Below are 263048 nucleotides of genomic sequence, written 5' to 3'. Positions count from 1 at the left end.
ACCATCCAGCGTCACAGCATAGGACAATAATGAACAGTGAGGTAAAACTGGTGAATACAAAAGGTAAGTGAATTTGCCCTATATTCGAATAACAAAGGATAACAGCTGGATGTATGTCACCATTTAAATGGTTAGGATATGACCATTTTCATAGAGCTTAGATAAGGTCTATGGCTAAATAATCACCTTGGTTGCCAGCAGCATAGTGCATGATGCCAGAGAAAGAATTAGACAAATGTGCCGAATCTGTTTCATGACAGGAGTGCTTCCATACCTGTGTTCCTGAAAACAAATTCTTCTCAGTAAACCCACTTCTAAAGTGTATCTAATAACACAGACTCAAAAGCTAGGTAGGTAACCCAGAAAAATAGACTTGTGGGTGCCAAGTCATGCAAGTCATGGCACATTACTGAGTCAGCTGTGACACCAAAGAGTATAGTTATGGTAGTGAGTACATTAGCACCATCAAAAAGCAAAGTTAATATGTACCTATTTTTTCTGGTACCCAGAGTAGATCAGTTTTTTCTTGCATACTTTAATGTAGTATGGACACGGAGATATATTTTTCTATACTTCTTTTTATACTTAATGTCAGACTACAGTGCAGTAGCTAGACAGCACTGAAAATTATTACATAGTTTCAGATACAAGATATACAGCCACTCAGCCTGGAACAGGAGATTGCAGTGACCACAATATTCCAGTTTTTTCACTCTGCATCAACTACCAAACAGAATAATAACCACCACAGAACATCTATAAATCTCCTAAAAACCTAAGCCTTTGGGGTACTTTGGCAAACTTAAAAGCTACCTTTACGGTGCAATGGCATCTGCACTTGAACAGAGTCCTCTTGAAAGCAGAGAGCACAGGGGGATCCTGTCAATCTGAGTCAATCCCAGTTACTGATACAAAAATTGTAAAATCATGAAGCACTTCATTAAAGCCCTCTACTTACAAAAGACACTTGTCTCAGAGCTTTTGATTCTGTCACAGGCTCTTGGTTTGCCTTTTTCTCTCTCTTGATGGCACTGTTTTCTTGAAGAACTGTGTGTCTACTGCCTGAATGATGTCAACTGTTCTAGTACTGTGTTGATGGGATCTGTATGAAAGTAGGTAATAAAACTCGGGACAGCTTACATCAGTCACTTCTGAGCACTGTTTACAGAAGATTGCTGCTAAGACAAATCACTCCATGCCTATGGAGGGAAATAATCTTAACCCCGTATCTATTTTATTTCTACGGTGGAAGCACCAGTTTGATTAATAAAACTGAAAACAATCTGCAGTGCTAGATACTGTCATTCACATCACCCATCCTCAGAGACCCCTTCAGTGTTTCCTAGCACAAAGCCTTCCCTGGGCCAGGGCAGAAACTTTACAGAAACAAACAAACAAATTTGGATTTGTTGAAGTGGTAGACACAGGCAGGACAAAGAAAAATCCTAAGGAACAACAGGCACAGCAACAGCCAGAACAGGCCAGGGAACTTGTGATGAAATGGGTTCAGGTCCTTACTGGAGACACTAGAGTCTAGGCAGGCTGGAGAATAGTAGACATGCTACTTTACCTGAAAAATTGCAGGCTGCAGCCAGTTTTTGATGGATGGCTAGTATGGAAACGGATAGCAGAACCATAAAGCTCTCATGAGTAGTCTCTGACCTTTCCTAAACAGTAACTGCTACTGTTGAACTTTGCTGGTAGCAGTTCAAGCCAAGGTACCCAGCTATCAGCAACCTTCATCTTTCTTGTGAGTGGCAATTAAATAACCATTCTGGCACTCATTTCAAGTGAATGGTTACTGGGAGTCACCAGAATTAGGATCCATAAGGCTCAGTAATTCCCTTTTGGTATGATACTGTGGCTGTGTGTTCAGTATCTGGACGGCTTTGGTGGGTTACATTCTATCTTGAAATGAACACGGCCACTGTGACTTTTGTGTGTTATATTCAAATGCTACATACTCACTTCTGGAAAGGAGGCTACCTGTGTTTCTGCAATTTTTAATTATCATAGCTGTGTCAAACCAGTTGTAACTGCCAATGCCCATAAAACATGCATAGACAAGCTATCTATATAGGTACAGAGCACATTGTAGCTTCTCAACACTGCATGGCTTAGTACCTCATAGCTAAAAAAGCAATAACAAATTAGAACTTCAATGTGAGTATGTGCTAGCTCCAGTTATGCTGGGTCATACAAATGCCCTTCCAATCCTACAGAGCATTTGTAGAAAAATTAAGATAAAATTTATATGGAATACACTGACTCGATGAAAATTAACATTGCTAGTAAAGATCCTACTAGGAAAAACTAAAATATTTCCACTACTAACATAGAGATTTTGTGGATGCTGAGAAAAGTCCTGGCTCCAAAAACAGTTAAAACGCAAGCCAGTGGAACATGACTCTATTCACCCTATTTCAATGTCCATTCATCCTTGGTCAGAAGACCCTCAGGATTTCACAAAATGTAAATAAGAAAAGCCAAGCTACAGCAGTATACTTAAATTCACCACATATGGGCCATATCTCCATTGGAATGATTGAGTCGTCTGCAATTCCAAAAAGGGTTGTGCGTGTGCTCATAAACCCACTATACAATTGCTTTGATGCCATTTGCTGTAAGAATGTTTCTTACTCTTATATTTCATCACGCATCAGGGTTTCTCCTCTCTGTTTCCATATTTGTGTATTTGAAGTTGCAAGATTGCAGTGAACTTTAAATCCAGCCTTCTGTCTTGGTTTCAGCTGGGATAGAGTTAATTTTCTTCCTAGTAGCAGGCATAGTGCTGTGGTTTGGATTTAGGATGAGAAGAATGCTGATCACACACTGATGGTTTAGTTGTTGCTGAGTACTGCTTATGCCAGTCAAGGACTTTTCAGCTTCCCATGCTCTGCCAGGTGCACAAGAAGCTGGGAGGGGGCACAGCCAGGACAGTTGATCCAAACTGCCCCAAGGGCTATTCCATACCATATGATGTCATGCTCAGTATATAAACTGGGGGGGGGTTGGCCAGGGGGCAGCGATCGCTGCTCGGGAACTGGCTGGGTATTGGTCGGCGGGTGGTGAGCAATTGCATTGGGCATCACTTGCTTTGTATATTATTATTACTATTATCATTATTATATTGCTACTATTATTATTTTACTTTATTTTATTTCAATTATTAAACTGTTCTTATCTCACCCCAGGAGTGTTTCTCACTCTTACTCCTCCGATTCTCTCCCCCATCCCACTGAGGCAGGGGGAGTGAGCAAGCGGCTGCATGGTGCTTAGTTGCTGACTGGGGCTAAACCACAACATGGCTACAAACCTAATAACTGAATATATAATATGCTTAGGTTTCCTCAGTCCAGAAAGACCCAGAATCTCCTTGTTCAAGATTCTGGCATCAATTCGTTCCTAGTCCACAGGTATTTAACTGTCTACCAGAAAACCACTGATATCAGGTGACAGTGATCCATTATCAATCACACATAATGTTGAAGTATCCACAAAAGGTCTCATCCCTTTTGTGTTAAACATGATATACAAACATAGCATATCAACTTCATTTTAAATACAAGGCTGAGGCTCTACGTAAATCTAATCTCACTCTGTTTCCAAAGGCCTGTAAATCCTGTTGAGGTGACTTTCGGAGAAGGCCATGGAGAAAATTTAGACCCTTGCTATCCATTAACATGCACCAGAGCAGTAATGTACTTACTTGCAAGTGCCATCAGGGATCCCACTTGTCCTTGCCCACATGCTCCTGAACTTTCCTGCCATATGGGTAGATTGGATTTGTTGCTGGCCTGATCTCAAGGTGCCTTTATAGTAGATGGATGCTGGTAGCCAAGCCTGAGGCACCCTACGGAAGTAATATGTGTGTGCATGCGCGCATGTGTGTGTGCGTGTGTATAGAGCTCTGCTGGCAAAGTACCACACTCTAGCTTGCTTCCTCAAGACAATGTATAGATATAACCCGATCCAGTGAGCTTTCAGTCCAACTTTTTGATGAGAGACATCAGACAGACCATGCAGGTGGTGCTGAGATAACTTCTGGGTGTGCAAGAGGTGGCCATGTGACAATGTTTTTACTATATGGAAAACATGACAGAGGTGGATTTTAATGTCTATGGTAAACAAAACAGTGATCTCGGTTCACTTTCTTATGGCCAAAGCTATCAGTCAGAACCAGCACTTTTTGTTGTAATAACAGAAGTGAAATGGAGACCTAAAAGGAAATGACACTTTGGAGATATATTATTAGAGCTAAAAATTACTTTCATAAATAAAAAGTGAGATAGACATGCACAGTACAATGACCTGATCAAATAGCTCAAAACTTTTCAATATTTCACTTGTCCTAGCTCTGTTGTCTGCCTTTTAAGCTTTTGGTAGCCGCATTGCATTGTACAGGATGCCACATCATAGTACAATAAAAGCACCATTTATGCCAGTAAAGCTGCTGAAATTAATAACAGTAATAGCAATAACTCAAAAAAGCCATGAAATTATGTTAAAAAGTATACTTTTTTCAGCTTAAAACAAAGATTTTTGGACAACGATTTATCCAGAAAGCAGCCTACTCCTCTGCCCTTCTATACAGTCTCTTTTATGCACAGTACTTATTTCTAAATGGTTTAAAACCAAAGTAACAAGAAAAAGCCCTCAGATTCTTCCTGCAGACCCAGATGTAGAGATACAAAAATAAAATCTCACCACTGTACTAAGCACTGAGCTGGTCATAATGCCCCTCTGTTATCAAGTCAGTTATGTTCATATATCACAAAAATTTGCAAACTCAAAGTGTTTGTCAAAACAGTTTTATTGGTTACATCTGCCCATGTTGAAGAAAAAATAACATAATAACTATGAACCTCAGTAGAAAAAGGGGCCATTTCTAAAATAACATTGAGCAGAGAGTCCGATTTGTGTTTGGATGTAAATAAGTTTGATTCAGAAGCCCTTGCCTGGAAAACTGTTATTGCTGAAAGAAAGAGAATAAAAACTGGCAAGATTTGGGTGATAATTCTGGGTTTCTGTGATGCAACTGTAGAACATATTTGGAAGAGAAACAATTTAGCACTGCATGTTTTTCAGAATATGAATGGCAACAAGCTGAAAGCAGTCAAATTTTATTTTTTTCTTCCTCTGTGCTTGCTGCATGCAAAGAAGAGGAAAGGTGCTGCCACTGGTTAGAAAGGCTGTTTTGCAGAGGAATGTTTTCTGATCTGCATGCCCTAGAGAAATCCTACTTGTTAACAAAACAAACATTGCTGAAAAATAGGTAAACTTCTTTCTCTGGATTCACTGCTGTTGATTTTAGCTAGGTTGGATAAAAAAACCTGCCTTTTACTTGAGGAGGAGTTTGCCATAAATACCAGGTGGCAAGGTTCCCATGCTAAGATCATGCTTTAAAACTGAGATGTTGCTATGCAATTTTCCGTATGAAATAACATGACAACTGTGAGCCTTCACTCTGTTTTCTTTTAGTCATTAGTAGTGTTAAAGTTAGTAGTGTTAAAAATGCTGCTTTGATACTACTGCAACTCCCAGCCTTTAGCTGAGGGTTGCTTGGGGGTTAGGCTATGATTTAAAGTGTTACGCACTGTTACCACTTGAGTCAGTTTACTCCCGGCTGTTGGAGATCTGCCTCTAGGGTGCCTAGAGGTTGTGAAGTGCTAGCAGGAATCACTTGTATTCTTGCAAAGCAGCCTGCTGAAATGAGAAGCTGCGTGGCTTAAGCCTGATTCTGTCATGTTTGTTTTTTATACTTTGGTTTTGGTTCTCAGCCCTTCCATGACACAAGCAAACACAGGTATAGAGATATCCCGTTCTTTTCCAGGACATACCTAAAGCTAACTCTGTGGTTTACTATAATTTTGCCTGAGTTCGATTAGCCACAAGGAATGATAGATTAAAAATAGATATTGCCAGGAAGTAAATGCCTTTACATCTATTTGAACAGTTAGAAAAAAAAGCTCATACTTGAGACACCTGAGTCTTTGAAAATAAGGGGGTTCATAGCTGTGTTGCTTTCCCATGGGCCATGGATAGTCTAGATGGAGTGGTGACTTGGTGGTTAAAAAAAAAACAAACAAACAAGCAACAACAAGGAAATGGTCAATATATGTGGGAATTTCAGAAGATTCTTCTTATTTCTGTTTTTCTTTTCCCCGTGTACTTCCTCGTTCTGTCTCTTTTCCTTTTCTTGACTCCTGTGTTATATCTGCAGATACTTTCTTGGTACAAATGCAAAAACTGATGATTTCTAAGCATAGTGTATGAAATTTCTTATACAAATGTGTATGTGTATATAACATTTTTGACACCCATTTGGCTTCCTAGCATAGAAACAATGCAAAAATATACTCTTTTAAACATGAGTATGGCAGACATGAGAGACCCAATCTGAAACATGGTCTGGCTTCAGGCACTCTGTCTGTCTCTGCAAGTTTGTACCAAAATGGCCTGAAGAAATTTAGCTTCCATAGGTACAACATAGCACTTAACCTCCAGGTTTCTTTCCAGTCTATGAGGAGAGCCAGATCTAATCCTTAAACTTTTTTTCTAGGATATCAGAAATGACTGGTTCTCTCTCCCCCCCTGCTTTGCAACACTGAGAACTGCGCAGGACCCAGCAAGAAATAAACAAAGAAAGTTTGTAAACTTTATAAAGCTTTATGACATATATGCATACATTTATGTCTTTGTACATATTATATGCAACATATTTTTCCTAAAGAACTTAATATTGCAGAAAAGTTGAACTGTCCACTCTTTTCAGTGACCATGCCAGTGTCTCTTCTATCTGTCTAACATTTTTCATGGAAGTAGAGCCTATATCCGTGGAGATCCTTAGGTGTAATTGTGATATTAAGGCTACTGTGGGAGCTGATAGCAGTTCCTAGTTCCCAGGTCCAGGTACATGCCCTGGCTCTGTCCCAGCTGTATGTTTGGGTGAGATCACTGTGTACACCCTTGTTTCTTCACACCCCAGAAACCTGTCATGGTTTCTGCTGGAAGGAATCCTGGGCACTTGGTCCAAAAAGAAGCTGGAGTGCAGTCATCCAAATTCACAGATGGGATAATTGGAGAACTGAGACCCTGAACTTAACACTCAGCTTAGATGTAGCTATTTAGAACTGCAGAGAATAAATCCTGTTCTTCTCTGAGGCACTGGGACCTGACAACCAGCCAAAAAAAGATATGCTTGCTTATAGATAGTTGACTGCCTTCCAGTCCTCTCCTGGACTTAGGTACTTTAACCTTTCATATTTAATTTTGTTTCTTTTTTAAAAAATCCTTAGTCAACTTGGGTTCTGTGGCAGAGTAAGTCATAATTTGTTTGAGATTTGTGTTTTCAAGTTGTACTATTTATTAATGTGATATGACATTGTATACTGAAAAATCACTGGTCTAATATATACATTTTACAGTATTCAGAACTGAATGTTGTCCCAAAATATATGTTAGTATTTAAATGTACACATTCTCCATAAAACATAAAGACAGACAAACTACAAGCTTAGATCTCTTGATTATATTTATGAGTTTTAAATATCACACTGGCTAATTTACATAGCCAAAATAGTTTGGCAAATCAAAATTTATCAATTATTTCAAGTTAGGCAAATGGTAATCACATATATTTTACCCAACTACAGATCCGGATAAATACTGTGACTGTTAAAAGAACATTTGTCACCTAAAAAAATATTGTTCCACTAGAAGGAATTGTTTTGTAGATAAAAAACACTGATTACGCATTGAGAATGGGATGTGTTTGGGTTTTTTTATTTTATAGACATGCATAAGTATTTCTATGAACCTTCAGTAGTTCATGTTACTATGAACTGCAAAGTCTGTCACAGCAGGCACACCTATTTATGTATCTCACTTCCTCACACTTGCAGGGAGACATGTCACAGGGGACAGAGGTGCAGTATCGCAGCTGGCCAGCCTGGGTTCCTGCTGAAATCTTCCAACAGTGCCTCCTACACAGAGCCAGTGAAGGGCAGACACTCTCCACTGCCACTGACCCTCTGGTCCCCAATGAACTTTCTGACCTCAGTTTTCTACATGTTAGAAAAGTTAAAGGATTACTTTGTTACTTGTCTTACTTTAAATTTGCATTAATTTAATGAATTATGCTTTAGTTATACAACACTATAGGGTGTTTGCATTAACTGTGCTACATAAAATATAATGGTGGGTTAATAGTAGGATAATTTCCCTGTGGAAAATAATTATGGCTTTGACCCTCCTGGAGTCAGAATAAAATGCTGCAGGGATAAGAGAATTTATTATTGTTAATTCCCTGAATCCGACCATAACATCTGAAATATCTTATGTGCTTTGGGTAAATTTTTCATTCAACAAATTGTCATGACACAGAGTTGAGAGATATGTACATATTATCCTTTCCAAGACTTCTTTAGCTTTTATTTCATTGACAATATCTTTTTTTTTTTTTTAACTGGATCAAGCATTAAGTCGTTTGATTTGTCTGGAATCTCATTTTAGAAGTCATTACTAAATCCATCAGGACCTAGATTTAGAATGATTTAATATCCTTATAAAGTTCCCCCATATTTGCTAGCAGTTCTAATTATCACATTAAATGCACTGCAATGACAGAAAAAATGTAACACATCAAAATGATTATAAACGGTTTTGAAAACTTGAAAACATTCTTTTTGAAAGGGGAAAGTATGGCTGTTGAAAGAACCTCTTAAACTGCTATTTAAGAAGTCATTGAACCTCTTTTCGTTCAATTGTTGATTGCATTATTGGAAATAATTGCTTATTTTCATTTTAAAGGGATGACTAAGACAGATTACTCACTTTAGCATCTCATAAGCTTATTTCAGAATATATTGTGTTGTATACCTACAGCGTTAAAAAGACTTTAAAAATCACTAAATAAGGTAATGAATTTTGAATAGGTCAGAATCATGATTTCCTGGGTAATTGTACACAATCATATGCATATGATTCTCCCTTTTCAACCTCCATCTCAATGGCTTCTTGTTGAGCTAGTTTGCCCATTGTCAGGCTCCACAATACTGTCTTCGCTCACTTGAATTCATATAGTAACTAAAAGCAGTAGGGTACTGGGTGTGGGTGGTGCAGGGTTGGTAGCAGAGGGCTGCAGGGGTGGCCTTTGTGAGAGGAGACCGGGGCTGCCCTGTGCCAGACAGCCGGTTCCAGATGGCTCCACAGTGGACCTGCCACAAGACACAGCTGAGCCCATCGGCCATGCTGGTGGTGCCTCTGGGCAAAGGTGTTTAAGAAAGGGTAGAAAATGCCATACAGGCAGAGGAGGAGGGAAAATAAAGAGTGAGAAACAGCAGAGGGAATACAGAGGGCAGAGGAGGAGGAAAGGTGTTTTCCCGAAGTTTCCCCTCTCTTTTTGTTTCCCAATACCCAAATCAGTAATTAAGTATTTATATTAACTAGCAATAAATTAAGTTAAATTACCCAAAGTTGAGTCTATTTTGCCCATGACAGCAACTGGCAAGTGATCTCCCTGCCTGTATCTTGACCCACAAGCTTTCTTGCTCCTGTTCTTGCTGTTTTCTTTCCTGTCCTGCTGTGAGGGCCAGGGCCAACCCACCACAAGCATGTTACCTTCTATGTGAATGAACCACTAGCAGGGAAGAAATGCACTCCTTACACAAAGGATTCACCACAGCTGTTTGGTCTCAACCCAATTGTAAGGTTTCACACCAGTTGTTTGACAGATGTATTAACAGAGAGTGTGAGATTTTTGGATTGCCTGCAGGTGCTAGTGCAGGTTATGCCCAAGGGAGTCTCGACTCCCCTGTCCCTGTCTCCTATGGCCTGTAGCATTTTTGGCCCGTACTTCTCTTTCTTCTTCCCTGAGATCCTGTTCTTCCTTCTTTCCAACAGTTTTTGCACATATTCATTGCACTTGCCACACTTCCTTCCATGTTCTTGCTCTGACCCACTTTCTACTCTTCTCCTTCTTGTCTCTGGTGTCTGATCTCCATTCTTCCTGTGCTCTTGCTCCTTTCACTTCCCTCCAGTTTGGATCTTCATGCCCTTTGCTATGTGGATTCAGTAGCAAAGGCAACGAAAGCACAGGAATGACAACCCACAACAGTTTTCAGCATTTTAAAAAGCAGTGTCAGTAAAAGCCTCTCTCAGGCTTTGTGACTCTCTCTTATACATGGGTGAATAGCAGGCTGATTTCAGACAAACTCTGGATGATTCATCTGTCGTACACAAAGATGTTTCTGCTGGTCCTGTATGAACTAAGATAGGTCTGTCATCAAATTTGGCTAGATTCTCATAGGGATGGTAAAATCACATCCCTGACAGCAAGGTGATCCTCCCAACAAATTTTGGTTCTGGTTCTAAAGCATAAAAGCACAGGAGCTTTGTATTGAATGGCTGTGAGAATTTTATAGTGATTAAACAGTGTATTTCCTCTGATGTTATTCTTGGAAAAGGCTGAATTGTTTTGGTTGAAAATTCCACAAATAAAAAAAAAAAAGACAAAATAAAATAGCCCCAACAATAACAATGGAAAAAACATGTGGATGATCACAACCTCAGCTAAATTCTCGTCATAGAAAACTTCAGCTTGAATGGGTGAAATTGTGCATAATTATAAGCAGCCCAAGACAGATTCTTATTATACTGAAAGTGTCCACTACCACATTTCAATCTGATATGAAGAATGGATCATTCTTTCAATACATGTCCTTAATTTTGATATACTTCTTAAATTGTTTGTGTTGGCAAAGCTTAGGCTGAGACACTGATTGATACAGGCATCTTTTCTATTAATGTGTATGACTATATTTTTCAGTCTGAATATTTTTACCATATCTCTGTGTCGTGGTTTAGCCCCAGCCAGCAACTAAGCACCACGCAGCCGCTCGCTCACTACCCCTACCCCGATGGGATGGGGGAGAGAATCGGAGGAGTAAGAGTGAGAAACACTCCTGGGTTGAGATAAGAACAGTTTAATAATTGAAATAAAGTAAAATAGTAATGCTAATAGTAACAGTATAATAATGATAATAATAATAATGATACACGAAGCAAGTGATGCACAATGCAATTGCTCACCACCCACCGACCGATACCCAGACAGTTCCCGAGCAGCGATCGCTGCTCCCCGGCCAACCCCCCCCAGTTTATATACTGAGCATGACATCATATGGTATGGAATAGCCCTTTGGTCAGTTTGGATCAACTGTCCTGGCTGTGCTCCCTCCCAGTTTCTTGTGCGCCTGGCAGAGCATGGGAAGCTGAAAAAGTCCTTGACTAGCATAAGCAGTACTCAGCAACAACTAAAAACATCAGCATGTTATCAACATTCTTCTCCTACTAAATCCAAAACACAGCACTATGCCTGCTGCTAGGAAGAAAATTAACTCTATCCCAGCCGAAACCAGGACACTCTGAGATCTGGGAATCAGATCATACTCATTAGTTACAACAGAGAAAAGCTATCATTGGAGAAGCATAATCTCTCTACACTTAATAAGTGATGACAAGTTTGCTTAAGCACTTCAACTTTATTACATTGTTGCCATAAACAGGCTAGAAGGATGAAATGTCACATATGCAAAGATAATTTGGAGCACAAAAACCAATATTTAGAGTTGCTTAGAAAAGAAAAGAGAGAATAAGACATTGAGAAGGTGCAAATTTGCTGTGCTGAATTATGAAATTAACTATAGAAAATTGCATTTATACATAAAAATCTTGTATTACTTCAGAATACTTTAAAAATTATTATCATTTATCTCATTTTGAAGCTCTCATTCATTTTTGCCTGGGAGAGAAACTTGTTTCCAGAATCTAGAATGATCTCCTTGGCTAGGAAGCCATCTGGCACTTGCCCTTAATCTTTTCCACAATTCATATTGGCCAAATGAACAACAATGTCTAATAATTTCACAGCTAGCTGCCTCAGATTAGCTCCCTACATAAAATTAACCTGGTTTCAGATTTGGAAGTGGCCTTTAAGGATCCTTTGTGGGTGTTTAGGAATCTGGCTTTAAGCATTTAGTTTTTAAAGTGTTGATCGCTACTTCCAATCTGAAACATAAAAATGAAATGTTTGAATTTTAAACATGCAATATTTGGATAAGTTGAGAGTTTCCTACATCCCTGTTAAATGGAGTTTTTCTTTTAAACTGGCAGTTATTGGTATAAATAGTACTGAAATTTTGTCAGTAAGTGAATCTAAGAATATGGATTTGTCAACTTCAGCTCCCAAAACACTACTTTAAAATACTTATTTTTAGACCTAACTGTCCTAGTATGAAACTGCCAAGCAGGCAAACAGAACATAGAATAAAAGTTGAAAAATGTATGCTTTAGGTAATATTTTCAGCAAAGTATACCAATGGTCACAGAATAGTACTATTGATGTAATAAGTCTATCAAGCCACAGATCAAATAAAGACCAAATTTTGATCTAGAATCCACTGAGTTAGTACTTACCCTTATCTCATGCCATGCATAAAGCCTGGGAAAAGATACACAAGATCTGGAGACCGAGCATCCCTCTTGACAGGAACAATCTTCCAGTGGAGATAAGGTAAATGGAGAATTCAGTCATCTTTAGAAAACCTTCCTCTCACAGAAATGTTTATATCATAGTGAGAATGATGGTTACAACAAGGAATTTCCTCCCTGCTCATATAAATCAGTTTTGATATATGGTAGGACACAAATATAGTCAACCAAAAATAAGAATAATAAAGAAAACTAAATCCCTATGTCATATGGTTTTACTTTGAAATGGGAAGTAGGCCACAAAGGATGTCATTTTTGTTATTAAGATCTTATGCAAAAAAAAAGTAAAGCAATACTTTGAAAAAAAACCCCAAAAATCCCACCAGTTTTCTAATTTTGATAGACAGAGCAAGTAAAAATAAGCTTTTAAATATTTTACTTTACACATAAGATATATACACTAAAAATTGAATGTATCTTCTTAAGCATGTAATGTCTTCCTAGCTTGGGAGTCATGACATTTTGAGTTTGGGAGATTACCCTAGTTATTAATGGGAGAGAGAGCAGAACAGACTGAAACTCAGAATATTCATCCTATTTACATGTACAGTGGGGACTTAGCTTTTACTATTTCTGTGAGCAAGAATGTCTGAACAAACAAAACCATAGCATGTACATACTGTGGCACCATTTTTAGGGCTCCCACACAATAGTTGACTTCTCAGAAAAAATCATAGCTTTTCCCCAAATACTGTGCCTGCTCTATTTAGGAATTGTGAGGCCTGGGATGAGGGCAGGCAGAGCTTACAGAAACCTCGTGGGCTGACTCAAACCTGTTTCTGCATCAGTTGTTGCCACAGAGCTTTGGAGAGTCTGACAGTTCAGGGCAATCACTGGATGTCATATTTGTTCCCCGTTTTCGTGTTGTTTTTCAAAGAGGCTCTGGCTAATGTTTACTGAGGAGGATTTCTCTCCACAAACTTTGCAGCCCATACTGTCAACTAGGGCCTTGACATTTAAGGAAGGGATGCTGTGTAGCCAACTGAGGACATCTCAACCTGCCCAGGGAAGTCCACCACCCCCTGGAGCCTGGAAAATCCAGCATTTCTCAGGTTACAGGTGTAAATATGGTTTACTTTATCAAGCTAAAGGTTAAAACATGGTTTGGGAACGCTAAAAATAGTAACCAGAATACACCACAGGATGCAGCCATGCAGGTCTAGATTATATTTAGCAGTCCATAGCTGACTATACCTCTCAGCTAGACCATGAGGCTGGCTACATAACCACAGCGCAGGAAGAGTCTCAAGAGCTCCTCTCTTCTCCCCGCTCTATCTGCAGCTGGAGCTTTGGTTATCTCTAATTTCCATCCTGAGTCTGGACCATCTCTTCCTGTCTATCTGTTCTTTGTAAGAGCTCATGACTGGGCACTAGGATACTGCACTGTAAAATGAGAAATTATCATCTCCTTCCTACTTCCCCAGATACAGCATTGTGAAGGAACAGTGATAACCTTTGTTAAAATGTGTTGTGACAAGCAACAGTTTTTCAATAATTTTATGAGAGTCATAACACTGACTTTGATTTTTTTATAAAAAACAGACCTAATAAAGCAGAATGTGAATTTGAGAACAGGGCGCTCGGACTGAGTAACCTTCTCTTTGTATGCCAGTTGGTAACAGGCCTGTGCCAAGCTCATACTGCTCTCCCCTGCTGCCAGCACGTCGCTATATGCCCCTGCTACACAGATGCTGTGAAGGTGAGGGAGAATTTGTGGAAGGATCCTTGCTCGAGGGTTATCCATCAATAAACCTAGCACCTCTGTCAGCAGGCCTTGTGCAAAAACTGCACAATGTGCTGGCAGTACATTTCTGTGGCTGAAGTCAAACTAAAATGGTATCACTTTTACTGGTCCCTGCTTGCGCACAGCCCAACAGCCTCCCTGAATCTGCCTGAAACTGAGAGCAGAGGTTTCTGATGTTTAGTCACAGTGGTATAACCCCATGGCAATGCCTTGAGAGAGACCTGAAAAGGGGATCAATGGGGTATGCTTCCCTCTCTTCCCATAAAACCTCCTGATGCTCAATGATACATAAAGGCCTGAAGAGTGTTGGGCGGAATTCTTGGTTTTTACCCTGAAGGTATCAGAAATGTAAATGTCAGAGTGTAAACATTTGCTAGAGGTTTCCTCTAAGCGTGACTTTCTGCAGATCTTCTGACAGTGATTCATGCAGTGCTCATGCAGCTCCTCATTCAATTAATATATGATATATTTTTCTCAGGTTTATTACATATTCCACTGACTTGAATGGGATATTTCTGTTCATGCATATACCTAAGGATTTACAATGTAACATGACCAGCCTGTTAATGCCTTTTGAGATGATCTGAAGCTAATCAATGTGTTCAAATGTCCTTGCTTCATGCTCTGAAAGTGCTATGGAAAGTGTGGTGGGCTGACCCTGGCTGGATGCCAAGTGCCCACCAAAGCCGCTCTATCACTCCCCTTCTCAACTGGACAGGGGAGAGAAAATATAAGAAAAAGCTCGTGGGTTGAGATAAGGACAGGGAGATCACTCAGTGTCCTGGTTTTGGCTGGGATAGAGTTAATTTTCTTCCTAGTTGCTGGCACAGTGCTGTGGTTTGGATTTAGTAGGAGAAGAATGCTGATAACACACTGATGGTTTAGTTGTTGCTCAGTACTGCTTATGCTAGTCAAGGACTTTTCAGCTTCCCATGCTCTGCCAGGGGCACAAGAAACTGGGAGGGGGCACAGCCAGAATAGTTGATCCAAACTGGCCAAAGGGCTATTCCATACCATATGACGTCATGCTCAGTATATAAACTGGGGGGGGTTGGCCAGGGAGCAGTGATCGCTGCTCGGGAACTGGCTGGTTATCGGTCGGTGGGTGGTGAGCAATTGCATTGTGCATCGCTTGCTTTGTATACTATTATTACTATTATTATTATCTTGTTATTATTACTATTTTACTTTATTATATTTCAATTATTAAACTGTTCTTATCTCAACCCAGGAGTGTTTCTCACTCTTACTCCTCCGATTCTCTCCCCCACCCCACCGGGGTAGGGGGAGTGAGCGAGCGGCTGCGTGGTGCTTAGTTGCTGGCTGGGGCTAAACTACGACTACTTTTTGGCGCCCAGTGTGGGGCTCGAAGGGTTTGAGATAATAACAGATTAACCAGAGTGTGTTAAGGAATCTGTTAACAGTTGCCGGTCATGATATTAGTTCATCTGATCTGCACCATGATCCTGTTTTTGCTGTGTTGCGTCAAGAGAGGCTTTGGAAGGTACCCAATTTATCGCTATAAGTCCGGTCGCGTTCAGTGCACTGAACTATCACGATTACGGATTCACAAATAACATAGGCACCTTTCATCTAGTCGTGCTGCATGAACTACCACGGCCACACTTAAAGTGTCTGGTCGCGTTCAATGACCACTATCACGCTAGACCAATGAATCAAAGCAATTTATTAAAGCAACAGACACACAGGTTCTTTGGATTACCAGTGATAAATTCACTGACTGCAAGGCACATGCAAACACCAAAGCTTTGGATAATACAGATGCATCAAAAGACATAAAAGCGACTCTATAGAGGTTTCTAAGTTTCCCGGGGAGGCACTTGGTATAACCAAGTGTTAGATTCTTACCCAAAGGCATCCTGATGGGGGGGAAGAGAGGCTCAGCCCGTCGACTGATCCCAGAGGTCAGAGTGGTACACGGTGGTATCTTCCCCCCTAACATCCCCTCTCTCTTTAGGTTAATTTATACTATTTTTTTACCTTTCAGGTGGAGCTTGAGGGACTCTACTCATACATACTTTGTTACAATTGATGTAAAATTTTCTCGCTTCGTATAGGCTCAGAAAAACTCAGAGCGCAGGCTCAGTGAGGAGTGGTCTCACCTTGGAGGCGGGTAGGTTTTGGGATGGAGGTGTGTTTTGGTATTATAATGACATTATAATGAGTAAAGGTTACTAAAGGACAGCATTTTGCCAACATCATGATGGTTTGTTGCCTCCGGGTATCACTTATGCAGCTTATCAGTGCCATGGTGCCCCTCCGAGTTCCCTTATCACAGGGCTTGGCCGTGATGTCTCCACACCACTCCACCCCCTGGGCAGTTCCTCTTAGAATCAGCACACCAGGCTCCCCTGGGTTACGACATTCAAGATTACAGGCTTGGGGAACTTCCTGTGGAATCAATTCCAGCTGCATACCACCCGGATTGCTTCTTCAATGCTGTGTTTTTTCTTGAAATCGTAAATCAAAGTCTATTGTCCAAGTCACCTCCAGCAATTACTCCACATGCTGTACATGTTAAAGATCGGTGTTGGTTTTTGCAGTTTGCTGTGCTCTGCAGTGATTAGTGATGTTTTGCCTGGGAGATTTGTTATTAAAACACTGACCTTGAGCATTGCTTGGTATTTGGGGTTTGAAATGAAGCCATTACTGTACTTCGGGTATCACCTCATGGAGACAATTAGCAATTATACCTCTTCCTCTGAGAGGCTTGTTGTGGAGGAAATACAGAATGGCACCTTTGCTACCTTCTTCTATGATGTTTCCTCCTCGATTACAATAACTTTTCAGTATCTTGAACATCCCTGGGCAGTTAAGATACTTGTATTTATACTTCTTGGGAATAGTGTTTCGGTTTTGACAAAGGTCAGTAAGCAATTTAAGAATATCATCCAGAGATCTGCCCCAAGGCTGGAGAGTTATGAGTGGCAGGGTGTGTGGGACCGTATGGGCAAGTACCTAGGGCAGTGGGGACCTCCAGTGTTTTGGAACTTCACCCCTGAACAAGTGCAGAATCCTGAAGAATTAGTAAAGTATTTGGAAAAAGTATGTTGTCACCCTGGTAACTCCAAAGAGACACAACTCATTGCAACATGCTGGGGACTGGCCCATGCCTATCGAGCCCTGTTCAACACTATTCAGTACCCTGAAAAGAACGAGAAGGTCTCTGGATCGGATGACAACAGGCACTGTGGCTACTCCAACTACAGCCACAGGCACTGCGGCCACTCCAACCCCCATGACAGGCACCGTGGCTAAACCAGAGAACCAACCTGTGTCGGTATCAGTTGCCCCTATACAGAAGAAAAAATACACAAGAAAATCAGCTCGTTTAGTAAGGGATGAAGATGAACCAGGGCCATCATGAGAACCAGAGGAGGAAGAACCCATAAATGAGATGGTAACCACCCGATCCCTATCCCTGAATGAGCTGCGAGATATGCGAAAAGATTTCAGTCGTCATCCAGGCGAGCACATCATCGCCTGGCTGCTCCGATGCTGGGATAACGGGACCAGTAGCCTGGATTTAGAGGGTAGGGAAGCCAAGCAGCTGGGATCCCTTTCTAGGGAAGGGGGCATTGACAAAGCAATTGCAAAAGGGGCACAAACCCTCAGCCTCTGGAGGCGACTTCTGTCAAGCGTGAAGGAAAGGTATCCCTTCAAGGAGGATGTTATATGTCACCCAGGCAAGTGGACCACTGCAGAGAGAGGTATCCAGTACGTGAGGGAATTAGGCGTGCTGGAGGTGATTTATAGTGACCTGAATGATGAGCAGTTACCCAAAGATCCAGATGAAGTCAGCTGCACACAACCCATGTGGCGGAAGGTGGTACAGAGTGCACCAGCATCGTATGCCAACTCGTTGGCAATACTGACCTGGAAAGACGGAGAGGAACCAGAGGTGGATGAATTGTCTGGCCGACTCTGGGAATACGAAGAAAGTCTCTCTTCCTCCCTATGGGCCTGTGTCTCGGCTGTGGAAAAACTGTCCGAAAAACTGTCCCGAGAGTTCCAGCAACTCAAACAGGATATGTCCTACTCCCCAACTGTACGGACCGGTATCTGAGCCATTAAGAGTAAGGGTCCCTCTACTCAAGAGAGAGGATATAGTGGATATACACCATGGGCCCCGCTGTGGTTTTACCTGCGTGACCATGGAGAGGACATGAGGAAGTGGGATGGAAAATCTACTTTGACCCTAGAGGCACGGGTACGTGAGTTGCAAGGAAAAAGTATTAGAAAAGGCGGTTCTCCCAGGGAAACTGATGGTCCAGTTTCCAGGGGGTAGTTCCCCAGAAAGAGTAAAAGGGCTGATCTTACTCCTGATCTTAATAAAGAGACTTCTGATTCGTATTTGCAAGAAGTGAGTAACAAATACTATGACCTGCATCCAGCCAGGTGGAGGAAAGGGACAACCGGGTTTACTGGACTGTGTGGATTCGATGGCCTGGAACGTCAGACCCACAGGAGTAGAAGGCTCTAGTGGACACCGGTGCACAGTGTACCCTAATGCCATCAAGCTATAGAGGGGCAGAACTCATCTGTATTTCTGGAGTGACAGGGGGATCCCAACAGCTCACTGTACTGGAGGCCGAAGTGAGCCTAACTGGGAATGAGTGGCAGAAGCAGCCCATTGTGACTGGCCCAGACGCTCCGTGCATCCTTGGCATAGACTGCCTCAGGAGAGGGTATTTCAAGGACCCAAAAGGGTACCGGTGGGCTTTTGGTATAGCTGCTTTGGAGACGGAGGAAATTAAACAGCTGTCCACCTTGCCTGGTCTCTCATAGGACCCTTCTGTTGTGGGGTTGCTGAGGGTCGAAGAACAACAGGGGCCAATCGCTACCACAGTGGTGCACAGGCGGCAATATCGCACCAACCGAGACTCCCTGATTCCCATCCATAACCTGAATCGTCGACTGGAGAGCCAGGGAGTGATCAGCAAGACTCGCTCACCCTTTAACAGTCCCATATGGCCAGTGTGGAAGTCCAATGGAGAATGGAGACTCTCATGGTCTATAGTAGACTATCGCGGGCTGAATGAAGTTACACCGCCGCTGAGTGCTGCCATGCCAGACATGCTAGAATTTCAATACGAACTGGAGTCAAAGGCAGCCAAGTGGGATGCCACAATTGACATTGCTAATGCATTTTTCTCCATCCCTTTGGCAGCAGAGTGCAGGCCCCAGTTTGCTTTTACCTGGAGGGGTGTTCAGTACACCTGGAACCGACTGCCCCAGGGGTGGAAGCACAGCCCCACCATTTGCCATGGACTGATCCAGACGGCACTGGAACAGGGTGAAGCTCCAGAACATATGCAGTACATTGATGACATCACTGTGTGGGGCAATACAGCAGAAGAAGTTTTTGAGAAGGGAAAGAAAATAGTCCAAATCCTTCTGAAGGCCGCTTTTGCCATAAAACAGAGTAAGGTCAAGGGACCTGCACAGGAGATCCAGATTTTAGGAATAAAATGGCAAGATGGACGTTGTCAGATCCCAATGGATGTGATCAACAAAATAACAGCCATGTCCCCACCAACTAGCAAAAAGGAAACACAAGCCTTCCTGGGCGTTGTGGGTTTTTGGAGAATGCATATTCCAAATTACATCCAGATCGTAAGCCCTCTCTATCAAGTGACCCGGAAGAAGAACGATTTCAAATGGGGCCCTGAGCAACAACAAGCCTTTGAACAAATTAAACGGGAGATAGTTCATGCAGTAGCCCTTGGGCCAGTCCGGGCAGGGCAGGATGTTAAAAATGTGCTCTACACCGCAGCCGGGGAGAATGGCCCTACCTGGAGCCTCTGGCAGAGAGCACCAGGGGAGACTCGAGGTCGACTCCTAGGGTTTTGGAGTCGGGGATACAGAGGATCCGAAGCCCGCTCTACTCCAACTGAGAAAGAGATACTGGCAGCATATGAAGGGGTTCGAGCTGCTTCAGAAGTGGTTGGTACTGAAGCACAGCTCCTGCTGGCACCCCGACTGCCGGTGCTGGATGTTCAAAGGGAGGGTCCCCTCTACACATCATGCAACTGATGCTATGTGGAGTAAGTGGGTGTCCTGGTTTCGGCTGGGATAGAGTTAATTTTCTTCCTAGCAGCAGGCATAGTGCTGTGTTTTGGATTTAGTAGGAGAAGAATGTTGATAACATGCTGATGTTTTTAGTTGTTGCTGAGTACTGCTTATGCTAGTCAAGGACTTTTTCAGCTTCCCATGCTCTGCCAGGCGCACAAGAAACTGGGAGGGAGCACAGCCAGGACAGTTGATCCAAACTGACCAAAGGGCTATTCCATATCATATGACGTCATGCTCAGTATATAAACTGGGGGGGGTTGGCCGGGGAGCAGCGACCGCTGCTCGGGAACTGTCTGGGTATCGGTCGTCAGGTGGTGAGCAATTGCATTGTGCATCACTTGCTTTGAATATTATTATTACTATTATTATTATTATATTGTTATTATTATTATTTTACTTTATTTTATTTCAATTATTAAACTGTTCTTATCTCACCCCAGGAGTGTTTCTCACTCTTACTCCTCCGATTCTCTCCCCCATCCCATCAGGGTAGGGGGAGTGAGCGAGCGGCTGCGTGGTACTGAGTTGCTGGCTGGGAATAAACCACGACAGTCTTTTTTGGCGCCCAACGTGGGGCTCGAAGGGTTTGAGATAAGAACAGATTAACTAGAGTGTATTAAGGAATCTGTTAACAGTTGCCGGTCATGATATTAGTTCATCTGATCTGTACCATGTTCTTTTCTTGGCTGTGCATGTTAAAGCTTGGTGTTGGTCTCTGCATTGCGCTATGCTCTGTAGTGATTAAGGATGTTTTGATTGGGAGGTTCCTTATCAAAATCCTGACCTTGAGCATGGTTTTGTATCTGGGTTTTATACACAAGTCATTACTGTACTTCGGGTACCACCTCATGGAGAGAGTTAGCAATTATACCTTTCCCTCGGAGACGTTTGTTGTGGAGGAACTACAGAATGGCACCTTCATTACCTTATTCTATAATGCTTCCTCCCTCATTACAGAAAGTTTTCAGTATTTTGAACATCCCTGGGCAGTTAAGATACTTCTATTGATACTTCTTGGGAATACTGTTTTGGTTTTGACAAAGGTTAGTAAGCAATTTAAGAATATCATCCAGAGATCTGCCCCAAGGCTGGAGAGTTATGAGTGGCAGGGTGTGTGGGATCGTATGCGCAAGTACCTAGGGCAGTGGGGACCTCCAGTGTTTTGGAACTTCACCCCTGAACAAGTGCAGAATCCTGAAGAATTAGTAAAGTATTTGGAAGAAGTATGTTCTCACCCTGGCAACTCCAAAGAGACACAACTCATTGCAACATGCTGGGGACTGGCCCATGCTTATACAGCCCTGTTCAACACTATTCAGTACCCTCAAAAAAAAGAGAAGGTCTCTGGATCTGATGACAAAACAACAAGCACTGTGGCTACTCCAACCACAGCCATGAGCACTGTGGCTACTCCAACCACAGCCACAAGCACTGCAGCTACTCCAACACCCACCACAGGCACTGCGGCTACTCCAACACCCACCATAGGTACTGCAGCCACTCCAACCCCAGTGGCAGGCACTGTGGCTAAACCAGAGAACCAACCTGCACCGGTATCAGTTGCCCCTATACAGAAGAAGAAATACACGAGGAAATCAGTTCGTTTAGTAAGGGATGAAGATGAACCAGGGCCATCATGAGAACCAGAGGAGGAAGAACCCATAAATGAGATGGTGACCACCCAATCCCTATCCCTGAGTGAGCTGCGAGATATGCGAAAAGATTTTGGTCGTCATCCAGGCGAGCACATCATCACCTGGCTGCTCCGATGCTGGGATAACGGGGCCAGTAGCCTGGATTTAGAGGGTAGGGAAGCCAAGCAGCTGGGATCCCTTTCCAGGGAAGGGGGCATTGACAAAGTAATTGGAAAAGGGGCAAAACCGCTCAGCCTCTGGAGGCGACTTCTGTCAAGCGTGAAGGAAAGGTATCCCTTCAAGGAGGATGTTTTATACCGCCCAAGCAAATGGACCACCGTAGAGAAGGGTATCCAGTACCTGAGGGAATTAGGCGTGCTGGAGGTGATTTACAGTGACCTGAATGATGAACAGTTAACCAAAGACCCAGATGAAGTCAGGTGCACACAATCCATGTGGCGGAAGGTGGTACGGAGCGCACCAGCATCGTATTCCAACTCGTTGGCAATACTAGCCTGGAAAGACGACGAGGCACCAATGGTGGATGAAGTGGCTAGACAACTCCGGGACTACGAAGAAAAGCTCTCTTCCTCCCTACGGGCCTGTGTCTCGGCTGTGGAAAAACTGTCTGAAAAAATATGCCAAGAGTTCCAACAACTCAGAGACGATCTGTCCTACTCCCCACCTGCACGGACCAGTGTCTCAGCCATTAGGAGTCAACGTCCCTATGCTCAAGAGAGAGGATATAGAGGATACACACCAGGGGGCACCCTGTGGTTTTACCTGCGTGATTATGGAGAGGACATGAGAAAGTGGGATGGAAAACCCACCTCAACCTTAGAGGCACGGGTGCGTGAGTTGCAAGGAAAAACTATTAGAAAAGGTGGTTCTCCCAGGAAAATTGCAGCTCCAGTTTCCAGTGAGCAGTTCCCCAGACAGAGTAAGAGGGCTAATTTTACTTCCGACCTTGATCAGGGGACTTTTGATTCACATTTACAGGAAGTGAACAACGAATACTGTGACCAGTGTTAGAGGGGCCCTGCCTCCAGCCAGGTGGAGGAAAGGGACAACTGGGTTTACTGGACTGTGTGGATTCGATGGCCTGGAACGTCAGACCCACAGGAGTATAAGGCTCTAGTGGACACTGGTGCACAGTGCACGCTAATGCCATCAAACTATAGAGGGGCAGAACCCATCTGTATTTCTGGAGTGACAGGGGGATCCCAACAGCTCACTGTACTAGAAGCTGAAGTGAGCCTAACTGGGAATGAGTGGCAAAAGCACCCCATTGTGACTGGCCCAGATGCTCCGTGCATCCTTGGCATAGACTACCTCAGTAGAGGGTATTTCAAGGACCCAAAAGGGTACCGGTGGGCTTTTGGTATAGCTGCTTTGGAGACAGAGGAAATTAAACAGTTGTCCACCTTGCCCGGTCTCTCAGAGGACCCTTCGATTGTAGGGTTGCTGAAGGTTGAGGAACAACAGGTGCCGATTGCTACCACAACTGTGCACAGGCGGCAATATCGCACCAACCGAGACTCCCTGATTCCCATCCATAACCTGATTCGTCGACTGGAGAGCCAGGGAGTGATCAGCAAGACTCACTCACCCTTTAACAGTCCCATATGGCCAGTGCGAAAGTCTAATGGGGAGTGGAGACTAACAGTGGACTATCGTGGCCTGAACGAAGTTACACCGCCGCTGAGTGCTGCCGTGCCAGACATGCTAGAACTTCAATATGAACTGGAGTCAAAGGCAGCTAAGTGGTATGCCACAATTGATATTGCTAATGCATTTTTCTCCATCCTTTTGGCAGCAGAGTGCAGGCCCCAGTTTGCTTTTACCTGGAGGGGTGTTCAGTACACCTGGAACCGACTGCCCCAGGGGTGGAAGCACAGTCCCACCATTTGCCATGGACTGATCCAGACAGCACTGGAACAGGGTGAAGCTCCAGAACATCTGCAGTACATTGATGACATCATTGTGTGGGGCAACACAGCAGAAGAAGTTTTTGAGAAGGGAAAGAAAATAGTCCAAATCCTTCTGAAGGCTGGTTTTGCCATAAAACAGAGTAAGGTCAAGGGGCCTGCACAGGAGATCCAGATTTTAGGAATAAAATGGCAAGATGGACATCGTCAGATCCCAATGGATGTGATCAACAAAATAACAGCCATGTCCCCACCAACTAGCAAAAAGGAAACACAAGCTTTCTTAGGCGTTGTGGGTTTTTGGAGAATGCATATTCCAAATTACAGCCAGATGGTAAGCCCCCTCTATCAAGTGACCCGGAAGAAGAACGAATTCAAATGGGGCCCTGAGCAACAACAAGCCTTTGAACAAATTAAACGGGAGATAGTTCATGCAGTAGCCCTTGGGCCAGTCCGGGCAGGGCAGGATATTAAAAATGTGCTCTACACTGCAGCCGGGGAGAATGGCCCTACCTGGAGCCTCTGGCAGAAAGCACCAGGGGAGACTCGAGGTCGACCCCTAGGGTTTTGGAGTTGGGGATACAGAGGATCCGAAGCCCGCTCTACTCCAACTGAGAAAGAGATACTGGCAGCATATGAAGGGGTTCGAGCTGCTTCAGAAGTGGTTGGTACTGAAGCACAGCTCCTGCTGGCACCCCGACTGCCGGTGTTGGGCTGGATGTTCAAAGGGAGGGTCCCCTCTACACATCATGCAACTGATGCTACGTGGAGTAAGTGGGTTGCGCTGATCACACAACGGGCTCGAATAGGAAACCCCAGTCGCCCAGGAATCTTGGAAGTGATCATGGACTGGCCAGAAGGAAAAAACCTTAGAATATCACCAGAGGAGGAGGTGACACGTGCTGAAGAGGCCCCACTGTATAATAAATTGCCAGAAAATGAAAAGCAATATGCCCTGTTCACTGATGGGTCCTGTCGTCTTGTGGGAAAGCATCGGAGGTGGAAAGCTGCTGTATGGAGTCCTATACGACAAGTCGCAGAAACTGCTGAAGGAGAAGGGGAGTCGAGTCAGTTTGCAGAGGTGAAAGCCATCCAGCTGGCTTTAGATATTGCTGAACGAGAAAAGTGGCCAGTCCTTTATCTCTATACTGACTCATGGATGGTGGCAAATGCCCTGTGGGGGTGGCTGCAGCAATGGAAGCAGAGCAACTGGCAGCGCAGAGGCAAACCAATCTGGGCTGCCGCATTGTGGCAAGATATTGCTGCCCGGGTAGAGAACCTGGTTGTAAAAGTTCGTCATGTAGATGCTCATGTACCTAAGAGTCGGGCCACTGAAGAACATCAAAACAACCAGCAGGTGGATCAGGCTGCTAAGATTGAAGTGGCTCAGGTGGATTTGGACTGGCAATATAAGGGAGAATTATTTATAGCTCGGTGGGCCCATGACGCCTCAGGCCATCAAGGAAGGGATGCAACGTATAAATGGGCTCGTGATCGAGGGGTGGACTTAACTATGGAAAGTATTGCACAGGTTATTCATGAGTGTGAAACATGCGCTGCAATCAAGCAAGCCAAGCAGTTCAAGCCCCTTGGGTATAGTGAACGATGGCTGAAATATAAATATGGGGAGGCCTGGCAGATTGATTACATCACGCTCCCACAGACCCGCCAAGGCAAGCGCCATGTGCTCACCATGGTGGAAGCAACCACTGGATGGTTGGAAACATATCCCGTGCCCCATGCCACCGCCCGGAACACCATCCTGGGCCTTGAAAAGCAAGTGCTGTGGCAACATGGCACCCCAGAAAGAATTGAGTCAGACAACGGGACTCATTTCCGAAACAACCTCATAGACACCTGGGCCCAAGAGCATGGCATTGAGTGGGTGTATCACATCCCTTACCATGCACCAGCCTCCGGGAAAATTGAGCGATACAATGGACTGTTAAAGACTACCCTGAGAGCAATGGGTGGTGGGACGTTTAAACATTGGGATACGCATTTAGCAAAAGCCACCTGGTTAGTCAACACCAGGGGATTTGCCAATCGAGCTGGCCCTGCCCAATCAAAACTTTTACGTACTGTAGAAGGAGATAAAGTTCCTGTAGTGCACATGAAAAATATGCTGGGGAAGACAGTGTGGGTTACTTCCCCCTCTGGCAAAGGCAAACCCATTCGTGGGATTGCTTTTGCTCAAGGACCTGGGTGCACTTGGTGGGTGATGCGAAAGGATGGGGAAGCCCAATGTGTACCTCAAGGGAATTTGATTTTGGGTGAAAATAGCCAATGAACTGAATTGTATAATATTAATTGCTTTATAATACTGTATGTTATCTCTTAACTGTATGTTATCTCTTAACTGCATGTTAATATAATAATATAGTAGGTTAATATTAAGTATATAATATTGTATATCATGAGTGCTATATGCCACATCAATGGTATTGCAGTAAGAATTGCCCAGCTTAATGAAAATGAACTTTGATGAAACCATGTTGGAATGAGAACTGACTTCAGCATGCAACAGTCCAACACTGCACACCACCTCTCCTGCTCTGAAAGACTGTGATGACAGATGGAACCCAAAGTCATGGGCTAAATGAACTCAATGGACATTTTAGAGGGATGGGCCATAGACGAAGGGAATGATATCTGTGTGTATATCAAGATAGGGAAAGCGGTGGTGATTAATTGGAACACATTGGAAAGGGGAGGGCCTGTGCATGACGTAGATGGTATAGAATAAGGGGTGGATACTGTCCTGGTTTCGGCTGGGATAGAGTTAATTTTCTTCCTAGCAGCAGGCATAGTGCTGTGTTTTGGATTTAGTAGGAGAAGAATGTTGATAACATGCTGATGTTTTTAGTTGTTGCTGAGTACTGCTTATTCGAGTCAGGGACTTTTTCAGCTTCCCATGCTCTGCCAGGCACACAAGAAACTGGGAGGGGGCACAGCCAGAATAGTTGATCCAAACTGACCAAAGGTCTATTCCATACCATATGACGTCATGCTCAGTATATAAACTGGGGGGGGTTGGCCAGGGAGCAGCGACCGCTGCTCGGGAACTGTCTGGGTATCGGTCGTCGGGTGGTGAGCAATTGCATTGTGCATCACTTGCTTTGTATATTATTATTACTATTATTATTATTATATTGTTATTATTATTATTTTACTTTATTTTATTTCAATTATTAAACTGTTCTTATCTCAACCCAGGAGTGTTTCTCACTCTTACTCCTCCGATTCTCTCCCCCATCCCATCAGGGTAGGGGGAGTGAGCGAGCGGCTGCGTGGTACTGAGTTGCTGGCTGGGACTAAACCACGACAGTGGGTCGCACTAATCACACAACGGGCTCGAATAGGAAACCCCAGTCGCCCAGGAATCTTGGAAGTGATCATGGACTGGCCAGAAGGAAAAAACCTTAGAATATCACCAGAGGAGGAGGTGACACGTGCTGAAGAGGCCCCACTGTATAATAAATTGCCAGAAAATGAGAAGCAATATGCCCTGTTCACTGATGGGTCCTGTCGTCTTGTGGGAAAGCATCGGAGGTGGAAAGCTGCTGTATGGAGTCCTATACGACAAGTCGCAGAAACTGCTGAAGGAGAAGGGGAGTCGAGTCAGTTTGCAGAGGTGAAAGCCATCCAGCTGGCTTTAGATATTGCTGAACGAGAAAAGTGGCCAGTCCTTTATCTCTGTACTGACTCATGGATGGTGGCAAATGCCCTGTGGGGGTGGCTGCAGCAATGGAAGCAGAGCAACTGGCAGCGCAGAGGCAAACCCATCTGGGCTGCCGCATTGTGGCAAGATATTGCTGCCTGGGTAGAGAACCTGGTTGTAAAAGTTCGTCACGTAGATGCTCATGTACCTAAGAGTCGGGCCACTGAAGAACATCCAAACAACCAGCAGGTGGATCAGGCTGCTAAGATTGAAGTGGCTCAGGTGGATCTGGACTGGCAACATAAGGGTGAATTATTTATAGCTTGGTGGGCCCATGACGCCTCAGGCCATCAAGGAAGGGATGCAACGTATAAATGGGCTCGTGATCGAGGGGTGGACTTAACTATGGACAGTATTGCACAGGTTATTCATGAATGTGAAACATGCGCTGCAATCAAGCAAGCCAAGCGGTTCAAGCCCCTCGGGTATAGTGAAGGATGGCTGAAATATAAATATGGGGAGGCCTGGCAGATTGATTACATCACACTCCCACAGACCCGCCAAGGCAAGCGCCATGTGCTTGCAGTGGTGGAAGCAACCACCGGATGCCTGGAAACATATCCCGTGCCCCATGCCACCACCTGGAAAACTGTCCTAGGCCCTGAAAAGCAAATCCTGTGGTGACATGGCACCCCAGAAAGAATCGAGTCAGAGAATGGGACTCATTTCCGAAACAACCTCATAGACACCTGGGCCAAAGAGCACGGCATTGAGTGCATGTATCACATCCCTTACCATGCACCAGCCTCCGGGAAAATCGAGCGATACAATGGACTGTTAAAGACTACCCTGAGAGCAATGGGTGCTGGGACAGTCAAACATTGGGATACGCATTTAGCAAAAGCCACCTGGTTAGTCAACACCAGGGGATTTGCCAATCGAGCTGGCCCTGCCCAATTAAAATTTTACGTAGTGTAGAAGGGGATAAAGTCCGTGTAGTGCACATAAAAACTATGCTGGGGAAGGCAGTCTGGGTGACTTCCCCCTCTGGCAAAGGCAAACCCATTCGTGGGATTGCTTTTGCTCAAGGACCTGGGTGCACTTGGTGGGTAATGCAGACGGATGGGCAAGTCCGATGTGTACCTCAAGGGAATTTGATTTTGAGTGAAATGAACTGAATTGTATGATGTTAATTGCTATATAATACTGTATGTCATCTCTTTTATGGTTGCTATATGCCACATCAATGGTATTACAGTAAGAATCACCCAGATGATTAATGAAGTATGAACTTTGATGAAACCGAGCAAAGTGCAGCAGTGATTGAACCGTAAGTGGCTTCAACATGCGACAATCCAATATCACACACCATCTCTCCTGCTCTGAAAGACTGTGATGACAGATGGAACCCAAAGTCATGGACTAAATCAACTCAATGGACATTTTAGAGGGATGGCTCATAGATGAAGGGAATGATATCGTTGTGTATATATTAAAAGACAGGGAAAGTGGTGGTGATTAGTTAAGATGCATTGGAAGGGTAGGACCTGTGCATGACGTAGATGGTATAGAATAAGGGGTGGATACTGTCCTGGTTTCAGCTGGGATAGAGTTAATTTTCTTCCGAGTAGCAGGCATAGTGCTGTGTTTTGGATTTAGGATGAGAAGAATGCTGATAACACCCTGATGTTTTAGTTGTTGCTAAGTACTGCTTATGCTAGTCAAGGACTTTTCAGCTTCCCATGCTCTGCCAGGTGCACAAGAAACTGGGAGGGGGCACATCCAGGATAGTTGATCCAAAGTGACCAAAGGGCTATTCCATATCCTATGACGTCATGCTCAGTATATAAACTGGGGGAAAAACTGACCAGGGATCCACGTCTCTGGAAGAGTCTGGGTATCAGTTGGCGGGTGGTGAGCAATTGCATTGTGCATCACTTAGTTTTTGTGACATTATTATTTTTTTCCCTTCCTTTTCTGTCTTATTAAATTGTCTTTATCTCAACCCACGAATTTTACTTTTTTTTCCCCGATTCTCTGCCCCATTCCACTAGGGAGGTGGAGAGTGAGCGAGTGGCTTTGTGGTGTTTAGCTGCCTGCTGGGTTAAACCACAACAGCACAGCAGAGGAATAGTCTCACAGCTATATGCACCCTGGTGATCTACAAGCAGGTAGAGACAGGCTTTATAGCTGTGGGAGCTAAAACACTTTCATTCCAGGTCTTCTTTCCCAATGTGACTCTCATAAAAGTGTTATTTTGGCATGGTAATTAAATTAAGAAAAAAGTAAATTGCGTAAACTGCAGATGACAAAGTACATATAGCCAAGTCATAGATCTGTCCCTGGAAAGCAAAGCCAGAATTGGAATTAGCAAACTAAACATCTCTGAGGACCTGGACTCTAATCCAGGACAAGTTGGGAACATTTTTCAAAGTATGTATGTGCTAGTGTCTTGCCTGTAGCTAGTTGCAGTTACTGAAATCTTGCATGCTTTTTGAATTTCTTTAAAACAAGCAAACAAAAAACCCTGCTCTTGTTATAAATGTATTATTTTAATGCTAGTGATCTCCCCCTAACTACATTAATGCCTCTTCTTTAATTTTTTCTGTATGGGAGCTTTAATAGATTGTATTGCAGAGAAGTTATTTTGACACTAAAACTTCTTGTGTGCAGCTTCTGTAAAAGGCTCCTACAGTTATCTAATGATAAGCCTTATATGCAGAAAGACTTTTCATAGAAATCCTGTTCCTACAAAACTAATGAGGCAGTAGAAAGAGCCTTGCCTAGTAGTAGCACAATGCAAGGGGAATGGATCTGCGGGTGAAATGGCTGGTGTTGAGGACACTGTTCACACTGTTTGTGTTTTGGGGGAACTGACTTCAGACCAGCTCTAGTCTGATCCCATGGGCCGATGCCCTGATACACTGCCAGTTGTACAGGAGTTCAGTATGCTTCAGGGCTTGTCAGAAGGGCAGTGGGAGCCTCACTGGCTTGAGCACTGATGGTTTTGCACCTGGATCAGCCCAGTTTAGCCACCTAAAGTTTTTGGTTGGGGCCTGGACAGATTTTTCTAGTATGTGTTGAGCTTCTTGCAGCTGTTGATTCATGAACTGTTTTTTCTGGATAAGCTTAAGTTGAGTGTGTCTGCAAGAGCTGCAGTTGCAGCTTTGGTTATACTGTAAACATAAAATCATTTCAGTTGAAATTTCTGGTTGGGTGTGGTGTTTTTCATTAGTCATTAATCCCTCTGTCCTCATTGATTATTGTTGAGGTAATGTGCTTTCATGAGAGAATGAACAGGTGGTTGGTGTGTTAATCCTTTCTGTCTAGATTTGAGTTTGGTAATCCACCTCCTAGATGTCTTGCCTGTCAAAGGCTGTCATTTCAGTATGCCTTGATTATTTTTCAAATAGGAACTTTCTTCCTACACACAGGTACTCCTTGGCAGCTTCTTCCCTATGTTTAGGTATAGTTGCTTCTAAACAGATTTGTCTGTCTCCTAGGAGACAAAGCAATACCATTGTGCATGATATTAATCCTTAAAGATGTTATACATACATAAATAAACATGGAAAAATTACATAGTCTTCCCTATACTCTAAGGGGTGTGGACAAGTAGAATGGCTTGTCCTGTTTTCATCTCTGATGGTACTGCTAACAGATGCCTACTGCAGCTTGGTGTTGATAACTATGCAGTGTCTGTACTTGTTCAGACAGCATCCAAATAAAGCCAGTTAAGCTGCTTAAATAAACCTGTGGGCAAAAGACATTCCCATAACAATAGATACTTGTTTACTGTAAATATAAAGCTAGGTTCCAGGGTTTTAGGACTTCACTGAGCCCACTGCAGTTTTGGTGCATGTATGTAGGAGATATTTGGTCTTTCGTAGGTTAATGATACTTATGTACCAGAAACCTTCAGAAGAAGCTTCTTGAATTTGTTTCTGATATTATGGAGAGCATATTGATGGAAGTTGTACGTAGAAATGTATAGCTGTATTCATTTCCTTTAGGACAGTTAAGACTCTTCTCTTCCTGTAAGATTTTTATAAGCATAAACACACACATTTTTTAAAAGATCCAAATAATGTAAGTAAAATGGAAGGAAGTTAACTTTGAAGATTTTTTCCTGCAGACATAGAACTTAAAATAATTTTGTTGACTGTGCATTCACAGGTGATGTGGTAAAGGCCTCCAAGAGGTGCCCTATATGTTGACTATCACTTCAGCGCGGTGCCTGGGTGTTTGGAGTTGTAGCATGGCACTACACAACTAACCACTAAAGCACTTAGAGAGCCTTTATAATCAGACTTTATCAAAACTATCATTCTCAGTTTTACTATATTGTACTCATCATGCATTGCTCGAGTGCTCTTACACATTGGTGATTATCCTTTAAGTGCTTTTATGTGGATGTGCAGAGATGAAGTGTAAGCCCATGTAAAATGTCATGAGGCAAAACCAGTGTTGGATTTAGATAACACAGCTGAGTCAAACCTTCATTACTTGGCTCTTGGTTACACACAGCTGTAATGCTGGTGTTTTTGAGGCTCTATTGAATCTGGCTGAAGTTGTCCAAAGAAATCAAGCTCTGTTTTTCCTCTCTGCTTCCTTGGCCTGTGCTGTTAGTGACTGAAGGGTAGCTTTGCAGAGTCCAGTGTTGATGGCTCCAGGCCCAGTTTGCTGAGAGCATCTATAAACAAAAATAAAAATCTGCCTCACCTTGCAAAATCGTGAGCTGTCTTTCTTCCTCAGCTCTCTAAAGCTGGAAGCCATGTTTGGTGCTCATGAACACCTCTGTAAATCCATTGTATTTGGTGCAGTTCAGTAAGTGCGTCTTTTCTCAGTGAAGTTCTTTTCAGATGTTCTTATTACCCTTCAGTAAGTACACTTGTACTGGGTGCAGGTAGCCAGGCACTGGCAGCAGGGAGCTGCAGGGGCGGCCTCTGTGAGGAGAGGCCAGGGCTGCCCGATGATAGACACAACCAGCTCCAGGAGACCCACTACACCACAGGGCATAGCTGAGCCCCTCAGCCAAGATGGTGGCACCTTGGGGAAAGCATATTTAAGAAAGGGCAAAACACTGGACGGCAGTGAGGAGTGAGGGGGTGAAAAAAAGTATGAGAAACAGCCTTGTGAACAGCAAGGTGGAAGAAGGAGGAGGGGGAAGAGGTACTCCAGGTGCCAGAGCAGAGATTCCCCTGGAAGAGACTGTGGCAAAGCAGGCATTTTCCTGCAGCCCGTGGAGACCACACTGGAGCTGATATCCACCCTGCAGCCCATGGAGGACCCTGTGCCAGAGCGGGTGGATATTTCCTGAAGGACTGCAGCCTGTAGAAGAGGACCCATGCTGGAGCAGTTTGTGAAGGACTGCGGCCTGTGGGAAGGACCCATGCTGGAGCAGGGGAAAAGTGTAAGGAGGAAGGAGCGGCAAAGGGGAGCTGTTATGGATGACCCCAACCCCCATTCCCCATTCCCCTGCACCACTCAGGGGTAGGGGAGAGGTAGAGGAGTTGGGACCGAAGGAGTAAAGTTGAGCTTGGGAAGGGGTGATTTTAATTAGTCTTTGTTTCTCACTAACCAACTCAATTTTAATTGGCAATACATAAAATTAATTTTCCCCAAGTCGAGCCTGTTTTGCCTGTGATGGTAATTGGTAAGTGATCTCCTTGTGTTTATCTCGACCCACGAGCTTTTCCATCTTATTTTTTCCCCGGTCCTGTTGAGGAGGGGGAGTGAGAGAGCAGCTGGGTGGGCAGCTGGCCAAGGCCACCCCAATCCTTAATTTTTATATATAATACATTTTAAAAACTTTCTAAAAGGAAATTGTTGGGAAAAAAAGTAGTTATATGCATTTAGGTAGATGTAGCTCCATGCACTATTAGATGACTCAGGTTGGCAGCTGGAATGCTGCTCAGCTTGCAAGTGATTTTTTTTTTTTTCTTTCCCAAACGCAGCCCTATAAGCTCATGCTGGGTTTACAGTTAAGTGGATTTAACACCTTACACATCACCTCTGGTAACTGAGGCTGGGCTCTTGGCTTTGCATGTTCTCAGCTATAACCTTACTTTTTCTCTAAATGTGCCTGGTGGTTTTGCCACGTAACAATGCCTGGAAATCAATTTAAACTTTTTGCAATATCTGCATATCTTATGAACAGTAAGGTGAAATGGGGCATTGTCTTGTCTGCAGAGTTGTTGGAAGTGACAGTCGATGTTGGTTTTCAAATGAACCCAGCTCTTCCATCAAAATCTGGAGTGGATTTATAAATGTTTGGTTATTTGCAGTAGGTATGCAATCATGTCACTGCTTATTTGGGGAAGAGCTATGCATGATTTCTTTATGCAACGGTATTTTTAGGTCACTTAAGTGATGCATAAAATGTTTTTCTAGCTTTTTTTCTCCTGAAGTCCCTGAATGTATATAGGGAAGTGGGGGGTGCTGCTGCTGAGGTCTGTAGAACTGAACATAAGTGGGTTCAGGTATGGAGCTTTAACAGCTATCCCTGTAGAGCTACAGTGTGTGTATATCTGTCAATTGTCATCTCATAAGAAGAAAAATCTGTCATTTGAAAACTGGTAAGTGTAAACAGTAACATTGATACTTGTCGCGGATATGATTTTTTTTACATGGCTTTAGTTTAGCAGCAATTTAAGATTTATTAATATTTTTGAGATAAAATTAGGTTGTATAATTCTTAACAGCACTTAAGCATCAGCCAATTTAACAGAGCAATTCAATGGAATTTGTTACAATCAAAGTAGCGACTTAGTTAAAGATTCGAGAATGGCAAGGGTCACCTGAAACTTACAGCAGGGTTGCACACACAGGTGGGGTTTAAATCAAATCACACACAGACAGACCAAGACCAAACAGCTCTAAATCAAATCACGCACACACACAGACAGACAAACAGTTCTGAGTCAAATTGCACACACACCCCCCGAGGTTAACATGTGATTAAAATTTCCCTTTTCATGAATTACTCACTTTTATGTGCCAGCATTCAGTTGGTGAACCTCACGAAATCAGGCCTTTGAGTCCTCACAAAATCATCGATGGACGATCCTTCAATCCTCACAAAAATCTACCCTGAGAGGCGTCCCAGCTCAGGGGGAGATACTGGGTCACACAGCCCACTGTGGTCCCAGAGAGCTCAAAAGGTCTCCCTTTTGGATTGCTATCTATAGGATCTCGAGATGATTGGCTTTGGTCAGTATTTTACATTCTGGCCACAATTTGTGCTGAGTCACCAGGGCAGGGGGAGGGTGAGCGAGCAGCTGTGTGGTGCTTAGTTGCTGACTGGGGTTAAACCACGACAGGCTCTATCAGATATGAGGGAAGCCTCTAGCATCTTCTCACAGAATCCACTCCTGTAGCCCCCCCGCTACCAAAACCTTGCCACACAAAACCCAATACAGAGTCTTAATATGCTGAAGAAGCAGATTCCAAACCCACTGTGTTTCTTAATGCTTTAGAAGTATATATCTGCAAACACTTCCAATAAGCTGCAGATTTGATTTAAAAAAAACCCAAAACCACAAACGACTAAATAACATGAAATATTAAATACAAAAGAAACTCTGAACATATGGAATTTGAAATGTTTTGTAAGGCATACAGTACTTTGCTGTCGAATTAACTGTAAGTAGAAATGGGCTTCACTGTGCATCTTCATCGGTGACTATGGTGACCTTGACTCCTTCCTTTCAGTGGACAGAGAGGATGAAGCAGTCAGGTGTATAAGGGATATGTAGATTATCTGGCTGATAAGTCTCAGTATATGAACTGTCAAAATCTTAAAGACTTCGTTGTGCTTGGCTTTGAAAAATATTGTGGCCCTTTTTTGTCTGCTTTGTATTAGGATCTGAATGTCCTTGTTTTCTCCTAAAGCATCCTAGCAGAGTCGTGGGATGTGTTTTGACAAATGCAAAAGCCAATAGTCATTGAGCCCCCGATAATCTCCTCTGCTCTGCAGAAGCATGCTTTCACTCATCTGCTTCTCCATGAGGTAAGAAATGAAGCTATTACTTTCTAGGCATAAATTAGCATTTGTAACAAAGCACTACAAAAGATGTAATGTAAGTGGCACTGATTATAATGTTGACAGGGCACCCAAGAACCCCCAAACCATCACTGATCAGGTAACGATCTGGACAAACCATTTATTTTAGCGGTTCAGGCACCTCTTCCATCTTTGGTCACAGGTTTCCAAATGTACCCGGTGACTGTTTGTTAATTATGCACTTCTCACTTGCTAATTGTCCCATTTGACTACCCATCACCAGCTTGCATGTAAGGGCAAATCAGACAGTGCATTTTTTTTTTTTTGAAAAAAGGAGGCAGCCAGGGTAGGTAGCTTATGCCTGTGAAGCGCCATTTCATGCACTTGCACACATTGTATTGCTAGAGCCGGGCTGCAGTGTTTTACTGGGGCTCCCCTGCCCTGCCCAGGGCCCCATTTCAGCCCGGGCTGGGGCTGGGGCTGGAGCCGGAGTGCGGGCCCCTCGCCAAGGGCGGCTTCCGGCCTGCCTGCTGCCGGCCGGTGTCTGGTGCGCAGGAGAAGGTTGAGAAAAGTTAGGCTTTTCCTCTGAGAAGATGGGGTCTGGGGGCAGGGGCCTTGTGGCAGGGCCGGCGGAGCGGCCTGGCCTGGCCTGGCCTTCCTCCTCTGGCAGCAGGCAGAGGGATGCCTCTTTTTGACAAAGAAAATGCAAGGCTGGGGTGCACCGAGGATGTTTCCAGGTGCTTTTCTGTTGAAATGAATTTCAGACAATAAGCTAGCACTGAAATATTCCTAGCCGCAGCCATTCTTGAGCAGGCGAGGCCATGGTGGGAGCTGGGGCGTTTGCCTGGTGGAAGGCAGCAGGGCTCGGCTCGGCATTGCAGGCAGATATGCTCACACTTGGCTTGTCTCGGAAACGGGGAAGGAAAGGCCACGTCTCCATAAAAGACTAAGTACGACTGACTTATAAACATCCAAATACTAGACCCGAGCAGCACGAGTTGCCCCCTGAATTTCAAATGCCAGATTAGCTGTTCATTTGACCATGTTTAACTGAAAAACATCCTGCAAGTTATTAATGTTGAATAACATGAAGCTCTTCATACTGATTTTTTTTAATGAGTCCCTCGTATCACATGGGGTGTGTGCCTCGGTTTCCCACCGGTTTCAAAGGCTGTGCTTGTCTCTGCAGATTTTCTTGGAGGTCCTTTCCAACCTTGGTGATTCCTGGTTTTACTTTCATTAAAAAATAAGCCAGCCACCAAGCCAGGAAACATGAAAATAATTCTGACTCTACCCTTGATTGGTTTAGTGGTGGACTTGGTAGTGTTGGGTTGATGGTTGGATTGGATGATCTTGAAGGTCTTTTCCAACCTAAATTATTCTATGATTCTATGAGGATCAGGGTTTAAATGTTACAGAAAAACATTTGAGTGGATTGCAAAATAGTGATGCCATGCAACTGTCCCAGTTTAAGAAGGATGCTTGTAAAACTCTTTCTACTTTGCTTACTTCCATCCCTGCTCTTTCTCCCTTTGCCTGTATCTGCTCACTTGTTTTTCATTTTGCTTTTGTGATTTTAATCAAATATTGAGAAATTAAATGTATTATCTAAACCAGAGAGCTGAAATGTTGTGTAGGAATGATGAGAGGAACAGAATTTGAAGAATGAGGATCTGTATTTACACTCATTTCAAAGTCAGTGCAAACGAATGCCAGTTTTATAAACAGGATAATTTAAAAATAGATTTTTTTTTTTTATGGCATTGATAAATCTGTTTTTCAGTGTTTCTCTAGACCGGGTAGTAGTTGCATTTGTTGATAGTACAGTGCCATCTAGTGACTTCTCACATAAAGCTGGGGAGAAATTGCCCAGGAAAAATGTTGTCAAGAGCAGATGGCATAGGTTGCAAGGTCAGGTGGTTCACAGCTGCAAAAAGGCTGCTTTATGGAAGGTCGGGTAAGCTGCAGTCTGATCCCTTGTACCTTGAGGCGGGACCACTGGAGAAAAATGCTCCTCGTGTGAGAGTGTGGTTGGAGGTGATGTGAGCTGTATGAGAGAGGGATGGCTTTGTCACACAGCCAGCCACAAATCTGGCACTTGCAAAATGTTTTTTAGTTTGCAATTTAATTACCTTAAGATCTTTGTAAATGCTTTTTTCTTTTTTTTTTTTTTCCCAAATGCTGTGATAATCTTTAGGCAAAGGTAACTTAGACTTTTTTTTTTTTTTCCTGTGAAGGTAAGCATTTAAACATTGTTGGGGGGGGGGTTGGAGGGTTTTTTGGGTTTTTTTCTTTTTCTTCCTCCTCTGTTTCTTTGCAGCTTGATCACATATTGTCCCCCCACCTATTCCTTTTGAAATCCAGCAGTCCTGAGGTCTCTTCTGGCCCTGGAAAGTCTTTTAAATTTAAGAGGCAGCTAAGTGAAGATGCGAGACAGTTCAGAAGAGGAAGCCTTGGAGGAGCTATGACTGGTGAGTTTGGAGTGTGTGTAATGTCACCTGAAGGTTTAGCAGCTGTGGAACTGATGGCACCTTGACCTCTGGGGTTTGCCTTGTGGCTGAACACTTTGGGGGAGGTGTGAGCTCCACCTGGAGTTTCCATAAAGTCTCTTCCATGTGGGTTCCCTAGTAGTCAGTGGGGTGAGCTCATACTTGAGACTCCCCCTCCATAGGGTGCTGATAGGTGCCAAGCACAGCCTGAAAATGACCTATTTCTTGAAATTTTCAGGAATATGGTATTTATCTGGCTGACTTAGTTTGGTGGCTTAAGGGTTATTTGAGATGTGCTTGCATGCATTCATCCATGGGATCACATACATCTTGTTTCCTCAAGAGCTGAAGTGCACAGATGGTCCCTTTAGACTTGATTTCATTAAAGAAAAAGGAATTTGCCCTCATTTACCTGGTGAAGTCTGCCCAGGGGAGGAGGGGCATTACTAGCTAGTCACTGGCTGTGGACTGCAACTTCTCCTCTGTGGGGCTGTGCTGATGTAGCAGGACTGTTGAGGGCTCAGGCCCTCCCTGCCCTGATAGCTTCTTTGAAAGATGCCAGATGCTGAAATCGTGATTGTCCTGGGAACTGTATGGCTGCAGTGGTCACTGAAGAGTGCTTGTTTTTGAGTGTGTGAGCGAAATGAATGTGAAAACATTGGGACAAGTTAACTGGCACTTGCTTTGTGTATTTCAAGAAAAAGAATTTTTAAATTTACTAGAATTTGGCAGTTAAATATATTCCTGGAGTGCACAATTTCTACAAGTTTGAACAATTTGTTGTGAAGAACAGGATATTAAGTACTTGGTGGTGGACTTGGTAATGGTTGGACTGGATGATCTTAAAGGTCTTTTCCAACCTAAATGATTCTATGGTGAGGGGGACGATAGATTTCAGTGAATTTACTGGAAGCAATAAATTTGGGACTCAGCATCTTGTTTTTTCTGTTCAAGTGATGTTGATTGATATCAAAATCAGACAGGTGAAATTCAGGTTAGAGAAAGTTGAAATGGTGTTTACTTGAGATGTGACTGTCTTCTGTCTCTAAATTCTGTACATTGTTCACAGGGGGTTTTTCTCAGGGATGAAAAATGGTGTCACAGTAGATAGAGTTGACTCTTTCTCCATGAGCATCTGAGAAGTGTTTTTGAAGTATTTGCTTTTCTCGCTTCCTTCCCACCCCTCTCCCTGTCCTTACACTGGAAGAAGCTTCAAGAAGCTATTGCAATACTTTTCTTTGTAATCAGTAGCTTAGAATCACCTACAACGCCTCTAATGAGTGACAAATAATATCTTGGGGTTTTTTTACCTAAATAACTTAAAAAATTAAGTTGTCTCATATTTTATGTGAAGGAAAGACAAATACTACTACAGGAACTTCTTGTGTTACATGAGAACATAATAATTGTTGTGATTTTTAGTGTTGCCAGAGTAAGATTTGCTGTTTCCCTTGCAACTTCATTTTTATCAAGAGTTGTAGCATGAAGGTTTCAGAAACAATATAACAGTATTTGATCTGTGTGGGCTTTTGTGAAAGATAAGCGACTTAGAGCAGTCTGAAGTGCAATTTTGCTAACCGTATCAGTGAATTCTCTGGCTTCTCTGTTACTACTATAAAAACTTGATGTGTAGACCAAACTAGTGTTTTACTGAAACTAAAAATTGCCAGCACACTATTTATTATTTCAGCAGGAGTTGGTGTGGGTTTTTCATTTTGTTTTCATTTAAAGTAGGGTGGTGGTATTTAAAAATTGAACTTTTCCCCACATAAGCCCTCCAGATAAATAGGGAGAAGGCAGCCTAATCAAAAACAAATGAAGCAAATGTGCTCTGCTGCTGTAGTCTCTGGTCTTTATGCTTGAATTATTCTTGAGGCCTTTACAAAGGGAAATGGATATGCTTTTTGTCTGCTTGAAATATGCTGTGCAGGGTTTCATGTCAGGATTGGGGAATATAGTGTGCAATGATGTTAAACTGCTTTATTACTAATGCACTTTAGATGAACCTGAATATCCTAAGGCTTTAGTATCCTAAAATAGTTTAAATATCTTTACAGCTTTCATGATACTGATTAAATTAATCAAAGTCATTCTGATGACAGAAGGTTCCTAATACTCTTTCAGGATTTTTAAAAAAACTGATTTTAAAGAAACAGCTGCAGATAAAGAGAACTATTTCCTAGAATTGTTTCAAATGCTCAATAAGCTGGAGGTAATAATTTCTGTGTTACCTTGGACTTGTATTTACCCACCTTTTCTGACATACTTAAGTTTTTGGGGTATTCTTAGTTTCCTGAATGCTTAAGAGTGGCTCACTGTTCTGGTTCGAAACCACGAGAATCACAGCATCATTTTTTAAAAGAAAAAAAAAAAATGGGGGGGGGGGGGGGCAGGAAGGAGGGGGAGAAGTCCTTCCATTAAAGTGAGTGAACTGACATGTCCTTGGTTTGGGTTTACTTCTGTGCTCACACATCCCTCCCTAATTTCTGTTTGGGACTTAGTGTTTCTGAAAAGATACTAATGGTGCATAAGGAAAAAAGTTTATTTGGAGACCTGTTGTTTAGAAAAGTACTTGATCTTCAATATCACTTTACGCTGATAAGTGTCTTGCTTTTATTCTTACTTTTGTTTAGTTGCTTTTGATACGCTTTAAATAATAGCATAACAATGAATAACAGTCTATTGGAAAATAGTTCAGAATGGCATTTCTCAAATTGTCTAAGGTGTCATGGTTTAGCCCCTGTCGACAACCAAACACGACACAGCCACTCGCTCACCCTCCACCTGCCCCGGTGGAATGGGGGAGAGAATCGGAACGGCAAAAATAGGAAAACGTGTAGGTTGAGATAAAAACAGTTTAATAATTAAAATACTATGAATAAGAGTAATAAAAATTGTAATGAAACGGAGAAGAACGAGAGAGAGAAACAAAATTTGGGAAAGAAAAAAAACCCATGCGATGCAACCACTCCCCACCGGCTGACTGATACCCAGCCAGTTCCCAAGCAGCGATCGCTGCCCCCTGGCCAAGCCCCCCCAGTTTATATACTGAGCATGATGTCATATGGTATGGAATAGCCCTTTGGGCAGTTTGGATCAACTGTCCTGGCTGTGCCCCCTCCCAGCTTCTTGTGCACCTGGCAGAGCATGGGAAGCTGAAAAGTCCTTGACTAGCATAAGCAGTACTTAGCAACAACTAAACCATCAGTGTGTTATCAACATTCTTCTCAAACTAAATCCAAAACACAGCACTATGCCTGCTGCTAGGAAGAAAATTAACTCTATCCCAGCCGAAACCAGGACAGTATCCACCCCTTATGCTATACCATCTACGTCAGGCACAGGCCCTCCCCTTTCCAATGTGTTCCAATTAATCACCACCGGTTTCCCTATTTTGTCTTGATATATACACACAGATATCATTCCCTTCGTCTATGGGCCGTCCCTCTAAAATGTCCATTGAGTTCGTTTAGCCCATGACTTTGGTTTTCATCTGTCTTTCAGAGCAGGAGAGGCGGTGTGCAGTGTTGGATTGTTGCATGCTGAAGTCAGTTCTCATTCCAACATGGTTTCATCAAAGTTCATATTCATTAAGCTGGGCGATTCTCACTGTAATACCATCGATGTGGCATATAGCAATTAACATCATACAATTCAGTTCATTGACTATTTTGACCCAAAATCAAATTCCTTTGAGGTACACATTGGACTTCCCCATCCTTTCGCATCACCCACCAAGTGCACCCAGGTCCTTGAGCAAAAGCAATCCCACGAATGGGTTTGCCTTTGCCAGAGGGGGAAGTCACCCAGACTGTCTTCCCCAGCATATTTTTCATGTGCACTACAGGAACTTTATCTCCTTCTACAGTACGTAAAAGTTTTGATTGGGCAGGGCCAGCTCGATTGGCAGATCCCCTGGTGTTGACTAACCAGGTGGCTTTCGCTAAACGTGTAACCCAATGTTTGACTGTCCCAGCACCCATTGCTCTCAGGGTAGTCTTTAACAGTCCATTGTATCGCTCGATTTTCCCCGAGGCTGGTGCATGATAGGGGATGTGATATACCCACTCAATGCCGTGCTCTTTGGCCCAGGTGTCTATGAGGTTGTTTCGGAAATGAGTCCCGTTGTCTGACTCCATTCTTTCTGGGGTGCCATGTCACCACAGCACTTGCTTTTCAAGGCCCAGGACGGTGTTCCGGGCGGTGGCATGGGGCATGGGATATGTTTCCAGCCATCCGGTGGTTGCTTCCACCATGGTGATCACATAGCGCTTGCCTTGGTGGATTTGTGGGAGTGTGATATAATCAATCTGCCAGGCCTCCCCATATTTATATTTCAGCCATTGCCCTCCATACCAGAGAGGCTTGAACTGCTTGGCTTGCTTGATTGCAGCTCATATTTCCCATTCATGGATAACCTGTGCAATACTGTCCATGGTTAAGTCCACCCCTCGATCACGAGCCCATCCATACGTCGTGTAGGACTACATACAGCAGCCTGCAACCTCCGATGCTTTCCCACAAGACGACAGGACCCATCAGTGAACAGGGCATATTGCTTCTCATTTTCTGGCAATTTATTATACAATGGGGCCTCCTCAGCACGTGTCACCTCCTCCTCTGGTGATATTCCAAAACTTTTGCCTTCTGGCCAGTCCATGATCACTTCCAAGATTCCTGGGCAACTGGGGTTTCCTATTCGAGCCCATTGTGTGATTAGTGCAACCCACTTACTCCACGTAGCATCAGTTGCATGATGATCCAGCCAGCAAGCCAGGAGGCGTGGGGTTGCTACTCTACCCTTAACTGGTTTAGTGGTGGACTTGGTAGTGTTAGGTTAATGGTTCGACTGGATGATCTTAAAGGTCTTTTCCAACCTAAACGATTCTATGATTCTATGTGTAAAGGGGACCCTCCCTTTGAACATCCAGCACCGGCAGTCGGGGTGCCAGCAGGAGCTGTGCTTCAGTACCAACCACTTCTGAAGCAGCTCGAACCCCTTCATATGCTGCCAGTATCTCTTTCTCAGTTGGAGTAGAGCGGGCTTCGGATCCTCTGTATCCCCGACTCCAAAACCCTAGGGGTCGACCTCGAGTCTCCCCTGGTGCTTTCTGCCAGAGGCTCCAGGTAGGGCCATTCTCCCCAGCTGCAGTGTCGAGCACATTTTTAATATCCTGCCCTGCCCGGACTGGCCCAAGGGCTACTGCATGAACTATCTCCCGTTTAATTTGTTCAAAGGCTTGTTGTTGCTCAGTGCCCCATTTGAAATCTTTCTTCTTCCGGGTCACTTGATAGAGAGGGCTTACGATCTGGCTGTAATTTGGAATATGCATTCTCCAAAACCCCACAACGCCTAAGAAAGCCTGTGTTTCCTTTTTGCTAGTTGGTGGGGACATGGCTGTTATTTTGTTGATCACATCCATTGGGATCTGACGATGTCCATCTTGCCATTTTATTCCTAAAATCTGGATCTCCTGTGCAGGTCCCTTGACCTTACTTTGTTTTATGGCAAAAGTGGCCTTCAGAAGGATTTGGACTATTTTCTTTCCCTTCTCAAAAACTTCTTCTGCTGTATTGCCCCACACAGTGATGGCATCAATGTACTGCAGATGTTCTGGAGCTTCACCCTGTTCCAGTGCTGTCTGGATCAGTCCATGGCAAATGGTGGGGCTGGGCTTCCACCCCTGGGGCAAATGCAAAACGAGGATAGTCTCTGCCTTTGTTATTAATAAATTTTACCTTTGCTAAACTCCTAGAAATACATTAAATGGGAGTAAGTAAAGCAAGAGAGAGGATTCCTAGCTTACAAATTCGCAGAATATTCCTATGCTGATGCCTGTTGCAGTCTTCAAATGTTAGTGTCCTGATTTTGGATGGGATAGAGTTAATTTTCTTCCTAGTAGCAGGCATAGTGCTGTGTTTTGGATTTAGGATGAGAAGAATGCTGATAACACCCTGATGTTTTAGTTGTTGCTAAGTACTGCTTATGCCAGTCAAGGACTTTTCAGCTTCCCATGCTCTGCCAGGTGCACAAGAAACTGGGAGGGGGCACAGCCAGGACAGCTGATCCAAACTGCCCAAAGGGCTATGCCATACCATATGATGTCATGCTCAGTATATAAACTGGGGGGGGGGATGGCCAGGGAGCAGCGATCGCTGCTCGGGAACTGTCTGAGTATTGGTCGGCGGGTGGTGAGCAATTGCATTGTGCATCACTTGCTTCGTATATCATTATTGTTATCATCATTATTATCTTGTTATTATTATCATTATTATTTTACTTTATTTCAATTATTAAACTGTTCTTATCTCAACCCAGGAGTGTTTCTCACTCTTACTCCTCCGATTCTCTCCCCCATCCCATCGGGGTAGGGGGAGTGAGCGAGCGGCTGCGTGGTGCTTAGTTGCTGGCTGGGGCTAAACCACGACAGTTAGAAAACAAGTGAATTGTGCTTTGTGTGTTACTTTGACTTTCCCTTCTCTGTTAAAAACACCGAATTTTTGAGCCATAGAGCATAAGTAGTATTAAAAATAAAAACAAAAATAAACATTCAATTTATTTATATAAAACAGATAGTTCAAATCCTGTAGGGCTGAATACTAATAGAGGTAAATAGATAGGCTTTTTGTCTCTGGGAATAGATCACAAATAAATGTGTTTATTGGGCTTTACAAGAGGGAATAATGTTATGCATGACGTATGAGAAGAATTAAAATCTATATTGTTGCAATATGTTGAATGAGACTTACAAAACCTGAAGGATTACAGTTACTGAGAACCTATTGCTCTGAATTGGCTAAAGTAAATTACAAAACTTTTTATATAGGACTACGATAAAAATTGAGAGATGTACAGGGTCTTTCCAATGGGAAATCAATACAAGGGAGAGGAGATTTGGAAACTTGGAGGAGAGGCGGGATAGAAACTGAACTTATATTCTAGACAGCTTCAGGGAAACTGGAATCCAGATTTTTTCCTTGAATTGCCCAGTTTTAAGCAATCTAGCAACCACACATTTTCAGTGACAAGCAAAGAATGCTCTTCAGAGTTGAAGAAAATTAAATCAATGTTTTTGAGAATAAATCTACTGTTGCTTCCTGTTGAAAATCACTAGGGAAACACTGATATTAAATAGTTTGGCCAATAAAAGAAATGAATACTGCTTCATGGAGACACCAGACTATTATATTTTGGAAAAGTCACTTCAGTCTAATTTTTGTGATGGTATTGTTTTCCTTAATCTTCATCCCCAGGGAAGGGGAAGAGGAAGATTTTTAGAGAGAGACTGAATTTGGAATGAAAAGACTTTATTGGATGTGCCCTGCTATTAGTCTAGCAAATCTACTTTAATAGTTCTTGTTGTGAAGTGCTAGCAGTACTGCTTAATAGAAAGAAAGGATGAAAAATAATATTTCATAATGGGGGTTGCTAAACAGAAGCATTTATGAGATAAAACAACTTTGGGGTTAAAGTATTTGGAAGTAATTTATGACCAGTTCCACTTTTAATTTAAAAGGCTGTATTTCCAAAGGGTTATAAAGTTTTGGGCAGCAAAACCACTTATACTATAATCAGTGTTTGCCTTTCTCCTTTGCTGCTGCTTCTGCATCCCAACTCCTGTGCTGTTACAGCTTCCCCCTTCCCTGCGTGCACGTGTTCCCATAACGGTGCTTGCAACATCCTTTACCTGGGAAGTAAATTGGAGCTTTAAAAGTTCTGCTTGTGCCACAGATGATATAAAACACAATCCTTATGCAGTTTGTTCAACTGCAGAATAAGTCCTATTGCAAAGCTGAGCTGTAGCTACTCATTTAATAGCCCTAGATCAAATACAGAGGGAGAAGATCATTGCTTCAAAAGGGACGCTGGTACCCTCTGGGTGCAGGAGTTGTGAGGAGTGCTGGACAGCCAGACTGAGAGCAAAGCATGGTCAGGTGAGGTCAGCTCTGTTCTTCTCGGGACAACAGACTTATGTGCGTGCACATGTGTATAAATGCCTCTCCCCCTAGCCTCAGATTGCCTTTTTAAGGATTCCTAACAGTGCACAGACTGGGGCTTTAAAACTTGTTTCTGATCAGGAGAAAGGATGTTTAATTAAAAAGCTGCTTTTCTGTGGTGGCTGGTTTTCTTGATCTCCACAAACTTCAAAGGGCTGCCTACAGTCAGAGGGGTTTTGGCTTAAATTGTCTACAGATTTTAGTTTGCTGTGTTCAGAGATGCTTAAATAGAATTCATGGCAGAAAGTAATGTGAAAGGTTGAGAAATTAAATGAGTTTTTACTGCGGAGGGTGTTAACCTGGCAAATCACTCAGACAAATCAAATTGACCTTGCTTTCACGTCCTATTGCTGCTCCTCAGTTTGCACCATGGTGTGCAGCGCAGCTCTGTTTAGTCTACTCAGTGGCTCTGGTGCAGCATTTGGACACCGCTATCTGCCTTTCTACTTCTGAATGGTATGACTGCATATTGCTGGGAAGAGTTTGTATCTTGCAGAGGGCTGCAGCTAGCTCCATTGTCTCTGCACTGCACTGATAAACTCCACAGTCAGATATAAAGAGGAAAAAAAAATACACTTTGTTACCTATAGCTTGAATTTCTTATCTTGCTTCCTGTTATCTCATCAGTAACTGCCTGGAAACAGACTTCCTGCTGGGCTAATTGTGGTAGGGTTGTTACCTTGCTAACCTTAAATTGATCTTATACAAATACTGGTGACATAACACATACAGATTTCATTTTATAGCATCTTTAATCCAAGGATCCTAAAGCACTTCACATTAATGAAGTTACTTCATTATCTAGTGAAAATCTTGAGATGTATATATTTTTTTTCTTCTTTAACATTCCTGCTTTGATCAGCTTTCCACCTCATCAGCCATCTAAATATGCTTAGAAATGATTGCTATTCCCATATAACTAATCCATGGTTGATTTTAAATGAATTTGGGTTTTGCATCAGATATTCATCGCTCTGCTAATACTAATTAGCAGAAAGATCAACAGCTTTATGGACCATGAAGAACAAGCTATTCTCTTCTTGGGTTGGCATGTACTGGCAGGGCTTGGAGGGGAGGTTTTCCCCCTTCATACAGGGGAGCAGTTAGCAGAGGTAGAAATCCATAGTTTTCACTAATGTTATACTGTATAAATTTTTTTCATTAATATTGCTGATAACACAGATTAGCTCATTAAACCTTACAATGTCAAATATTTGTTACAACTTGGTGGCTGGGGAAAGCTGGGCATAAAAATCACAACTTGTACTTTGAAACTTCTTTGGAAATGGTACCTTCCCACTCTGTACAACTGCTTATCATAACTATGATGTGATTACTTTAGTGACAACATTTTTAAAAGGGTGTTTTTATTAATGATGGCCAATTGGTGTAGATAAGAGGAAGCATTTCCTCTATACGATATCAAATTTCTTTACTGACTTCCAGTTATGGGACTAATTAATTATACATGTGCCACTCCATAAAAAGCCCTGTGATTTCATAGCTGTCTCTGGGGATACAGCTTGATGGGCTCCATTGGCCTGTCTCTGGCTCCAGAACCTGAGGTGCTGTGGGATGCAGGGGAAGGGTGGCTGCCAGCACCAAAGCTCTATCAGACGTTCCTTTTTGTAGGAAATTTTACTTCCTGCATTTTCTTCCTTCACATATCAGAGCAGAAGTATGTTTCAAAATTACTTTCATCTTTGCAATGCATGACAGGACTGGACATACTCAGTTTAGAAAGTCTTTACAGCTGCAGCTGCCCAAGGGCTCTCCCTGACAGCAGCTGAGGGAGGGTAGCAGCCCAGCACCAGTGCTAACAACACTTGGTTACTGGGTACAAAAGGAGGGAAGGTTCAACAGCCAGGTGTGCATGGGGATGGGCACAACATGCTTCGTTCAGTAGCACTGCCTACCCAGAGCACATCTTGGAGTATTTTCACTGCCTTCCTCAAAGGCTTCCTTAAAGCATCATGCCACATGTTAAACTTCTTCCAGGATTAGAAAGAGATAGAAGCAAGCTATTCAGTAATTACACACCTGAGAAAATGTTGGGGTTTTTTAAGCATGCAGTATAAAACTTTCTTCTATAGATGAAGTAAATATATTCTGCTATGAAATATGCATTTTTAAATGGTTCTCAGTGCACTGGTGGTTGAGATGACATTAGGTTATATTTGTCATTGTCAGTTACCTTTGTCATTTAAGGCTTCAATCCACCTGCATAATTGAGTTCGAATAGAATAGTTGGAAGGGACCAACAACAATCATCTAGTCCAACTGCCTGACCAATTCAGGGCTGACCAAAAGTTAAAGCCTATCATTAAGGGCATTGTCCAAATGCCTCTTCAACACTGACAGGCTTGGGGCATCGAACACCTCTCTAGGAAGCCTGTTCCAGTGTTTGACCACCCTCTCGGTAAAGAAATGCTTCCTAATGTCCAGTCTAAACATCCCCTGGTGCAACTTTGAACCATTCCCATGTGTCCTGTCACTGGATACCAGGGAGAAGAGATCAGCACCTCCCTCTCCACTTCCCCTCCTCAGGAAGCTGTAGAGGACAGCAATGAGGTCGCCCCTCAGCCTCCTTTCCTCCAAACTAGATAACCCCAGAGTCCTTAGCCACTCCTTCTCATAGGACATTCCTTCCAGCCCTTTCCCCAGCTTTGTTGCCCTCCTCTGGACACATTCAAGGACCTTCACATCCTTCTTAAATTGTGGGGCCCAGAACTGCACACAGTACTCAAGGTGAGGCCACACCAACGCTGACTACAGCGGGATAGTCACCTCTCTTGACCGGCTGGTTATACTGTGTTGGATGCACCCCAGGATGCGGTTTGCCCTCTTGGCTGCCAGGGCACTCTGCACACTCATATTGAGCCTGCTGTCAACCAGCACCCCCAGATCCCTTTCTGCAGGGCTGCTCTCCAGCCACTCCTCTCCCAATTTATACTTGTGTCCAGCAAGTTGATTTTTACTTCCCTGTGCACGTAGCAAGATAATTTCCATATTCTTTGACATGTCTGGAGTCTGCATAATGTAATAGTCTGAGATGAGAACAGAAGATATTGTATTCCTGTCTCATTATTTTGCCTTTAACTCCTTGATTGCTGCTTAATCGTGCTTGTGTTATCAGATGTTGTGGTTTAACCCCAGTCGGCAACTAAGCACCACACAGCCGCTCACTCACCCTCCCCCTGCCAGTGAGATGGGGGAGAGAATCAAAAAAAAAGTAAAACCTGTGGGTTGAGATAAAGGCAGTTTAATAGGACAGCAGAGGAAGAGAAAATAATAATAATAACAACAATGATAAAGACATATACAAAACAAGTGATGCACAGTGCAATTGCTCACCACCCACCGACCGATACCCAGCCAGTCCCCGAGCAGCGATCACTGCTCCCCGGCCAGCCCCCCCCAGTTTATATACTGAGCATGACGTCATATGGTATGGAATAGCCCTTTGGGCAGTTTGGATCAACTATTCAATAACAATACTGACTCAGATAGTTTTAGTTATTTGCTGAAGCAGAGTAGATAAATAGGACAGATATTTCAAAGAATGTGACTCCTTGTCTGGCACAATTAAAACAGATCTTAAGCTGGTTAGGCTTACTAAAGCACTGATAACATGGACTCAGGACACCTCTCCCAAGATGAGCACTCAAGGAACTGGTTTTGTAACATTCCAAGGCCGAAGGACTGATGAGCTAATTCAATGACCATATATGGACAAAGGAGGCCCAAAGTTCAACTAGTGGACAAGTGAGGAGGACTATCAGAGACCACCGGAGGACCCCTGAAGACCACCAAAGAGGACGACTATGCCTGCGGCTTGGACATTTGCATATGTTAATGAGTTCCAGGAAATCTCATGTTTATGTAGATGAATTCTCGGAAATCCTGTGAATATGTACGACTTTATAGTAGATAATCTTTGGAAGTTTGCCAAATCATGGGAGCACTCATGGTGGAACGATCCCCAGCGCTGCCCGGCGCTGTAATAAAGGATGCCTGCTTAAAAGTAACTTTGTTGCTATTGAGTTTTATTTCGGGAACTTTCTGGATACTCCATTTCCTCCTACAGAGAGGTTCCGTCTTTGAAGAATAGTATCTGCGAATTTTTGTATCAGTAGGGATTGTATAGAAAGTAGTGAGGTACCTGTCACAGAGGTACATGAAGACTAATCCAAATGAAGGACAAACTCAAACGACTTTATTCCACAAAACAGCAAAAACCACACAACAGAAACCAATGAGAAACAGGGGTAAACCAAAAATCAATCAACACTCCAATAACATTTAACACTAACAGGTTCAAGGTGTCAGTTGGGATATTGTTACTATACATCAACACACACAAGAATGATGATTCAAAGTGCATGCACACACTCAGAAGGGGAAACTCACTCTCTCGTGGGTACCCAGAAGATGTAATCGCTCACCCAGAGGGAAGGGGCAAGGGCTCACTCAAGGATATATACAGAAGGAAATCACTCACCAAAAGGAGGTGAGGGTACTCAATTCCAGGAAGTTTCTTCAGGTGGCATCCCAACCCAAGGGAAGAGGCTTCAAACACAGACCCACTACTCTGAGATGACCATTGAAAGAGGGTCTCTGGCGCCGCCCCATTTATACCCTGGGTCAGATCTGAGCTGTGGTCATAATCCAAAAGCTCCTCTGAGCCAAGGCGCCTCATTGACTGTGGGCCCTGTCTGTTGACCTAGGGGCCCCACCTCTCCTGCTGCTCCCACCGAGGGGTGTATGTGACTGAGGGCACGGTGGAGCACAAAAGGCGCGAAAGGCGGTGATTGCAGATGGAGGCCCCACAAGGAGCAAAGGATCCCCTACCCTCTTGCCAGCAAGCAGAAGGAGGGGACCTAAGAGAAGGGGGGGGGAATGGAAACAGGTCCCTGCCCGGGGAGGCAGGCGAATCCCCTCCTGGCCACAGATATGGGGCTCTGGAAGTTGAGGGCCAGGCAAGTGGGGAGGTAGGTGAAGGTGAAGGTCCAGCCAGGGGGTTGCCAAGGGCCAGTGAGTCAGCCCCATGGATTACAACTGCCCCTGTTAAGAAAAAAAGGAGGGTAATTGTCGTAGGCGATTCCCTCCTGCGGGGAACTGAGGGCCCAATCTGCCATCCAGACCCATCCCACAGGGAAGTCTGCTGCCTCCCTGGGGCCCAGGTTAGGGACATTACGAGGAAACTCCCCGATCTGGTATGGCCCTCCGATTATTACCTGTTGCTGATTGTACAGGTTGGCAGTGATGAGGTTGCAGAGAGAAGTCCAAAAGAGATCAAAAGGGACTTCAGAGCACTGGGGCGATTGGTTGCAGGATCGGGAGCACAGGTAGTGTTTTCCTCAATCCCATCAGTGGCTAGGAAGAATGCTGAAAGCAACGGGAAAACTCACCTGATTAACAGGTGGCTCAGAGGCTGGTGCCGCCAGTGGAATTTTGGTTTTTTTGATCATGGGGAGGTTCACACAGCACCGGGCCTGCTGGCAGCAGATGGAGATCAGCTGTCTCCAAAGGGGAAAAGGATTCTCACTCACGAGTTGGCGGGACTCATTGAGAGGGCTTTAAACTAGGTTTGAAGGCGGAAGGGGATAAAACCAGGCTCGCTAGAGAGGAGCCCAGGGGCGGCATGGCAACATTGGGGGCGAAATCGATAGCCCATCTCAAGTGCATCTACACCAATGCACGTAGCATGGGCAACAAACAGCAGGAGCTGGAAGCCCTTGTGCAGCAGGATGGCTGTGACATAGTCACCATCACAGAAACGTGGTGGGACGACTCTCATGACTGGAGTGCTGCACTGGAGGGCTATCAGCTCTTCAGAAGGGATAGGCAGGGAAGGAGAGGCGGTGGGGTGGCTCTGTATGTTAGGGAGTGTTTTGACTGTATAGAGCTCGACAGTGGTGATGATAAGGTCGAGTGTTTATGGGTAAGGATGAGGGGGAAGGCCAACAAGGCGGATGTCCTGTTGGGAGTCTGCTATAGACCACCCAACCAGGATGTAGAGGTAGATGAGGCATTCTATAAACGGCTGGCAGAAGTCCCACAATCGCTAGCCCTTGTTCTTGTGGGGGACTTGAACTTGCCGGACATCTGCTGGAAATACAACACAGCAGAGAGGCAGCAGTCTCGGAGGTTCCTGTAGCGTGTGGGGAATAACTTTCTGACGCAGCTGGTAAGCGAGCCTACCAGGGGAGGTGCCTCGCTTGACTTGCTGTTTACAAACAGAGAAGGACTGGTGGGAGATGTCATGGTCGGAGGCCGTCTTGGGCTTAGCGACCATGATATGATAGAGTTTATGATTCTTGGCGACGTAAGGAGGAGGGCCAGCAAAACTGTTACTATGGACTTCCAGAGGGCAGACTTTGGCCTGTTCAGGACGCTGATTGGGAAAGTCCCTTGGGAGGCAGTCCTGAAGGGCAAAGGGGTCCAGGAAGTCTGGGCCTTCTTCAAGAAGGAAGTCTTAAGGGCGCAGGAGCGGGCTGTCCCAATGTGCCGCAAGACCAACCGGCAGGGAAGACGAATGGCCTGGCTGAACAGGGAGCTTTTGCTGGGACTCAGGGAAAAAAGGAGAGTCTACCACCTTTGGAAGAAGGGGCAGGCAACTCAGGAACAGTACAGGGATCTGGTTAGGTCATGCAGGGAGGAAATTAGGAAGGCAAAAGCCCAGCTAGAACTCAATCTGGCCACTGTTGTAAGAGATAATAAAAAATGTTTTTACAAGTATATCAATAACAAAAGGAGAGCCAAGAGGAATCTCCATCCTTTGCTGGATGTGGGGGGGAACATTGTCACTGAGGACAAGGAAAAGGCTGAGGTACTTAATGCCTTCTTTGCCTCTGTCTTTAACAGCCAGACCGGTCATCCCCAGGGTACTCAGCCCCCTGAGCTGCAAGACAGGGATGGGGAGCAGAATGGAGCCCCCATAATCCAGGAGGAAGCAGTTAATGACCTGCTATGCCACCTGGACACTCACAAGTCTATGGGGCCAGATGGGATCCACCCGAGAGTACTGAGGGAGCTGGCAGAGGAGCTCACCAAGCCACTTTCCATCATCTGTCAGCAGTCCTGGTTAACAGGGGAGGTCCCTGATGACTGGAGGCTTGCCAATGTGACACCCATCTACAAGAAGGGCCAGAAGGAGGACCCGGGGAACTACAGGCCTGTCAGCCTGACCTCGGTGCCGGGAAAGATTATGGAGAGGTTCATCTTGAGTGAACTCAACAGGCAAGTACAGGTCAACCAGGGGATCAGGCCCAGCCAGCATGGGTTCATGAAAGGCAGGTCCTGCTTGACCAACCTGATCTCCTTCTATGAGAAGGTGACCTGCCTGGTGGATGAAGGGAAGGCTGTGGATGTCATTTACCTGGACTTTAGCAAAGCCTTTGACACCGTCTCCCATAATATTCTCCTTGGGAAGCTGGCAGCTCAGGGCTTGGACGGGCGTACACTTCACTGAATAAAAAACTGGTTGGGTGGCCGAGCCCAGAGAGCAGTGGTGAATGGAGTTAAGTCCAGTTGGCGGCCGGTCACGAGCGGTGTTCCCCAGGGCTCTGTTTTGGGGCCAGTCTTGTTTAATATCTTTATCAACGATCTGGATGAGGGGATTGAGTGCACCCTCAGTAAGTTTGCAGATGTGTCCTGGTTTCGGCTGGGATAGAGTTAATTTTCTTCCTAGCAGCAGGCATAGTGCTGTGTTTTGGATTTAGTAGGAGAAGAATGCTGATAACACACTGATGATTTAGTTGTTGCTAAGTACTGCTTATGCTAGTCAAGGACTTTTCAGCTTCCCATGCTCTGCCAGGTGCACAAGAAACTGGGAGGGGGCACAGCCAGGATAGCTGATCCAAACTGCCCAAAGGGCTATGCCATACCATATGATGTCACGCTCAGTATAGAAACTGGGGGGGGTTGGCTGAGGAGGAGCGATTGCTGCTCGGGAAACTGTCTGGGTATCGGTTGGCAGGTGGTGAGCAATTGCATTGTGCATCAATTTCATTCTCTGTTTCCAGGCTTGTCCAAGTTCTTAGACTGTTCTTATCTCAACCCAGGAGTGTTTCTCACTCTTACTCCTCTGATTCTCTCCCCCATCCCATCGGGGTAGGGGGAGTGAGCGAGCGGCTGCGTGGTGCTTAGTTGCTGGCTGGGGCTAAACCACGACAGTCCTTTTTGGCGCCCAACGTGGGGCACGAAGGGTTTGAGATAAGAACAGATTAATCAGAGTGTATTAAGGAGTCTGTTAACAGTTGCCGGTCATGATATTAGTTCATCTGGTCTGTACCATGTTCTTTTCTTGGCTGTGCATGTTAAAGATTGGTGTTGGTCTCTGCATTGCGCTATGCTCTGCAGTGATTAAGGATGTTTTGCTTGGGAGGTTCCTTATCAAAATCCTGACCTTGAGCATGGTTTTATACCTGGGTTTCATACACAATTTATTACTGTACTTCGGGTACCACCTCATGGAGAGAGTTAGCAATTATACCTCTTCCTCGGAGAGGTTTGTTGTGGAGGAAATACAGAATGGCACCTTCACTACCTTCTTCTATAATGCTTCCTCCCTCATTACAGAAAGTTTTCAGTATTTTGAACATCCCTGGGCAGTGAAGATACTTCTATTGATACTTCTTGGGAATATTGTTTCGGTTTTGACAAAGGTTAGTAAGCAATTTAAGAATATCATCCAGAGATCTGCCCCAAGGCTGGAGAGTTAGGAGTGGCAGGGTGTGTGGGATAGTATGGGCAAGTACCTAGGGCAGTGGGGACCTCCAGTGTTTTGGAACTTCACGCCTGAACATGTGCAGAATCCTGAAGAACTAGTAAAGTATTTGGAAAAAGTATGTTGTCACCCTGGCAACTCCAAAGAGACACAACTCATTGCAACATGCTGGGGACTGGCCCATGCCTATCGAGCCGTGCTCAACACTATTCAGTACCCTCAAGGGAAAGAGAGGGTCTCTGGATCTGATGACAAGACAACAGGCACTGCGGCTACTCCAACCACAGCCACGAGCACTGTGGCTACTCCAACCACAGCTACAGGCACTGCGGCTACACCAACCACAGCCACAGGTACTGCAGCCACTCCAACCCCAGTGACAGGCACCGTGGCTAAACCAGAGAACCAACCTGCACCGGTATCAGTTGCCCCTATACAGAAGAAAAAATACACAAGAAAATCAGCTCGTTTAGTAAGGGATGAAGATGAACCAGGGCCATCACGAGAACCAGAGGAGGAAGAACCCATAAATGCGATGGTAACCACCCGTTCCCTATCCCTGAGTGAGCTGCGAGATATGTGAAAAGATTTCGGTTGTCTTCCAGGCGAGCACATCATCACCTGGCTGCTCCGATGCTGGGATAACGGGGCCAGTAGCCTGGATTTAGAGGGTAAGGAAGCCAAGCAGCTGGGATCCCTTTCCAGGGAAGGGGGCATTGACAAAGCAATTGGAAAAGGGGCAAAAACCGCTCAGCCTCTGGAGGCGACTTCTGTCAAGCGTGAAGGAAAGGTATCCCTTCATGGAGGATGCTATGTACCGCCCAAGCAAATGGACCACCGTAGAGAAGGGTATCCAGTACCTGAGGGAATTAGGCGTGCTGGAGGTGATTTATAGTGACCTGAATGATGAGCAGTTACCCAAAGATCCAGATGAAGTCAGGTGCACACAATCCATGTGGCGGAAGGTGGTACGGAGCGCACCAGCATTGTATTCCAACTCGTTGGCAATAATGGCCTGAAAAGATGACGAGGCACCAACGGTGGATGAAGTGGCTAGACGACTCCGGGAATACGAAGAAAGCATCTCTTCCTCCCTACGGGCCTGTGTCTCGGCTGTAGAAAAACTGTCCCGAGATTTCCATCAACTCAGAGAGGATCTGTCCTACTCCCCACCTGTACGGACCAGTGTCTCAGCCATTAGGAGTCAACGTCCTTATGTTCAAGAGAGAGGATATAGAGGATACACACCACGGGGCACCCTGTGGTTTTACCTGCGTGATCACGGAGAGGACATGAGGAAGTGGGATGGAAAACCCACCTCGACCCTAGAGGCACGGGTGCATGAGTTGCAAGGAAAAACTATTAAAAAAGGCGGTTCTCCCAGGAAAATTGCAGCTCCATTTTCCAGTGAGCAGTTCCCCAGGCAGAGAAGGAGGGCTAATTTTACTTCCGACCTTGATCAGGGGACTTTTGATTCACATTTACAGGAAGTGAACAGCGAATACTGTGACCAGTGTTAGAGGGGCCCTGCCTCCAGCCACGTGGAGGAAAGGGACAACCGGGTTTACTGGACTGTGTGGATTCGATGGCCTGGAACGTCAGACCCACAGGAGTAGAAGGCTCTAGTGGACACCGGTGCACAGTGTACCCTAATGCCATCAAGCTATACAGGGGCAGAACCCATTTGTATTTCTGGAGTGACAGGGGGATCCCAACAGCTCACTGTACTGGAGGCTGAAGTGAGCCTAACTGGGAATGAGTGGCAGAAGCACCCCATTGTGACTGGCCCAGATGCTCCGTGCATCCTTGGCATAGGCTACCTCAGGAGAGGGTATTTCAAGGACCCAAAAGGGTACCGGTGGGCTTTTGGTATAGCTGCTTTGGAGACAGAGGAAATTAAACAGCTGTCCACCTTGCCCGGTCTCTCAGAGGACCCTTCTGTTGTGGGGTTGCTGAGGGTGGAAGAACAACAGGTGCCCATCGCTACCACAACAGTGCACAGGCGGCAATATCGCACCAACCGAGACTCCCTGATTCCCATCCATAACCTGATTCGTCGATTGGAGAGCCAGGGAGCGATCAGCAAGACTCGCTCACCCTTTAACAGTCCCATATGGCCAGTGCGAAAGTCTAATGGGGAGTGGAGACTAACAGTGGACTATCGTGGCCTGAACGAAGTTACACTGCCACTGAGTGCTGCCGTGCCAGACATGCTAGAACTTCAATATGAACTGGAGTCAAAGGCAGCTAAGTGGTATGCCACAATTGATATTGCTAATGCATTTTTCTCCATCCTTTTGGCAGCAGAGTGCAGGCCCCAGTTTGCTTTTACCTGGAGGGGTGTTCAGTACACCTGGAACCGACTGCCCCAGGGGTGGAAGCACAGTCCCACCATTTGCCATGGACTGATCCAGACAGCACTGGAACAGGGTGAAGCTCCAGAACATCTGCAGTACATTGATGACATCATTGTGTGGGGCAACACAGCAGAAGAAGTTTTTGAGAAGGGAAAGAAAATAGTCCAAATCCTTCTGAAGGCTGGTTTTGCCATAAAACAGAGTAAGGTCAAGGAGATCCAGATTTTAGGAATAAAATGGCAAGATGGACATCGTCAGATCCCAATGGATGTGATCAACAAAATAACAGCCATGTCCCCACCAACTAGCAAAAAGGAAACACAAGCCTTCCTAGGCGTTGTGGGTTTTTGGAGAATGCATATTCCAAATTACAGCCAGATGGTAAGCCCCCTCTATCAAGTGACCCGGAAGAAGAATGATTTCAAATGGGGCCCTGAGCAACAACAAGCCTTTGAACAAATTAAACGGGAGATAGTTCATGCAGTAACCCTTGGGCCAGTCCGGGCAGGGCAGGATATTAAAAATGTGCTCTACACCGCAGCTGGGGAGAATGGCCCTACCTGGAGCCTCTGGCAGAAAGCACCAGGGGAGACTCGAGGTCGACCCCTAGGGTTTTGGAGTCGGGGATACAGAGGATCCGAAGCCCGCTCTACTCCAACTGAGAAAGAGCTATTGGCAGCATATGAAGGGGTTCGAGCTGCTTCAGAAGTGGTTGGTACTGAAGCACAGCTCCTGCTGGCACCCCAACTGCCGGTGTTGGGCTGGATGTTCAAAAGGAGGGTCCCCTCTACACATCATGCAACTGATGCTACATGGAGTAAGTGGGTTGCACTGATCACACAGCGGGCTCGAATAGGAAACCCCAGTCGCCCAGGAATCTTGGAAGTGATCATGGACTGGCCAGAAGGAAAAAAATTAGAATATCACCAGAGGAGGAGGTGACACGTGCCAACGAGGCCCCAGTGTGTAATAAATTGCCAGAAAATGAGAAGCAGTATGCCCTGTTCACTGATGGGTCCTGTCGTCTTGTGGGAAAGCATCGGAGGTGGAAAGCTGCTGTATGGAGTCCTATACGACAAGTCGCAGAAACTGCTGAAGGAGAAGGGGAGTCGAGTCAGTTTGCAGAGGTGAAAGCCATCCAGCTGGCTTTAGATATTGCTGAAAGAGAAAAGTGGCCAGTTCTTTATCTCTGTACTGACTCATGGATGGTGGCAAATGCCCTGTGGGGGTGGCTGCAGCAATGGAAGCAGAGCAACTGGCAGCGCAGAGGCAAACCCATCTGGGCTGCGACATTGTGGCAAGATATTGCTGCCCGGGTAGAGAACCTGGTTGTAAAAGTTCGTCACGTAGATGCTCACGTACCCAAGACTTGGGCCACTGAAGAACATCAAAACAACCAGCAGGTGGATCAGGCTGCTAAGATTGAAGTGGCTCAGGTGGATCTGGACTGGCAACATAAGGGAGAATTATTTATAGCTTGGTGGGCCCATGACGCCTCAGGCCATCAAGGACGTGATGCAATATATGGATGGGCTCGTGATCGAGGGGTGGACTTAACTATGGACAGTATTGCACAGGTTATTCATGAATGTGAAACATGCGCTGCAATCAAGCAAGCCAAGTGGTTCAAGCCCCTCGGGTATAGTGAAGGATGGCTGAAATATAAATATGGGGAGGCCTGGCAGATTGATTACATCACACTCCCACAAACCCGCCAAGGCAAGCGCTATGTGCTCACCAAGGTGGAAGCAACCACCGGATGGCTGGAAACATATCCCGTGCCCCATGCCACCGCCCGGAACACCATCCTGGGCCTTGAAAAGCAAGTCCTGTGGCAACATGGCACCCCAGAAAGAATGGAGTCAGACAACGGGACTCATTTCCGAAACAACCTCATAGACACCTGGGCCAAAGAGCACGGCATTGAGTGGGTATATCATATCCCCTATCATGCACCAGCCTCGGGGAAAATCGAGCGATACAATGGACTGTTAAAGACTACCCTGAGAGCAATGGGTGCTGGGACAGTCAAACATTGGGTTACACATTTAGCGAAAGCCACCTGGTTAGTCAACACCAGGGGATCTGCCAATCGAGCTGGCCCTGCCCAATCAAAACTTCTACGTACTGTAGAAGGAGATAAAGTTCTTGTAGTGCACATGAAAAATATGCTGGGGAAGACAGTCTGGGTGACTTCCCCCTCTGGCAAAGGCAAACCCATTCGTGGGATTGCTTTTGCTCAAGGACCTGGGTGCACTTGGTGGGTGATGCGAAAGGATGGGGAAGTCCAATGTGTACCTCAAAGGAATTTGATTTTGGGTCAAAATAGTCAATGAACTGAATTGTATGATGTTAATTGCTATATGCCACATCGATGGTATTACAGTGAGAATCGCCCAGCTTAATGAATATGAACTTTGATGAAACCATGTTGGAATGAGAACTGACTTCAGCATGCAACAATCCAACACTGCACACCGCCTCTCCTGCTCTGAAAGACAGATGAAAACCAAAGTCATGGGCTAAACGAACTCAATGGACATTTTAGAGGGACGGCCCATAGACGAAGGGAATGATATCTGTGTGTATATATCAAGACAAAATAGGGAAACCGGTGGTGATTAATTGGAACACATTGGAAAGGGGAGGGCCTGTGCCTGACGTAGATGGTATAGAATAAGGTGTGGATACTGTCCTGGTTTTGGCTGGGATAGAGTTAATTTTCTTCCTAGCAGCAGGCATAGTGCTGTGGTTTGGATTTAGTAGGAGAAGAATGTTGATAACACACTGATGGTTTAGTTGTTGCTAAGTACTGCTTATGCCAGTCAAGGACTTTTCAGCTTCCCATGCTCTGCCAGGCACGCAAGAAACTGGGAGGGGGCACAGCCAAGACAGTTGATCCAAACTGCCCAAAGGGCTATTCCATACCATATGACGTCATGCTCAGTATATAAACTGGGGGGGGGGTGGCCAGGGAGCAGCGATCACTGCTCGGGAGCTGTCTGGGTATCGGTCGGCGGGTGGTGAGCAATTGCATTGTGCATCACTTGCTTCGTATATCATTATTATTATTATCATTATTATACTGTTACTATTATCATTACTATTTTACTTTATTTCAATTCTTAAACTGTTCTTATCTCAACCCAGGAGTGTTTCTCACTCTTACTCCTCTGATTCTCTCCCCCATCCCATCGGGGTAGGGGCAGTGAGCGAGCGGCTGCGTGGTGCTTAGTTGCTGGCTGGGGCTAAACCACGACACTGTTTAATTCTCTGTTTCTGCTTGCACAACTATGAGGTGTCATGCTACTAGAAATGTTGTGCTTTTGTTGTGGTGTAATGCTTAAACTATAGGAAGAGCAAGGTTCAGCAGCATTTTTGACAAAAAGTATTTTAAATGTTCATAAAACAACAGACTAATGAAAAATTCAGTGAGCCATACTTCCTTAAGGGCCTTTCACTCACCACCTATTGAGTTTTATGGCATATTTGTCTGCCACAGATGACTGACTTCCTGTTTCTCCACATCTTTTATCTGGGCCAGACTGCAGATTCTTTCATGCTGGTGCAAAAGCGGATGAGAGCCTTCTATGTGCATATCCGAGCAGATTGTGCATAGGGTAGAGATGCAAGTTCCTTGGAAGTATTTATTTCTTATCTGGAACTGCAGATCAGACTTACCTTCTAAGGAGGTTAATGTTACATTGTCACGTTGGCAGAGCTCTTCTCAAGCCTCCTTTGACAAATACTTTGCTGTCAGACTTCTAAGAGACTCTGGTCTTTGCTTAGAAGGGGCCATAAGTTAGGGGTCACTCCCCTACCCCTTTTTATTGTCTTGGTTCTGTGCTTTGACTGAGTTGAGTTTGAGAGGCCTATTGTTACATTCTAGTGATGGAAGCTTTTAATTATATTTAGGAAAGAGTTTGACCTTATGTAGAAGAGATTTGTATGAAGAATTTTCATGTAGCTGTTCATAGTCTGAGTTGAAATGATTTCAAATGTAACATCTCGCTCATCTGAAAAATTATTAGCCCATTACTTTGTTCTACTAGGAGTGATCATTCTCACTGAGGTTGATACCCAGCTGATGTGGACCTGACTGAGCAGTGATTATGTGTCAGTATAGACAAGAATGACATCCGAGCAGCTCAAAGATACATACTAGCACTTATTGGAACTGCAAACAGGCTACAAAAGACTTTTCCCTTTTTCTGTCAATAACTTGTAAAAACTTGCCACTTACTGTGTCACAGATGTAAATCCTTTCTGTGAGAAATTATAGATTTTTTTTTCAGTTGATTTTTTTTTTGTTATGTAATATTAATTAAAAATGAGCTGCAGGTGTTGCTTTGAGTTCACTCCTGCAAGTGAACTTCACTTTGACTACAAATTGAAAATACAGTTTCCATATAGAACCATATAAGTGGGCTAAAAGTGTGTATGGGGAAGGCTGATTTTCAGATGAAGGGGCAGTGTATTGGATTTGCTGAGGGTTCTTAATTCAGAGGTAGTTAAGTAATAGTCTTGTTACTCTTCCTCTGCTGGCAGGAGCATGTTGTGCTGTCTGTGACAGATTCTGCGGTGGTCAAGCAGACCACAGGAGTCTGCACAGAGTATTAACGTGGACTTAAACATTAAGAAAATGATACAGAATGTCTTCAACACTAAATAGAAAGGTGAAGCTGAGGTGTGGAGAAGTTCTGCTTTAGGATGTTCTCACAGGCCAACTATTGGTCTGGTCGGTCTCTTCCCCTCCATAGTCAGTGGAAAAGAATATATGCTCCTGGAAGGAGTGTGTGTCTCAGTGCTGAGTTTTGTGGGAGCGCAGGGAAACTGGTAGAGTTAGCTCACCTGACTCTACTTGCCCTATAGGCTGACAGTCATCTTGCCTGATTTCAGGAATCTGTTTCAGGGTAGGATGAATCAGCCCCTGAAAGTGCTTCTTTTCTACTGAAATGGCTTGGGAGTTAACTTAAAGTTGCCGCCTCATTCGGTGTCCAAAGTTTGGGAGTAATTCTCCTGTCCTCTCCCAGCCCCCTTGCCACTCCACAAATACCATTACTGCTTACTGTTTTGACTTGTCCATTTTTATTATTGCTAGCAGAATTTTGGGAAAATAATTCAAAATAAACTGAAATAAACCCGTTTTTGTTAATATTTCATCATTTTAAGCTGATGTGCTTAAAAATTATGATAATGAGTCCGAAATTGTCTAAGCAATTTCTTACCGTTTTATAGACAGAAAGATATTTTGTCTGAGTGGCATGGATTGAATGAAGTTCCTGATTTTAACTTTTTCTAGATAGCTGTATACATAAAAACAGTAGAAGCCTGAACATAAGGTGCCTCTGATACATGATGATAAATGTGTAGATGAAAGGAAAATAATTTGGCCAAATTAATTGGCTAAAACATCTGTAGATTTGCTTTGTCTCCACTATGGAGACAAAACTCCTGGTTTGTTTTTGGGGGGGGAGGTGGGTTGTTTTTGGGGGTTTGTTTTGGTTTTGTTGATTTTTTTTTTTAATAAAAAAGTAACCTACTTTGAGGAGCATGAAGCCTTTCACTTTATCTGTTTTTTATATATATATAAAAAAACCCCAAACAACAAAGATTTCTCGCAGTCCAGAGAGCTTTTTAAGACAGCATATTTCATGACTACTGAATGGTAACTTGCTCTTTGAAACATCCACACAATAAAAATCCACTATAAACAAGAACCTCAAATGAAACATGTACATTGTAATACATTTGGCTTTTAAATTCAATCAAGACTGGTTGTGTAACTTCAGCTTTATAGCAAGTACTGAGCATAGGCTGGCTGTTCCTTCTGTTGTGGAAGATGAATATTCATGGTATGAAGTAAAGCAAACTCTGAAGGGTGTGTTGTTTCTTCTTGGAAACTTGAAAGATGTCAGTGAAATGACTGAACTTTTACTTGGTTTAATAATGGAACATCTTTGACTACTTGTAAATAGTATCTAATAACTTATCAAAACTGGAAGAAGGGTAAAACTGGCTTTTACGAATGGCTTATGCTCTTTCCTAGTAAGCAGTGAAAGGATGTTTTGTCTAGGCATGACTAGAAGTATTTGCTACTTTTTAGCACGCTATTTACCTCTTTAGTTTTTTCAAGATTTACCTCTTGATTTTTTTTTTTCAACCCCCCCCCCAAAAACCCAAACCAAACCCCCAAAATATTGTTGACTTCCCTAAAACTATATAAGACTGAATTTGCAAGCATCTCTACTTTGGTATACTTGCTTTTTATTGCCACTTTATCAGTGTTAATTTGCAAGAATGGTCTTATGTAAGCTGGAGGGTGGTAATTATATAAAGTGCTGTTTTATAAGATGTATTGCTGAAAAGAAACAAAGAAATGTTTGGTGTCCATGAAAAGGGGTTTTACTTTGTCAGAAAGGGCCTTGCCTCCTCCTTTCTTTTAATACTGAAAATGAGTGTCTGTTAAATATGCTGTTAACTTCAGCTAAATTGACATAATGTTGACAGTTATGAGAACTGTTTCAAAACTAATTATGCTAATTAGAATGCAACTACCAGTAATTGCATGTATTCAAGCAACACACCAACACCCTTTTGTGTGTTTTATTCCCCAGATGCAAGACAGCCATTTGTTGCCTGAGAAGCTGTGAAATTATAGCTTAGATAATAAATGATTGCAAACAAATAAAATACATTCTTTAGAAACACTAATTGGTTAGATAAGTGAATGACTATCAATTGTGCTTGGGAAAACCACATAATTAAAACAAAAAGTCCTTTATCGTTTCATTTTAGAATTGTAGGGAATTCTTCAAATCATTAATTGTCTGTGTATTTAGTTTTATCTAATGAATATCAGGAGGAGCTGAATTTATTTTTAAATAAACTTCTTAGAGAGCAAGAGGAGCCTGCATGTGAAACTTGGGTTGCTTTAAATTTTAGCTCTTTCTGTCCAGGAATTCAGGTTGTCAATGCCTAAAGATTCTTGGTTGTGTCTGTGGGCAAATATTTAATATTCTGCAAGTTAATGAGCATGTACAAGGATGGCACTTGTAAGAAACACAATGAAGATATAATGCCAATCACTTAAGTAGCTAATCTTGGGTCTGTCTCTTATTTAAAATCTCCCCAAAATAGTTAGCTAGATTTCAGAAATACTGAGTCTGAACTGAGGAAGTCATTTGAATGCTAAGCCATTGTATAGGTTTGAATACTGTATTCTTGTTTGACTTAAAACCAGCTCAACACCTGAGACTAATCACTGAGAATCTTTTTAAAAAGGAAAGTATTTATTTCTATGAAAGGCTAAAATTGCCAAGTAATGGTAGCAGGTTTTTCTTCTGCTTCGATTGCTTCTAGCTTTTAAGACTAGAGTTGTTCTCCCTTGTGTATTTTGTTTCAGTAACTCCTTACCCATATTTGCATTCATATTTCTTTGTATTTGTCTTCTAACAAATTTTTTAATTGCAGTTCTAATTCAGTAGTTAGTTCAAATTTAGTAGTAGAGAGAGGAAAATGAACATCCATCTTCATAAGCACTCCTTTATACTCAATATTTGTACACAGTGAAAGGCTGGAGTAGACCTGGTCCAGAGCCATGAAACTGTAATATTTTCTGACAAACTGATGCAAGAAGTTGATGACTGGGTGCTCTGTTTCACAAATATAGATATATCTCTATTTGCCTATATGATTATTTTTAAAACATTCACTGCACATTTGGGTTTAAAACACATTTATAGATTCAATGGCTTGACAGAGTTGTAGATGTTTGACTCCTTTCCTAAATTGTCTGATTAAAAATACTGGCTTTATTTATTCTGATGCTTTTCTTGCTCATTCTTGGTGGATGAAACACAAAAGTGGTGATGGCCAGGGTTAACTCTCCTCCCATAGAGAGCTTTTGATTTCTCAGAATTGAGAATGCCTCTCATGCTGCATAATATCATTAGTTAAAGAATAATATGAAAAGTAAGTAAAATAATAATCTCTCATAGAAGATTGACCTAGGTTAAAAAGTCTTGCAAGCATATCCAGCATATCTTCCAAACATACCCACTTTGTGTTGAAGTGGGTCTCTTCCCGTCAGCCTCAGTTAGCTTCCAGCTGACAGGATGTATTTGAGTATTTGAGCATATTCTAGAACTGAAAGGAGACGTTACTCTAAGTAGTTTGCACAGTTTATTAGAGCTGAGTGTAGGTATAATCTTCTTCTGTATCCTATTAGAAAGGTATAAAACCAGTAGAGATAAAATGTGTATAGGAGCTAGCAATACATCCCTATTTTTCACATGAACACCGTGCTTCTATTTTCCAGGCATCCCATATAATAATCTTCCTCACTCATGGGAGACTTTCCCCAAATGGTGAAAAGGCTCATCAGGACTAGTTTCTACTTCTAGATAATGAAGAAGCTAGAGATGTTAAAATTGTCGTCTTTAGCCTACGTTGTCAGCTGAGCATGCCTTATTCTTTTAGATTTTCATTTGGTCTGCGGGACCTGCACAGTCAAGATCAGTAATCTAAGTTAAATGTAGTGCTTCACCCCTAGAAATGAAGCTTCTGACTGTATCTTAGTGACTCCGAATAAGGGCTTATTCTGCTTGTCTGTTGTGATATTTGAGTTCTTTGTGTGTAGTGTCGGTGATGGTTATTTTAAAATATCATCTAGAATTTTGTTGCCAGTATCTCTTAAAAAGGAAAAAATGGAAAAAGTAGAAAGCATTGCAAAAGTGAAGTCATGAACTTTCATGCTCATAAAATTAGCCATGTGAGAAACAAGGGAGTAATGGTTGTTTGCCAATGAACTATACAACCAGAAGAAATTGACGTGTAATAAATTTATAGTGTTTGAAGTTTAGATGCCTTTCTGGGAATACAAGCTTTCTCAGCTTGTTGTTGGACTCTGCTTAGAGGATAACTGGATAAAATGTTATAATCTGTGATTAACAAGGAATAAGACTCAGGAGTGTAGTGATGTCTCTTTCTGGCCTTAGATCAAAAACTTCTGTAAGCCCTTAAAGGATTTATAAGGGTGGAAACGGGAGTGGGATAAAAAGGGTAAAAAGGACGTGGGGAGCAAGAAGAGAACAGAGACTGGAAAAATGATTCGCACAGGAATGGATTTTGGAAAATTTAGATATAATGCTGTCTCCTGGTCCCCATCACAAAAAGTAGAAGAAAACTGACTACTGTGATTTCATTGTCTAGCCAGTTAAGGTGATAATTCAAACATTGATTCATCTACAGGTTTCAACATTTAATGAGAAAATAGTTAATAGCAAGTTGCAAGGAGGTTCTGCTTTGCTTGAGGAGTGTGTGCTGATTTACAAATCTGCTGTTGATGGTCTGATTTCCACTGTCGGAAGTACATGATAAAATTTTAAACTAATATCACTCACAGCTCTGACTTTAAAATAAATGAGATAAAGTAGGCATGGGGGAATACCATTCTAAGTGTAGGAAAATCGTTGTATACAGTTATTCTGTCAGCATTCAGGATCTGAAGGCATAGTGAAAGGTGTTGATAACCTCAGTGTGAGTGCTCCCTATGTTGCCTAGGTGGGTTAGGGCATTATTTGTTCTTAGCAGTCTCTCTGACTGTTCTTAGCAGTCTTAGAAATTTGGTACTTATGCATAATTAGGATGAGATGATTAATTAAAAAAATTGCTGTAGAAGATAAGATACTGCTCCACTGATATGAATTTTAATAGCAAAGCTATATATTGTCAAGAAACTTAATCTTGAGCATTGTAGAACTTTCTTCTTGATGCTGCTTGACAGTAATTAACACTGTATAAAACTTGATTTCTGGTGTGGCAGTTTCAGTTAGCAGAAAAATGCAAACACTGAAACTCTTTGAACTTCCTAGTGAAGTTTGACCTAAAATGGTGGACTTTGCTTGGAAGCTGATGAGGTATATTCCTTTCTGCTGAAGTTTTTGCTGTGGGGCAATCTCCTCAGATTGAAGGATAACTAGATATGGCATGTTTTTAAATTGATGAACTAACATTTTTGTTTTCCTCTCACTCTCTATTGTCCACAAGTCTTCATGCCTATGGTACTTGCAAAGTGATTGTAATGTAGCAGAGGATGGAAGCAGACAGTGTGGGAAAAATAACACTCTTCCTTCAAGCTGAAGTACTCCCATGGTTCTCACAGCTATAACTCTCAAAACAAAGAGACTCAGGGTTGAATGACACAGCTGACTTAGAGGCACTGGAGTGAGGAGGGGAAATGTATTATCTAGATCTCTCTGGTGGAAATGGAAGTTCCTCCTCTTTGAATTTTTTTTCTTCGTTCCTGTCCTGGTTTCGGCTGGAATAGAGTTAATTTTCTTCCTAGTAGCTGGCATAGTGCTGTGTTTTGGATTTAGGATGAGAAGAATGCTGATAACACCCTGATGTTTTAGTTGTTGCTAAGTACTGCTTATGCCAGTCAAGGACTTTTCAGCTTCCCATGCTCTGCCAGATGCACAAGAAACTGGGAGGGGGCACATCCAGAATAGTTGATCCAAACTGACCAAAGGGCTATGCCATACCATATGATGTCATGCTCAGTATATAAACTGGGGGGGGTTGGCTGGGGAGCAGTGATCGCTGCTTGGGAACTGTCTGGGTATTGGTTGGCAGGTGGTGAGCAATTGTATTGTGCATCACTTGCTTTGTATATTATTATTATTATATTGTTGTTGTTGTTGTTGTTATTGTTATTATTATCATTACTATTTTACTTTATTTCAATTATTAAACTGTTCTTATCTCAACCCAGGAGTGTTTCTCACTCTTACTCCTCCGATTCTCTCCCCCATCCCATCGGGGCAGGGGGAGTGAGTGAGCGGCTGCGTGGTGCTGAGTTGCTGGCTGGGGTTAAACCACGACACTTGGCTAGCATGATCAGCTGCAGTGTCCATGCATTCTTTGTGATGGCCAACAACTCTCTGAAATGATAGAATGACAGTTACCCTCTGGTTAATGTAACTGAAGAAGCCCTTGGGAGATGTATCCTGTCTTTCATTCCTCAGTACCCTCTGCAGCTGGGGAAACCTTGTGCAAGTATCCTGACAACAACACTGGCAATGTTACAGATGGGGATCATGCGCATATGTGACCTCCATTGTTCTTCCTTGAAGGGATACCTGTCCTTCACACTTGAGAGGAGTCGCCGCCAAAGACTGAGGACTCCCGTCTTTTTTCCAATCCATTTTTCAATGGCCTTGTCCTTAGCAAGGGATCCCAGCTGCCAGGCTTCCTTACCCTCTAATTCCTGACCATTGGCCCCAATATCCCAGCATCGGAGTAACCAGCTGAGAATTTGCTCTCCTGGTTGACAGCTGAAATCTTTTCGCATATCTCGCAATTTACTTAGGGATAGGGATCAGGTGGTTTCTGTCTCATTTATGGTTTGAGTCCCTTCCTCCTCTTGTTCTTGTGACTGCAGAACAGGCTGCCTCTTCTGATTCTCTCTCCTGCTCCCTTTTAGGAGAAGCTTCTTCATCCCTTACTGAATGAGTTGACTTCTGCTTCCATTGTTTCTTTTTAATTATAGGGGTGACTGATATAGTGTCTGGTTTAGCCATAGTGTCTGTTGGTATTTTTCCAGATCCAGAGATCCTCTCTTCTCCTTGAGGGTGCTGAGTAGTATTGAGCAGTGTTTGGTAGGTGCTGGCCAGGGCCCAGCATAGTGTGATAAGATGTGCCTCTTTGGAATAGCCAGAGCATCTTTTTTTCAAACATTCTATCACTTCATCAGGATCCTGCACTTGTTTTGGAGTGAAGTTCCAGAGCATTAGAGGCAAGAAGCTTTCTAGATACCTGCCCATATTCTCCCACATGCCTAGCCACCCATGACCACACTGCCACAGGGCCTGGGTCATATTCCTAAATAGCTTGTTAACCTTAGAAAAAGCCAAAACAATATTCCTAAGAATTACCAATACAAGTATTTTAACTGCCCAGGGATGTTCAAGATACTGAAAAGTTATTGTAATGAAGGAGGAAACATCATAGAAGAAGGTGCCATTCTGTATTTCCTCCACAAAAAACCTCTCAGAGGAAGAAGTATAATTGTTAATTGTCTCCATGAGGTGGTACCCAAAGTACAGTAATGGCTTCAGTACAAACCCCAAATACCAGTTTAAGCTCAAGGCCAGTGTGCTTATAATAAATCTCCCAGGCAAAACATCACTAATCACTACAGAGCACAGCAAACTGCAAAAGCCAAAACGAGTCTTTAAGATGTACAGCAAAAAAAAAAGCATGGCACAGATCAGATAAACTAATATCAAGAACAGATGAATCAATATTGTGACCTGCAACTGTTAACAGATATAAATCCCTTCTAATACATTCTGGTCAAATCTGTTATTATCTCAAACCCTTCGTGCCCCATGTTGGGTGCCAAAAAGGACTGTCGTGGTTTAACCCCAGCCAGCAACTAAGCACCACGCAGCCGCTCGCTCACTCCCCCTGCCCCGGTGGGATGGGGGCAGAATTGGAAGGGTAAAAGTGTGAAAATTCGTGGGTTGAGATAAAAACAGTTTAATAATTGAAATAAAATAATAATAAATAATAATAATAATAATGTAATTTGTAAGGAAAAGAGGAAAAAATAACAAAGGGAGAGAAAAATACAACCCAAGAAAGACAAGTGATGCAAATGAAAACAATTGCTCACCACCAACCGACCGATGCCCAGCCAGTCCCTGAGCAGCACCCCCCCTGCCAACCTCCCCCCCAGCTTTATATGCTGAGCATGACATCATATGGTGTGGAATATCCCTTTGGTCAGTTGGGGTCAGCTGTCCCAGCTGTGTCCCCTCCCAACTCCTTGTGCACCCCCAGCCCATTCGCTGGTGGGGCAGTGTGAGAGGCAGAAAAGGCCTTGATTCTGTGTAAGCACTGCTCAGCAGTAACTAAAACATCCCTGTGTTATCAACACTGTTTCCAGCACAAATCCAAAACATATCCCCATAATAGCTACTATGAAGAAAATTAACTATATCCCAGCCAAACCAGCACAATGCCCATCCCCCTCTTCTAGAGGAGCTATTGTGAGAGATTTCTAAATTGACAAAAAGTTCTTATGTTGAAGCTTTTATTTTTTATTGAAGATTTCTATTGTTAAAAATCAAGGAAGAAATTTGGTTTCTTCGTGAATGATATAAATGAAACTCAACAAGTAAGTAAAACTGTTTCCTCATGAAATTCTGTGATCAGAACTGTGGATGAAAAGCTAGGAACAAAGAATAGATGAGTTTTATTAAATGTATGGGGTTGTTAAGCTACTATTTTGATTAGTGGAAGTAAAGATTGTATATTCTTGTATGAATTGTTACTGAATTAGAGTAATATGAACTTGGATAGTGTGGTTTAGTTGTGCTTTGCATGGATTTCTGTACCTTGGCTTTGTTTCCTCTAGTGTTTTTGAGCTGTTTGATTTTAATGCTTGTGTATTTATTTGTCTCTGTTTTATTTCTTGTTCTGTGTTAGTAACTTATTGAGAAGGTATTGGGATAAGGACGTAGCAAAATGTCTTCAGAAACAAGCTCTGTTGGCTTACTACTTTCTTTCCAAAAATACTTTTGACTAATAATATCACTGTACTTGAATAAGTTTGTGTTAATGTGACAACATGTTGTGAATAAAAGCCTAAGCCCTTGTACAAAAGGCCAGTTATTTGGTTTTATTTTTATATGCTTGTTTTCAACTTGATAGTGCTGTGTAGTTTTTGGTGATAGTAAGGTTAGGTATGTGAATAACTGAAACCGTAATTGCTGGGAAGGTGCAGGTAAGTGCTCTGTTGTTCTGACTTAAATGACATACCATAAGTCTGTACTTCGTAGGACATCTGCTGACTTGGAAAAGACTTTCTTGTTTTAGGTTCTGACACATGAAAAGTCTTCTACTAAATAGTAAGCAAAAGCATTATTTAAAAAAAGTCAAGAAAATATAAAAGTTATTCCACATCAAGTATTTGATATTGCAGTGATACAGAGAAAAATAGTTAAGGAAAATGATTTTTTGGTGCCTTCTGGAAGCTTTATATTAACCTGAAACTGTTGTGTGGGCAAAAGACTGCCTCTGTTGAAGTTGATGGCTACATTCCTGTTGACTTCTGCCAGAACAGAAAGTGACTCGAGGCCTTTTTTTTTATCTGTAGCCATGACCTTGCTTACTCTTGCTATGATGTCTGACAGTGAATGTTATTAGATATTTTTCTCCAAGTTTGAAAAACAGCTGCAAAGTAATCACCTCAATTGCATTTGTATACATATATTTATAGCTGATCATTGAGATGTAAGTGCGCATTCTGTAATGTTTCTGAAACTTTAATAAAACGTAGTAAAGTAATAGCCATTTGTCAGCATAATCATATCTAGCTATTAAAGTTGTTAGGATTCTGCAGATGGTATTTTAAAATATCTTTAATTCCGCTGTCTTAACAGGGCTCACAGTGCTGAGGTTAGCAAGGGCTGTAGCATCAGGGGTTGTGTGTGTGGGCCATGTTGGCTGCTCTATTTGTGTGTTATATGCATGTTGCTGTGAAGGCTGAATTTCAAAATGAGACGTCCTATGTTTTTATTGCCATAAACATCTAGAGGTCCTGAATGGCTCCAGGTAGACATAGCACTTTGTCTTCTAGAGCTTCAGAGCCAATGGCATGCCAAAGATGCAGCTTTAAGCAGGACAGGGAGAGCTGGTACAGGAGCGATCAAGTAGAGAAGCTTGGAAAACGAACTTTGGGTTGATGAATGACTCTGTTACTGATTTTATTTTTGTCTTCCGCTTCTCTGAAATGATCTCTTATTCTCTTATATGATACAATCAGAGGAGGAAAGGAAAGAGGTGTGCATGGGGAAGGGGGTCTTGCTTAAGGTTCACTATGTATGTTTCAAAGAGCTAGTGTGCAAAATATTTAATCTTTCTTTTATATCTGTTGTATTATTTTTATACCTATTTTAGACTGGCTACCAGCTGGACAATACAGAGTTGTTTTCCAGATGTATGCAGATAATTTTAAAATGCATTTTCGATGACAAATATAAAGGGGGCTGCTGATTGCAAGTCTAGATGGGGGGGGGTATGGTATAACATGGTAATATGGAAAGGTAGGTATTTGGGAGGAAGCATAGTGAGTAAAAAGTTGAAAAGAAGTAGTATTTGACTAACACAGAGCACTAACCTTTCCCTACCTATTCTGCTGAACCAACCAGAGCTCTTTGACTTCTTTAGCTATGTGCTCAGCTTGATGCCAGAAGTTGTACTTGGATTTCCTTTATTAAGTTGATCAGATATGCAGTGAAAGAGGGGGATGCTGATGCCAGCAAAACCATAAGCAGAGGAGTTTATCTGTGCATTCCATTTTAACACATTGTGTTACCTGCTGCCAGCACTTGTTTACTTGTTTACATTCATCTGCCAGGGTACCCTGATTGTGCCATTGGGCACATAAGTTCTTGCCATGTGTGGAGCTATTCCACCTTGTAGCTGACATTTTGATCTAGCTCCGTGGCTGTCAATCTAGGAGCCCAACTGGCTTCAGTTAAAAAACATGCCCTCTGTTTTCACTGAGCTATTTATTTTACCATTGCTCAGCCTAAATATAGAGGCTTCTGGTAAACCAACAGGTGCAGGATTTCCACTTGCTGTGTATGTGTCAGCCACTAGAGGGAGGAGGTGATGTGCTTTGCCACTGGATGTCACAAGGATTTGTTCACAGCAAAGTGATTTAGGAATCTCATTCTGGGGTCTGAAGTTAATATATTCTTCTCATTCAGTACCAGCCTTGCTTTTTTCCCCTCCTTTTGACTACTCTGGTTTTGGTAGGTTCCTTGTTTCCAGTCTTTACTCCACAGCGGTCCCCATGCTCCCTTCCTGTGCGTTTTGGCCAGCTGGTACCAGTTCTCCTTCTCCTTCCACCTGGATTCTCTTTTGATCAAGAGTCTGCTCCCCTTCCTGCTTCTGATCCTGCTGGAGGTTGGTTGCTGTCTGCATTACCTTCCTTCATCTTTTCCCTTGCTGTGCGCCCCCAGGAACAGCAGTATGAGCACTGACAACACAGCACAGGAGAGTTTCCCAGCCCATAGTCAGCGAGGGCAACATGGACAGACAAACAAAAGGGGACACATGAGCAAACAAACAGGGATGAACTGCCTGCTCTGCTGCAGCAGACCTGCAGTGGAGAATAAGAGCACAGTGCAGTAAGAGCTTAGAAGTACAAAAAAACTTTTTAGAAGCCTGTACTGATCATATACAAACAAAGATCTTTCCAGTGCATATTGCAGCAGGTCAGTACAGTGCAACAGAGAGCACCAGTGAAACAGCAGAAATCTGAGTTGGTTAATCCACACCTTTCTCTGCAGGCCTGCACAGGCTGACTGATATGAGCCTGGGTTCAATTTAGCCATTTTCAGAGTGACATATTGAGCCATTGGCTCTTAATGGAGCTTATTAGCCCAGACACACTGTTGTGCTAGCACAGCTAGTTTGCAACTGAAATCAAGCTACCTCATATCAAGCCTTTGACACCGTCTCCCATAGCATTCTCCTTAGGAAGCTGGCGGCTCATGGCTTGGACAGACGTACTCTTCGCTGGGTAAAAAACTGGTTGGGTGGCTGAGCCCAGAGAGTTGTGGTGAATGGAGTTAAATCCAGTTGCTGGCCGGTCACGAGCGGTGTTCCCCAGGGCTCTGTTTTGGGGCCAGCCTTCTTTAATATCTTTATCAACAATCTGGATGAGGGGATTGAGTGCGCCCTCAGTAAGTTTGCAGACGACACCAAACTGGGTGGGAGTGTCGATCTGCTCGAGGGTAGGATGGCGCTGCAGAGGGATCTAGACAGGCCAGACGGATGGGCCGAGGCCAACTGTATGAGGTTTAACAAGGCCAAGTACCGGGCCCTGCACTTGGGTCACAACAACCCCATGCAATGCTACAGGCTTGGGGAAGAGTGGCTGGAAAGCTGCCTGGCTGAAAAGGACCTGGGGGTGTCGTCTGACAGCCAGCTGAACATGAGCCAGCAGTGTGCCCAGGTGGCCAAGAAGGCCAACAGCATCCTGGCTTGTATCAGGAATAGTGTGGCCAGCAGGAGCAGGGAGGTGATTGTCCCCCTGTACTCGGCACTGGTGAGGCCACACCTGGAATACTGTGTCCAGTTTTGGGTCCCTCAATACAAGAAAGACATTGAGGTGCTGGAGCATGTCCAGAGAAGGGCAACGAAGCTGGTGAAGGGTCGAGAGAACAAGTCTTATGAGGATTGGCTGACGGAACTGGGGCTGTTTAGCCTGGAGAAGAGGAGGCTGAGGGGAGACCTTATTGCTCTCTACAACTCCCTGAAAGGAGGTTGTAGTGAGGTGGGTGTTGGTCTCTTCTCCCAAGTAACTAGCGATAGGACGAGAGGAAATGGGCTCAAGCTGCGCCAGGGGAGGTTTAGATTGGATATTAGGAAAAACTTCTTCACGGAAAGGGTGGTCAAGCATTGGAACAGGCTGCCCAGAGAGGTGGTGGAGTCACCATCCCTGGAAGTGTTCAAAAAAACAGGTAGACGTGGCACTTTGGGACATGGTTTAGTGGGCATGGTGGTGTTGGGTTGACGGTTGGTCTGATGATCTTAGAGATCCTTTCCAATCTTGAAATTATTACTCTACTGTTAATTGGTTTAGTGATGGACTTTGTAATGTTAGGTTAATGGTTGGACTGGATGATCCTAAAGGTCTTTTCCAACCTAAACGATTCTATGATTCTATGATTCTATATCCAGCTGCTGGGCTGTGTTGGCAGCATGCTCTTTTGTGCACCTAGTTCAGGGATTAGCACAGGCACAGCCAGCAGCCAGAGGAACTTGCCTGAACAGAGTAGCCTTTTCAGAAATTATCAGAAGGCCCTCCCTTGACTCAGTGTGCATCTCCCAGCCAAACTTTGTGTCCTCTCCCAAGCATGCAAATGCAAGAACTTCTTGAGAAGGAAAGGTTGCAAGAATGTACAATGTCAAAAAAAGTCTTTTCCCTAATCTGTATACTGAAGCATAGAATCATAGAATATCTTGAGTTGGAAGGGACTCATAAGGATCATCAAGTCGAACTCCCTGCTCCTGTCAGGACTACCTAACACTAAACCATATGGCTAAGAGCATCATCCAGATGCTCCTTGAACTTTGACAGGCTTGGTGCTGTGACCACTTCCCTGGGGAGCCTGTTCCAGTGACTGATCACCCCCTCATAGAATCATAGAATCATAGAATCATAGAATGCTTTGGGTTGGAAGGGACCTTTAGAGGTCATCTAGCCCAACCCCCCTGCAGTGAGCAGGGACAGCTTTAACCAGAGCAGGGTGCTCAGAGCCCCGTCCAACCTGACCTTGAATGTTGCCAGGAATGGGGCCTCTACCACCTCTCTGGGCAACCTGCTCCAGTGCTTCACCACCCTCATTGTAAAAAACTTCTTTCTAATGTCTAGTCTAAATCTATTCTTCTTTAGTTTAAATCCGTTATTCCTTGTCCTGTCACAACAGGCCTTGTTAAAAAGATTCTCCCCATCTTTCCTGTAGGCCCCCTTTAAGTATTGAAAGGATGCAATAAGGTCTCCCCGGACCCTTCTCTTCTCCAGGCTGAACAACCCCAACTCTCTCAGCCTAGCCTCATAGGAGAGCTGTTCCAGCCCTCGGATCATTTTGGTGGCCTCCTCCAGACCCGCTCCAACAGGTCCATGTCCTTCTTGTGCTGAGGGCCCCAGAGCTGGACGCAGTACTGCAGGTGAGGTCTCACCAGAGCAGAGTAGAGGGGCAGAATCACCTCCCTCGACCTGCTGGCGATGCGTCTTTTGATGCAGCCCAGGATAGGGTTGGCTTTCTGGGCTACAAGCGCACATTGCCGGCTCATGTCCAGCTTTTCATCCACCAGTACCCCCAAGTCCTTCTCCGCAGGGCTGCTCTCAATCCCTTCATCCCCCAGCATGTATTGATATCGGGGGTTGCCCCGTCCCAGGTACAGGACCTTGCACTTGGCCTTGTTGAACCTCATGAGGTTCACACAGGCCCACCTCTCCAGCTTGTCCAGGTCATCTCGTCCTCCTGGTGTGTCAACCTCACCACTCAGCTTGGTGTCGTCTGCAGCTTGCTGAGGGTGCACTCAATCCCACTGTCTATGTCATTGATGAAGACGTTAAATAGCACCAGTCCCAGTACGGACCCCTGAGGGACCCCACTTGTCACTGGTCTCCATGTGGACATCAAGCCATTGACCACCACCCTCTGGATGCGACCATCCAGCCAATTCCTTATCCACCGAACAGTCCACCCATCAAACCCATATCTCCCCAATTTAGAGAGAAGGATGTTGTGGGGGACTGTGTCGAAGGCTTTACAGAAATCCAAGTAGATGACATCCGTAGCTCTTCCCTTGTCCACTGATGCAGTCACTCCTTCATAGAAAGCCACTAGGTTGGTCAGGCAGGACTTGCCCTTGCTGAAGCCGTGCTGGCTGTCTTGAATCACCCCTCTGTCTTCCACGTGCTTGAGCATAGCTTCTAGGAGGATCTGCTCCATGATCTTCCCAGGCACAGAGGTGAGGCTGACAGGTCGGTAGTTCCCAGGGTCCTCCTTTCTTCCCTTTTTAAAAATGGGCACAACATTCCCCTTCTTCCAGTCAGCAGGGACTTCACCTGCCTGCCATGCCTTTTCAAATATCATGGAGGGTGGCTTGGCAACTACATCAGCCAATTCCCTCAGGACTCTGGGGTGCATCTCATCAGGTCCCATAGACTTGTGTACATTGAGGTTCTTCAGGTGGTCTCAAACCTGATTTTACCTTATAGTGGGAGGGGCTCTACCCCCCTGCTCCCCATCTTTGGTCCATCGACTCGGGAGGGGTGAGGAGAGAGGTTGCCAGTAAAGACTGAGGCAAAGAAGTTGTTGAGTACCTCAGCCTTCTCCTCATCTGTTGATACAAGGTCTCCATTCTTGTTCATCGGTGGGGGTACGCTTTCTTTAACCTTCCTTTTCTGGTTGACATACCTGTAGAAGCCCTTCTTGTTATTCTTTACATCCCTTGCCAAATTCAGCTCCATCCTCGCCTTGGCCTTCCTGACCTCCTCCCTACACAACCTGGCCGTTTCCCTGTACTCTTCCCAGGACACCTGTCCCTGCTTCCACTGCCTGTGCAGTTCCCTCTTACTCTTTAGTTTGACCAGCAGGTCTCGACTCAGCCATGCTGGTCTCTTCCCTTCCCTGCCTGATTTTTTACACTTGCAGACTGATAGCTCTTGTGCTCTATGGAAGGTGGCCTTAAAGATCTGCCAGCTCTGTTCCGTTCCCCTGTCCCTGAGGACCGTCTCCCAGGGGGTCCTTCTGACTAACTCCTTGAAGAGCTGGAAGTTTGCTTTTCTAAAATTTAGGGTCCTGACTGTACTCCTCGCTTTCCCCATGTCCCTCAGGAGCGTGAACTCCACCAACGCGTGATCTCTGCAGCCCAAGCTGCCTCCAGTCTTGACGTCACCAATGAGCTCACTTGCATTGGTGACCATCAGGTCCAGTATCGCGTCCCCTCGGGTAGGGGTGTCTATTACCTGGCTTAGGAAGTTGTCGTCTATGCATTCCAGGAATCTCCTGGATTGCCTACAGCTCGCCATGTTGCTTTTCCAGCAAATGTCGGGGTGGTTGAAGTCCCCCAGCAGGACAAGAGTCTGCAAGCGCGAAGCCTCCCGGAGCTGGAGGAAGAAGGCTTCGTCAGCAGGCTCCCCTTGATCAGGCGGCCTGTAGTAGACACCAGCCACAAGGTTCCCTTTGTTGCCTCTGTCTCTGACTCTTACCCATAAGCTTTCGACCTGCTCGTGGCTATTCTTCAGGGACAGCTCTTCACACTGTATTGATTTCTTTATGTAGAGGGCAACGCCTCTGCCCCTCCTTCCTCCCCCGTCCCTTCCGAACAGCCTGTAGCCATCGATAGCCACATTCCAGTCGTGGGATTCGTCCCACCAGGTTTCGGTTATGGCAATCAGGTCGTAGCTTTCTAGTAGCACAGCAGCTTCCAACTCCTCCCATTTGTTCCCCATGCTGTGTGCGTTCGTGTAGAGGCATTTCATCTGGGCTGTTGGCCGTGTCACCTTCTTAGTGGAACATCCCTTATTTCCCTTGGGGTGTTTCACGAAGGTTTCCTTGTGAGCTCTAACTATCTCAGTAGCCCCCAGCTCATCTCCGCAAGACTTCGACCATGCTGCAATGTCCCCATCATGCCTGTGTGCAACAGGTTGAGGGCTCACAGTAGCACCCCGTCCCTCTAACCATTGCGTACCATCCCACAGCTTGTCACAGGCAAGCCTGGTATGTTCCCCCTCCCCCTTCACATCTAGTTTAAAGCCCTGTGAATGAGCCCCGCAAGCTCCTGTGCAAAGACCCTCTTTCCCCTTTAAGAAAGGTGGCTCCCATTTGTCGCCAGCAAGCCTGGTGCCATGTAGGCCGTCCCATTGTCGAAGAACCCAAAGTTGTGACGGTGGCACCAGCCATGGAGCCATTTGTTAAGAGATTGGATCCGCCTGTTCCTACCAATGTCACCTCCCACAACTGGAAGGAGGGAGGAAAAGATAACCTGTGCCCCCGATTCCCTCACTAAGCGTCCCAAGGCCCTGAAGTCTCTTTTAATCACCCTTGGGCTGTGCACTGCAACTTCATCACCACCCACGTGGAAGAGCAGTAAGGGGTAGTAGTCCGAGGGCCGTACCAGGCTGGGAAGTCTCCTGGTGATATCTCTGACCCGGGCTCCTGGCAGGGAGCAGACTTCCCTATGAGGAGGGACCACCCGGCATATTGGACCCTCTGTTCCCCTCAGGAGGGAGTCTCCTATGACTATGACCCGTCTTTTCTTCCTTGTGGAGGTGGTAGTAATATGGGGGGTAGGTCTTTGTGGTCTTGGCGACTCCTCTGGTGTGGATGGATCGACACCCACATCGTCCACTGACTGGTCCTCCACCTCTAGAGCCTCATACCTATTGTGCAGAGGCACCTGGGGGGTCATGGTGGGCAAGGAAAGGGTTTGCTTGCCGCCCCAATTGTGGACTTGTTTCCACTCGCCGCTTCCCTCTAAGACCCTGCCTACATCTTGGTGGGGGGAGGATACTGGCTCCCTTTGGTCACAGGCTTTCTCTGGAGGCTGTCCCTGGTCAGGTTTCCGGGAGCTCAGAGCGAGATTCCACCAGTCTATCTCTTGCTCAGACTCCCTGATGCTCCGTAGCTTGTCTACTTCCTCTCTTAGCTCTGCCACCAAGCCGAGTAGATAGTCCACTTGGTCACAGCGCACACAGCTGTTTGCTCCACTGCCATCTGTTCCCAGAGCAAGCTGGTGGCACTCCCTGCAGCCGGAGACCTGGATGGCTGTGTGTTTCCCTGGGAGCTCAGTCTGGGTGGATACAGCCTTTCTGGGTAGTGTAGAGGATACAGCCTTCCGCCGGGTGGACACCATGGCCATGCCAAGGCTCCCTCTCACCAGCTGAACTTACTGAACCTACCTCTTGAGCTAGGAGGGGGACTTGGCCTTCCCCGCATGCCTTGCCCGTATGAACTGCCATGCAAACTGATGCGCCACGCCCTGTTTACCCGTCCTGCTCGCGCTCCCTGGGGGCTGCTTTTATAGGTGAGGGGGTTTGGCCGCCGTCACTCTTGGCTCTGCCCACGCTGCGTCAGAGCTGCCGCACGTCACCAGCTCGCCCTTTCCCGCTCTTTCCCGCTCTAGGCGGGGGGCTGTGCTGCCCGCTCTCGCCCTGCACTTTTTGCCGCCTTAGCAAGAGTGCCCCGGCGTGAGCGTCCACTCCGGAGTCCTTCGCCTCGGTGACCTCAGTGAAGAACCTTTTCCTAATGTCCAATCTGAACTTCCCATGACACAGCTTCATTCCATTTCCAATTTTTATTGATTTGTTTGTTTTCACCAAAACCAAGTGACGTCAGCTGCCCCTCATAAGTCTTGCCCTCCAGACCTTTCACCCTCTTGGTCGCCCTCCTCTGGACACACCCTAATAGTTTGATGTCCTTCTTATATTGAGGTGCCCAAAACTGCACACACTACTCGAGGTGGGGCCACACCAGTGCAGTGTAGAGGGGGACAATCACCTCCCTCGACCGGCTAGCTATGCTGTGCTTGATGCGCCCCAGGACACAGTTGGCCCTTTTGGCTGCCAGGGCACACTGTTGACTCGTATTCAACTTGCCATCAACCCAACCCCCAGATCTCTTTCCGCGGGGCTGCTCTCCAGCCTCTCATACCTCAATTTGTATGTATAGTCAGGATTACCCTGTCCCAGGTGCAGAATCCGTCACTCATTAAATTTCATATGGTTGGTGATTGCCCAGCTCTCTAGTCTATCCAGATCTCTTTGTAAGGCCTCTCTACCCTCGAGGGAGTCCAAAGCTCCTCCTAGTTTAGTATCATCGGCAAACAATGTACATTCGACTCCTGCGTCCAGATCATTTATAAAAACATAAAAAGAGAACTGGCCCTAAAATTGAGCCCTGTGGAACTGCACTGGTGACTGGCCACCAGCCTGATGTAACCCCATTTACTATAACCCTTTGAGCCCAACCCGTCAGCCAATTGTTCATTGTCGTGGTTTAGCCCCAGCCAGCAACTAAGCACCACGCAGCCGCTCGCTCATTCCCCCTATCCCGATGGGATGGGGGAGAGAATCGGAGGAGTAAGAGTGAGAAACACTCCTGGGTTGAGATAAGAACAGTTTAATAATTGAAATAAAGTAAAATAGTAATGCTAATAGTAACAGTATAATAATGATAATAATAATAATGATGATACACGAAGCAAGTGATGCACAATGCAGTTGCTCACCACCCGCCGACTGATACCCAGACACTTCCCGAGCAGCGATCGCTGCTCCCTGGCCACCCCCCCCCAGTTTCTATACTGAGCATGACGTCATATGGTATGGAATAGCCCTTTGGTCAGTTTGGATCAACTATTCTGGCTGTGCCCCCTCCCAGTTTCTTGTGCGCCTGGCAGAGCATGGGAAGCTGAAAAGTCCTTGATTAGCATAAGCAGTACTCAGCAACAACTAAAAACATCAGCATGTTATCAACATTCTTCTCCTACTAAATCCAAAACACAGCACTATGCCTGCTGCTAGGAAGAAAATTAACTCTATCCCAGCTGAAACCAGGACATTCATGCATCGTGTTATGGACTTGTCTAGCTGTATGCTGGACATTTTTTCCAGAAGGATACTGTGAGAGACAGCATCAAAAGCTTTGCTAAAATCTAAAAACCCCCACATCTACTGGCTTCCCTTGGTCAACTAGATGGGTGACCTTGTCATAAAAGGAAATTAAGTTAGTTAAACGGGACTTTCCCCTTGTGAACCTGTGCTGGCTATGACCAATGACTGCGTTCTCTCTCAAGTGTTTTTTGATAACTCCCAGAATAACCTTCTCCATAATTTTACCACGCACTGAAGCTAGACTGACAGGCCTGTAATTACCAGGGTCTTCCTTCTTACCCTTCTTGAAAATTGGGACAACATTTGCCAGCTTCCAGTTGACTGGGACCTCTCCAGACTCCCAAGACTAAAAATAATGGATAGAGGTCCTGCGATAACATGGGCCAGCTCTTTCGGTACCTTGGGATGAATCCCATCAGGCCCCATAGACTTATGTGCATCCAGCTGGAACAGCAAGTCTCGAACAAGTTCAGGGTCGGCTGGGAGTTTATCATCCCCTCAGTCACAGTCTTCCAACACAGGGCTCTGGGGGTCCCAGGGCCCATCATCGGTGTTGAAGACGGAGGCAAAGGCGGCATTAAACGTCTCTGCTTTGTCTATGTCCCTAATTGTGAGGTGACTGACCTCATCAAGTAATGGGCCAATGTTATCTCTGATCCTTCTTTTGCTGTTAACATATTTAAAAAATCCCTTTTTGTTGTCCTTCACAGTGCTGGCCAGCTTGAACTCTAATCGAGCTTTGGCCGTACAAATTATCTCCCTACAGTGGCAAACAGCATCCCTGTAGTCCTTCCATGTCGCCTGTCCTTGCTTCTAATGTCTGTACACTTTCCTTTTCTGCCTAAGTTCTAGAAAGAGATCCCTACTCAGCCAAGCCAGCCTTCTGCCCTGCTTGCTTGACTTCTGACACTTTGGAATTGCCTGCTCCTGTGCTCTTAAGAGATGGCTCTTAAAAAGGGACCACCAGTAGCACTACTGCTGGTGAAATATTCATGCAGAAAAAAATTAATTCAGGTATCCCCCTCAAAAGGTTTTGATGGGAATGTTTTAAAATGTGGCTAAGTGTCATGCAATTGAAAACACTGGTTTAGGGTTGGAGCTAGCTGTGCTTAGCATATTGGCCATCTGCAGCTCCACTGGGGACAGGATAGGAGTGCTAGTGATGGCTGGCTGCAAGGGTTTGGTACATAGCAGAACAAGTCTTTCTGAAGTTGTTCAGGAAAAAGTTCCCCATAAGCTTCTGCCTTTGCTCAGTCTGCACAGAAGTCAGAGTTACGTGTAGTTTTGGACAGATAACTTCAGCTAATTGCAACAAGAGGCATGCTATTAAACATTGGTTTTTTTAAAAAAAAGTTTTCTTGCAAGTGTTATGGGGACAAGTGCATGTGACTGCATGAGTATATTTTAAAAGAATATCTGTGAAATCTGCCAGTGGCCTACTGTTTTATTGAGAGACCTTTTGAATGGAGCTGCTCTTCAGGCAATTTCTTGAAGGCACTCATTTCCGAAACAACCTCATAGACACCTGGGCCAAAGAGCACAGCATTGAGTGCATGTATCACATCCCCTATCATGCACCAGCCTCCAGGAAAATCGAACGATACAACGGACTGTTAAAGACTACCCTGAGACCAATGGGTGCTGGGACATTCAAACATTGGGGTACGCATTTAGCTAAAGCCACCTGGTTAGTCAACACCAGGGGATCTGCCAATCGAGCTGGCCCTGCCCAATCAAAGCTTTTACGTACTGTAGAAGGAGATAAAATCCCTGTAGTGCACATAAAAAATATGCTGGGGAAGACAGTCTGGGTTACTTCCCCCTCTGGCAAAGGCAGACCCATTCATGGGATTGCTTTTGCTCAAGGACCTGGGTGCATTTGGTGGGTGATGCAAAAGGATGGGGAAGTCCAATGTGTACCTCAAGGGGATTTAATTTTGGGTGAAAATAGCCAATGAACTGAATTGTATGATCTTAATTGCTCTATAATACTGTATGTCATCTCTTTTATGGTTGCTATATGCCACATCAACGGTATTACAGTAAGAATCGCCCAGCTTAATGAAGAATGACCTTTGATGAAACTGAGCAAAGTGCAGCAGTGTTGGAACCAGAACTGCCTTCAGCATGCAACAATCCAACACTGCACACCATCTTTCCTGCCCTGAAAGACTGTGATGACAGATGGGTCCCAAAGTCATGGACTAAATGAACTCCATGGACATTTTAGAGGGATGGGCCATAGATAAAGGGAATGATATCTGTGTGTATATATTAAAAGACAGGGAAAGTGGTGGTGATTAATTGGAATGTATTGGAAAGGGGTAGGACCTGTGCATGACGTAGATGGTATAGAATAAGGGGTGGATACTGTCCTGGTTTTGGCTGGGATAGAGTTAATTTTCTTCCTAGTAGCAGGCATAGTGCTGTGTTTTGGATTTAGGATGAGAAGAATGCTGATAACACCCTGATGTTTTAGTTGTTGCTGAGTACTGCTTATGCTAATCAAGGACTTTTCAGCTTCCCATGCTCTGCCAGGTGCACAAGAAACTGGGAGGGGGCACATCCAGGATAGTTGACCCAAACTGACCAAAGGGCTATTCCATACCATATGATGTCATGCTCAGTATATAAACTGCAGGGGGTTGGCCGGGGGGCAGCGATCGCTGCTCAGGGACTGGCTGGGCGCTGGTCAGCGGGTGGTGAGCGGTTGCATCACTTGTTTTTTTCCCTGGGTTTTGTTTCTCTCTCTCTCGTTGTTCTCCTTTTCATTACAAATTTTTTAAATTATTATTGTTGTTGTTGTTGTTATTTTTGTTATTTTGTTTCAATTATTAAAGTGTCCTTATCTCAGCCCATGAGCTTTCTTAGTTTTGTTTTTCCGATTCTCTCCCCCATCCCACTGGGCGGGAGGGTGAGCGAGCGGCTATGTGGTGCTTGGTTGCTGATAGGGGCTAAACCACAACAATCTAGTCTCCAGAGCAAATGTTTCTCGTCTTCATCATGTTGCTAGTAGAACTATCCTTCTGGTGTAACAAAACTGCTTTTTAACAGGAGAAAGTAGAATTTGTTTCTAGCAGCCATAATACGGTAGAGCCCTGAGGTGTACACCCAAGCATTTTAGCTTGTGGGTGCTGCAGATTTCAACTTAAAATATCATAAGTGATAAATAAAACTTTTTACTTACCACAGATATTGCAGTATTTGTGGTAATTTTATATTTTATATTAATAATGCTCTGTTAAACTAATGGAATTGGTTTTATCAGTAAATTAGCATTCGTGACATCTATTTCAGGGATGATGCCAAGGATGAAGAAAACATTTAAATGGCTACCTTTGAGACAGTGACCTTACTGTAGCCTTTGCAAGTATAATGAATGTTATTTATCCTACGAATAATCTACAGTTACTTTAAGTAAATGAATGTGATTTATCTTTTGTGGTATAATGAGCCTCCTTTTTAACTTCCACTTGCTTCCTCAACTATATGTTGGTGGGATGACTTAGATATAAGTGGTCTGAAACAAAGGGCAAACAATTGTTTTGATCAAATTGAAGTTATCTTTCACTTGCTAGGCTTCATCTAATTAAATTGCTGCTATATTTTTTCCCCCAGATATGTGAAGCAGTTCCCATTTACTCCTGCAAAAGCTGTAAGACTGTAACCATGGGCAGAATTGGATCTCCTGCTATGTATTCATCACTCCTTTTTCAGTAAATCATAATTTTCCGAACTTCTGTCTGGATCAGGCAAAATGCATAGAAGAAGAATTTTGAAAGTCAACATATAGCTCAATCTCAACAGAATAATTTACCATTAATGTGATGTGAAGTGCCTGCATGAATTAGCTCAGGAAAGAGGTTGATTTATCATGGTCTCAAAACAGCTCTTTTATGCAGTTGCTTATTTTTAAGCTGCTGTGCTCAATTGTCAGTTCAACTTGTTCTCCTATAGACAAGACAAGCTGGCAGTCTTGTCTTCCTGCAGGTAAAATGCACCTACTGCCTAATTGCAATGTTTCACACTAAAGCAGTGTTTAGTGACTTACTATTCTTTTGCATGTTTTTCCTCATTGTACCACTTCAAGAACAGTGTGAAAAAAACCCCACCTTGACTGTGGACTTGTCTCCTCTGTTCACCCCAGTATTAAAATTGGCCTTATGGGACTAATGTGTAAAATTGGTATTGTGCTTTCAAAGGAAGCACACCTCCTTCTGAGCTAGTCCTTTTGCTGGTTTGTGTATGGAAATAATTGTGATACTGTCCTGATTCAGCAGAGCTGGCTGTCCTCCTAGGGGTTTTATGCTGTCTCCTACTCTTTGTTTTCAGTGAAAATTTAACAACAAAAATTAAGTACTTTGATGTTACATGTGTGTGCATATACATACACAGATACGGGCTGAAGTACCTAACTAAAGGGTAGTATGCACAAAGTTAAGCCCTTTGAACATTATATAAAGCTTATATAAATGTGTATGTGTGTGGTGTGTGCACAGTCACAGTTTACCTGTAGAAATTTTCTATCCTTGCTGAGTACTCCATCAGAAACAGGACTTTTTGGCGACTGAAGAAGTCTTATGTACAAAAGAAATTTTATTGGAGGAATTTTAAGGGAACAGAGCTTGGTTTGAGAGGCACTGAGCGATGGGGATAGGGAGCTGCCCATTCATGGCAGCTATGGGAGAGCCAGGAACCTGTGACTGTAGTCATACCTCACACTCTGTTTCTCTCTCGTTAAATTTCTGTTCTTAAGAGGTTGTCTTCAAACTTAGTCATGAAAAAAAGCTGTAGGCACGGACAGCTTCACCTGATAGCTTCAGTGCCAGAGCTGTTTAGACAGCTGATTCTTGTATTATTTTTTTCAAGTTTGAGAATATCTTTAAAAATGGACATTTTTCTGTGTTCTGAATAAAATTTGAAGAACATGTTTTGAAAGTCCCAGAGTTGGGCACCTAACTGATCTGTGTGCCCTTGCAAATCTGTGAATTCATCCATCGTGGTTTGTGATCTTGAATTTAACCCCTTAGATCAGTCCTTTTCTCTTTCAGGAAGTAGGAGAATTTAGAAATTCCTTAGAAAGATTACTTACAGGATGCTTGGTTTAGTAATGCTTGCTGGGGCCTCAGCTTGGTAATCAGAATCCAGGTATCTGTTATTTTTTTAGAAATTCAAATGCATAGTTCTGTGTATCCTTCAGTTTTGTTTTCAATATCCTGTAAATGAAGGCTCCAGGTAATACATTACTTACATTTAAAATACTTTCCAATACAAATATGTAAGAGAAAAGAAAGAATTTAATGATTGTTTTCTACTGTATGCTCAAAAGAGCAGTCCACTTAACCAGTTTCCACAACCAGGAGATTTTGCTGTCTCTGAAACCCATGGCTCTATACCTGTGAACTCACTAATTTCTTCCAAAAATGAGCAAGGGATCCAAAAAGCAGCAGCTTCATTTGGTCCTGCATTTTGAGTAGGCTGTAGAATTTGTCCGTGCCCAGAGCCGGGCCAGAACTCTCAAAGGGTGAAAAATATAATCATGTGGTTGACATTATCATAATGTGCAAGAGGTACAAATTAAGAGTTGCATAGGAAAACTATGTGGGTGAGATAAAATATTCTGGTTCTTAAATTACTAAAAATAAGTACTTGCACAGTGCCTTTGCTTTTCATGGTGTTTTATAGAGCTTTAAAAAAAATGCTAGTCCTCATAGAACAATTCACAATATTTATTTATTAAAAGGATAACCACAGACTAAGAGATTAAATTTAAAAAAAAGAGAAATATAATTAAATTAAAATCAGCAGCCTACACGGCAGCACTGATCTAAAACTGTCTTTATAAACTGTTGTATATGGCTTTACTTTTAAGTGAGGTTACCTTTAAACAAATGGACCTGAAATTGATGCAATTTTCTGCAATTTCTAGGTCTGGCTCTCACTCAGAACGGAATGTTAACTTTTACTTTTGTATTAACTTCAGTGTTGCAAGAATATATTTGCTCTTGCAAATTAATTGCCTTGGCAATTAATTCTCCCTGTTAAAGGAGAAGAGCCTATTTTTCATTCAGCAATTTGCTGTTCTATTACTGCAGAGACTGCCTCTCTATTTACCAAGGAAAGGGATAATGTAACTTGAACAAGATGGCTAAATCCTATCGGGGGGGGGGGGGGGGGGGGGGGGAGGGAGAGAGAGAGAGGGAGAGGGAGAGAGAGAGAGAGTGTCAGTGCTGCAGCTGCTGCTGCAGAATACCAGGAATAAATTACTTGACGTGCAGAACTGAAGGCGCCGTTTGCTTCACAAAATCAGCACAGCATGCACTGCCACTAACCTTAGAGAGGCAGCCAACAGCTTTTCGTGACAGCTAGAGGAGGAAGGACCCAAACTTGTGATCCTCCCCCCGCCCCCAAGAGATCATTAGTCCATTCCTTTATAGTGGTTCATTTTGGCTCTGCCATCACCATAATGCTGCTGGTGAATGTATGTCATGGTTACAATAGAGTGTGGTAACACGTAACAGCAATGAAAGCCCAGCGGGAAAGGCTACAAATTCCAGGACTGACCTTGGAGTAAGTATTGTCTGTCTCTAATATTTTAATGGCTTCTGCACAATACTGGCTTTCATGCAACCGAGAGCTTTTTAACATGTATTTGTGCTGACAGTCTGGGAGCACTGCAGCTCCAGGTTGAAGGAATATGTTTTAAATTCACTGCAGGTGGTTTCAGCAAATGTGTGAGCCTAGAGCCGGGATATTGCAGTACACTTGGAAAGAAAGCATTTCTGCATATTTAAACTTACTGAATTTCAGTGCATGGAGCATCCTGTCAGCTTGTAGAGGAAGAATCTGTCAGTAGGCCATGGTGTCTGTCTTTCTCTCCAGCTCTTTGTTACTGTTTGTTTATCCCAGTGCTGCCTTTTAGAAATGCCCCTATCTCTGCTGAATAATAGAGAGCACTGCACAGCACAGAAATGCTGTTCGAGAAAATTCATCAAGAACAAGCCATGTTTTACATACGTAACTACACTAATGAACTGTATTGACATTCTGGAGGATTCCTGATAGTCTCTGCAGTAAGTATGTTTATCTAATTTAGCAGTATGTTTACTTGGTACTTGCTTAAAGCCGATTAACTCATTTGCGTGCTTTCAGCTATTTAGAGAAGTAACCACATGAAAATATGTAATTTTAATATATAGTGATAGTAAGTATAGTCTTTTATTCATAAATTCCAGCATATGTTTACCCAAGATTTGTTAGTCAGAGCCAAATATTTATTTCTATACATACATACCCACAGTCTACGTTGACATGTCAGGCATGTATATATGCATGTTGCAGACACCATGAGAATTTGCTGACTTTATCTAGGTGAATAGATATGGTTATTTCAGATCCTTTAGTATTCCCTGGGACTTCCCCATTCTTGCTGGAGCAAAAAACCTGAATGCTGCAGATGCCTGTGGTAAAGTTATTTAGCTATGAAAGGTATTCTCTCTGACATCTGCCATGTTTTAAAGAGGGCTATAGGTAAATGTGCAGTGTAGAAAATTTATTCTAATAGTCATATGAAGGTGACAGAGCACTTTATTCCAAAGAACAAGTGTAGATGTTATAGTGGGTTCCCCAGAACTATGCTTGTGAAATGTCAGAGAGAAATTCTGCATTTCAATCTGGCATCTTTTGCTGAGAGCAGTGTCCGTTAGCTGTGAGCAGACTAAGCTCTAGATATTAAAAAATAAATCAAATATGAAAATATCAAATATCGAAAAGAAAATCAAATATGTCTGTGCAATCCGAAAAATGTTTTACTTAACCAGCTGTTGGTCTTAAATATTTTATGGAAAAAAAATATAGGGTAATCCATATTTTGAGACCTAGTATGGAGATTCAAGATATTAATGCATAACTCTGCATTGCTCTGACTTTTTTTTGATCAGGAATGTATCTGCTATTGAAATTTTATAGTTTGTTTCCTGTGATCATACCTCAAATGGTGTTCTGTCATGTCCAAAGTTTAAGGTGAGTTTAGAAGTGAGGGTGATTCATGAAACCCATTGTTATTTTTTGCTTACCTGAGAGGCAGTATTATGCTCAGTGATGTCAGATGCCAGAAGAGTTGAGTGTCCAAGATGAACATCCATTTAGAAGAACATAAAGTCATGTATAGTAGTAGGTCAGTAGCGTTGTTTCTTCTTGGGGACTAGGAGGATTTTAAGCCTTATTTCTAATACGGTAATGTTTTAGATGAGCCCTAAGCAGCCACATACAACATCCTTCTCATTCTCTTTTTTCTCCTACTACTACCCAGTTCATACAAAAGAATATTTTTTTTCTGTACTTGTCAGAAAGGTGGTAGTTCTTATGAGATCAGAAAATCATTAATTGATCCAAAAAATACTACGTAACACTTGCTATTATGGTAAAATTATCATTAAAATAATTGAAGGATGTTTCTGATACAGAAAAAAATGTTTTGTCTTCTTTATTATTACTGCAGAAAATTAAATTGCAAGCCAGGCCTCTCACAGGTGTGAGTTACTGAGATTCTGCTACTTAGGGAAAGTAGTTTTTAGAATGAGTTACTAATCAGTTATCGATGCCTCATGTATTAAAAAAAATAATTTTAGTTTTGATCAAAGGTTTCACTTGATACTGTGAGGATGAAGGAAACGTAGAGAACTATCACCTTGTTAAATTACATAATAAGGTGCATTTGTGCCTATTTGGTACCGCCTCTTGAACGTAGCATGGCAGAAGTTGCTTGGATGTGTTATTCTGCTTCAGCATACTTTAAAGTTAAAAACAAACTGATACTTAAAAGTCTTTATCAATGACAAATATGGATTATCAGTTAACCTCAGGGAAAAAGTGGGAATGAGAAATTAAGTGGAATGGAATTATGAAGTCATGCCAACCATACTTTAAAAAAAAAAAATAAAGCTCTGAGGCCAGTGTCATGTAGGTGACATAGAAGTCAGCGAGTAAGTAGCGGACGTTCCTCCTTTCTTTAGAGCTTCAGTTGTTAAAACATCTGCCGTAGAAGTAAAATACCTTTTTCCAGACTAAACCAGTTCTTTTTACTTTTTCTTTTGTCTAATCTGTCAGAGATATTTCAGTTTAATTCAGAGCTAGATAACTTTTACGTATTTATTTTTGCTGCATCTGTCCTTCTATTGAAATTTCTGAAACCAATTTCAGTAATTATAAAATGTGGACTCTTGTTCAGTTCCAGCAATTATATAATCTACTTGCACCTGTGGAAATGTCAAACTTGGTCACAGAATTTTCATAAAACTCACTTATGCATTACAGTGAAGCAGCTGATTTCCTTGGATAACAGCAAAATAAGAGTGTGACCAGCCAAGAATTTAAGAGAAACACTAGTTAAAACTACTGATGCTTAGGGGCTTAATCAAACAGATTTCAAGAAAGTTAATAACTGTTTTGTAAGAAAGTTTTTATGAATGACAAATACGGGTTATCAGCTAACCTCAGGGAAAAAGTGGGAAAGAGAAATTAAGTGGAATGGAGTTATGAAATTATGCCAACCATACTTTTAAAAAAAAATAAAAGCTCTGAGGCCAGTGTCATGTAGGTGGACAAAACTGGAATTTGATTGACAGTTTCTGTGTGCACGTATATATGTATGCTTACATACAGATAGATAGATATATTGATTAAAAAAAATTGTCTATGTAATATGTGACCTGTGATAAGGAAAAGCACCCAAAGGAAAGTGAAATACATTGACTGTACAATCCTAACTGTCTCCCAACAGCTGCCTCTGAGTTTTATCTCCCTAATTGCATAAGCTTCCTTGTGGCTTGAAAGACACAACTATCAAAGACAGTCAAGGAAATTAATTTTGAGTGACTGTGAGGAACTGAAAAATAACAACACAAAAGCCCCCAAGCACCCCAAAACATGTAAGAAAGATTGCTGCTTACTTTGTGGTATGTATGTATATATATCTTAGGACCTGTGTGTATGTTTATGCATGCAGCTTTGCCACTCTTTTCATAGAATCATAGAATGGTTTGGGTTGGAAGGGACCTTTAAAGGTCATCTAGTCCACCCCTCTGCAATGAGCAGGAACATCTTCAACTAGATCAGGGTGCTCAGAGCCCCATCCAACCTGACCTTGAACGTTTCCAGGGATGGGACATCTACAACCTCTCTGGGCAACCTGTTCCAGTGCTTCACCACCCTCATCATAAAAAATTTTCTTCCTTGTATCTAGTCCGAATCTACCCTCTTTTAGTTTAAAACCATTACCCCTTGTCCTATCGCAACAGGATCTACTAAAAAGTCTGTCCCCATCTTTCTTATAAGCCCCCTTTAAGTACTGAAAGGCTGCAATAAAGTCTCCCCAGAGCCTTCTCTTCTCCAGGCTGAACAACCCCCAACTCTCTCAGCCTTTCCTCATAGGAGAGGTGCTCCATCCCTCTGATCATTTTTGTGGCCCTCCTCTGGACCCACTCCAACAGGTCCATGTCTTTCTTGTACTGAGGACTCCAGAGCTGGACACAGTACTCCAGGTGGGGTGTCACCAGAGCAGAGTAGAGGGGCAGAATCCCCTCCCTCGACCTGCTGGCCACGCTTCTTTTGATGCAACCCAGGATACTGTTGGCTTTCTGGGCTGCAAGCGCACATTGACAGCTCATGTCCAGTGAGCTTGTGAGCAAAGACCCTCTTCCCCCTTTGAGAAAGGTGAATCCCATCCAATACCAGCAGGCCTGGTGCAGTGTAGACCATCCTGTTATCGAAAACCCAAACATTCTGGCAGTGACTCCAGCCACAGAGCCATGTATCAATAGACTGGGTCCGTCTGTTTCTTGCAGTGTCACTGCCTGCAACTGGAAGGAGAGTGAAAAAAAAAACCTGTGCCCTGGATCCCCTTACCAACCATCCCAAGGCCCTGAAGTCTCTTTTGATTGCCATTGGACTACGTGTTGCGGCTTCATCACCACCCACATGGAAGAGCAGTAATGGGTAATAGTCCAAGGGCCGTACCAGGCTAGAAAGTTTCCTAGTGATGTCCTTAACCCGGGCCCCAGGGAGGCAGCAGACTTCCCTATGAGGAGGATCTGTCCAGCATATTGGACCCTCTGTTCCCCTCAGAAGGGAGTTGCACACAACTATAACCTGTCTTTTTTTCCTTGTGGAGGTGGTCATGATACGGGGGGTAGGCCTTTCTGACCTTGGCAACACGTCTGGTGTAGATGGACCATCATCCACATCATCAGTTGACTGACCTTCCACATCCAGAGCCTCATACCTGTTGTAGAGAGGCACCGGGGAAGGCAAGGTAGGCAGGGAGGAGGTTCGCCTGCCACCCCGAGCGTAGACTTGCCTCAATTCACTGCTTTCCTTTAAGTTACTGCCTTCTGCCTGGCAGGGGGAGGATACAGGATCCCCTTGATCTTGTGTTTTTTCTGGTTGATGTTCCTGTTTCTGTCTCAGGGAGGGAATTTCATCGAATGTATTTTTGCAGAAGGGCACTATTGTGCTTGAAAGTGCTCATGTCAAGGTACATCATTTTCAAAGTGCAGAGATTCAAACTCTGCAGTCTGGTGTTTATCAGGAGAAATTATAAGTGCCTTAAGTTACAATAATGTGCAATATTCCATTAAAATTATTACAGGAGAAAACCTGATACCTTTAGAGAACTTTCTGCAGAGCATGTATCAACAGTTACACCTAAATGTGAGCAATGAGTTCTTCATTGGGCAAACCAGTGTTGAGCTGGAAATTTGTATTGCTGTAGCTCTCTTCTGTAGATACTTTGCTGCTGCTGTTTATATTTGTGTAGAGATGATGAAAACAAGTTAACCTCAGATGAGTGTTTTGCTAAGTACCATTGTTACATTGAAAATATAGAGATTTAGATCAGTTTGTTCTTTAGAGTGTCTGCTTCTATAGCCGTTGCTCACATATCTTCTGTTAGCAGGAATTTCTACTGCAAATTAGTGTGCGCTGATAGAAGACTCCATCTGATGGCCGCTTAAGGAATTCATTGTGCCTGGACAAAGGGATGTGGGGCAAAGTTGCCCCCAGGGAAGTCCTTGTTGCTTGTCTTTGTGGTGTGTTGACCTTTGGCAGGAAGTGGAGGGGGCAAAGTGGATAAGCAAGAAGGCTTGTGAGGCAGGACTGGCAGGAGCTAGCCCTTTTTGTCTCCAGACCTGGATAGCTTGGGTGGTGCAGTCTGTACTGTGGATATGGCTTATGCTTAGCTATGAATCCACCTGTTACCTATAATTTAAAATAACTCCCGAAACACATGAAGTATGTTTAGAGAGGAGACATTGTTTTATTCTGCGCAGGGTGCAAGGTGGAATGTTTCCACAAATCAAGCACACCTACTGAAGTTCAATTTGACATTTATACATGACAGTTAACACACCACGCCTATCTAATACATAATCATTGAACTGACTGAGCATCCTCTTCTTCCATTGGTCTGTATCTTTTCCGCTTAATTTTAAAGCTAGAGTGTGATTTTAATTCACTGTGCATGCTCAAAAGGGGTGGGGGGGTAGTCCTTTTGTCCCTCAGTTGAGTCGGTGGTTGTGATCTCCCCCTGCCGGAATTACCTTTCCCCCAGTTACCATGCTTCAGCAATTGTCCCAGATTTTCAGTGCCTTCTGGGGCAAGATGTTGCCTTTTATCACTGCTGACCTCACATTTGTGGCCTTCCCTTATCTTTACAGCCTTCTTTGTAGCAGGATGTTCCCATTGTCAGTCCTTGAAGTTCTACAGATTTGTATTCTTTTGAGGAGGTACTCGTTAGTGAGGCATGCATTGCTAATACCCTCTTATCTGGCCTACGCATTATTTACTACCTTGAATATTCTAAAATTCTCCTGTGTTAGTTTCCACTCCTAACTGTGATCCTTTCTTAACTACTAATAACTCCTGCACTATTTCCATTTAATCCAAAAAATATATATACGTTTGAGGTAACACACCTATTCATAAAGTTCCACTTCCATTACATATGCATCAGATGCTTTTATTACTCTTTGCCTGTATGTTAGAGCCATAGAGTTATTTTGCTGATCTAAATTATATCTTAAAAAAAAAAAAGTAACTTTCTTCTGTTGGCTTAGTTGCATCCTTGTTTAGAGTTTTTCAGGCATAGGAGCAAAAAAATTTGGTATTGAAAGGGCTAAACCTCTGACAAGGCTGTGGATGTCATCTACCTGGACTTTAGCAAAGCCTTTGACACCGTCTCCCACAATATTCTCCTTGGGAAGCTGGCAGCCCATGGCTTGGACGGGCGTACTCTTCGCTGGGTAAAAAACTGGTTGGGTGGCCGAGCCCAGAGAGTAGTGGTAAATGGAGTTAAGTCCAGGTGGCAGCTGGTCACGAGCGGTGTTCCCCAGGGCTCTGTTTTGGGGCCAGCCTTCTTTAATATTTTTATCGATGATCTGGATGAGGGGATTGAGTGCACCCTCAGTAAGTTTGCAGATGAGGCCAGACTGGGTGGGAGTGTCTGTCTGCTGGAGGGTAGGATGGCCCTGCAGAGGGACCTGGACAGGCTGGATCGATGGGCCGAGGCCAGCTGTATGAGGTTTAACAAGGCCAAGTGCCAGGCCCTGCACTTGGGTCGCAACAACCCCATGCAACACTACAGGCTTGGGGAAGAGTGGCTGGAAAGCTGACTGGCCAAAAAGGACCTGGGGGTGTTGGTGGACAGCTGGCTGAACATGAGCCAGCAGTGTGCCCAGGTGGCCAAGAAGGCCAACAGCATCCTGGCTTGTATCAGGAATAGTGTGGCCAGCAGGAGCAGGGAGGTGATTGTCCCCCTGTACTCGGCACTGGTGAGGCCGCACCTGGAATACTGTGTCCAGTTTTGGGCCCCTCACTGCAAGAAAGACATTGAGGTGCTGGAGCATGTCCAGAGAAGGGCAACGAAGCTGGTGAAGGGTCTGGAGCACAGGCCTTATGAGGAGCGGCTGAGGGAACTGGGGTTGTTTAGCCTGGAGAAGAGGAGGCTGAGGGGAGACCTTATTGCTCTCTACAACTCCCTGAAAGGAGGTTGTAGTGAGGTGGGTGTTGGTCTCTTCTCCCATGTAGTTAGCGATAGGACGAGAGGAAATGGGCTCAAGCTGCGCCAGGGGAGGTTTAGATTGGATATTAGGAAAAAATTCTTCACGAAAGGGTAGTCAAGCATTGGAACAGGCTGCCCAGAGAGGGTATGGAGTCACCATCCCTGGAAGTGTTCAAAAAACGGGTAGATGTGGCACTTGGGGACATGGTTTAGTCTAGTCTACCCTTGATTGGCTTAGAGTAGACTTGGTAGTGTAGGTTAATGGTTGGACTGGATGATCTTAAAGGTCTTTTCCAACCTAAACGATTCTATGATTCTATGACAATACCTGATTCAGATAGTTTTAGTTATCTGCTGAGAGAGATATTTCGAAGTATGTGACTCCTTGCCCGGCATGATTAAAAACAGACCTTGAGCAAGCTCGTTAGGCTTCCTGTGTAAAACACTGATAACATAGACTCAGGACCCCCGTGCTGAGATAAGCACTCAAGGAACTGGTTTTGTAACATTCCAAGGCCAAAGGACTGGTGAGCTAATTCAATGACCATATATGGACAAAGGAGGCCCAAAGTTCAACTAGTGGACAAGTGAAGAAGACTATCGGAGACCACCAGAGGACCCCCCAAGACCACCGAAGAGGACGACTATGCATGCAGATTTTACATTTGCATATGTTAATGAGTCTCATGTTTATGTAGATGAATTATCAGAAATCCTATATAATCTTTAGAAGTTTGCCAAATCGTGGGAGCACTCGTGGTGGAACGATCCCCAGTGCTGCCCAGCGCTGCAATAAAGGATGCCTGCTTAATAGTAACTTTGTTGCTATTGAGTTTTATTTCGGGAACTTTCTGAATACTCTGTTTCCTCCTATGGAGAGGTTCGGACTTTGAAGAATAGTATCCGCGAATTTTTGTATCAGTATCACAGTCAAGAATAACTGTTTTGATATCAGCAAACACCACAGTACAGTTAAACCATGTCAAATGCAGAGGGCTTTTCTGGAAGGAGTGGAAGCTGTGGGTAGAGTTGAGAAGAGGGTCTTACACTTTAGAGCCCTGAAATTGGAACCAGCTAGGTTTTTTTCTTCCATTTAATTTTCATTTCCATTTTATCCACTCATTTTCTTCAGCTTCATCTGAGTTTGAACTGAGCTGAAACTCTGCTTTGGACTTTCAAATGATTGTATCCTATACATTCATCTTGTACCTCTGTAATAAATGACAAAGCATTAATCATGAAAAGAAAACTAGTCACTTCTCCCTCTTAAATTATTTGGGAGATTACCACTATCTTAAATTTGGAAAACAGAGTAGATTAATTATTGTTGCCAGGTAATGAATCTCTCAATTCTAATATGGATGTCTTGTGCGCAAACGGATACTCTCCATAGCCCACGTTGGAGTCTTAAGATGTGTATGCATTAGCGTTAAGTGTTACTAGCACTCTTTCTGTATGCATTTCTGTGTTAAACTAGAACATGCTCAGTTAACTGTTTTTGTCCCTGGTGGCAGTATACTGTAGTCAGTATACTGCATGGTGCTCAGTAACCACATTTCTATCTTTCTGACAAACTAAGTAGATTCAAGTCCTTAACTTTCAGGGTTTTTCTACTGCTGTCATTGAGGGGATTTCTTTTCCTGCAAGTCTTATTTTTTTGATGTTTTGCTCATGCTATGGGTAGAAGTAAAAATCCTATCCCTGTCTCTTATAGCTCTGTGTTACTGTTTCTATTAGTGCCTTTTGTCACAGCAACACACTGGCAGAAGATTGTCTATTAAGCACCCCTAAGTTATTTTTCTTAACCGTGGCTTCCTAAGTGCAATGGCTGCTCTTAAGTTTCTAGATGAATGTTTAATGTTTAGTTAATGATTAATGACATTGCATTTGTCATTAAAATGCATTTTTGTTTAAAGGAGCAGAGATTACCAAGAGATCCAGGTTGCTTTGTATGCATCAAACTTCTTGTCCTCAATATTTATCGTTTCTTCAATGTTTCACCTTTGAACTTTCAGCAGTGACTTTAAATATAATTTCCTTATCACTGATGAAAATGCTGAATAACATCAAGCCAGGCGATAAAATTTTATGAACTCATAAAAGAATCTCCTTTGTACAAAGGAGATTCCTCCATTGACAAATTTTTTTGAGATCTGTTAATGAACTCTAAATCCACTTAATGTATGCTTTATTACTAGCTTATTGAGATTTTGATGAAAATTCTGAACAATGAATTCAAATACTTCACAAAGTCTGTGTGTCTGGCCAGGTCACTTGTGTATGACATGGGGGACAAGAGCCACCAGCTGTTGAATCCTCATCACATCTCTTGGGTTCCTTGTGATTGACGATGAAAAGCACATTTTTTGACACATTTTTTTGTATGCTTTAGGAGCTAACAGTTTTTGTAGCACGATCCTTTTCCTTCACAATCTTGCTTATTTCAGCCTCCACAAATTTTATGCAAGTCTGCTGCCCATTGTCTGTGCTTCCTTGTTTTAAAGTTGTGTTGGGCTAATATGAGGAGTAATGGCACGTGCAATGTGCTGTAGCCTTGTTGTCATCTTCCTGTTTCAGCACAGGGTCTTCTGCAGATGAGTCCTTTGTGCTGTGGAAAGCACAGGGCTGGTTTTGATGCAAACAACACATTCCTTGGCATTTTATTGCTGTTAGTTGTGTCCTTGGCTATCAGTATAGGCCATTCTGTTTGATCTTATTCAGTTGTTTCTTTTGGTGCTTTTACACACACATTTGCATCCCTACTTCATTTGTATTAATATTGTGCATGTCATCTCTTGACTCATGTTTTACTACTATATATGTCGGTTTTACACAGTGATGTCCTCTCTTTATTGTTTCTCACATCATGTACTAGAGAAGGGAACGATCTGTTTTAATATAATACATCATGTCCCTTTCCATTGAAAGATGTATATACTGCTTGAGGATATTTTGAAGTTTTGTGAAACCTTGTTACTGGTAAATGCATGCTCATCTCTGTGTGTGCATGCACACAATCTTTATGTATACATACAAAAAAGTCAGTCACTGATGACTTTTGTGTACTTTAAAACTATTATTTGTGTATTAATAGGACATATATTCATACAGCATTATCCCTTATATGTCGTGGTTTAGCCCCAGCCAGCAACTAAGCACCACGCAGCTGCTCGCTCACTCCCCCTGCCCCGATGGGATGGGGGAGAGAATCGGAGGAGTAAGAGTGAGAAACACTCCTGGGTTGAGATAAGAACAGTTTAATAATTGAAATAAAATAAAGTAAAATAATAATAATAACAATATAATAATAATAGTAATAATAATATACAAAGCAAGTGATGCACAATGCAATTGCTCACCACCCGCCGACCGATACCCAGACAGTTCCCGAGCAGCGGTCGCTGCTCCCCGGCCAACCCCCCCCAGTTTCTATACTGAGCATGACATCATGTGGTATGGAATAGCCCTTGGGGCAGTTTGGATCAACTATTCTAGCTGTGCCCCCTCCCAGTTTCTTGTGTACCTGGCAGAGCATGGGAAGCTGAAAAGTCCTTGATTAGCATAAGCAGTACTCAGCAACAACTAAAACATCAGTGTGTTATCAACATTCTTCTCCTATTAAATCCAAAACACAGCACTATGCCAGCTACTAGGAAGAAAATTAACTCTATCCCAGCCGAAACCAGGACACAGCTATACCAAAACCCCACCGGTACCCTTTTGGGTCCTTGAAATACCCTCTCCTGAGGTAGTCTATGCCAAGGATGCACGGAGCATCTGGGCCAGTCACAATGGGGTGCTTCTGCCACTCATTCCCAGTTAGGCTCACTTCAGCCTCCAGTACAGTGAGCTGTTGGGATCCCCCTGTCGCTCCAGAAATACAGATGGGTTCTGCCCCTCTATAGTTTGATGGCATTAGCGTGCACTGTGCACCAGTGTCCACTAGAGCCTTCTACTCCTGTGGGTCTGACGTTCCAGGCCATCGAATCCACACAGTCCAGTAAACCCGGTTGTCCCTTTCCTCCACCTGGCTGGAGGCAGGGCCCCTCTAACACTGGTCACAGTATTCGCTGTTCACTTCCTGTAAATGTGAATCAAAAGTCCCCTGATCAAGGTCGGAAGTAAAATTAGCCCTCTTACTCTGTCTCGGGAACTGCTCACTGGAAACCGGAGCTGCAATTTTCCTGGGAGAACCGCCTTTTGTAACAGTTTTTCCTTGCAACTCATGCACCCGTGCCTCTAAGGCTGAGGTGGGTTTTCCATCCCACTTCCTCATGTCCTCTCCATGATCACGCAGGTAAAACCACAGGGTGCCCCGTGGTGTGTATCCTCTATATCCTCTCTCTTGAACATAAGGACGTTGACTCCTAATGGCTGAGACACTGGTCCGTGCAGGTGGGGAGTAGGACAGATCTTCTCTGAGTTGATGGAAATCTCGGGACAGTTTTTCCACAGCCGAGACACAGGCCCGTAGGGAGGAAGAGATGCTTTCTTCGTATTCCCGGAGTCATCTAGCCACTTCATCCACCGTTGGTGCCTCGTCATCTTTCCAGGCCAGTATTGCCTGGGAGTTGGAATACGATGCTGGTGCGCTCCGTACCACCTTCCGCCACATGGATTGTGTGCACCTGACTTCATCTGGATCTTTGGGTAACTGCTCATCATTCAGGTCACTATAAATCACCTCCAGCACGCCTAATTCCCTCAGGTACTGGATACCCTTCTCTACGGTGGTCCATTTGCTTGGGCGGTATAAAACATCCTCCTTGAAGGGATACCTTTCCTTCACGCTTGACAGAAGTCGCCTCCAGAGGCTGAGCGGTTTTGCCCCTTTTCCAATTGCTTTGTCAATGCCCCCTTCCCTAGAAAGGGATCCCAGCTGCTTGGATTCCTTACCTTCTAAATCCAGGCTACTGGCCCCGTTATCCCAGCATCGGAGCAGCCAGGTGATTATGTGCTCGCCTGGATAACGACCGAAATCTTTTCACATATCTGGCAGCTCACTTAGGGATAGGGATCCGGTGGTCACCATCTCATTTATGGGTTCTTCCTCCTCTGGTTCTCGTGATGGCCCTGGTTCATCTTCATCCCTTACTAAACGAACTGATTTCCTCGTGTATTTTTTCTTCTGTATAGGGGCAACTGATACTGGCGCAGGTTGGTTCTCTGGTTTAGCCGCAGTGTCTGTCACTGGGGTTTGAGTAGCCGCAGTGCCCATGGCTGTGGTTTGAGTAGCCGCAGTGCTCGTGCCTGTGGCTGGAGTATCCGCAGTGCCTGGGGCAGGGGTTTGAGTAGCTGCAAGGCCTGTAGTGGGGGTTGGAGTAGCCGCAGGGCCTGTAGTGGGGGTTTGAGTAGCCACAGTGCTTGTTGTTTTGTCATCAGATCCAGAGACCTTCTGTTTCTTTTGAGGGTACTGATTAGTGTTGACCACGGCTCGATAGGCATGGGCCAGTCCCCAGCATGTTGCAATGATTTGTGTCTCTCTGGAGCTGCCAGGGTGACAACATACTTTTTCCAAATACTTTACTAATTCTTCAGGATTCTGCACTTGTTCAGGGGTGAAGTTCCAAAACACTGGAGGTGCCCACTGCCCTAGGTACTTGCCCATACTATCCCACACACCCTGCCACTCATTACTCTCCAGCCTTGGGGTAGATCTCTGGATGATATTCTTAAACTGCTTACTGACCTTTATCAAAACGGAAACAACATTCCCAAGAAGTATCAATAGAAGTATCTTAACTGCCCAGGGGTGTTCAAGATACAGGAAAGTTGTTGTAATGAAGGAGGAAACATCATACAAGAAAGCAGCAAAGGTGCCATTCTGTATTTCCTCCACAACAAGCCTCTCAGAGTAAGAAGTATAATTGCTAACTCTCTCCATGAGGTAGTACCCGCAGTACAGTAGTGACTTCTGTATGAAACCCAAATACCAAAGAATGCTCAAGGTCAGGGTTTTGATAAGGAGCCTCCCAAGCAAAAGATCATGAATCACTGCAGAGCATAGCACACTACACAAACTGACAACAAGCTTTAACGCGTGCTGCAAAAAAAAGAACATGGCGCAGATCAGATGAACTAATATCGTGACCGGCAACTGTTAACAGACTCCTTAATACACTCTGGTTAATCTGTTGTTATCTTAAACCCTTCGAGGCCCACGTTGGGCGCCAAAAAGGACTGTCGTGGTTTAGCCCCAGCCAGCAACTAAGCACCACGCAGCCGCTCACTCACTCCCCCTATCCCGATGGGATGGGGGAGAGAATCGGAGGAGTAAGAGTGAGAAACACTCCTGGGTTGAGATAAGAACAGTTTAATAATTGAAATAAAGTAAAATAGTAATGCTAATAGTAACAGTATAATAATGATAATAATAATAACAATATACAAAGCAAGTGATGCCCAATGCAATTGCTCACCACCCGCCGACCGATACTGGCCAACCCCCCCCAGTTTCTATACTGAGCATGACGTCACATGGTATGGAATAGCCCTTCGGTCAGTCTGGATCCACCACTCTGGCTGTGCCCCCTCCCAGCCTCCCGTGCCCCCGGCAGAGCATGGGAAGCTGAAAAGTCCCCGACCAGCACAAGCAGCACTCAGCAACAACCAAAAACACCAGCGTGTTATCAACATTCCTCTCCCACTAAATCCAAAACACAGCACCATGCCCACCACTAGGAAGAAAAGCAACTCTATCCCAGCCGAAACCAGGACAGTTACACAGGAGTAAACATCAATTAAAAGTTAAAAAAGGACTGCTTTTTACTATATTTGTGGTTTTTTTTTTTTTAATGTATGTTTTGGAGTGTGGTGATTAAAGAGCTTTACCTCTTCCTTTCTTTCAGCCCTCTGCATTCAGACCTTAATTCCTACATGCAAGAGAGAGGTAGATACAAATAGTTATTATCCCAATAGATGTTGAATATGTATAGAGAGAAGATAGTTATCCTAAAATTGGAGGGAATAAGAAATACACTTGTGCAGGATATCTTGTGCTTTCAAAACACATTGTCATTGAATATGTTTTGTTAAAAGTTAATCTGTTGGACTAAAGATCCCACTGCTTTCTGTGCTAGACAGTGAAGTGTTAATGTATCTTGGTAACTGTATTTCCTTTCATTCACAGTAAGGGTTGTGTGTTAAGGGGGATAGTCTTACAGTCTTACTGTCAAAGTGAATGCTTTGTTGGTTTTATTCTGGTTGGTTTACTGGGCCAATCTTTTTGTTTAAGCAGTTAATATATTTCAAGTTCTGCTCTACAATCTGAATGTTGGCAATGTTCAGTTTTCTCCAACAAGCCTTCATTTGTTTCTTAGTTTCAGCCAGACTAGTGAGGATTCATCTGGTCATATTCCTGTTTTTTGCTTAGTCTTTACCCTGAAAAATTTCAATTTTCTTAGAATTAAGTCAAGATCTTTATAATTTGACCAAAGGATCTTATTGTAGAAAACTTGGGGAAAACAAAATTGAGCGCGAGATAAAAAAGAAGCTTGGAAAAGTGCTGGAACATGCTGAAAGAAACTGTAATGTCTTTGCCATTGTGGTTAGTGTCTGCTGTTACAGAGTAGGAGACAGTCTTTGCCCTTCTTACCCAGAGAATCAAAAGGACAGTAGTCCAGACATGCCTTCATTAGCTGTGGTTGTTGGGACACATCACATGATGTGGGCACATTACACAGAGATTCAGTCTTCCCACTCCATTTGAATTTGGCTTACATCTGCTATTGATGTCTTACAGAGCCATTAAAGTTCTTGCTGTATTAGAAGTTGACTGATCCTTCTTAAATGTAAATTTTTAAGCACACAGGAGCTCACTCATGCAGTTGGTTAACAGTTGCCTCTTCTGCTGCACCTTTTGTTAGAGAGCTTCAAACTTCTGGTAGCAGTAAGCTACATACCTCCTTGTGTGGCTGCACATACTGATTGATGGGCTTGCTTCTGGCAGTTCTTTGTCAAAGCTGGAAAATGGTGGTCAGATAAGTGGATTCTAGGGTAGGTTCTCTGTGAATTTGTTACACACGTCAGTGTGCATGACTTGCAAAGTAGGAAACCTGAGTGGTAATGATTTAGTTATTAGACATGAAACTATTCAATATTTTGAGCCGCTGTGTTCAGAATATGAAGATACTGCTAACTGATTTATGTTGAACATTTTTAATGAAGCTTGTTAAATGTGTCGTACTAATTTAATGATGGTGTAAAACTGTTTAACGTTGCATGCAGTTCCTTTGTGTATATTGCCACATCTGTAGGCTGTAGAGGTGGATCAGGATGTCACAACATTTACATGTCCTTAAAAAAAGTAGTAGGAGGTAGATACATTGGAAGGAACACTGTGTTGGCATCAGGATAGATGTATACATGCCTTATTGTATTTCCCAAACTGAGAAAAACGATAAGTTCTGTTACCGTTGATTCAGCCTTATTCAACACATGTATCACATTCGGTGACAGCTTGTGGATCTTCTCTTGGTAACCTTTCAGAGGATTTTACCTCTGAACCTTCACAAATTCACTAACTGCAATAACTGTGAAATTTTAAAGCCCCCCCGAATATACAGAATTACTACATAAAATTTTGTCTAGGTATATGTCCTGGTTTCGGCTGGGATAGAGTTAATTTTCTTCCTAGTAGCAGGCATAGTGCTGTGTTTTGGATTTAGTAGGAGAAGAATGCTGATAACACACTGATGTTTTTAGTTGTTGCTAAGTACTGCTTATGCTAGTCAAGGACTTTTCAGCTTCCCATGCTCTGCCAGGTGCACAAGAAACTGGGAGGGGGCCCAGCCAGGATAGTTGACCCAAACTGACCAAAGGGCTATTCCATACCATATGACGTCATGCTCAGTATATAAACTGGGGGGGGTTGGCCAGGGAGCAGCGATCGCTGCTCGGGAACTGTCTGGGTATCGGTCGGCGGGTGGTGAGCAATTGCATTGGGCATCACTTGCTTTGTATATCATTATTATTATTATCATTATTATACTGTTACTATTATCATTACTATTTTACTTTATTTCAATTCTTAAACTGTTCTTATCTCAACCCAGGAGTGTTTCTCACTCTTACTCCTCCGATTCTCTCCCCCATCCCATCGGGGCAGGGGGAGTGAGTGAGCAGCTGCGTGGTGCTTAGTTGCTGGCTAGGGCTAAACCACGACAGCTATATATTGTTAAATTAAATGACACATATCTGTTACAAATAATTCTGCAGTGAGCAGGAACAGCTTTAACTAGATCAGGTTGCTCAGAGCCCCATCCAACCTGACCTTGAATGTTGCCAGGGATGGGGCATCTACCACCACTCTGGGCAACCTGTTCCAGTGTTTCACCACCCTCATCGGAAAAAAATTTCTTCCTTGTATCTAGTCCGAATCTACCCTCTTTTAGTTTAAAACCGTTACCCCTTGTGCTATCACAACAGGCCCTTCTTTCTTATAAGCCTATAAGCCTCTTTCTTAAGTATTGAAAAGCTGCAATAAGGTCTCCCCGGAGCCTTCTCTTCTCCAGGCTGAACAACCCCAACTCTCTCAGCCTGGCCTCATAGGAGAGGTGCTCCAGCCCTCGGATCATTTTGGTGGCCCTCTTCTGGACCCATTCCAACAGGTCCATGTCCTTCTTGTGCTGAGGGCCCCAGAGCTGGACGCAGTACTGCAGGTGAGGTCTCACCAGAGCAGAGTAGAGGGGCAGAATCACTTCCCTCGACCTGCTGGCGATGCGTCTTTTGATGCAGCCCAGGATAGGGTTGGCTTTCTGGGCTGCAAGCGCACATTGCCGGCTCATGTCCAGCTTTTCATCCACCAGTACCCCCAAGTCCTTCTCCGCAGGGCTGCTCTCAATCCCTTCATCCCCCAGCATGTATTTATATCGGGGGTTGCCCCATCCCAGGTGCAGGACCTTGCACTTGGCCTTGTTGAACCTCATGAGGTTCACAGAGGCCCACCTCTCCAGCTTGTCCAGGTCCCTCTGGATGACATCTCGTCCTTCTGGCATGTCAACCTCACCACTCAGCTTGGTGTCGTCTGCAAACTTGCTGAGGGTGCACTCGATCCCACTGTCTGTGTCATTGATGAAGATATTAAACGGTACTGGTCCCAATACGGACCCCTAAATAAGAATTTTTGGCTTATAAATATATATTTACAGATTTAATGTAGTTCAAACATAAGCATAATAATCTAGTCCTTGATGAAATGGAAGTTAGATACTGATGTTAGGAATAAAACAGACTTTTATGTTTCTACCAACAGATGCCTTGGTGTTTACCAGAATTGTTGTCAGAACAGTTTTCATAATGTAAATCAACACATGGCTTTTTTAATTCCCTTTTATAGAAACTGGTATGAGGATGCGTGAACGTTAACTCATTCATCTGACAGTGTTGTTCAGTGAGAAGTCATAATTAATGTCCTTTGTGATAATACTGTTAACCCTCTTGGAGTTAAATAATAAAAAGTATGTTGTGTACATTTGTTTTACAGATTTGTTTTTGCAGTGAGTCTAGGCCTGTCTAGCTTTTTCTTATGCCGTGGGTATGTTAAGGGAATTTCCATAAGTGCTGTAATAGTAGAAGTAAAGGCAGTCAGACAAATCCTATATGCTCTATTCACTGTCTATGAACACCCTACACAAAAGGATGATTATGTCACTTCACTGTACCATCAAGTCTTATCAGAACATCTTCATTTTGCTTCCCCCACGTAAAGGATAAAGAAAATATGTAACACATTTTGTAAGTAAGCCTGTATTTTTTTTCCTTACCTGAGGCTTGCTGATTGGGCTTCTTTCTTGGCCCTTCTGCCATGTTTTGATGATTGAACTGTTCTGTTTGGAGGCATCTGCTCTCATCTGTGACCTATGACTAATGAGAGAACATGAGTTCTGTTGGGAAATACACTTCTATCTGTTTTTTTTTCCTTCATGCTTGATTGTGTCTCACATGTGCTGTTCTGTCTTGCCAAATGTCAAAATATTATCATCTTTTGCAAGACTTTGATTTCTGTTGGCGGAATAAAATTTCAAAACCAAAAATGATGCTTCTTCCTATTTTTTCCAAGTTTGAAAATGAAGTTTCTTCACTTTTTTTCTTACATGTCTTCCTCAATCCTTAGAACAACAAACTGCTTCTTTTTCCTTTTCTGTAAAGGAAATATTTCAAAGGAAATACAAAACATACTAGAGTATTTGAATATGCTAGATTATTTTATTAAATATGCAAATTGTTTGTGTAGGTCAGACCTAAGCATTCAGCATTATCTATAAATTAATGCCTTTTAACCATCATGTGTTTCCTTTTTCTGATTCACAAATTATAAGCCAAGAAGAAACCAGTAGGATCACTTACTCTGACAGTCTACAGGAAGCAAGACAGAGTAATAGTGTTAGAGATTTAGTAATTTGGCTCTCCCAGTCAAGGTAATGTGAAAGATTGGCCAGCTTTCTTTTGATTCTTGTTCCTTAAGTTAGCTGTGTTTTACCAATACTAATTTATTGCTTATGCTATTGTCTCTCCCACTATCCTTAGTAATGGCCTCAGAGACATTGGGCCAGTCTTTTTATAAACATAAAAAATGTTCTGTATGTTCTTTGGGACTGTGACTGCCTAAATATCGTCCAAGGGTCAAAGATGGATATTAATAGAAGGAAACAATAATCTGAAGAGAAGGTCATCTATCCAAAGGACTGTCTGTGTTTTCTGCCTCAGTAGGTATGGAAAAATTGAAGGGACAATTAAGTCATACAGAGGGAGCAATAAAGTTGTGTTTTCTGAAAGGCACCTGCCTCGGGAAGCTGGCCTACAGGCCAACAGCACAGTGTGGCTTCTGTCTGCGCTGGGAGTGTTTGGCCCAGGTCTCTGTGGGAGTGTTGGGTGTGTGTTAGAGCATGGGTGGGGAGAGTCATGTTCTTATTTTCTATCTTGGGTGGGCCAGACGGTCTGAAAAGATGAAGTCTGTGGGAGTTGTATGAAGGAACCAGTCATGCTGAGGTGCTGTTGGAAGACTGTAGTGCAATAGGAGGGAGAATCATAGAATCATTTAGGTTGGAAAAGACCTTTAAGATCATCCAGTCCAACCATTAACCTAACACTATCCAGTCCACCACTAAAGCAATTAACAGTAGAGTAGCAATTTCATGTTTCCTTGCTTGGTGGCTGGATTATTTATAATGAAAGTAAAAACTAGGAATCATTAAGATTGGAAAGGACCTCTAAGATCATCAGTCCAATCATCAACCCAACACCACCATGCCCACTAAACCATGTCCCAAAGTGCCACATCTACCCGGTTTTTGAACACTTCCAGGGATGGTGACTCCACTACCTCTCTGGGCAGCCTGTTCCAATGCTTGACTACCCTTTCCATGAAGAAATTTTTCCTAATATCCAATCTAAACCTCCCCTGGCACAGCTTGAGCCCATTTCCTCTCGTCCTATCGCTACCTACTTGGGAGAAGAGACCAACACCCACCTCACTACAACCTCCTTTCAGGGAGTTGTAGAGAGCAATAAGGTCTCCCCTCAGCCTCCTCTTCTCCAGGCTAAACAACCCCAGTTCCCTCAGCCGCTCCTCATAAGGCCTGTGCTCCAGACCCTTCACCAGCTTCGTTGCCCTTCTCTGGACATGCTCCAGCACCTCAATGTCTTTCTTGCAGTGAGGGGCCCAAAACTGGACACAGTATTCCAGGTGCGGCCTCACCAGTGCCGAGTACAGGGGGACAATCACCTCCCTGCTCCTGCTGGCCACACTATTCCTGATACAAGCCAGGATGCTGTTGGCCTCCTTGGCCACCTGGGCACACTGCTGGCTCATGTTCAGCCAGCTGTCAACCAACACCCCCAGGTCCTTTTTGGCCAGTCAGCTTTCCAGCCACTCTTCCCCAAGCCTGCAGCGTTGCATGGGGTTGTTGTGACCCAAGTGCAGGACCTGTCACTTGGCGTTTTTGAACCTCATACAGTTGGCCTCGGCCCATCAATCCAGCCTGTCCAGGTCCCTCTGCAGGGCCATCCTACCCTCGAGCAGATCGACACTCCCACCCAGTCTGGCCTCATCTGCAAACTTACTGAGGGTGCACTTAATCCCCTCATCCAGATTGTTGATAAAGATGTTAAACAAGACTGGCCCCAAAACAGAAGTGTCCCATTGGTCTTGTTCATGTAGACTTTAAGAAATGATCCCTAGAGCTGCTCTCAGGTTTCATCTTATAGGTGAGTAGTTCAAGTAATGTGCATGCAGTATGGACAATCAGAAGACCAGGTTCGAGGAGAGCTAGAATATTAGATGTGGCAGGCACGCCCAATGCATGCTAGAAATCTAGCACCCTAATGAAATGAGACGTTGTTGAACACAGTTTTAGTACAGGGGTAATGTGTTTACATATATTATAACATCTGCCAGGTTTAAGATGATTTGGAGTCACATTTTAAGCATTATTCTTTTTTACATTGAGGTGTTTCTATTCTAATAAAAATATGCAGATTAAACATGCAGGTAATGATATAAAGTTATGACAGCTAGTATAAGTACCTTGTTTTATGGAAAAGCTCATATGAAAAACATTTTTTTTACTTATGGACATCGCTAGTGTCAGAGGAGGGATTAGAGTTTGAGAACTTCTGGCTTAGTGTTCTGTGTTATGCAGTGGCCTCTTTGGAGGCATAGTCACGTTGCACATAGTGCCACACAACCAAAAGTAAGGATGGAGGCACATTTTTCATTCTAGTTTTCATACACATTTACAAATATTTCACCTGAACAGTTTGTGCCATCAAAAATAATTTTTCTTATCTGCAAACTTTGTATTTTTACAAAACCGCTTTTCTGATAGATACCAAGATTATGTAAAAATAAATCTCAAACCATGAGTGGATGACTCCACTTATCACTAGACGATAGTCATCCTGAGGGCAAAGGCAGCAAATGCTATCAACACAACTATTCAAGATAAGTGAAGGCAAATATAGGACTTCCACTTCAAATACAGTAGAAATCCAAGTAGTTTAAAATATAATTCTTTATATTATGGTTTGGAACGAATGTGGTGCTTTATGTTCATATGGTAAGAAGTGTACAGTATCAGTTTTTTTTGTTTTCAAGTAATTTGTTTTTTAATTCTCATTATTTTATGAGAACAATTCCCATTAATCTACTGAATTCTTTATTTATTAATCAATGGATTCTTACAAGTCCTATGTCAAAAGTGAGGGCTACCGTTCCCTTGTAAAAATCTTACAGAACAAGGGAAACTGATGTGGAAGGTAGATTTGCTCCTGGCTTTATGACTAGGCTATGACTATGAGGGAACTGAAGTAGATTTTGGACCAGTTCCACTTTTTTTTCTTTTTCTTGAATCCTCTGATGGTGGTGTTCTCAAGGCATAAAACGTTTTCCAAACAAAAGCAAAGACTGCAGAAATGGTGGTTTTATCCTTTCTGTACATCACTTCTTCAGGCATACTTCTGCTGTGATGCAAATAGAAACCTTAAATTAGATAATGGGCTAATGGGCCAGATGAGTAGTGAGTTGATTACTCTTCCTGATGGCCAAGAATTGTAGCACATGCTTTTTCTGTCACCTTACCTCATCCACATCCTATTTTAACCTGTTGGAGATGTTTGTCTCGTCCATGTGTTATGCCTGGGTTTTTAGACTGTGTAAGAGCTTTCCAGCAGAAGATGTCATTTGTTGTGTTTGTATGATGTCTAGAACAATGAGGGCTCGTCATACTATTACATATATAAGGAGTAATAATGCTTCTCACCATTGGGCTCTTCTGCACATTGGACCAAGTGGTTTTGTTCTTGAGAGTAGAAAGTAGGGGTGGTTCTCATTTATGAACAGATCTTCTTTAGAAGTCTTGGAACAAAATTGACTCACTCCAGTTTTGCATAGTTTTTGCAAATTGACTCCATTGCAGCCTAAAGAAGGAAGGCTACAGTCTGAAATCATTGTACAGTTTTGAACAACAAAAAAATCCAGTCATTACTTAGTTTTAGATAAAATCTAGAGTAAGAACGTTTAAAATAAATATAAAATAAATTTATCATTTATTCCAAAGACTTTTTCAACCAAAAAGCACCATTGTATCTACCTATAGTGTCATAGTTGGGTTGGTTTTTTGTTGTTGGGAGGAATATGTTGCGTCAAGAGGGCTTTGGAAGGTACCCAATTTATCGTTATAAGTCCGGTCGCATTCAGTACACTGAACTATCACGATTACAGATGCACAAATAACATAGGCACCTTTCATCTAGTCGTGCTGCATGAACTACCACGGCCACACTTAAAGCATCTGGTCACGTTCAATGACCACTATCACGCTAGACCAATAAATCAAAGCAATTTATTAAAGCAACAGACACACAGGTTCTTTGGATTACCGGCGATAAATTCACTGACTGCAAGGCACATGCAAATACCAAAGCTTTGGACAATACAGATGCATCAAAAGACATAAAAGCAACTCTATAGAGGTTTCTAAGTTTCCCGGGGAGGCACTTGGTATAACCAAGTGTTAGATTCTTACCCAAAGGCGTCCTGATGGGGGGGAAGAGAGGCTCAGCCCATCGACTGATCCCAGAGGTCAGAGTAGTACACGATGGTATCTTCCCTAACATCCCCTCTCTCTTAGGCCAATTTATAGTATTTTTACCTTTCAGGTGGAGCTTGAGGGACTCTAGTCATACATACTTTTGTTACGATTGGTGTAAAACTTTCTTGCTTCATTTTAAAGGTATAGGCTCAGAAAAATTCAGAGCGCAGGCTCAGTGAGGAGTGGTCTCACCTTGGAGGTGGGTAGGTTTTGGGATGGAGGTGTGTTTTGGTATTATAATGATATTATAATGAGCAAAGTTTACCAAAAGGACAGCATTTTGTCAAAATCATGGCAGTTTGTCGGCTCAGGGTATCAATTATGCAGCTTATCGGTGCCGTGGTGCCCCTCCGAGTTCCCTTATCACAGAGCTTGGCCGTGGTGTCTCCACACCACTCCTCCCTCTGGGCAACTCCCCTTAGAGCCAGCGCACCAGGCTCCCCTGATGTTGCCGACATCCAAGGTTGCAGGCTTAGGGAACTCCTTGTGGGATAGATTCCTTGCATCCAGCTGCATTCCACCCGGAAAGCTTCTTCAATGCTGTGCCTTTCTTGAAATCGTAAATCTAAGTCTAATGTCTAAGTCACCTCCAGCAATCACTCCACATAATCCACCCCGTGACTATAGTCGCTCAAGCTTAACGATATTTGGAATGTATTGGGTGCATCACATATGTTTTTGTAGTGAGGATCGTCGAGTATATACACATCTGGTGGGGATACTAGATGAGACAAATGTTTCATCATAATCCAAAGCTTAAAATATAAAGCAATGGTTAAAATAAGACACGATACAGCAAGTATTAGTAAAACAACTACAGGGTGGAGCATCCTATTTAGAACTCCTGTTGCGTTTGGTGACCATCCAAATAGAGTGTCCCACCAGTGGTGTTCTCCGTCTTTCTTCACTCTTTCCAAGACATGGTATATCTCCTCAGCATCATGATGAACAGTGATGAGAGTTCTGTGTCCATTTTTCCAGATGTGTTTTAGCAGTTGGTCCAGGTCATTCTGTTGCAACAGTTTCCTCACCAATGTGAGATTCATTCCAATAGGAGTAGGTAGTAAATGTTGATACAATGTATAGTTAGATCGTAGCAGTTCATAAGATGTAACAGGAGCTGAATAATTGAAGTCACATCCTACAATTTTAGTAAAGTTACAAACACAAATATTTGAGTAATTGCTTATATCTACAGTAATGTCATCTACTAATAAAAAATCACAAAGGGTTCTCATACAAACACATCCTTTCCCAATATATACTAGTACAGTTTCAGGGGCTTCGTTGGGTTGTATTTCAAAATGACAAACATTTCGTTCAGTGTCAAGACAAATGTCTTGAGCTTTGATGGTATTATTACTCTCAGAAATGAATCCTTGCTGTTCACGTACAATGCATGCATTGACATGAACAGTTTGCCATTTGTTTCCATTTCGTTGGGCCCACACTTTATGCTCTAAAGGATAGAATATGGTACCATTGTGATTCAACCCTAACGTGATGATTGGGTATATGGTGTATACCGAAGCATCGTGTATTGTTAAAACAAAAGCGGTGACTTGCCATCAGTAGGGTTATAAGTGAAATTAACTGGATACCACCAGGACTGGAATTTTCTCTCAAATTCAGCTGCATTATCCCAAATGACTTTTCGGATTTCAGTGGGCAAGGTGCCTTCCTCACCTTCCCGTATGTCCTGGTTTCAGCTGGGATAGAGTTAATTTCCTTCCTAGTAGCAGGCACAGTGCTGTGGTTTGGATTTAGGATGAGAAGAATGCTGATCACACACTGATGTTTTAGTTGTTGCTAAGTACTGCTTATGCTAGTCAAGGACTTTTCAGCTTCCCATGCTCTGCCAGGTGCACAAGACACTGGGAGGGGGCACAGCCAGAATAGTTGATCCAAACTGCCCCAAGGGCTATTCCATAACATATGATGTCATGCTCAGTACAGAAACTGGGGGGGGTTGGCTGGGGGACAGCAATCGCTGCTCGGGAGCTGTCTGGGTATTGGTCGGCGGGTGGTGAGCAATTGCATTGTGCATCACTTGCTTTGTATATTATTATTATTATTATCATTATTATATTGTTACTATTATCATTACTATTTTACTTTATTTCAATTATTAAACTGTTCTTATCTCAACCCAGGAGTGTTTCTCACTCTTACTCCTCCGATTCTCTCCCCCATCCCATCGGGGTAGGGGGAGTGAGCGAGTGGCTGCGTGGTGCTTAGTTGCTGGCTGGGGCTAAACCACGACAGTCCTTTTTGGCGCCCAATGTGGGGCACGAAGGGTTTGAGATAATAACAGATTGACCAGAGTGTATTAAGGAGTCTGTTAACAGTTGCCGGTCACAATATTAGTTCATCTGATTTGCACCATGCTCCTTTTGTTGCTGTACATGTTAAAGATCGGTGTTGTTTTTTGCAGTTTGCTGTGCTCTGCAGTGATTAGTGATGTTTTGCCTGGGAGATTTGTTATTAAAACACTGACCTTGAGCAATATTTGGTATCTTGGGTTTGTACTGAAGCCATTACTGTACTTCGGGTATCACATTGTGGAGAGGATTAGCAATTATACCTCTTCCTCTGAGAGGTTTTTTGTGGAGGAAATACAGAATGGCACCTTCGCTACCTCCTTCTATGATGTTTCCTCCTTCATTACAATAAATTTTCAGTATCTTGAACATCCTTGGGTAGTTAAGATACATCTATTGCTATTTCTTGGGAATACTGTTTCAGTTTTGACAAAGGTTAGTAAGCAATTTAAGAATATCATACAGAGATCTGCCCCAAGGCTGGAGAGTTATGAGTGGCAGGGTGTGTGGGATAGTATGGGCAAGTACCTAGGGCAGTGGGCACCTCCAGTGTTTTGGAACTTCACCCCTGAACAAGTGCAGAATCCTGAAGAACTAGTAAAGTATTTGGAGAAAGTATGCTGTCACCCTGGCAGCTCCAGAGAGACACAAATCATTGCAACATGCTGGGGACTGGCCCATGCCTATCGAGCCATGGTCGACACTATTCAGTACCCTCAAAAGAAAGAGAAGGTCTCTGGATCTGATGACAAGATGACAGGCACTGTGGTCACTCCAACCACAGCCACAGGCACTGAAGCTACTCCAACCCCAGTGACAGGCACCGTGGCTAAACCAGAGAACCAACCTGTGTCGGTATCAGTTGCCCCTATACAGAAGAAAAAATACACAAGAAAATCAGCTCGTTTAGTAAGGGATGAAGATGAACCAGGGCCATCACGAGAACCAGAGGAGGAAGAACCCATAAATGAGATGGTGACCACCCACAGGAGTAGAAGGCTCTAGTGGACACCGGTGCACAGTGTACCCTAATGCCATCAAGCTATAGAGGGGCAGAACCCATCTGTATTTCTGGAGTGACAGGGGGATCCCAACAGCTCACTGTACTGGAGGCTGAAGTGAGCCTAACTGGGAATGAGTGGCAGAAGCACCCCATTGTGACTGGCCCAGACGCTCCGTGCATCCTTGGCATAGACTACCTCAGGAGAGGGTATTTCAAGGACCCAAAAGGGTACCGGTGGGCTTTTGGTATAGCTGCCTTGGAGACAGAGGAAATTAAACAGTTGTCCACCTTGCCCGGTCTCTCAGAGGACCCTTCGATTGTGGGGTTGCTGAGGGTCGAAGAACAACAGGTGCCAATCGCTACCACAACAGTGCACCGGCGGCAATATTGCACCAGCCGAGACTCCCTGATTCCCATCCATAACCTGATTCGTCGCCTGGAGAGCCAGGGAGTGATTAGGAAGACTCGCTCACCCTTTAACAGTCCCATATGGCCAGTGCGAAAGTCTAATGGGGAGTGGAGACTAACAGTGGACTATCGTGGCCTGAACGAAGTTACACCACCACTGAGTGCTGCCGTGCCAGACATGCTAGAACTTCAATACGAACCGGAGTCAAAGGCAGCCAAGTGGTGTGCCACAATTGACATTGCTAATGCATTTTTCTCCATCCCTTTGGCAGCAGAGTGCAGGCCCCAGTTTGCTTTTACCTGGAGGGGTGTTCAGTACACCTGGAACCGACTGCCCCAGGGGTGGAAGCACAGCCCCACCATTTGCCATGGACTGATCCAGACGGCACTGGAACAGGGTGAAGCTCCAGAACATCTGCAGTACATTGATGCCATCACTGTGTGGGGCAATACAGCAGAAGAAGTTTTTGAGAAGGGAAAGAAGATAGTCCAAATCCTTCTGAAGGCTGCTTTTGCCATAAAACAAAGTAAGGTCAAGGGACCTGCACAGGAGATCCAATTTTTAGGAATAAAATGGCAAGATGGACATCGTCAGATCCCAATGGATGTGATCAACAAAATAACAGCTATGTCCCCACCAACTAGCAAAAAGGAAACACAAGCTTTCTTAGGCGTTGTGGGGTTTTGGAGAATGCATATTCCAAATTACAGTCAGATCGTAAGCCCCCTCTATCAAGTGCCATCCTACCCTCCAGCAGATCGACACTCCCACCCAGTTTGGTGTCGTCTGCAAACTTACTGAGGGTGCACTCAATTCCCTCATCCAGATCATCGATAAAGGTATTAAACAAGGCTGGCCCCAAAACAGAGCCCTGGGGAACATCACTCGTGACCGGCCGACAACTGGACTTAACTCCATTTACCACTAGTCTCTGGGCTCGGCCACCCAACCAGTTTTTTACCCAGCGAAGACTACGCCCATCCAAGCCATGAGCTGCCAGCTTCCCAAGGAGAATATTATGGGAGACGGTGTCAAAAGCTTTGCTAACGTCCAGGGAAATGACATCCACAGCCTTTCCATCATCTGCCAGGCGGGTCACCAGGTCATAGAAGGAGATCAGGTTGGTCAAGCAAGACCTGCCTTTCATGAACCCATGCTGGCTGGGCCTGATCCCCTGGTTGACCTGTACTTGCCTGTTGAGTTCACTCAAGATGAACCTCTCCATAATCTTTCCTGGCACCGAGGTCAGGCTGACAGGCCTGTAGTTCCCCAGGTCCTCCTTCCGGCCCTTCGTGTAGATGGGCGTCACATTGGCAATCCTCCAGTCATCAGGGACCTCCCCTGTTAACCAGGACTGCTGATAGATGATGGAAAGTGGCTTGGTGAGCTCCTCCGCCAGCTCCCTCAATACTCTCGGGTGGATCCCATCTGGCCCCATAGACTTGTGAGCATCCAGGTGGCATAGCAGGTCATTAACTGCTTCCTCCTGGATTATGGGGGCTCCATTCTGCTCCCCGTCCCTATCTTCTAGCTCAGGGGGCTGAGTACCCTGGGGATGACCGGTCTGGCTGTTAAACACAGAGGCAAAGAAGGCATTAAGTACCTCAGCCTTTTCCTCATCCTCGGTGACAATGTTCCCCCCCACATCCAGCAAAGGATGGAGATCCTCCTTGGCTCTCCTTTTATTGCTGATGTACTTGTAAAAGCATTTTTTATTGTCTTTTACAGCACTGGCCAGATTGAGTTCTAGCTGGGCTTTTGCCTTTCTAATTTCCTCCCTGCATGACCTCACAAGATCCCTGTACTCCTCCTGAGTTGCCCGCCCCTTCTTCCAAAGGTGGTAGACTCTCCTTTTTTCCCTGAGTCCCCGCAAAAGCTCCCTAGTCAGCCAGGCTGGTCATTTTCCCCGCCGGTTGGTCTTACGGCACACGGGGACAGCCCGCTCCTGTGCCCTTAAGACTTCCTTCTTGAAGAAGGCCAAGCCTTCCCGGACCCCTTTCCCTTTCAGGACTGCCTCCCAAGGGACTTTCCCAACCAGGGTCCTGAACAGGCCAATGTCTGCCCTCCGGAAGTCCATCGTAACAGTTTTGCTGCCCCTCTGCTTGGCATCACTCAGAATCAAGAACTTTATCATATCGTGGTCGCTAAGCCCGAGACGGCCTCCGACCTCGACATTTCCCAGAAGCCCTTCTCTATTAGTAAACAGCAGGTCAAGCGAGGCACCTCCCCTGGTAGGCTCGCTTACCAGCTGCGTCAGAAAGTTATCTCCCACATGCTCTAGGAACTTTTGAGACTGTTGCCTCTCTGCTGTGTTGTATTTCCAGCAGATGTCCGGCAAGTTCAAGTCCCCCACGAGAACAAGGGCTAGCGAATGCAAGACTTCTGCCAGCTGCTTATAGAACGCTTCATCTACCTCTACATCCTGGTTGGGTGGTCTATAGCAGACTCCCAACAGGACATCCGCCTTGTTGGCCTTCCCCCTCATCCTTACCCATAAACACTCGACCTTATCATCACCACTGTCGAGCTCTATACAATCGAAACACTCCCTAACATACAGAGCCACCCCACCGCCTCTCCTTCCCTGCCTATCCCTTCTGAAGAGCTTATAGCCATCCAGTGCAGCACTCCAGTCATGAGAGTCGTCCCACCACGTTTCTGTGATGGCGACTATGTCATAGCTATCCTGCTGCACAAGGGCTTCCAGCTCCTCCTGTTTGTTGCCCATGCTACGTGCATTGGTGTACATGCACTTGAGCCGGGCTATCGATTTCACCCCCAATGTTGCCATGCCGCCCCTGGGCTCCTCACTAGTGGGCCCGTTTATATCCCCTTCCCCTTCCCCCTTCAAACCTAGTTTAAAGCCCTCTCAATGAGTCCCGTCAACTCATGAGTGAGAATCCTTTTCCCCTTTGGAGACAGCCGATCTCCATCTGCCGCCAGCACGCCCGGTGCTGTGTAAACCTCCCCATGATCGAAAAACCCAAAGTTCCACCGACGGCACCAGCCTCTGAGCCACCTGTTAATCAGGTGAGTTTTCCCGTTCCTTTCAGCACTCCTAGCTGCCACTGACGGGATTGAGGAAAACACTACCTGCGCTCCCAATCCTGCGACCAATCGCCCCAGTGCCCTGAAGTCCTTCTTCATTGCCTTAGGACTTCTATGTGTAATCTCATCACTGCCCACCTGTACAACCAGCAGTGGATAATAATCGGAGGGCCTCACGAGGTCAGGCAGTTTCCTAGTAACGTCCCTAACCCGGGCCCCAGGGAGGCAGCAGACTTCCCTGTGGAATGGGTCCGGGTGGCAGATCGGGCCCTCAGTTCCCCGCAGGAGGGAATCACCCACCAATCTGCCAGGCCATTGAATCCACACAGTCCAGTACACCCGGTTGTCCCTTTCCTCCACCTGGCTCAAGGCAGGGCCCCTCTAGTCCTGGTTGTAGTATTCGTTGTTCACTTCTTGTACATATGCGTCAGGAGTTCCTTCGTTAAAATCTGGAGTAAGATCTATCCTTCTACTTTTTCTGGGGAACTGCCCATTGGGAACTGGAACAGCAATTTTCCTGGATGAACCTCCTTGTGTGATTCTTTTTCCTTGTGTCGTGGTTTAGCCCCAGCCAGCAACTAAGCACCACGCAGCCGCTCGCTCACTCCCCCTACCCCGATGGGATGGGGGAGAGAATCAGAGGAGTAAGAGTGAGAAACACTCCTGGGTTGAGATAAGAACAGTTTAATAATAGGAAGAAAGTAAAATAGTAATGATAATAGTAACAATAAAATAATAATAATAATAATATACAAAGCAAGTGATGCACAATGCAATTGCTCACCACCCGCCGACTGATACCCAGACAGTTCCCGAGCAGCGATCGCTGCTCCCCGGCCAACCCCCCCCCCAGTTTATATACTGAGCATGATGTCATATGGTATGGAATAGCCCTTTGGGTAGTTTGGATCAACTATTCTGGCTGTGCCCCCTCCCAGTTTCTTGTGTACCTGGCAGAGCATGGGAAGCTGAAAAGTCCTTGACTAGCATAAGCAGTACTTAGCAACAAGCAAAACATCAGTGTGTTATCAGCATTCTTCTCATCCTAAATCCAAAAGACAGCACTGTGCCTGCTATTAGGAAGAAAATTAACTCTATCCCAGCTGAAACCAGGACACCTTGCAACTCACTCACCCATGCCTCTAGGTTTGAGGTATATGTCTATCCCACTTCCTCATGTCCTCTCCGTGGTGACGCAGGTAAAACCAGAGGGTGCCCCATGGTGTGTATCCTCTATATCCTTGAGCAGAGGGACGCTTACTCCTAATGGCTGAGATACTGGTCTGTACAGATGGAGAGTAGGAACTATTCTCTTTGAGTTGCTGGACCTCCTGGGACAGTCTTTCCGCAGCTGAGATGCAGGCCTGTAGAGAGGAAGAGATACTTTCTTTGTATTGCCAGAGTTGGCCAGCCACTTCATCCACCATTGGTTCCTCTTCATCTTTCCAGGTCATTACTTCCAATCAGTTGGCATACAACGCTGGTGTGCTCTGTACCACCTTCCGCCACATGGGTTGTGTGCACCTGACTTCATCTGGATCTTTGGGTAACTGCTCATCGTTCAGGTCACTATAAACCACCTCCAGCACACCTAATTCCCTCAGGTACCGGATACCTCTCTCCATGGTGGTCCACTTGCCTGGTGACATGTAACATCCTCCTTGAAGGGATACCTTTCTTTCACACTTGACAGAAGTCACCTCCAGAGGCTGAGCGTTTTTACCCCTTTTCCAATTGCTTTGTCAATGCCCTCTATTCAGGTGAAATATTTGTAAATGTGTATGAAAACTAGAATGAAAAATGTGCCTCCATCCTTACTTTTGGTTGTGTGGCACTATGTGCAACGTGACTATGCCTCCAAAGAGGCCACTGCATAACACAGAACACTAAGCCAGAAGTTCTCAAACTCTAATCCCTCCTCTGACACTAGCGATGTCCATAAGTAAAAAAAATGTTTTTCATATGAGCTTTTCCATAAAACAAGGTACTTATACTAGCTGTCATAACTTTATATCATTACCTGCATGTTTAATCTGCATATTTTTATTAGAATAGAAACACCTCAATGTAAAAAAGAATAATGCTTAAAATGTGACTCCAAATCATCTTAAACCTGGCAGATGTTATAATATATGTAAACACATTACCCCTGTACTAAAACTGTGTTCAACAACGTCTCATTTCATTAGGGTGCTAGATTTCTAGCATGCATTGGGCGTGCCTGCCACATCTAATATTCTAGCTCTCCTCGAACCTGGTCTTCTGATTGTCCATACTGCATGCACATTACTTGAACTACTCACCTATAAGATGAAACCTGAGAGCAGCTCTAGGGATCATTTCTTAAAGTCTACATGAACAAGACCAATGGGACACTTCTGTTTTGGGGCCAGTCTTGTTTAACATCTTTATCAACAATCTGGATGAGGGGATTAAGTGCACCCTCAGTAAGTTTGCAGATGAGGCCAGACTGGGTGGGAGTGTCGATCTGCTCGAGGGTAGGATGGCCCTGCAGAGGGACCTGGACAGGCTGGATTGATGGGCCGAGGCCAGCTGTATGAGGTTCAAAAACGCCAAGTGACAGGTCCTGCACTTGGGTCACAACAACCCCATGCAACGCTGCAGGCTTGGGGAAGAGTGGCTGGAAAGCTGACTGGCCAAAAAGGACCTGGGGGTGTTGGTTGACAGCTGGCTGAACATGAGCCAGCAGTGTGCCCAGGCGGCCAAGAAGGCCAACAGCATCCTGGCTTGTATCAGGAATAGTGTGGCCAGCAGGAGCAGGGAGGTGATTGTCCCCCTGTACTCGGCACTGGTGAGGCCGCACCTGGAATACTGTGTCCAGTTTTGGGCCCCTCACTGCAAGAAAGACATTGAGGTGCTGGAGCGTGTCCAGAGAAGGGCAACGAAGCTGGTGAAGGGTCTGGAGCACAGGCCTTATGAGGAGCGGCTGAGGGAACTGGGGCTGTTTAGTCTGGAGAAGAGGAGGCTGAGGGGAGACCTTATTGCTCTCTACAACTCCCTGAAAGGAGGTTGTAGTGAGGTGGGTGTTGGTCTCTTCTCCCAAGTAGTTAGCGATAGGATGAGAGGAAATGGGCTCAAGCTGTGCCAGGGGAGGTTTAGATTGGATATTAGGAAAAATTTCTTTACGGAAAGGGTGGTCAAGCATTGGAACAGGCTGCCCAGAGAGGTGGTGGAGTCACCATCCCTGGAAGAGTTCGAAAAACGGGCGGACGTGGCACTTTGGGACATGGTTTAGTGGGCATGGTGGTGTTGGGTTGATGATTGGACTGATGATCTTAGAGGTCCTTTCCAATCTTAATGATTCCTAGTTTTTACTTTCATTATAAATAATCCAGCCACCAAGCCAGGAAACATGAAATTATTACTCTACCCTTAATTGGTTTAGTGGTGGACTTGGTAATTTTAGGTTAATGGTTGGACTGGATGATCTTAAAGGTCTTTTCCAACCTAAACGATTCTATGATTCTATCATTCTATATGGTATGGAGTACCCCTTTGGCCAGTTTGGGTCAACTATCCTGTCTGTGTCTCCTCCCAGCTTCTTGCTGGCATGGCATGAGAAGCTGAAAAGTCCTTGACTAGTGTAAGCACTACTAAAGCATCAGTGTGTTATCACAGTATTCTCATCCTAATTCCAAAACACAGCACTATGTCAACTACTAGGAAGAAAATTATCTTTATCACAGCTGAAACCAGAACAGCTTGTATATTTTTATACACTATAAAAAGTGTATGGCAGAGAAACAAGCTGCAGACAGGGAAGACCTTTTTGTAAATGACTCTACAGTGTAATGCTGGTCTTAGCACAGAACGGCAAACGTGCAAGCCTGAAAAGTATCTATGGTGCATTTTCTTTGTAAACTACTGCCTTTTCCATTGTCCAGAGTGATCATAGACTTCCTGGACATGAACGAATCCTACAAAACCAACACTAGCTCTGATTTTTAATAGGAGACTGGGAAGTGAACGAACAAAGTAGCAAAATTTCAGAATGTCCATATGTGGTACCTGCTGTATTTCTGATGCTAATGTTTTCTTTCCTCTCCTTTTGCCACAGTTGTAGAACAAGCAACAGGAAGAGTTTTATGGGCAATGGCCAGTCTCCAGCTCTGCCTTGGCCTCATTCACCTCTCTCAGCTCACACAGGTGATTTTATATCTATGCTACTACTGCTATCATTAAATTGTTAAAATCTCAATATGAGGAAAAGAAAACAGACAGATTTTCTATCCTACTCTTCTTTCCATTGTTTGTAATAGCAAAAAGCTGCTTATCATTCCATCCAAATTTCTGTTACATTTAGATCCATAAATGCTATGCTATGGTGAGAAGCAGTCCAGAAATACCTAACGTAGTTTCCCCCCCACACACCTTGCATTCTGAGAGATTCTGATGCATTTTCTCCCCCCTCCTTCCCTCTCTGGGCCTAGTTCAGTGTGAAAAGGATATAAAATAGCTTGTAACACATGGTAAAGCTAGTGGAGTCAGTGAGTAGGGTATTACATTCTATTCCTAGTGCTTTTGCTCCCTAGGATTTGTGACATTAAGCATGTTGCTGGAAATTTCTGTGCTTCAGTTTTCACAAACAAATTTGTTTCACTTCTAAAGCACCTGAAGCACTTAAAGACTGAATGAAAGTCTGTAAATAAGAGACTTTATTGATATGATTGTCTTTATTTTGAAAAGGGACATTTTTAGCATATCAAAACACATTTCCTCAAACATTTATTGTCTCATGTTTTTTGGGCATTGGCTGTAACTACACACCAAAATTAAAGCCCCACACCAATCCTTTTATAGGCATATACTTTGTAGAAATGCTCTCAGATGGTTGCTAAAAGAGAAGGTGCAGAGTTTCAGCTGCATTTTTTCAAGAGGATGTTGAGTTTAGTAACGTATCTCCAGTTTTCTTATGGTAGCAATATTATTAGAGAAAATATGGTGGCGGTTCTCACTCTGAGCAGCAGGCTATCACAGTCAGGAATCCAGACAAGAACATGAAGATTTGTAAAGAGTTCAGGGCAGCATAGCATTTAAAACAAAGAAACAAAGAAAATTATGGTGCAGACTATTTTAAAACTCAAGAATGAAATGTTGGAATGTTTGGGATCCCTCTCTGGGCCCCCCAAATGCAAAAGTCACCCCTTTGAACAGGTTATCTATAGTCACCATAGAAAGAGGCTTTAGTTGTGCTGTGCTGATATGATGAAAGCAATAGCAGTGCTTGCTGTTTGAATTAGCATGTTTACTGCTACGAGTGACTATATCACCAGTTTGGAAACTGATGGCTTAGACCAGCGATCCCCAGCAGGCTTCAGAAGTACTGAGTGAGCAGCACGTGTGACCTGGGACCTGAATATAAATAGGATATTTGATAAATGCCAAAGAGTACCTGTCTGGCAGTGGACTCGTGCCTTCAGCACATTGTTTCATCTTTTTAAGTAGGTTTCTCAAACCATAAAAGGGGAATAATAGTGTTGATGTCAAAGCTGTTGACAAGCAGCTTTGAAGGTAGAAAACTGATAGTATAAGGATTAAGACAGGTTAAGTGTAAGCTGCGCCTTTTCCTTAAACTCAGCAGTATGCATTGTGTATTCAAAACCTATTGTGACAACTCCTCCAGTTACCCAGGATACAGTAGATTCTCTTATGCTGATACATTCTCCCAAGGTATGCATGCCGAACACTTCAGCAGCACTAGGAAATCTCATCCATGCTGAAAATTTGCATGTGTATGGCTGGCTCTGTTATTAGTTTGCCTCTATGTATAGTTAATTATGGTAAATATTTGCACAGCTATTGGCTCCTAGCTCAGCTGGCTAGTGTGCCTAGACTAGTCCCCTGAAGGGGCAAGTTGAAATTAGAGCATGCTCAGAGTCACCCTTGACAAGTTTTCTGCTTTCTCTAGTGATCAATTAGATATTCCCTAGAGTTGACTTGGTAGGAAAGATTTCTTTTTAATATGGGCACTGTGAATGTGATCCTGATTTACACAAATAAAAAAAGATACAAATGTTGTGGTTAAAAGCACAGCAAAGCCACATAAGGTATGAATTTTTGTCTACATGTACAGTAGAAGTTCAGTTTGTCAAGCATTTAATGTACATAAATCTTTGGTAACCTAGGTCTTAAGAGAGATTATGGATTTTTAGCAATGCTGCATTCTTGGGTTGTCAGAGCCATGAGGTCTTACCTGCACTGGCATCTGCACACTCAACTCACCTTCCTGCTTTCTGTGGCAGCCTATAGTGGAGGCCTGTTTTTTCTGCTAAGTGCAGCAGAGTGATGTGACAAGGGACAGTGTGTGCTGTATTGCCTGCTGGCTTTATTCCTCTTGACAGTCCTTGGCTGGGAGGGATTACTCCAAGTCAGAGAGGCCTCCGTGACTCCAAGAAAGAACCTGGTATATCTGCTGTCCAGCTGGATGATTTTAAGGTCTTTTTTGACTGCATCTTCAAAGTAGCTGGGAATGGTGAGATTCTACCAGAAAAGTTCCTTAAATCAGAAATATTTATTTTGCAGCCTGCACCAGACCTTCTGCCAGGAGCATGGACTACAAGCTCCAAGTCTCAGAGGGACTAGAGATTACCCTCTTGGGACCTGTTTTAATATGCTTAGACATAGCGATGTATACTTCTACAGCATTCTAGGCCAGAAATTATGATATTCAATTATTTCTGTTCATATGCTGCAAGATTACATTTTACTGTCTTTTCATGTCTTGGAAAGTTAATTGATCTTGGACTTCATATGTCAGGTAAGCATTAGATTGCCCTGCCACAGCCTATCTCCTGACATAGTTTTAAGAATGATCACATTTGCTTCAAAGTGAGAGATTTCAAAGGGAGATCTCTGAGGCCACTTTCAAGGTCTGGACATAGTCTGAAGTCACTTTGCTTTGGTTTTGGAAAGGAAGTGCCCAGAAGTTCCTTCTTGGGCACCTTCCTGATTCCATGAAGCAGGAAAATTAAGTACATAACCTGCTGTGGTTTGAGTAATTCAAATGGAAAGACGGGTAGATTATGCATGACCATGATTGCTCATGCCTTTTAAAAAACATTTTGGCTTCTGGTTTCATACTATCAAAGCTTCGTTGCCAGATCTGTTTCTCTTAGGGTACTGTATCCCACTACTGTATTCCCTGCTGTCAGGGTACTCCAGCCATCTCTGGGGAGAGCCTGCTGTTGCCCTTACTGAAAACAGTTCTGTTACATGCTCTTATGTATGTGAAGGGTCTAGAGCACAAGTCTTATGAGGAGCGGCTGAGGGAACTGGGGTTGTTTAGTTTGGAGAAAAGGAGGCTGAAGGGAGACCTTATTGCTCACTACAACCTGAAAGGAGGTTGTAGTGAGGTGGGTGTTGGTCTCTTTTCCCAAGTACCAAGTGATAGGAGGAGAGGAAACGGCCTCAAGTTGGCCAGGGGAGGTTTAGATTGGATATTAGGAAAAAATTTCTTCATGGAAAGGGTTATCAAGCATTAGAACAGGCTGCCCAGGGAAGTGGTTGAGTCACCATCCCTGGAGGTATTTAAAATATGTGTAGATGTGGCACTTAGGGATATGGTTTAGTGGTGGACTTGGCAGTGTTAGGTTTACAGTAGGACTTTATGATCTTAAAGGCCTTTTCCAATCTAAACAATTCTATGATTCTGTGATTCTATTTAAGTGGATATCCTGGTTTCGGCTGGAATAGAGTTAATTTTCTTCCTAGTAGCTGGCATAGTGCTGTGTTTTGGATTTAGTAGGAGAAGAATGCTGATAACACACTGATGTTTTAGTTGTTGCTAAGTACTGCTTATGCTAGTCAAGGACTTTTCAGCTTCCCATGCTCTGCCAGGTACACAAGAAACTGGGAGGGGGCACAGCCAGGACAGCTGATCCAAACTGACCAAAGGGCTATTCCATACCATGTGACGTCATGCTCAGTATATAAACTGGGGGGGGTTGGCCGGGGAGCAGCGATCGCTGCTCGGGAACTGTCTGGGTATCGGTCGGCGGGTGGTGAGCAATTGCATTGTGCATCACTTGCTTCGTGTATCATTGTTATTATTATCGTTATTATACTGTTACTATTAGCATTACTATTTTACTTTATTTCAATTATTACACTGTTCTTATCTCAACCCAGGAGTGTTTCTCACTCTGACTCCTCTGATTCTCTCCCCCATCCCATCAGGGCAGGGGGAGTGAGCAAGCGGCTGCGTGGTGCTTGGTTGCTGGCTGGGGCTAAACCACGACAGTCGACTAGGTTATTGACTTCATGTTTGTCCTATCTTGGTTGCTATTGCAGGTCCTTATCCCTTTATTATAGACTATTCAAATTGAAGGGAATCAAGATTGTCTGTCAAACTCTTCAAAATCCACCCAGGGCCAGTTTTATTAATTATCATCTTGATAATCTTCATTGTTATCCTGGGCCCTTCTTGTATAGTCCTAATAAGGTTGTTTGCATTGATTGGGAATTCGGTGCCTCGGAGGTATCTGAAGGCAGCATTTTCATCCCTTGTGAGGACACCCTTGCATCCACAAACATCCTGTTCCCTTTTACATTAATTCATTGCTTGTTGGGAGAACAGGCAAAATACATACTTAGTTACCTTTAGTTGCATTCCATACCTGAGATGAGTTTTATTTGGACCATTAGTTTAAGCTACCTGTGGTGTTGTTTTTCCTCCCCAAGACCTCACGTCTCCAAGAGCAAAAGAAGTGCTATGCATTCTCTGTGTCAATTGAAGCAAGGTGTGTGAAGGCATGTTATGAATCTCAGGGTGGAGCTCTCTTAGTGTGCACTGCATTAGTGCTGTATTGGGTTTGCGTGTCAAAGTTTTGGTAGCAGGGGTGGCTTCTGTGAGAAGATGCCAGAAGCTTCCCCCATGTCCAGTAGAGCCAGTGCCAGCCAGCTCCAAGACGGACCCACCACTGGCCAAGGCAGAGCGAATCAGTGACGGTAGTAGGGCCTCTGTGATAACATATTTAAGAAGGGGGGAAAGAACTGCTGCACAACAGCAGCTGGAAGAGAGAGGAGTGAGAATATGTGAGAGGAACAACCCTGCAGACACCAAGGTCAGTGAAGAAGGAGGGGGAGGAGGTGCTCCAGGTGCCAGAGCAGAGATTCCCCTGCAGTCCCTGATAAAGACCATGGTGAGGCAGGCTATCCCCCTGCAGCCCATGGAGGTTAATGATGGAGCAAATATCCACCTGCAGCCCGTGGAGGACCCCATGCCAGAGCAGGTGGATGTGCCCGAAGGAGGATGTGACCCTGTGGAGAGCCTGTGCTGGAGCAGGCTCCTGGCAGCACCTGCGACCCTGTGGAAAGAGGAGCCCATGCTGGAGCAGGTTTTCTGGCAGGACTTGTGACCCTGTGGGGGATCCGTGCTGGAGCAGTCTGCTCCTGAAGGACTGCACACCGTGGAAAGGACCCATGCTGGAGCGGTTTGTGAAGAACTGCAACCCATGGGAAGAACCATGTTGGAGAAGTTCGTGGAGGATTGTCTCCTGTGGGAGGCACCCCACGCTGGAGCAGGGGAAGAGTGTGAGGAGGAAGGAGTGGCAGAGACGACATGTGCCGCTTGGGGCAGGAGGAGGTAGAGAAAATCGAGAGTAAAGTTGAGCATGGGAAGAAGGGAGGGGTGGGGGGAAGGTGTTTTAAGATTCGTTTTTATTTCTCATTACCCTACACATGTTCTTACTCCTCTCTCCTACTCAGTTTTGAGTGGTAATAAATTAAACTGATTTTCCCCAAGTTGAGTCTGTTTTGCCCGTGACGGTAATTGATGAGTGATCTCCCTGTCCTTATCTCGACCCACGAGCCTTTTCATTGTATTTTCTCTCCCCTGTCCAGTTGAGGAGGGGAGTGATAGAGCAGCTTGGTGGGCACCTGGCGTCCAGCCAAGGTCAACCCACCACAAGCGCTCATTCCAATATCTGTGGCTTTGCTCGAGAATGTTTTCATCTTCAGTATCCGCAGAGCAATCATTTAGAGGTCTGGGTGCACCTTCAGAAACAATGTGCCATTACTTCAGGCCTCCTTGAAGAGCTCAGGTTGCTACTAGGTAATCATAACAATCTGGATTGGAGTTATCCAAAGTGGAGATTGGATGTGAGCAGTATTGCTCTATTTCAGAAGAAAAACATCTTGTACATAATTGTAAGTATTCGAGGTGTATTTTATACCCACGCTCTTTCTTGTAGTCCTGCTTTTCTCACAAGTTCGGACTGAATTGAAGACACAGTCTGTTCTCTAGTTCAAAGAGACATTCTTTGAGGAAGACCAGTGGCCGAAGTTTAGGAGGATGATGATTGCCTCATATGAGCAAGTCATATGTAGATCTCAGTGAACTTTATCCTCTTCCCCTCCCATTTTCATTGTTTGCTCTGGAAATAATGGAGGATTTTTCCTACACAGGAGTCTGTTATTAATCTTTACAAATGCAAGCTGAATTGGACAAACACTGAGTACTTACATAGAGTTTTTTAATTGTTAGCCTTACCATCTCAGTCATTCTCAGATTCATGTGGTAGGACAGGAGGGAGAGAGGAAGTGAGATAGCACCACGCTGATGAAGTAAATACATTGTGCAGGGCGCAAATAGTGCACGAGTAGCACCCATCAACGAAGGGACAGGTTCATTTGTAAGCAACAGGAACAGTGAAGGCTGGTGGGCTATAGTAAATAGTTATCAGAGCAGTAAGGAGTCCAAGGCTTGATAGTGCACAAAGAGCTATAAGGTCTGAGGCAGATGGTTAAAAAGGGGATAGGAAAAAGATGATGTATACAACAGATATATAATATCTTTATTATATACATTAATTACTAATAAAATACATTTGATGCCCTTTTCCTTTGTGCAGGACCTTGTCCTGGTTTCAGCTGGGATAGAGTTAATTTTCTTCCTAGCAGCAGGCATAGTGCTGTGTTTTGGATTTGGTAGGAGAAGAATGTTGATAACAGGCTGATGTTTTTAGTTGTTGCTGAGTACTGCTTATGCTAGTCAAGGACTTTTCAGCTTCCCATGCTCTGCCAGGTACACAAGAAACTGGGAGGGGGCACAGCCAGGATAGTTGATCCAAACTGCCCAAAGGGCTATTCCATACCATATGACGTCATGCTCAGTATATAAACTGGGGGGGGTTGGCCGGGGAGCAGCGATCGCTGCTCGGGAACTGTCTGGGTATCGGTTGGCAGGTGGTGAGCAATTGCATTGTGCATCACTTGCTTCGTGTATCATTATTATTATTATCATTATTATACTGTTACTATTAGCATTACTATTTTACTTTATTTCAATTATTAAACTGTTCTTATCTCAACCCAGGAGTGTTTCTCACTCTTACTCCTCTGATTCTCTCCCCCATCCCATCGGGGTAGGGGGAGTGAGCGAGCGGCTGCGTGGTGCTTAGTTGCTGGCTGGGGCTAAACCACGACAACCTGAAGCTAGCTGCAGAGATAATTTGTGTTGGTGGAAAGTCAGATTTTAGTTTGCTGCTGAAGTGTCCCACTATGCCTTAAGCATACCTGTAAAGATCATAAAAGATTTCAAGAATAATTTCAGCTTTCACTATGTAAAGTCTTTCTCTTTCTTATGAAAACAAATCTATACCAGTGTAATTTCTTTGGGTTTAAACCTTCATCATTATTAGTAACTGTCTTAGGTTAGTAGTTTGGACATCCTTTGCCTTTAGTATCTGGGCTGGAAGCTGTTAAACCTGATGAAAGATCCTTTTAGTTTTTGCATGAACTGTGGATACTTTCAGAGTTTTGGGACGTGAAGGGTTGCAGCATCAGCTTGGACAGCATCTGGTGCCCTGGTCACTAATGGGCTTTTCCAGCTGACTGCCTGCTGATGTGTAGGCAGGTCATCAGCACCACCCAGCCTGCGAAGTGAATAATTATAATCTCAGCAAGTCAGGGCATTCGGGTATCCCCACCTCAGCAGTCACAGGAATTTGTTTACAGCAATGCTGTAAATCTTACTTGTCTGTATTTTAGTAAAATGTTTCCTGTGGTGCCACTAAGATGACAGGTACTAGGACAAGAATTGCAAGATAAGTAGGAAATTGTTTAAAGGGGAGAGGACGGGGGTTGTGCTAAAATGAGAAATATTATAAAGTGGGAGCAGAGGTTATCAGTAGAGTCCTCAGGTTTTGGTTTTGTGGTCAAACCTTTTTAATCTTTTCATAAGTGACATTGGCATAAAATTACTGTAGCTGATGTAAAGTATAAAGATATCCAGTATGGATCAGCATTGGGAAACTGTGTTGAGGTGACTGAATGATCTTGAAGACTGGAATAAAAAAGTACAAAATTACATAGCAACATGCAGCATTTTGTGCTGGAGGACCAGTAACAGAAATGTCTACTGTAAGTTCTGGACTCATCTATTATAAGGAATTTAGGGAAGGACCTGACTGCATTTTCTGAATCAGATGGTGTTTGCAAGGACCAGTCTAGTGTAGCTTTGAAAATCAAGTCTCCAAAAATGTATAAATGAAGTCATTTTCAGTTGAATCTGGGAAGATTTCATGCCACTGTACAATGTCCTGGTTAGATTTCATCTGGAATACTGCGTGCTTTTGTGGCCATATGTGTTCAGATGGGATCACGTGGGGAAAGGCTAGTAAGATAGAATGTGAGAGCTTTTTGTGTAAGAATAAAAGACTTTACTTGCTTGGCTTAGCAAAAAGGAAGACTGAAAAGCCTGTTTGTCATCTAAATCAGTCAGAGGTGTTTTCTTCATGGAATGGGAAGAGAAATACATGCTGGCCATGTATACCACACCATGAAGGTTCCTGAAGAATCATCCACTAAGTGTGGCAGTGACAAACACGACCTTTCCTGTTGGATTCAATAAATTTATGAATGGGATTACATGATGAAATTGCCTAAAACAAAATTTAAGGCCAAAGAGGTCTTACCTCCACTTGTAATCCTTTTTTCCTAGGATTTTCTAGCTCTGCCTAGACCTTTCTAGGCAGACACTGTTAGAGTGCTGACTGCTAATATTCTGCTCTCACTACATTAGTACTTGTTACTTGCATCTGATAATTTCATTTGATAGATATACTTTAGCTAGCTACATTGAAGTATAGTAACGAACAAAGCTGTTTGCACCATATATTTTAGTGGTGTTAAGCTTTGAATGACACTGGAGTCATTTGTGTGCGTGCATCAACTTTAGAGTTAGTTTCCCTGGATTTTTAACTTTAATCCTGTGGTTTTTGTCTGAGGTAGGTGATAATGAGTACTGGCTTACTACAGTCTATTTGAAGCAAAGAAGAATCTCTCATATGCAGCTTCTCTGCTATTCTGCTTTAGCTACAGTCTGTATTGACTGGATTTTGGGGAAAGGAGGACTAGGTTTGTAAATGAATGAAGCCTTAGTGTGTTTTCATGGTGAAATATGAGAATGCTGAAAGCTAAAGATAAGCAGGGTTTTGAATCTTTTTTTTTTTTTTAAGAAAACTGATATTTACAGAAAGGAAAATAATACAGTATTTCAATTATTCTGATTGTTGTCACATGTAGAAAAATAGAATCTTTTTTGCTAAAATCAAACTTTTTATTTAGTCTTGCTTTTGGGTAAAGTGAAACTGTTGCAGCGATTTCAGAGCACCTTCTACTAGTTTAGGGACTGGAGAGGAAAGAGTAAGTGGTAAGTTACATGCAGATACAAGTGACTTTTAAGTCCTATTAAAACAGCACTGCCAGTATTTTAAGTAAGTAGCGGTCAGAACATGTGAAGATCCCACTGTTCTTGTGCTCACTCTAAGTGTAGTTCATCTGTTTTTCTCTTGTTGCTACTGTCTCCTAGTGCATTGGGCTGTGGGAATTGTGCTATGTCTCATCAGTATAAAGTTCACATTTCTTCTGGACCTAGGTTTCAATGTTAATTCCAGTTTGGAGAAATTAAAAAAATATAGATCTGGCTCTCCTACTCCTTCATGTCTGTCTAATGCTAGTATCTCCTGGAAGCAAGTGAGTGCTAGTGAGCAAGCCAGGAGATTTCAGTGACATCCAGGGTGAGAGTAAGGGATCTCCTTGAAACAAGCCAGCTGCTAACCATAACAAAGCTATTTAGCAAAAAGTCTAGGTAGAGAAGGCCTCCCCTGGCAAACAGATTTAAAGAGCTTACAAACCTTCCTTGCTGTTACTGGGGAAAGTAATTTGCTGGCGTGAAGCATAATTAATCCAGCTTTTGAAATAGCTTGAGCTCCTCACCTCTGAGAAGATCTCAGTGGAAAGCACCTGCAGAAGTATTTGAAGTGATTCTGCTGCCCAACTGTGTATTCTGCTGACTGGCACAGTTTTTTATGGTATGAAAGTCAGACCTGTAACTGTTGATGGTTTCTTGTGTATTGTTCACTTCACAGCATGGGTTCACCACCAAGCAAACTGACACAGAAGAACATATGTTCTATGGTATTGCTATTGTTATATTGTATTGCTGTGGTGCTGATGTACTGTGATTCATTTAAAAAGACCATCAAATAATGACACCAAGACTTCAAACTGGAGCTGTCTTTTGATCCATCAGGAATTTGGGATAACAATTATCATTAACTGTTATTCCCTCAGTACTAACTGTGTGCATCAGAAACTATTTTATAAGTAGACAGCTATTAAAATACATTAATAATATACAGTGACTGTAACATATGCCTCTTTAAAAAAATTAAAACATCTTCCCTCTGTGGCGAAGACACAGGACTTCTTGAAGCTACTTACAAAACAATCACAATTACTCTGCATATAGTTTTCTTAACAATAGCTGCTTGCAAAATGAGCCACCCTGTGTATTGTCATCAGGTAGAGTATTGTTTTGGTATGTTGATTTCCTATTCATTGTGTTACTTCCCCCAGAGGATGCTGGAGTTAATTACTTACCTAATGCCTGACTACCAGTCAGGTTTACTTTACTGTGTCAGAAACATCAACAGTAATCTCAGCAGCACAGAGATACCCTAGGACTAAAACACTCAACAGCCAGCAGATCACAAAGAACAGCAGGATTTGACTAATAAGCAAGCATTGCACATATGGACAGAGAATTAACTGGCACTGTTTTTTATTTGAAAGTCTCCCAGGTATTGACTTGCAGATGGGTGGATGAATGCCGTGATGGATGAAGGTCACATACAGGACTCTGCTTCTAACCTATCTTGCTTTTCTGGAAAACCATACCTTAAACCCTTAATAGCACTAGCTATTTCTCCAGTCATTTGGGGTTTGGAATTTCATTCTCTGTTTCCAGGCTTGTCCAAGTTCTTAGACTGTTCTTATCTCAACCCAGGAGCGTTTCTCACTCTTACTCCTCCGATTCTCTCCCCCATCCCATTGGGGTAGGGGGAGTGAGCGAGCGGCTGCGTGGTGCCTAGTTGCTGGCTGGGGCTAAACCACGACATCCAGTTAGCTGTTAAATTAAATGAACTATTGCTCTCAGTAATTTGGTGTTTGCAGTTCATGCAGGACAAGAATAAATTGTGTTGGCCGTCAAATAAAGATTGAAATCTGTGTCACGTGTGGTTTCAGATTCCTTCCGCTCCCACCCCCCCAATCCCTTCAGGGAATGAAAATCCTTGCCACCTTGAAATTATCTAGGCCCTCAGAAGTGTCGGAAGAGTAATGATGTATTGGGTTTGCGTGGCAAGGTTTTGGTAGCGGGGGGGCTATAGTGGTGGCTTCTGTGAGAAGGTGCTAGAAGCTTCCCCTATGTCTGATAGAGCCAATGCCAGCCGCCTCCAAGACGGACCCACCGCTGGCCAAGGCCGAGCCCATCAGTGACAGTGGTAGCGCCTCTGGGATAACATATTTAAGAAGGGAAAAAAACCCCAAAGGAACACAAAAAACCCTGCAGCTGGAGTGAGGAGTGAGAATATGTGAGAGGAACGACTATGCAGACACCAAGGTCAGTGAAGAAGGAGGGGGAGGAGGTGCTCCAGGCGCCAGAGCAGAGATTCCCCTGCAGCCCCTGGTGAAGACCATGGTGAGGCAGGCTGTCCCCCTGCACCCATGGAGGTCCACGGTGGAGCAGATATCCACCTGCAGCCCACGGAGGACCCCATGGTGGAGCAGGTGGGTGTGCCTGAAGGAGGCTGTGACCCCGTGGAGAGCCCACGCTGGAGCAGGCTCCTGGCAGGACCTGTGGCCCCATGGAGAGAGAGGAGCCCACGCTGGAGCAGGTTTTCTGGCAGGACTTGTGACCCCGTGGGGGACACATGCTGGAGCAGTCTGCTCCTGAAGGACTGCACCCTGTGGAAGGGACCCATGCTGGAGCAGTTCGTGAAGGACTGTAGCCCGTGGGAAGGACCCATGTTGGAGAAGTTCATGGAGGACTGTCTCCTGTGGGAGGGACCCCACACTGGAGCAGGGGAAGAGTGTGAGGAGTCCTCCCCTGAGGAGGAAGGAGTGGCAGAGACGACGAGTGATGAAGTGACCACAACGTCCATTCCCTGTCCCTCTGCGCCGCTCGGGGGGAGGAGGCAGAGAAAATCGGGAGTGAAGTTGAGCCCGCGAAGAAGGGAGGGGTGGAGGGAAGGTGTTTTAAGATGTGGTTTTATTTCTCATTATCCTGCTCTGATTTGACTGGTAATAAACTAATTTTCCCCAAGTCGAGTCTGTTTTGCCCGTGATGGTAATTGCTGAGTGATCTCCCTGTCCTTATCTCGACTCACGAGCCTTTTCGTTCTATTTTCTCTCCCCTGTCCAGTTGAGGAGGGGAGCGATAGAGCGGCTTTGGTGGGCACTTGGCATCCAGCCAGGCACAACCTACCACAAATGAAGAAGCTGGAGTTTTGAGGGGGAGGAGGGAATGTTGGTGAGACATAATTCAGCCGTGATAGTTAAACGGACAAAAAAAGAGTTGGGGTATTAGCCAGCAAGAGTGGAATCCCTGTCTCTCGGGGCCATGGGAAGAGCAGCTGCAAAGACGTGATTTAAGCACAGCTCAAAAACTATCTTGCTCTCTGCTTCTGGCCAAAAAAAGGCAGGGAGGGGGGTTCTTTGTCTTTGCTGCCTAATGGCTCCATGATTATGCTTTCTGTTATAAAATTAATGGGATCTGTTAAGGACATTGCTATGAAAAATGCAATGTTAGTTCAAAACTTTAGTAGAAATCAAGGCCGCTTGAAGTCTATTAAAGACTCACTCTGTCGTACTAGCTTTTTCACACGTAGGTAACAATTTTCTCCTCAGAAATTAAATGTTGATTCTAACTAAATACATAGAAGCTTTTTTTTATCTGTTGCTTAATGTTGCAGTCTCATTTATGTAAAAAAATAAAATACTACAACAAATACATTACTGTACATTAAAGTAATTTACATTAATGTAATGTACATGAAAAGTAATTTACATTAATGTTTCCTTATTACTTTAATGTTCCTTATTTAAGGAAAGATTGATTTTTAGATGAATGATGGTGCTACTTTAAATCAAATCTTTTTAGCTTTTGTGGTGTTTTTTTTTCTTTTTTCCAGGGGTCATCTTTGTTTCTTCTTTAGATACTGTGTCTCCTCTAGTTATAGGTGCTGAGGGACTCAAATTTAATTCTCAAATTAAAGGGTTAAATAGAGGGTTTTCTATGAGTTATAAAAATCAAATAACTAAAAATCAAATATAAATGAAATGTGACTTGAAATAACATTCTATTTCAGATTTTGTTTTCACAGAGACCGTGAAAGAAGAAATTCTGAAATTAGTTTCTAACCTGCCTGGAAATGCTAGGATTAGTATGTCTGAATGGTTTGGGGTTTTTTTTTTTTGGTGGGTTGTTTTTTGTTTTCCCCCTAATAATTATTTATTTGTGTATTCCCCCCCCCCAGGAAACAGTCCTCAAGATAGCCCTAGGAATTTCTCTCCCAGTGCCTCAGCCCACTTTTCTTTTGCACGAAGGTAAGAGGTTGTTTGTAGTACGCAGCATGCATTTTGTGTAGAGGAAATGTTGTTGGACCCAGATATTAAAAGATGATTGCAAATACATAGCTATATCTGTCAAGTCTATCACTTAGAGCGACAAGTGTTATCTCTCTTACATAAACTCTCTAAAACCTCAATTGCAACAAAATTGTACTGGATGAATAATGCAATGCAATCATACCTTTTTAAGTTAAAAAAAAATTGTTAATAACTTAAATGTAATGGATCCAATTCAGACATTGTCCTCTCATCCACTGAAATGTGGGAATTTTTAAGCTACATCTAGTTTTTTCTTTTTTTTTTTTTCTCTATTAACCATGTAAAAGAAGTGCATAGCTTATAAGAGCCCTATCATAGAGGTCCTGAGTTCAGGGCTTGATTTTACTGGCAGCAGCAATACAGTCAGCATACTTTCAATACCTGGCCTTGACCTGTTTCACTATCTGTACCACTGAGACAATCAGCTTTGTCATAGGAGTGTTGTGAGTATTAATTAATGCTAGTAGAATTTTTTAAGACTTACCTAAAGTAAATTTGAAGTAAATTATTAAATGAACCATAATTGAAGTTGATCACGTCATGGGAGACTGCCTATTTGTGCCAGTGTGGTTCCATGTCACTTAACACCTTGTCAGCCTACCTCAAATAATATGTTCATTAACTCTAAGCCTGGGAGGGTAGGCAGAGTTTATATGTTGACCCAAGTGTATATACACAAAAAATGAAATTGGAATGCTGTGGCTTTCTTTGTCATTAAACAGTGCAAGGCATGTAACTTGCATTTGCAGTGTGACAGCACTTGCTGCTATAGCTTTACTTCCTTTATTTTGGGGAGTTCATTAAAGTTGCACATGCGAGCTCTCAAAATGCAAGGAAAATGGTTTAACTCTTTCTAAAAGTTGCAAAGGGGAGAAAACTTTACTTGTGTATTCCTTTTATTCTTATCTGAATCAAATTCATCTGCAATAATAGATCTTGTCAATCTTTCTAATAGCATATGATGTAACTTTTTTAATCAACACCTTAAAGTTGAGTATTTCTTTTGAATCTACTTCCTCTTGATAATATCTTTAAAAAAATGAAAGATATCTCTCCGTAGATTACATTTGTTTGTGAACATATTTTTAGAAAGATTCATTAAATCCTGAAATAGCTTATAATTGAAAAAGCAGATGTGAAAGATCGAGCATTATTTAGAAATATAGCGGGCAAGAAGTAGTTTTCCTTTTCCACCAGTAATCAACAGAAAGTTGAAATCATTATGTTTTTGCAAACCTTAAAATTCAGGAGGAAAAAATGAATTTGTCTATCAGTGATTCATTTAGATTTTGACCATTTTTAGAACCCTGTAATGATGTTAATTTCAAAATGAAAAGTTTTAAATAAAAACTTTCTTTTAAAGGAGTGCTAACACAAGAAGTTTCTGTCATTTCAAAATATTTCACCACTTCACTGGGATTCAAGAAACTTCTTCAGAGCAGTTTTCTATGGAAACTGATTTTGTTCTATGTTTATAGCAAAAAAGTTTGATAAAAAAGTTTAAAACTGTTAATGTAAAATTTTCTTATCAATTTGTATGTGTGTTATGGTTGTCTTCATATAACCTATGATAGGATGCATTTTGGTAGTAAAATGGCCTGTGTGTTAATGACAGCAGTTTTCAGACTTCTGACTTTATGCCTTTTCTGTTATGTTTTGTAAACTTAATGAAGGTACAAAGGAAGGGAAGGACAGTGTGTGTGTGTGTGATGCAACAGGTTGAAGGAGCAGAGGTGAGGCGTTATAGGTGTATGGATAGTCCTTTTCCATCCACTCCCCCTCAGTCAGTGGGGATACCAAAAAACTGGGGAAGTGTAAGGGAGGGAAAAGCAAAGGAAGAAGGAAGTTTTTTGGAGGCCTCCTGTGGGAAAGGAGGGCTTCCTGGGATAGCAGTTTCTCATCAGCTGCAGGCCACGCCACACAACTGCGGTAGGAAGGGGAGCTGCAGCAGGAAGGCAGCCCTCCGCTGCGCTGCCAGCCAGTGCGCTGGAGGCAGCCTTCCCAAAGGCCCCTCAGCAACGAGCAGGAGTATCACCTTCCTCTGCCCATATCTGGAGGGGCGATTGATGCTGGGGAATAGCCTGCACTTCTGGTAGTGGCTGCTTAGGCATCTTCTGCTGGTACGTACAAGTCCAGCGTCTACGAGCCCATGGGTAGGAAACAGATCCTGCTTTCCAGAGCTGCTGGGAAGTGGGTAGGACTGCACTGTAGTGCAGGGACAAGTGGTGTATGAGAGTCCAGGGAAAAATGCTGTAGGGGCTTGCTACCCTTTTTCCCTTTCTTCCCTTATGGATGCCTCCTATTCTCCCACCTTTGCTTCCCAGATACTTTCCGTGATATCCCATCCCTGTCTTCAATGGCCCTTCTGTGTGAGAATTGCTATGTGATGCAGGAACCCTGTTCAATATAAGTTATTCAGTAAGGAAGAATTTTCTCACAGCTGCAGAATATATGGGTCTTACCCATGTTTAAATACCTTCCAAGTTCTTGTTCTTTCAACTGTGAACATATTTAGCTTGTGCAGCTGAGCCGAAATGAAGAGAAAACTCTTTTTGTAATCGTTCATTCATCTGGAGGTAGCTCATGCATACCTAGGGGAAGGGGAGGAGAATTAATGAATTAAAATCAAAATTATGGCGGAGGAAGAAGTTTTTTCCAGAGTGCAGTCTTTGATACAGTCAGCAGTCCCTCTACCACATGTTCTCTTTATATTTTAACACTACTTATGTACTGTAGTTTGCAATTGGCAACATTTCAGGTATGGTTCTTGACCTCTTTTCTCATACTCTATATATTCAAAGTCCCAGAGACTTGTGGATGGATAAATGGCAGTAGGAAATAAGGCATTAGAATGGAGAGAAGCCAAGGGGTTTTTTTGACAGTTAGACTGAAGAGTAGGGAAGTTGCATCAAGAGGTTTAAGGTTCCTGATTTGGCATGACCTTAGTTCTCCTTTATGGAATTATATTTTTTGTGCGGATCAAACTTGAGAGATGATCTTTGCACTGGCTGTAAAACACAGCTTCAATTCTCCTATCTCCTCTCTCCCACTATCATAATGTGTGTTAATAAAAACTAGTCCTGTTTTGTTATTTGTTTATGTATTATTTTGCCTTTTTTTTAACATATTTGATACAACTGTACTCCAGTCATGGGCACTGAAATGACAGGTAAATGTTACCTTCTCAAAAATACAAACACTGCTCCCATAGTTGTTTTTTGGTTTGTCACTTTGAATGTTCAAGTTCCATGTTGTCTGTGTGTAGCTCACCTGAAGCAGTGAAGAACAGAAATTGGTTTGGGTTACAATTTATTTTATTTTGTTTTATTTTATTTTATTAAATTCTGAGTGAGCATGATTTTTGCTGAAAAATTGTTTTTCCTGATCTACATATCTAACACTTAGCAAGTTTAAGGTTTTACCTAATCATTCTTTCCAGTTATTTGACTTTAGCCTGCTAGTTTGCTGGTATCCTGTACTGATGTCACTTATGAAAGCATTACCCTTGTATTTGAAGCAGACTGTGGTGGTTATTCCATGGTTCAGAGCATCGTGGTTTGCATTTGTTCACAAATTTTTAATTTGCTTCTCATTAATTTTCATCTGATGGACCTGAGAGTTGTGAAGACTCCCTGTGTTCCATTTCTATGCATATTAGAGAGAGACCAGTTCTGTGGAGCTGTTTGTTCACTTTCTGGTTGTTTCATCTCATAGATTTTAACTAGAAAAACACTAAAAAAATCTGTAAGCCTAAGTCATCCTTGCTGAATGCTTGTTTATTGTAGTCCCCTGTGAAAGTTTACTCTGTTAAAAACCCTGTTTGTATCATGCTTTTGGAATCCAGTTTTACACAATAATACTTTAACAGATGTTTCTGTGTTAGGGTACTGCAGTGTTCATTTGACTAACCTCAGTTTCACAACAGGACTGATGGTCGCCACTGGTCTTTGGCTTCTCTCCCTTCTTCTGGCTATGGTACAAATACACCCAGCTCAACTGTTTCTGTAAGTATCCACTTTGCTATACTGATAGATTTCTATTACATGCCGTATCTTCTCAAATTTAGCTTACTTCTCTTAGGAGAAAGCAATGTAGGTTTTATTACTGTTGATAGACTTTGAATTAATATGGGATATAAAACTGCTTTGCTTCACTGAAATAGAAGAAAACTTTAGGCAATGTGTGCTTTGCTTAGAGATATTTTCTGGCAGGGAAGTAGCGTTTAACTGCCCGCCTTTGATCTGTAAGGAGGGGAGACATACTGCCTTATTTTAACCATATGGTAGTTAGGTATCAAGTCTTAAGTGAGGCTGCCTTGATAACGAAAAGAAAGAGAAACCACTCTGACACGTTTCATCCATCCTAGGCTAGACTGCTATCTTAAGATGGGATGAATCACGCATTTGCCTGTCTTTTTCTTTGGCAATAGTGAGATGTTAGTGCAATAGTGAGATAATAGGTGAGTTATTTAGCATTTTAGATGGTTATAATTAGAATAGAAGAGTCCCTTGGGATACATAATAGGATAAATATAAATATATAAATATTAAACATTGTTAATTTTTGCCTGTTAGAGCAATCCTTTTGGTGTGATCTCATATCAGCCCCCCCTGCCATGCCACGCACCATCTGACTTATGATGTGCACCATGGCAGTGCATGAGATCGTGCTTCAATAATTAGGAGCTAGGCAGCGAGACAAGTATGAATCTGTACTTTTGCACATCACACACACCTCTGTACTGGAGAGGAAGTACTGGGTTGTGTTACAACCTGGAACTAAGCTGTCTGTTGTGATAATCACACCTGAGAGACTGGGGAGATAGATCTATGGAGGAAGCCTGTTTCAGAAATAGCAAGTAGTTGGCATTTTGACAGTTACATTACATCTTCTGCAATAAAGGGCTTGGTCCAACTATGACTCTTCAAAAATTGTTTTGTATCTTTAACCTTGTTTTGTACATTTAGGGTTGCTTCATTAATGAAAGTACTGTTTTATGAATGATATGTATTATTGGACACCTGGTATCTGATTTTTTTAAAATGTTTCTTTTACAATTTAAGTAAGCTTTCTCTTTCACTGGGTGTGTTCTGTTTCTCTTGTGAAGTAGTTGAGTTCCACATCCTGTACACTGATAAAACTTGACCATATTATGTTATGATCATCTCTGTTTTATTTTTGTCCACAAAGGCTTCTGGAAAGTCAAGTCAATTCTTTTTCTTGCTGACTTCAAACCAGGTTGGGGGATTTCATGTATCTTAAGAACTGTTCTTCATTAGCACTGATTTTTGACCTCTGCTTTCCTTCCCATGTAGATCTTGCTTTTGTCAAGCAAATTGCTTGGTTTCACATTAATTCCCTAACCACTTTCCATAGTGCATGTCTGTACACCTCTTGTTGGAACTAGATCAAATGTGCTGTGCTCTTCACTTAAAATATATTGACGTAAAGGAGGCTATGTCAGATAATAAGTAATTGCCATAGGAACCCCATCATTATTACAAGAAACAGGCTTATGCTAGAAAGGAAATTAAAAGCTGTGTCAGAAACATATCAAAACACAGTTTTAATTTTCAATCCATAGTCATATGCTTTTTCTTTGACATCTGCAACTTTAAAATGGTAACTCTAGTTCATTTACTTCTTTCCAACTTAAGTTTACTAACTACTGTATACATGCTGGAATGTGGAACAGCTTTACATCATTTTTGCATTTCTTATTAAAAAATAGAGCACTGTCATTTATGGACAAGGATATCTTAACTTCTTTAATAGATTGTTGTTGAGTTCTCCCTTGATATTTCCTGAATAGACCACATCTTATAAATATTAAAATAGATGTCATCACTAGCATTGAACAACCAGTTTCTGACTTGTGGAAAGAAACCTGGTTTTCCAATAAATAAGTTTGAATTTTGTTGAAGAAACCAGCAGTAGAGAATTCATGCCATATATTTATTATCTTTTTTTTTTCTTTTTTTTCTTCAAGAATCCTCTACTGCTGATGATCCCTGCAAAAGCACTGGGACAACCTCTGAATTTTAAATCTAGTCACTATTTTGTTGCTTCTTAGTAGAGATGCTTTTCATTTTCTTTTTTTACCCACTGGATGATATACGTGAATCAGAAAATGAAAACTGGAAGTGTGCCCATCTAATTGGTTTCATGTACTTTTTCAGAATCTGAAACAGCTAGTATTGTGCAACCTCCTCCTCCATATTTTTACAAATTCTAAGAGGCAATGAGAGACCCCTTCACACACAATAGCCTAAGTATACATACAGAATGCTCCCTTTTTAGTGCCAGATAAAGAAGATTCACATTAAATCAGAGATGTATCAACTGGAGACCAGAAACAGTTTCTACACATCACAACAGAGCACAACTTTAATCTTTATAAGCAACTGAAAGCAGGGACAGAAGGGTCTGTAGTAATCATGGTTATGCTCAGGTGAGTGCAGCGCACCATTTCCTGTTAGCCTGTTTTTTCTTAACTTTTTTTTATATTGGAAGTGAAGAGACTGATGGAATTATCAATTTAATGGAAGTTCATGGGTTTAGAAGTGGAGCAAGTACCACATATACCAGTTGCCGTGGTTTAGCCCCAGCCAGCAACTAAGCACCACACAGCCGCTCACTCACTCCCCCTACACCGATGGGATGGGGTAGAGAATCGGAGGAGTAAGAGTGAGAAACAGTCCTGGGTTGAGATAAGAACAGTTTAATAATTGGAAGAAAGTAAAATAGTAATGTTAATAGTAACAGTATAATAATGATAATAATAACAATGATATACAAAGCAAGTGATGCCCAATGCAATTGCTCACCACCCGCCGACCAATACCCAGACAGTTCCCGAGCAGCGATTGCTGTCCCCTGGCCAACCCCCCCCAGTTTCTATACTGAGCATGATGCCATATGGTATGGAATAGCCCTTTGGGTAGTTTGGATCAACTATTCTGGCTGTGCCCCCTCCCAGTTTCTTGTGCACCTGGCAGAGCATGGGAAGCTGAAAAAGTCCTTGACTAGCATAAGCAGTACTCAGCAACAACTAAAACATCAGCTTGTTATCAACATTCTTCTACTAAATCCAAAACACAGCACTATGCCTACTACTAGGAAGAAAATTAACTCTATCCCAGCCAAAACCAGGACACTCACTTGGAATGATATAGCAAAGCTGCTCTTATTGTGCTGGCCTCCAATAAAAGAGCAGCCAGGCAGGGGCCTTGGAGTCCTATATGAGAAGACAGATAAGAATAAGAAGTTGCACATGAAGACTGGCTTATTGAAGAATCTCATTTTGTTGAAAAAGTCAGCTGGAGACTGAAGAGCTCCAGAAAAAAGTACAAGTTTTTGAACTTCTTCCCCTCCACAGGTTAAATAAAGGGAATGTCTGCATAGTACCAAGCAGCTTCGTGCAGTCATACAAGGATATCTGTGAACAAGCTGTCTTGGAAGCTAGTTTTGGTACCAGAAACAGTAGAACATTTCTCTGTCTACACTCCTCAGTTCAGATTAGCAAGGTTGGCTGTTAATGCATTGAACTATATACCCGTTCTTTACAAGGACATCAAATCCAGGCTTAGGGAAGTAGTTTCAAAGTTCTACCTCCAAACATTTAGTGTGGCTCAGGTAGCTAGCCACACTTCATAAAAGACAGTAAAATATGATAGTATGATCATCTGCACTGCTTTATGTAATATGGTTTTACATGCAATTTTGCAAGGCTAGTTATTTTCTGGTAGCACTTCCAATTTCATAACTGTCTGTATCTTCCATTTTGTGAATGGTTTCAGTGTAATCCCTTTCATTTTTGTCGGCCATAGAACTTATCTTGATAAATGTATGAAGTTTTTTCACTTCATTTTAAATGTACAGATTTTCATAAGAAAACAGTGTATGATTTATTTCAGCAAGAATTTAGATTATATTTATTTTTTTTTAAAGCATTGATAATGTCTTAAATATTGATAATGAAATACCTTCAGTATGTAGAATTGCAATTTGTGTTGTGGCAATAAGTTCTACTCTAAATTTATACTTACCCTGTCCTACTCAAATAAGTAATTTTCAGCAGATCCTTTTTTAACTATACCTTAAGTATTGGTCTTTATAACTGTCATTAGATGTTATCTTTACCATGGAGGAAATTTGAACTTTTGAAATGCAATGTCTCTTTCTTCTGGGACTGAAGTAGTTTTTATGCTTACTCTATATTTAGCTCATTAAGTTGAGACTAATTTTTTATTTTCTTCTTTAAATTGATAGTCAAAGCGTGGGAAACTGTAACTATAATTTGTAAATTAAATGGCTTTATTCATGAGCACTGAATATGGTCTTGAAAATGCTTTTTCATTCTGATAAAAGCTTGTGTTCTGCTCTGCTCTTGTAGTCATCCTGCTCATCCCAAGAGAAGCTACACCAGTTACCATACCAGCCAACACCTGATGAACTACATTTTTTATCTAAACATTTCTGTACTACTGAGAGCACTGCCAGTGATAACAGATGCAGGACCACTGCAATGCGCCCTCGGTCCCGAAGTCTCAGGTGAGTTTGTCTGTCTGGAAATAGGGGTTGAATCTAAATTTATACACTCTGGAGCATCATAGTTTTGTACGTTGGGAACATTCTCTATTTTCAAAATTGCTGAAGTATAATAAAAGAAGTAAGAATCTGAGGATGAATTATTAATAGTCCTTTTAAATTCTTACTCCTGGTTTTGATCATAGCTTACTTCAGTGGTTAACACTATAAGATAGGGCTTAATGGAGGCAACTAACCCACGTGAACTGTCTTGATGAGCTAGTCATTATTGATCTGACACTAGCTCTGGTTCTCTTCCAGAGTTCAAACTGTTCACAGAATATAGTCTTTATTTGCAAAACTAATTTGAAATGTATTTATATTCTAGGAGTATCTGGAAAGAAATGTGATGATGAACAAATGGGGGGGGGGGTAAGCATTCATTTATTTTCTTTAACCAAGATGAACTTCAGTTTCTTGTTTCCTAAAGACTAGGCCTCTGCAGTTCCATTGCAGTGGCCATTTGTGCAAGATGTGTTTTATCCAAGATCAGTTCTAAACTGTCAGAATAGGTTAGGTTTGGAAAATGCAGATTAATATTTATGGATAAGTTTTCAAGAAATGGAAGGGGAAAAAAATAAGGAAGTATTATATTTCTAGTCATTATATTGATCCTTTCAAAACTTTAAAAATAGTTTCACAGGTATACAAATTTTAAGGATTTAGTTTTTAAGTGCAATCTATTTTAACTCTGCTTTTTGATTATTTTATTTAAAATCTGTGTAGACTGTTATGATAAATGTAGTTGCTACCTACATGAAACTGCACAATAATTGCTAAATAATGAATAATTACTGCACTATAATTACACTGGAACACACTGGAAGTCTTATGGAGATAAGCCTGTATTAAACACTGACCACAAGGTTCCCTTTGTTGGCTTGGTCTCTAATTCTTACCCATAAGCTTTCAACCTGCTCGTGGCTATTCTTCAGAGACAGTTCTTCACAATCTATCCATTTCTTGATGTAGAGGGCAATCCCTCCACCCCTCCTTCCTCGCCTGTCCCTTCTGAACAGCCTGTAGCCATCGTCACACTCCAGTCACGGGATTTGTCCAACCAAGTTTCAGTAATGGCAACTTGGTCGTAGCTTTCTAGCAGCACGGTGGCTTCCAGCTCCTCCTCTTTGTTGCCCATGCTGCATGCACTGGTGTTAGAGGCACTTCAGCTGGGCTGTTGGCCATATCACCTTTTTAGAGGAACACACCTTAATTCCTTTGAGATATTTCACCGGTGTTCCCCTGTTGGATTCTATTACCTCAGGAGCCCCTGGCTCATTTTTAAAAAGGGTAGAAAGGAGGACCCTGGGAACTACCGACCTGTCAGCCTCACCTCTGTGCCTGGGAAGATCATGGAGCAGATCCTCCTAGAAGCTATGCTCAAGCACATGGAGGACAGGGAGGTGATTCGAGACAGCCAGCACGGCTTCACCAAGGGCAAGTCTTGCCTGGCCAACCTAGTGGCCTTCTATGATGGAGTGACTGCATCAGTGGACAAGGGAAAAGCAATGGATGTCATCTACTTGGACTTCTGTAAAGCCTTCGACACAGTCCCCCACAACATCCTTCTCTCTAAATTGGGGAGATATGGGTTTGATGGGTGGACTGTTCGATGGATGAGGAATTGGTTGGATGGTCATATCCAGAGGGTACTGGTCAACGGCTCAATGTCCAGATGGAGACCAGTGACAAGTGGCGTCCCTCAGGTGTCCGTATTGGGACCAGTGCTATTTAATATCTTCATCAATGACATAGCAGGATTGAGTGCACCCTCAGCAAGTTTGCAGATGACACCAAGCTGAGTGGTGCAGTTGACACGCCTGAGGGACAGGATGCCATCCAGAGGGACCTGGGCAAGCTCAAGAAGTGGGCCCATGTGAACCTCATGAACTTCAACAAGGCCAAGTGCAAGGTCCTGTACCTGGGACGGGGCAACCCCCAGTATCAATACAGGCTGGGGGATGAAGGGATTGAGAGCAGCCCTGCGGAGAAGGACTTGGGGGTGCTGGGGGATGAAAAGCTGGACATGAGCTGGCAATGTGCGCTTGCAGCCCAGAAAGCCAACTGTATCCTGGGCTGCATGAAAAGAAGCGTGGCCAGCAGGTCGAGGGAGGTGATTCTGCCTCTCTGCTCCACTCTTGTGAGACCCCACCTGGAGTACTGCGTCCAGCTCTGGAGCCCTCAGCACAAGAAGGACATGGACCTGTTGGAATGGGTCCATAAGAGGGCCACCAAAATGATCCGAGGGCTGGAGCACCTCTCCTACGAGGAGAGGTTGAGAGAGTTGGGGTTGTTCAGCCTGGAGAAGAGAAGGGTCCGGGGAGACCTTATTGCAGCCTTTCAATACTTAAAGGGGGCTTATAAGAAAGAGGGGGACAAACATTTTAGTAGGGCCTGTAGTGATAGGACAAGGGGTAATGGTTTTAAACTAAAAGAGGGTAGATTCAGACTAGATACAAGGAAGAAATTTTTTACAATGAGGGTGGTGAAGCACTGGAACAGGTTGCCCAGAGAGGTTGTAGATGCCCCATTCCTGGAAACATTCAAGGTCAGGTTGGACGGGGCTCTGAGCAACCTGATCTAGTGAAAGCTGTCCCTGCTCATTGCAGGGGGGGTGGACTAGATGACCTCTAAAGGTCCCTTCCAACCCAAAGCATTCTATGATTCTAAGAAAAAAAATCCTGTTTCTTCATTAGAAGATTACAGATTGAAACTGTATTGTATTTATTGCTACATCTTTCATTTTTTTCAATTTCTGTTATGCTTTTAACACTTAAAAAAAGTTAAAATCTTCTATTTGATCTCACAGAATGTATACAGATGCTCCAGGGGAAAAAAAACCAAGATCCAAGTATTTTCAGAGAGGGGGTTATGCTACAGAAGTGTTGTGATGAAATTATGGTACCTACCCTGTTCTCAGTGGATTTTCTTCTCGATGTCCATAACAGATTTTACATATCAGTTAAAGGACCCACCATTGTGATATATTGGGACAGATTTTATTGTTCATTTTTGCCTATTTAGAAATCCAAAAGCCAGTTCCTTTGTTCATGTGAGAAACTCCTATGTTGATGGATGGCATTCCCTTTGTGGGATCTTTTTCCTACTCCATATCATTTAGACCAGACTAGATGGGCTGTTGTCACCAACCCAGGAATATCAGGTGGAGATTTTTAAAGGAAGTGATAACTGACAATGAGGCTCAGTATAGCAAAAAGCAGTTTCATAGGTTAGCTAAGGCCATGGGTACCTTTTATGGATTATTTTCTTGCAAGTCTCATGCTTTTTTTACAAGCTGTCCTTGTTTTGGCTGGAATAGAGTTAATTTTTTTTTCTTCTAGTAGCAGGCATAGTGCTGTGTCTTGGATCTAGTATGAGAAGAATGTTGATAACACACTGATGTTTTAGTTGTTGCTGAGTACTGCTTATGCTAGTCAAGGACTTTTCAGCTTCTCATGCCCTGCCAGCGAGAAACTGGGAGGGGGCACAGCCAGGACAGCTTACCCCAACTGGCCAAAGGGCTATTCCATACCATATGACATCATGCTCAGTATAGAAACTGGGGGGGGGGGTTGGCCAGGGGCTACCGCTGCTCGGGGACTGACTGGGCATTGGTCAGCAGGTGGTGAGCAATTGCATTGTGCATCAATTGTTTTGCATATTCTTTTATCATTACTATTATTATTGTTGTTGTTATTGATATTATTGTTATTTTCCCTTCCTTTTCTGTCCTATTAAACTGTCTTTATCTCAACCCATGAATTTTACCTTTTTTTTTTTCTTTCCCGGATTCTCTCCCACATCCCACTGGGAGGGTGGGGGGGAGTGAGCAAACGGCTGTGTGGTGTTTAGCTGCCTGCCAGGTTAAACCACAACACAGGCACAGTGCCTCAGCATTGATAGAACCCATGCATATGTATGGCATTATTTGTAGGAAGTTGTTGCTTTTATCTGCCAGTCAGACTGGAAATAGAGTTTTTGATTTTTCTTTTATGATCTTTTTAAAAAAATATATTAAAAAATAGACTCATTTTGCTCAACATTTTCACTTGCACCTAACAGAGTTCTTGGTCAGGTCTTGCTATTTTGATTGTATATAACCTTCAAAGGGGCAGGTATAGTCATAATTAACAGTTAAATATATCTGTGTTGCCGTATTGAGAAAAAGCTGATATTCACAAGTGTTACAAAACTGCCTGTACCCTGAAGTGTAGCTATAAACTAAAAAAATAACATAGTTGGCAGTTAGATGTCAAGCACATGCAATAATCTTTAAGGCCTGGTCAGAAATAGCAGAAAGTAACCAAGTATACCACTGATGAGAGAATATACCTTAACAGTGAAGCCTATGCTGACTTTGTGGTGCAAATAAACTGTACAAAAATATAATAACTAATTTTAGTTCATGCTGAGACAAGTTTAAAGGGATAATTTGCTTTGCTTGCAGCCCTGGACGTTCTCCTGCCTGCTGTGACAATGAAATAATTATGATGAACCATGTCTACAAAGAAAGGTTTCCAAAGGTAATGAATTATATTTAAGATACCCAGTGTTAAATTGATAGGCAACATAGGTTTTAAGTATGTGGTGTTTTTGTTATGGGAACTAATGATCCAAGCCTGTAATGGCTTTCATAAAGCATCATCAAGCTCTTTTTAGAAAGATAAAATCACAATAAAGGAAATCCCTGCTGAGAACTGGACATTCATTCAGCAAAGCTGCTGAACTGGTTTTGAAATGAATCATGCTGGTAATATATTCTGCTGATTGGAAAGCGATGGTATGTTCAATTTCAATAGGTGATGTGTACTTGGGGTAAGTGTATACTGAATTAGTAAAACAAAAATAGTTGTGCAGCATCTGCTGATATACCAGCAAATTTCTTTCTTTAGTGGCATTTCTTCCTTTTCCCAAACACTCATTATATACTTACTTGAATTGTGAAGATCAGTACACAGTTGTGGGGGTTCGTCTATGAGATACCAAATGAGGACATGTTGCTGTTGTGTCCAGAGATCTGAGACACAAATGAGTTCCTAGGTGCAAGCACATTACTAGGAGCACTGCACTCTCGGTTGCTTCTAGGATTTTGGTGATCCCTGGAAAATAAAATAAGGTAAAGCTGATACTGTTCCAAAAAGTACCTAAAAACCAGAAGAAATTTCTTCATATTTCTTCATAGAAATATGAAAAGAGATTTGTCAGGATTTGCAGAGCGATCGAGCAACAATTAGAAGTGTGAAATGACTCAGTTCATATCTCAAACAGTGAAATAAGAGGTGTGGGATTACTTTTTAATAAGAAAAATATCTTTAGGTTTTTTTAAGCATCTGTAATTCTGTGAGAAACAGTTGGTTCTGTAAAACAGACACATCTAGCAACCTGCAGACACATCTGACACCTTGTGGTGCTTTTAATCAGTCAGTGTTCTTTCAGACTCTGCCCAGTGAAATATTTTCGTGGTATAACCTATATGAAAGGAAGGAAGATATTCTGGTCTGTAGTATCTGCAGTTTTAGCAAAACAAAGTAGACCTCCATGAGTTCTCTTTTTTTTTTATTATTTTGACTTGGACTTAAAGTTTTACAGTCATGACTCTTAGTTCTGTTTAGTGATCAACACAAGATTAGCGCACAGTTAATCACCAGTGGCAGACAAAAGGGAGGATCTGCTTAATAGAACAGTAAGGCTATTGCTTTTCTGGACTGGTAATGTGGGGAAATGTCATCTGTCACTTTGCCTTTCTGTTTGCTTGCATTTTTGCTTCAGTCATTTCATGTATTCCACCTAGGTAACTTCTTAAGTGGTACAGAAATGTTGCAGAATCAGAAGTAAGCTTTGAGGCTGTTAGTTACATGTAAAGCTGTATCATGTATCTATTTGTCTATAGGCCACATCTCAAATGGAAGAGAGGCTTCGGGACATTATAACAAATCATTCTCCAGATAACATCCTTCCCCTGGCAGATGGAGTGCTCAGTTTTACCCACCATCAGATCACAGAACTGGCTCGAGATTGTTTGGATAAATCCCACCAGGGCCTCATCACATCACGATACTTCCTTGAATTACAGCATAAATTAGACAAATTGCTACAGGAGGTATGAGCCATGAGACTACTGTTATGTTTGCTTGAAAAATTGTTTAAATCTGTTTGCCTAATAGTTGTTGCCTTGAAATAATCATGACTGTTTCACAAATAATTGTCAAAGTGATATTCGTAGCAGTTTTAGTATACATCATGACTGCTACAAAGACTATAAGGCATCCTAGTGTACTAGCCTGGAATAAATGGGTTGTAAAGATTTCAGAAACAACAGCATTTTGTCATGCAGTGCAAGTTATAAATTGCTTACAGAAGTGTGAGCATAAGCCCTAAGTGAGGAGGCTTGCTATTCCATTTACTGTGGATAAATGAGGAAACATACACTTTCTACTTTATCCACCCTACTAATTGCCTGCTGTGTTGAGAAAGCAGACAGCAACCCTTAGCTTTCCATTAGTTGGAGGTTATTTAATTATTTATAATATTCCGTTCATAATTAAACCGTTTATTAACAGAAATAATGTCATTTCTAAAAGTGTTGAAACTTCCATAGAATAGTCAGCTAAATGAATTAAGAAAAACTTGGAACTTGACTAAATAAAAGCACTATGATATAAGTCACTGCACTTTATGAATATATCATTTTTAAAACAATGAGTAAAGCATGTATGTGGTGGGTTGACCTTGGCTGGACGCCAGATGCCCACCAAAGCTGCTCTATCACTCCCCAATCCTCAACTGGACAGAGGGAGAAAAATACAATGAAAGGCTCATGGGTCGAGATAAGGAAAGGGAGAGGTCACTCACCAATTACCATCATGGGCAAAACAGACTCAAGGAAATTAATTTAATTTATTGCCAATCAAATCAGAGTAGGGTAATGAGAAATAAAACCAAATCTAAATCCAGCTTCCCCCCACCCTTCCCTTCTTCCCAGGCTCAACTTCACTCCCGATTTCTCTACCTCCTCCTACCCCCAAGCGGTGCAGGCGGATGGGGAATGGGGGTTGGGGTCAGTTCATCACATATTCTGTCTGCCGCTCATTCCTCCTCACACTCTTCCCCTGTGTCGTGGTTTAGCCCCAGCCAGCAACTAAGCACCACGCAGCCGCTCGCTCCCTCCCCCTGCCCCGATGGGATGGGGGAGAGAATTGGAGGAGTAAGAGTGAGAAACACTCCTGGGTTGAGATAAGAACAGTTTAAGAATTGAAATAAAGTAAAATAGTAATGATAACAATATAATAACGATAATAATAATAATAATATACAAAGCAAGTGATGCACAATGCAATTGCTCACCACCCGCCGACCGATACCCAGACAGTTCCCGAGCAGCGATCGCTGCTCCCCGGCCAACCCCCCCCAGTTTATATACTGAGCATGACATCATATGGTATGGAATAGCCCTTTGGGCAGTTTGGATCAACTATCCTGGCTGTGCCCCCTCCCAGTGTCTTGTGCACCTGGCAGAGCATGGGAAGCTGAAAAGTCCTTGACTAGCATAAGCAGTACTTAGCAACAACTAAAAACATCAGTGTGTTATCAACATTCTTCTCATCCTAAATCCAAAACACAGCACTGTGCCTGCTACTAGGAAGAAAATTAACTCTATCCCAGCTGAAACCAGGACACCCTGGTCCAGCATGGGGTCCCTCCCACAGTAGACAGTCCTCTACGCACTTTGCCAACGTGTCTCCCTGCCACGGGCTGCAGCTTTTCATGAACTGTGTGGGTCCTTTCCACGTGTCCTTTCCACGTTGTGCAGTCCTTCAGGAACAGACTGCTCCAGCATGGATCCCCCACAGGGTCACTAGTCCTGCCAGAAAACCTTCTGTAGCATGGGCTCCTCTCTCCACAGGGTCACAGGTCCTGCCAGGAGCCTGCTCCAGCATGGGCTTCCCTCGAGGTCACAGCCTCCTTTGGGTGCATCCACCTGCTCCAGCATGGGGCCTTCCATGGGCTGCAGGGGGACAGCCTGCCTCACCATGGTCTTCACCAGGGACTGCAGGGGAATCTCTGCTCCAGCACCTGGAGCACCTCCTCTCCCTCTTTCTTTAGTGACCTTGGTGTCTGCAGAGTTGTTTCTCTCATATATTCTCACCCGGCTGCAGTTAGTTGCGCAGCATTTTTTCCCCTGCTTAAATATGTTATCACAGAAGCGCTACCACTGTCACTGATTGGCTCGGCCTTGGCCAGCAGCAGGTCTGTCTTGGAGCCGGCTGGCATTGGCTCTGTTGGACATAGGGGAAGCTTCTGGCATCTTCTCACAGAAGCCAGCCCTGTAGTCCCCCCGCTACCAAAACCTTGCCATGCAAACCCAATACAATGTAACATACTCAGTTTTTTGTGGGGGATTTGATAGCATATTATGAGCCAACATTAATGTGATAGACCAGCAGATTTGATAGTGTCTTGAAATTTTCCAACTGAGATGTTATGATACCATGCCTTTCTTAATTTATATCTTCTACTTTCTTTTAAATGCACGAGCGGTTGCTAAAGGTTTTGGTTGAGATTTTTTTTTTCTCTGTGCTGCTTTTTTGTTAATATCTGTACAGTAAATAGGTTTTCTGCAACTGCTGTATTTTGAACTTTTTCTTTTTCTCTTCATAAAGCAATGCAAAAATTAAGACATCAGTGAATTACTTCTGGATTATTGAAACCCTATTTTTTCAAACAGAGAAAATACATAGAGCTTGCTTACTAGTCAAAAGGAAGTTTGAACTAGTGACCTTCTTGTGTAATACTCACATTTTTATGATGCCAAAGTGCAGGCATAGTTGGCCAGTTGGCTGATGATATCTGACTGAATTATATTATGCTAGTGGTAATGTCAAAATACAAGGAAACATGTCTAAGCTAAGATTCACTGAACTGTGTTAACAATATATCCCTTAAAATGGCTACATAGTAAGTAGAGTTTAGAGTACATGTTGGCTTATTCACTTAAAGAAAAAAAAAACCCAAACAACCCCCAACCTCCTGCAAAACTGTAAAAACCCCACTCTAGTGAGTTATTCTCCAATCTGCAAATAAAGCAGTGCATTATTAAAAAAAACCACCAAAACATTCATTTTGTCATGTTCTGTGATGCAAATTCTTTATTATGTAAAAATTTCCTGTTTAGCAAACACATGATTCCTTAAAATATTCAGACTTAACTTTTGAGTCAACTGCATTGTAACTGTCAATATAGTAATAATACAGTAAGAAAACTTGCTCTTTGCACAACCCGTTTCTTTGCACAACTCAGTTACAGGCACTCAGTTGTGCTTTGTATTGATGTGAATCATTTGTTATCAATTCCCAGCTGTGACGTTCAGTAGCAAGCTGCATCTCCTACTGCTCCTTGGTATGTTGCGATTACTTTGCATAACCAGGGAAAGACTCCCTAGAGGTTTGAGCAGTTTGATTCAAACAACATTGTTATAATTCTAAGGTCAAGGTCAAGTGGACCTGAATGCTTTCCTGCTTCATCCTACTTAAACGTAACATGTATTGAGTCTTGTTCACATACTCATCTGAGTGTTCACAAAGGTGCTTTAAATTTTGCTGGTGATTAAAATAGGCAGGTGTTTCATTTACCAAAGAGTTTTCTTTGGACTTGGTTGATAGTGTGCAGAACACAAATGCTTGTGTTCAGTTAAGGTTCTTCCAAGACCTATTGCAGAGTGCTGGGTGGTATTTGTGCCTTTTTCTTTTTTCCTTCTTTAAACTTCACAGATTAATTCTTTTCAAATATTTTTTGTGTTTCTGTTTTTAAATTATAGTGTTTATATTGAGAGTGATATGTAGCTTCATGTTTTCATAGGTTTTTAAAACTAAAAAAATATGAGACAGATATTGTCGTGGTTTAACCCCAGCTGGCAACTAAAGCACCACCCAGCCGCTTGCTCACTCCCCCCTGGTGGGATGGGGGGAGTGAATGGGAAGAGTAAAAGTGAGAAAACTCGTGGGTTGAGATAAAGACAGTTTAATAGGTAAGGCAAAAGCCGCGTGCGCAAGCAAAGCAAAACAAGGAATTCATTCACTGCTTCCCATCGGCAGGCAGAGGTGTTCAGCCATCTCCAGGAAAGCAGGGCTCCATCACGCTTAACGGTTACTTGGGAAGAAAAATGCCATCACTCTGAACATCCCCTGCTTCCTTCTTCTTCCCCCAGCTTTTATTGCTGAGCATGACTTCATATGGTATGGAATATCCCTTTGGTCAGTTGGGGTCAGCTGTCCCAGCTGTGTCCCCTCCCAACTCCTTGTGCACCCCCAGCCTACTCGCTGGTGGGGCAGTGTGAGAAGCAGAAAAGGCCTTGACTGTGTGTAAGCACTGCTCAGCAGTAACTAAAACATCCCTGTATTATCAACATTGTTTCCAGCAGAAATCCAAAACATAGCCCCATACTAGCTACTATGAAGAAAATTAACTCTATCCCAGCCAAAGCCAGCGTAGATATATATTATATGAAAAGTACTTATTTGTCCATATTAATCACTTTTAAAATGTCAGTTTCTTAGTTTTCTTTCAGTTATCTTTGTGGTTTTGAATAATCAAGAGATGAGGAAAAATTTAAGTCTACTATTCAGAACAAAGAAATGCTTTGATACTTGAGTGAAGGGCAATTGGTATATAATAATCAGGAGAATGATATGGTGTCTTTGCATTCATTATCACCCTTACATTATACCATTTGTTCTTAGAGGAGAAAGTTTGAAAGAAATTTGAAATGCAGCTCAGACCACTGTGCAAATCTTCAAACCTTCCAGAAGTATTTTTTCTGTATGTATTCTTTTATAGCATTTTCCCCCCTTTGTTGTCATTTTTGTAGAACTCAGTTTTTCATTGTCTTCCTTTGTACATGTACCTGTATATGGCCTCTCTCTGCAAGTATGGTCTCCGATATATATAGGTAATTGTCACTTTAGTATGACATGTGGCCATAGGAAATCAGTATCAATTTGGCATGGATGTTGCTTACGTTTATTAATATTACTTAGATCAGTTTTCATTTCATCCTAAAATTATTAACAAATTGAGAGACAACTGTACATGTAGACAGATGTACGTTGTATTGAAATGTAGTCCCTTTTGCAAAACTGATGGTAATAATACTATGTAAGTTAAAAAAAAAAAGTAGGTATTATGTCTATTGTAGGCACTTTTACTTTGTTTTTACAGTGTTAGAATTGTACAAATGGGATTACTTCAATTTAAAATTATAATGTTGCTCAAATCCTTGTTATTTCTGCTGGCATCTTGAAAATGACATGCTGTTTGTCTCAAGTACATGCCTCAAAACCTGCAAAAGTGTCCTAGATGTCATATATACTTTCCTGAGTTGTGCATCGAATGCGGTTTGTTTTATTATCCTTTTATTTTTATCTTTTAGGCTCAAGAGCGATCAGAGAGTGGAGAACTGGCATTTATTAAGCAACTAGTCCGAAAAATCCTAATAGTTATTGCTCGTCCTGCTCGCTTACTGGAATGCCTGGTAAGGTCATGCTTACCTTAAATAGGTTTTTCACTTGTTAGTGTAGGAAAAATTCTGGGTTAGCATTCAAAGCCCTTTACAATTGTTTTTTGAAACATGTCAAACAACTGGGCAGGGCTTCATTGTTGTTGGGATCATTTTTGCTTTTATTTTAGGAACATGGGACTGGCAGGGAAACTCCTGCAGTTGTGTTTGTATCCCTGCTGTTGCAAATACTATGTTATAGGATCCCTTTCATCAATTGAGGAAGCTCCAGTTTGAAACCAGTTGGGTTTTTCTGTTGTTTTGTTAGACTTTGCTATTCTCTTGGGAAGACTGTTCCAGAATCGTAATTGCTTGGTGGTTTTCCTGTTGTTGTTGTTCTTCTTCTTCTTACAAGTTTCATAATTTTGTTTCACTCAACAGCTGCCAGGGCTATAAGCAGCTTACAGTCATCTCTGTGGTACCTGATCTGGGGGGAACAGCAGCAGGGGGGTTAGGGTATCTGGATATATAGATAGTCTGAGTTATACTGGGGAACAGAAGAAACAGAAGAGTTAACTTATTTATGCACGAGCATAGCACTGATGTTGCCAGACTGGGCTGGCTTGTGGGAGGCCACGTGGGCATGTTTCTGCTTTGCCTGTCCATGCTGTGGGAGCTGGGGTGGCTCAGGTACAGGAAGTCACTCCTATGCACAGAGCCAATATGCTTCAGTTGTTCAGTGGAACTAATAAACCCTCGCAGAACACAGTGTACTCAGGAGGATGGTGTAGGCACCCAAATACCATGTAAGAGCTAGCCTGAGTCCAACAGGCCTGGCAGGCAGCCCGAGCTGACTTTGTTGAGCCACTGTGCTTGCCGATACCAGGATCACAGTGTTGACATTGCACATAGCTATTTGAGGCTGGCAAGGCTTATGTGGGAGCTGCTAACCTGCTGCTAGACTCAAGTTATGCCTGAAAGTGTCATAACTGCATTTGCATGGCACTGAATCTGAGCTAATAAGTCTTTCCAACCTGATTTTGGCTCTGTGCTGTGTCTCTTCATCTGTGGCACAGTTAATCCACAACCTGGACTGTTCAGCCATGGGCTGTTTTGTTTTGGAAACACCATGTCTCAGTGTTCCCAGTTGCAATTTGTTCATGACTTGCAGTTCAGAAGGAATTTAAAATAAGGTATGTGCTCTGGATCAGCATGAAATAGATGTTTTTTTAAAAAAAAAAAAGTCAGGCTTTAGAGAAGAGGACGCCTTAGCATGTCATTGAATCCAAACTTGCATTACTCCTTCACCCGTCCCCTGAGCCCTGAAATGCTCATTCCATATCTAGAGTGATCTTTCTTGCACCATTCGTAGGGTTCACATAATCTTTCTCCAGCTCTTTGCCCAATTTCTCATATCATGTCTTGTCTTCCCTCTGGTCTGTGTCTTTATCATTGCACATCCAAAAAAGTCTTTAAACACATCCTGTGGGCTGACAGACTGAGGCTTCCTTGTGATGCTTTGTCCTTCCCTCCCATGCTTGCTAGCTCTCTTCCCACCTACCCCTTCCCCCAGCCTCATCATTGTCTTTTAGCCTCTTAATTCAGGTTCTCTCCTGGTGACCTATTTGCCCATTAGTTCATTCTCCCTAAATACTAAATTTTATAGCTAGCTAGTCCAAATCTTCATTCACTTAGTTCCCAGTTTCTGCCCCTGGGGTTTTATCCTAGGCTACTTCCTCTGCCTTATCATGCTTCAAGTAGAGCTGCTGTGCGTCCTGTATCCCTCCTTTTGCTGGGCTTGCTGATGTGAGTCAAAGGACAGTATTGCGAGGCCAGGAGATGAGCTCTGTCTCTTAGTGTTCTGGTGCTTAGTTGCTTCCAGCTGTTAAGCTTTTCAGAGCAGCAATTGCAGAGAAAGCCAGCGCAGCTGCCTTGGAGTGTTCTTACTTCAGATGGGATCTTTAAGAGATTTAAGCTGGAATATAACAACTCTGCACAGTATGTTTCTTCAGAGGCAGGTAACTTGAACAAATTTAGGCAGACTGTCACAAAAGAACACATTTCTCATGCAGAAGGTGTTAAGCCTGTTCCATAAAGGTCACTGGAATAATATAATCTTACAGAAACAATATTGTTGTTGTTTTTCCATAGCTTCCCTCTGGAAACTTTTCAATAATATTGGCTGATATTTTAGAATGTCTGTCTGAAACAGATACTAGGTATGGAAAACTTCAGCCTCTCTAATAAACTTTGTAGCATTATAGGAAATAAATCCAGCACTTGTGTCATGAGAAGTTTCAGATACCATACAGTAATGCTGTCAGTTTTCTGACAGTGATCTTAGCTCAGGTGTTCATGGTATGTGAATTCCTATTTGTATTCACTTGCTAATCATATGAATAAAGCTTTTGCAGTTTCATATGTTCCAAGAACTACTGCCAAATATTGAAAGATTTTCTCCATTTGCACATGGAAAATGAAACACAAAGTTGGAAAATAAATTCCTTGCTTCTAATTATTTGCATGTGTGTGCGTATATGCATATGTGTACATATATATACACACACATTCATATGATTAAAAGTATCTGTTTTGAAATTACCTTGACTTTACTAGCAATTGGAGGAGAAGCTGTATATCTGCCACTGCTGCATGTAAGATGATGACGTTTTCAAGATGAAGGCAGATAGGAAGTCTTGGCACACATCATCATGTTGTTGTGTTCTTCAGTGCCAAGGAGTAACATATAAGAGGTACAGCTAGGAACAGCATGTCAGATGAGGAGAGTAAGGCTAAAACAGCATGTAATGCTTAGTTACTCAATTCAGACTTTTAGGCAGTTTAGCAGCATCCTGAGACTTTGAGCTAAATAAGAGAGTTTGGGCAGTTCATGGGTTTGTGGTAAATCCACTGGAGTAGGCTGGAGATAATGAAAATTGTTTCATGACGTTGAGTTCCCAAGTCCTGGGTAGCCTGAGGAGCTAGGACAGGCACCTTGTGACACAGCAGGCAGACTAAAGCCCCGGGGAATTACGGCAGGCCAAGAAATGACCTGTGGGGAAGCTAACCAGCTCAGTAGCCTACCTGGCTTCTGCGGAAATTTTTGACAGAGCTGACTTGCTCCAGCAAAAAGTTTGTTTTGTTGCATCAATGTTTCATGACTCTGACTGGCTCTCCCTCTAATAAGCATTGCACCTGTTGTGATCTATGGTCAGCAAGAACATCTTGAAGAATGTAATGGCTATGTGAGAGATGTTTTTGTATGAATTCATACCAGAAGATAGAGAAAGTCTTTTTAAAAAAAAAAACCAAACCACAAACAACAAACCTTTTAATCTTTCTTGTTCCTTTCAATGCTTTCCTATTTTTATCATCTTTTAAGGTAGTAAAATAAACTTATTTCCAAGGGGCTTAGAAGATAGGCAGGGTTTTGAGGTGTGGGGTTTTTTTGTTTTATTTTGTTTGGTTTTTTTTACCTCTTTGAGGCTTACCTTTTAGGCATGGTATAAATGATAGTAGTAATATAGTTGGTTCCTAAAGGAGGATGTTTTATTTCTAGATTTGGAACAACAGGATTAATGAAGTTCAAATGTTGTTTTCAGCAACTTAGGATTTTGGCTTTATTCTACAGTTAGTGATTTATTTAATTTTATTTTCCATAAAACATAAGGCATATACATTGATTAAAAATACTTCAAAATTTCATTTAGAAGCAAAAGCAGAGAGCAATATATTTACATAGCTTCTTTATTTCAGTAGTGGATTTTTATATGCGAGCAGCTGCAGGGAGATGAAGACTTCTGTATGGTTATAGGTCATTTCACTCCGAATATTATGGGAAGTTTTGAGCGCAAAGAACTTACTATTGCTTACAGCATGTTACATTATATAGTAATCATAATAAAATAATAGGCTACTAGTAATAGAATAACAAGGTATCATTTTTAATAAGGGAAATGTCAAATATTTGCAACAGAAGAAACAAAGGAAGCTTTTATGTTAAGTTTTAAGACTTCAGTTTCTGCAGGGAGAATGATGGTGATTATTTTTCTTCTAGGAATTTGATCCCGAAGAGTTTTACTGTCTTTTGGAAGCAGCTGAAGGCCATGCTAAAGAGGGGCAAGGCATTAAAACAGACATCCCTCGATATATTATTAGCCAGCTGGGCTTAAATAAAGATCCTCTGGAAGGTAAATATATCTCCTGGTCAAGCTATAGACTCCCATTTGCTTCCTTCTCAATGTATTTAGTCATTGTGATAATCTATGTGTACCTCAAAAGAGTCAAAGTAAAGATGGTAGCAGAACAAGCATTCACTAACCCTCATGGTTCTCTCACAAGCTCAAAGGCATTAAAGAGGCTATCTGAGATTTTCCATTGTGAATATCACTTACAAATACACTGTGTCAATGATACTCATCATCATCTTCCAGCCTGGCAATGTAACTTTCTTAGTTCAGCTCTAGCTTGAAATTTACTGGTATAATTTGATGGCAACTGTTATCCAACCATAGGTATAAATGAAACTGGGCTGAGCTGTTATTTGCCTTTCAGTGCCCCCAGGCTCCTACATCTTAGAATCCCTGAGAAGAATGTCTCCCATTCCTATTAAAACTGCAAAGATTTATTTTCCTGGGTAATTTATATGTCCATGTTGAGGACTTCTGTAGGGGGAACTTGGGTTCCCATGGAGGTCTTGTCATTGCACAATTTTTGGTTGCCTGATTCTTGTTTTAAGGACAGTGTTGGGAAAACGAAAATTACTTCTGTTTCCGAACCAGACCATCTTCTCTTCCATCCTGAGACCAGGTTCTATCACTGGTGACATATGGAAATTGATTCATTGTGTTCAGTGTTAGTCCTGCAATTTGGAAGTCCAGCAGAAATGTCATCATGAAAAATGGGTCTAGCTAGTGCCATTTAGCTTGTCTTCTGTGTTTTGACCCAGGACAAGAGGGATCTCTAGGAGAGGACTTGATAACACAAAATAATAGCAAAAACCTATGATAAGCTTTTTTTTTAACCAGTTCTCATGATGCAAGATCACATTTCCTTAAATCAAAGGAGGAACATACTGTAAGTGTATTAAAAGAAAATGCTTTTTTGTTCAACTTAAGCAGCTTGTGTTCAGCACTGCCAGATGTCACGAATTTGGTTAGATCTAATTCATTTAGATTGGATATTGTTATAGATGATATTCATGTTATGTTAACAGATTTAAAGGAAGTCAAGCCTATTATTAGTCCTCTTCTTATCTTCACAGAAGAACTTCCTCATCCAAATCTAGTATTATTTTTATCTGAGATATAGATTAAAGCAGCCTCGGCACTTTTTGCTTGGATTTGGAGTGCAGCAAGGATGCAGGGCAAATTGGGAAAACACACATAAATATTGTTTTCCATGTGGTACTGGGAAAGATCAAGAAGTAGCTTAAAATTCTCTGCAAGACAGAGGTGTCTGCTGGATTTGGAGAGCTGTTGGTCTGGCCTAGACTGACAATTCATAAATTCTTCACTGATCAAGTATGCAATATTTAATTTGGAGTGTGGGTTGAGGTTGTAGCATTATTGACCCTGGTTCTGCCACTTGAACCTTATCTTACTGATTGACTCTTTCTGGCCACTTGGATAAGTGTTCTTCAGCATGAGTCAAAAAACCTAAGTTTAGTAATGTCTTTGAATGTTTTTAAACAGTTCATTGTGAGAGAGGTCTAGAGACAAATGCTCCATACAAATAAGGGATACTATTTTCTCAGACTGAATATTTATTTTATGTGAGTGTACTTCATCTAGAACACATCTTATAATTGCATTTCATAAATTAAATATTGATGAATATAACTGTCCTGCTTTCGGCTGGGATAGAGTTAATTTTCTTCCTAGTAGCAGGCATAGTGCTGTGTTTTGGATTTAGTAGGAGAATAATGCTGATAACACGCTGATGTTTTAGTTGTTCCTAAGTACTGCTTATGCTAGTCAAGGACTTTTCAGCTTCCCATGCTCTGCCAGGCGCACAAGAAACTGGGAGGGGGCACAGCCAGGATAGTTGATCCAAACTGCCCAAAAGGCTATTCCATACCATGTGATGTCATGCTCAGTATAGAAACTGGGGGGGGTTGGCCAGGGAGCAGCGATCGCTGCTCGGGAACTGGCTGGGTATTGGTTGGCGGGTGGTGAGCAATTGCATTGTGCATCACTTGCTTTGTATATTATTATTAGTATTATTATTATATTGTTACTATTATCATTATTGTTTTACTTTATTTCAATTATTAAACTGTTCTTATCTCAACCCAGGAGTGTTTCTCACTCTTACTCCTCCGATTCTCTCCCCCATCCCATTGGGGTAGGGGAAGTGAGTGAGCGGCTGCGTGGTGCTGAGTTGCTGGCTGGGGCTAAACCACGACAGTCCTTTTTGGTGCCCAATGTGGGGCTCGAAGGGTTTGAGATAACAACAGATTGACCAGAGTGTATTAAGGAGTCTGTTAACAGTTGCCGGTAATGATATTAGTTCATCTGATCTGCACCATGCTCCTTTTGTTGCTGTACATGTTAAAGATCGGTGTTGTTTTTTGCAGTTTGCTGTGCTCTGCAGTGATTAGTGATGTTTTGCCTGGGAGATTTGTTATTAAAACACTCACCTTGAGCACTATTTGGTATCTTGGGTTTGTACTGAAGCCATTACTGTACTTCAGGTATCACCTTATGGAGAGAGTTAGCAATTATACCTCTTCCTCTGAGAGGTTCGCTGTGCAGGAAATACAGAATGGCACCTTTGCTACCTTCTTCTATGATGTTTCCTCCTTCATTACAATAAATTTTCAGTATCTTGAACACCCCTGGGCAGTTAAGATACATCTATTGCTATTTCTTGGGAATACTGTTTCGGTTTTGACGAAGGTTAGTAAGCAATTTAAGAATATCATCCAGAGATCTGCCCCAAGGCTGGATAGTTATGAGTGGCAGGGTGTGTGGGACCGTATGGGCAAGTACCTAGGGCAGTGGGCACCTCCAGTGTTTTGGAACTTCACCCCTGAACAAGTGCAGAATCCTGAAGAACTAGTAAAGTATTTGGAAAAAGTATGTTGTCACCCTGGCAGCTCCAGAGAGACACAAATCATGGCAACATGCTGGGGACTGGCCCATGCCTATCGAGCCATGGTCAACACTATTCAGAACCCTCAAGGGAAAGAGAAGGTCTCTGGATCTGATGACAAAACAACAAGCACTGCGGCTACTCCAACCACAGCCACAGGCACTGTGGCCACTGCAACCCCGGTGACAGACACTGCGGCTAAACCAGAGAACCAACCCACACCGGTATCAGTTGCCCCTATACAGAGAAAAAAAATACATGAGAAAATCAGCTCGTTTAGTAAGGGATGAAGATGAACCAGGGCCATCACGAGAACCAGAGGAGGAAGAACCCATATATAAGATGGTAACCACTCGATCCCTATCCCTGAGTGAGATGCAAGATATGCGAAAAGATTTCAGTCGTCATCCAGGCGAGCACATCATCGCCTGGCTGCTCCAATGCTGGGATAACGGGGCCAGTAGCCTGGATTTAGAGGGTAAGGAAGCCAAGCAGCTGGGATCCCTTTCTACGGAAGGTGGCATTGACAAAGCAATTGGAAAAGGGGCAAAACCGCTCAGCCTCTGGAGGCGACTTCTGTCAAGTGTGAAGGAAAGGTATCCCTTCAAGGAGGATGCTATGTACCGCCCAGGCAAATGGACCACCGTAGAGAAGGGTGTCCAGTACCTGAGGGAATTAGGCGTGCTGGAGGTGATTTATAGTGACCTGAACGATGAGCAGTTACCCAAAGATCCAGATGAAGTCAGGTGCACATGACCCATGTGGCGGAAGCTGGTACGGAGTGCACCAGCATCGTATTCCAACTCGTTGGCAATACTGGCCTGGAAAGATGACGAGGCACCAACGGTGGATGAAGTGGCTGGCCGACTCCGGGAATACGAAGAAAGTCTCTCTTCCTCCCTACGGGCCTGTTTCTCGGCTGTGGAAAAACTGTCCCGAGAGTTCCAACAACTCAGAGAGGATCTGTCCTACTCCCCACCTGCACGGACCAGTATTTCAGCCATTAGGAGTCAACGTCCTTATGCTCAAGAGAGAGGATATAGAGGATACACACCACAGGGCACCCTTTGGTTTTACCTGCGTGATCATGGAGAGGACATGAGGAAGTGGGATGGAAAACCCACCTCGACCCTAGAGGCACGGGTGCATGAGTTGCAAGGAAGAAGTATTACAAAAGGCGGTTCTCCCAGGAAAATTGCAGCTCCAGTTTCCAGTGAGCAGTTCCCGAGACAGAGTAAGAGGGCTAATTTTACTTCCGACCTTGATCAGGGGACTTTTGATTCACATTTACAGGAAGTGAACAGCGAATACTGTGACCAGTGTTAGAGGGGCCCTGCCTCCAGCCAGGTGGAGGAAAGGGACAACCGGGTTTACTGGACTGTGTGGATTCGATGGCCTGGAACGTCAGACCCACAGGAGTAGAAGGCTCTAGTGGACACCGGTGAACAGTGTACCCTAATGCCATCAAGCTATAGAGGGGCAGAACCCATCTGTATTTCTGGAGTGACAGGGGGATCCCAACAGCTCACTGTACTGGAGGCTGAAGTGAGCCTAACTGGGAATGAGTGGCAGAAGCAGCCCATTGTGACTGGCCCAGACGCTCCGTGCATCCTTGGCATAGATTACATTAGGAGAGGGTATTTCAAGGACCCAAAAGGGTACCGGTGGGCTTTTGGGATAGCTGCCTTGGAGACAGAGGAAATTAAACAGTTGTCCACCTTGCCCGGTGTCGTGGTTTAGCCCCAGCCAGCAACTCAGTACCACGCAGCCGCTCGCTCACTCCCCCTACCCCGATGGGATGGGGGAGAGAATCGGAGGAGTAAGAGTGAGAAACACTCCTGGGTTGAGATAAGAACAGTTTAATAATTGAAATAAAGTAAAATAGTAATGATAATAGTAACAGTATAATAATGATAATAATAATAATGATACACGAAGCAAGTGATGCACAATGCAATTGCTCACCACCCACCGACCGATACCCAGACAGTTCCCGAGCAGCGATCGCTGCTCCCCGGCCAACCCCCCCCCAGTTTATATACTGAGCATGACGTCATATGGTATGGAATAGCCCTTTGGTCAGTTTGGATCAACTATTCTGGCTGTGCCCCCTCCCAGTTTCTTGTGCGCCTGGCAGAGCATGGGAAGCTGAAAAAAGTCCTTGACTGGCATAAGCAGTACTCAGCAACAACTAAAAACATCAGCATGTTATCAACATTCTTCTCCTACTAAATCCAAAACACAGCACTATGCCTGCTGCTAGGAAGAAAATTAACTCTATCCCAGCCGAAACCAGGACAGTATCCACCCCTTATTCTATACCATCTACGTCATGCACAGGCCCTCCCCTTTCCAATGTGTTCCAATTAATCACCACCGCTTTCCCTATCTTGATATACACACAGATATCATTCCCTTCGTCTATGGCCCATCCCTCTAAAATGTCCATTGAGTTCATTTAGCCCATGACTTTGGGTTCCATCTGTTATCACAGTCTTTCAGAGCAGGAGAGGTGGTGTGCAGTGTTGGACTGTTGCATGCTGAAGTCAGTTCTCATTCCAACATGGTTTCATCAAAGTTCATTTTCATTAAGCTGGGCAATTCTTACTGCAATACCATTGATGCGGCATATAGCAATCATAATATATAGTATTATATACTTAATATTAACCTACTATATTATTATATTAACATGCAGTTAAGAGATAACATATAGTTAAGAGATAACATACAGTATTATAAAGCAATTAATATTATACAATTCAGTTCATTGGCTTTTCACCCAAAATCAAATTCCCTTGAGGTACACATTGGGCTTCCCCATCCTTTCGCATCACCCACCAAGTGCACCCAGGTCCTTGAGCAAAAGCAATCCCACGAATGGGTTTGCCTTTGCCACAGGGGGAAGTAACCCAGACTGTCTTCCCCAGCATATTTTTCATGTGCACTACAGGAACTTTATCTCCTTCTACAGTATGTAAAAGTTTTGATTGGGCAGGGCCAGCTCCATTGGCAGATCCCCTGGTGTTGACTAACCAGGTGGCTTTTGCTAAATGCGTATCCCAATGTTTAAACGTCCCAGCACCCATTGCTCTCAGGGTAGTCTTTAACAATCCATTGTATCGCTCAATTTTCCCGGAGGCTGGTGCATGGTAAGGGATGTGATACACCCACTCAATGCCGTGCTCTTTGGCCCAGGTGTCTATGAGGTTGTTTCGGAAATGAGTCCCGTTGTCTGACTCAATTCTTTCTGGGGTGCCATGTCGCCACAGGACTTGCTTTTCAAGGCCCAGGATGGTGTTCCGGGCGGTGGCATGGGGCACGGGATATGTTTCCAACCACCCAGTGGTTGCTTCCACCATGGTGAGCACATAGCGCTTGCCTTGGCGGGTCTGTGGGAGCGTGATGTAATCAATCTGCCAGGCCTCCCCATATTTATATTTCAGCCATCGTTCACTATACCCGAGGGGCTTGAACTGCTTGGCTTGCTTGATTGCAGCGCATGTTTCACACTCATGAATAACCTGTGCAATACTGTCCATAGTTAAGTCCACCCCTCGATCACGAGCCCATTTATACGTTGCATCCCTTCCTTGATGGCCTGAGGCGTCATGGGCCCACCGAGCTATAAATAATTCACCCTTATGTTGCCAGTCCAAATCCACCTGAGCCACTTCAATCTTAGCAGCCTGATCTACTTGCTGGTTGTTTTGATGTTCTTCAGTGGCCCGACTCTTAGGTACATGAGCATCTACATGACGAACTTTTACAACCAGGTTCTCTACCCGGGCAGCAATATCTTGCCACAATGCGGCAGCCCAGATTGGTTTGCCTCTGCGCTGCCAGTTGCTCTGCTTCCATTGCTGCAGCCACCCCCACAGGGCATTTGCCACCATCCATGAGTCAGTATAGAGATAAAGGATTGGCCACTTTTCTCTTTCAGCAATATCTAAAGCCAGCTGGATGGCTTTCACCTCTGCAAACTGACTCGACTCCCCTTCTCCTTCAGCAGTTTCTGCGACTTGTCGTATAGGACTCCATACAGCAGCTTTCCACCTCCGATGCTTTCCCACGAGACGACAGGACCCATCAGTGAACAGGGCATATTGCTTTTCATTTTCTGGCAATTTATTATACAGTGGGGCCTCTTCAGCACGTGTCACCTCCTCCTCTGGTGATATTCTAAGGTTTTTTCCTTCTGGCCAGTCCATGATCACTTCCAAGATTCCTGGGCGACTGGGGTTTCCTATTCGAGCCCGTTGTGTGATCAATGCAACCCACTTACTCCATGTAGCATCAGTTGCATGATGTGTAGAGGGGACCCTCCCTTTGAACATCCAGCCCAACACCGGCAGTCGGGGTGCCAGCAGGAGCTGTGCTTCAGTACCAACCACTTCTGAAGCAGCTCGAACCCCTTCATATGCTGCCAGTATCTCCTTCTCAGTTGGAGTATAGCGGGCTTCGGATCCTCTGTATCCCCGACTCCAAAACCCTAGGGGTCGACCTCGAGTCTCCCCTGGTGCTTTCTGCCAGAGGCTCCAGGTAGGGCCATTCTCCCCGGCTGCAGTGTAGAGCACATTTTTAATATCCTGCCCTGCCCGGACTGGCCCAAGGGCTACTGCATGAACTATCTCACGTTTAATTTGTTCAAAGGCTTGTTGTTGCTCAGGGCCCCATTTGAATTCATTCTTCTTCCGGGTCACTTGATAGAGAGGGCTTACGATCTGGCTGTAATTTGGAATATGCATTCTCCAAAAACCCACAACGCCTAAGAAAGCTTGTGTTTCCTTTTTGCTAGTTGGTGTGGACATAGCTGTTATTTTGTTGATCACATCCATTGGGATCTGACGACATCCATCTTGCCATTTTATTCCTAAAAACTGGATCTCTTGTGCAGGTCCCTTGACCTTACTCTGTTTTATGGCAAAACCAGCCTTCAGAAGGATTTGGACTATTTTCTTTCCCTTCTCAAAAACGTCTTCTGCTGTGTTGCCCCACACAATGATGTCATCAATGTACTGCAGATGTTCTGGAGCTTCACCCTGTTCCAGTGCTGTCTGGATCAGTCCATGGCAAATGGTGGGGCTGTGCTTCCACCCCTGGGGCAGTCGGTTCCAGGTGTACTGAACACCCCTCCAGGTAAAAGCAAACTGGGGCCTGCACTCTGCTGCCAAAGGGATGGAGAAAAATGCATTAGCAATATCAATTGTGGCATCCCACTTGGCTGCCTTTGACTCCAGTTCATATTGAAGTTCTAGCATGTCTGGCATGGCAGCACTCAGTGGTGGTGTAACTTCGTTCAGGCCACGATAGTCCACTGTTAGTCTCCACTCCCCATTAGACTTTCGCACTGGCCATATGGGACTGTTAAAGGGTGAGCGAGTCTTGCTGATCACTCCCTGGCTCTCCAGTCGACGAATCAGGTTATGGATGGGAATCAGGGAGTCTCGGTTGGTGCGATATTGCCGCCTGTGCACAGTTGTGGTAGCGATCGGCACCTGTTGTTCCTCAACCTTCAGCAACCCTACAATCGAAGGGTCCTCTGAGAGACCGGGCAAAGTGGACAACTGTTTAATTTCCTCTGTCTCCAAAGCAGCTATACCAAAAGCCCACCGGTACCCTTTTGGGTCCTTGAAATACCCTCTCCTGAGGTAGTCTATGCCAAGGATGCACGGAGCGTCTGGGCCAGTCACAATGGGGTGCTTTTGCCACTCATTCCCAGTTAGGCTCACTTCAGCTTCCAGTACAGTTAGCTGTTGGGATCCCCCTGTCACTCCAGAAATACAAATGGGTTCTGCCCCTCTATAGTTTGATGGCATTAGCGTGCACTGTGCACCAGTGTCCACTAGAGCCTTATACTCCTGTGGGTCTGACGTTCCAGGCCATCGAATCCACACAGTCCAGTAAACCCGGTTGTCCCTTTCCTCCACCTGGCTGGAGGCAGGGCCCCTCTAACACTGGTCACAGTATTCGCTGTTCACTTCCTGTAAATGTGAATCAAAAGTCCCCTGATCAAGGTCGGAAGTAAAATTAGCCCTCTTACTCTGTCTGGGGAACTGCTCACTGGAAACTGGAGCTGCAATTTTCCTGGGAGAACCGCCTTTTCTAATAGTTTTTCCTTGCAACTCACGCACCCGTGCCTCTAAGGTTGAGGTGGGTTTTCCATCCCACTTTCTCATGTCCTCTCCATAATCACGCAGGCAAAACCACAGGGTGCCCCGTGGTGTGTATCCTCTATATCCTCTCTCTTGAGCATAGGGACGTTGACTCCTAATGGCTGAGACACTGGTCCGTGCAGGTGGGGAGTAGGACAGATCTTCTCTGAGTTGTTGGAACTCTTGGCACAGTTTTTCCACAGCTTAGACACAGGCCTGTAGGGAGGAAGAGAGCTTTTCTTCGTAGTCCCGGAGTTGTCTAGCCACTTCATCCACCGTTGGTGCCTCGTCGTCTTTCCAGGCTAGTATTGCCAACGAGTTGGAATACGATGCTGGTGCGCTCCGTACCACCTTCCGCCACATGGATTGTGTGCACCTGACTTCATCTGGGTCTTTGGTTAACCGCTCATCATTCAGGTCACTGTAAATCACCTCCAGCACGCCTAATTCCCTCAGGTACTGGATACCTTTCTCTACGGTGGTCCATTTGCTTGGGCGGTATAAAACATCCTCCTTGAAGGGATACCTTTCCTTCACGCTTGACAGGAGTCGCCTCCAGAGGCTGAGTGGTTTTGCCCCTTTTCCAATTGCTTTGTCAATGCCCCCTTCCCTGGAAAGGGATCCCAGCTGCTTGGCTTCCCTACCCTCTAAATCCAGGCTACTGGCCCCGTTATCCCAGCATCGGAGCAGCCAGGTGATGATGTGCTCGCCTGGATGACGACCGAAATCTTTTCGCATATCTCGCAGCTCACTCAGGGATAGGGATCGGGTGGTCACCATCTCATTTATGGGTTCTTCCTCCTCTGGTTCTCGTGATGGCCCTGGTTCATCTTCATCCCTTACTAAACGAACTGATTTCCTCGTGTATTTTTTCTTCTGTATAGGGGCAACTGATACCGGCGCAGGTTGGTTCTCTGGTTTAGCCGCAGTGTCTGTCACTGGGGTTTGAGTAGCCGCAGTGCTCATGGCTGTGGCTGGAGTAGCCGCAGTGCTCATGGCTGTGTCTGGAGTAGCCACAGTGCCTGGGGCAGGGGTTTGAGTAGCTGCAAGGCCTGTAGTGGGGGTTTGAGTAGCCACAGTGCTTGTTGTTTTGTCATCAGATCCAGAGACCTTCTCTTTCTTTTGAGGGTACTGATTAGCGTTGACCACGGCTCGATAGGCATGGGCCAGTCCCCAGCATGTTGCAATGATTTGTGTCTCTCTGGAGCTACCAGGGTGACAACATACTTCTTCCAAATACTTTACTAATTCTTCAGGATTCTGCACTTGTTCAGGGGTGAAGTTCCAAAACACTGGAGGTCCCCACTGCCCCAGGTACTTGCGCATACGTTCCCACACACCCTGCCACTCATAACTATCCAGCCTTGGGGTAGATCTCTGGATGGTATTTTTAAACTGCTTACTGACCTTTATCAAAACGGAAACAACATTCCCAAGAAGTATCAATAGAAGTATCTTAACTGCCCAGGGGTGTTCAAGATACAGGAAAGTTGTTGTAATGAAGGAGGAAACATCATAGAAGAAAGCAGCAAAGGTGCCATTCTGTATTTCCTCCACAACAAGCCTCTCAGAGTAAGAAGTATAATTGCTAACTCTCTCTATGAGGTAGTACCCGCAGTACAGTAGTGACTTCTGTATGAAACCCAAATACCAAAGAATGCTCAAGGTCAGGGTTTTGATAAGGAGCCTCCCAAGCAAAAGATCATGAATCACTGCAGAGCATAGCATGCTACACAAACTGACAGCAAGCTTTAACGCGTGCTGCAAAAAAAAGAACATGGTGCAGATCAGAAGAACTAATATCGTGACCGGCAACTGTTAACAGACTCCTTAATACACTCTGGTTAATCTGTTGTTATCTCAAACCCTTCGTGCCCCACGTTGGGCGCCAAAAAGGACTGTCGTGGTTTAGCCCCAGCCAGCAACTCAGTACCACGCAGCCGCTCGCTCACTCCCCCTACCCCGATGGGATGGGGGAGAGAATCGGAGGAGTAAGAGTGAGAAACACTCCTGGGTTGAGATAAGAACAGTTTAATAATTGAAATAAAGTAAAATAGTAATGATAATAGTAACAGTATAATAATGATAATAATAATAATGATACACGAAGCAAGTGATGCACAATGCAATTGCTCACCACCCACCGACCGATACCCAGACAGTTCCCGAGCAGCGATCGCTGCTCCCCGGCCAACCCCCCCCCAGTTTATATACTGAGCATGACGTCATATGGTATGGAATAGCCCTTTGGTCAGTTTGGATCAACTATTCTGGCTGTGCCCCCTCCCAGTTTCTTGTGCGCCTGGCAGAGCATGGGAAGCTGAAAAAAGTCCTTGACTGGCATAAGCAGTACTCAGCAACAACTAAAAACATCAGCATGTTATCAACATTCTTCTCCTACTAAATCCAAAACACAGCACTATGCCTGCTGCTAGGAAGAAAATTAACTCTATCCCAGCCGAAACCAGGACACCCGGTCTCTCAGAGGACCCTTCGATTCTAGGGTTGCTGAGGGTCGAAGAACAACTGGTGCCGATCGCTACCACAACTGTGCACAGGCGGCAATATCGCACCAGCCGAGACTCCCTGGTTCCCATCCATAACCTGATTCGTTGACTGGAGAGCCAGGGAGTGATTAGGAAGACTCGCTCACCCTTTAACAGTCCCATATGGCCAGTGCGAAAGTCTAATGGGGAGTGGAGACTAACAGTGGACTATCGTGGCCTGAACGAAGTTACACCACCACTGAGTGCTGCCGTGCCAGACATGCTAGAACTTCAATACGAACCGGAGTCAAAGGCAGCCAAGTGGTGTGCCACAATTGACATTGCTAATGCATTTTTCTCCATCCCTTTGGCAGCAGAGTGCAGGCCCCAGTTTGCTTTTACCTGGAGGGGTGTTCAGTACACCTGGAACCGACTGCCCCAGGGGTGGAAGCACAGCCCCACCATTTGCCATGGACTGATCCAGACGGCACTGGAACAGGGTGAAGCTCCAGAACATATGCAGTACATTGATGACATCACTGTGTGGGGCAACACAGCAGAAGAAGTTTTTGAGAAGGGAAAGAAAATAGTCCAAATCCTTCTGAAGGCTGGTTTTGCCATAAAACAAAGTAAGGTCAAGGGACCTGCACAGGAGATCCAGATTTTAGGAATAAAATGGCAAGATGGATGTTGTCAGATCCCAATGGATGTGATCAACAAAATAACAGCCATGTCCCCACCACCTAGCAAAAAGGAAACACAAGCTTTCTTAGGTGTTGTGGGTTTTTGGAGAATGCATATTCCAAATTACAGCCAGATCGTAAGCCCCCTCTATCAAGTGACCCGGAAGAAGAATGATTTCAAATGGGGCCCTGAGCAACAACAAGCCTTTGAAAAAATTAAACGTGAGATAGTTCATGCAGTAGCCCTTGGGCCAGTCCGGGCAGGGCAGGATGTAAAAAATGTGCTCTACACCGCAGCCGGGGAGAATGGCCCTACCTGGAGCCTCTGGCAGAGAGCACCAGGGGAGACTCGAGGTCGACTCCTAGGGTTTTGGAGTTGGGGATACAGAGGATCCGAATCCCACTATACTCCAACTGAGAAGGAGATACTGGCAGCATATGAAGGGGTTCGAGCTGCTTCAGAAGTGGTTGGTACTGAAGCCCAGCTCCTGCTGGCACCCCGACTGCCGGTGTTGGGCTGGATGTTCAAAGGGAGGGTGCCCTCTACACATCATGCAACTGATGCTACATGGAGTAAGTGGGTTGCGCTGATCACACAAGGGGCTCGAATAGGAAACCCCAGTCGCCCAGGAATCTTGGAAGTGATCATGGACTGGCCAGAAGGCAAAAACATCAGAATATCGCCAGAGGAGGAGGTGACACATGCTGAAGAGGCCCCACTGTATAATAAATTGCCAGAAAATGAAAAGCAATATGCCCTGTTCACTGATGGGTCCTGTCGTCTTGTGGGAAAGCATCGGAGGTGGAAAGCTGCTGTATGGAGTCCTATACGACAAGTCGCAGAAACTGCTGAAGGAGAAGGGGAGTCGAGTCAGTTTGCAGAGGTGAAAGCCATCCAGCTGGCTTTAGATATTGCTGAACGAGAAAAGTGGCCAGTCCTTTATCTCTATACTGACTCATGGATGGTGGCAAATGCCCTGTGGGGGTGGCTGCAGCAATGGAAGCAGAGCAACTGGCAGCGCAGAGGCAAACCCATCTGGGCTGCCGCATTGTGGCAAGATATTGCTGCGCAGGTAGAGAACCTGGTTGTAAAGGTACATCACGTAGATGCTCACGTACCCAAGAGTCAGGCCACTGAAGAACATCCAAACAACCAGCAGGTGGATCAGGCTGCTAAGATTGAAGTGGCTCAGGTGGATCTGGACTGGCAACATAAGGGTGAATTATTTATAGCCTGGTGGGCCCATGATGCCTCAGGCCATCAAGGAAGAGATGCAACATATAGATGGGCTTGTGACCGAGGGTTGGACTTATCTATGGACAGTATTGCACAGGTTATTCATGAGTGTGAAACATGCGCTGCAATCAAGCAAGCCAAGCGGTTCAAGCCCCTCAGGTATAGTGAACGATGGCTGAAGTATAAATATGGGGAGGCCTGGCAGGTTGATTATATCACACTCCCACAGACCCGCCAAGGCAAGCGCTATGTGCTCACCATGGTGGAAGCAACCACCGGATGGCTGGAAACATATCCCGTGCCCCATGCTACCGCCCGGAACACTGTCCTGGGCCTTGAAAAGCAAGTCCTGTGGCAACATGGCACCCCAGAAAGAATGGAGTCAGACAACGGGACTCATTTCCGAAACAACCTCATAGACACCTGGGCCAAAGAGCACAGCATTGAGTGGGTATATCACATCCCTTATCATGCACCAGCCTCCGGGAAAATCGAGCGATACAATGGATTGTTAAAGACTACCCTGAGAGCAATGGGTGCTGGGACATTCAAACATTGGGATACACATTTGGCAAAAGCCACCTGGTTAGTCAACACCAGGGGATCTGCCAATCGAGCTGGCCCTGCCCAATCAAAACTTTTACGTACTGTATAAGGGGATAAAGTCCCTGTAGTGCACATAAAAAATATGCTGGGGAAGACAGTCTGGGTGACCTCCCCCTCTGGCAAAGGCAGACCCATTCGTGGGATTGCTTTTGTTGAAGGACCTGGGTGCACTTGGTGGGTGATGCGAAAGGATGGGGAAGTCCAATGTGTACCTCAAGGGAATCTGATTTTGGGTGAAAATAGTCAATGAACTGAATTGTATGATGTTAATTGCTTTATAATACTGTATGTTATCTCTTAACTGTATGTTAATATAGTAATATAGTATAATGTTAATATAATAATATAGTATGTTAATGTTAAGTATATAGTACTGTATGTTATGGTTGCTATATGCAACTTTGGAACATTCCAGGATAATTGAAATGTTTGTTTTGTGAGGGGGAAATGGGGCTATGTGGTTTGTCAGGAAATAATGAGGGGTGTATGATGTGTGGATTAATGACCTTTGTTTCAATTGGAGATTTGGGTGATTAAATTGAGTATCATTTTAAGGGTTAATGTGTATTTAGATTTGTGATCAAATAATTCAGGCCATCAGATTCATATTAATGCTTTCCTGCCTCTTCACAAAAAGTGATATTTATAAGCAGTATAAATCACTGTGCAATGACTTCTTAAATTATCTGGGTTTGGTTTTAAATTGATGCCTCTATATAAAAGTACATTTCCTAAGCAAAAATAAAAGAATGTCACTATGGGTTTATGCTCTTGAATTAATCATTTATGAAGGGAATTATTTGGAAACACTGTATTCACTCATATAAAAAAATATTGCATGAAGATCATCCTCCTGAGAGAGCTTTTAAATTCCTAATATGCAAAATATTTAAATAGCAGAAGAATCAAATCTTTCAAAACAAACAAAACCCACCTCAGTAACTCCACTTATTATGAAACATGGAATTGTATTTCCAAATAAGCTCTTAATTTCTGTCTGCAATGTCCATAAATGTTCATGCAAGGGATTTGACTTCCTCCGCAGAGAAAAGCAACCTACTTCTTTAGACCCTTCTCTACTTACCTCCTTTGTTTGCTGCCATAGCTGTAGTATCCTTTCTTTGAGTGAAATGATGCATGCACTACTTGGAGATAATACCAGATAAATTTATACTGTACTGAAAGCAATACCACAACAGATTCATCACTTATCAGAGACTGGTGGCTGCATTTCTAAAGAGTTCCCCAGGGAGAAATTTTTCCCCATGGATTTTAAATTACCATCTTTACCTTTTTGAATCATGAGTCTTCAGGAATGGTTTAAATCAATGAAAGAAAAAGGTAAGATGTTTAATGGTATTTAGATGAGTTTTAAAAATCTCTTCAGACATTGCAAAATGGTTCCATAGCTCCGTGTTTTGAAAGTTGACTCTTGGTTTCATTCCATTACTGCCTACTGTTTGCAAATATTATGTATTTCTCAGATAATGGTTATTTTGCAAAAGTTCTGTTTAAAAATGGCTCATTTTAATTTGCTATTTATGAAAATAATTTCAGTTGAGAAGGCTGTCAAAGTATATTATTCTAGCTTGCTTGGTTCTCACCCATACAATAAAGGTTTCATCAACACTTCTATTATGAAAACCCCATGTTCACAAAACTGTGACTTTTGCCAGGGAAATCCACTCCAGTTTGGAATTGGGCCTGTATTGCTTTAGCTTAGGCTCTCTTTTTTTTAGATTTGTTTATTCTTATTGGAGACTTTTTTCACTGTTTATTGACTTCACATTCAGAATTTTTTGAATGTTTTTAGCTTCTGTAATGCTTTAAAGATATTTTTTGTTTTTTGAAGTGATGTTTTCATTACTTCTGATTCTTACACTTTACAAAAGTTGTGTTTTGTATAGTGATTACATATGAGAGTTACTCTTTAAATCTTTAGCTGTTCCAACAGAAAATTATCTGTGTGATTAATTTGCTCTTAATGATTACAGTGTTGTACAGAATTTCACTTGTAATAGTTACTTATTACTATATAGAAAAATCTAGTTTAGATATTCTATGTGAATATTCAATTATTTTTCATATTCATAAATTCAGTTAACAGTACTGACGATAAAAATGCACCTTGCAAATTTCAGGTGGTCTTATCTCTGATCCCCAGCACATAATTATGATAAAATGTGCATCTTTGGCTATGCAGAGTATATAATTAACTATATATATGATTAAAGTAACACTAAACTTCACAGAGTCTTTTAGCTACCAGCTGTCCCATTTAGCTTTTATTACCCAGAGGAATTCTTAGTTACTGGGCCCCTGGAGAACAGGATAGGCTTAGGAACTCTGCAGCATAGGTTGACCCTGGCAGGGGCAATCAGGTCAAGTTGTAGACCCCCAAAATCTTAGCGATTCCTAGAGAAGTTATCTGTATTAGTGACCCCATAAATTATAAGCTTCTAGGAAGGAAATGGCTTTTAGCTGATTCTGTTAGGCATATCAGCATTTCTGTGTATAAGATAAAAACAATTTGGCATCCATATCTGTCTAAACTAGAAGCTTTTTGCTCTAACTGTGAAGGAGCCCAACAAGGATGGGGCCTACTATTAACCCCTCAGTGCCTAAGATCTTCAGGAGTCTTGGCAAATTAGTGCTGCCTTTCCCTTAATGCTCAGATCACACACGGATCTCAGAATTCCCATGTCACCTCTCAGGTATTCTGTACTTCATTTAGTTTTGTACTTACCATAGTTTAAAATGAAATTTCTAATCTTTGTTTCTAGAAATAGCTCAGCTAGCTAAATGTGACAATGGGACAGCAGGAACTCTGGAAATGGATGAATCAATAAGTGTAAGTTTTCCTGTTATGTTGCTGCTTTTGCTGAATCTGAGCAAGGAAAAATAAATGTGTTGGGTGTTCCCTGTCCATCATCGTCCATCCATCCCTCCCCTCCGCCTTGTATTTTCTCCTGATGTATGTAAACAGATTGAGTAGAACAGTGGTTAATCCTCAGACTAATGCCATGGTGCTCAGCAGACAGAAGGCTTGTGTCCTGGTTTCAGCTGGGATAGAGTTAATTTTCTTCTTAGTAGCTGGCATAGTGCTGTGGTTTGGATTTAGTAGGAGAATAATGCTGATAACACACTGATGTTTTAGTTGTTGCTGAGTACTGCTTATGCTAATCAAGGACTTTTCAGCTTCCCATGCTCTGCCAGGTGCACAAGAAACTGGGAGGGGGCACAGCCAGGCCATCTGATCCAAACTGACCAAAGGGCTATTCCATACCATGTGACATCATGGGCAGTATAGAAACTGGGGGGGTTGGCCGGGGAGCAGCGATTGCTGCCCGGGAACTGTCTGGGTATCGGTCAGCGGGTGAAATTTTGAAATTTTGAGATTTTGAAAAACGTACTGTATTAATTTGTTCTTTCTCCTCTTTTACTTTGAAGAGCTCCAATACCTCAATGAAGCTGCAGAGGAAACCTCGGGAAAGTGATTTTGAAACAATTAAACTGATTAGTAATGGAGCTTATGGGTGAGTAATCCATGAGTGCACCAGCTCTTCTGCATTTTATTTTTGCGTAACTTCCCAGTATTTTTTTTTATTGCAGGGATGTTTATGTGAGGGACCTTGTTTGCACTGCTGCTTTTTTAATTCTGCTTTCCTGTTTTGTTGCTAATAATTAAAGTTCACAAGAAAAACTTTTTGGAAAGCCTGCTAGCCAAGAATGAATTACTGTGTACTGCATTAAATTAAAATACTAAATTAAAATACTAAATATTACCTTACTAAAGGCCTTTTCTGCTTCTCACCCCACCCCACCAGCGAGTAGGCTGGGGGTGCACAAGAAGCTGGGAGGGGACACAGCTGGGACAGCTGACCCCAACTGACCAAAGGGATATTCCATACCATATGAAGTCATGCTCAGCAATAAAAGCTGGGGGAAGAAGAAGGAAGCAGGGGATGTTCAGAGTGATGGCATTTTTCTTCCCAAGTAACCGTTAAGCGTGATGGAGCCCTGCTTTCCTGGAGATGGCTGAACACCTGCCTGCCAATGGGAAGCAGTGAATGAATTCCTTGTTTTGCTTTGCTTGCACACACGGCTTTTGCCTTACCTATTAAACTGTCTTTATCTCAACCCACGAGTTTTCTCACTTTTACTCTTCCCATTCACTCCCCCCATCCCACCAGGGGGGAGTGAGCAAGCGGCTGGGTGGTGCTTTAGTTGCCAGCTGGGGTTAAACCACAACACCCACCTTTATAATACTGGAAGCAGCCTATGTTTATGGAAATGTGAAACGGAATAAAACTGCATCTGTAGGGAGACAGACTGTTTAAAATGAGTGCTTACTTGACCTAAAAATATTGGTGAAGTGGAGACAAATTTCCTTAAGTAGGGCTGCATTGTTTTGTTTCTTCTCCGTGGACACTCTTCTATCCTCAAATTTTATCCAGTTATCTTTTAAGGAGTTGCTGTTACTTGGCTAGTTCCGAGTACTTGGAAAGCATACAACTTACTGCCCAGTGGTATGTGAGTCATCTGGAGATATCCTGGAAGACAAAGAGAAAATTATATTAGTCCAGGCTTTAAGTGAACACTAAATGTTTTCTGGAAGTACTGAGCAGGGATTGTGTCTACCAGCAGACAGAAGTCTGTCTTCAGTCTCCTTTTCTGATCATATACTATCTATTAAACCCTTGATTGGCTCCTTATCTGCACTGAAATGTATCAAGACAGGAACTGTTGATCTAACCTGCAGGACCAGGAGAGATGTATTGGTTCAAAAAAGAGGGGTTTCCATCTTGAGGTGAGGGGCCCATCATCAAATGTGGCTGTGTCACAGCACAGCAGTGAAGGAGAGGGCTGTGCTGCTCTCCAGCACAGACCCCATTAGACTGACTCAACTCTGCGCTACCTGTGCTTGAGGTAGGAAGCAGCAGCAACCTGATAGGACTGATCACTCTTTGAAGAGAACCTGGACATGGAAGAGAAAGCACCTGCAATCTACCCACTGGAGTTTTGCATGCCATTTTAATGGCCTGAGGATGATGGGGACAGTAATGGCTCGCTCTGATCAGATTTAGTGAAAGGTAACCTGGACCGCTTGATGGAACAAGAGGCATTTAGTACTGCCTAGTATTGTTGGTCATGATAGCTCATGTAGAGGCTATTACTCGTTTCCAGACCTGCTTACATAGCTCAGCAAAAAGCCTGAAGGAAATAGCATAATTTGCATTAAAGTTATGTAAATATCCAAATACAACTTCTCACAATTCAACCTCTCCACAATTCATTTTCTCAGAATTTCTCTCTAGGCAAACTCATTACTTACTGTATGCCAGTTTCTCCCAATTACCCCAGGACTTGAAAAGCTTTTCTTCCAGAAGTTAGCAGTAGCTGCTGCTCCGCTCCCTGGCTGCATCCCTTTCTTCTTCCCTTGGCAGATGCTTAGTCCCCTCCCTTCCCCCTTTCATCTCCTACCTAGTTTCCTCTGTCTTACTGAAGGAGGATAAGAACTGTGTGGGGTGGGTCCCTGTCAGAGAAAAGGGTGTATGAGTCACTGGACTTGACCAGCTTTCCAGCAGTTTTAGGATGCTGGGGGATGGGGAAAGGAGGGAGCCGCTGCAGAAGGGCATGCTGCAACTAGCAGCATGAGGCCAGACACCAGAAGTCAGAGGTTCGGTAGGCCTGTGGCTCTTGCTACATAGGTGTTAGTCAGAAGGAGCCTTGATGAGCCATTAAGAAATATAGACTGCAGACAACTATCCATTTGAAACAAGAGACAAGTGGTGCCAGTGGTGAGCAATTGCATTGTGCATCACTTGCTATTATTATTATTTTTTTATTATTATTATTTTCTCTTCCTCTGCTGTCCTATTAAACTGTCTTTATCTCAACCCACGAATTTTACTTTTTTTTTTTTTTTTTTTCCCCTATTCTCTCCCACATCCCACTGGGGAGTTGGGGGAGCGAGCAAACGGCTGTGTGTTGTTTAGCTGCCTGCCGGGTTAAACCACAACGCTGTTCCATCTGTGAATAAAAAGCAGTAAAGTGCCCCATAGGCATTTATTGCAGTTTATTACAAGTATAAGCAGCCGAAATAAAAGTTGTTATGCTACAAAGATTTTTTTTCCTCTTCCATGTTTTTCTAGGCCATTAATTTTTTGAAATAACCTACACATGTGAATTGTGCCTGTGCTTCATTGATTTTATTCTAAAAAATACATCAGTGGGTATATTTTGTGCTCTGACTTATTAAAGATTTAGTATGCTATTGTAATATCTTCTTTATTTTGAGGATATAATGGAGTGTTTCATTCTGAACCAATTTAAAAAAACCCATACATTCTGATGTCTGATTTTTCTGTGGTGTTTTTGCCTTCATTAGTGAAATGGAAAGCTTTGCTTGACAGGGTAATTGCTGGTCTTGGTGTGCTGTAGCAGAGAGTTGTCAGATGCATTAAACTTGATGAGTTTAAATATAAAGTATTGGTTTTGTGAAGGTTTGAGTAAATATCTTAGCAGTTCTCTGCTTTTAATTGGTTGAGTAAACTCATTTGTAGTGCAATTAAATGACTATATAGTAGATGAGGCATATCACGCTTTTGGGAACAGCTAGGAATATACAATAAGTTAAACAAGCTCTGAACCAGTAAACATGTAGGATGCTGGCCAAGTCATTAAGGGTTTCACAAGCTGTCTATCTGTCTTCTTTTAGCCAGCCAAAACTTTTCATACTTCCCAGATGTTAAACTTTTACTGGAATCACAGCAACATTTTTTCCATATTCCAGCTTCCAAGATGTAGCAGGTGGTAGTAGTCCATCTCTTCAAGTTGGCATCAGCCTGCTTTCCTGAACCAGCCCAACAAAATAAAGATTACATTTGATTTCAGGGAAGCAAGTGATGATAGTTCAATTGCTCTTCACTAATGTATAACTGTATCTGCTTAAAGCAAATACATAATACCACTTTTGTGTCTGCCTGGAATGCTTTTGCTTCTACAAAGACAGTAATGTCAATGTGTACATGACATACTGGCTAATGGTGTCATTTGATATATTTAATAACTCTCTGAGGCAGCATTGGCTTGAGCACATGCTGTCCCTAACCTGTAAGTACTCATTCCTGTCTCTTCTCCACCTGGTTGACAGTACTTGCTCATGTGTAGTTGCATTGGGAATGAGACTAAAAAAGTTACCTAGCTGCAGAATAACACCCCGCCAATCAGGTTAATTCTTCATCAGCCTGGAAACCACCAGTTCAGAAGTGGAAGGGGATGGGGGAGTGCAGCTTTGTAGGTTTACTTAAGTAGCACCACCTCTGGTCAAATAAACTGCATTCCTTCTTTTCTGTTTACCCCTGTGGGGCACTGGTCTATACAGAGTAAGAGGCTTTGATTCCTAGAAGCCTGTCGTGGTTTAGCCCCAGCCAGCAACTCAGCACCACGCAGCCGCTCGCTCACTCCCCCTACCCCGATGGGATGGGGGAGAGAATCGGAGGAGTAAGAGTCAGAAACACTCCTGGGGTGAGATAAGAACAGTTTAATAATTGAAATAAAATAAAGTAAAATAATAATAACAGCAATATAATAATAATAGTAATAATAATATCCAAACAAGTGATACACAATGCAATTGCTCACCACCCGCCGACCGATACCCAGACAGTTCCCGAGCAGCGATCTCTGCTCCCTGGCCAACCCCCCCCAGTTTCTATACTGAGCATGATGTCACATGGTATGGAATAGCCCTTTGGGCAGTTTGGATCAACTATTCTGGCTGTGCCCCCTCCCAGTTTCTTGTGTACCTGGCAGAGCATGGGAAGCTGAAAAGTCCTTGACTAGCATAAGCAGTACTTAGCAACAACTAAAACATCAGTGTGTTATCAACATTCTTCTCATACTAAATCCAAACCACAGCACTGTGCCTGCTACTAGGAAGAAAATTAACTCTATCCCAGCCGAAACCAGGACAAAGCCCATGGCTTTAAAGAGCAGCTTAAAAAGTAGAGTCTGGCAATTTCTGTGGTAGGGATCATATATTCATCATCCATTGTGGACTTACTCAAAATGGTGAACTTTGAATTTATGGACTTTATTGCCCTTGAGTGAGCATCCCTTTCCAGTACAGCGCAGGCCAAGTGCCTTATCTTTATTCTGTAGCTAATATATGTGTGAGGATCTAATATTTGCAGCTAATGCAATCCTGTCAGTGGTAGAGAAAGGTTGTTACCGTGTTGAAGGCCTCAAATTCTGTCCTTCCTGAATGTACAGCATGCTACAAACTGGTGAGGAACACAATTTCTCAAATGTTTCTTTTGCAAATACAGAACAGTTCTTACTGAGTTTCCCATAGGAAATCTGGACAGAGGTTTCATCATTTTGCACCTGTGTTTACTAGCCTCCGTAAAGATAGAAGTTGCTACTGTTAGATATGGAGAGGTGGTTTTATTCACCAAAATCTATGTGACGTATTGAAACAACTAGGACTAGTACCAGTTGTGAGAGAAGAATAAGGGCCATCGTGTTTTCTTCAGATGGCCAGCATCTCATTTGCTCCTAGGCAGACTAGGATAAATCTGAAATGTTGCTGAGAGGAGGCTGTGCGCGTTGTCCCGGGGCACAGAAGACCCACACTGCACTGGATGCTCATGTTAGGAGTGCTGCAGTGCTTTAGGCAGCATTTCCCCTTGCCAGCAAATAAATCTAGTCACGGGCATTGTCTAGCTAGGAGATGGTGCAGTGTTGCTTGTAAATTCTGATCTTAAATAACTATCTGTAAACTTTACCATATTGCCATAACATGAATTGCAGCCTTGCAAATGGCTCCCCTACACTGGAGACAACATGAGACATAATTCCAGGGCAGTACATAATTTAGCAGTCTCTTCTCAGGAAATTGCTTGGGAAAATGAAGCATTGTTCCTGGTTAACAGCTGTAACTTCTAAACAGCAAGTACAGTACTTGTGTTTCATGAGGAGTTCAAAGTCCTTTGACAAATTAGAGAATTGGGTCAAAACAAGCAAGACAGATAGATTAGCCTGAACATAGACTAAATTGTAAAATGGCTCTAAAGGTTGAAGTTACCAAAGAGCTGTAAACTAGGCCTGAAGTCTGTAAGTATTTTAGAGTAAAAACAGGAGTTTTGGTTGTAAGATTTGAGGGACAGATTGCATAACAGTTAAGTTAGAGCAATTCAGGAACCCAGTTAAATGTTTTATATTTTTTTTTTTCTTTTGGTCATCTTAACACATGTGCACAGTGTTTTATATTTGTGCCTAGCTAAAGGTATTTTAGAGATACTTTTTCAAGTTGAGATTTATGTTGGAAGTGGAAGAAGGTGATGTTTGGACAATGCCATAGTTTATGAATTTTTTTATTTCTCTTGAAAAGTAAACTCTGCTTGCTTTGTTGAAATACAGCATCAATAAAATACAGAGCACTTGTGCACCTGTTGATATCCATACAGGGAAATCAGAGGATGTTTTGGAAATCTCTTGTTGCCATGTTATGAAAACAGAAAGGGGGAGGTAGGAAAGCAAATTCTTCATTTGAAAGCATAAGAGGTTGCAACAATGCTGCTCTGATTGTGGCTTTGCAGGCAGAGAGGGCATACCACTGTCATTGAATGGATCGACAGGGCAATCGGATGTTCTGGATGTTCTTAATACATTGCTTTTGTGTTAAATGAATCTTCAAATTTACAATTGTCTTTATAATATACTGAAAAACATGAGCTGCATTTAATGATCAAGACCAAGAAACTGGGAGTGAGGTACTGTGCTCTCTCTTAAAAGCATGTATAAAACAAACATAAACTTCCACCTAATGCTCTAGCTATAACATTCTGTAAAATAAAGAATAGAGAGAGATGTGGGAAAGTGCGCCTGTGGGGGAAAAAGAAAAGGTGCGAGTTCAATGCCAGGATTAGGAGAATGTAGCAAGATGACAGCTTCGAGGAGAGTGAATGGAAACTGGAAGGCCATCACAATCTCCATGATAACTTATTATACAATAACAGAAGCATGCTTCAAAGGTGGCAAATCAGGGTTCAAAATTACCCAAGACAAAGTTATTATGTGCCAGAACTCACTGTGGTTGTTCCCGTCATTTTACTTCAAAGTTCAGCATCTTCAGTGTCTCACCAGATGTGTGCTTTACTCCAGGCTTTCCATTTAGATTAAGTCGAAGCCCCACTTCTATGCAGAAACATGGAAGATTTTCTGTTTCTCTCTTCTTTTTTTTTTTTAAACTGTACAGGCAATTTATATATCTTTATTTAACTGTTTCTCTTTCGGAAGACTTAATTTTCTATGTAACATTTTAGTGACATTTCAGCAAATTCTAATAAGATCTTTCAAACTGTGGGAGCTGAGAACACTGGTGTCACAGGCAGTCCCGGGCACAGTTGTTGCAGTGTGCTTAGTTTAGTGTACTGGTAGGCTGGGGAAATGGCATCACTGCTGCGAACTGGGAGCATCCTGGAGGAAGAAAAGAGGTCTTCTGCAGGAATAACATGCTGCTGTCTAGGGCATAGTTTTCTTTGTAAAGCATAAATGCTGTTTGCTCAGGTTACTGTGATATACAGCTGAGGATGTGAATATGTGCTGGGGGACTTCAACCACCCCAACATTTGCTGGAAAAGCAACACAGCGAGCTGTAGGCAATCCAGGAGATTCCTGGAATGCATTGAGGATAACTTCCTGAGCCAGGTAATAGACACCCCTACCCGAGGGGACGCGATACTGGACCTGATGGTCACCAATGCAAGTGAGCTCATCGGTGATGTCAAGACTGGAGGCAGCCTGGGCTGCAGTGATCACGCATTGGTGGAGTTCACGCTCCTGAGGGACATGGGAAAAGCGAGGAGTGCAGTCAGGACCCTAAATTTTAGGAAAGCAAACTTCCAGCTCTTCAAGGAGTTAGTCAGAAGGACCCCCTGGGAGATGGTCCTCAGGGACAGGGGAACCGAACAGAGCTGGCAGATCTTGAAGGACACCTTCCATAGAGCACAAGAGCTATCAGTCCCCAAGTGTAAGAAATCAGGCAAGGATGGGAAGAGACCAGCATGGCTGAGTCGAGACCTGCTGGTCAAACTAAAGAGTAAGAGGGAACTGCACAGGCAGTGGAAGCAGGGACAGGTGTCCTGGGGGGAATACAGGGAAGCTGCCCGGTTGTGTAGGGAGGAGGTCAGGAAGGCCAAGGCGAGGATGGAGCTGAATCTGGCAAGGGACATAAAGAATAACAAGAAGGGCTTCTACAGGTATGTCAACCAGAAAAGGAAGGTTAAAGAAAGCGTACCCCCACCGATGAACAAGAATGGAGACCTTGTATCAACAGATGAGGAGAAGGCTGAGGTACTCAACAACTTCTTTGCCTCAGTCTTCACCGGCAACCTCTCTCCTCACCCCTCCCGAGTCGATGGACCAAAAGATGGGGACCAGGGGGGTAAAGCCCCTCCCACTGTAAGGGAAGATCAGGTTGGAGACCACCTGAGGAACCTCAATGTACACAAGTCTATGGGACCTGATGAGATGCACCCCAGAGTCCTGAGGGAATTGGCTGATGTAGTTGCCAAGCCACCCTCCATGATATTTGAAAAGTCATGGCAGGCAGGTGAAGTCCCTGCTGACTGGAAGAAGGGGAATGTTGTGCCCATTTTTAAAAAGGGAAGAAAGGAGGACCCTGGGAACTACCGACCTGTCAGCCTCACCTCTGTGCCTGGGAAGATCATGGAGCAGATCCTCCTAGAAGCTATGCTCAAGCACATGGAGGACAGGGAGGTGATTCGAGACAGCCAGCACGGCTTCAGCAAGGGCAAGTCCTGCCTGACCAACCTAGTGGCTTTCTATGAAGGAGTGACTGCATCAGTGGACAAGGGAAAAGCAATGGATGTCATCTACTTGGATTTCTGTAAAGCCTTCGACACAGTCCCCCACAACATCCTTCTCCCTAAATTGGGGAGATATGGGTTTGATGGGTGGACTGTTCGGTGGATAAGGAATTGGCTGGATGGTCATATCCAGAGGGTCGTGGTCAATGGCTCGATGTCCACATGGAGACCGGTGACAAGTGGGGTCCCTCAGGGGTCCGTACTGGGACCGGTGCTATTTAACATCTTCATCAATGACACAAACAGTGGGATCAAGTGCACCCTCAGCAAGTTTGCAGACGACACCAAGCTGAGTGGTGCGGTTGACACACCAGGAGGACGAGATGTCATCCAGAGAGACCTGGACAAGCTCGAGAAGTGGGCCTGTGTGCACCTCATGAGGTTCAACAAGGCCAAGTGCAAGGTCCTGTACCTGGGACGGGGCAACCCCCCATATCAATACATGCTGGGGGATGAAGGGATTGAGAGCAGCCCTGCAGAGAAGGACTTGGGGGTGCTGGGGGATGAAAAGCTGGACATGAGCCGGCAATGTGCACTTGCAGCCCAGAAAGCCAACCGAATCCTGGGCTGCATCAAAAGGAGTGTGGCCAGCAGGTCGAGGGAGGGGATTCTGCCCCTCTACTCTGCTCTGGTGAGACCTCACCTGGAGCACTACATCCATCTCTGGAGTCCTCAGCACAAGAAGGACATGGACCTGTTGGAGTGGGTCCAGAGGAGGGCCACCAAAATGATCCGAGGGCTGGAGCACCTCTCCTATGAGGCCAGGCTGAGACAGTTGGGATTGTTCAGCCTGGAGAAGAGAAGGCTGCGAGGAGACCTTATTGCGGCCTTCCAGTACTTAAAGGGGGCCTACAGGAAAGATGGGGGCAAGCTTTTTAGCAAGGCCTGTTGTGACAGGACAAGGAATAATGGATTTAAACTAAAGAAGAATAGATTTAGACTAGACATAAGGAAGAAATTTTTTACAGTGAGGGTAGTGAAGCACTGGCACAGGTTGCCCAGAGAGGCAGTGGAGGCCCCATCCCTGGCAACATTCAAGGTCAGGTTGGATGGGGCTCTGAGCAACCTGATCTAGTTAAAGCTGTCCCTGCTCACTGCAGGGGGGTTGGGCTAGATGACCTCTAAAGGTCCCTTCCAACCCAAAGCATTCTATGATTCTATGATTCTATGATTCTATGAATAAGTAATGATAGACATTTTTATACATTGAAGATCATTTAAAATCTCTTTACATAGTACAAACAGTGTATGCTTCTATAAATGTGAGAGAGACAATTGTATTGCAGTTGTCTCATGAGTCTGGTACACTTGAACTAAAACTTTTTTTTCTGAGGAATTGTTTATAACTGAATCCTAGTGGAAACTTATACAATTACCTGCCTGTGACTATAAGACTGGAGAATACAACTTAAAGAGCTGGGGAAACATAACCAGCATGTCCCACATATTTACTGGATTGGATAGTTCTTAGAACTTCCTACTTCTTCATCTTTAAATAAGGTAGTAATGACCTTACAGATCCACATTATCTGCAAAGGGGATTTATTAAGATGCTATAATAATATGCTCTTGTTAATATCTGCCTTTCAAGAGTTCATCTTGACATGCTCTCCAAATTAAAGCTCTGAGAAAGATCCACATACTGAGTCCTCAGCCAGTCCTCAGTTCATTCGTATAATTTTTTTTTTTTTTTTTTTTTTTAAGGATTGAAGCTTCAGGCACCTGAAGGACTCACTTTTGTACATGCCAGGAGTGTACAAGGGGACTGAAATAGGGAAAAGAAAATATGAGATTAAGAAGCTAAGACTGACTGACAGGAGATAGCAACAAAAGAGAGGGGAAAACCAGAATGTAAAGGAAAGAAAAGCAAAGGAAAAGAGTTGTAAGGAAGGGATGGAGAGAGAAGTGAGTATGAGGGGAGCGGAAGGAAGAGGTGCAGGACAAAAGGCGTGAAACCAGCAGGGAGGAGTAATGGAGCTGAATAACTCGGTCTTTATTCCAGCTTGGGAGGGGCAAGAGGGAATGAGACTTAGTAGGAGGCACTAAGGTCTTGGGTTTTGCCTAAAGTGGTTTTCCCCTACTTTCATAATGGTGTAATGTCTCTTACCTGCCCTATGCTCAGACAAGAGCAAAGGATTAATGAAAGCTTTTGGAATCAGTAAGAGAAACTTTCTTGTCTAGGAAAAGTTTTCCTCCACAAAGGAAAGCAGAAACAGTGTTGATGTTTTTCAGTGTCTGTAACTTTGGTAGCTGTGTGAAGATCTTCATAAAAATAGTAAGGCAAGAATTGCTTTTTTTGTTTAAATAATTGTATGCTGATAATAGGACCTCATGGGGGCAACAAGTTGAATTTAAAAACTATCTAATTGAGTCCCATTTTTTTTTTCCCCCTCTAGTTTCTCCTTTTTGTCCTTTCTTTCCATAAACATTCACTACTGTGGTAATTATATACTGGAGATGCTATAAGCATTAAATGCTACAAAGTAGATTTCAAGCAAGGCAAACGTTTTCAGGATTTGCCACAAGGGATTTTGAGAAATGCAGCAGTAATGTCCCATGTCAGTGTTTCATGGCAGAGCGATTCCTTCTCCTGAGCCTTGAATGTAAGAAAGCTTGTCCACATTAGGTTTTCTTTCACTTTGCTTCCCCCACTGCCTTGCCCTTATCTAACCAAGCTTATAGGAAACCTTGTACCCAGTACACCAGTGGAAATTCTGCATGTCAAGATACATCTCTAATCCCACATTACCATGCAGTGATCTTTGTTGTGGATTACCTACTGGTGACCTATCCCTGATATGGATCAGTGCTGATGCCAGGGACTGCACAAGTACAGAAGATTTTGTACCTGGCAATGAGTGAGCCACCCAATTGAGCAACTTCTGGACAAACTACGTGAGAAACCTGTGACATGTTTTAAAATCCCCTGGACCAGAGTCTGAGTCATAATTATCTGACAGCACACTTACAGAATAAGCATTTGTCAGAATGATTTATAACACTGTGCCATAGCTGGGGTTTGTATATAATCCTATGCTGATGGAAACGCCCAAAATCTGTCTGAGCTGAGAGAGTTTTCTATGTCTGTTGGAGGGGGTGTTTGCTATATCTGTTGTTTGTTTTGGTTTTTGGAGGGAGGGGGGATTGTTTTTTTTTCTAATTTGTGTACTAATTTGTGTTGACTGAGACTCATCCTGGTTATGAAACAAAATGAGGTCTGTAGCCATTCTCTAATGTGAAAGGCTGGTCAACTACATTAAATTAAAACCAAGTCTTTTATATAATAATTATACAGTGTTTATATCTATATATTTATTTTTTTAAAAAAGTATTTTAAAATACATTTTTAATACAGTTATTCAGTCCTTTTTCTTTTTTTCTCCCATTTGAACTTCTTCAGTGTGGTTTATTTTGTGAGACATAAAGAAACCAGACAAAGATTTGCCATGAAGAAAATTAATAAGCAGAATCTCATCCTCCGAAACCAGATTCAACAGGCCTTTGTCGAGCGCGATATCCTGACGTTTGCAGAAAATCCATTTGTTGTCAGCATGTATTGCTCCTTTGAAACAAGACGTCATTTATGCATGGTCATGGAATATGTAGAAGGTAAAGTGTTTGTTCTGTTTTACAGAGGAAAAAAAGGATTTTCTTTCACTAATAAAGAAAAATAAGCTGTATGGTACTTGCATTAGAAAGGCCCTCCTGGGAATACAGGAATTACTCTGGCAATACAGATTTAGGATCTAAATCCAACAACGTGGCTTTTTTCCCAGTCATCATCTACTGGTGAGAGCTTGTAAAACACTTGTGCTCCAGCTATAATGGGAAATAACTGCTCTTTGAATAAGTTCCTCATAGACTGTAATTGTAAGTGTCCTAGCATTTGAAGTTCATGTAGAAATGCTGTTTGCTTTTCTGGAGTTCAAATTTTCATTAGCATGTGTTGGGGTATTTGTAATAGTTATTTTTACAAAGAAAGAGGGAAGAGGAAGCAATTTGAAAAGGTGCTGAAGGAAGACAGTGGACAGAGACAGTGCAAGATGAGATACCCAGGCTATGGTTGTGTATGTGTGGGGGTTTGGGGTTTTTTTTATTTTTTTAAAGTAGCAGCACAGGCTTTATTGGTTTCCAGCTGAACCCTTGTACTGCTCGCTCCCAGCTTCACACTGTTTTTCCAGTACAGTAGTTGATGTGATTACATGTTCAATTGGATCATCTGACTGGAAAATAAACATTTATGACTACAATTTGTGTCTACTTCTGCGACTTGTATGGATTATACTGATACACCTCAGAATTTATAGCATCATCTGGAACATTTGTCCTGTTTTCACAGGTGGAGACTGTGCTACTTTGATGAAGAATATGGGTCCCTTACCTGTAGACATGGCAAGGATGTACTTTGCAGAAACTGTTCTGGCCTTGGAATACCTTCATAATTATGGAATTGTACACAGGGATTTGAAGCCAGACAAGTATGTATATAGAATATAACCAAAAGAGGACTTTGAAATTGTTAGATAAAATATGAAAGGTGTAAATTTGCTATGCATGAAATGTTTTTGTTATTGTGAACGTTATGTAGATTCACAATTTCTGCACAATATGTGAATTTTCATTACCCGCAGTTACAGAGAATGTGTTTTTTCCAAAAGTGCTCTTTAAAATCCTTTAAGATGGGAGAGGCTATCAAAATAGCTAAAGAAAAATGTACTTACTTTTCTGGCTGAAATGGAGGGAAATGCATTTTGGTCATTAAGGAAAAGATCTTTCAAAATATGATTAAAACGCTGTTTAATGCAAAGTATCATCAACTTGCAGATATTTTCATATACAAAGATAAGATTGACCAGATGGGAAATCTTTCCTGTTTCATTTTTTTGCAATATTTAGAAATACAATATATCTCCTATACATGTAAATAACATTACAGTAAGTAGCTGTAGTGAAAAGTATGACTGTTGTATCTCCATTAATCTTTTTCCTGTTTCATATTTAAAAAAAAAAAAAAGAATTGGAGTCACATCTGTTGAGTGACAATACCTTCATAGGATGATAACCTCAGGTCAGTGTAGTATTAGTTACCAGCTAACTTAATACCTGAGGTTTTTTTCAAATGAATGACCCAGCTTGTTACAGACAGAAAATGCCCACCTCACTTCAAAAGCTAAATTTATTCTATTCTAGATCTTTCAGAATGATGAGTCTTTCTTTTTGTTTGTAGCATCTAACATTCAACTCTCAACACTTGTATGGTTCTATAAGATGATGTGCAATTGCATATAAAAAGTTTGTTTACATCTGGTAATAATAACAAATGTAAGACTGTCAGAGTTTTAACCTATTTATTTTGTACCTGGTTAAATTACTTTTTAAGCTGTCTTTATATTTTTGCCATCCTGAGGAAACATTTTCCTCCAAGAATAATAATAATAATAAGCACATAATGTTATAATGTTGAATTATATCACAGTAACTTCAGATCATTCTAATTTTCAGTTTATTGGTAACATCCATGGGCCATATAAAGCTTACAGACTTTGGCCTGTCAAAGGTGGGGCTAATGAGTTTGACTACCAATCTGTATGAGGGTCACATTGAGAAGGATGCCAGAGAATTCCTTGACAAACAAGTAAGGCACAGCTTTTTTCATTTTTACATCGAGTGTTCAAAGGAAGTGATGTTTTGCCAGCAGAATGTACTGTAATACTGTATAAACTGTTGTTATTTCTGCATTGGTGTTCCAATCATGTATGTCAGTTACTTTTACTGATGCCCTGCAGATTATTCTAGGCTTTTTTCTTTCTATATTAGGATCTCTTAGTAAGATGAACAACCTAATTGTGTGCAAGTGGATCTGTGAGAGACACAAATGTAAAACTTTTTATAAGGAATTCAGAAGTCTCAGCAGAGTACTTGTGGAGCTCATGATGCATTGTACAACCAAGGGTGCTAAAATCCTTGCTATGGCCTATTTCCCTTTAAGCATGCCTCATTACCATTGCTCACAATCTGTTCACTGTAAAAGTTACTTAAAATAAAACCATCACAGCTTTCATGTAAAGATAATGATATGTTTAAGTTAAATAAAATATCTGCTGTGATGGACTCCCATGTATGAAAAGCAAACTGTCCTTTGCATGACAGACATGCAAATGTGATTATGATGCCCGTAAATGTTAGATAGGTTGTTCTAAAAACATTAGATGTTATGCAAACTCAGCAGGCTAAAACCTACAGGATTCCATTTTTCCATGTTTTTTACATTACATGTAACATTACATGTTATTTTACATTTCAAGAACTATAAATTATGTGATATAGGTAGTACCACTAGACTTATTTTACCATCATGCTTATTTTCTTTCTTTTAGGTCTGTGGTACACCTGAATACATAGCTCCTGAAGTGATACTGAGACAGGGTTATGGAAAACCAGTGGACTGGTGGGCTATGGGAATTATACTTTATGAATTTCTTGTTGGGTGTGTGCCATTCTTTGGAGATACACCAGAAGAGCTGTTTGGACAAGTAATCAGTGGTGAGGATCATCACAAAAAAACAGATTTCTTAGCTTGCTGTGAAACATTTCAATTTATCTTAATAGTAAAGATATTTACAACTTTAATGATACACTAGGTTTTCAAGCTAGTTTTGCTCAAAAACAAAAAGATGCCATTATTGTAATATTGTAATATACAATTTGCTGTCGAAGCAATAAGAATAAATTTGGATTAAAAGCTGAATTTACCGTATATTGTTGCTGAGTACAGAAATGCAGTGAAGTACAATGGTTAAGCTACACTGTTTGAAAAAGAAAAGCAGTATTAGTAGAAAAGTCATGCCACTATGGCACAGTATTTTCAGTCTTTAGTAGAGAAATTACACCAGAGAAGAAACAGTTAACATGAATTTGCATAAATGTGCCTCATGGCACAATGAAGAAATTAACAAAGATGTAATAAAACCCTAAAACAAATGACTCCCAAATAATAAATAATGAGAAAGAGAAGGAAACAAATTCAATTTGCATATTGTTAATGATTTCATTGATGACTTGTAGTGTAATGTTATTCCTGTAACAGCTATTCTTCTTTCATTTAAAATTCAATAACCTTTCAGATCTTAACCTGCAAGCTGACCCTAAGTATTGTTATGTGGCTTGTGGCAAAACTGAATGATAATTAAACAGAATCGTTTACTATCCTACCTGCTGTTTCCATAAATTTCCCAGATGCATAGATGTAGAAAGCCTCTATTTATGCCAAAAGTTTAACAGAATGGCACCTCTGTTACTGAATATTTCCCAGTCTGTTTTATGGTCTGCTTAAAAGGTCCATTAGCTAAGACCAAAAAAACCCAACCAACCAAAAAACCCAATAGAAACAAAGCTAACTGCACTTCCAGTTCCTTGTTCTCTGAGAACGCAAAAAGTCCCCTTTTGTACACAGGGAGACACTCTGTCATCATCTCGCTTTCCTCCATCTCTGAAGTTGAAAGCCAGGCATGTTTGTAAACATAATGAAATAAATTTGTGAGTTGCCTCTAGTATATGACCTCTTTATACAACATCCTAGCTGTTTATGGATTTATAATGATGCTGTTTTCTGATGTGATACACCAAGGCCTGAGTGGCAAGGAGAATCAACTGTTTAATTAACACAAGCAGCAAATGCTGGCTGTGTTCTGGATGCCTCACGGCTGTGATGCATATTCGTGCTTTATTTTCCAAATCAGGTTTAAACTGCAGTGGAAGCTGTAGGCAGGCAAACATGGAAATAACTCATGTTTTTATTGCATTTCCAGATACATGCAGATGTGTTTTTATCTTTATGCTCTCTGACTGGGAGGAGGGGAGGGAATAGTCTAAAATTAATGACAAAATTTGCACTTTAGACTTTATTTCACACGTTGCATTAATTTTACATTTTATAAACCAAGTTGTCATGTGTTACAATCTAGCTGATACTTATGTAAATAACTTTATCTGTTTGAATGTGTCCATTTATCTTCCAGAAATTATCTGTAGAAGCGTATGTTTGTAAACTGATCCATTCCCACTCACTCTCTAAGACTGTTGGTCATCTTAGTTTCTTGTTTTGATATTGACTTGTCAGGCTTTTTTCTTTTTTTTTTTTTAATACCCTTACTTACTGAAATCAATCTTACTGTCAATATCTGCAGGAGAACTTTTGTTGGATAAGATTCCTGTGCTAACATAGATAGTCTCCTTGTATTCAACTGTAAAAGCCATGTTACAGAATCCAAACTATATAGCGTGCATAGACTTTTATTCCAGTTTCTATGGAATCTACATTCTACTTGAAATTCTACTTTAAAATCTTGCCCCCTCATTTTAGTTCCTTTCTTCTTCGTTGTAGGTTGTCTTTCCTTCCCAACAACCATGGGAGGCTTCAGTGTAACTTAGATGCCCAAAATGATTTTGCGCGTCAGTTCGCGCGGTCAGGACGCGCGGGGAAGGCCGAGTGTCCCCCCCTCCAAGTTCCAAAGGGGAACCCAGGCAGTGGTCATCGCCCTCCCAGGAGAACACCTGGCAGCCATGGTCACCACCCGCCCGAAAGCCGCCGCCAAGAGGAATGCGGCGACCCAGACGGAGCTCCCGCACAGACACGCGGCCGTCCAGGTCACTGGCTGCAGGGAGTGCCTGGGCCTGTCGCTTGTGCCAGACGGCAGCGGGGACGGCAAATGTCTTCGGTGCGAGCAGGTGGATGATCTGCTCAGCCTGGTGGCAGAGCTGAAGGAGGAGGTGGAAAGGCTGAGGAGCATCAGGGAGTGCGAGCAGGAGATAGACTGGTGGAGCCGCACCCTGCCCTCCCTGGGGCCAGGGCAGCAGGCGGAGGCCCCACAAGGAGCGGAGGATCCCCTGCCCTCTTGCCAGCAAGCAGAAGGAGGGGATCCAGGAGACGGGGGGGAATGGAAACAGGTCCCTGCCCGGGGAGGCAGGCGAATCCCCTCCCGGCCTCCCTCACCTTCCCAGCTGCCCCTACACAACAGATACGGGGCTCTGGAGGTTGAGGGCCAGGCAAGCGGGGAGGGAGGTGAAGGGGAAGGTCCAGCCAGGGGGTTGCCGAGGGTCAGTCAGTCACCCCCACGGATTACGACTGCCCCTGTTAAGAAAAAAAGGAGGGTGATTGTGGTGGGGGATTCCCTCCTGCGGGGAACTGAGGGCCCGATCTGCCGCCCGGACCCATCCCACAGGGAAGTCTGCTGCCTCCCTGGGGCCCGGGTTAGGGACATTACGAGGAAACTGCCTGACCTCGTGAGGCCCTCCGATTATTACCCACTGCTGGTTATACAGGTGGGCAGTGACGAGATTGCAGAGAGAAGTCCTAGGCCAATGAAGAGGGACTTCAGGGCACTGGGGCGATTGCTCGCAGGATCGGGAGCACAGGTTGTGTTTTCCTCTATCCCGTCAGTGGCAGCAAGGAACACTGAAAGGAATGGGAAAACTCACCTGATTAACAGGTGGCTCAGAGGCTGGTGCCATCGCTGGAATTTTGGGTTCTTCGATCACAGGGAGGTCTACACGGCACCGGGCCTGCTGGCGGCTGATGGAGATCGGCTGTCTCCAAGGGGGAAAAGGATTCTCGCCCAAGAGTTGGCGGGACTCATTGAGAGGGCTTTAAACTAGGTTTGAAGGGGGAAGGGGATATAAACAGGCCCGCTAGTAAGGAGCCCAGGGGCGGCATGGCAACATTGGGGGCAAAATCGACAGCCCAGCTTAAGTGCATGTACAGCAATGCACGTAGCATGGGCAACAAACAGGAGGAGCTGGAGGCCCTTGTGCAGCAGGATGGCTATGACATAGTCGCCATCACGGAAACGTGGTGGGACGACTCTCATGACTGGAGTGCTGCACTGGAGGGCTATAAGCTCTTCAGAAGGGATAGGCAGGGTAGGAAAGGCGGTGGGGTGGCTCTGTATGTTAGGGAGTGTTTCGACTGCATAGAGCTTGACAGTGGTGATGACAAGGTGGAATGCTTATGGGTAAGGATGAGGGGGAAGGCTGGAAAGGCTGATGTCCTGTTGGGAGTCTGCTATAGACCACCCAACCAGGATGTAGAGGTAGATGAGGCATTCTATAAGCGGCTGGCAGAAGTGTCGCAATCGCTAGCCCTTGTTCTCGTGGGGGACTTCAACTTGCCAGACATCTGCTGGAAATACCACACAGCAGAGAGGCAGCAGTCTTGGAAGTTCCTAGAGCATGTGGGGGATAACTTTCTAATGCAGCTGGTAAGCGAGCCTACCAGGGGAGGTGCCCCGCTTGACCTGCTGTTTACCAACAGAGAAGGGCTTGTGGGAAATGTCGAGGTCGGAGGCCGTCTCGGGCTTAGCGACCACGACATGATAAAGTTCTCAATTTTGGGTGATGCTAAGCGGAGGGGCACCAAAACTATTACCATGGACTTCCGGAGGGCAGACTTTGCCCTCTTCAGGACCCTGGTTGGGAAAGTCCCTTGGGAGGCGGTCCTGAAGGGCAAAGGGGTCCAGGAAGGCTGGGCCCTCTTCAAGAAGGAAGTCTTAAGGGCGCAGGAGCGGGCTGTCCCCGTGTGTCGTAAGACCAACCGGAGGGGAAATCGACCGGCCTGGCTGAATAGGGAGCTTTTGCGGGGACTCAGGGAAAAAAGGAGAGTCTACCGCCTTTGGCAGAAGGGGCGGGCAGCTCAGGAGGAGTACAGGGATCTTGTTAGGTCCTGCAGGGAGGAAATTAGAAAGGCAAAAGCCCAGCTAGAACTCAATCTGGCCAGTGCTGTAAAAGACAATAAAAAATGCTTTTATAAGTACATCAGCAATAAAAGGAGAGCCAAGGAGGATCTCCATTCTTTGCTGGATGTGGGGGGGAACATTGTCACCGAGGACAAGGAAAAGGCTGAAGTACTTAACGCCTTCTTTGCCTCTGTGTTCAACAGCCAGACCGGTCATCCCCAGGGTACTCAGGCCCTTGAGCAAGAGGATAGGGATAGGGACCAGAATGGAGCCCTCATAGTCCAGGAGGAAGCAGTTAATGACCTGCTATGCCACCTGGACGCTCACAAGTCTATGGGGCCGGATGGGATCCACCCGAGAGTACTGAGGGAGCTGGCAGAGGAGCTTGCCAAGCCACTTTCCATCATCTATCAACAGTCCTGGTTAACAGGGGAGGTCCCTGATGACTGGAGGCTTGCCAATGTGACGCCCATCTACAAGAAGGGCCGGAAGGAGGACCCGGGGAACTACAGGCCTGTCAGCCTGACCTCGGTGCCGGGGAAGATTATGGAGAGGTTCATCTTGAGCGAACTCCACAGGCAAGTACAGGTCAACCAGGGGATCAAGCCCAGCCAGCATGGGTTCACAAAAGGCAGGTCCTGCTTGACCAACCTGATCTCCTTCTATGACCTGGTGACCCGCCTGGTAGATGATGGAAAGGCTGTGGATGTCATCTACCTCGACTTTAGCAAAGCTTTTGACACCGTCTCGCATAATATCCTCCTCGGGAAGCTGGCAGCTCACGGCTTAGACAGGCATACTCTTCGCTGGGTAAAGAACTGGTTGGGTGGCCGAGCCCACAGAGTAGTGATAAATGGTGTTAAGTCCAGTTGGCAGCCGGTCACGAGCGGTGTTCCCCAGGGCTCTGTTTTAGGGCCAGTCTTGTTCAATATCTTTATCAATGATCTGGATGAGGGGATCGAGTGCACCCTCAGTAAGTTTGCAGACGACACCAAATTGGGTGGGAGTGTCGATCTGCTGGAGGGTAGGATGGCCCTGCAGAGGGACCTGGACAGACTGGATCGATGGGCCGTGGCCAACTGTATGAGGTTCAACAAGGCCAAGTGCCTTGTTTGTCGTGGTTTAGTCCCAGCCAGCAACTCAGTACCACGCAGCCGCTCGCTCACTCCCCCTACCCCGATGGGATGGGGGAGAGAATCGGAGGAGTAAGAGTGAGAAACACTCCTGGGTTGAGATAAGAATAGTTTAATAATTAAAATAAAATAAAGTAAAATAATAATAACAACAATATAATAATAATAACAGTAATAATAATATACAAAGCAAGTGATGCACAATGCAATTGCTCACCACCCGACAACCGATACCCAGACAGTTCCCGAGCAGCGGTCGCTGCTCCCCGGCTAACCCCCCCCAGTTTATATACTGAGCATGACGTCATATGGTATGGAATAGCCCTTTGGTCAGTTTGGATCAACTATTCTGGCTGTGCCCCCTCCCAGTTTCTTGTGCGCCTGGCAGAGCATGGGAAGCTGAAAAAGTCCTTGACTAGCATAAGCAGTACTCAGCAACAACTAAAAACATCAGCATGTTATCAACATTCTTCTCCTACTAAATCCAAAACACAGCACTATGCCTGCTGCTAGGAAGAAAATTAACTCTATCCCAGCCGAAACCAGGACAGTATCCACCCCTTATTCTATACCATCTAAGTCATGCACAGGCCCTCCCCTTTCCAATGTGTTCCAATTAATCACCACCACTTTCCCTATCTTGATATACACACAGATATCATTCCCTTCGTCTATGGCCCATCCCTCTAAAATGTCCATTGAGTTCATTTAGTCCATGACTTTGGGTTCCATCTGTCATCACAGTCTTTCAGAGCAGGAGAGGTGGTGTGCAGTGTTGGACTGTTGCATGCTGAAGTCAGTTCTCATTCCAAAATGGTTTCATCAAAGTTCATTTTCATTAAGCTGGGCAATTCTTACTGCAATACCATTGATGTGGCATATAGCAATCATAATATACAGTATTATATACTTAATATTAACCTACTATATTATTATATTAACATGCAGTTAAGAGATAACATATAGTTAAGAGATAACATACAGTATTATAAAGCAATTAATATTATACAATTCAGTTCATTAGCTATTTTCACCCAAAATTAAATTCCCTTGAGGTACACATTGGGCTTCCCCATCCTTTCGCATCACCCACCAAGTGCACCCAGGTCCTTGAGCAAAAGCAATCCCACGAATGGGTTTGCCTTTGCCACAGGGGGAAGTAACCCAGACTGTCTTCCCCAGCATATTTTTCATGTGCACTACAGGAACTTTATCTCCTTCTACAGTACGTAAAAGTTTTGATTGGGCAGGGCCAGCTCGATTGGCAGATCCCCTGGTGTTGACTAACCAGGTGGCTTTCGCTAAATGCGTATCCCAATGTTTAAACGTCCCACCACCCATTGCTCTCAGGGTAGTCTTTAACAATCCATTGTATCGCTCAATCTTCCCGGAGGCTGGTGCATGGTAAGGGATGTGATACACCCACTCAATGCCGTGCTCTTTGGCCCAGGTGTCTATGAGGTTGTTTCGGAAATGAGTCCCGTTGTCTGACTCAATTCTTTCTGGGGTGCCATGTCGCCACAGGACTTGCTTTTCAAGGCCCAGGATGGTGTTCCGGGCGGTGGCATGGGGCACGGGATATGTTTCCAGCCATCCAGTGGTTGCTTCCACCATGGTGAGCACATAGCGCTTGCCTTGGCGGGTCTGTGGGAGCGTGATGTAATCAATCTGCCAGGCCTCCCCATATTTATATTTCAGCCATCGTTCACTATACCCAAGGGGCTTGAACTGCTTGGCTTGCTTGATTGCAGCGCATGTTTCACACTCATGAATAACCTGTGCAATACTGTCCATAGTTAAGTCCACCCCTCGATCACGAGCCCATTTATACGTTGCATCCCTTCCTTGATGGCCTGAGGCGTCATGGGCCCACCGAGCTATAAATAATTCACCCTTATGTTGCCAGTCCAAATCCACCTGAGCCACTTCAATCTTAGCAGCCTGATCTACTTGCTGGTTGTTTTGATGTTCTTCAGTGGCCCGACTCTTAGGTACATGAGCATCTACATGACGAACTTTTACAACCAGGTTCTCTACCCGGGCAGCAATATCTTGCCACAATGCGGCAGCCCAGATTGGTTTGCCTCTGCGCTGCCAGTTGCTCTGCTTCCATTGCTGCAGCCACCCCCACAGGGCATTTGCCACCATCCATGAGTCAGTATAGAGATAAAGGACTGGCCACTTTTCTCTTTCAGCAATATCTAAAGCCAGCTGAATGGCTTTCACCTCTGCAAACTGACTCGACTCCCCTTCTCCTTCAGCAGTTTCTGCCACTTGTCGTATAGGACTCCATACAGCAGCTTTCCACCTCCGATGCTTTCCCACAAGACGACAGGACCCATCAGTGAACAGGGCATATTGCTTTTCATTTTCTGGCAATTTATTATACAGTGGGGCCTCTTCAGCACGTGTCACCTCCTCCTCTGGTGATATTCTAAGGTTTTTTCCTTCTGGCCAGTCCATGATCACTTCCAAGATTCCTGGGCGACTGGGGTTTCCTATTCGAGCCCGTTGTGTGATCAATGCAACCCACTTACTCCATGTAGCATCAGTTGCATGATGTGTAGAGGGGACCCTCCCTTTGAACATCCAGCCCAACACCGGCAGTCGGGGTGCCAGCAGGAGCTGTGCTTCAGTACCAACCACTTCTGAAGCAGCTCGAACCCCTTCATATGCTGCCAGTATCTCTTTCTCAGTTGGAGTATAGCGGGCTTCGGATCCTCTGTATCCCCGACTCCAAAACCCTAGGGGTCGACCTCGAGTCTCCCCTGGTGCTTTCTGCCAGAGGCTCCAGGTAGGGCCATTCTCCCCGGCTGCAGTGTAGAGCACATTTTTAATATCCTGCCCTGCCCGGACTGGCCCAAGGGCTACTGCATGAACTATCTCACGTTTAATTTGTTCAAAGGCTTGTTGTTGCTCAGGGCCCCATTTGAATTCGTTCTTCTTCCGGGTCACTTGATAGAGAGGGCTTACAATCTGGCTGTAATTTGGAATATGCATTCTCCAAAACCCCACAACGCCTAAGAAAGCTTGTGTTTCCTTTTTGCTAGTTGGTGGGGACATAGCTGTTATTTTGTTGATCACATCCATTGGGATCTGACGACGTCCATCTTGCCATTTTATTCCTAAAAACTGGATCTCCTGTGCAGGCCCCTTGACCTTACTCTGTTTTATGGCAAAACCAGCCTTCAGAAGGATTTGGACTATTTTCTTTCCCTTCTCAAAAACGTCTTCTGCTGTGTTGCCCCACACAATGATGTCATCAATGTACTGCAGATGTTCTGGAGCTTCACCCTGTTCCAGTGCTGTCTGGATCAGTCCATGGCAAATGGTGGGGCTGTGCTTCCACCCCTGGGGCAGTCGGTTCCAGGTGTACTGAACACCCCTCCAGGTAAAAGCAAACTGGGGTCTGCACTCTGCTGCCAAAGGGATGGAGAAAAATGCATTAGCAATATCAATTGTGGCATACCACTTAGCTGCCTTTGACTCCAGTTCATATTGAAGTTCTAGCATGTCTGGCACGGCAGCACTCAGCGGCGGTGTAACTTCGTTCAGGCCACGATAGTCCACAGTTAGTCTCCACTCCCCATTAGACTTTCGCACTGGCCATATGGGACTGTTAAAGGGTGAGCGAGTCTTGCTGATCACTCCCTGGCTCTCCAGTCGACGAATCAGGTTATGGATGGGAATCAGGGAGTCTCGGTTGGTGCGATATTGCCGCCTGTGCACAGTTGTGGTAGCAATTGGCACCTGTTGTTCCTCAACCTTCAGCAACCCTACAATCGAAGGGTCCTCTGAGAGACCGGGCAAGGTGGACAACTGCTTAATTTCCTCTGTCTCCAAAGCAGCTATACCAAAAGCCCACCGGTACCCTTTTGGGTCCTTGAAATACCCTCTCCTGAGGTAGTCTATGCCAAGGATGCACGGAGCATCTGGGCCAGTCACAATGGGGTGCTTTTGCCACTCATTCCCAGTTAGGCTCACTTCAGCTTCCAGTACAGTTAGCTGTTGGGATCCCCCTGTCACTCCAGAAATACAAATGGGTTCTGCCCCTCTATAGTTTGATGGCATTAGCGTGCACTGTGCACCAGTGTCCACTAGAGCCTTCTACTCCTGTGGGTCTGACGTTCCAGGCCATCGAATCCACACAGTCCAGTAAACCCGGTTGTCCCTTTCCTCCACGTGGCTGGAGGCAGGGCCCCTCTAACACTGGTCACAGTATTCGCTGTTCACTTCCTGTAAATGTGAATCAAAAGTCCCCTGATCAAGGTCGGAAGTAAAATTAGCCCTCTTACTCTGTCTTGGGAACTGCTCACTGGAAACTGGAGCTGCAATCTTCCTGGGAGAACCGCCTTTCCTAATAGTTTTTCCTTGCAACTCACGCACCCGTGCCTCTAAGGTTGAGGTGGGTTTTCCATCCCACTTTCTCATGTCCTCTCCATAATCACGCAGGTAAAACCACAGGGTGCCCCGTGGTGTGTATCCTCTATATCCTCTCTCTTGAGCATAGGGACGTTGACTCCTAATGGCTGAGACACTGGTCCGTGCAGGTGGGGAGTAGGACAGATCCTCTCTGAGTTGTTGGAACTCTTGGCATATTTTTTCAGACAGTTTTTCCACAGCCGAGACACAGGCCCGTAGGGAGGAAGAGAGCTTTTCTTCGTAGTCCCGGAGTTGTCTAGCCACTTCATCCACCGTTGGTGCCTCGTCGTCTTTCCAGGCTAGTATTGCCAACGAGTTGGAATACGATGCTGGTGCGCTCCGTACCACCTTCCGCCACATGGATTGTGTGCACCTGACTTCATCTGGGTCTTTGGTTAACTGTTCATCATTCAGGTCACTGTAAATCACCTCCAGCACGCCTAATTCCCTCAGGTACTGGATACCCTTCTCTACGGTGGTCCATTTGCTTGGGCGGTATAAAACATCCTCCTTGAAGGGATACCTTTCCTTCACGCTTGACAGAAGTCGCCTCCAGAGGCTGAGCGGTTTTGCCCCTTTTCCAATTGCTTTGTCAATGCCCCCTTCCCTGGAAAGGGATCCCAGCTGCTTGGCTTCCCTACCCTCTAAATCCAGGCTACTGGCCCCGTTATCCCAGCATCGGAGCAGCCAGGTGATGATGTGCTCGCCTGGATGACGACCGAAATCTTTTCGCATATCTCGCAGCTCACTCAGGGATAGGGATCGGGTGGTCACCATCTCATTTATGGGTTCTTCCTCCTCTGGTTCTCGTGATGGCCCTGGTTCATCTTCATCCCTTACTAAACGAACTGATTTCCTTGTGTATTTTTTCTTCTGTATAGGGGCAACTGATACCGGCGCAGGTTGGTTCTCTGGTTTAGCCGCAGTGCCTGCCACTGGGGTTGGAGTGGCTGCAGTACCTGTGGTGGGTGTTGGAGTAGCCGCAGTGCCTGTGGTGGGTGTTGGAGTAGCTGCAGTGCTTGTGGCTGTGGTTGGAGTAGCCACAGTGCTCATGGCTGTGGTTGGAGTAGCCACAGTGCCTGTTGTTTTGTCATCAGATCCAGAGACCCTCTCTTTCCCTTGAGGGTACTGAATAGTGTTGAACAGGGCTCGATAGGCATGGGCCAGTCCCCAGCATGTTGCAATGAGTTGTGTCTCTTTGGAGTTGCCAGGGTGAGAACATACTTCTTCCAAATACTTTACTAGTTCTTCAGGATTCTGCACTTGTTCAGGGGTGAAGTTCCAAAACACTGGAGGTCCCCACTGCCCTAGGTACTTGCGCATACGATCCCACACACCCTGCCACTCATAACTCTCCAGCCTTGGGGCAGATCTCTGGATGATATTCTTAAATTGCTTACTAACCTTTGTCAAAACCAAAACAATATTCCCAAGAAGTATCAATAGAAGTATCTTAACTGCCCAGGGATGTTCAAAATACTGAAAACTTTCTGTAATGAGGGAGGAAGCATTATAGAATAAGGTAATGAAGGTGCCATTCTGTAGTTCCTCCACAACAGACGTCTCCGAGGGAAAGGTATAATTGCTAACTCTCTCCATGAGGTGGTACCCGAAGTACAGTAATGACTTGTGTATAAAACCCAGATACAAAACCATGCTCAAGGTCAGGATTTTGATAAGGAACCTCCCAATCAAAACATCCTTAATCACTACAGAGCATAGCGCAATGCACAGACCAACACCAAGCTTTAACATGCACAGCCAAGAAAAGAACATGGTACAGATCAGATGAACTAATATCATGACCGGCAACTGTTAACAGACTCCTTAATACACTCTAGTTAATCTGTTCTTATCTCAAACCCTTCGTGCCCCACGTTGGGCGCCAAAAAGGACTGTCGTGGTTTAGTCCCAGCCAGCAACTCAGTACCACGCAGCCGCTCGCTCACTCCCCCTACCCCGATGGGATGGGGGAGAGAATCGGAGGAGTAAGAGTGAGAAACACTCCTGGGTTGAGATAAGAATAGTTTAATAATTAAAATAAAATAAAGTAAAATAATAATAACAACAATATAATAATAATAACAGTAATAATAATATACAAAGCAAGTGATGCACAATGCAATTGCTCACCACCCGACAACCGATACCCAGACAGTTCCCGAGCAGCGGTCGCTGCTCCCCGGCTAACCCCCCCCAGTTTATATACTGAGCATGACGTCATATGGTATGGAATAGCCCTTTGGTCAGTTTGGATCAACTATTCTGGCTGTGCCCCCTCCCAGTTTCTTGTGCGCCTGGCAGAGCATGGGAAGCTGAAAAAGTCCTTGACTAGCATAAGCAGTACTCAGCAACAACTAAAAACATCAGCATGTTATCAACATTCTTCTCCTACTAAATCCAAAACACAGCACTATGCCTGCTGCTAGGAAGAAAATTAACTCTATCCCAGCCGAAACCAGGACAGTGGCCGAGCCCAGAGAGTAGTGATAAATGGTGTTAAGTCCAGTTGGCAGCCGGTCACGAGCGGTGTTCCCCAGGGCTCTGTTTTAGGGCCAGTCTTGTTCAATATCTTTATCAATGATCTGGATGAGGGGATCGAGTGCACCCTCAGTAAGTTTGCAGACGACACCAAACTGGGTGGGAGTGTCGATCTGCTGGAGGGTAGGATGGCCCTGCAGAGGGACCTGGACAGACTGGATCGATGGGCCGTGGCCAACTGTATGAGGTTCAACAAGGCCAAGTGCCGGGTCCTGCACTTCGGTCACAACAACCCCATGCAACGCTACAGGCTTGGGGAGGAGTGGCTGGAATGCTGCCTGGCCGAAAAGGACCTGGGGGTGTTAGTAGATAGCCGGCTGAACATGAGCCAGCAGTGTGCCCAGGTGGCCAAGAAGGCCAACAGCATCCTGGCTTGTATCAAGAATGCTGTGGCCAGCAGGAGCAGGGAGGTGATTGTCCCCCTGTACTCGGCGCTGGTGAGGCCGCACCTGGAATACTGTGTTCAGTTTTGGGCCCCTCACTACAAGAAAGACATTGAGGTGCTGGAGCGTGTTCAGAGGCGGGCAACGAAGCTGGTGAAGGGTCTGGAGAACAAGTCTTATGAGGAGCGGCTGAGGGAACTGGGGTTGTTCAGCCTGGAGAAGAGGAGGCTGAGGGGAGACCTTATCGCTCTCTACAACTACCTGAAAGGAGGTTGTAGTGAGGTGGGTGTTGGTCTCTTCTCCCAAGTAGCTAGCGATAGGACAAGAGGAAATGGGCTTAAGCTGCGCCAGGGGAGGTTTAGACTGGAAATTAGGAAAAATTTCTTTACGGAAAGGGTGGTCAGGCATTGGAACAGGCTGCCCAGAGGGGTGGTGGAGTCACCATCCCTGGAGGCGTTTAAAAAACGGGTAGATGTGGCACTTCGGGATATGGTTTAGTCTGGTCTACCCTTGATTAGTCTAGAGTGGGCTTGGTAGTGTAGGTTAATGGTTGGACTGGATGATCTTTAAGGTCTTTTCCAACCTAGATGATTCTATGATTCTATGATTCTATGATTCTATGATCATGGTTAAAAATAACCCTCCAGAAACAGGTTACATTTCATGCCTGTTTATTTCAGTACCTTTCTTTAAACTCTGAAATGCAAAGATTAATCTCATGTGTAGCTTCTGATCATTATTACTCCAATGATGATCATTTTGAAGGAAAAATCTAGATCATATATTTACAACAAAATCCTTAACAGTCTTCTGTATTTCCTGAGCTTCTAGCATTCTGTTTCTCCGATGCCAAAATCCTTGGACCTCCCAAGAAACTTCTGCAGAGTTTTGTCTAAACCTGCAATATATTACATTTGTAGAGCCAGCTTCTGCTAAAAATCAGACAAAACTTGCCGTGTAAGCTTTTATAAAGTTCATGTTCATATTGAAACTGGCACAATTTTCCATTGTTTACTTTAAATGAAAGTTTGGCAGAATTTTTATTCAGCCTTACCTGGATGCTGCAGGGCTTAATATCTTGTCTGCAAGATTTAGGTGCAACTTGCTATGAAGTGCAAAAGCCTTAGTAGTATAAGAGTCAGTAGAGTGAGGTTTTTTTCCTTTGAAGTATGAGAGACTTGGAAAAAAGCTATATTGGCATGTATCTCTCCAGAGCAGAGTCCAGTACTTCAGCCCGTAGTCATGGGAGTAATGACTTCAATGAATCTACTAGCATTAGAGAAGGATTACAGATGTGAGCAGTGACTACTTGGTCAGTCAGGTCAGCTATGTCCATCTTATCAGCAGTTTCTGTGGAACAGAACTAAAATTTAAACCATGATGATTGGGGGGGGGGGGGAACACAGCATACGAGTATGCTAGTGTTTTGCAATAGTTTTCCATGAGCCAAGCATTCTTGTATTCTGTTGTTAAACACTGTTTTGGGTTAAAGGATACTTCCGAGAAAAATGGGACCATAAAAATATGTTTATGGAGTCTGTACAGAGAGTATTAAAATTAGAAGTAATTGGTATGCAACAGAGAGCAACTTGAAAAAGTTGCCTTAACTCTGACTTTATTGCTAGCTCACTATGAGAGCTTTCACAGTTTCTGCTGAATGTTAGGATCAGACTTAAATAATAACAAACAACTTTCTGTTTTGCTAGATGAAATCAACTGGCCTGAAAAGGATGAAGCACCACCTCCAGATGCCCAGGATCTGATTACCCTGCTGCTCAGGCAGAATCCTTTGGAAAGACTGGGAACAGGTTAGGAGGCACTATTTTAAATTGTTAGTGTGCTAGAAATAGCTTCTATATTCGTCACTGTGAGCTTTTGTTCACCTATTTGTTTTGCCCAGGAAACATCTGTCAGGGCAAGTAGCATGACAACATGTCATTATAGCAGAGGGTATTTTATAGATTCAAACCAGTAATATGAGCTTAACAAGATGATGACTGTCCTTTTGTGGAGCCTACATGTGGTTGTTTGCATTTATTCTTCTCTTACTTTGACAAGTAAAACAGAAACCTCTCAAAGATCCAGTTAGCCATTGGATGGGGTTCCTTCATGATGTCCCAGTTTTGGCTAGGATAGAGTTAATTTTCTTCCTAGTAGCAGGCACAGTGCTGTGTTTTGGATTTAGTAGGAGAATAATGCTGGTAACACACTGATGTTTTAGTTGTTGCTAAGTACTGCTTATGCTAGTCAAGGACTTTTCAGCTTCCCATGCTCTGCCAGGTACACAAGAAACTGGGAGGGGGCACAGCCAGAAGAGTTGATCCAAACTGACCAAAGGGCTATTCCATACCATATGATGTCATGCTCAGTATAGAAACTGGGGGGGTTGGCCGGGGAGCAGCGATCGCTGCTCGGGAACTGGCTGGGTATTGGTCAGCGGGTGGTGAGCAATTGCATCTTGCATCACTTGCTTTGTATATTCTTTTATTGTTGTTATTATTATTATTATTTTCTCTTCCTCTGCTGTCCTATTAAACTGCCTTAATCTCAACCCACGGGTTTTACTTTTTTTTCCCAATTCTCTCCCCCATCCCACCCATGAGTGAGCGGTTGTGTGGTGTTTAGTTGCCAACTGGGGTTAAACCATGACAATGAATACAGTATTAAATAACTAAACACAGAAATAGAGAAGGGGAAACAATACACAACTGATGCTTCTTTTTCCAGAAGTTTCTTAACCTGGCAAATTAGTTCCTCCAGGCTTTAGGGTGGTTGATGAGTACTCGAACTAATTATTCAGAAATTACTGTCTGAGGTTGATTTGTGAAAGGTCTTGTCATTCTCATTCAGCACTACTGCCTTGCATGAAAAAGAATAAAACCAAAAGTATGAACGTTAAGGAAGTAAATGGATATTGGTGAGAATGCAAGCTGCCAGCTTATTCATTCAGTGCTTTGCTCGTTCCATTTCAAGTGAAGAACCTGGCATGTGGTATTAGGAGCAGTGAGTCTGCATAGGCTAATGAAAGCACTGTGCATTTATGTAATAGAGTTTATTTGTTAGTTGATGGAGCAGGATTTATTTGGGAATTTGGGTGAGAGGCAGTAATGAAGAATATTACACATGGTTTGTAAAGTGTTAATGTATGGGAGCCCTAGTCACTGACTACCATCCCACTGGGCAAAGCACTGTGTAAACACAGCAAAAAAGGCCTCCTACGTAAAAGAGCCTGTATATAAAGCCATATTTTTATTTATAGTGAATACTGTATGCCATGAATATAAATATATTGGGGACGCTAATTAAACCAAGTAGCAGGTTGAGTCAGCATGACAGTATTTGGAAAATTGCTGGCAAAACTGAGTCCAGCAGTTAGATTGTGATGCATATTTTTAGAGCTAATATAAAAAGGAGCTTTAGGAATCAGTTCATAACTGGCTTTACCACAGTCACTCAGGGTGAATGTGAGTATAACCCAGACCCCAAGTATTATTGACGCGGTCCCAAATGACAGGTCTTCCTTTGGGACATGGTGACATGACAGATGAGTGAACTGCATGTCCCTTGCTCCCTGAGCATCTAGGATCTCTGTAGACTTAGACTTCACTGTAGCTGATGGTCTGGAGTAAGTGGCATCCAGCAAAGTTTGTTATTCTCTCTTGCCCCATGTTGAACAAGATAAGAGTGAGGGAGGTATCATGCCCCAGTCAGTTTCTCCACTTGCCGCCTGCTTCATCTGCTGCAAAGGGCACTACTGCCAATGGCAAAATGAAGAGCCACAGCTAGGTCCACTCCCTTGTTTTAAATATACTCCTTTCAGGCATTGTCGTTTCATTGCCAGGATGCTTTTTCCTGGTAAACGTAGCGTTAATGCAAGACTGTCATCCTGTGAGAGGCTGGATCACAAGTGGATTGCAAATTCTGCCTCTGTTTTGCTACAGCTGGTTGAGAAAGTGAATTGGCTAGAATGAGGCGGGCTTAAGTCCTGTAATGGTCAGTGCTGCCACATGGAGCATCTGTGCAGTTTGTTTACAGGCTGATTTCTTTCAACTGTTCGTGGTTTCTCAAGAGCAGGCAGTCTGAAGAACGCAATCAGGCAGCTATTTCTTTAAAGCACAGAGGGGTGTTTAGAAACCACAACAAAGTTTTTTAAGTGTCAGAAGCAACTCACAGAAACAGAGGCTGCAACATGACAAGTCCCATAGGGGCACTGGAAAACAGCATGATTTACCCCAGGCTCCACCATGCATTTGAAATGACAGTCCTATCTAATACATATTAGCTAGCTGCATAACACTCCATGAAAACTGTAATTGTGTATTTGGTCAGGAGACCTGAGTGGCATAATCAAGTTGAAAGAAGAGAGAGAGATAGATACTACACTTTTCTTAAAGAAAGAAAATGACAGAAAAAAGACCTCTTTGGGTTTTTGAAGTGTCTGATACCTAGTCAAGAATTATACAATTCTGCCATAATATTCCATTACTGTGTTCAGAGAAATGTTCGCTCCTTGGCTAGTGACTTGCAATTAGATGTGATTTTGGTTTCCTTTGGGAAGATTAGGCTTGCCACTGTGAAGCCCATCTACAACAAGGGCCGGAAGGAAGACCCGGGGAACTACAGGCTGTCCTGGTTTCGGCTGGGATAGAGTTAATTTTCTTCCTAGCAGCAGGCATAGTGCTGTGTTTTGGATTTAGCAGGAGAAGAATGTTGATAACAGGCTGATGTTTTTAGTTGTTGCTGGGTACTGCTTATGCTAGTCAAGGACTTTTTCAGCTTCCCATGCTCTGCCAGGCGCACAAGAGGCTGGGAGGGGGCACAGCCAGAATAGTTGATCCAAACTGACCAAAGGGCTATTCCATACCATATGACGTCATGCTCAGTATATAAACTGGGGGGGGTGGCCGGGGGGGGGGGGGATCGCTGCTCGGGAACTCTCTGAGTATTGGTCGGCGGGTGGTGAGCAATTGCATTGTGCATCACTTGCTTCGTATATCATTATTATTATTATCATTATTATACTGTTACTATTAGCATTACTATTTTACTTTATTTCAATTATTAAACTGTTCTTATCTCAACCCAGGAGTGTTTCTCACTCTTACTCCTCCAATTTTCACCCCCATCCCATCGGGGCAGGGGGAGTGAGCGAGCGGCTGCGTGGTGCTTAGTTGCTGGCTGGGGCTAAACCACGACACAGGCCTGTCAGCCTGACCTCGGTGCCGGGAAAGATTATGGAGCAGTTCATATTGAGTACGCTCAACAGGCATGTGCAGGTCAACCGGGGGATCGGGCCCAGCCAGCATGGGTTCATGGAAGGCAGGTCCTGCTTGACCAACCTGATCTCCTTCTATGACCTGGTGACCTGGATGGTGGATGAGGGAAAGGCTGTGGATGTCATCTACCTGGACTTCAGCAAAGCCTTTGACACCATCTCCCACAGCATTCTCCTCCTCGGGAAGCTGGCAGCTCATGGCGTGGACAGACATACTCTTCGCTGGATAAAAAACTGGCTGGGTGGCTGAGCCCAGAGAGTAGTGGTGAATGGAGTTAAGTCCAGTTGGCAGCCGGTCACGAGCGGTGTTCCCCAGGGCTCTGTTTTGGGGCCAGCCTTGTTCAATATCTTTATCAATGATCTGGATGAGGGGATTGAGCGTGCTCTCAGTAAGTTTGCAGATGACACCAAGTTGGGTGGGAGTGTTGATCTGCTGGAGGGTAGGATGGCCCTGCAGAGGGACCTGGACAGGCTGGATTGATGGGCCAAGACCAACTCAATGAGGTTCAACAAGGCCAAGTGCCGGGCCCTGCACTTGGGTCACAACAACCCCATACAACGCTACAGGCTTGGGGAAGAGTGGCTGGGAAGCTGCCTGGCCGAAAAGGACCTGGGGGTGTCGTCTGACAGCCGGCTGAACATGAGCCAGCAGTGTGCCCAGGCGGCCAAGAAGGCCAACAGCATCCTGGCTTGTATCAGGAATAGTGTGGCCAGCAGGACTAGGGAAGTGATCGTCCCCCTGTACTCGGCACTGGTCAGGCCACACCTGGAATACTGTGTCCAGTTTTGGGCCCCTCACTACAAGAAAGACATTGAGGTGCTGGAGCGTGTCCAGAGAAGGGCAACAAGGCTGGTGAAGGGTCTGGAGCACAGGCCTTCTGAGGAGCGGCTGAGGGAACTGGGGTTGTTTAGCCTGGAGAAGAGGAGGCTGAGGGGAGACCTTATCGCTCTCTACAACTACCTGAAAGGAGGTTGTAGTGAGGTGGGTGTTGGTCTCTTCTCCCATGTAGTTAGCGATAGGACGAGAGGAAATGGGCTCAAGCTGTGCCAGGGGAGGTTTAGGTTGGATATTAGGAAAAATTTCTTCACGGAAAGGGTAGTCAAGCATTGGAACAGGCTGCCCAGAGAGGTGGTGGAGTCACCATCCCTGGAAGTGTTCAAAAAACAGGTAGACATGGCACTTTGGGACATGGTTTAGTAGGCACAGTGGTGTTGGGTTGATGGTTGAACTGATGATCTTAGAGGTCCTTTCCAACCTTAATGATTCCTAGTTTTTACTTTCATTAAAAAATAATCCAGCTACCAAGCCAGGAAACATGAAATTATTACTCTACCCTTAATTGGTTTAGTGGTGGACTTGGTAATATTAGGGTAATGGTTGGACTGGACGATCTTAAAGGCCTTTTCCAACCTAAATGATTCTATGATTCTATGATTTGGCTTTTATGAATTTTTCCCTGGTAAAGTCAGAAAAGCAAAGAACCAAACCTAGAAATCTTGACGCTGAGTTAGAGACCAATCCTGGAGACGTCACGCTTTTTCTCTGGCTCTCTCCTGACTTAGCCTTGTGTCGTGGTTTAGCCCCAGCCAGTAACTAAGCACCACGCAGCCGCTCGCTCACTCCCCCTACCCCGATGGGATGGGGGAGAGAATCGGAGGAGTAAGAGTGAGAAACACTCCTGGGTTGAGATAAGAACAGTTTAATAATTGAAATAAAGTAAAATAGTAATGCTAATAGTAACAGTATAATAATGATAATAATAATAATGATACACGAAGCAAGTGATGCCCAATGCAATTGCTCACCACCTGCCGACCGATACCCAGACAGCTCCCGAGCAGCGATCGCTGCTCCCCGGCCACCCCCCCCCCAGTTTATATACTGAGCATGACGTCATATGGTATGGAATAGCCCTTTGGGCAGTTTGGGTCAACTATCCTGGCTGTGCCCCCTCCCATTTTCTTGTGCACCTGGCAGAGCATGGGAAGCTGAAAAGTCCTTGACTGGCATAAGCAGTACTCAGCAACAACTAAAAACATCAGTGTGTTATCAACATTCTTCTGCTGACGTGCGGCAGCTCTGACGCGGCGTGGGCGGGGCCAGGAGTGACGGCGGCAGTTTAAAACCCGGTGTAACTGCCACTTGGGTGCAGTCACCGAGGCGAAGTGCTCCGGAGCGGACGCTCATGCCGGGGCACCCTTGCTGAGGCGGCAAAAAACAGCGCGAAGGGCGGGAGCGGGCAGCCCAGCCCCCCTCCCAGAGCGGGAAAGGGCGAGCTGCTGACGTGCGGCAGCTCTGATGCGGCGTGGGCGGGGCCAGGAGTGACGGTGGCCAAACCCCCAGACCTATAAAAGCAGCCCCCAGGGAGCGCGCGCGACCAGGAGCGCGAGCGACCAGGACGGGCAAACAGGGCGTGGCGCGTCAGGAGGGCGTGGCGCGTCAGGAGGGCGTGTCGCGTCAGTTCACGCAGGGAAGGCCGAGTGTCCCCCCCTCCAAGTTCCAAAGGGGAACCCAGGCAGTGGTCACCGTCCTCCCAGAAGAACACCTGGCAGCGATGGTCACCACCCGCCCGAAAGCCGCTGCCAAAAGGAATGTGGCGACCCAGAGGGAGCTCCCGCACAAACACGCGGCCGTCCAGGTCGCCGGCTGCAGGGAGTGCCTGAGCCTGTCGCTTGTGCCAGACGGCAGCGGGGACGGCAAATGTCTTCGGTGTGAGCAGGTGGATGATCTGCTCAGCCTGGTGGCAGAGATGAAGGAGGAGGTGGAAAGGCTGAGGAGTATCAGGGAGTGCGAGAGGGAGATAGACTGGTGGAGCCGCACCCGACCGTCCCTGGGGCCAGGGCAGCAGGCGGAGGCCCCACAAGGAGCAGAGGATCCCCTGCCCTCTTGCCGGCAAGCAGAAGGAGGGGATCCAAGAGACGGGGGGGAATGGAAACAGGTCCCTGCCCGGGGAGGCAGGCGAATCCCCTCCCAGCCTCCCTCACCTTCCCAGCTACCCCTACACAACAGATATGGGGCTCTGGAAGTTGAGGGCCAGGCAAGTGGGGAGGGAGGTGCAGGCGAAGGTCGAGCCAGGGGGTTGCCGAGGGCCAGTCAGTCAACCCCACGGATTACGACTGCCCCTGTTAAGAAAAAAAGGAGGGTAATTGTGGTAGGTGATTCCCTCCTGCGGGGAACTGAGGGCCCAATCTGCCGCCCGGACCCATCCCACAGGGAAGTCTGCTGCCTCCCTGGGGCCCGGGTTAGGGACATTACGAGGAAACTCCCCGACCTTGTGAGGCCCTCCGATTATTACCCGTTGCTGGTTATACACGTGGGTAGTGATGAGATTACAGAGAGAAGTCCTAAGGCAATGAAGAGGGACTTCAGGGCACTGGGGCGATTGGTCGCAGGATCGGGAGCGCAGGTAGTGTTTTCCTCAATCCGGTCACTGACAGCAAGGAATGCTGAAAGGAATGGGAAAACTCACCTGATTAACAGGTGGCTCAGAGGCTGGTGCCATCGCTGGAATTTTGGGTTTTTTGATCATGGGGAGGTCTACACGGCACCGGGCCTGCTGGCGGCTGATGGAGATCGGCTGTCTCCAAGGGGGAAAAGGATTCTCGCCCATAAGTTGGCAGGACTCATTGAGAAGGCTTTAAACTAGGTTTGAAGGGGGAAGGGGATATACACGGGCCCGCTAATGAGGAGGCCAGGGGCAGCACAACAACGTTGGGGGCGAAATCGATAGCCCAGCTTAAGTGCATCTACACCAATGCATGTAGCATGGGCAACAAACAGGAGGAGCTGGAAGCCCTTGTGCAGCTGGATGGCTATGACATAGTCGCCATCACGGAAACATGGTGGGATGACTCTCATGACTGGAGTGCTGCACTGGAGGGCTATCAGCTCTTCAGAAGGGATAGGCAGGGAAGGAAAGGCGGTGGGGTGGCTCTGTATGTTAGGGAGTGTTTCGACTGCATAGAGCTTGACAGTGGTGATGACAAGGTGGAATGCTTATGGGTAAGGATGAGGGGGAAGGCTGGAAAGGCGGATGTCCTGTTGGGAGTCTGCTATAGACCACCCAACCAGGATGTAGAGGTAGATGAGGCATTCTATAAACGGCTGGCAGAAGTCCCACAATCGCTAGCCCTTGTTCTCGTGGGGGACTTCAACTTGCCGGACATCTGCTGGAAATACCACACAGCAGAGAGGCAGCAGTCTTGGAAGTTCCTAGAGTATGTGGGGGATAACTTTCTGATGCAGCTGGTAAGCGAGCCTACCAGGGGAGGTGCCTCGCTTGACCTGCTCTTTACCAACAGAGAAGGGCTTGTGGGAAATGTCGAGGTCGGAGGCCGTCTCAGGCTTAGCGACCACGACATGATAAAGTTCTCAGTTTTGGGTGATGCTAAGCGGAGGGGCAGCAAAACTATTACCATGGACTTCCGGAGGGCAGACTTTGGCCTCTTCAGGACCCTGGTTGGGAAAGTCCCTTGGGAGGCGGTCCTGAAAGGGAAAGGGGTCCGGGAAGGCTGGGCCCTCTTCAAGAAGGAAGTCTTAAGGGCGCAGGAGCGGGCTGTCCCCATGTGTCGTAAGACCAACCGGCGGGGAAATCGACCAGCCTGGCTGAATAGGGAGCTTTTGCGGGGACTCAGGGAAAAAAGGAGAGTCTACCACCTTTGGAAGAAGGGGCAGGCAACTCAGGAGGAGTACAGGGATCTTGTTAGGTCATGCAGGGAGGAAATTAGAAAGGCAAAAGCCCAGCTAGAACTCAATCTGGCCAGTGCTGTAAAAGACAATAAAAAATGCTTTTACAAGTACATCAGCAATAAAAGGAGAGCCAAGGAGGATCTCCATCCTTTGCTGGATGTGGGGGGGAACATTGTCACCGAGGACAAGGAAAAGGCTGAGGTACTTAACGCCTTCTTTGCCTCTGTGTTTAACAGCCAGACCGGTCATCCCCAGGGTACTCAGGCCCCTGAGCTAGAGGATAGGGATGGGGAGCAGAATGGAGCCCTCATAGTCCAGGAGGAAGCAGTTAATGACCTGCTACGCCACCTGGATGCTCACAAGTCTATGGGGCCGGATGGGATCCACCCGAGAGTACTGAGGGAGCTGGCGGAGGAGCTCGCCAAGCCACTCTCCATCATCTATCAGCAGTCCTGGTTAACAGGGGAGGTCCCTGATGACTGGAGGCTTGCCAATGTGACGCCCATCTACAAGAAGGGCCGGAAGGAGGACCCGGGGAACTACAGGCCTGTCAGCCTGACCTCGGTGCCGGGGAAGATTATGGAGAGGTTCATCTTGAGCGAACTCCACAGGCAAGTACAGGTCAAGCAGGGGATCAGACCCAGCCAGCATGGGTTCACGAAAGGCAGGTCCTGCTTGACCAACCTGATCTCCTTCTATGACCTGGTGACCGGCCTGGTAGATGATGGTAAGGCTGTGGATGTCATCTACCTGGACTTTATCAAAGCTTTTGACACCGTCTCGCATAATATCCTCCTTGGGAAGCTGGCAGCTCACAGCTTGGACAGGCATACTCTTCGCTGGATAAAAAACTGGCTGGGTGGCCGAGCCCAGAGAGTTGTGGTAAATGGTGTTAAGTCCAGTTGGCAGCCGGTCACGAGCGGTGTTCCCCAGGGCTCTGTTTTAGGGCCAGCCTTGTTCAATATCTTTATCAATGATCTGGATGAGGGGATCGAGTGTGCCCTCAGTAAGTTTGCAGACGACACCAAATTGGGTGGGAGTGTCGATCGGCTCAAGGGTAGGATGGCCCTGCAGAGGGACCTGGACAGGCTGGATCGATGGGCCATGGCCAACTCTATGAGGTTCAACAAGGCCAAGTGCCGGGTCCTGCACTTCGGTCACAACAACCCCATGCAACGCTACAGGCTTGGGGAGGAGTGGCTGGGAAGCTGCCTGGCCGAAAAGGACCTGGGGGTGTTGGTAGATAGCCGGCTGAACATGAGCCAGCAGTGTGCCCAGGTGGCCAAGAAGGCCAACAGCATCCTGGCTTGTATCAGGAATGCTGTGGCCAGCAGGAGCAGGGAGGTGATTGTCCCCCTGTACTCGGCACTGGTGAGGCCGCACCTGGAATACTGTGTCCAGTTTTGGGCCCCTCAATACAAGAAGGACATTGAGGTGCTGGAGCGTGTTCAGAGACGGGCAACAAGGCTGGTGAAGGGTCTGGAGCACAGGCCTTCTGAGGAGCGGCTGAGGGAACTGGGGTTGTTTAGCCTGGAGAAGAGGAGGCTGAGGGGAGACCTTATCGCTCTCTACAACTACCTGAAAGGAGGTTGTAGTGAGGTGGGTGTTGGTCTCTTCTCCCAAGTAGCTAGCGATAGGACGAGAGGAAATGGGCTCCAGCTGCGCCAGGGGAGGTTTAGACTGGAAATTAGGAAAAATTTCTTTACGGAAAGGGTGGTCAAGCATTGGAACAGGCTGCCCAGAGAGGTGGTGGAGTCACCATCCCTGGAGGTGTTCAAAAAACGGGTAGATGTGGCACTTCGGGATATGGTTTAGTCTAGTCTACCCTTGATTGGTTTAGGTGGGCTTGGTAGTGTAGGTTAATGGTTGGACTGGATGATCTAAAAGGTCTTTTCCAACCTAGACGATTCTATGATTCTATGATTCTATGATTCTATGATTCTATGATTCTATGATTCTCCTATTAAATCCAAAACACAGCACTGTGCCTGCTACTAGGAAGAAAATTAACTCTATCCCAGCTGAAACCAGGACACCTTGACATAGGGAATTTGATGTGCAGTATCATGTTGGCAGTAACTCTCGCCACTGTAGGTTATCTGTTCAGTTTTTAGAATTACATTTATGCTTATTAATAACACCCCCTCCCACCTCCCCAGGACAATAATTCCAGTACTTCATTGTGGTCTTATAGTTGTTTCTTAACTTGAAACTAGTGTAGTTGTTTAACATGCATTATGACAAGGAGTAATCCAAGGCACTAATCCATAAGAAGCTAAATGATAAGGTATTTCCTATAGAATTGTGTATTATTGCCGTAAAACATCAAAAGGAGCTCCTGATCAGTAATGGTATTTACATTGATCAACTATTAAGAATCATTCTTCATTACTTTCTAATTTGTACTTACTCATGTAATGTACATATTTTCATTTTGACGACGACGACTACTACTACATCTGATGCTTCTGACTAATGCGTAGCTGATAGATAATAATTAGCCTAGCCAGAAAAATAGAAATATTAAAAGTGGGAAGAAGATAAAGCAACGTCACCACTGTTAAAGAAATGGCAGCAACAAAACAGGGATAGGGGGGTGCTCTGACAGGTTTAGGCAAGATTCTACTGGGAATGAGTAGTATATGTTCCTGCCTGCAATGATGACTATGCCTTTCCATGCTAATTTGCATTTTTTGACCAGGGATTTAGTTGAATCAATGTCAGAGGTTTTGGTATCATTTGCTCAGTGTTTTTCTCTGTCTCCCCCAGGTGGTGCATATGAAGTAAAGCAGCATCAGTTCTTCAGCAGCCTCGACTGGAATAGTCTGCTGAGGCAGAAAGCAGAATTTATTCCACAATTGGAGTCTGAAGATGACACGAGTTATTTTGACAGTAGGTATTAGGTGGTATTAAAAAAGTGATGAACATCTTGTTTAAATAATCACTGTCTTTGACTTTTGTATTTGCTTACTGCTTTGAAAATCTCCTTTATCAGAACCACTGACAGCTGTGCAATTTCACTGGTGGTTTGACGTTTCAGGAGAAATAATCTTAAGAATAAAATTATGCTTTTAGTTAATATTAAAGCTTGGTACCCATTCTTCCTGATAAATTCAAATACTTTATTTCCCTTGTCTGTAGCTCGTTCTGAGAAATACCACCATATGGAAACTGAGGAAGAAGATGATACAAATTATGAAGATTTTAATTTGGAGATAAGACAGTTTTCCTCATGTTCACACAGATTTTCAAAAGTAAGTAAAAATTGCTATAATGTTAATATGTATTGTGTACATAAACATTTTGCTACTTTTGTAGTTTGGAAATGTTACATATGGAAGAGGTGTTTATGGCATTGTTTCTTCAAGAAATGTTAAATGAAATTGAGCAAGAATTAAATGAATAGCATTAAATCAAAACATGGGAAGATTCTGTAGGAAAGTTATTTCTTGAATCCTTAAGAAGGTAATAGAAAATTATGTAAATAGTTTGATATTTTCTGTAGAAAATTCATGAGAGCATAAGAGAAATTTTAGGGAAACTGTTCTGTTAAATGCTAATGCATGTTCCTTTTGTTGGTCTTCTTTGTACATAGTTTGTGTGTTGCTCCAGTTATATCCTGGGTATCTTGCAGGCAATGGCATAACAAAGATTACAGTACTAGCCTATAGTAGAGATGAATTAAATGACATTAGACTGTAAGGAAAAAGCAAAGTAGTGGTTAGCATGTGATTTGGTCAAGGAGAAATGTGGATTTGAGGGAGTGATTTGAATGCTGTGAATTGAAGGTAAAGCTGACTGTCCAAAGGGTACTATAGTAGTTGAGATGAGAGCTAATTATTGCTGGACAAGGGACACCAGTAGGAGCAGAGTGGACATGCTCAGGAAATACTACGGAGGAAAAACTGGCAGGAAATAATAGATTAAGAAATGGAATGCCTAATGAGTGTGCATAGTCTTACATAGTAGGCAGCAGTGATTTTTCAAAACCTTTCTATTAAAAAAGTTTCTTTAACCTGCTTTAGGAACTGTTTAAAGGTATTTTGAAAGTCTGTGTTTATATCTTGTTTGTCCTGGCTTAACTGGTGGATTTTATACTGGCTCTGCAGTACCACATATGTATTGTATCTGTGATAGCATGGAGGAGCAGAGACAGGAATTGTGGATGTAGTTATCCTCATTCTGTGTAAACTCCTTATTTTGATTTGGTGGCATGTTTCAAATTCAGATACTGGTAAATGACGCAGTCTCTTTGGAGATAACTTGGACGAGAGGCAATGGGCACAAACTGAAACGCAGGAAGTTCTGTCTGAAGATAATAGAATAGAATAGTTCAGTTGGAAGGGACCAACAACGATCATCTACTCCAACTGCCTGACCAATTCAGGGATGACCAAAAGTTAAAGCCTATCATTAAGGGCATTGTCCAAATGCCTCTTAAACACTGACAGGTTTGGGGCATCGAACACCTCTCTAGGAAGCCTGTTCCAGTGTTTGACCACCCTCTCGGTAAAGAAATGTTTCCTAATGTCCAGTCTAAACCTCCCCTGACGCAGCTTTGAACCGTTCCCATGTGTCCTGTCACTGGATACCAGGGAGAAGAGATCAGCACCTCCCTCTCCACTTCCCCTCCTCAGGAAGCTGTAGAGGACAGCAATGAGGTCACCCCTCAGCCTCCTTTTCTCCAAACTAGACAAGCCCAAAGTCCTTATTCACTCCTCATAGGACATTCCTTCCAGCCCTTTCCCCAGCTTTGTTGCCCTCCTCTGGACACATTCAAGGACCTTCACATCCTTCTTAAATTGTGGGGCCCAGAACTGCACACAGTACTCAAGGTGAGGCCACACCAACGCTGACTACAGCGGGATAGTCACCTCTCTTGACCGGCTGGTTATACTGTGTTGGATGCACCCCAGGATGCGGTTTGCCCTCTTGGCTGCCAGGGCACTCTGCACACTCGTATTGAGCCTGCTGTCAACCAGCACCCCCGGATCCCTTTCTGCAGGGCTGCTCTCCAGCCACTCCTCTCCCAATTTATACTTGTGCTTAGCGTTACTCCATCCCAGGTGCAGGATCTGGCTCTTGGACTTGTTAAATTTCATGCCACTGATGATTGCCCAATGCTCCAATCTACCTAGATCCCTCTGCAAGGCCTCTTGTCCCTCAAGAGAGTCAACAGCACCTCCCAGTTTGGTATCTTCAGCAAACTTGCTAATGGTGCATTCAACTCCTGCATCCAGATCGTTGATAAATATATTGAACAGAACTGGCCCTAGAATTGAACCCTGAGGAACACTGCTGGTAACTGGTCACCAGCCAGATGCAGCCCCATTCACTACAACCCTTTGAGCCCTGCCCTTCAGCTAATTCTTCACCCAGCACACCATGAACCTGCTCATCCCACAGTTGGACAACTTGTCCAGAAGGATGCTGTGAGGGACAGAGTCAAAAACCTTTACTAAAATCCAGAAAAACTACATCCACTGCCTTCCCTTCATTCACTAGGTGGGTGACCTTATCACAGAAGGATATCAAATTAGTTAAACAGGACTTTCCCTTTGTGAACTCATGTTGACTGTGCCTGATGATTGCATTATTCTTTAAATGTCTTTCAGTAGTACCCAGTATGATCTCCATCATTTTTCCAGGAACTGAGGTTAGACTAACAGGTCTGTAGTTCCTTGGGTCTTGCCTCTCACCCTTTTTGTAAATTGGAATAACATTGACTGGCTTCCAGTCAGCAGGGACCTGGAAAGGAAGGAAACATTTTTTTTACTGTGAAGGTTATCGAGCACTAGCACAGGTTGTCCAGAGAGGTTGTGGAGTCTCCATCCTTGGAGATCTTCAAAAGCCATCTGGACATGGTCCTGGGCAACCAGCTCTAGGTGATCCTGCTTGAGCAGGGGGGTTGGACTAGATGACCTGCAGAAGCGCCTTTCGACCTCATTCTGTGATTCTGTGAACTTCTGTCCTTTTGAAAGCTCTGTACCACAGTAATAGTTTGGTTTGTTAATGTCATTATGTCACTGCATCTCTAGCTGTGCCTCTCACGCTGTAGAATATACAGCTGACAGTTTCTGTATGCGATTTGTCAGCTAAGCAAACAACAGACTTCCAAAGATCAGAGTTTATTTTTTTCTAAATCCTTTAGCCAAGTAATTTATTCTTAACTTCAAAGTCAATTCAGATTCATTTTTCTGCTTTCCACACCTGACTGGTAGATATTAAGTCAGCACCTTAGGGTTAAGGTTGGTTGTTTTTTTTTTTTTTTTTTTCTCTTGATTGACTTCATGGTTGTGAATTAATCAAAGATGTGCATTGATCCTGTGACCTAGAGCCCCCAAGGCTATGGATTTTTTTTGTAGTCTCGTGGTTCACACAGTGAAATGGGGAGAAAGCTGATTAATTCATAATGAGAAGAGATGTTATTCGTGACCCTTTATGTGAGGAGCCAAGAAAGAAAAATAGGAAAGCATTTTAAGAACACAAACTCCTAGAAATTTAAAAAGGCTCAAGAAGTTTGAAGTATACACTCTGAAACACTGTATAAGCATTTAGAACATGCAGAGTACCACCTGAAATGTACTTTCCTGCATATCTTTTTATATCAAATGTCTGTGATGAGTTGGGTTTTTTGTTATTTTTTGTATCTGTAATAGGTTTTTAGTAGCATAGATCGAGTCACTCAAACGCAAGGTGAAGAAAAGGAAGATGCAGGAGACAAACCAAAAAGTGTAACATTGCCTTCTGTGGAATCTTTAAGCTGGAGTTCAGAATATTCTGAAACGTAAGTAGAATGAGGTGCTGGAAGTGGTCCACATCCTGCTTGTCAGGTAGCAGGCCCCCTCATCTCAATAACTGCATGAGAGTTTGCTTATTTTTAATGCAGACAACAACTATCTACATCCATCTCCTCTGACACTGAGAGTAGTAGGCAGCGACACAGTTCTGGTTTGCTTCCAAAGTTGGCCATATCAGCTAAAGGAGAACAGGACTATTCCACCTGCTTAGTGGGACCTTGGGAGGAACAGGAAAAGCCTGCGTTTGTGAGTGAGGAAATAGTGCAAGATGAACCTGAAGTAACCACTCCAGCGAGTATGATCAGCAGCTCCACATTATCAGGTAATTCACAGTGGGTCTCTTGAACGATGACATTAGAAACACTTGTGGATCTTCTTTGTTTAGCAGTAGCATTCATGGATTTAGAAGTACTGCATTTCAGAACTGCTTTAAAACAGAAAACATCCCCAAAGGCGGTCTGGTTTGGGCTCAGGCTCAAACTAATAAAATCTCATAAAAATATGTATGGTAAAGTGTCAACATTTTTGGGAATGCCAACATTTGATGTTACTTCACTGACTCTGGAGGGCAGCTAGGCAAGTGAATAAAATTATGACCTTGGCCATACAGCCGCTGCAGGATCCTTCTGTGGATACCTTGAGCACATAAAGCACTTTTTTTATACCTTCCCTTGACAAAGTTGGTGATTTTTTTTTTTTCTTTTTTGATCGATCATCCTGGAGTCATTCCAACTGATCTGTATTGCTGTTTTCTAACACTGTGGTGTACCACTGTCTGTTTTTAATTAAGTGTTGTGGTTTAACCACAGCCAGCAACTAAGCACCACGCAGCCGCTCGCTCACTCCTCCTACCCCGATGGGATGGGGGAGAGAATCAGAAGAGTAAGAGTGAGAGACACTCCTGGGCTGAGATAAGAACAGTCTAATAATTGAAATAAAGTAAAATAGTAAAGATGATAATAACAATATAATAATGATAATAATAGTAATAATAATATCCAAAGCAAGTGATGCACAATGCAATTGCTCACCACCCGCCAACCGATACCCAGACAGTTCCCGAGCAGCGATCACTGCTCCCCGGCCAACCCCCCCCAGTTTATATACTGAGCATGATGTCATATGGTATGGAATAGCCCTTTGGGCAGTTTGGATCAACTATTCTGGCTGTGCCCCCTCCCAGTTTCTTGTGCCCCCGGCAGAGCATGGGAAGCTGAAAAGTCCTTGACTAGCATGAGCAGTACTTAGCAACAACTAAAACATCAGCGTGTTATCAATATTATTCTCCTACTAAATCCCAAACACAGCACTGTGCCTGCTACTAGGAAGAAAATTAACTCTATCCCAGCCAAAACCAGGACGTTAATTCATCTCAATGATGTATGCCTTTCAGAATTGGCAGGGTTGTCTTTGACTTGTGGAAGTCACTTGTCTCATTAGGAATCTAGGAGGGAGTATTGTAAACAATTCCCTACTTGAATAATTTATTTCCTTTATGCATCTGTCTCCCAGCGCAAGTATTTGCATGCATTTCAGTAGGATCCAGGGCCCTAGTATATTGCTTGTTTTGTAGTTTCAGAGGAGAGTTTTGTATAACTGTGGGAAGACCTGATATTTAACACAGGTCTAGGCCTATATCAGTCTCACATTTGTCCGTATATAGCTTCCAGTTACCTCCTCTCCACATATACCTGTCTTCAGCTTATTTCTCTTTTGTACCTCACTGAGTTGTCTCAAGATACCCCTTATATTATATCTCCTTTCTATCCCCATACCCCTAATTGCCCTTGTGGTCTGCATTTTCCTCAAGCCCATACAGCTGTACAACCATTTCCATCTCCTTTCCTTGTCAAAAACCTTGACTGTGTTTTATCCTGAGTCCTGCTCACTCCCCCCAGCCCCATGTTGTGGTTTTGGCATTAGCGCAGCAGTCACAGTGATAACTCAAAGCATCTGTTCCTCTCTTGTTACTTATCAATTACACTTAAGAATAATTTTATTTTTTACTGTTGGTGCTTGTTTCATAAGGTCATAAAACTTTCCTGTGACATCTTTGAATCTTTGAAGAAATCATTTGCAGTTTGTTCACATGACACAAGGCCTTTATTTTTTTTTCCATTGTTTGAAACGCTGTTGTCCTTCCTTCCATTCAGTATTGTGGAAGTTCATTACCTATGACAGACTAATACCAATGTGGTTGTAATATTGAGTTTTGTGGTACCAGGTTTCTTTTTCCTCACAGGTGTTATAGAAAACCACCCAAAAAATAAAAGCACAAGATAATAATTAAAAATAAAATTGTACTTAGTGTTTTAATGAATTTGGAAAAGTTGTTAAACTGATAGCAAATTATGTAGGATTGGAGCCTCTTATTTACTTTAGGAGGAGTTCACATGAAAAATAAATGTATGATTAAGTTCTCTAAGGCGAGTGCTGCATATTGAGATACCAAACTTGCTTTAGCTTTTGTCTACATTTTACTTTAGTCAGTGACTACATAAACTGTTGCTTCAATTCATTCTATTAACCTTAATGCATTCTGTAAGTCTGTAAGAATTACTCAGATTTCTATAATGTTGTTTGATGAACTTGTGGACAGAAATAAAAGTTCCTATCTCACAATTGTACCGTTTCCCCTCCCTGACCCACAGTTTTCCCTCAATGTGTTTATCCCTTCTTCTTTGTTACAGTTGGCAGTTTTTCAGAGCACTTAGATCAGATAAATGGAAGAAGTGAGAGTGTGGACAGCACAGATAACTCCTCAGAGCCACCCACTGAAGTTACATCTCACATGGCTCATCAGCAATTAGAAAGCACAGAGATAAAGATCATCTCTGGAAAAGTCACAAAGTCCCTTTCTGCGAGTGCTTTGTCCCTCATGATCCCAGGAGGTAGAGATAAATCTTTTTGTTTGAAATGTTATGATTTGTGCATACTTGATGGTTTATGACGTAAATGCAAGATTTTGGAGAGTCTGGAATGGATTCTGTGTTACAGGGTTTTTTTGTTTCTCTTGTTGTTCATGTGTGTTACTAGATGGTCCCATCTTGTCAGCCAGTTACAGTGGTCACATCACAGCTGAGGGACCTTCTCTGACAGGCAAAACTGTAGCTTAGTGGTAACTACTTTGTGTTTGACCATGTGCATGCACAGCAGGATGCAGGCTTCAGTCCTGGTCCATCCTACAGTAGGGTTGTAGCTTAAGTTCTAAGTATCTCACAAGGTACATCTCCACAAATAGCTGTTTATTACAGCAGCACACTGTAATAGCACTAGCCTGACTAGTTCTCTCCCATCTCCCGTAAGGAAAGGTGATAAACCAGAGAGAAGTGTCACAAAGTGGAAATAGCCTGTAGGCTCCAGTTTGTACTATATTGGCTTACATGGAGTACTCAAAATGTGAAGCCAGAAATATTGCTATAAATAAGTGGAAGTATAATAGTAGTATTGAGTGTTTCCAGACGAAGCATTGGTGCCTCGCTTTGTAATGATTCAGAATCAAAGTCCAAATTTCCCAAATGTAGAGGGATTTTCTCAAAAAGTGAGATTACATCTCAACTTTGCACACTGGCCATATGTTGCTTTTAGACCTTAGGTGTAACATTTAAGTATCTGCAGGTCTGACAACATAACCCTGCACTTGTTTCATATGTTCAAAGGTGGCTTTGACAGTAAATTCAGCAGGTTGCTTTGAGTCCTCAGGCTAGTGAGGCCAAGGTCGTGCACCTGGGACGGGGCAACCCCCGATATCAGTACAGGTTGGGGGATGAAGGGATTGAGAGCAGCCCTGCGGAGAAGGACTTGGGGGTACTGGTGGATGAAAAGCTGGACATGAGCCGGCAATGTGCACTTGCAGCCCAGAAAGCCAACCCTATCCTGGGCTGCATCACAAGAAGCATGGCCAGCAGGTCGAGGGAGGTGATTCTGCCCCTCTGCTCTGCTCTGGTGAGACCTCACCTGGAGTACTGCATCCAGCTATGGCTCCCTCAGCACAAGAAGCACATGGACCTGCTGGAGCGGGTCCAGAGGAGGGCCACCAAAATGATCCGAGGGCTGGAGCACCTCTCCTACGAGGCCAGGCTGAGAGAGTTGGGGTTGTTCAGCCTGGAGAAGAGAAGGCTGCAAGGAGACCTTCTTGCAACCTTCCAGTACTTAAAGGGGGCCTATAGGAAGGATGGGAACAATCTTTTTAGCAAGGCCTGTTGTGACAGGACAAGGAATAATGGATTTAAACTAAAGAAGAATAGATTTAGACTGGATATAAGGAAGAGATTTTTTACAATGAGGGTGGTGAGGCACTGGCACAGGTTGCCCAGAGAGGTAGTGGAGGCCCCATCCCTGGAAACATTCAAGGTCAGGTTGGACGGGGCTCTGAGCAACCTGATCTGGTTAAAGCTGTCCCTGCTCACTGCAGGGGGGTTGGGCTGGATGACCTCTAAAGGTCCCTTCCAACCCAAAGCATTCTATGATTCTATGATTCTATGATTCTAGTGGAGAATTGTACGTAGTGTTGAAGAGTTGGTTCTGGCTCTCTGATGTGGAGAGAGCTGACATCTTAGACTTTACCTGTCTCTGGGTTGTAAAGCACTTGTGCCCTATGCTCTCCATAATACCTTGGTGAGCAAACACAGTGCTGTTGTGCATGTGTTTTGGAGACCTTGGAGAGGTGAAAGGCCCATCTGATTCACCTCATGTTTTCTACCCTTCTTCACCATAAGGTTTAAAGAACAGCATAGGCTTCCTATATAATACCTGTAAACCTACCAGCTAACCATGAGTATTTTTTTAATGAGAAAAGTCAAGAGGAAAATGTTGAGTTTCAATTAAAGAGGAATATTTTGCCCTTGCTTGAATGAGTACAGCCAGGTGGCAGTGAAAAGAATACTTAGCATTTCTGTGATGCTGTCCGAATGTGAATGATCATTCTCACAAAATGTATGTGAGAGATGAAGATGGCTTTATTTTTACAATGAGAAAGGTAGTGACCATGTGCTCAGCCTGTTCAGGGTATTGTCGACACTGTAAACTGCAAGTGGCTTGCAAACACTCTGAGCTTGTTCCTTGTATAGACTCTTTCTTCCAAATAATATTTCTCTTCCAAATAATATTTCTCTCCCAAATGTCATAAGTGGGTTTTTTTGGTATACCCCTGTAACAGTTAGTACCATGGTTATTTTTTCTGCTTGTAGAGGGCCTGCAGTGCATGCTAATTACTGAGATTAGATATCACAGGAGCATTATATACACACAGATAATTACACAGCCAAGTAATAGATACTCAGAGTTATTCATCAGTTTATATTCTAGTAGTTCTTTCACAGCTGTTGGGTAAGAATCACTAAGTTCAGAGATGGTATAGACTCAGTTACTGTGCTTATTAAACTACGGTTTTCTTTCAGTTTAATCTCAGCATTGTTCTATAAAATCCAAACATAGCTTTGCCTACACCAAAAAATGTTGTCTTTATATCTATATCAACCAAAATCTTATATGTTAGCTGTACCTAATACTGTCCCAAAACCTACCTTATTCATGTTTATCAGTAAAATAAACTACAGCAATAGATGGCCAGTGTTCCTGACCTGAGTCACGTGGCTGAGAGTCACAGGACAGGTACCACATGTATCAGACAGCAAAAGTGGAGGGATCTGGGCATGTTTTAGAGCCAGAGGGTGACAGTGACAGCCCCTCTGGGCTTGGCTGTTCTGTGGGATTTCAGCATTAACCCAGTGTTACCGATCTCTAGGAGCCTCTGGTGACTCACATTTAGGGAGTAGCGCCTGTGCTGACAAAGCATATCTGCCCTCACATGACATCACTTGGCACAGAAACCAAACCTGGAATGTTTCTGGGCTGCATTCCTTTTGAGAGCTGTCACCCTGTTACAGTAACTAAAGTGTTTTCTGCTGCTGCAATTGTATTTACATTTGCACAAACACGAGCACAGAGTGCTTTCAAAAAAATGAAATAAAACGAAGCCATAATTGCTATTATTGTTGCAAGAAATTCTTGTGGTCTTACAGGAAGTAGCAGAATGTAGAAAAATGGAGGCTTGGTACAAGCATTGTGAGTTACTGTGTCATGGTTTAGCCCCAGCCAGCAACTAAGCACCACGCAGCCGCGTGCTCACTCCCCCTACCCCGATGGGATGGGGGAGAGAATCGGAGGAGTAAGAGTGAGAAACACTCCTGGGTTGAGATAAGAGCAGTTTAATAGTTGAAATAAAGTAAAATAGTAATGATAATAGTAACAATATAATAATGATAATAATAATAATAATAATAATATACAAAGCAAGTGATGCACAATGCAATTGCTCACCACCCGCCGACCGATACCCAGACAGCTCCCGAGCAGCGATCGCTGCTCCCCGGCCACCCCCCCAGATTATATACTGAGCATGACGTCATATGGTATGGAATAGCCCTTTGGGCAGTTTGCATCAACTATCCTGGCTGTGCCCCCTCCCAGTTTCTTGTGCCCCTGGCAGAGCATGGGAAGCTGAAAAGTCCTTGACTAGCATAAGCAGTACTTAGCAACAACTAAAACATCAGGGTGTTATCAACATTCTTCTCATATTAAATCCAAAACACAGCACTATGCCTGCTACTAGGAAGAAAATTAACTCTATCCCAGCCGAGACCAGGACACTGTCCTCTGTACCAACTAGATATTGTGGTTCAAGTACAGTAGTCTTTATCTATATATAACTGAATCCAAAAGACGAACTAACGCTTTCTTTAGCACTGCTGGATGATTTGGAGGATAGTTTTGGGTGTACTCACAATGACATCTGCTACCAAACTGATTTTCTTTTCATGAGTATTTGTTAGGAAGAGGACTGAGTATTGTTCTTTCAATGTTAGCAATGAGTGTGTTTCCTGTCTAAAAGGAAAAGGCAGCCTACATCTAACAAGTTAATCCTTGCATTAAGAAAATAGGGGTTAAGCTATGGGGAAAGAAATTTAGTTCTAAGATCTGGTTGTTGGTCAAACTTCTCATTCACTAAGATTCACACCAAGTGAGGAGGAGAGAGTGTTTATGCAAACACAATGATATATTTTGTCACAAAGGTGTCATAAAACTTTAGGCAGATTCCCTGTTCTGTGTCTGTGTGTGTGTGCGCTCAGAATGTACTCTAATAGGCAGATTTTTTTTTTTCCAGATGTGTTTGGTTTCTCTCCTTTGGGAAGTCCTATGTCTCCTCATTCCATATCATCTGATCCTTCATCCTCACAAGATTCATCCCCCAGCCATGATTCTTCAATTGCTGCTGCAGGTCTTCATCAGCCAACAGTAATTCACAGTTCAGGAAAAAAGTATGGCTTCACCATCCAAGCAATCAAGGTTTACATGGGTGACAGCGATATCTATACTGTGCACCATATTGTTTGGGTAAGATAATTTTTTTTTTTTGCTTATATACAGTCACAGAAAACTGTAATGATGTATTTGCTTTTGATCTTTTGTACCCATGGTATCTGTTTCTTGACAGTTACTGTGTAAATTGTGATGTTGTGCGAAACTGCTCAGCAGTAACTAAAATATCCCTGTATTATCAACACTGTTTTCAGCACAAATCCAAAACATAGCCTTATACTAGCTTCTATAAAGAAAATTAACCCTATCTCAGCCAAAACCAGCACAGAATGAAATTTGTGCCTGTGCACAAGGCCAATGTTGGCTGTAGGGCCGCCCCAAGCCATATAATGCACACCTTTGGCAGAAGTGGTACCTACGTATAATGTTGACCCTCTGCATGGGTCACTTCCTCTTTTAGCAAGTTTGGCAATTGTGAACAGCCATGTCTAAGTTCAGAGTGCTGTGGCTTAGAAAACCAAAGGCTTGGTGCAGCCCCTCTTTGATTTGGGGCAGGGTCTGCAAAATTAAGAGATTGTAAACAGAAATTATTGAAATATACATGGAGTTTAATAAACTGCTTCAACTAAAGGATTCATGAAAGTGTATATATGTGTATGTATATATATAAAGTAAAATACTTCAACTACCTTAAAATAATTTTGAAAAATTAATTACAAATATATCAAAAGCTTTGAAATTTTGTACAATGTTTTGTTGTAAATGTCCATGGTGGGTTTTGAAATAGCAGTGCTACTAATGGGGTAGTGTATCATTCATTTTTTGTTCATGTTGTTTACCTCTCAGACCTATTAATTCATCAAGAACATTGAATCTGAAGATTGGGGTACATGTGACTGATAATGGAACAAATAAAAAATATTGGACTTTTTGCCACTGGTGTAGCATCACATCAGTGAAAGGAAGAAAAATAATGGTACATTGCGGTAAAAGTGAAACCTTGGCTTTTTTCAAAATACTATAGGTATTCATTTTTTTAGCTCTGTAAGCACTGTAGGCTTCAGTAGTGACTGCATGAGTTAAAATTCTTCAAAAGCTCATTTTTAGATATAATAAATTATTTTATCATTTGCAATTCAGTTTGTTTTGGTACTGCATCACCTTTGTTCCCTCTAATGGGCAGTCTGGTGAATTCAAACCAAATACAAACAGTCCTTAACTATTATGGTGGAGTTAAAATTTCGTATCATGATTAGGGTACTGCATGTGACCACTGCCTTAATCACGCAAGCATTTCTAAGTGTCAGATTTTAAAAATCTTCATTCAAATCTGAAATTTTGCAATGGGGAGTGAATCATCCCTTCTTTATCATGCATGAAAACTGCCCTGCTATACAGAGCTTACTTAATACTAGTGGCAACAAGCAGTGTTTCAGTGAGCTTTGAAACCATTCCAGGCCCTATGTAAGTATAAAGTTCAAGTAAGTTAAGTAAGTGGTGAAATGGCTGGTCTGATTTTCTTTTTCTCTTCCTTCACAGAACTTAATATCTGTAAGGTTTCTTTGTTGCCAACTGGCTTTCTATAAAGAGAGTTCTTTAAACAAAGCCTACTCTTGAAAGTATGAGGTTTAGTTAACACAAGTCCAGTTTGTATATATTCTCTTCATCTATGATTTCCAGAATGTGGAAGAAGGAGGTGCAGCATACCAGGCGGGTTTAAAAGCTGGAGACCTGATTACTCATATCAACGGAGAGCCAGTGCATGGTCTTGTTCATACAGAAGTCATTGAGTTGTTGTTAAAGGTAACTCTTGGACAACTGGGATACAAAAGCACTTCCTGTTTTCACTAAGGATTTGAGGAATTATGTTTGTTTCCTTCAGAGATTAGTTATCAGGTTTTTTGGTTGTCCAAGTACAAACTCTAAGCTACTATTGCACAGATCTGGAGAAAGGTGTTGTGGTTTAACCCCAGCCAGCAACTAAGCACCACACAGCCACTCGCTCACTCCCCTACCCTGGTGGGATGGGGGAGAGAATTGGAAGAGTAAGAGCGAGAAAACTTGTGGGTTGAGACAAAGACAATTTAAAAATTAAAAAAAAAGCCCCAAACCAAAAAACTCCCAACATTGTAAGGAAAAGGGAAAAAACTAACAAAAAGAGAGAGAAAAATAAAACCCAGGAAAGACAAGTGATGCAAATGAAAACAATTGCTCATGTTGCGTCAAGGGGGGTTGGAAGGTACCCAATTTATCGCTATAAGTCCGGTCACGTTCAGTGCACTGAACTATCATGATTACGGATGCACAAATAACGTAGGCACCTTTTTTCTAGTCGCATTGCATGAACTACCACGGCCACACTTAAAGCATCTGGTCGCGTTCAGTGACCACAATCACGGCTAGACCAATGAATCAAAGCAATTTATTAAAGCAACAGACACACAGGTTCTTTGGATTACCAGCGATAAATTCACTGACTGCAAGGCACATGCAAACACCAAAAGCATGAATAACACAGATGCATCAAAAGACATAAAGTGACTCTATATAGAGGTTTCTAAGTTTCCCGGGGAGGCACTTGGTATAACCAAGTGTTCAAATCTTACCCAAAGGCGTCCCGATGGGGGGGAAGAGAGGCTCAGCCCGTCGACTGATCCCAGAAGTCAGAGTGGTACGCAATGGTATCTTCCCTAACATCCCCTCTCTCTTAGGCTAATTTATACTATTTTTTACCTTTCAGGTGGAGTTTGAGTGACTCTAGTCATACATACTGTGTTATGATTGGTGTAAAACTTTCTCGCTTTGCTTTAAAGGTATAGGCTAGGAAAAATTCAAAGCGCAAGCTCAGTGAGGAGTGGTCGCACCTTAGAGGCGGGTAGGTTTTGGGATGGAGGTGTGTTTTGGTATTATAATGATATTATAATGAGCAAAGTTTACCAAAGGACAGCATTTTGTCAAAATCATGACAGGCTGTTGGCCCAGGGTCTCGTATTATACCCTTTCCTATTGTCCTTCTTCATTCATCCATCGTTTGCCCAAGTTCTCGCAGTGTTCCATTATACTGCACTCTGTTCCTTTGGTAAGTACATCTACAATAGATCATTTGCCATGTTCTGGCACGGTCAGGGCTATACAAGGGCTAAAAGCAGCAGCAATAAGGCAACAAATGCTTCGTCTTTTCATGTCCGTAGATAGACCAAGTCTCCGGGCTTGACGGAGTGTACTGGGGAATCCAAGGGCACAGGAGCTGCCCTGGCTGGACAGAAGGCTTCACAGCAGTCCCATCTGGGGTGCCACACAGAGCCTGGCCGCGGTGTCTCCACACCCCTTCACCCTCCGGGCACTTCCTCTTAGAGCCAGCACACCAAGTTCCCCTGGTGTTGCCGATGTCTAAGGTTGCAGGCCTAGGGAACTTCCGTGAAATGGATTCCTTGCATGCCAGCCGCACTCCACCCTGGAAGCTTCTTCAGTGCTGTGCCTTTCCTAAAATTGTGAATCTAAGTTTAATTTCTAAATCACCTCCAGCAGTTACTCCACAGCTCACCACCAACCAACTGATGCCTAGCCAGTCCCTGAGCAGCACCCCCCTGCACCAACCTCTTCCCCAGCTTTTATTGCTGAGCATGATGTCATATGGTATGGAATAGCCCTTTGGGCAGTTTGGATCAACTGTCCTGGCTGTGACCCCTCCCACCTTCTCGCTGGCAGGGCATGAGAAGCTGAAAAGTCCTTGACTAGTGTAAGCACTACTTTGCAACAACCAAAACATCAGTGTGTTATCAACATTCTTCTCATCCTAAATCCAAAACACAGCACTATGCCAGCAACTAGGAAGAAAATTAACTCTATCCCAGCCAAAACCAGGACAGTATCCACCCCTTATTCTATACCATCTACGTCAAGCACAGGTCCTACCCCTTTCCAATGCGTTCTAATGAATCCCCACCAGTTTCCCTATCCTGGTATATACACACAGATATCATTCCCTTTATCTATGGGTCATCCCTCTAAAATGTCCTTTGAGTTCATTCAGTCCATGACTTTAGGTTCCATCTGTCATCACAGTCCTTCAGGGCAGGAGAGATGGTGTGTGATGCTGGATTGTTCCATGCTGAGGCCAGTTCTAGTTCTATCACAGCTGCACTTTTGTCAGTTTCATCAAAGGTCATTCTTCATTAAGCTGGGCGGTTCTTACTGTAATACCGTTGATATGGCAAATAGTAACCATAGTAGTGATGCCATACAGTATTATATAGCAACTAACATCATACAATTCAGTTCATTGACTATTTTCACCCAAAATCAAATCCCCGTGAGGGACTCATCAGACTTCCCCATCCTTTCGCATTACACACCAAGTGCACCCAGGTCCTTGAGCAAAAGCAATCCCACGAACGGGTTTGCCTTTGCCCGAGGCAGGAATAACCCAGACTGTCTTTCCCAGCATATTTTTTATGTGCACTACAGGGACTTTATCCCTTTCTACAGTACGTAAAAGTTTTGATTGGGCAGGGCCAGCTCGATTGGCAGATCCCCTAGTGTTGGCTAACCAGGTGGCCCTTGCTAAATGTGTATCCCAATGTTTGACTGTCCCAGCACCCATTGGTCTCAGGGTAGTCTTTAACAGTCCATTGTATCGCTCAATTTTCCAGAGGCTGGTGCATGGTAAGGGGTGTGATATACCCACTCAATGCCGTGCTCTTTGGCCCAGGTGTCTATGAGGTTGTTTCGGAAATGAGTCCCATTGTCTGACTCCATTCTTTCTGGGGTGCCATGTCACCACAGCACTTGCTTTTCAAGGCCCAGGATGGTGTTCCGGGCGGTGGCATGGGGCACGGGATATGTTTCCAACCACCCAGTGGTTGCTTCCACCATGGTGAGCACATAGCGCTTGCCTTGGCAGGTTTGTGGGAGTGTGATATAATCAATCTGCCAGGCCTCCCTATTTATATTTCAGCCATCGTCCACTATACCAGAGAGGCTTGAACCGCTTGGCTTGCTTGATTGCAGCACATGTTTCACACTCATGAATAACCTGTGCAATACTGTCCATGGTTAAGTCCAACCCTCGGTCACGAGCCCATCTATATGTTGCATCTCTTCCTTGATGGCCTGAGGTGTCATGGGCCCACCAAGCTATAAATAATTCACCCTTATGTTGCCAGTCCAGATCCACCTGAGCCACTTCAATCTTAGCAGCCTGACCCACCTGCTGGATGTTTTGATGTTCTTCAGTGGCCTGACTCTTGGGTACGTGAGCATCTACGTGACGTACCTTTACAACCAGGTTCTCTACCCGGGCAGCAATATCTTGCCACAATGGGGCAGCCCAGATGGGTTTGCCTCTGCGCTGCCAGTTGCTTTGCTTCCATTGCTGCAGCCACCCCCACAGGGCATTTGCCACCATCCATGAGTCAGTACAGAGATAAAGGCCTGGCCACTTTTCTCGTTCAGCAATATCTAAAGCCAGCTGGATGGCTTTCACCTCTGCAAACTGACTCGACTCCCCTTCTCCTTCAGCAGTTTCTGCCACTTGTCGTATAGGACTCCATACAGCAGCTTTCCACCTCCGATGCTTTCCCACAAGACGACAGGACCCATCAGTGAACAGGGCATATTGCTTTTCATTTTCTGGCAATTTATTATACAGTGGGGCCTCTTCAGCACGTGTCACCTCCTCCTCTGGTGATATTCTAAGGTTTTTTCCTTCTGGCCAGTCCATGATCACTTCCAAGATTCCTGGGCGACTGGGTTTTCCTATTCGAGCCTGCTGTGTGATTAGTGCAACCCACTTACTCCACGTAGCATCAGTTGCATGATGCGTAGAGGGGACCCTCCCTTTGAACATCCAGCCCAACACCGGCAGTCGGGGTGCCAGCAGGAGCTGTGCTTCAGTACCAACCACTTCCGAAGCAGCTCGAACCCCTTCATATGCTGCCAGTATCTCTTTCTCAGTTGGAGTAGAGCGGGCTTTGGATCCTCTGTATCCCCGACTCCAAAACCCTCAGGGTCGACCTCGAGTCTCCCCTGGTGCTTTCTGCCAGAGGCTCCAGGTAGGGCCATTCTCCCCGGCTGCAGTGTAGAGCACATTTTTAATATCCTGCCCTGCCCGGACTGGCCCAAGGGCTACTGCATGAACTATCTCCCGTTTAACTTGTTCAAAGGCTTGTTGTTGCTCAGGGCCCCATTTGAAATCATTCTTCTTCCAGGTCACTTGATAGAGAGGGCTTACGATTTGGCTGTAATTTGGAATATGCATTCTCCAAAAACCCACAACGCCTAAGAAAGCTTGTGTTTCCTTTTTGCTAGTTGGTGGAGACAACGAAGTATCGGAGCAGCCAGGTGATGATGTGCTCCTCTGGACAACAACTGAAATATTTTTGCATATCTCGCAGTCACTCAGGGATAGGGATCGGGTGTTTACCATCTCATTTATCTCATAGAATCATATTGGTTGGAAAAGACCTTTAAGATCATCCAGTCTAACCATGAACCTAACACTATCCAGTCCACCACTAAACCAATTAACAGTAGAGTAATAATTTCATGTTTCCTGGCTTGGTGGCTGGATTATTTTTTCATGAAAGTAAGAACTAGGAATCATTAAGATTGGAAAGGACCTCTAAGATCATCAGTCCAATCATCAACCCAACACCACCATGCCCACTAAACCATGTCCCAAAGTGCCACGTCTACCTGTTTTTTGAACACTTCCAGGGATGGTGACTCCACCACCTCTCTGGGCAGCCTGTTCCAATGCTTGACTACCCTTTCCGTGAAGAAATTTTTCCTAATATCCAATCTAAACCTCCCCTGGCGCAACTTGAGCCCATTTCCTCTCGTCCTATCGCTAACTACATGGGAGAAGAGACCAACACCCACCTCACTACAACCTCCTTTCAGGTAGTTGTAGAGAGCGATAAGGTCTCCCCTCAGCCTCCTCTTCTCCAGACTAAACAATCCCAGTTCCCTCAGCCGCTCCTCATAAGACTTGTTCTCCATACCCTTCACCAGCCTTGTTGCCCTTCTCTGGACACGCTCCAGCACCTCAATGTCTTCTTGTATTGAGGGGCCCAAAACTGGACACAGTATTCCAGGTGCGGCCTCACCAGTGCCGAGTACAGGGGGACGATCACTTCCCTGCTCCTGCTGGCCACACTATTCCTGATACAAGCCAGGATGCTGTTGGCCTTCTTGGCCACCTGGGCACACTGCTGGCTCATGTTCAGCCGGCTGTCCACCAACACCCCCAGGTCCTTTTTGGCCAGACAGCTTTCCAGCCACTCTTCCCCAAGCCTGTAGCGTTGCATGGGGTTGTTGTGACCCAAGTGCAGGACCCGGCACTTGGCCTTGGCAGGTCACCAGGTCATAGAAGGAGATCAGGTTGGTCAAGCAAGACCTGCCTTTCATGAACCCATGCTGGCTGGGCCCGATCCCCTGGTTGACATGCACATGCCTTTTGATTGACTCAAGATGAACCACTCCATAATCTTCCATAATCTTTTTTGTGTATAGGGGCAACTGATACTGGCACAGGTTGGTTCTCTAGTTTAGCCACGGTGCCTGTCACTGGGGTTGGAGTACACGCAGTGCCTGTGGCAGGGGTTGCAGTACCTTCAGTGCCTGTGGCCGGGGTTGGAGTAGCTGCAGTGCCTGTCGCTTTGTCATCAGACCAAAGACCTTCTCTTTCCCTTGAGGGTTCTGAATAGTGTTGACCACAGCTCGATAGGCTTGGGCCAATCCCCAGCAGGTTGCAATGACTTGTGTCTCTCTGGAGTTGCCAGGGTGACAACATACTTTTTCCTAATACTTTACTAATTCTTCAGGATTCTGCACTTGTTCAGGGGTGAAGTTCTAAAACACTGGAGGTGCCCACTGTCCTAGGTACTTGCCCATACTATCCCACACACCCTGCCTCTCCTAACTCTCCAGCCTTGGGGCAGATCTCTGGATGATATTCTTAAATTGCTTGCTAACCTTCGTCAAAACCGAAACAGTATTCCCAAGAAGTATCACTAGACGTATCTTCACTGCCCAGGGATGTTCAAGATACTGAAAAGCTATTGTAATGAAGGAGGAAACATCATAGAAGAAAGTAGTGAAGGTACTGTTCTATATTTCCTCCACAACAAACCTCTCAGAGGAAGAGGTATAATTGCTAATTCTCTACCCGAGGTACAGTAATGGTTTCAGTACAAACCCCCAAATACCAAGCAATGCTCAAGGTCAGTGTTTTAATAACAAATCTCCCAGGCAAAACATCACGAATCACCTCAGAGCACAGCATACTGCAGAAAGCGACACCAATCTTTAACATGTACAGCAAAAAACAGAACATGGCACAGATCAGATGAACGAATATCGTGACCGGCAAGTGTTAACGGATTCCTTAATAAGCTCTGGTTAATCTGTTATTATCTCAAACCCTTCGAGCCCCACGTTAGGCACGAAAAAGGACTGTTGTGGTTTAACCCCATCCAGCAGCTAAGCACCACGCAGCCGCTCGCTCACTCCCCCTACCCCGACGGGATGGGGGAGAGAATTGGAGGAGGAAGAGTGAGAAACACTCCTGGGTTGAGATAAGAACAGTTTAATAATTGAAATAAAGTGAAATACTAGCAGCAATAATAATATACAAAGCAAGCGATGCACAATGCAATTGCTCCCCACCCGCTGACCGATACCCAGCCAGTTCCCGAGCAGCGATCGCTGCTCCCCGGCCAACCCCCCCCAGTTTCTATACTGAGCATGACGTCATATGGTATGGAATAGCCCTTTGGGCAGTTTGGGTCAGCTGTCTTGGCTGTGCCCCCTCCCAGCCTCTTGTGCACCTGGCAGAGCATGGGAAGCTGAAAAGTCCTTGACTAGCATAAGCAGTACTGAGCAACAACTAAACCATTAGTGTGTTATCAATATTATTCTCCTACTAAATCCAAAACACAGCACTATGCCAGCTACTAGGAAGAAAATTAACTCTATCCCAGCCGAAAGCAGGACAAAGGGCAGTGACTTCGTATATCCTGTTATTATTTTAGTTTCTCTGCAATAAACAGACATTGCTGCTGAGATAGCTAAAGTACTTTCGTGGCACTGACACAAAGATCTCTCTCTCTCTCTCTCTCTCTCTCTTACATTTTCAAGCACTTTCTTGAATTCCCGTATCTTCATCAGGTAATTAAAGCTTTTGATAATGATGCTACGTCTCATTTTCTTCTTTTAAAGTGAAATCATTGTGAATAGTGGAAACAAACAATATGAAATATTTTCTTTCCTACTGTACAGAAACTTGCCTTTCATAATCTTAAGGCCCAAAAGTTTTTTGTCTCATATATAGCCAGGCATATCCCACAAATCTTCTTTGCTTAATGAAGTTCTGATCCTGCAGTTGGACTTTTATGAATAATCTCTCACATTTTTCTCTTGTGGTGTGACCAGTACCCTCTGCTCTTGACACGTGGAATTTTCCAAGGTCTGTCCTATTAGAACATTATACATACATTTTTTCTTAAACAAACAAACAAAAAATCCCAGCTTTTTTAATTAATGGTAGTGTCTTAGCTATTCACTGTAGCTCCTCATATTGCATATTTTTCTGTAAACTTTGCAGCATGGATTAAAGTAGGTCAGAATTACTTTAGACAGCTGGATATTTGCTTCCTATATTATTAAGCATTTCATGGTGTTACATGCAGAGTTTTGCCTATCAAAGGCAGATATAGTCAGTTATAAAACAAGATTGGAAAGCAATGAGGTATGGGAAATATAAAGAGCTGAGGAAAGATGCAAAACACGCTGTTCCTTCAGTCTGTATTTTCCTTCTCTGAAACCAAGAGGAATTTCCAAGTTTTCCAGTTTTACAAGAAATGTATGACAAAATTTGGTAATTTTAGGCAGTTGGGTATGCAGTTGTTTTCTGCATCAGATACAGAAAAACTACAGAAAAAGAGAAACATGACAGCCCTGCACACTACTTATAAGAGTAAACTCAACATGAGAGATCATTGTTTATCCAAATGTGATGTATGATAAATTAATTTGGGTTATTGGAATTCCTTTGAAAAGAAGTTCACTGTAGTACTATACAGTGCTGGGCAGGAGGTATGGATTTTTAAAACATAAGATATTTATTACCAGTTGGTTTTGTTTATTGAGCAGCTGTCATCTGTTCATGCAAACAGTCCTAAAAAGCTTAACTTAATTATATTTGTTATCTGTTTTGAACAAGATAAAAGGATTGTTTCGGACTGATAATGAAGATGAAGTTTTCTCCTCTGTTTCATCATTGTAATAGTCTATATCCTGAGATGTGACTGGCCAGTGAATGGACCACTGCACAGTGACAGCTGTTCTTTGTGGGAAAATAAGATGTTTCTATAGAAATTTTCTTCTTGAAAATTGCAGTCTTGGTCAGTCCTTGGTCTCCTTCTGTCTAGCTACAATTATTGGAATTGCTGCTTGGCCTGAAGCTGGTTCTTGGAATGGAGGAAGTTTAAGAAATTTGACAGCAGTTTGAAATTTTCCAATCATCATTTATCTGACATAAATTAGCCTGGCAACATCTGCATAGGGTTCCCTACACTGCCAGCTCTTAATTTGATGCTGGAGTTCTGTCTCGTTCCATTTGCATGTGTAGTGTAACTTCAGTTTAAAGAAAAGTGGTCTTATATTACTCATGCCTAAAGGTTCTTCCTTCATTTTGGTAGAGTGGTAACAAAGTGTTGATAACAGCAACCCCTTTTGAAAACACTTCCATCAAGACAGGACCTGCCAGGAAAAACAGCTACAGGAGCCGAATGGCTAGGCACAGTAAGAAAACCAAGAACAAAGAGAGTTTAGAGAGGTGAGTAATCCTTTTGTTTTATGGCAAACATGTTTCCTTGTGTGTGTATACATAACAATTCATTTTTAAAATTAAGTTAATACAATTCTTTCTTGCCTTCTACACCTCTTTTTACCTTCTTCTATGAGATCCTATGGTTATAACACATTCTATCAATCCTGTTTTGCCTAAACTAGGTCTCTTAAAATACCCCTTAAAAATTTTGCATGGTGCACACACAGATATAGGGAAGAAAGTGAATAACTGAGGTTGCATCTTAATTTGGTTTCAGTATATCTTTTTGTACTTGTTTAATTAAATGCTCTAGTGATAAGTTTATGTGCATTTTTAATTTGATGCTAAGTTTATGTGCATTTTGTAAATAAATTGCTAGTACTGTACAGATATTCCTTCAGGTTTGATCGGCTCTTAAATTAAGAAAATGAAGATTTATATTCATAAGGAGATAACAGTTCCTCTGAAATACAGTGAATAAGTTTTAGTACAAATAGATTTAGTTACAATATCTACCCTACCTATTAGCAAATCAGTATATTTTCTAGAATTCATACTCTGCAATGTGGTTTGCTTTCATGTAAACATAGATAATATTTGCTTTTCTGAGGGTAATGGGAGAGTGAATCAATATCAGTATCATGGTTTAACCCCAGCCAGCAGCTAAGCACCACGCAGCCGCTCGCTCACTCCCCCTGCCCCGGTGGGATGGGGGAGAGAATCGGAAGAGTAGGAGTGAGAAACACTCCTGGGTTGAGATAAGAACAGTTTAATAATTGAAATAAAGTAAAATAATAACAACAACAACAATATAATAATAACAACAATAATATACAAAGCAAGTGATGCACAATGCAGTTGCTCACCACCCGCCAACCGATACCCAGACAGTTCCCGAGCAGCGATCACTGCTCCCCGGCCAACGCCCCCCAGTTTATATACTGAGCATGACGTCATATGGTATGGAATAGCCCTTTGGGCAGTTTGGATCAACTATTCTGGCTGTGCCCCCTCCCAGTTTCTTGTGCACCTGGCAGAGCATGGGAAGCTGAAAAGTCCTTGACTAGCATAAGCAGTACTCAGCAACAACTAAAACATCAGTGTGTTATCAACATTCTTCTCCTACTAAATCCAAAACACAGCACTATGCCTGCTACTAGGAAGAAAATTAACTCTATCTCAGCTGAAACCAGGACAATCAGCCACAAGAGCTTTGCCTGTGGTAATAGTATCTTTTGTGCATCTTAGCTTCTGATTAATGCTGTGCTCTTCTCACGCTAGGAGGAGATCTCTCTTTAAAAAGCTGGCCAAGCAACCCTCTGCTCTTCACACCGGCAGAAGTTTCTCCTGCCTGAACCGATCACTTTCATCAGGGAGAGCTTGCCTGGGTCTCCAACCCACAGCTTGTCTCCCAGATCACCTACCCCAAGCTACCGGTCCACTCCTGATTTTTCCATTTGGTGAGTGTGAAGGAGTGGAGGGCAGAGGAAAAGGACTTGAAATTGAAGTGTGTTGTACTTCTTGTGAGCCTCCCCAGATCTGTTTGTTACACTCTGCTGAGAGTAGTCAGCTCTGACAAGCATAATCATTGAACAGCTGGTTTCTGTCTGGAAAAGGGAAAAAGATTCCTGATGCAAAAGCAAAGGTGTTTTCATGATACAGAAGCACCTAAAAGGGAACTGTCTGCTAGGTTTCTCCCAGAGTTTAAATCCAAGTCCAATGGCTATAAGTTGAGTAATAAACAATCCAGGTTTAGAGTAGAACGTAGAACGCCTAGGAGAGGCTGATAGATAAAAGAATGAAACTGAAGAAAAAGTTCCTATGTAACAGAACTAGCATGGGCTCTCATGAACACGGATTTATTGTTGAAAAGAATGGCTGGGTGCTGAAATATGCATCTTTCTGATTCCTAAAAGTGCTTCACCTGCCCCTTTTCCTATTTTATTTCTGTCATGATTTTAGTGTGTTACTAAAAGTAACTGCTGTTGTACAATCCCTTGCCAAAGGTAAATTATTTGGAAAGCGTTGAAGTGTGGCAGGAAGTATTAGCTATTTTATTTAAACAGAAGGAAGTGATAACTTAAAGGGGATAAAGGAACAGAGAGGGAAAAGGAGAAATAGCAACATAATTGGAATGATGGGACCTGACGAGATGCATTGAGAGTCCTGAGGGAATTAGCTGATGTAGCCAATGATATTTGAAAAGTCATGGCAGTCAGGTAAAGTCGCTGGTGACTGGAAAAAGGGAAACATTGCACCCATTTTTAAAAAGGGAAGAAAGGAGGACCCTGGGAACTACCGACCTGTCAACCTCACCTCTGTGCCTGGGAAGATCATGGAGCAGATCCTCCTAGAAGCTATGCTCAAGCACATGGAGGACAGGGAGGTGATTCGAGACAGCCAGCACGGCTTCAGCAAGGGCAAGTCCTGCCTGACCAACCTAGTGGCCTTCTATGAAGGAGTGACTGCATCAGTGGACAAAGGAAGAGCTACAGATGTGTCCTGCTTTCAGCTGGAATAGAGTTAATTTTCTTCCTAGTAGCAGGCATAGTGCTGTGTTTTGGATTTAGGATGAGAAGAATGTTGATAACACACTGATGTTTTAGTTGTTGCTGAGTACTGCTTATGCTAGTCAAGGACTTTTCAGCTTCCCATGCTCTGCCAGGTGCACAAGAAACTGGGAGGGGGCACAGCCAGAAGAGTTGATCCAAACTGACCAAAGGGCTATTCCATACCATATGACATCATGCTCAGTATATAAACTGGGGGGGGTTGGCTGGGGAGCAGCGATCGCTGCTCAGGAGCTGTCTGGGTATCGGTCGGTGGGTGGTGAGCAATTGCATTGTGCATCACTTGCTTTGTATATTATTATTGGTATTATCATTATTATATTGTTACTATTATCATTACCATTTTACTTTATTTCAATTATTAAACTGTTCTTATCTCAACCCAGGAGTGTTTCTCACTCTTACTCCTCCGATTCTCTCCCCCATCCCACCGGGGCAGGGGGAGTGAGCGAGCGGCTGCGTGGTGCTTAGTTGCTGGCTGGGGCTAAACCACGACAAGATGTCATCTATCTGGGCTTCTGTAAGGCCTTTGACACAGTCCCCCACAACATCCTTCTGTCTAAATTGGAGAGATATGGATTTGATGGATGGACTGTTCAGTGGATGAGGAATTGGTTGGATTGTCACATCCAGAGGGTAGTGGTCAACGGCTCAATGTCCAGATGGTGATCAGTGACAAGTGGCATCCCTCAGGGGTCCGTACTGGGACCAGTACTGTTTAATATCTTCATCAATGACACAGACAGTGGGATCGAGTGCACCCTCAGCAAGTTTGCAGATGACACCAAGCTGAGTGGTGCGGTTGACACGCCTGAGGGACAGGATGCCATCCAGAGGGACCTGGACAAGCTCAAGAAGTGGGTCCATGTGATCCTCATGAGGTTCAACAAGGTGAAGTGCAAGGTCCTGCACCTGGGACGGGACAACCCCCGATATCAATACAGGCTGGGGGATGAAGGGATTGAGAGCAGCCCTGCAGAGAAGGACTTGGGGGTACTGGTAGATGAAAAGCTGGACATGAGCCGGCAATGTGCGCTTGCAGCCCAGAAAGCCAACCGAATCCTGGGCTGCATGAAAAGAAGCGTGGCCAGCAGGTCGAGGGAGGTGATTCTGCCCCTCTACTCTGCTCTGGTGAGACCCCACCTGCAGTACTGCGTCCAGCTCTGGAGCCCTCAGCACAAGAAGCACATGGACCTGCTGGAGCAGGTCCAGAAGAGGGCCACAAAAATGATCCAAGGGCTGGAGCACCTCTCCTATGAGGCCAGGCTGAGAGAGTTGGGGTTGTTCAGCCTGGAGAAGAGAAGGCTGCGAGGAGACCTTATTGCGACCTTTCAATACTTAAATGGGGCCTACAGGAAAGAGGGCAACAAACTTTTTAGTAGGGCCTGTGGCCTCCTAACAAGGGGTAACGGTTTTAAACTAAGAGATGGTAGATTCAGACTAGATACAAGGAAGAAATTTTTTACGATGATGTGGTGAAACACTGGAACAGGTTGCCCAGAGAGGTTGTAGATGCCCCATCCCTGGCAACATTCAAGGCCAGGTTGGACGGGGCTCTGAGCACCCTGATCTAGTTGAAGAGGTCCCTTCCAACCCAAACTATTCTATGATTCTATTCTATTATTTTATGATTCTATGATTTGGGTTTTACAGCCCAGTCACTTGAAACCTTCAAAATTTTGGAACATTGTGGCAGCAGACAGCACTTAGGCCTTTTTTGGATCAGTACACGCACTACCTCTAACTGAGCATTTAGATAAGTTTCAAAAAATCTTGCTAATCTTATGTTTATTTTGTTTGTTTGTTTGTTTAGGTACTAATTCTTCCCAGAGTAGCTCCCCTAGTTCCAGTGCTCCCATTTCTCCAGCTGGTTCAGGACACATAAGACCCAGCACTCTTCATGGCTTGGGTCCTAAGCTTGGTGGGCAAAGATACAGATCTGGAAGATGCAAATCAGCTGGCAGCATTTGTCTCTCTCCTCTGACACGGACACCTTCTCCAACACCCCAGCCGACATCCCCTCAGCGATCTCCATCACCATTGCTAGGACATTTGATTGGAAATACAAAAATAGCTCAATCTTTTCCTAGTAAAATGCACTCCCCTCCAACTGTTGTAAGGCATATTTTTAGGCCAAAGAGTGCAGAGCCACCAAGATCTCCACTGTTAAAGAGAGTCCAATCTGAAGAGAAACTTGCACCCTCTTATGGAAGTGATAAGAAACACTTATGTTCATGAAAACACAGTCTGGAAGTGACCCAGGAAGAAGTGAATAGAGAATTGTCCCAAAGGGAAGTAACTCTTCAGAGCTTGGAGGAGAATGTATATGATGTGCCATCACTCACACGAGTCAGGCCTGCAGAGCAGGGCTGCTTGAAATGGCCCATCTCCCGAAAATTAGGTAGGCAAGAATCCATTGATGAGCTAGACAGAGAGAAGCTGAAGGTCAAGATAGTTATGAAAAAGCAAGATTTTTGCTGAAAAAGCAAATGGTGCTATACATGAACCTAGCAGTGAACCAGAAAATCCCAATACCTTAAGACTGGAAGAAAGAGACAAAAAAGCATTCCAGAAGGTATTAGAAAGATCAAATCACTTTGAAACAAAAATTGTTGCTTTGGAGACCCAGTCAGCTGGTGGCATACTCAAAGACACCCTTCAGAAGAATGCAAGCTTGAGATCAAATGATTGTATTGCTTTAGATGCACAGATGTGTCATGGGCCTCTGCTTAATGAACTCAGTCATATTTCTTATGACTTCAAAAGAATTTCCCCTCCATGTACACTGCAAAATGTGCTACCTCAGTCCTCTGACAGGATGCTGAATGGAAAGGGAGAAAACACAGATAAAAATGCACCAACGAAAGAATTTGTCAAATTTGAAAGATTAGATGGTAAACTTGCAAATATTGATTATCTTAGAAAGAAAATGTCCTTTGAAGAAAAAGATGACAGTGTCTGTCCAGTGCTAAAACCCAAACTGACATCAAATGTTCATGAATGCCTTCAACTTAATACAGGCAGACCCATAAACATACAGCAGGACTCCACTGCAGTTGCCGATGGTAAAGTGTTTATCAGCAGTGCACATGATGCTCAGATTAACTCTGTTTCTTTTGTTCCTCTCAAGACTTTGAATGGCCAAGCAGAAATGGGTGTCGAAAAATCAGCCCTTATTTCCACCGAGTCTCCTGTCAGAAAAAGTCCATCAGAATATAAACTTGATGGGAGGTCTGTTTCCTGTTTGAAGCCAATAGAAGGCACACTAGACATTGCCTTACTTTCTGGGCCACAGGCTTCGAAGACTGAACTGCCTTTGTGTGTGCTGCCAGGACAGAGCACCAGTGGTGATGTGGGATCTCCTAAACCCCCAACACCACAAGGGAGTGGTGGAAAGGCAGAGCTGGCCTGTCAGAAAGAGCAGCTGTTAAGCTATTCAAAATCTAGCAAAGTCAATGTATCAGAGCCTCAGGTTCTGCAAACAAGCAAGAATTCTCCAAATCCACCAGTCATCCCTGTGGCTGCAGAAGTAGTGACAGAGAAAAAGGTTTCTAGTCCAGCTGCTAAAGGCAATAGTTCTGTTATTGAAGCTGTTCAAAAGACAGACACGCCCCCTTCAAAACAGAAGGACAATTCAATGGAAGCAAAGTCTTGTGTTATTCAGTGTTAAAACTACCCAAACATACTCCAAACTTTCTACTGTCCAAAGCACTCCTGAAAAAGCTGTAGGAAAAGAGAAGCAAATACAAAAGGAGTTGCCTGCCAAACAGCCAGTAGCCCAGAGGAATTGTGAGCCTATCCCTGCAAAGGTGGAGGTGATCAGGGAGTCATCTCTGAAGGTATCTGTCTCGGATGTCCTGACAACAAGCTACTCCAAAAGCAATGAAAAAAATTCTGCTGATTTTGCCATTCCACCTCAGATGCAAGGAAAAATGCAGGCAGCTGGCCCCAAGGCACAACCTACAGATGGCAGAGATTCACCGAAACAGCTAGGCAAAGGTGACACCAGCATTGCTAGTCATTTTGTGGAAAGGGACATAACCAAGCAGAAAGTTCTCAGTGAGTCTAAGAAAGTTATTGCAGAGCCAAAGAGAGAAGCTCTTCCATCCAAACAGCCCATGCAATCCTCAATAGATTGTGATCCTGAAAATAAGAAGTCTGCACTGGTTTCCTCTATGCAGAAGGACAACACCAAAGATTTAGGAAAGAAAGATCAGAAAAAGCTCACTGATATAAGGCTTCAAGCTACTGAGAGAGAGCAGTCCAGCCAAGTTCCTTGGCAGCAACTTAACATTTCAGGCTCCCCTGCTGTGAGAGAGACTGTAAGCAGAAACTGTGCTGTAGATGTTCACATAGGTATTCAAGAACACATGAAGCCTGCTGCCACCTATGTGGAAAGCAGCAGTAATAAACTCAGTCCTGTCTCTGATATGAGTTCCTCTAAGCACTTGGATAAACAGACATTTTCACAAAAACCATGCACTCCAACTGTAAAAGAAAAAGAAACTATTATTCAGGTGTCTGTCAGCTACCGGAAAGATGGGAAACATGCCAGTAAAAATGTGCCAGATCCCCTTTCTTTTGTTTCAGGCTCTTTGAGAAAAATGAACAATGAACATGCACAGGCTGAAAGGCCTGTGAGTTTGGAGCACAGCTCAGTAGCCACCCTCCAAATGAGCAGCATCACTCCTGACACCAAACCTAAATCCTCTGCTGTTGGCCCGGAACCAGCAGGCCCAGAGAGTTCTAAGCAAATGCAAAGGCAAGAACCAGCAGGCTTTGGGGAATCTGCTGATCAAAACCAACTTCACCTCAGTGAAAAACAAACCACGTCTCCAAAGTTTTCCACTGTGAAAGACTATCTCTTGCTGAGCAAACAGGCAGACAGAAGCCCTAGTAACCAGATGATCTCTGCAGACAAAAGACCTGAAGGAAAAATATGCACTGATGCACTTTATGTTCAACATGACAGTGGGAAAGCAGAGCCTACCGTTTGCCTCACAAACTGTGATGTCAGAGGGAAAGGAGCAGAAAAAGCGACCGCAAGTAGCAAAAGCTCTCAAGATTCAAAAGGGAAAGGACAAGTTAATAAAAAACAGCCAGAAGATGCAAACAAGCAGATTGCAATAAAACATTTGTTGGCTGCCAGTGGGCAGAGTTCTTGTCGTGTGGCTGCAACACCAGGAAAGCTGCTGACTTGTTCAGCCAATTTCTCTGAATGTAGACAAGAAGTATCTGTTTTGTCTTCAGAGAAGAGTGATGCATCTTCAGCAAAGGTTAAAGCAGGCTCACCTGAGCTTCCTGCAACCAGCTGCAAGGAACTAAATAAGAAAAGCACCTCTTCCATAGGGAGTGGTAAGGCAGAAATGACTAAAAATGTTTCACTGATGACCTTGCACAGTGCTGCTGTTGTAGTAGAAGCCCACCACCCTGCTTCAAACCCTGGGGGGAAACCTGGAAATCAATAAAAGTCTTTTTTTGTTAACAGTGTGGATGTAAAGGGAAAAGATGCCATTCAGACTCAACAGTCTGCTTCAAGAAAACAGAATGTAGGTAAAGATTTGCCTAGGTCAGCAACTACACCTGACTGCCCTAATGCACTTTCTAATGACAAAGACTCAGCTCCACAGCAGCGAGGAAAGGAAGCTTTGCAGAGCAGTCCTCACAAAAAATTCTGTTGACTGTAAGACCTGGCAGATGTGACTTTGAGACTAGCTGAAACAATGTCAATATATTTTGACTGCCTTTAAACCAGCACTGTGTGGTGTCTTTGTATGGCAAAGCTTTCATGTCGCTGAAGAAAGGGGACGGGGGTATATAGAGAGAGGACTTTTTTTCAAAATGCCTTCCCAGTTGTAATTGGTAAAACTGTTACCATATAGTATTTGTACAAAAATACCTTTACAGCTGAGAGCTGTTGAAGAAAAGATTTCCTCTGTAAATACCTAGTTAATTGTTTGGGGTTTGAATGTAGCATATATCATATATACTTTGCTGCTGATTGCATTGTTTACTCCCCTTTTTTAAGATAGTTGCTTTGCCACTTATTTGCCATACTTGAATATGAAACCGAATTACTAAAACTCATACTTGTCATGGACATGCACAAGCATTGGTCTGACTGGAAGACAAAAATAGGCCACATTTTTACTTACTAAAAATCCTAGATAAATGTTAAAAAAAATACTAGGAAAGAATAAACATGGTGACTTATTGTGAGTTTATACATGTATTTTTAATAATCAGATTTTGATAGTACTGTACCTGGCTGTCTGCTTCACCAGATCTAACACAAGATCTAACTGCATCTCCCTACTGCACAAAGCCTGTCTCTTAAAGTAGGTGTAATTAAAGCTAAGGGAGGACTGCTTGGTTATCACAGCATCCCAGGAAGAGTCGTGTTCTCTGGTGAAATGGTGGTTCTCGTCTTGTCTTATTGGGCGTGTGTTCTGTGACCTTCACCTCAGACAAGGCTGAGACTCTGAAGCACACACCGTGGGCTTAGTTTTTGCTGCAATCCTCTCTTGGTTTCCTTGAGCTTTTTTAAATTCAGGCCCTTACATTGTGAGGCACAAGTATAAGCACATGACTTGCAGTACTATTATGTTCATCCCTGTTTTTTAATGAATCTAGAGAATATGTATTATAATGGCATATAGGTCTGCATAATTAGCTTCATATAGCTGTAGCTTTTTTCTATTTTGAAAAGCAAGGTAAAAAGGAAAAAAAGCAGTTTCAGTGTCATATCTTCAAAAAAATTCAGGACATCAGATACATTTTAATACATAGCTGGGGCCTTATGTTGTAGACTTAACTTGCTGTTTTTAGCAAGTAATTCTGGGTTTCACATTCATTTCTAAATGCATTGAGTAGCTCCATACATTTCATAACATAATCTTTTTATTTTTATGCAGAGAAAGTAAATACTGTAATTATAAAAGAAGCATTTTGTAACAAAGGAACCTGTTGGAGCTATTTGATGCTAGAATGTGACTGTCTACTTTTGCTAAGCCTTATTTAAATTTTGTATACTGTGGAATATGTAGACTTTGATCATTTTAGCATGGAGGTATTTAGTTTGTTTTGAAGGATGAAAGGTAAAATTTGAAACATGTACAGGAGCACTACAAAATACCCTTGCAGATGCGTTTTTTTAAATGATTGGGATCAACAGAATGGTGTTTTTGCTTATTTGTTATATGTACTATGTACCCACACTAGAGCTAGGCCCCTACCTGTTTCATCGGGGCATACGGATTGTCTTTCTGTCTCAAAAGCTAGAAAATTGTTCATAAAAGCACAATGTAAATTTGACTTAGCCAGAACCTTAGGAAACCTTAGCGTAGGCTTGCAATGCACAGCCCTGGGGTTTTGTGGAGTGTTTTTTTTAAAACGAATGACTTGAATCTCTCTTGTACTAATTTGAAGTGTGTCTCATCTGTAGTACTTTCTTATCGAAGTTAGCACATATGAGGATTGTTTACTGTTCTGGATGAATTATTAATCCCTAAGAAAGAATCCCCACAAGGTAGTTTTAAATTCTGAATTTCATGAGTCTTGTAACAAAGCTTATTCTAAGAGAAGTCTTACAAAAACCTTGCAGAGAGGAGGTAAAAAAGAGCAGGTCTGGGAATATTTCTAGAAGGAACATGTCCAAATTAATTGGATCTGAACTGCGGTTACACTCTGCAGCGAGAGGATGGCGTGAATGTTTAGCTCAGGCTAGACAAAGATCATATCTGATACACCAAGACTTTAACATTTCTATGAAGGCTTTTCAGTTTCAGTGAAAATAAATTAATCTATTATGTAGTCTACTCTGTGGATACCAGGGAAGTTCATTAAACATCCCTGACCTGCCTTTGCCTGGTGATGGCATGAAAGTCAACCAGAACCTGGGACTATCGCATGCAGGAAAACGTCACCCTGGAATAACCTGCTGTGGCCACTGAAGGTAGAGGAAATGCTCAGAGCATCACAGTTGCCCTGACTGCTGAGCCGCAATGGGGAGTGTGGGTACAGCCAGTGCAATGCCACCCTCCTCCTTGCCCAACCTTGCTCCCAAAGAAAGGGCAAGGAGACAGCCTGCCCTGGGTGGTTACGGGGCCAGCCTGGGAGGGATGGGGTCCCTGGGGCTGCGTGGGAGCTGTAGCTTTGGCAATAACCTGCCAGGAAGCTCTGAGATGTTCTGCTTGCAGGGAAGTAAACACACGTATTGCACAGTTGGCCAATCTGACTGCAGGGGTCCTGTGCATGGCTATCTCCTAGCTAAGAGAAGCACTATTTAAATTACCCGCACCAGTGACACAACGTACACCCTGCAAACTTTTGGACCATCTCGAGTGGCATGTAGCAAAAAGGGTCATCTTACGGGTGTCTACAGCACTTAATGAGTAGCATACGGTCTTTTGACTGAAATAGCAGCTGGAGCCATGCTTCATGCCTGGATCACTCCATGTTTTAATTAGATTCAAAGCTATTCTATTAGCCCGAGGAAAGCAAGCACAGGCCGTGGGATGTCCAGTGAGAAATACACTTGAGCCTAGAGTCTGTGGCGAGCAGAGGACAATGCAGGTGTGTGCACTGTGCGGTGGGAGCACATGGCCTGACAGGGTTTTGTTGAGGTGCATGCACATGGATCCTGGGGAATGATTCATGGGGTTTGGGTCTTTCTGGCCATGTGGGGCCATGAGTGTTTCAGACCAAACCACGTCTCTGCCTGTATGTGGAGATGCAGGTAGCAGAGGCACTCGGTAGCCTCGCTGGAGAGGGAAGAGAAGTAAGCCACAAGCTGGATACAGCAGACGCTTTCTTCCTTTCCTTTAGGCTCAAATCCTGTAACTGAAGGGTGCCGGGGAGTGCAGGGGGAGCAGGCAGTGCAGCCCAGTGGGTGGGACAGAGAGATGCAGCCGTGTGGCTGGAGCTGGGAGGAAGTAGAAATGGACTGTCAGCAACAAAATGCCCCATGCGGGTTGTGAGCGTGGCTCCTCCACGGTCCCACTCCCCACTTGGCGTGTTGGGGCCCAGCTGGAGCTCAGCACAGGGGGGATGGCACCGGGTCTGGCACCAGCAGGGAAGGACATGCCAGTACTGCCCATGGCTGAGCTGCCCCATGTGTGGGCACTTGGCATAACATGGGGGACAGCAAGTCAGCCCGGTACCTGCCATGATAGGGACACGCAGCTGTAGCACGAGGGCTTGGTTCTAGCCTAGAAGCACCTAAATAGTACAGTGCTGGTAACTACAGAAATGGCAAAATATAGACTTAGAAAAGCCAATGCTTTCAATACTGGTAGGCAAAGAAGAACCCATGGAGCTGATTGCCGCAATGTGCAGTTCAGACAGATAAAAAATGTTTAGCAGTCACTATAAATGAGAACAGTGCCTATGTTTTACCATTCAAATAAAATAGCAAGTAAGCTCTCTCCTTATGCTTCAGGGCACGGAGTGGATATCACAGGGAGCTGTCCTGGTTTTGGCTGGGATAGAGTTAATTTTCTTCCTAGCAGCAGGCATAGTGCTGTGTTTTGGATTTAGTAGGAGAAGAATGTTGATAACACCCTGATGTTTTTAGTTGTTGCTGAGTACTGCTTATGCTAGTCAAGGACTTTTCAGCTTCCCATGCTCTGCCAGGTGCACAAGAAACTGGGAGGGGGCACAGCCAGAATAGTTGATCCAAACTGCCCAAAGGGCTATTCCATACCATATGACGTCATGCTCAGTATAGAAACTGGGGGGGTTGGCCAGGGAGCAGTGATCACTGCTTGGGAACTGTCTGGGTATCGGTCGGCGGGTGGTGAGCAATTGCATTGTGCATCACTTGCTTCGTGTATCATTATTATTATTATCATTATTATACTGTTACTATTAGCATTACTATTTTACTTTATTTCAATTATTAAACTGTTCTTATCTCAACCCAGGAGTGTTTCTCACTCTTACTCCTCCGATTCTCTCCCCCATCCCATTGGGGTAGGGGGAGTGAGCGAGCGGCTGCATGGTGCTTAGTTGCTGGCTGGGGCTAAACCACGACAGGAGCTGAGGAACAACTGTCACCTGGGGGATCCTGTTGTACATCTCAGAGCGCTCAGGGATTTGTACATTTCATTCAGTGAGGAATTTGCTATTGGCCCCAGCTGTGCGCTGCGTGGGGCTGGGTTTCCACGGTGCTTCTTTCTTGAATCAAAATCCTTGCCTTTTTTTTCCTTGTCTTCCACTTTAAAAAAATAAAATAAAATAAAAATCTTATGGGTCAGCCTTTTCCCCTACCCCTGGAAAAACCCTGGTACTTTCTTACATCAACCAAATGGCAAATAGACACACTATCATCCCACCACCATGTACAAATTCCTGTATGGAGAGCGCAGCGTAAGAGACAAAATTCCTTAGATCTGTCCTCTTTCTAGCTCTGATATCTGCTAAACACCCCTGTGAAATTTTTATCATCCTTTGAGCTCTCTGGGAGGTGAAATGTGGTGCTGGTTTGATGGGCTCCCAAAGTCCCCGGACAGCAGCAGGAGAGAGCATGAGGGTGCACGGCTGTGCGGGTATGAGGAGGAGGAGGGACAGTGACCAATGTCCCTAAGCACATCTCAAGACACACCCGCCTTATTTCTCCTATAAAGGCCTTCAGATCCCCTGAGAGAAAACCCTCGTCAACTGAAAACAGTCAGACGTCAGCAGGCAAGTATTCACCAGAGACCAATCCTCTACGTACACGGCTCCCGTATCTCAAGAGAGACCAGCCAACTGTCACTCACCTCCACGCACATCGTCTCTGCGGCACTAGATGCTTTGCAGCTAATGCAGGCGAGCGCTGTGAAAATCAAAAGGTATCAATCACAAGTCATTACAGAGTGAGGCAGGTTGTTAAAATGGATGATCTTGTGCTACCTTCTCTTAATGAAAGGGAGATAGAGCAGCAAAGGTTAGACAAACCGGGTGAGTTGGCTAGAAAGCAGATCGTAAGGAAAAAAAATGCTTGCTGAACCTCCCAGGCTCAGTGTGAGCAAAACAGTAGTTTTGGTCTGAAAGAGGAACTTCCCTGCTTTAAATATAGTCAAATGGCTGTGCACTGATACTTTTCTAGGGCAGAACAGATTTTTTTAAAAATGGAAAGTGAGGGAAATTGGTCTTTATGCTCGTGTAGAGCAAAATGTCTCCATTAAGTACAGGGGAGTTAGTTCAGTGTGAAATAGGTGGTAGAGCAAGAAAAGGGCAGATGAGACTGCAGCATCCCACCAAAGGGGAATTTAATGAGATGGAAAGTTTGAGTCGAACAAAATTTGGTGTATCACTTGTGAAAGTCACAAGAACTTCTAAACCAGCTAAAATATAGGCACAAGATCTGTGCCTATATTGCTGCAAAAAGGATCACGATGCTGAAAACTGCTTCTCTCATTAGAAACCACAAAGCTGAAAAGCAATAGTTCAATCTGAAAATGAACTCATTTCCTCCTGTATTTAAATTACAGGTAACGATCATTTTTTTGGAGAGGAACAATATTTCTAACCATCTCTAAGATGGGCATGTGTGGCACCTGCAAGCGGGAGGGGATCCCGTGCCAGCAAAACAGGAGTGTCTGGTCCTCACTGCCTGGGACGGTGCTCTAGCCAGCCAGCTGGACCTGCTTATTTTTTCCTTTTTTTTAAAATGGCCGAGTTATTAGCTTGATAACTTTGTTTTCAGCAAGCTTAACTGGCACTCTTTCTTCATCAACTAGTAGAGAAAGGCATGATGAAAACATACTGGGCTCAGCAAATGTGGCCCAGCATGATGGGGAGAGACTGGGTGGGTTGAACCACAGAGCTGATGGCAGCCCTGGTGACTCAATCAATCAAGCTTCAAGCAATCGAGATGCCATCTGGAGAGCATCAAGCTTAACACCTGTGTAGATGGAGACATCTGGGCTTATCTGGTGCCAAGGACACACAAGAAATCAGTGGCTTCAGCTCTGAAATAGTGTATGAAGGCTGCAGCTGCAGAGCCAACTCTGTTTTGGATCTTTGCCTAAACCTCTCAGGTGGTCTTGGTGCACCCCAGGTGGGAGAGCTGTAGGGGCTACTGAGCATGGAGAGGCCATGGCACCAGTGCCCTGCTGCTGTATTTGTCTGCTGCTAGGATGCTTCTGTGCTGATCTGATTTGGCAGGGTTTTTTTTCTCCTCCTTAATTTATAAAATTTAAAAGAAAATAACTTATCTGAATGACAAGCTGAAAAGCTCACACCATATCCCACTAAAAGCTCTGCCTCTTTCCCAGTCAGCTCCGCATTTGCTGGAAATCCTGCTCCCCCTGCAGCTGGTAGTGAAAAGTTCAGAGGAATTTATTGTTTGGGATGTTTGCTCCTTGTTTATTTGCCATTTGCCATGCTAAAGCTCAAAGGCTAAGGCTCCATATGTCCCCATCCTCCCTGCTGTGCTTTCCTGGCTGGCAGCAGCTTGGACTCACACTTGCACCCTGTGTCTTGTTTCTGGCAGGCTATGAGCCTTGGTGGCACAGATGCTTCAAACCACACATAACAGAAATCTCGAATTTAAGATTGTCGTGGTTTAGCCCCAGCCGCAACTAAGCACCACGCAGCCGCTCGCTCACTCCCCCTACCCCGATGGGATGGGGGAGAGAATTGGAGGAGGAAGAGTGAGAAACACTCCTGGGCTGAGATAAGAACAGTTTAATAATTGAAATAAAGTAAAATAGTAATGCTAATAGTAACAGTATAATAATGATAATAATAATAATGATACACGAAGCAAGTGATGCACAATGCAATTGCTCACCACCCGCCGACCGATACCCAGACAGTTCCCGAGCAGCGATCGCTGCTCCCTGGCCAACCCCCCCCAGTTTATATACTGAGCATGACGTCATATGGTATGGAATAGCCCTTTGGGCAGTTTGGATCAACTATTCTGGCTGTGCCCCCTCCCAGTTTCTTGTGCGCCTGGCAGAGCATGGGAAGCTGAAAAGTCCTTGACTAGCATAAGCAGTACTTAGTAACAACTAAAAACATCAGCATGTTATCAACATTCTTCTCCTACTTAATCCAAAACACAGCACTATGCCTGCTACTAGGAAGAAAATTAACTCTATCCCAGCCGAAACCAGGACAGTATCCACCCCTTATTCTATACCATCTAGGTCATGCACAGGCCCTCCCCTCTCCAATGTGTTCCAATTAATCACCACCGCTTTCCCTATCTTGATATACACACAGATATCATTCCCTTCGTCTATGGCCCATCCCTCTAAAATGTCCATTGAGTTCATTTAGCCCATGACTTTGGGTTCCATCTGTCATCACAGTCTTTCAGAGCAGGAGAGGTGGTGTGCAGTGTTGGACTGTTGCATGCTGAAGTCAGTTCTCATTCCAACATGGTTTCATCAAAGTTCATTTTCATTAAGCTGGGCAATTCTTACTGCAATACCATTGATGCGGCATATAGCAATCATAATATATAGTATTATATACTTAATATTAACCTACTATATTATTATATTAACATGCAGTTAAGAGATAACATATAGTTAAGAGATAACATACAGTATTATAAAGCAATTAATATTATACAATTCAGTTCATTGGCTATTTTCACCCAAAATCAAATTCCCTTGAGGTACACATTGGGCTTCCCCATCCTTTCGCATCACCCACCAAGTGCACCCAGGTCCTTGAGCAAAAGCAATCCCACGAATGGGTTTGCCTTTGCCAGAGGGGGAAGTCACCCAGACTGTCTTCCCCAGCATATTTTTCATGTGCACTACAGGAACTTTATCTCCTTCTACAGTACGTAAAAGTTTTGATTGGGCAGGGCCAGCTCGATTGGCAGATCCCCTGGTGTTGACTAACCAGGTGGCTTTTGCTAAATGTGTATCCCAATGTTTAAATGTCCCACCACCCATTGCTCTCAGGGTAGTCTTTAACAAACCATTGTATCGCTCAATTTTCCCGGAGGCTGGTGCATGGTAAGGGATGTGATACACCCACTCAATGCCGTGCTCTTTGGCCCAGGTGTCTATGAGGTTGTTTCGGAAATGAGTCCCGTTGTCTGACTCAATTCTTTCTGGGGTGCCATGTCACCACAGCACTTGCTTTTCAAGGCCCAGGATGGTGTTCCGGGCGGTGGCATGGGGCACGGGATATGTTTCCAGCCATCCAGTGGTTGCTTCCACCATGGTGAGCACGTAGCGCTTGCCTTGGCGGGTCTGTGGGAGCGTGATGTAATCAATCTGCCAGGCCTCCCCATATTTATATTTCAGCCATCGTTCACTATACCCAAGGGGCTTGAACTGCTTGGCTTGCTTGATTGCAGCGCATGTTTCACACTCATGAATAACCTGTGCAATACTGTCCATAGTTAAGTCCACCCCTCGATCACGAGCCCATTTATACGTTGCATCCCTTCCTTGATGGCCTGAGGCGTCATGGGCCCACCGAGCTATAAATAATTCACCCTTATGTTGCCAGTCCAAATCCACCTGAGCCACTTCAATCTTAGCAGCCTGATCTACTTGCTGGTTGTTTTGATGTTCTTCAGTGGCCCGACTCTTAGGTACATGAGCATCTACGTGACGAACTTTTACAACCAGGTTCTCTACCCGGGCAGCAATATCTTGCCACAATGCGGCAGCCCAGATTGGTTTGCCTCTGCGCTGCCAGTTGCTCTGCTTCCATTGCTGCAGCCACCCCCACAGGGCATTTGCCACCATCCATGAGTCAGTATAGAGATAAAGGACTGGCCACTTTTCTCTTTCAGCAATATCTAAAGCCAGCTGGATGGCTTTCACCTCTGCAAACTGACTCGACTCCCCTTCTCCTTCAGCAGTTTCTGCGACTTGTCGTATAGGATTCCATACAGCAGCTTTCCACCTCTGATGCTTTCCCACAAGACGACAGGATCCATCAGTGAACAGGGCATATTGCTTTTCATTTTCTGGCAATTTATTATACAGTGGGGCCTCCTCAGCATGTGTCACCTCCTCCTCTGGTGATATTCTAAGGTTTTTTCCTTCTGGCCAGTCCATGATCACTTCCAAGATTCCTGGGCGACTGGGTTTTCCTATTCGAGCCCGCTGTGTGATTAGTGCAACCCACTTACTCCACGTAGCATCAGTTGCATGATGTGTAGAGGGGACCCTCCTTTTGAACATCCAGCCCAACACCGGCAGTCGGGGTGCCAGCAGGAGCTGTGCTTCAGTACCAAGCACTTCTGAAGGAGCTCGAACCCCTTCATATGCTGCCAGTATCTCTTTCTCAGTTGTAGTAGAGCGGGCTTCGGATCCTCTGTATCCCCGACTCCAAAACCCTAGGGGGCGACCTCGAGTCTCCCCTGGTGCTTTCTGCCAGAGGCTCCAGGTAGGGCCATTCTCCCCGGCTGCAGTGTAGAGCACATTTTTAATATCCTGCCCAGCCCGGACTGGCCCAAGGGCTACTGCATGAACTATCTCCCGTTTAATTTGTTCAAAGGCTTGTTGTTGCTCAGGGCCCCATTTGAATTCATTCTTCTTCCGGGTCACTTGGTAGAGAGGGCTTACGATCTGGCTGTAATTTGGAATATGCATTCTCCAAAACCCCACAACGCCTAAGAAAGCTTGTATTTCCTTTTTGCTAGTTGGTGGGGACATAGCTGTTATTTTGTTGATCACATCCATTGGGATCTGACGACGTCCATCTTGCCATTTTATTCCTAAAAACTGGATCTCCTGTGCAGGCCCCTTGACCTTACTCTGTTTTATGGCAAAAGCGGCCTTCAGAAGGATTTGGACTATTTTCTTTCCCTTCTCAAAAACGTCTTCTGCTGTGTTGCCCCACACAATGATGTCATCAATGTACTGCAGATGTTCTGGAGCTTCACCCTGTTCCAGTGCTGTCTGGATCAGTCCATGGCAAATGGTGGGGCTGTGCTTCCACCCCTGGGGCAGTCGGTTCCAGGTGTACTGAACACCCCTCCAGGTAAAAGCAAACTGGGGTCTGCACTCTGCTGCCAAAGGGATGGAGAAAAATGCATTAGCAATATCAATTGTGGCACACCGCTTAGCTGCCTTTGACTCCAGTTCATATTGAAGTTCTAGCATGTCTGGCACGGCAGCGCTCAGCGGCGGTGTAACTTCGTTCAGGCCACGATAGTCCACTGTCAGTCTCCACTCCCCATTAGACTTTCGCACTGGCCATATGGGACTGTTAAAGGGTGAGCGAGTCTTGCTGATCACTCCCTGGCTCTCCAGTCGACGAATCAGGTTATGGATGGGAATCAGGGAGTCTCGGTTGGTGCGATATTGCCGCCTGTGCACAGTTGTGGTAGCAATCGGCACCTGTTGTTCCTCAACCTTCAGCAACCCTACAATCGAAGGGTCCTCTGAGAGACCGGGCAAGGTGGACAACTGTTTAATTTCCTCTGTCTCCAAAGCAGCTATACCAAAAGCCCACCGGTACCCTTTTGGGTCCTTGAAATACCCTCTCCTGAGGTAGTCTATGCCAAGGATGCACGGAGCGTCTGGGCCAGTCACAATGGGGTGCTTTTGCCACTCATTCCCAGTTAGGCTCACTTCAGCCTCCAGTACAGTGAGCTGTTGGGATCCCCCTGTCACTCCAGAAATACAAATGGGTTCTGCCCCTCTATAGTTTGATGGCATTAGCGTGCACTGTGCACCAGTGTCCACTAGAGCCTTCTACTCCTGTGGGTCTGACGTTCCAGGCCATCGAATCCACACAGTCCAGTAAACCCGGTTGTCCCTTTCCTCCACGTGGCTGGAGGCAGGGCCCCTCTAACACTGGTCACAGTATTCGCTGTTCACTTCCTGTAAATGTGAATCAAAAGTTCCCTGATCAAGGTCGGAAGTAAAATTAGCCCTCTTACTCTGTCTCGGGAACTGCTCACTGGAAACTGGAGCTGGAATTTTCCTGGGAGAACCGCCTTTTCTAACAGTTTTTCCTTGCAACTCACGCACCCGTGCCTCTAAGGTTGAGGTGGGTTTTCCATCCCACTTTCTCATGTCCTCTCCATAATCACGCAGGTAAAACCACAGGGTGCCCCGTGGTGTGTATCCTCTATATCCTCTCTCTTGAGCATAGGGACGTTGACTCCTAATGGCTGAGACACTGGTCCGTGCAGGTGGGGAGTAGGACAGATCCTCTCTGAGTTGTTGGAACTCTTGGCATATTTTTTCAGACAGTTTTTCCACAGCCGAGACACAGGCCCTAGGGAGGAAGAGAGCTTTTCTTCGTAGTCCCGGAGTTGTCTAGCCACTTCATCCACCGTTGGTGCCTCGTCGTCTTTCCAGGCTAGTATTGCCAACGAGTTGGAATACGATGCTGGTGCGCTCCGTACCACCTTCCGCCACATGGATTGTGTGCACCTGACTTCATCTGGGTCTTTGGGTAACTGCTCATCATTCAGGTCACTGTAAATCACCTCCAGCACGCCTAATTCCCTCAGGTACTGGATACCTTTCTCTACGGTGGTCCATTTGCTTGGGCGGTATAAAACATCCTCCTTGAAGGGATACCTTTCCTTCACGCTTGACAGAAGTCGCCTCCAGAGGCTGAGCGGTTTTGCCCCTTTTCCAATTGCTTTGTCAATGCCCCCTTCCCTGGAAAGGGATCCCAGCTGCTTGGCTTCCCTACCCTCTAAATCCAGGCTACTGGCCCCGTTATCCCAGCATCGGAGCAGCCAGGTGATGATGTGCTCGCCTGGATGACGACCGAAATCTTTTCGCATATCTCGCAGCTCACTCAGGGATAGGGATTGGGTGGTCACCATCTCATTTATGGGTTCTTCCTCCTCTGGTTCTCGTGATGGCCCTGGTTCATCTTCATCCCTTACTAAACGAACTGATTTCCTCGTGTATTTCTTCTTCTGTATAGGGGCAACTGATACCGGTGCAGGTTGGTTCTCTGGTTTAGCCGCAGTGCCTGCCACTGGGGTTGGAGTGGCTGCAGTACCTGTGGTGGGTGTTGGAGTAGCCACAGTGCCTGTGGTCGGTGTTGGAGTAGCTGCAGTGCTTGTGGCTGTGGTTGGAGTAGCCACAGTGCTCATGGCTGTGGTTGGAGTAGCCACAGTGCCTGTTGTTTTGTCATCAGATCCAGAGACCCTCTCTTTCCCTTGAGGGTACTGAATAGTGTTGAACAGGGCTCTATAAGCATGGGCCAGTCCCCAGCATGTTGCAATGAGTTGTGTCTCTTTGGAGTTGCCAGGGTGAGAACATACTTCTTCCAAATACTTTACTAGTTCTTCAGGATTCTGCACTTGTTCAGGGGTGAAGTTCCAAAACACTGGAGGTCCCCACTGCCCTAGGTACTTGCGCATACGATCCCACACACCCTGCCACTCATAACTATCCAGCCTTGGGGTAGATCTCTGGATGGTATTTTTAAACTGCTTACTGACCTTTATCAAAATGGAAACAACATTCCCAAGAATTATCAATAGAAGTATCTTAACTGCCCAGGGGTGTTCAAGATACAGGAAAGTTGTTGTAATGAAGGAGGAAACATCATAGAAGAAAGCAGCAAAGGTGCCATTCTGTATTTCCTCCACAACAAGCCTCTCAGAGTAAGAAGTATAATTGCTAACTCTCTCTATGAGGTAGTACCCGAAGTACAGTAGTGACTTCTGTATGAAACCCAAATACCAAAGAATGCTCAAGGTCAGGGCTTTGATAAGGAGCCTCCCAAGCAAAAGATCATGAATCACTGCAGAGCATAGCACACTACACAAACTGACAGCAAGCTTTAACGCGTGCTGCAAAAAAAAGAACATGGTGCAGATCAGAAGAACTAATATCGTGACCGGCAACTGTTAACAGACTCCTTAATACACTCTGATTAATCTGTTGTTATCTCAAGCCCCACGTTGGGCGCCAAACAGGACTGTCGTGGTTTAGCCCCAGCCAGCAACTAAGCACCACGCAGCCGCTCGCTCACTCCCCCTACCCCGATGGGATGGGGGAGAGAATCGGAGGAGTAAGAGTGAGAAACACTCCTGGGCTGAGATAAGAACAGTTTAATAATTGAAATAAAGTAAAATAGTAATGCTAATAGTAACAGTATAATAATGATAATAATAATAATGATACACGAAGCAAGTGATGCACAATGCAATTGCTCACCACCCGCCGACCGATACCCAGACAGTTCCCGAGCAGCGATCGCTGCTCCCCGGCCAACCCCCCCCAGTTTATATACTGAGCATGACGTCATATGGTATGGAATAGCCCTTTGGTCAGTTTGGATCAACTGCTCTGGCTGTGCCCCCTCCCAGTTTCTTGTGCGCCTGGCAGAGCATGGGAAGCTGAAAAGTCCTTGACTAGCATAAGCAGTACTCAGCAACAACTAAAAACATCAGCATGTTATCAACATTCTTCTCCTACTAAATCCAAACCACAGCACTATGCCTGCTGCTAGGAAGAAAATTAACTCTATCCCAGCCGAAACCAGAATGTGTTGTTTTGGAAGAAAAGTCCCTTAAATCAGGAGGGGTTATCAGCTGAAACTAATCCTGCCTCTTCCTGCAGTGCAAGTATATTATTGTGTCATGGAATTTACGTGTGACAACAGCGTAGAAATAACTCCAGAGAATTTTTTTTTTTTGGGGGGGGGGGGGGGAACGGAAGCTTTATGATGCAAATAATGAATATAATGAATTCCAGGGCCTGCCTCAATTTTAGGTTATGAAGAATTCATTATGAAATTGGTACTGGGTGACTGAAGTGCCTCTTCTCATCCATGTGCACAAGCAATCGCTGAGCTTAGTAAAAATGTCTAATGATTAGAGGTATCTGAATTATCCATTACATGTGCCTATGATTAATTTAGCTCTTTGTGCTCGTAAAGGAGCAAACGGGGAGGGGTGAGAGTTTATGGCACTAGTTAGCAGGAGACAGCACAGGGCGGGAGGGAGTTTTGTGCTGGGAGGAGGCTTTGCTGTGAGGGCTCTCCCAGGCTGCAGCCCCTCTGCAGCCACGGCCACAGCACCCAGGGATGTTGCAGACTGATTCACCTCCCGTGTTAAACAGAGCACGCTCCTTTTCTGCATGTTTTCTGTTTTTAATGATGGTCTTTGCTGTTCCTAAGTGCTTGGTGGATCCTTTCTCTGTCACTGCATTCAGGGGGGGCTGTAAGACCACACGGGTCACTGGGAGAGTCCCCTCATGAGTATTTTTCTGTTCATAATTTTACTTTATATGTGCTTGGCCAAAACTCTTCCTGCTCTGATGGGAAATTTAAGAGCGTGCAAACACCAATGGTAATAATTGGCTTTAGTGAGACAGTGCTTGTTGACGAGCATTCGTGAGGTGGTGAACACTG

At 43.9% G+C, this 263048-nt stretch overlaps 1 protein-coding gene across 1 annotated transcript; it reads left to right on the top strand.

Annotated features, from left to right (window-relative positions):
- The first annotated feature begins 81784 nt into the window (after positions 1 to 81784).
- On the top strand, positions 81785 to 248212 carry LOC142596567 (microtubule-associated serine/threonine-protein kinase 4-like). The gene is given in 29 exon segments (XM_075725749.1): positions 81785 to 82038; positions 121912 to 122000; positions 135674 to 135743; positions 139732 to 139810; positions 144202 to 144359; positions 148843 to 148918; positions 150286 to 150495; positions 155822 to 155923; positions 159945 to 160077; positions 176933 to 177000; positions 177600 to 177685; positions 189447 to 189655; positions 190386 to 190524; positions 191549 to 191681; positions 192424 to 192589; positions 206962 to 207063; positions 217990 to 218112; positions 218362 to 218474; positions 221880 to 222007; positions 222110 to 222342; positions 224711 to 224911; positions 229186 to 229415; positions 231021 to 231143; positions 240044 to 240180; positions 241456 to 241547; positions 241550 to 241628; positions 244553 to 245215; positions 245217 to 246392; positions 246454 to 248212. Coding segments are annotated over 29 exon segments (7131 nt in total).
- Positions 248213 to 263048: the final 14836 nt, after the last annotated feature.

This window comes from Pelecanus crispus, chromosome W (genome assembly GCF_030463565.1).
Source record: "Pelecanus crispus isolate bPelCri1 chromosome W, bPelCri1.pri, whole genome shotgun sequence".
Taxonomy (NCBI): Eukaryota; Metazoa; Chordata; class Aves; order Pelecaniformes; family Pelecanidae; genus Pelecanus; species Pelecanus crispus.
This window is presented reverse-complemented; position numbering and strand designations above follow the sequence as displayed.